The 288,358-nt window shown below is 41.1% G+C and overlaps 3 protein-coding genes across 12 annotated transcripts; 2 read left to right on the top strand and 1 right to left on the bottom strand.

Annotated features, from left to right (window-relative positions):
• Positions 1 to 98,894: 98,894 nt before the first annotated feature.
• On the top strand, positions 98,895 to 101,358 carry Pth (parathyroid hormone). Its single transcript, XM_051192043.1, has 4 exons — positions 98,895 to 98,981; positions 100,369 to 100,378; positions 100,889 to 100,979; positions 101,097 to 101,358. Exons 1-4 carry the CDS (start codon positions 98,895 to 98,897, stop codon positions 101,356 to 101,358), a joined length of 450 nt encoding a protein of 149 aa, XP_051048000.1.
• Positions 101,359 to 115,127: 13,769 nt separating this feature from the next.
• On the top strand, positions 115,128 to 172,654 carry Btbd10 (BTB domain containing 10). Of its 9 annotated transcripts, none has more exons than XM_051192713.1 (11): positions 115,128 to 115,290; positions 115,534 to 115,620; positions 119,103 to 119,167; positions 137,595 to 137,719; positions 153,482 to 153,678; positions 155,932 to 156,217; positions 158,706 to 158,808; positions 159,844 to 159,964; positions 161,261 to 161,458; positions 163,943 to 164,053; positions 171,576 to 172,654. In XM_051192713.1, exons 4-11 carry the CDS (start codon positions 137,619 to 137,621, stop codon positions 171,884 to 171,886), a joined length of 1,428 nt encoding a protein of 475 aa, XP_051048670.1. In that variant the 5' UTR covers positions 115,128 to 115,290; positions 115,534 to 115,620; positions 119,103 to 119,167; positions 137,595 to 137,618; the 3' UTR covers positions 171,887 to 172,654. The 9 variants fall into 9 exon arrangements, with proteins under 9 accessions (XP_051048670.1, XP_051048669.1, XP_051048667.1 ...); XM_051192712.1 differs by having other exon boundaries at positions 137,590 to 137,719; XM_051192710.1 differs by having other exon boundaries at positions 137,562 to 137,719.
• Positions 172,655 to 173,331: 677 nt separating this feature from the next.
• On the bottom strand, positions 173,332 to 273,029 carry Bmal1 (basic helix-loop-helix ARNT like 1). Of its 2 annotated transcripts, none has more exons than XM_051192707.1 (20): positions 272,861 to 273,029; positions 247,790 to 247,862; positions 210,249 to 210,376; positions 205,862 to 205,987; positions 204,768 to 204,920; positions 202,692 to 202,730; positions 202,428 to 202,469; positions 200,937 to 201,094; positions 199,197 to 199,276; positions 194,699 to 194,791; positions 193,142 to 193,259; positions 190,604 to 190,753; positions 187,400 to 187,646; positions 185,470 to 185,576; positions 183,689 to 183,839; positions 182,843 to 182,931; positions 181,267 to 181,375; positions 178,585 to 178,678; positions 174,577 to 174,679; positions 173,332 to 174,000 (listed from the first exon to the last, which is right to left on the bottom strand). In XM_051192707.1, exons 5-20 carry the CDS (start codon positions 204,905 to 204,907, stop codon positions 173,840 to 173,842), a joined length of 1,881 nt encoding a protein of 626 aa, XP_051048664.1. In that variant the 5' UTR covers positions 204,908 to 204,920; positions 205,862 to 205,987; positions 210,249 to 210,376; positions 247,790 to 247,862; positions 272,861 to 273,029; the 3' UTR covers positions 173,332 to 173,839. The 2 variants fall into 2 exon arrangements, with proteins under 2 accessions (XP_051048664.1, XP_051048665.1); XM_051192708.1 differs by having other exon boundaries at positions 187,400 to 187,643.
• Positions 273,030 to 288,358: the final 15,329 nt, after the last annotated feature.

The raw sequence follows: 288,358 nt of genomic DNA, 5'->3' as shown, positions 1-288,358 counted from the left end.
TTTGTGGTTGGTACAATTGGTCCAAACACCAGCTGATTTGATTTACAACTAGAGAGTATCTCTTCCCAGGAAGAGGATGCTCATGTGCCCTCTTCAAGAACTTCCTAATCCCAGTAGATACCCTTAAGAGCTGAATCCCAAAGGTTCCTGGGTAAGCTGGGAATTACTTATGATAGGGAAAATCAGTCTGCAGGCATTTTTCAGTCATCTAATAGTAAGACTTGGGGAAGTACCCATGATCCATAGAAAAATATTTTCTGAAACTGCTTTTCTAAATGTGCTTAAATTTTTTTTTCAGTCATAACTGAAAAGACTTTATTTTAAGGAAAATATACAGCAAAACAGAACTTGAAGGTGGTACATTTGTAAAACATGGAAAACATAATCACCAGACAAGCTGTCCAAGCATGGATGACTTCTTGCTGTACAGAGAAGAGTGGCGTAGCCCTTAACCTCGTCTACCTTTCCTGACTCAGAGTATCTCGACCCTATTAAGTCTGGGCCCAGGAGCCCCATTTTCCAACTTCTTCCTTCTTGGAGTTTAGATAGGTTTGTCTTATCTCTCAGGCTTCCAAGATACTTGAAGATAGTATGGAGAAGGGAAAACCATTATGTCTCTTTGTTCCAGTGCCTTCCCTCAGTGCCTGCAGAGCTCTCAACCCATTTTTCAGTATTTGTTGATTCCAAAGAGACGGACCCCGTGGAATTGGGGCAGCTTAGGTAGCAGGACGCTGAGCAGTGAGGCAGTATTGATGATGAAATGTGCAGCGTTGTACTTGGTGTAGAAGCTGGCCAGCGTCGTACTTGGTGTACAATAGGAGAGATGCTAAGGAACTTTCGGGAGGAGGTAAATTGTAGTCCATAGTCCATCTGTTCCCAATGTGTCAAAAGCCGAGCCTTTCCTTGGTCAGGGGTCTCAAAGGGTGTTCCTTTCACTGTATGTAGGAAGATATACATTGCCTGCCAGCTTCAGAAGCCCGGACCGTCCGGCTGGGGCACAGCGAGGCTCTCACACCTGTGGTCTCCAGGAAGTGCGAATGTGCTTAAATTTTAAAGTTATTTTTAGGATATATTTTTATCAACCACATATTCTCAAAAGTAAAGCAGTGAGTTGCCATATACTTTTTGCCCAGTTTCCACACCATACAATCACCATTATGACTGATGGTCAGCTGTCAAAACTAAGAAATTAGGGGTAGGAAGATAACCCAGCTGAGGACTTAGGTTTGATGACCAGAACCCATGTAAAAAATGTCAGATGTCACATGCTTGTAATCCCAGGGCTGGTGAGGTGGAGACAGGCAGACCTCTGGCGTTCTCTGCCTAGCAAGCTCCCGATCACTGCAATACTCTTTCTCAAGAACTACGTGGATGATACCTGAGGAACAATGCCTGAGGTCATACTCTGGCCTCTACATGCACTGTGCACACCTGTGCACCCACACATGTGCACAGACATGCACAAATACAAATCATAAGAAATTAACATTCATGTAATACAATTAACTGTGGACTTTATCTAGATTTTGTCAGTTTTTCCACTAATTCCTTTTTCTGATCACGAAGCCAGCCCTCAATCCCATGTGTGCTTAAGTCACTGAGTTTTCATAATCGCCTCCAGTCTCTGACAGTTTCTCAGTCTTTTGCGATTTTGATAGTTTGGGGTGTATTAGTCAGTTGTTTTGTAGAATATCCTTCAGTTTGTCTTTTACTGGTATTTTTCTCACAATTGTACTGTTATGAGTTTTGAGCACAATAGCAAAGGATGAGTGCACTTTGCCCATCACTTCTGTTAGAGAGTGATTTTGCCCATGTGACTCAACACGGACAGTGTTATCCTTACCTCCTGGTTAAGGTGGGGCTTGCTAGACTTTTCCACTGTGAAATCATTTTTTCCTCCCCATAATCTGTTCTTTGGAAGCAAGTCACTAAGGCCAGCCCAAGCTCAATAGAAAGTGAGCTCTCCTTCCTAGAGCAGAGAATATCTATAAATATGATTTTAAATTTCCTATAAGATATTTCTGGTTGCTTCCTTACATATCTAAATTTACATATCCCATCCTTTGTTTAATCAATATTTTTATACAATGTGTATTTATTATTTGGTTTAAAAACAATATTATCCTTAAATATTTTGGCACTAGGATTGTCCCAGAGTATGGCATTGAGAGCTCTTCTAAGCCAGTTCCTGTGGCTTCTCATTGCAAAAATGTATTTGGTAAGTGAGATTTGAGTGCTGAATACTCACTTTGATGGACCTACTCAGTCAGTGCACAGAGTTAGCAAATGCATTGTGCATGTGTGTATGCATGGCTCTAATGTTGCACACAGGATTATTCTAGCCCTTCCACAGCAATAAATTTAGAACTTCTCATTCTGACAGAAACTTGGCTCCATGTTCAGATTTGCTATCTCATGGGAAGGACGGTGTCTATAAACACTTTTTTTAAGTCATTATTTAAAAATGTCGAATTACAATGGTTCTCCAAAGTTACTTGCATGTCTCCTTCCCCATCCCCCATCTGCTCTATAGAGGATATTTCATACATTTGTAATAAATGGATTTATTTGTCACTGTTTGAAGTACATTCTGGGATCTGTAGACATTCTAACTTGTTTCTTTAAAAACCAAATGCAGGAACATTCACATGTTATTGTGCATGGCTGAATTTTGACAAATGTCTAAGCCACTTGTCTTCAGTAGGATAGTTCTATAATGCAGAATAGTTCCATTGTCCTAGAAATCCCCTTGTGAAGCCCTGTTAGAGTCTGAAATTGCTTTTAAAATACCGTTTTCCACACCCATTTAATTAATTCAGTCATTTAAACTACACAGCTGCTGGGCCAGGGAGATGACTCAGTGGGTAAAGCACTTGCTGCTAGGCCCGATGATATGAATGTGATCCCCAGGACTCACATAGTGGAAAGAGAGAAGTGACTCCCACAAATTGTCCTCTGACCTACACATATGGGCAATAGCACATGAGTGCACAAATAAAAGCATATGCATACACAAAACATTTTTAAAACCTGCTCAGCTGTTTCTAAATCTTGAGAGACACTTACTGACTTCTCATATGCTCAGGACTGTGTGTGGTTTGTTTTCTAAATTCTAAATTTATGGAAGGTATCTCACTGTTGGTTACTGCCATGCACTAACTAAATAGTTCTCTCACACACAAAACTATAGGAACAAATGTTGGTTCTTAAAAACAAAAACACTTTATTCCAATTAACTTAAAAGTACAAACATCACACTTGTCTAATCTCAATGAGTTGCCTGGGGTGGGGTTGAGGGGAGAGACTCATTTCAAAGTAAACTATAGTGTGATTTTATTGACTAAATTCCATTTGTCAATATGAGGGTAAGATACAAAATAAAATCTGTTGAGAATCTATTACAATTGGTGAGAAGTGTGTGTGTGTGTGTGTGTGTGTGTGTGTGTGTGTGTGTGTGTTTGAAGTGTGTTGAATAGCTTCTGGAGCAAAACATTAGGGTATTCTTGTTGAAATATATGTGGTAACCTGGCCTTCAGTGTCAAATATGGCTCACGCCACTTACAGATCCATCTATAGCATCTAATATCCCCTTGATTCAGACCCTTCTGGACTCTCCTGATAAAGTGGTGAAAACCAGGCTTCTCCCTGGAAAAAAATATGCACACATAACTTTCATCTAAATGTTGCATATAATTAGAAAAGATCTGATGACTCCTCCACCTCATCTGAAGAGAAGAAATCAGTGTTTTTCCCTTTAACAGACCATGGGCTCTAAGTTAAGGAGCATGCCCTAAATACTAGTAAAATTAATTGATGAAAATATTTAAAGGTCTGTCCATAATTAATTCCAGTATTATAATGAGCAAAGTCTTCACTGTAATAGTGTGTCAACTTGAACGTGTGATGGTGCCCATTTATGATTAATATTTAAGTCAATAGACTTTTGGAGAAGCAAGTTGTCCTTCATAATGTCCAAAGACTTTTTCCCATTCAGCTGTAGACCCAAAGAGGCTGTTTCTAAAGTAAATTTTTTCCAAGAGTACAATTTAGAAAGCCTGCTCACATTTCAGCCTGCTAACCTGCAAAGTTCAGGCTTAAGATTACAAAGTAGCTCTTACCTGACTTTCCAGTCATAACACATGTGTAAAAAATTCCCTAAAAATGTCAGATTGCTAGTGCTGGAGAGACAGACAACTCAGTGGTAAAGAGCACTGGCTGCTCTTGCAAAGGATGTGGGTTCAATTCTTGGTACCCATACTCACAACTGCCTGTAGCTACAGTTCTAGGGGATCTGATATCATCTTCTGGTCTCCATGGGCACCAGTCATGCACATAATACACAAACATAGGTAGACAAAAAACCCACATAAAATAAACAAATCTTTAAAAAAAGAAGTCTAGCTCTATCTCAGTATGAAAAATGGCAATAACTCTTATAGTAGAGTTTATCTTAGTATTTTCATACTTCTGTTAACAAAATACCCAAGATGGGGTAATTTACAAATAATGTCATTTTATTTCTCACTGTTATGTGAACTAGGAGGACTGAGATCAAGATGATATTGTATAGTTAACATATTTGGCACCTTGTTGCTTGTCCCCACATGGTACACATTGGAAGGGGGACCAAAAGGACTTACCTAGTCACCATTCCCTTTCTGAAACACTGGTAACCATCTACACATTGGTTGAGCAACCCTCACAGGCTCCTCACTTCCTAATGGGCTCCCCTTTTAATGTCATTCCAGTGAGAGTTTTGGAATGGAAACAGGTGTTTGAATCAGACTAATGCCCAGCTAGGTCTGACCTCTGTGTGGGTCCAGTTCTCATTCCTCATACCCTTCCACTACTCAAATTGTGTGTGCATCTTTCGGTGTTAGTCATTAGTGCCTCCATGTTCTGTTTCTGTTTAGTGACCTAAAACAATACACATTTATTATTTTATAATTCTACAGGCCAAGTCTAAAATGGCATCAACAGGATCACATTGCTTCTGGAGCTCTAGGAAATGATCCCATTAGATGTCAGTAAATGCCTTAGCTACTGACATATTTAATGACCAAAGGTGTTGCCAGAGGCTGTGAAATTCCCCTGTGAAGCAAAGTTGCTTTCAATTGAAATTCCTGTCATCAAGGATTCAAGGCAGTCCAGTTTTTCTTTAACAGGGACTTATGAGTCAATTCCAGCTACACAAAAAGGAAACCTGGAGTATGATGAGTATGATGCAGCTGTAAAAAGGAACATTCTGAAGATACTCCCTCCTTCAAAAGGTTGGTGAGAAGCTGAAAAAGGACAAGATCCTTCTAGTGTCTTCCTTGCTGCTTGGGAAGCTGGTATACAGGCTTGGCTTCCCTTTTAAATGGTAAAGCCTGCATTATTGGTAGCAGTTAGGATAGCCAATGCTATCAACCCCCAAGGAAGAGCTCAGTTATTTATCAGATTACTGGTTGATTGAGAGCCAAGTGAAATGGAAAAAGTAAGACAGTGCTGCTTCTTAGGTAGAAAAGTCATAGCCAATAGCTACATGGAATATGCTGTGTCACAAAACTAAGGTCCCTAGAGTTTGGATGCAGAGAATACTCTTAGATAAACTGGAATCCCACTACCCTCAAAATAGCTTTTGTTTCTTGATGGGAGATGTCATTCTATAAATATGTTTCTTTTATTGGTTAATGAATAAACCACTGTTGGCCAATAGAGAAGCAAGATAGGCAGGACTAGGAGACAAGGAAGATTCTTGGAGATGTAGTAGCGAGGGGTCTAAATGTAGGACGAAAGAGGAGTAAGAGATCCAGACCCTCTCTCCGGTAAGATAAGACCACATGGAAACACTTACATTGATAGAAATGACAATATTTAAGACAGAGCTAGCCAATAAGAAACGCTAGTAATCAGCCAACAGTTTCATGATTAATACAATGTCTCTGTGTGTATTTGGGGCTGATGTGGCTGTGGGACCAGGCTGGTGGAAAAGTGCTCATAACAGGTTTTTTTTTTTTAATCTTCTTCTCAAAATACCTGCATGAAGCAGGGCATACGGTCCTCTGGTCAGACTGATGAAGGGCCAGCAGATACATAATTGCTCTGGTCTTGATTCTTCGATCTAAAGTATGAAAGAGTAGAACAATGAGAAGAGCCCAGATTCTTGATGGTATAGGCAAACTGAACAGTCAGCAAATTAGTCTTCTGAGCCTATCTTTACTATCTAAAAGACAAAGATTTTTATTATTCATAGCTCAAACCATCCTGATAGAATTGGAATATTTTGAAAGAAAATGGCCCCAAAGGGAGTGGCACTATAGGAGGTATAACCTTGTTGAAGTAGGTATGTCCTTGTTGGAGCAAGTGTGTCACTGTTGGAGTGGGCTTTGAGTCTCTTTTGCTCAAGCTTCACTCAGTATGATACCAAATCCAGTTCCTGTTGCCTTCTGATCAAGATATAGCCAGAACCATATCTGCCTGCATGCCACCATGTTCCCTGCCATGATGATAATGGACTGAATCTCTGAAACTTAATTAAGCCACCCCAAATAAATGTTTTCTTTTTAAGAATTGCCATGGTAATAGTGTCTCTTTATAGCAATAGAACCCTAACAGAAGGATCAAACACATGAAAAAGATAGTAAAAGTTTATTTTAAAATGTATTAGATGTTTTCCCCCACACTATACGTAAGTGGTACAAGTTTAGAGAACTATGGAGTGTTTAAAATAAACCCAGTTAAGTATGTAAAATATTATGCATAGTCAGTATTGAAGAACAGAAGAAAATGCACATGGATGCTTTTTTGCATAAGGAGAATTGAGAGTAATTTAACAAAGCAAGATCTCAAATGCCAGATAAAGCAACATCAGTAGATGTCGAAAGGAAGAAAGTAGAGTTAAGGAAGCAATTGCAGGACCAAAATAACACCGTCTTCCATAATTTGTAAAACAGCAAGAATAGGGTAGCACAACTGAGGAGAGTTTCCTTCCTTCCTTCTTTCCTTCCTTCCTTGCTTTCTGTCTATCTTTCCCTCCTTCTTTTTGTTTTTGTGTTTCTTTGATTAATTGATAAAAAAAAAAGTCTTATGCTGCAGCACAGACTAGCCTAGAACTCCCTATGTAGCTCAGGCTGGCCTCAAACTCATGGTTACTCTTTATTCATCTGAGCCTTCTGAATTAAGTTACTTACAGGTATGGCCTATGAGAGAATGGAACCCACGGGTGCAGAGTTTTGAATGAGAATGTCCCCCATAGTGTGGGGCATTTAAATACTTGATCCCCAGGTGGTAATACTATTAGGGGAGTCTTAAAATGTGCAGCCTTAGTGAAGGAAGTACACCAGTGGAGGTAGCCTTTGAGAGTTTACAATCTGGCACCATTCCCAGTTTTCTGTCTGCTTTGTGCTTGAAATTCAGGATATAGGTTCTGAGGTTGCTACTCCAGCCACTATGCCTGCTGCTGTGCTTGCCACTTCTCTACCAGATTTTTATGTCTCTGGAATCATAAACCCAAATAAATACTTCTTTCTGTAAGTTGCTTTGGTCATAGTGTTTCATTACAGCAACAGAAAAGTAGCTAAAACATAGGTTCTTGTGAATGTGAGGCAATCATTCCGCCAACTGAGCTACATCCCCAGCTTTGAAATAAGATTTTTCAACATAAACGAAAGCCTGGTTAATCATTATAGGGACCAGAAAAGAATACAGAGTTAAAGCAATTAGAAGTTAGTCATCACAGAGAACAAACATAAAACATAAGATTAACTATTGTCTTGAAAGAACGAACCTAAAAAATTAGAGGAGAAAAAAAAGTGTTAAAAGGATTTAGAACTGAAAAAGAGTCAGTCTTTTTTTTTTTATAGTGATTTTTTTTTATTTATTTTATATAACAAAGTCCATTTAAATGAAAACAAACATTTATAGACAATATTTGGGGATTTGGGCGTTGTTCTTTCCAAACTGCTTCCTGCTGGTAAAGGGCTCTGTCATGGGGGATTCGAAGAAGATTCAGAAATCCTGGCTGTAGTCTGTAAGGCTGCTTTGTCCAGCTGTTGTGAATGTAAGATCACCTCGTACTCTGTTTCAGGCAGTCTGGCTTGATCAAACCACATTAGTCTGGAAGGAATCCACAAAAAAGAGTCAGTCTTAATCCAGAAAAAAAAGTGAGTGGAGATGAGGCCAAATTAAGGTAAAATTTAAGGATGAAAGAATATTCTTCAGGTAGCTATGCACACACACACACACACGCACACACACACAAAGTAGTAGGAAATGAGATTTTCCATTTTTTCCCAGTAATATTTAATGCCATAAAAAATAAATCAAAACTAAAATAAAGCATTATTTAGGCCATTCACATCTAATGGAAGCATATTCATACCCCTAAGCTATGGTCACAACAACCAAAAGTCTTAGCACAAAACAGCTTTGAATACCATGAGGTTTAAGTGAGGACAAAGTAAGGTTTAAAATTAATGGTAAAGAATAAATAAATTTACATATAGAATGAAACAGCTATGATATAGAGATCTCAAACATCTCAAACAGTACCTACCAAATATTTTTATGATAATGAGTGATAGTATTTTTACTGTTTTGTTATGAAAATATTTCATTTCTTCAATGATTTTCTAAGAATGTGCTGTACTTCTATTGTTGTAGACATAATAATTATAATAAGAACAAATTGTGATATAGCTTAATAAGTTATCACTAAGTAGTAAGTTTTACTTGGGGTAGAATTTGGCTTGAGAGAGAAAATGCAAGTGTGTGTGTGTGTGTGTGTGTGTGTGTGTGTGTGTAGTATATTTTGTGCACATTTGTGTGTATGAGTAGTTGCCAGAGGATGACAGGAGTCTTCCTCTACTGCTCTTAGCTGTGCATATCAACTATCCTTTATATCAGATATCCACATTATGATTTATAACAGTAGCAAAATTAAAGTTATTAAATATCAACAAAAATAATTTTATGGTTGGGGTCACTGCAACATGAGGAAATGTATTAAAGAGTAGAAGCAATAGGAAGGTTGAGAACCACTGCTCTAGACCAGTGCTCTTCACAAGAGTAGTCACAGAATTCCTTAGCTCAGTCTTAACTGTATGCTGTTGGTATTTAATGCAATTCAACAGTTCATAGAAGAACAATATTCTGTGGGCAAATAGGATTTATTACATGAATGCAAGATTTATTTAACATAAAAAATGAAGCAATGCAATAAATCATTGATGTAGAAAAGTTAAATTATGATCACTCAACAAATTAGGAATTTAAGGACAGTCTATTAATTTAATAAAGGGAACCTATAAGAAAGCAACAATGAATATCTTACTTAATTAAAGACTTGACAATGTCTCTTTATATTCCAAACAAAGATAATAAATAGATGGCTTCTACAATTAATACTCAACATTATCCTGGAAAGTATATTCTGAACAAATAAGCAAGAAAAATGTAAATAACATGGATTAAAGAGAAGAAATAAAGCTAACTCTGTTAACAACATAATCTACTACATAAAAAACCCCCAAGCAAAGCATTTAAAAAACACTAAAATTAATAAATTAATTTGCCAAGGTTGCTAGATATTAGCTAAGTATACAAATACCAATTATATTTCTATTTGCCAGTAATGGATGGTCTGAAAACAGAATAACAAAAATATGTTTGTAATAACACCCAGTGTAAAATATTTTGAAAAGAAAAAGCTTTATCAGAAAACTTCAATGGAGAGGACACCATGACCCAGTAGTGCTGATGCCCTCCAACCTTCCTCAAGTTCAGCAGGCTCAGGCCCTCCGTCCCCTGGTGAAGGAGGGAATGCAACAAAGGAGGACAGCAACAAGAAGTGGGATCTTCCTGGAACAGCAGATATCTGCTCCCTTTCCTTGAGCTCTGGAGGCTCTGCAGGGAAACTCAGAAGCCATATTTCAACAATGTGAAGATAATTGCACACCTAAGTAACATAACAAAAAAGGTTGGAAATCATCTGAAAAACAGAAATGTGGAGCCTGGTAAGAGAGATGAGCATCTTGGAAGTGGTTGTAAAAGCCCTAATTCTGCAGATGTATCCAATGACTTCAAGGAACTCTGAGCAAAACTAAGAGGATCATTATATGGAAGAACAAGAGAAAAAATAGCATTTATTCTAAGAATCTAAAATCTGAGCAAAAAACCACTAAACTTCAGAAAATATCCACATGGAATTTTATTTCCTTCCCTGTTAGCAATATAACATGAAAAAAAAAAAAAAAAAAAAAAAAAAAAGGAAGGAAGGAAGGAGAGAAAAAGAAAGAAAATTACAAAAGAAATTCTTGAGGAAACAATTCATCCCATTGAAAAGGTCCTTGGCTGACCCTCACCTTAGGGGTTGTAAGGCTTAGAGGTTGCAATGCATTCTGCTATGATCTCCTCCTTCAGGCATGCCCTACATTACCCCTTATCTGTCCTGTTTCCTGGGTGGTCAACCAAGCCAAAGAGCAAGTTTGTGAGCTTGGCAAACAATCTCAGGCCCTGCCCATCATTCTAGGCTCTTCTGTCATTTAGACATTTATCCTCCTAATTCTCAGTGTTCTGACTGCCCTTTGATGTAAAACATATTTTATGTTTTTCAGATAATTAAAAAAAATGGACAGTGCTTCTCCACCACTATTGCTCTCGTAGGCACATCCTGCCTGGCATGTTAGTAGTATAGCATGCAGGGGCCACGCTTGGGTTAAGACCTGATTATTTTTCTCCCCCAGCATCCTGCACAGTACCTTTCAGCACTGCGGAAGCCAGCCAGCTGGGAGGAAGCTTCCAGCTCAGCCCCAACTCCATTTCTCTTTGTACTGTAATGACTAGTTCTAATTTGAACTCTTGCATATTAAATGTGTAACATAAGTTTCCCACATTTCAATACATTTGAAAAATTTCAAGGAAAGAAACCAGACTTCTGTGGATATTTTTGTTGAAAATAGTTTATTGGACTCTTTTGTTATTTGTGTTTGTTTGTTTGTTTGTTTGTTTTTGAGACAGGATTTCTCTGTACAGCCCTGGCTGTCCTGGAACTCACTCTGTAGATAAGGCTGGCCTGAAACTCAGAGATCATTTGACTCAATAGGTTGAGAGGAAAAGCTGTCAGGCTGAGTAAGTGGGGGCCATTTGCAGATTGCATCTGGCAGTTACTGAAACCATTGGCAGAGCCTCCATGTATTTTGGAGTCCATGTACATATTGGTGCCAGCCATGGTGGTACACACTTTTGGCTCTAGCTCTCAGAAGGCAAGGGTAAGCAGATCTCTGCAAATTATAGTCTACATAGCAAGACTGTTTTGGTTTTATTTTATTGTTTATTTGTTTGTTTGTTTTAAAGGATTACTGGCCTTAATTCTACTTTAAAAAGATATTTTTATTTTAAATTATGCATATACATGTATGTGTATGGGGTGTGTGCATGCTTGTGAATGCAGGTGACTGAAGGGGGCTCAAGATCCCCTGGGGCTGAAATTACAGGTGGTTGTGAGCTTACTGCTGTGGGTGCTGGAACCTGAACTCAGTTCTTCGGTAAGAGCAGGATGTGCTCTTAACCACTGAGCCATCTCTCCAGCTCCCTATCCTTAATTTTAAACAATAGTTCCAGATTTATTTAACAAGTTGATTGCTCTCTAAAATAACAAATGACTCGGGATGTAGAAACAGGCAGATTCTGAGTTCAAGACCAACCTGGTCTAAAAGCAAGTTCCTGGACAGCCAGGGCTACACAGAGAAACTGTGTCTTGAAAAACAGACACACAAACTAACAACACCATCCCCAAACAAAAGAGTTGATGGTTCCTTCCATTCTTCAGCAATGTACAATGCTGCCACTACCCCTGACTGTTCCTTGCTTTCTGATGATGTCTGGCTTTCCCATCCCCCTACACATAGTTTCCAGCCATCTCCCATCCAGCCTCCACCTCTAACATGTGAAGAGTGAAACCACAGGGATCCTCTTAGCTATCCCTATGCTGCCTTGGGTGCGAGTCAGCCCAAACATCAAAACTCCTTCATATTTACGTTCATAGAAAGTGAGTGAGAGCTTATCATGAGAAGGCATAACATCACATGCTAATCATAAATATATTTAAATATAAAATATATGAATATATGCGAAATAAAAATAAATATAAAACATACTCTTGTAAGCTCTAAGGGAACTAATGTGCTCCCTTCTTTACTTTAGAATATATTTGTGTGTAAGATGTTAGCTTCCTAGCTTTTTGCTCAGAGTCTATCTTAGAGTTTCTTTTGCTGTAATGAGAACAGCATGACCAAAAAGCAAGTTGAGGAGGAATAGGTTTATTAGGCTTTATTTACACTTCAGCATTGCTCTTCATCACTGAAGGAAATCAGGATAGGAACTCAAACAGGGCATGAGTCAGGAGCTGATGCAGAGGCTGCGGAGGGAAGCTGCTTACTGGCTTGCTTCCCCTGGTTTTCTCAGCCTGCTTTCTTATAGAACCCAGGACCAGCAGCCCAAGGGTGGCACCACTCACCCTGGGCTGGGCTCTCTCAGATTGATCACTAAATGAGAAAATGTCCTACAGCTGGATCTCATCAAGGCATTTCCTCAACTGAGGCTCCTTTCTCTGATGACTCTAGCTGTGTCAAGTTAACACACAAAAGCAGTCCTAATCTGAAAGTTCCTGAGGTACAGGACTTCTCTGTTGGATTAATCCTTTCCCTCATGTCCTCTACAGCTTTGCCACTGAGTTTCTGATACACAACCAAATAAGTAGGTCACTTTTGTTCCTGTTTTGACTCTATGAAAATTAAGATTATCAATTTATTTCAAATAATCTTCCCTATATTCATAGAGAAGCATGCATAGTGAAGAACTCGCATGCCATTGATCACCTGCCAGAACATTGGCCAAAATGACTCGAAAGCCTCCTGTCACCATAATGAATTATGGTTGAGGTAGTGTAGTGTCACATGTTATCAGTGTGTAATTCGTGTTTAAGGAATTACATATAACTGAAGAGGGGAAAAATTTCAATAAATCCAGTCATAGTGGTACATACCTTAAATCCCAGAACTTGGAGGCCAAGGCAGGGGATCTCTGAGTTTAAGGCCAGCCTGGTCATGTAGTGAGTTCCAGAAGAGTCAAACTACATAAGACGACTCTGTCTTGAAGACAAAAACCAAAACAAACAAACAAAAACTTCAATAGAAAGTAAAGTTCTGAACAAACAATATCTTGTATTCATAGATTGGGAGATGTAATAGTACTAAGAGGGCATAACCCCTCCAATTGGTCTAAATAGTCATCATAGTGAATGCACTTCCCATCAGAATACTAACTGCTCTTCTTTTGCAGAGACTAGCAAGAGATACCAAAATGCATGTGGAATAATGAGTCTAAGGATACAAAGAGAAATTGTGAAAAGAACAAAATTTTGTTGAAGCAAATACAGTTTTTAAATTATTTTATTTTATATGTATGAGTGTTTTGCCTGCATAAAAATCTGTGCACTATATATAAACTTGGTGTCCAGAGAAACGAGAGGAAAGTTTTGGATTCCCTATTACTGGAATTAAAGACAACTGTGAACCACCAAGTGGGTGTTGTTATAATTCTATAATTCCATAATGAACTGTGGAATGTATTTGCACAACACAGATGAGAGGTCACTTACAGGAGCATGGGTGCACAGCTACAAACTGTCACCTTGGATCGGTGACTTCCCCATTGCTTCACAGATGGAATTCCACCTTCCACTAACCTTTCACAGTTTGCACACCCAGGCACCTCCCAAGATCACCAGGATACATACTATGAACTACACCATGGGAAATTAGGGCAGGATTATATACAAATGCCTGGAATCTTCAGGAAGGAGAATCTGCAGGCTGAAATCTCGGGTGAGAGTCCAGTGACCCTGTCTGCCCTTTCCTTCCGTGAGAGAGTGTCAAAGTTCTCCCTGATCTTGGGGGGGGGTTCTCTTGTAGATGGTCACAGCCTCTCAGATGAAGGTCACAGCTGTTCTGCTCAAAGCACACTGCTCTACAACAATATAAGTGGTTGTACAAGTTTATAAATATATTCACAGCCACCTTTTTAAAGGGTGAACTTTATGGCATGTGAGTTACAACTGAGGGCCCATATATTGTAACCTGTTGAGCTGTTCCTCTGAGCCACACCAAGCTAAAATATTAACTGAGAAAGTAAACAGCTACATTATGAGCCCTTCCCTTCCCACATGGAAAATGCTCTAAGAAAAAGCTGACAGAAAAGATGAATGTCCAATAAATCCAAGTGTGGTGGCACATGTCTGTAGTACAGCACTTGGAAGGCTGAGGCAGTAGGAGTTCAAGGCGCCAGCCTCCTAAGGTTAAGACTAGACAAGATTATGAAATGCTTGGTCAGTTCTTAGTTTAGCTTGCTGAAAGCGGAATTCCCCCACTTCTTAACACCCAGTTCATGCATAATCAAAAACAGCTGTAGGAGTCAGGGAGACATCTCAGCAGTTAAGAGTGTATACTGAGAGGCTGGAGAGATGGCTCAGTGGTTAAGAGCACAGGCTGCTTTTTCAGTGGACCTGGATTCAACTCCCAGTATCCACCTGGTGGCTCACAACTGGCTGTAACTCCAGTCCCAGGGTATCTGACACCCTCTTCTGGTCTCCTTGAGTCCCAGGCACACACATGCATAGACATGCAGACATACCACCTATACACACAGAAATACATTTTTAAGGAGTGTATATTGTTCCTGCAGATTTGAATATCATTCCCAGCATCCATACAAGGTGGCTGACAATAGCCTGTAACTGTCCCCAGGACATCTGATTCCCTCTTTTAAACTATAGGCACTGCACTCTTAGATTCACATAACTACACAGAGATGATTACATATGCACATGTGTGCATGTGCACATGCATGCACACACACACACATACGCACACACACACACCTTACAAAAATAAAATAAATCTTTTTTTAAACAAGTAGCACTAGGATTCACAGTAGCAGAAACTCAAGAACCAGCTATATCTACATGGTGCTCTGTATCCCATTTTCTATTATCAGTTTACTTCCTCCGTCTTTGTTCTTTTTTACTTCACAGTTTCTGAGCATCAGACTTTCATTATTGACTTCAACAAACTTACAGAGGAAAAACATTCCTGGATGTTCTTAGGTTTGGGGAATTAAACAGACATAAAAACAGACTAATAGGAAAAAAGTATACATATCTTATTAATACTTTATATATATATATGTATATATATATAAAATATATATATATATATTAGTTTTCATAGAAAAAAATGAAGACTTTAAGAAGCAGAATCAACAGCATATCTTAAATGCCTTGTACAGGCTTAAGCAGATTAGTGCTTGCCCAAGACTGGGATGGGATGGGAGGGTGTGAAGATGCTTAAGGGTATGGTGAAAATATTCTGGATAAAGATGATGGTTTCACTGTGAAACTTTAAAATACATGAATTGTATACTTTAAATTAAATATGAGTGACTTTCGTGCAATGTGAATTTCGCCACAAAATAAAATCTGGACATTCATGATGAATGCCTATAGTTCCTGCATTCAGGGGGATGAGGTAGGAAGATAGAAAGTGTAAGCCAGCTTAAGTTACACTGAGAAATAATTTAAACACACACACACACACACACACTCACACGTCACTTTATAAGAGTATAAGAATGATATAAACAAATAACTCTTAAATGGCCTGTGAATAAACCACAAAGATGTTAAGAGACTGAACCTCCAAACTGATTATAAAAGTATAAATTAATTAGCAAAATAACTGTTTAACTCAAATTTTCCAAAGTAGAAGAACTTAAAAATACCAAGCACAGGGACTGGAGTGATTGATCAGTGTTTAAGAACAGGTACTGATACTTCAAAGGGCATGAGTAGAGTTCCCAGCACCCATATTAGGCAACTCACAAACACCTGAATTCCAGCTCCAGGGGATCTAAGGCCCCTTTCTAGTCTCTATGGGTACTGTATGCAAATGTGTATTTATCAAAGAATAATTGGTGGTTGCTTGTAGTGAAAGAGAGTGTCTTAGTTAGGGTTTCTGTGGCTGTCAAGAGATACTATGACCACACAATCCAATAGGTCAAGAAGTTATAGAAAAATCTAATCACAATTTTAAAAATATGCTTAATAAAAGGGGGGGATAATAAAGACCCAAAAAAATAGATGGCATAACAGTTTATTAACTGCAAAATGTTAAATGCTAATAAAATAGGAACAGAAGCTGCAGAAAGACAATGGTTAGTAGGAAAAAACAAAACAAAACACTGAACTAAATCATCCTGTGTACTATAAGGATATTTTGACCTCAAAATGGAAACCAGGATATGTGTTACATTGGTGAAGAGGTTTTGCTTTTGTTTCCAAACAGGAGAAGAAAAGCTATGGATATCATCAAAATTGATAAAGATTAGATTCAGACAATGGAGACCTCTTGATTAGGAAATTAGATAGTTCATCAAACAGTCTGGCAATTCAACTCAAAAAGGGGGGTGGGGACCCATACTTAGGGTTGGAGCAGGATTTTGTTTTTGTCTTTCCAGGAGAACAAAAGCATCCAACTAAGGAATCTGAAGCCCACTGGACAAATGAGACATCTGAAAAAAAAAAAGGATAAATCATCTAGATAAAATGCCCCAAGAAAAGGGTAAGTTTGCCTAATAATATAGCACACTTCCAATAGGATAAAATCTCATAATTCTTCCCAAATGTTTGTCTGTACTGTTCTCTGCAGATATATAAGGCAAATGGTCTTTTTGTAGTCTCAATTCAACTAAAAATTAAAACTGGTTTTGGAGTTGGAGTGTGGCTCTCTCCTCTATACCCAAGCATGCTTGTTAAAGATAAACCCTAAATCTCTGTCTCATGTCCAAAAAACCACCTGGTATGGGACAGAAAAAAAAAATTAGGGACTATTCTTTTGCCACTAAGCTCATAATCCCTTGGTTTTATTTTGACTATTTAACCCTTATTTAATTATAAATATTATCTCAAAATTTATAAGACTATAAGATTACATTCAGACCTTCTGTAGTGATATTAATGGTCATATAGAGTACTACTGATTCTAGAAATAGGCTTTGCCTAGCTTCCTATATGTGATTTCAGGCTTGAGTCTGAAGCAGGTAACTAGGAACTAAGTTTGTATATCCCAGGTGTGGTCCTTTAACCTCTCTGATATCTGCTGCATATGGCATTTAAAATATTTAAATTTCCTGTGGTGAACTGTGGCCATTCCTAGCAATGACCCTATACTCTCCAAAAGAGGATGTTGGAGCCCTCCAATGGTGAATCCACCTGGATTGTGGTATAGCACTAAGCTGACAAACACCACCCAAAGATCAGCTTTGAACTCAAACTGCTCAAGACAATTTCAAATCAGTTAGCTAAGTTGATACAGCCACGTAGACTACTCCAGTCAGAACTGCATATAAGCCTTGCACCCTCCCATCACACCAAAACTGAACAACCATTAGCTTTCCTAGAACTTAGATCTTTATTTTCAGAGTCTCCTAAAGATGCAGTTACCCCAGACAACAGGAAGTAATTTTAAGAACATGATACCCACATTCCCATGAGGTAGGATGGTTGGTTTTTTTGTTATTTCATTGATGTTTGTCAATGTTTACAGGGGTTGGTCACAAGTTGTTATTGGTTATGGTCAGGGAAGAAACTAATCAAAGGAAATTAGATTCAGGAATCTCATTCTGAAAAGAAAAAGGATATATAAATGATAGGATAAAAGGGTACATTATTGTATCTATTTTCAAACTAAAATAACAACTACTAGTCTCAAATATTTTGTAGTGGCATGGAGTTATGCATATTGATACAATTTTAAGGTTATTTTTATTATTTGTATTATATGTTTCTATTTCTTGTTTAAGGTTTTGTACTTGTGTGGCTCACTTAAAAAAATGTAATGTAAAGTTCTAGTCCTTGAAAGCTATTTAGGATAATAAAGAAATACAGTTCAGTAATTAGTCATCTATAACAAACTTACAGCCATGTGAGGTATATTTTTAGTCAATAAGAAACATTTTTAAAATACACACATAGTCTTAAAGCACTTCAGAGACCTACAGAATACCACATTTTAATGTTTTAATATCCTAGGGCTTTTCATGACAATGAGACACATGTGCTCCTGGCAGCACCAATTTACTTCAAAAAGGGATGATGGGCATCAAAGAACCTCCATGGGAAGTTTGCTTTCAATGAGGCAATGCTAGCCATTTGGGCAAGAAATTACCCTTGCCTTGACTGTTGACAGACAGTATAATGTCCAAACTGGACAAGCGGGACACAAAAGAAAGCAACTGCCAAATTTTGCCAAGAGAAGGTAGGATAGTCCTTCAAAATTCCTGCCTCACAGAAAAGTCTGCCCAGATATTCTAGGCCCATAGGCCAAAATTGGATGTCCCAAAATTACAGTGGAACCTTGGGGTGACTATCCAGGTAGTCAGAGGTCTCTATTGCTTCCTAATTTTGGAAGTTGCTTGCTCTTTATTTCCTGTTTACTCAAGTAATATTATATATTTCTCAGGTTTGATGGGGTTGAAGGCTATATAGTTGTAGTTTTCTTTAGTTATGATAGTAAATTCAATACAAAACTTTGGATGCCAAAATAAGACAGAAATTGAGATAAACACCTGATAATTATTTTACTTAATAATTGTTCCTATTAATTGTTCTTATTGTATATAGTTTTTCACTCTTAGAGTTAAAACCTTTCATTTTTATTTAGACAAAAAGGGGAAATTTTTTTCAGGAGAATTGTTCATACAGCCAATCCACTGTGCCAATAAAACAATCTTGAATCAAAGGACAGAGTCAGTGATTAGCTGACCAGGATTAGCCATAAAGTTCTTGGAGGATTTAGAAGGATAGCTAGAGAGGACAAGAAGAGAGAAAAGGAGGAATTCTGGGGAATTTCCTGGGTTGGTGGTTTGTGAAAAGCACGGAGAGTGTCAAGCTGGGTGTTGGTATTGCACACCTTTAGTCCCAGCATTCTGGAGGCAGAGGCAGCCTGGTCTACATAGCTAGTTCCATGACAGGTTCCAAAACAATACAGAGAAAACCTGTCTCAAAAAAAAAAAAACAAAAAACAAACAAACAAACAAAAAACAACAACAAAAAATGCAAAAAAAAGAAAGATGGAGAGATGGAGAGTGTCAGCCAATTGCTCTGCTTTCCTTGTATTTTTCAGACATCTCAATTTCTGACTCCTGAGTTTTTATTATACTAGAGCAAATTACATAACTGTTATATTTGGCAGGCTCACCAGGTCAATGAGGGACCCTGTTTCAAAATACAAGGTGGATGGCTTTCTGAGGAATGACATTTGAAGTTGACCCTTAGCATCTGAATACAAGTGCATGCACATTCATATATAGTTAAGCAAACGTGTGTGTGTGTGTGTGCACGCACACACACACACATACACACAAGAAAACTTCCAGCTTTTTCAATCCACCCAGAGTTGGTCTGTTGTTTCAGTATCGGGTATTTTTAGATCCCTCCTCCAAGGTTAAGTTGAAGCCTGGGTATAATAGTCATGTCAGCAACAATCCTGAGCTAGTCTTTGCATTCTTACCTATCATTATACATTCTCATAAAATGATGATATGACCTTGACCACAGCCGTACTTTATTAGATGTAATTAGACAAAGCATTTACCATGTAGTAGGTGTAATTTCAGTGCTTTTTATGTGATCTTGCGTAATCATAAAAACAATTCTGTAAGGAAACTAAGTGTGGTAGTTTGAATGTAATTGGCCCCCATAATCTCATAGGGAGTGGCACTATTAGGAGGTGTGGCTTTGATGGAGTGGGTATGGCCTTATTAAAGGAAGTGTGTCACTGTGGTAGTGGGCTTTAAGGTTTCCTATGCTCATGATACCACCCAGTGTCTCAGTCGACTTTCTGTTGCCTACAAGATGTAGGACACTCAGCTATTTCTCCAGCATCACGTCTGCCTGCATGCTGCCATGCTCCCATCATGATGATAATGTACTGAACCTCTGGAACTGTAAGGAAGACCCCTCCCAATTAAATATCTTCTTTATAAGAGTTGTCATGGTCATGGTGTCTTTTCACAGCAATAGAATCTTAACTAAGACACTGAGTTATAGAGAAGCTGAATAATTTAGGCAAGAGTCGCATTAGCGCTATGAGATAATAGAGTCTGCATTCCTAAAGCCTCACTATCTCCAAACAATCTAGGTTTCCTTTATAGGAATGTTACATCTTTTATAAATCAAATAACAAGCAGGATCATAGAAATATAGTTAAGAGTTCTTTAGTTAGAGTATGCCATTTCTAGGAAGAAGAACACAACATTGGTATGATTATTTTGGAAAAGTATCTGGCATTAACTATTAAAGTTGAATCTAATACATGCCCTTTGACCGAGTAAATTTATAAAGTGTTCATCACCATAATGAAGTTTTAAAGGTAATTACGTTGTAAAGGGGAGGGCATATTTTGGCTCATGGGTTTAGGTTCTTATGTACAATTACTGGACTCACTGCTTTTAGGTCCTTGGTAGAGGTACCAGGTAACCATGGACAGAGGGTGGACTCTGCATCCTCAATAAGGTAATCTTAGTCACCCATTCTCAATAGACCAATCAAGCAAATTAATAGTAATAATCAACCAGTGTATATTTTTTCAAGGTGATACATTAGAAAGAGGAAGAAAAAGGCTCAGTGATGTCCCCGAGTCATCTTTAGGGTCCTGGCATGAGGTTTAAAATAGAATGCAAAAGGTATGAATTACTAAGTAGTCCCTTTCAGAGTGGTGCTAGTCTCTCTTGAAAGGTGGTCTGGCAATTGTCAGGATTGTGTGTGACTGCTTTCTGCAGACAAGTTTACCTAACTGGTTGACACAAGACCTTCCCATGTTCTCAGTGTGAGATTCCTGGAGAAATTCCAATTTCTTGAGCATTGATTATTTCAATAGTCTGATATTCAAAGGAAGGGTATGTTGGGTCACAGTTTAAGATAAAACCATCTATCTTGGAGTTCCTTAAGATGTAAGAGGCTCCAAAAGGATGTAAAACGCCAGGATATTCTAAGGGGACATTCCATCCTACAGAGAAGCTCTGTAAGTGCAGGAAGTAAACAACTCAAAGTTTTATGATGTCCCCCCAAAATGACCACATTCACTAGGTCTATATCTCCTGAAGTATATATAAACAGCAAGGACTGCTAAGAGTCATTTCTGCTCCTTAAGTAATCTCTTACCTGTATTCCTGTAAGCAATCCCAATAAAGCCCATTGGTTCACCAAGTTAGATTTTTGTGGTATCCATACTGTGGTCTGTTGTCAGTTTCCTGTCTGGGGTGAGTAGACATTTATTCATGTTTCTCCAGGAATAGAGTCATACAACATAATTGGTGCCTGGGTATGGGAAGACAGAGAACTAAAGATGAATGGGGGTGGAGTGACTACATGATCCTGACTATGGGTAGCAAGGCAAGAAACTGAGGCTGAGCAGCCTGAGGATGGAATATCCGAGGGGCTAGATGTGAATGACACTGATGTGGCTATCTTTCCCTCTGTTCTCTAACATAACATTCATTGTTTGTTATATCAGCAGTTCCACAGACACTACAGTAGGTGCTGAGACATGCAACCAAGGCTGAGTCCTATACTCTGAGCGAATGTCTGGGTGGGAATTCCATAAGGGAAACACTGATATGACTACCTTTCCCTACATGGTACAAGAGTGTCATCAGGCTGCCACAGAGTTTACATGGCCACTACTAAGTATAGTAGGAAATGCATTAAGGCCAAGATGGGTGTCCTGTGGGTATTTCCTTATGTAAGAGATGAAACTGGAATTCTGTGTGGCTGCTCTTAAAATTAGCAAGACATAAGGAAAAACAGAGATACAAGAACAAAAGCCAAACAAGAAATTAAAGCAAAGTTAAATCTGTGCTAAAGAGCCCTACACAGATTAGTCCTTTATCAAGATCCAAAACCGTAGAACCCATGGGAAGTGTTAAAGACCTTTTAAAGTGATATTTGATGACCAGTTCACTGGCCCAGATGAGAATCTTTCTATTTCATAGTTGAGAAAGAAGAGGATTTATCAGGGATTGCACCATATCGCTTAGAGGCAAATATGAAGCCCAAATCCTTAGGGGGAAAACTAATAAAAGATCAGGTTCTGATGGGGGAAGGCCTTCTGTATATATGTTTCTCTTATTTATTGATGAGTAAAACACTGACCAATGAGGCAGGAAGATAGGTGGGACTGGCTGCAAAGGTTGGCAGAGGAAATCTGCCAAAAAGAGTCACCATGTAAGGAAGAAGAAAGGATGCACCAGGTGTTCTCCAGTAAGATAAGACCATGTGGAAATACATATATTAATAGAAATGGGTTAATAATTAGGACAGAGCTAGCCACTAAGAAGCCTTAGTCATCAGCCAACAGTTTAATAATTAATATAAACATCTGTGTGTTTATTTGGAGCTGAAGCAGAGCAGATGGACCTGTGAGGTTAGAAACCTTCCAACAACAAGGTTCAGTGCTGTTAAGCCTTGGGAAGGCCATTAGGCCTGACCACCAGCTTCTCAGCAAACTCAAACAACACGTGACAGTTTACTAAAGTAATATATGAAAAAGGCTCCTCACCCTCTGTGCAATGTTTCAGTCCTGCTACACTACATTTTTTCCTTTGCCATTGTATTAGTTAGCTTATAGACAGTGTGAGAAATACCAGTGACAAACAACTTCAGAGAAGACTGATTGATTTAGGCCCATGGTTTCAGAGATTATGCCTGTACATGATCAGTTCCATTGCTTTGTATAGTCGGACTTTTTCATAGGGACTGTCGGCTCCCCAATAATGACATGGGGACTTGTTATTAATTATGAAAGCCCAACCCTTATAACTTAAATTAGCCCATTTCTATTCATTTACTTTCTGCCTTGTTGCTTTATAATCTCATCTCTCTATTGCCCATCATGCTTGCTCTGTTTCTTGACATCTCCCACTTCTTCCCAGCATCCTGTGTGCCTGGAAATCCTGCCTAAGTATTGGCTACTCAGCTTTTTAGTAAACCAATCAGAGTAACACTTCTTCACGGTGTACAAAAAAAATCCACCACAGCTATGGGACTGGGATGAGGCAGAACATTGTGAAAAATGACATCATGAGAGAAAGGTGCTAGCTGCTCACCTCCATGGCAACCAGTAAGCAAGTGAAGAGGGTCTACTCCCAAAGTGCTCCTCAGAACCCACTTCTTCTAACCAGGCTAATACATGTACCTCAATTGTATGTACCTCAATTGTTTTAGTATTAAAAAAAAAAACTTGAGAGTCACAAATTGAGATAAAAATCTGATAAATCCAAAGAACAGTGGAAGAAAGGTCAGCTGATCCTACTCGTCATGCTTCCCAGATCAAAAAAAACCATTAATCTTGCCAAGCCTGTCCTTCTTCCTCTCTATGTCTATTTTCCCCTAAGCCCAGAAAACTCTATGGTCCATTCTGGCCAGATGAACATGAACTCTGCCCTCAGAACCAAGATTCACCTCCATCACCGGGGCCCTTGAAAGAAGGACAATGTGAATGATTCTATTTATGGATTAATAAGTTAATGTGTTGTTTGGAAGTGTTAGTGACCAAGGAGGTAGGGCCTGGTTGGAGCAAGTAGGTCATTTCTCTGTCTGTTTATTTGCTTCTTGGCTTCTGTGAGGTAAGCAACTTTCCTCCACATGTCTGCATTGATATACTATCTCACCATAGGCCTAAAAGATACCAAAGCACACTGAACACAAACCTCTGAACTATGCCAGAATAATCCTGTTCTTTTTTATGTTGATTTCTATTGGGCAGTTTATCACAATGCCTTTATGATCCAGATATAGAAATTCTGTCGTATCATCTCCAGAAGAAATCTTTGTACTGTATGTACACCTTCCCAATCTCCAGCTCTTACATTCTCTCTGCCTATTCTCCTATGATTTCCCTGAACCTTGAAGGAGGTGATATAGTTGTCCATTTTAGAGTCATGTATCCAGAATCACTTATTCCTATCATTTTGGCCAGTTATATTCCTGCATTAACAATTGGTCATTACAGTAAGAGGTTTCTCTGAGGAATGCTGATTGCAAAACCATTCTCAAATGGTGTTCCAAGCTCTGACTCTGTTCTTTACCTAGATAGACTTTATAATTGCTGTTGCTGGGCTTAGTGGTGGCACATGCCTTTAATCTCAAAAGTCCAAGACAAGTAGATATTGCTGAGACTGAGGCTGACCTGGTCTCTATAGACCCTTAAGATTCTTTCTCAAAACCAAACATAATTGTTTTTGTCTTTGTACTGTAGCTATAGTGATTCTTCAAAATTACATATTTGGTCACACTAATCACTGAGCTACAATTCTATTGCTAGTCATTATTTTTTTGTGTGTATTTGAGTATTTTGTAATTATTTTAATTAAAAAAAGAAATGAGAGGGAAAACACTTTATGTTAAAATTGTTAGATTCACCAAAAAAAAATGGTTATTAGAAAGAAGTGTGTGGTTTTAGATATGTCTTTGCGAGAAAAAGAAAGGTTGGGGATATGGTATACTAAGCCACGCAACCATGACAAAGAACGAGTGAAATCCATAAAGCAAACATACAAACAACAACAAATTGTAAATCACAGGGCAGAGAATCCACAAGGTAAAAGTTGTTTCTTTGAAATATAATTAATTTTCTAAATTTTTCATGATTTCAGTTCCTAAAAATATGAGAAAACACAAAATACTCATGTCAGGGAATAAAAATGCAGGCAATAATACAATTTTAAGAAGATAGTATGACATCAGTATGCCACCTTTTAATTTGTGTATGTGTGTGTGTGAAAGAACATGGGGAGGGTCTTGCTATACAGACCCAGCTAGCTCCAAACTCAAGAATCCTCCTGACTTAACTTCCTAAATTTTGAGACTGCCAACATTTTTTAATTTAGGTTAGAATGACATATTCTTTTTAAAAATAATTTATTTATACTTTGTTTGCATTGCCATTTTGCCATGTGTGTTTGTGTGAGGGTGTCAGATCTTGAAGTTACAGATAGTTTTGAGCTGCAATGTGAGTGCTGGGACTTGAACCCGGATGGTTTAGGAAGAGCTTCCAGTGCTCCTAACTGCTGTGCCATCTCTCCAGATGCCAGGAATGACATATTCTTAAGGAAAAAATTTAACAGAAGGCATAGAAATATGAAAAGTGTTGTATCTATTACAGAAATTGAATCTATAACTTAAAAGTCCTTCCAAATATTCAAGGAAGAAGTTATGCCAATCCTGCATAAATATTTATGTAATATGGAAAGGGGGAGAATATCTTACATCATTTACAAATCTAAGAGCATCTAAAGATCAAGGATATTACACTGAAGAAAATTATAGGGCACTCTCATCCATAAACATATGGACAAACCTCCTAAACAAAATATTGGAAAATTGAATCTAGAGATATTTGTATTAACCAGTAACAAATAAGTAGAAAATAAAAATTTATATCACATCTTTTAAAAAAAAATTAGAGTCATAATAGATCTAAGAATAAACCTAGGAAAAGAGGCACAAGGGAATTCTTTCAAAAGCCATAATGCATTGAGAAAAGTTAATTAAAATTAAGGCCCAATTATTCAGAGCTGAGGATAGAGCTCAGTGGTAAAGCATTTGTCTTATATGTACTAAGTTTAATCCCTGGTACCTCAAAAACAAATAAAAATCCTAATTATGCACAGATTGCACTATAAACATTTTAAAATATTGCTTTTATCTTAAATGGAATTAAGTCAATTGTAATTAACATACCAGCACATATATGTGTGTTTGTGTAAATTGATGACTTAAATTTATATTAAAAATAGTACAAAATTACACATTACAAATAGAAAAATTCTGTAGGGTAGCATAGCTTCCTATAAAACTACAGTAATTCACACAGTTGTACTATCGCAAAAATAGGCAAATAGTTAAAAGGAATGAGATGGAAGACCCAGGCAGACACAAAAAATTGGATACTTGACGTGAAAATGTTTTACTGTGTGTACTGGCTGGTTTTGTGTGGAAACTTTACACAAGCTAGAGTCATCAGAGAGGAAAGAGCGTCAGTTGAGGAAATGCCTCCATGAGATCCAGCATTTTCAAATTTCAATTAGGGAGGGTCCAGCCCATGATGGGTGATACCATGCCTAGGCTGGTGGTCCTGGGTTCTATGAGGTGGGCTGACCAAGCCATGAGAAGCAAGCTAATAAGCAGCTCCCCTCCATGGCCTCTGCATCAGCACCTGTCTCCTGGATCCTGCCCTGTTTGAGTTCAGCAATGCTGAAGTGTAAGCCAAATAAACCCTTTCCTTTCCAACTTACTTTTTGGTCATGGTGTTTTGTCACAGCAATAGAAATCCTAACTAAAACACTGTAGTCAATTAAAATGGGCCAATTAAATATCAATACTAAATTGTAAATTATTTCTATCTCTAACTTACACTGCATGTAACATAAATTCCAAGTGGACTTATGGGATCTGTCTACATGTAACAAGTAACACTATAAATTTTACAGGTGGAAATATTTTTATTATTTTGGAGTATGTCACCACATTTGATTAGCTGGATTAAAGTTTTAAAAAATATAGGTCACAATGGGACAATTAAGATAAAAGGCCTAGAGAAGGAATTTGTAGGTTGTGAAACCCAGAAGCAAGTTAAGGATAACCTAGATCATGTTTTGGGAGTGTGATGGAGAGAGGCTAATGCTAGACCCATCACAAGCCAGGTGGCCAAGTGTGGGAGATGCATATAGTAGAATACTAGCAAAATTCAATGCGGGCAGTAGACCACTGTGCTCAAGGAAGCAGAGAACTTAGATGAGGCTAAGGAAAGTAGATCAGTGGATGTGGTAACTTGGATGTCCTTGGCAAAAACAACCTGAGTAGTATGCAAGTGAGCCATCTTTCAACAATTAAGAAATACTTTATCTGGGTTAGATAAAAACGATTAGTACAGACACTTAAGATGTTTCATAATGAAGAGGAATCGGATATACAAGAAGTTCCCATAACATGCTTTTACTTGGAACAAAGTGATTATTGAATGAACACATGGGCATTCTTACAGGGTGGAAAACCCTGTGTGAGAGCTCCTCAACTGGACTTCAGTATCATTGACAAAGGAATTAAGAAAGAACATCAAATCAAGCTGGTGAGATGGCTCAATAGATAAAAGTGCTTCCCACTCGAGCATGATGACTTGAACTTGAGTCCCCAGAACCCACACAACAGTAAGATACAGTAGCTTATGCATCTGTGATCCCAGACTGCCCACAGGAAATGGAGGTGGAGAAAGGTGAATCCAGAGGCATGTTATCTGTGTAGACCCTGTCTTAAACAAGGTGAAAAGGCAGGGACCAACTGTCCTCTGATCTCCACATTCAAGCTATGGCACCACCACCCCAAGACCACAAAGTTATTTTAGAGAACATAGTTTACTGAATGTAATTATTTGGAACTTTTAAGTTTCAAAAAATTAGAAATTCTCATTGTTGTTTTCATGCTCCACACTCTGGGTATCAATGCCATATAGTGTCACAACACACATTAAGAGTAATTATAAACAAATATAGGGTCAGGTGTGATGGTGCACAGAATTAGTCCCAGCACTTGAGAGTCAGATGCAAGCAGATCTCTGAGTTCAAAGTCAGTCTGATCTACAGAACGAGTTCCAGGACATCCAAAACTACACAGAGAAACAGACACATCACAGACATAGATGCAGACACAGACACAGACACACACACACACCAGATGTATAATTCCCAACATTCATGTCCAGATGTTGTGCTCTATACCTTCATGGAGTGAATAACAAGTAACTCACTGTATAGGAAAGTTAATCTCCAAATTCAACTGAGGGAATGTGTGTGAGGGGGGATCCAAAATAGTCAATCCAAAACAATCACTGGAAGAATAAATCTGTAGAACTCAACCTTGCCAATTTTGAGTCCTGGGTATTGAACTCAGGGCCTTTCATCTGCTAGACAAGTTCACTACCATTAAGCTATATCCCAACCCCACCCTTGCCAATTTTAAAACTTACTAAAAAGCTATGGTCATAAAGACCTTGTGATAGTGTAATCAAGGTTGATATTGTATAAAGGTATGGGTCAGTGGAGCAGAAGAAAGAGTCCAAAAGTAAACCCTCATATTTGATAGTTAATGTGTTTTCATAAAACTATTTTTGAACTTATTTGTTTTATGTGTGTATTTCCCCTGCATATATGTGCATCACATGAGTGCCTGGTGCCCTCCGAGTTGAATAGAGTGTGTCAGATCCCCTGAAGCTGGGGTTACAGATGGCTGTAAGCCACTATGTGAGTGCTGGAAACCAAATTTTAGTCCTCTGCAAGAACAGCCAGGGCTCTTAACTGCTAAGCCATCTCTCTAGCTCCCAATTGCTTGTACAAGTATGGTCTTTTTAAACAAATGGTGCTGGGATAACTGTGTACAAAAGAAAATTAATTTGAAACCCCACTTATATTGGATAAGAGACTAGACTCTGTAATGAATGAATAATTCTTTCCATTCAATAATAAAAAGACAAATAACTTCATTAAAATATAGACAAAGAATCTAAATAGTCACTTCTCCTTCCTAACATGAAAGATTTCAACAAAATAACAGAAGTGGACAAGAATAGGAGACAAAGAAACCCACAGTCTTAGAATAGTCTCCATGGATCTTTGCTGTAATCAAGGAAGCTGGAAGAAAGACCTTCTGTGGAACCCAGGCACACTGGCTAATTAGATTAACAGTAAGACTAAAAATTGCTCAGAAGAGGGAATTGATTTAGTGTCTAAATGCATGCACAAAGGTGGCAGAAAATATTATGCCCAAGTCCTCTAGTATGACCTGAATTGATCCTGGAGTCAGGGTCAGGGATGGTGTGAGGAGTCTTCTCTCAACATCCTGTCTTCAGAAAGACAACTGTCACACCCACTTTATATGACTCTTTAGAGTGTCTCAGGAGAAATTATATTTGTCCATGCTGTCTATATCTAGCTTAATAATACATTCATTAGCAGCTCATTTCTCTCCATTCTCTTACTCCTGTTTCCTAGGAGTATCTTCTGAACCCAAAACCTGTCTCATACTTTGTTTTATGGAAACTTGAGGGATAGAAGGCAACCCCAGCTCCTCAGTTAATTAAATTAACTTTTGCATAAGCAGTGTTTAACAGCGGTCAATGCTGATGTAGTTAAAAAGTTAACTGTCTAAAGGCACTTTTTTTGAGGACACATCCTGCAAGTTTCTATTAACAGAGCGGGTGCCTGTAATGAAATATTTTTATTTAATTTTCCTTATGCCAAGATCAGTGATAAGTGTGTTATCAGTCATCCTTCCCAACTTTCTTATCTCTCTTTATCAGGATTCTGGAGCTTATTGGCTCCTGGATAAATAGTCATCTGTTGTAGCTACTGCTAGGGACAAGCTCCAGATCCAGCCTTGTTCAGCCTATGAATGGACACAGGACCACATCTCCTTAGACTTCATTGTAGAGAGAAAGAATTTGGTTGTGTCCATCAGTAGTGGCAACCTTTGCCTTAGACACCCAAACCCACAACACTGGAGAGCCTGCTCTGCATTCACAAAGCAAACTTAACCTCTGGCACTCACTGCATTGGATAATTTTCATTTCTATCCCTTAAGCCAGTATTTCTGCACTTTCCCACTGTCCTCCACTTTTTCCCAGATTCCTCAATGATTTGGGTTTTTGCTCCTGCTATATTTCAACCTTGGTTTTTTTTTTTTTTAATGTACTTTCACTTGACAAGGCCATACACATATGTGATGTATTTTAATCATATTCACCACCACCACTCACAGTCTCCTCTCTTTTCCCTCTCCCAATCCTCAGGCTTTTTTCTCCCCAACACTTTCCCCTCCTACTTTACTTTCATGCTTTGTTTTGTTTTCTATAACCCACTGAGTTTTTAAAAATTATACATTACATTTTTAAATGAGCTATATAAACATAATATCTAAACAAGAGGAGAAATATACATATCACAAAATTAACCTTAAATTGTATCAATAAATAAAAATCCATTCCAAAACAAGGTTTTCATTTCTATACCATAAGGTTACTATCTATAATCTGTACTAAATTATACATTACATTTTAAAAATATTTATTTAATTTATATATATATATTTATTATTTTTCTTATTTTACATATTGATCCCAGTTCCCTCTCCCTACCTCCCATGGCCCCCAACCTCCCTTCCATCCCACCCCACCCCCACTCCACAGGGAGAGTGATGCCTTCCCTTCCAGGAGGAATCATCAAAATCTGTCAAGTCATTTGGAGTAGGGACTAGGCCCTCCCTCCTGTCTCTAGGCTAAGCAAGTATCCCTCCATGGGGAATGTGGTCCCAAAGTCCTTTCATGCACGAGGGATACATCCTGGTTTCACTGTCAGAGGTCCCTTAGACTGTCCAAGCCTTCTAACTGAGACTCAGGTTCAGGTAGTCTGAGTTAGTCCGATGCTGGTTTCCCAGGTATCAGTCTGTGGGGCCATGAGCTCCCCCTTGTTCAGGTCAGCTGTCTCTGTGGGTTTCTGTAGCTGGTCTTGACCCTATTTTCTTATCATTCCTCCCTCTCTACAACTGGATTCCAGGAATTCGGCTCAGTGTTTAGCTGTAGGTGTCTGCTTCTGTTTCCATCAGCTACTAGATGAGGGCTCTATGATGGCATCTAAATTAGTTATAAATCTCATTATCAGGTAAAGGCATTCAAGGAAGCCTTTCACTGTTACTCAGATTGTTAGTTGGGGTCATCCTTGTAGGTCTCTGGACATTTCTCTAGAGTCAGTTTTCTCTTCAAACCTATAATGGCTCCCTCTATTACCAGTCTCAGAACCCACTGAGTTTAATAGCTGTTGCTGGCATATTTGTGGGCATGGGGTTATTTACTGGATCATGAGCAACTTAACAGTGCTCACACACTCGAAACATGACTCTCTTTTCTGGTAGCCATTGATTGCCTGTAATCCCTCAGCTAGGGGCTGGAATGTCAAGAGCTCAATCTTGTGCAGGCCCTGTGTGGTCAGCTACAGTCTCTGAGTTCATAGGTATAGCTGCCATATCAAGTTCTGGAGACAGTGTTTTGAAGCACCCCTCCCCATCCTCCAGCTCTCACATTCTTCCCACGATATTCCCATGATATTCCCTGAGTCTTGGGACCTGGGGAGCGGGGGAGCCAGGGGGAATGTAAATGTGTTCCATTTAGGCTGAGCCCTCAGGCTCATTTTCAGCACTTTGACCAGATATGAGTTCCTGCACTGACCACTCTCTACTACTACTACTAATAATAATAATAATAATAATAATAATAATAATAATAATAATAATTCTCCAACCAAGGCTGAGAACAGAGCTAATCTGTGGGTATAAACATAAATATTTAGAAGGCAGTTTGACAACATGTCCATTTAAAAGAATAACTGCAGTAGGTTCAGCTTAGCAGGTAAGACCTCCATAGCTATTGGCTTTTGAGCAGGTTCACAGTATCAGCTATGGATTTCCTACTAATTTGTTAGCTTACAAAATAGTGGGTTTCCATCAGGCTTTCCATACATCCTTAGTTCTGGTTAACAACCCACCTCTCCTGCTCTCCACTGCCTTCTTACATACTTCTACTACCACATTTCTAACATTCCTTCCCTCCTTAAGTCCTCTTCCCCTCCCTGACTTATGGTCCCTTTCTAGCTTCCTGATATGTACAAATATTATCATTAAAAGCTAGAAACCACATATGAGAAGAGAACATGTACATTTGCTTATGGATCGGGGTTGCCTCATTTAATACAATATTTTCCAGTTCCAACCATTTTCTTATTTTCCCTCCATTTTTACTTATCTATTTTGAGGGAGATCAGAGGTCAACTTTCAGGTATTGATTCTCTTACCATTGTGGTTCCAGAGACTAAAATTAAGTCTTGACCACAACAGCCATATTGCCAGCCAGGTTCTACCCATTTTCCTGAGAGTTTTGTAATCATTATTCTTTACAAATGATGTTAGGTTGTGTATTACCACATTATCATTTTCCTTGATAGACATCTAGGCTGACTCCATTTCTTAACTATTGTGAATAGATTAGCAATGAGCACAGATGTACAAGTATCTCTATAGTAGAAAATAGAGTCTTTGAGGTTATGTCTAGAAGGGATGTAACTGGAGCCCTAGTTTTCTTTCCTACTCTGTCTTTCCTAGTGGTCTCAATCACGTATTAAAGGCTTTGAGTGATTGATATAATAAGAATCCAACCTTCACATTGTGGTGATATATTATTTATGATTTATTAAAGCTTGCCCAAGGATTCAGAAAGCCTCAAGGTATAGAGATTAGGCAGTGGTGGTACATACCTTTAATCCCAGGACTCAGGAGACATGGGTAAATGAATCTCTCTGAGTTCAAGGCCACTAAGGGCTACACAAGATTGAATCAATCTAAAAGAGTAACAGAGCTCATGCCTTTAATCCCAGCACTAGAGAAGTATATAAAAGATAGAAGCAGGGTCTTCAGTAGTAGTCTCAGGAATCTCTAGCCACACTGAGGAGAACATAACAGTCTGAATGAGTCTGAGGAGCAGTGAAGTCAGGAGTAGTCTGAGGATCCTGCTTTGGTCTGAGCTGAGGAAGAGGTAAGAGTCAGTGGCCAGCTGCTTTGCTTTTCTAGTCTTCAACTAGAAGCTTGAACCCCAATATCAGTCTCTGGGTCATTTATTTTTTTCGTGTTACTCTCATCGTAAGAGAAAACATTTTTCTGGGTATAAAATGCTCTCAGTCTTCAGAAAATTACAAGTCTGAAGGATAAGCCATGTTGTTAATTCTGTATCTCACCCCCATTTAATTCTCCATAGCATGTTCTGTTTCACTTACCTCCGTTTAAGTGGCATTGTTAATGTTTTCTGATTACTCCATAGTCTAATTATTTCTCTTTAGAAGGAGAAAAATGACATGAAGTGGCACCAACCAAGTGACCCAGGGTTTGTAAATGGTACCTCAATAAGCTTAGGAATTCAGAGAAGTCTGGGAAAACAGCTTAGCAGATATCCCTTCCAGATAACTGCTCTGTTTGCTTCAAATTGCTCTTTTAGAATTTCCAAGGAAAGACAACTGAGTCTGGCCTAGCTCCTTCTCTCACATAAGTCAAGGACAAAGAAACGTTGAATATGGGCATATGGATAATGTTGGCCTTCCAACTCCTAAATTCTGCTATTATTTGAAACACCTCAGTAGTCTGGACTGTTCTCTTAAAGGTGCCAAAGAATTGACTGTGAACCCTGAGGTTTTTAAGCTCTATTTAGAGAGCAATAAATGAAGTCTCCTTAAAGTTATAGGTTTTAAAAGCTACATCACAAAACTCAGCTCATAGCATTCTTCCCACATTCCTAACTTTCACAGTTTCCAAAGACAAAGCCAAGAAAGGGACACAGTAGAGAGTCACTGAGAGCAGAAAACCACTATTTTGACCCCTCCTGAATGCTTCCCCACCATGCTGAGCACTGCTTCCTCTCAAGCCTGTTTTCATTTGTTGGCTGTTATTTTCTGTGTGATGTAAACAGGTTCTATTGCTCCCTAAATATTTACAAAATAAGAGTTGCATTGGTGTCTCAATGACTAAGACAGAAGTTGGTACCAGTGGGTAGTGCATTACTGTGATAGTTCTGATTATGCTGTTTGTTAGAGGGATATAGAAGACTGGGACTTTGAACTAGAAAACAGTTGAACCCTTTAAGTAGGGCTTAATGAGCCATCTTAGTGAGTACATGGAAAACAATGCAGTGAGTGATTAGAACTGTAGGGGCCCAGCTTAAGAAGGCTCAAAGAGGAAGAATATTATTAGTAAGGGACCTAGAGAAAATTCTCACCACATTTTGGTGACAAATGTGGCTGCTTTTTACCCTTTTCTGAAAAACCTGTATGAGACTAAATTGAAGAGGTTTAGATTAGTGGTATAGTGAGAGGAGATTTCAAGACAGCCTAGTGTTGACTGTGTCATGTGGTTATTAGTAGTCATTCTTATGCAGATCTTTAAAGGAGAAAGTTGGACAAAGGGAAATACAAAATGTATAATTTGAGGTGAAAGGAAGCACTTGGAAGTGTAATGGAGCTAAGTTCAGTGCTCTAGTGGATAACAACTTTAAAGAAAAGCCTAATGCTAAATGGGATAAAGGGAGTGGTGACCTCATCCAGCAAAGTTCCCGACTTCTGAAAAGGAATTAAAGGAAAGTTTAGACAGTGAAAGAAACCATCAACAGCAGAAAGCCAATGCAAATATAACTGAAAGAGGAGCAAAGTCCCAGCCCCATGAAACAGCAGAACCTGGAACTTTGGCCATGTGGTTCTGGCTTTAGAGTCAAGAATATAGGAAAGGGCTTGTATAATCTCCATTCAAAGCTAAGGAAAACTACTGAAGACAGGCGTGTACCAGGGGAATCCCTTCATGGATACCCAGAGAGGTCATTGTGTGAAGCTATGAAGATGAAATCTGGATTGTATGGGAAACACCAAGATGGTGGAGGTGCCAGAGTCCTGGGATACCTATCAAGATGTGCTACCAACAGGGTGTGGAACAAGCCCAAGAGAGCAAAGTATATTGAAGTCAATAAACCTAAAAGGAAATGGAGATCTGTAGAATACTTTGACATCAGAATGGCATCAGACATGGAGGTACAGAATTTGAAGTTTGCCCTGTTGGTTTTCAGTCTTGCTTTGGTCCAGTATTTCTTCACCCTTTCCTCCCTTTTGGAATGGTAATACCCATTTTGTGCCATAGTATGTTGGAAGCATGTGGTCTGCTTTTCAGTTTTGGTTTTACAGGGGGGTTATGGTTAAGAGATTGCCATGAATCTCAGAAACTTTGAACTTTTGACTTTTAAACAGTATTGAGACTCTGACAGATAATAAGACTTTTCAAGGCAGACTGTATGCATTTTTTGCATTATAATATAGACATAATACTATGGGGTTCAGGAAGTGGAATGTCATGGTTTGAATAAAAATGGCCCCCATAGGTTCATATATTTGGATGGTTGGTTAGTCAATAGGGAGTGGCACTATTTGAGATGAAGAGGTATAGTCTTTTTGGAGGAAATGTGTCACTGGGGGTGGACTTTGAGATTTTAAAAAGCCCATTTGAAGCCCCACTTCTCTCTCTCTCTCTCTCTCTCTCTCTCTCTCTCTCTCTCTCTCTCTCTCTCTCTCTCTGGCCTTCAGATCAGGTGTAGGTCTCAACTACTTCTCCAGCACCATGCCTACCATGCCATGCTGGCTGCGATGCTCTCTGCTGTGAATATAAGTTACTGTGCCCCCTGAAACTGTGAGCAAGCCACAATTAAATATTTTCTCTTATAAGAGCTGCCTTGATGTCTCAGTGTCTTTTCACAGCAACAGAACAGTGACTTGCACAGGCTATTATAAAGGAGGAAGAGGTAGATATCAAGGTGACTATAGACTCCTGTACAAGGCCATTTGTGTTCTAGGGATCTAAAAATGTCCATTTTTTCTATGATCCCACAGCAGATCTTCCTAATCTTAAGAGGCTCTTCCAGATCTCCAAGTCCATCATCTTCTGGTTACTTGTCCCTGACCCCAGATAGTAAATTTGTCCAAAAGAGGAGGATTCAGGGGGAAAAAAGCTGAGGAGCATATGGTGATATATTGTTTGTGATTTATTAAAGCTTGCCTGAGGATTCAGAAAGCAAAGTCAGCCTCAAGCCATAGAAACCAGGCACACACCTTTAATCCCAGCAGCCAGAAGCTAGGAGGTGGTGGTACAAACCTTCAATCCTAAAACTCAGGATTAAGAAGTAGATGGATCTCTGTGAGTCCAAGACTACCCAGATCTATACAAGATTGATCCAGGTCTAAAAAGAAACAGCTCACACAAATATGATCTCAGCACCTGTGGTCACATGCCTTTAATCCCAACATTAGGGAGGTATATAAGACAGGAGCAAGGTCAGTGACGAACATTCATTTTCCAGCCACATTGAGCATAGGAATACATCAGTCCTTTTAGAGGTAAGAACTCTCTGGTAGCTTGGCTGCTTTGCTTCCCTGATTTTCAGGTTGATCCTCAACATCTGTCTCTAGGTCTTTTATTTTTTGTGTTAAAGGGGAACCTCAGGCAGAGTCCTTTGAGAAATAATTATAGAAGGAAGTGAAAGACACATTTGAACATGCTCTGTGTTAATCTGTGGATGATTTTAACAAATCAGCCACATCTGGTGACATTTGATCTGGTCTTTCAGTTTTCTTCCATCTCTTGTTATACCAACCCAGTTGTAGTCCATTTTGCCTATGTACACCTGTGCTCAGCACAGTTCACTCTCAAACAAATGCCCTCTCTTAGTAATTACATGACATTCAACATAGACCTAGGTTGGTTCTGATGGAAATGGATCAAGTCAACATAGTCCTTCCTAGAAGAGTTCATTCAACTCATCATATAATTTCATGAAGAATCCCTGTAGTGACAAATCACATTACAAACTACTCAGAGTGGTGATTCTAAGGGATAGTCATAATTTTATCCTGATGAAAAAGATTATAAATCTGTGATGTCTGAAATATGTCTTAAAAGGGCCAAAGAGCATCTAGAGTATCCTACTTGACATGTATAATGTCAGAAATAAAAAGCCTCCAAAGGAGAAGGGATCTGAGGAGGGCAAAGGGAGAAAAGGGAGATCACAAACTGCTTGATCATTTTCATGATAAAGAGTCTGGAAAACAAGTATAATGATTCAGGAGAGAATGGTGATAAAGAGGATGGAGGATGATAGACAGATCAGTTCTCACAATCAGGGTGAAACCTTGGCTACTGTATCTCATAGAACACAAGACAGAATATCCAAGTACAAATCCAAATTTTTACTGAAAAGCAGAAGTGGATAGATTTTGAGAAGATGGGGATTTAAAAATTGAAAGAAACTAGACACAGAGTAGAAAACACACTGAAAAACAGAGAAGTACAAAGACAACACCTGGAGATCCTCAAAATAGTACAGGCTGTCACCATTACTCTTGGTTGCCCACCAGAACTTGATGCTAAAACCATATTGCTAAAGACACCACTCTTTTGGCCACAAGACATGGAGAAATTAATTTGTACTGATCTAGAAGCGTCTTCCCTACTGGCTAGCTTTTTCTGAACCTGAAGGTGCTATGCAGGCTGCTGGTAGGAATAGGCATCTATGGTCTTACTCATCTGTGAACCATGTGTGTGAAATACAACCATCATGGCAAGATATGTTTATATAAAATAGTGACATGAATGTTATAAGATTAACAGACCACTTTCTGATTGGTTTTATGCCTATTATACAGGAGGAAATATGTGCCTGGTGCTGTAAGTCTGGCCAAGAACCCATAGTTGAAGAGCTTACAGATCCCAGGTTTATGAAACTATGACTATTACTTTATAGTACCAACCTACCCTGTAACTACACCCAAATATTAATAAATAGCTCTCAGACCTCATCAAAGGAGTTTCTTCCTGCATTGTATAGCAGTTAATGCAGAAACATACAACTGGTCAGAGTGCAAAGAATGAATGTCTGTGGAGTGCTGGGCCACAAGTGGGACATCTGCATCACACTCACTCCAAAGCTCAGGGAACATCAAGGTTAGTGGGGTGGGAAAAGTTAGAGATTGGGGAGGACTAGTCTGAAACAGTATCTTCTGAACATGACAGGATTACTTCACTTATGAGGTCACAGCTGTGGTTGCCTATGCAAAATCAAGACAGTGAACATTACAGCACAGAGGAATATGAAGACTCATGAGCTCCCACCCTGAGCTGAGGAGCTATTGACAGTTAACGGATTCTAGCAGAGGGAAAGTGGGAAAGTGGATCTTCTTTCAGGTGTGGCCTCTGGTATGTTGACCCAGTTTAAATTGCCCCACACCCATGAGTATATAATATTCATTAATTAGACCCAATTGGTTACAGAAAAAAGCAGAGTGAAAACAAGAAGTTGGGTGGGGATGGGAGGTATAGAGATGGAGCTGGGAGGAGTTAACGAGAGGAAAAAGGGGAAAGGGAGGAAAACTGTGTTCATGCACAAAACTCTCAAAAAAGTAATAAAGATATACTTTTCAAAGGAAGGAGATAACAGAAAGTTAAACTGCAAAGGATGAAACTCGGTCACCTGATTAGCTAAGTGTGATGAGCTCAAAGACAGCTGTGACTAGAACCCTTCATTGCATATGGCGAAATACCTGCAATGAGAACAGGATCGTAGGCTGCAAATGACAGCCGGCAATTGTCATCAATCTGAAGTCAAATTCTAAACCATACCTGTTCCTCCTGATGACTCTAACAAGTGTCTTCTGTTAAGAAGACAAGGAATTCTGATTCATCTTTGGCTACATGAAATTGTCTCTGGCCAGAAAAAGCACCTCAGAGACATCCATTATACATACATTATACAACAGCTGTGTCCTCAGCCCACCATATCTAAGAGTAATACTTCAAACCCACTGCTATGACCCTAAACAAGTGCTTTACTTTATATCTGAAAGCCACGGAGTTACAACAGTACCCAGCAAAAGAACATTGAGACACACAGGAGACTTGCATCTCAACTCTCCTGGGAAAGCATAAGCTAAATTTAGTGGACAAGAAAATTAGAAGGGAGATTTACCAAAAAACAACAACAATAACAAACTGTGTTCTTTATACTCGGGCTTAGGTCCATAGCAACATGGCTAAGCTAACCAAGAATGTCTGAGTCATGATAAAATACAGGGGTCACTATGGTACCCCACTCTAGAATATAGTGAAGAAGGCTGAAGTCAGCATGTACAGCAAATATTCTTTCTCCTTCAGTGGTAAAACCAAGGCTGTGGGGATCAGATAAGGCTTGCACCTATAGTACCACTTGTGCTACCATAGCTATATCCTCCATCAGAAGACAGAATCAAAAGAGCAGTATAAGCTCTACAGTTTGAGGTACACCTGGCCCACAATAACAAAAAATAAATTAAGATGTGAATTAAAGAGATGGCTCAGTGGGTAAAGATCATGAAGACCTCAGTTCAAATACCCAGCACCCATGCACAAGCCCAATATGACAGTGAACATCTAAAACCCTAGTGTGGGTGTCTTAGTCAGGGTTACTATTGCAATAATGAGACATCATGACCAAAGGCAAGTAGGGGAGGAAGAGTTTATTAAACTTATATTTCTACATTGTGGTTCATCACTGAAGGAAGTCAGGACAGGAACTCAGTCAGGGTAGGAACCCAGAGGCAGGAGCTGATGCAGGGGCCATGAAGAAGTGCTGCTTACTGCCTTGCTCCCCTTGGTTTGCTCAGCCTGCTTTCTTACAGAACCCAGGACCACCAGTTTAGGGATGGCATCACCCACAATGGACTGGGCCCTCCCCCATTAATAACTAATTAAGAAAATGCCTTACAGCTGGATCTATGGAGGCATTCTCTCAAGCGAGTTTCCCTCCTTTCAGATAACTCTAGCTTGTGTCAAGTTGACAGAAGACTATCCAGTACAGTAGGCAGATCCTGGAACTCATTGGCCAGCCAGGCACTCCAATTGGTGAGTTCTGGATTCCTTGAGAGTCTCTATCTCAGAAAATAAGGTGAAACAGCAATGGAAGTAGATATCTGAAGTTTACCTCTGGCACTAGTGCAAACTCATACACACACACACACACACACACACACACACACACACACACACACACTCACACACTCACACAGAGGTGTGATTCGACTAATCTATGGTGTGACATTGCTCATTGTACAAAAATAAATAAATACATAAAAGAAGAGGAAAAAGTAGAAGAATGACTTCAGGCAACCTAATGGATCAAGAATCCAAGAAAACATCCAGAAAAAAATGCAAGGAATGTAAACCCAACAAAGGTTTTGTTGTTTTGTTTTTGTTTTGTTTTGTTTTGTACCATAGATGAAGAAAGCCAGGTTTACAAAACATTTTATTTATTTATTTGTTTGTTTGTTTGTTTGTTTTGGTTTTTTAAGACAGGGTTTCTCTTTGGAGCCTGTCCTAGAACTCACTCTGTAGACCAGGCTGGCCTAGAACTTACAGAGATCTGTTGATCTATGCCTTCAAGTGCTGGGATTAAAGGCATGTGCCACCACTGCCTGGCAGAATTATTTTTTTTTTAAGTTTAAACGCCACAGGCATCTAGTTGAGCTACCTGACCTAGGTATATTTCATGCCACACAAAATATGATTCCAAGTGCTTATATTAGCACTTTGTATTTCCACACTGTCTCTTTTGCAAGGTAAGAATTGGATTTTCCAATATATGCACACACACACACACACACACACACACACACTATATGCTTCAACTGAAATGGAGAGCAAGGCCATTCTTGGTCATCATCCTTTTCAACTCCCTTTCTCTAAATTCTGGGCAGATGGGAGAAAAAAATTTTGGAGAAGAATAATTTAAAATCATCATTAAGCCAAAAAAAATTACTCAGGCTTCGTGAGAGATAAAAGACAGTGAAAACCCTTTCATGGTGGTAGATCTATGGGTATGTGTATGGAAGGGAAACTGAGCAACATATGAGGAGGAGGAAGGGGAGGAGGGAAAGGAGAAGGGGAGGAGGAGGAAGAGGAGGAGGAGAAGAAGAAAGAAAGAAGTATAACTATACACCAACTGCAGTATCAGTTAAAATTCAGACACAGATCCAAGAAAAGCACAGAAAGAAACTTGGAAAATGAATCAGTGAATTACAGAAAATTTTGCTTTATCATTTTACCCTAGAAATGCAACCATGCTAGATGAGTTCTCATCTTTACAAAATGATTCCATGAATCACAGGATACAAAGTATGCTTCACAGTATACTGTGAAGCACAGTAGCAAAGTACTGGAAATAGTTTCCTTTAAGGGTCTAATTTGGAGAGAGGCAGGATCTATAGTTAAAAGTAGAAAAAAAAAAAAAGCCAGTAGACTGTTTTTGTATAGGAGAGGAAAAGTACAGTTTGCATTAATAGGTCAGTATATCTGCTTAAGGATATTTAAAGAAAACAATAAAATGATGGCCATACATAGGAATGAAGGAAAGAAATAAACATACCCAAGTAAGGCTTCTTGATGTGTAACTTTTAAGATCATTGAACCAAGTGAATGTATTACCTATTCAAAGGTCATTAAGCTGGACTTGGGATGTAGCTCAGTTAATAGAGTGCTTGTCTAGCATTTGTGAAGCCTTGGATTCAATTCCTAGTACCACGTACACAGGGCATGGTGGTTCATACCTGTAATCCCAGCTCTCAAGTGGTAGAGGCAGGAGAAGCCAATGCTCAAGGTTATTCTCAGCTACACAGTTTCAAACTAACCCAAAATATATGAGCTGTTATCTCAAACTAAAGCTTGGGACTAGAGATGTCTTGAAGATTAAGAGCTCCTAATGGGCCAGGAGATGGTGGTGCATGCCTTTAATCCCAGCAGAGACAGGCAGATCTCTGTGAGTTTGAGGCCAGCCTGGTCTATAGAGCTAGTTCCAGGACAGCTAAAGCTGTTGTCACACAGAGAAACCCTGTCTTGAAAAACCAAGGAAAGAAAGAGAGAAAGGAAGGAAGGAAGGAAGGAAGGAAGGAAGGAAGGAAGGAAGGAAGGAAGGAAGGAAGGAAGGAAGAAAAACTTCTAATGGTTTGCAGAGGTTCAGAGCTGGGTTCCCAAAACCTACATCAGGGGGCTCAAGACTGCCTATAACTCCAGTTCTAGGGGCTCTAATTCCCTCTTCTGGCCACCACGGGCACTGGACACAAACCTACACATAACTGAAATATAAAATAATTATTTTCTGTAAAAGTCATCACCATTACACTTGTGAAATTTTGTTCACAGATCCCGGCAGCCTTTCCAGATTGTTTCCTGTGCCTCTGCTTCTGCTCTCTGCTCACACTTTGTTTCTCATCTTTCACCGGCTGTGCTTACTCTCTTACCCTTTCGTTGGCGATGACAATGTGCTTTCTGCCTGAATTATGTAATCAAATGGTTCTTGCCTTACAGCCCAGTGACCTCAGCATTCTTACCTTACAGCTCAGTGACTTCAGCATTGCTAAATCTGATAATGCTGTTCTTACATCATATCTCAGCAACATTTGGAAAGCCACATCTTTCTTGATGCATCATCCCCCTCTGACTTTATAGGAACATCAGTTTCCCTTCCATACACATACCCATAGATCCCACCGTTTTCCTTATCCTCTGCTGCTCACCTTCCCCTCTTCTCCCTCCTCTATCCAAATGTTATATAGTGGATTTCTCAGAAACTTTAGTAAATGTATTCTTTTTTTTTCAACACTTTGTCCCAAATACATTTGACAATGAGATACAGATTAATTTGATAACAGTGACCTCTACACTTATATTTTCCCAATGCCCTTACAACTGAGTCATTCATTCTCTGACAGCTCCTTCTGGCCAAACACAGTGTGTAGACACAAATTCAATTACTAAGCTTCTAGCAGCCCAAATTCCTGAGAGTTGTTGGGGGGCAGATCTGGTAGGAGCTCCATACCAAGGGGCTATATTATGGATATTTTTTTCTCAGGGTGCTATGCACCTGCCCATTTTCTTTTTGGTCTTTCGTTTAATAGATATTTTTAAAGTGTTATCAATGCTAACATTTTTCTTTTATGTTTAGAGTTCTTTTCTGTAATGATTGAAAGTTAAATTTAATAAGGAATGAATACATAATTTCCATCTGTGATGAATAATCATTATTGTTGACTGGATTAGGATATAATCATTTTTTTCTCACATTATGACCCAGTCTAGGAACTGTCATACTGTTTACCACAGTTGTAGTATCAGCATGTAGTCTTACCAACAAGGTACAATGTGGCCAATACTACTAGACACCTCTCAGTATGCTATGAGGGTATTTCCACAGATTTAGCTGAAGAAGGAGCACTTACTCTTAGTGTGGGCAGCACCATCCCATGGGCTGGGGGCCCCAAGCAAATAAAAAGGGACAAAGTAGAAAGTGAGCTGGGTGCCAGCATTCACCTTCTGCTTTCTGTGGATACAACATGACTACCTGATAGCCATTCTCAGCACCAGGACTTTCCCCACATTGACAGACTATACCCTCAAACAAACTCTTTCTTCCTTAAGTTACCTTTTCTCAGGTGTTTGCCACAACAACAAAATAAGTAATAAACCACAAGACGCACACCATAAATTCCATCTTAACTTTACTTGGAATATGGGTTTGAAGAAAACACCCCAATTTCAGAAATATTAAGCTGTGGAAAAAGAGCATGCACCTCAGAATTGAGAAAATAAATATTTCTTTAGATTTCTTACAGCTTCTAATACAATATGTATGTCACATATGGTGTCATATACAGTTTTTGAGGGTTAGAGAAGTTGAGCAATTTAACCAAGATTACAGTTGAACAGGGACAGTATGACTCTTAAGCTCACTTTCCTAATGAGATATTATGCTGCCTAGCAACCTATTGAGCTAAGTCTAATTCCATTTAAAGGTCTCAGTTCAGCTTGCATGGGGTCAAATTCATCAGATTATGAGAATCCAAACAAATTGAAAACTCATTGTGAGGCCAGACTTTCAACTAGGAAGAGGGGAACTAGTAAAATGGCTCAGTAGGTAAAGATGCCTGCTGCCAAGCCTGGCCACCTGAGGTCAGTCCCTAGACTGTAGAAGGAGATGACTGACTCCCAAAATTTGTTCTCTGACCTCCACATTGTTGTAGTAATAACAAATAAATGAGTGTAATTTAGCTAAGCAATAGAGTGTCAGCTTCATTGTAATCACAATGTGCTCTATTCATGAACTCAGACTGAAATTGTCTCACTGGAGTTTCAAGACATAGGAACGCAAGTGTTATTGTGGGTGGAGGAATGAAGAAGGATCCAAAGAGAGATCTATAATATTCTTGACTGCAAAGAACAGGAACTTGATCCAAGGCATTCTACATTAAGGAAATACATTCTCCCATGTACCAAATCTACAGATAGACTCGGTGTATTCTAAACACATGATCTTCTTTAAACTCCAGAATGCAAGGACACAAGGATTGTTTCAGATGAAGGCTCTGTGGCAGAGAAGACTAACTTTTCCAAATGAAAGATTTGTAGTATTTCTAGCTGCAAGTGACAAGAAACATCAAACTATATTAAACAAGGAAATGGACTCTGCCCCTGAGGGCAGCACACCTGGTGGCTAACCTTTCTGCAGTTCTCACTTCTGTACTCAATAGTGGATTGCCTTAAATATGACATGGTTCCAGGAGCCCAAGCAAGCGTGACAAAGGAAGGAAGAGAGCCATCCTGTTTACCTATCAACTTTAACAATCAGAATTGTTTTAGAAGCTCCCTCAATGGTATCTTCTCACATGTGGTTGCCAGGATTGGCCCAATCATATGTTGATTACTAAGAAATGGACACGGATTGGCACATCTGGACTACAGGTAGATAGGAAGTGAGTGATGAATCACTATGTCCACAACACCGATACATCATGCAGGAGCCAAACTGTACTAAACACCCTGGAGATCTGCTCTGTCTCCTAACCAGACCTTTATTTTTAGTGTTTGTTGTGGAATATTAGTTTAAGATATGTTACATTCATTTGTGCTATGGAATATTTGTTTAATGATTAAAAGATGTGTTACATTCTTTTATGTTGCATTTGTTTAACTCTCTTAAGGTGTGTTACTTTGCCTGTCTAAAACACCTAATTGGTCTAGTAAGAGATGAATGGCCAATAGCTAGGCAGGAGAGCAGTGCATGGCATGTAGAAAGAATAAGTAAGAAGAGAAATCTAGGGAAGAGAGAAGGAAAGGAATGAGAAAAGCAGAAGAGAAGGACACCACGGCCAGCCACACAGCCAGCCACGGAGAAAGGAAGGAAGGAAAGAAGGAAGGAAGGAAGGAAGAAAAGAAGAAAGGAAGGAAGGAAGGAAGAAAGAGCATGTCAAAGAAAGAAAGGTAAAAGGCTAGAGGTAAAATGTAGGTAAAGAGAAATAGGATAATTTAAGAAAAGCTGGCTAGAAACAAGGAAAACAAAGGCTAGGAATTCATAAGAATAAGTCTTCATGCATTTATTTGGGAGCTGGGTGGCAGGTTCCCAAGGAGTAAAATAGAGGAAAAAGGAAACAAAAAACAAAACAAAACAAAACAAAAACAAAAACAATAACAAAAACTACATTTTGGTGCCCAATGAGTCCCAAATTTAAGAGTCTCTGCCATACAACAGAGCACTTAAACCGCCTTTGTCACACTAAATAGAAACAAAACCTAAGTAAAAAATACCTGACACCATGCAAAGCATCAGCATTCCAGATCTGGGGAGGTGAATGCAGTTCCTAGTCAAATGCACCTCTAACCAGCCTGAAAGGTTAAGGCTCTGCTTGAAAAAAACCAGAGAAACAGTGGAGCCAGGCACCAATGCTGAAGTAAGGATATATAGCCATTCTACTTAACAGGTTTTTGTTCATGCAGACAAAGATACTAGAAATATGCAGTAAAGACAGATCCAGACAGGAAAAAAAATCCTCTAAACAGGTTACAGTGTGTTTAAAATGTGCATCATCTTACAAAGGAAAAGAGATAGGATACGAACAGCCATATAAAAATAAATAAATAGTTTAAAAATAATAAAGTCCTTAAAGAGAGAAGTAAAATGATAAAAGAGAATAAACCATGTAAAAATGGGAAATACACAGGGAGTCTGGGTCCTGTATGTTGCTATATTGACCTTGAAATTTTTTTTATTGCTGATAAGCTAAGCAAATGACAGCTGCTGAAAGGCATGAGGTTGAAAGAAGGACTGCTGAATAGACTAACCTAGATATTTTAAGAGTGCCTTAACTTTAAAATGGAACTCAAAAAATGCATTGCTTTGGAGAAGAGGTTTTCCTTTTGTTTCCACAGGAAATGAGAGGCTGTGGATTCCTTCAGAGTTGATATGGATCCGGTTTGATCGGGGAGAACTCCTGAATCCTGATAGGTGATATATATCAACAAAGGTTACTGCTGGTCTTCCCAGGACTTGGTCATTATCTCAATTTTCTAAGGGATCCCTAAAGATGCCTTCACCCTCAGACAACAGGAAGCATTTTAGAGAAGACCATGCCCTCTATAGAAGACTATGCCCACATTCCCAAGAGGTGAGGTGGGTGGTTTTTGGTTATTTGGTTATTAGGGGTTATGGATGTCTGTTGTCATTTATGGGAATATAGGATAAAAAGACAACTATTAATCTCAGATATTTTACACTGGTATGGCTTTGGTATATTGATACAAATTTAAAGTTACTTTTGTTATACTGTACATAGGTTTCTACTCTTGTTTGAGGTATTGTGCTTATGCAGCTCATTTAAAAATGCAATGTATAATTAAGAAAAGAGGTTAGCAGTTAATCAATAATAATCAATCTTATAGTCACATTAGGTATGTTTTCAAGGTTAAATGGGTATATTTAGACAGATGATTTTCAAACACTTCAAAGACCTACACAATGGGGCATTTAAGATGTTTAACAGTTGCTGAGCAGTGGTGGCACATACCTTTAATCCCAGCACTTGAGAGGCAGAGGCAGGCAGATCTCCATGAGTTCAAGACCAGCCTGGTCCACAGAGTGAGTTCCAGGACAGCCAAGGCTACACGGAGAAACCCTGTCTTGAAAAACAAAAAGAAAGAAAGGAAGGAAGGAAGGAAGAAAGATGTTTAACAACCTTAGATTTTTCATGACAATGAGACACATCTCCTCCCAACACCAATTTACTAAATATAAAAGGATGATGGGCGTTGAACAACTCCATATGGAGTTTGTTTTCAATGTGACAAGGCTAGCCATTTGGTCAATAAACTGCTCTTGCCTTGACTACTGAAGGTATGCTGTACAGTCTGGACAAGCAAGGCACAGAGTAAAGTGACTGGTGAACTTTGACAATACAAGGCAGGACAGTCCTTCAAATTTCCTGCTTCACTGAAAAGTCTACCAGATATTCTAGGCCTATAGTTCAAGATGGATACCCCAATGTTTCAGAGGAACTTTGGGTGACTGTCCACGCAGCCAGATGTCTATGTTTTAGGTAATATTACATCCTTCTGGGGTCTTTGGTGGAGTTAAAGACTAAATAGTTAGAGTTATAGTTTTCCTTAATTATGAAAGAAAGTAATTAGTAATTAGGTATAAAACTTTGAAATCACTAAGATAGATAATAAAATATTTTCTTTGAATTTACTAAATACAAATGGGATGAATATTGTAAATATAATTCTTACTTGATAAATTTTGTTATATATAGTTTTACCACATTAAAGTTAAAATATTTCATTTTTATTTAGGCACAAGGGGAGAAATGTTGTGGAATATTAGTTTAATATGTGTTATATTCATTTATGCTGTGGAATATTTATAAATGAAAAGATATGAAACAAAGATATTCTTTTATGTTGCATTTGTTTAACTCTGTAAAACTGTGTTACTTTGCCTGTCCAAACACTTGATTGTTCTAATAAAGAGCTGCATAGCCTATGGCAGTCTTAAACCTGCCTGCATCCACCTGGAGAAGTGAGTGTGGGACCTTCTCAGGCCCACCTTCCCCTCCTTGGAGTCTGCAAGTGTAGTAGTACTACCTCTGCAGGCCAAACCATCCAGACTCTGCTGTCATTGCAGTCTTAGACCCACCAAACCTACCAGGACAGAGATCTGGGGTCAGACCAAACCATACAACAACTGCAGCCATCAAAGTCTTGGACCTACCTGCACCCACCAGGAGAGAGCCATGTACCAGTACCCATTGGGAGAGAGACCCCACCTGCACCCACTGGAAGAATGCATGGGAAGACAACAGTGTAAGAAAACATTCAACAACAGAAAGTCCAATAGGATGCCACCAGAGTGTAGAGACTCTACACCAGCAAGACCTGAACATCCCAATGCAGATGAAGCAGAAGAAAATTACCTTAAAAACAACTTTATGAAGATGATAGCGACCCTCAGAAAGGAAATGAGAAAATAAATCCCTTTAAAAAATGCAAGAAATGGAGGAAAAAGCAAACAAAAAATGCAAGAAATAAACAAATCTCAACACAAGGAAAGCCAAGAATAAACAACCAAACAGGTAAAGGAAACAATTCAAACAGTTCAAGACTTGAAAGCTGAAATAGAGACAATAAAGAAAACACAGACTGCACCTTCCAGTGCCCTGCATGGAGCCTTCTGAGTCCTGGGGACTGCATACAGGGAATCTGTCCTGCCAGACCAGCCCATTCAGAGTCTGCCAATGGCTTAGTCCTGCCTCCACCCATAAGAGGAGGCAAGCATGGGACTGTCTTCAGCCCACCTTCCAGTACCCTACTAGGAGCCTCTTGAGACCTGGGGACTGTGCACAGGAGAATCTGTCCCAGCGGATCACGCATCTAGAGTCTGCTGACATCACAAAGCTAGTCCTGCCCTAACACACCTGGAGAGGGAGTCTCTCAGAACCTGCCTGCACCCATAGTGAGACCTATCAGAGTAGTGGACCTGCTTGCACCCACTGGAAGAGAACCTTGGACCCGTACCCACCAAGAGAGGAAGAGAACCCACCTGCGCCCACTGGAAGAAGGGATGGGAAGGTGGCAATATGAGAACACATTGAACAACAGAAAAATGAATGTGACACCACCAGAGTCTAGGGGCTCTATATCAGCAAGACTGAACATCCCAACATAGATGAAGCAGAAGAGAATGACCTTAAAAATAATGTCATGAAGATGATAAAGACCCTAAAAGAGGACATTAGAAATTCCTTTAAAGAAATGGAAGAAAAGACAAACCAAAAATTGCAAGAAACAATTCAAACAGCTGAAATAGAGACAAAAACAAAACAAAAAACAGTCTGAGGGAATGCTGGAAACAGAAAAGCTGGGTAAATGCAGAAACTGCAGATGCAAGAATAACCAACAAAATTCAAGAGATGGAAAAAAAATTCAAGAGATGGAAGAGAGAATCTTGGATGTTGAAGATAAACTAGGGGAAATAAATTCATCGACAAAGAAAATGTTAAGCCCAACAAATCCTTAACACAAAATATCCAGGAAAAGTGGGACAGTGTGCAAAGACCAAACCTAAGAATAATAGGTATAAAAGAAGGTAAAGAACCCAACTCAAAGGTGTAGAAAACATATTCAACAAAGTCATAGAAAACTTTCCCAACCTAATGAAAGACATGACAATGAAAGTACAAGAAGCTTACAGAACACCAAATATAATGGACCACAAAATGAAGTTCCCTTGCCACATAATAATCAAAACAGCAAACATACAGAATAAAGAAAGAATATTAATAGCAGCAAAGGAAAAAGGCCAAGTAACATATAAAGGCAACCCTATCAGAATTACACCTGACTTCTCAATGGAAACTCTGAAGGCCAGAAGGTTCTGGATAGAGATATTTTACCAACACTAAGAGACCACGCATGCCAGCCCAGACTACTATACTCAGTAAAGCTTTCAATCACTTTAGATGGAGAAACCAAGGTATTCCATGACAAAACAAGATTTAAACAATACATATCAACTAATCCAGCCCAACAGAAAGTTCTGTAAGGAAAACTCCAACCCAAGGAAGTTAATTACACTCACAAAACATTGGCAATAGATGATCCTACTTTACTAAAAGTCAAAAGAAAAAAGGGGGGAAACCTACACACAATTGCATCAACAACAACAAATCCAAAACAAACAAGAATTAACAATTAATGGTCATTAATACCCCTCAATATTAGTGGTCTTAACACACCTATAAAAATACACAGGCTAACAGAATGGATATGAAGACAGAATCCATCCTTCTGCTCCAAACAAGAAACATACTTCGACTCCAAAGACAAATGTTACCTCAGAATTAAGGATTGGGAAAAAATTTTCCAATCAAATGGAAGAAGCTGGTGTAGCAATCCTAATATCTAACAAATTCAACTTTAAACTAAAATCAATCAAAAGAGACAAAGAAGGTCATTTCATATTCATCACAGGAAAAATCCATCAAAATGAAGTCTCAATTCTGAACATCTATGCCCCGAATACAAAAGCACCTACATTCGGAAAACAAAACAAAACAAAAAACAAACAAACAAACAAATAAAAACATTACTAAAGCTCAAATCACACATAAAATTTCACACACTAATAGTGGGAGACTTCAACACCCCACTCTCACCACTGGACAGGACTAACAGACAGAAACTTAACAAAGAAACAAAGGAACTAACAGAAGTTATGACCCAGTTGGGTTTAATAGACACTTATAAAACATTCCATCCAAACACAAAAGAATATACCTTCTTCTCAGCGCTACATAGAACCTTTTCTAAAATCAACCACATACTCAGCAACATAGAAAACCTTAATAGGTACAAAAAAATTGGAATAACGCCCTGTATCTTATCAAACTACTATGCTTTAAAGTTAGAATTCAACAACACAAATTGCAGACACCCTACAGCTCATGGAAATTGAGCAATGCACATTTGTACCATTCCTGGGTCAAGAAAGAAATAATGAAAGAAATTAGAGACTTCCTAGAATTCAATGAGAATGAAAACATAGAATACCCAAACTTATGGGACACTTTGAAGGCAGTGCTAAGAGGAAAGTTTATAGCACTAAGTGCCCATATGAACAAACTGGAGAATAGTCACAATAGAGAATTAACAGCATAACTGAAAGCTCTAGAACAAAAAGAAATAAAATCATCCTGGAGGAGTAGACGCCAGGAAATAATCAAATTGGGGGCTGAAATCAATAAAGTAGAAACTAGGAAAACAATGCAAAGAATCAATGTAACAAAGAGTTGGTTATTCAAGAAAATCAACAAGATAGACAAACCTTTATCCAAACTAACCAAAAGGCAGAGAGAGAACATGCAAATTAACAAATAGGAAATGAAAAGGGGGACATAACAATAGACACTGAGGAAATCCAGAGAATCTTCAAGTCATATTTTGAAAATCTGTACTCCACAACATTGGAAAATTTAAAGGAAATGGACAATTTTCTGTATAGATACCATTTACCAAAATTAAATCAACAACAGATAAGCAATTGAAATGGACCTATAACCCTAATGAAATAGAAGCAGTTATTAAAAGTCTCTCAAACATGGGAGGGGGTTGGGGAGTATGGGAGGGAGGGAAGTAGGGAGAGGGAACTGGGACCAATATGTAAAATAAGAAAAAGTAATACATACATACATACATACATACATACATACATACATACATATGTCTGCCAACCAAAACAAACAAACAAACAAAGCCCAGGGCCAGATGGCTTCAGTGCAGAATTTTACCAGAAATTCAAAGAGGAGCTAACACCAATACTCCTCAAATTGTTCCACACAATAGAAACAGAAGGTTTATTGCCAAACTCTCTCTTTTTATGAGGCTACAATTATTTTGGAACCCAAGCCACACAAAGACACAACTAAGAGAACTACAGACCAATATCTCTTATTAACATTGATGCAAAAATACTCAATACAATACTGGCAAATCAAATCCAAGAACACATCAGAAAAAGTCATCCAATATAATCAAGTAGGCTTCATCCCAGGGATGCAGGGATGGTTCAACATATGAAAATCCATCCATGTAAACCCACTATGTAAAATCCATCAATGACCATATAAACAAACTGGGGGGAAAAAAACACATGATCATCTCACTAGATGCTGAAAAGTCTTTAACAAAATCAAACACCCCTTCTTGATAAAGGTCTTGGAGAAATCAGGGATTACGGGAACATACCTAAACATAATAAAATACACAGCAAACCAACAGCCAGCATCAAACTAAATGGAGCAAAACTCAATGTGATTCCTCAAAAATCAGGACCAAGAAAAGGTTGTCCACTCTCTCCATATATCGTCAATATTGTGCTTGAAGTTCTAGCTAAAGCAATAACACAACAAAAGGGAATAAAGGGGAAACAAATTGAAAAGGAAGAAGTCAAACTTTTACTATTTACAGATGATATGATAGTTTACATAAGTGATCTGAAAAACTCTACCAGGGAACTCGGACAGCTGATAAATACCTTCAGCACAGTGGCAGGATACAAGACTAACTCAAAAAAAAAAAAAAAAATCACTAGACCTACTATCTACAGAAATTAAATGGGCTGAGAAAGAAATCAGAGAAACATCACCATTTACAATAATCATAAATATCTTGGAATAACTCTAACCGGACAAGTGAAAGATATCCTTTTTTTTTTTTTTTTAAGATTTATTTATTGTGTTTACAATGCTCTGCTTACATATCTGCTTCAACACCAGAAGAGGGCACCAGATCCAATTAAAGATGGCTGTGAGCCACCATGTGGTTGCTGGGAATTGAACTCAGGACCTTTGGAAGAGTAACCAGTGCTCTTAACCTCTGAGCCATCTCTCCAGCCCGAAAGATATCTTTAATAAGAACTTTGAGTCTACGTAAAGAAATTAAAGAAGATACCAGGAAATGGAAAGATCTCCCTTGCTCTTGGATAGGTAGGATCAACATAGTAAAAATGACAATCTTGCCAAAAGCAATCTACAGATTTAATGCAATCCCCATCAAAATCCCAGCACAATTCTTCACAGACCTTGAAAGAAAAATATTCAACTTTATGTGAAAAAAAAAAAAAAGATCCAGGATAGCCAAAACAAACCGGTACAATAAAGGAACTTCCAGAGGCATCACTACCCCTGACTTCAAGCTCTATTATAGAGCTATAATAATGAAAACAGCTTGGTATTGACAGAAAAACAGACAGGAAGACCAATGGAATTGAACTGAAAACCCTGATATTAACCCACACATCTACAAACACCTGATTTTTGACAAAGAAGCTAAAAGTATACAATGGAAAAAAAAGACAGATTCTTCAACAAATGGTACTGGCATAACTGGATGCTGGTGTGTAGATCTATATCTATCACCATGCACAAAACTTAAGTTCAAATGGATCAAAGACCTCAACATAAATCCAACCACAGTGATCCCCTTAGAAGAGAAAGTGGGAGGTACCCTTGAACAAATTGGTACAGGAGACCATTTCCTGAACATAAATGGGACTTTCTAAAACTGAGAAGCTTCTGTAAGGCAAAGGACACAGTCAACAAGACAAAATGGCAGCCCACAGATTAGGAAAAGATCTTCACCAACCCCACATCTGACAGAGGTCTGATTTCCAAAATATACAAAGAACTCAAGAAAGTAGTCAACAAAACACCAAATAACCCTATTAAAAAATGGGGTACAGAACTGAATAGAGAACTCTCAATAGAGTTTAAGAAAGAGCTCAACACCCTTAGCTATCAGGGAAATGCAAATTAAAACAACTCTGAGATATCATCTGACTCCTGTCAGAATGGCTAAAATCAGAAACACCAATGACAGTTTATGCTGGAGAGGATGTGGAGAAAGGAGAACAATCCTCCACTGCTGGTGGGAGTGCAAACTCATACAGCCACTTTGGAAATTACTATGACGATTCCTTGGGAAAATGGGACTCAGTTTACCTCAAGATCCAGCAATTCCATTCTTAGGCTTATATCCAAAAGATGCATATTCATATAACAAGGATATTTGTTCAACTATGTTTATAGCAGCATTATTTGTAATAGCCTATACCTGGAAGCAATCTAGATGCTCCTCAAATGAAGAAAGGATGGAGAAAATGTGGTAAGTTCATACAATGAAGTACTACTCAGCAGAAAAAGACAACAAAATCTTGAAATTTGCAGGCAAATGGATGGAACTAGAAGAAATCATCCTGAGTGAGGTAACCCAGTCACAAAAAGACAAACATGGTGTGTACTCACTCATATATGGATTTTAGACATAGAGCAAAGGATTACCAGCCTACAATCTACACCACTAGAGAAGCTAGGAAACAAGGAGGACTCTAAGAGATACATACACAGTTCCCCAGAGAAGAGGAAAGGGACAAGGTCTCCTGAGAAAATTGGGAGCATTGGGGAGGAGGAGGGAGGTAGGAGAAAGAGGAGGTAGAAGAGGAGGGAGGAGGATAACATGAGGGAACAGAAAGACTGAGTCAGGGAAAAGAATAGAGGAGAACAAGAAAAGAGATACCTTAATAGAGGGAGCCATTATAGGTTTAAAGAGAAATGTCCAGCGATCAACAAAGATGAGCCCAACTAAGAATCTAAGCAATAGTGGAGAGACTAGCTTAATTTCCCTTCCCCTATAATGATACTGATGTATACATTAAATGCCATCCTAGAGCCTTCACCAGTAGCTGATGGAAGCAGAAATAGACACCCACAGCTAAGCACTAAGCTCAACTCCTGGAATTCAATTGTAGAGAGAGAGGAGTGATGTGCAAAAGGATCGAGACCATCCTGAGGAAACCCACAGAAACAATGAGCTGAGCAAGTGGGAGCTCACAGACCTCAGTCGGACAGCTGGGGAACCAGGATAAGACTGAACCAGGCACCCTGAACATGGGTGTCAATTAGGAGGCCTGGGCAGTCTATGGGGCCTCTGGCAGTGGAACCATTATTTATCCCTAGTGCACAAATGGACTTTGGGAGCCCATTCTCCATGCAGAGATACTCTCTGAGCCTAGATACATGGGAGAGGGCCTAGGCCCTGCCCCAAATAAAGTGACAAGACTTTGCTGATTCCCCATGGAAGGCCTCACTCTCCCTGGGGAGTGGATAGGGAGTGGAATTAAGGGGGTTGTGGGGAGCATGGGAGGGTGTGAGGGAGAGGGAACTGGAATGACATGTAAAATAAGATTGTTTCTTAATTTAATTAAATTTTATAATTTTTTTAAAAAGGACTAAATGGCCAACATCTAGAGAGACAAATAGGTAGGGTTAGCATGCAGAAAGATAAATAGGAAGAAAAAGACATGGGAAAGAGAAGGGGAAAACAAGAATTTATGTTAAAGTGGAATTAGATTGGATTACATGATATGGTCTTTGTAGTCCAACATTGGTCATCTCACACTGGGGAAGCTGGGAATCCTGTATTAGCTTGGCCTATGAGGCTGAATATCTCAGGTGTCCCAATCTGGTGCTGAAGTCCCAGGATTCCCAGAGAGGGCTGGTTTCGGTTTCTATATGTCTGAAGCCCAAACTGATTTCTAATATCAGCAAAGGGATGCTACAGCCACAGGATAGATGAATTTGCCAGAGGAGTGAAGGCAGATAAGACAAAAAGCAGTTTCCTTCTTCTATGACTTTATATCTGACTGCCATCAGAAGGTGCTGCTCACCCTTATGAAGATATGTCACAAGAATGCCAGCTAGCTTGCTTTTTAATTCATTCCAAATTGAGTCAAGTTCACAACCAAGATTAGCTATCACACCTTTCCATGTCCATCTACTCCTTCCTGTCTATACTGTTACTTTCTCAGCAAAGATGCCAGGCAGGCATGTCTTCACCATGCAGCCCTGTCTTACCACACCCACTCCTTTTCAGATGGCCCCTCCTTTTCTCTAGTGTTAGTGTCCCAAGTGTTCTTTGCACTTGCTCACTCTTCTTTCTGGAACATCCCTGCTTTCTTCACCAAGAGAAGACATACTTCATGAAAACCCAGCTCAGGTGTCACTTGTCAAATGTCACAGGGAGCTCTTCCTGTTTCCCCTATAAGCTTCTCAGAATGCCCAGAGTTGTCAACCCTCTCTCCGATGTAGCAGGGATTTCCTCTGCTAGATTTTTTTTTGAGGGCCAATCTCCTTTCTTAGATTCATCAAAACTCAAAATTACAACAAATTTAATCATAAACATAAATAACTTTTTTTTCAAGGATGGTGAATCAGGGCATCCTCTATTCTACAAAATGGAACAAAAGCTCTCACTGGGCAGTGTTAAAACAGTGGGATTTTCAAGGTGGAGACAAGGAAACAGAAGAGGGAAATAAACTGATGGGTTAATAAGAAGTTTCATCTTTCGGGGAAACAGTTAAAGCTGAATGGACTTCCTTTTATTAGCTTAGGGAAACTGGAATCTGTTTCCAGGAATCTGGTCTGTTAGGGATGATTTACTCACATTTTCTGTTTATGTGGTATTAGCTCTAATGACTCCATTTTGGTTTGGTGTGGTCTGTTGGGGCCTGGTGCAAGTGTTTAGTTCCAAACAGTGGCCTCCTGGAATTGTTGCTCACCACAAGAATGTTCCTGAGTTGCTGTTCTATGTTTTAGAAGCCGTGTTCTTAACCGTGCCTGGCAGCAAACAAGAGATGCGAAAGGCTCTTAACCCAAGGATTCTGGGAGGTGGGAATCCCTCAGGGACACTGCACATTTTCCAGTTCAGGGCCAGCTGTGCTCTGGGACCAAGACAGAATGGAGTGCGGTCTTTACTGCCACCTAGTGTCAGACCCAGTGTTAAGTTTTGATGCAAGAAAAATGGCTGCTGTGGGCCCAGGGCCGGCTATGTTAACCAGTTTCAACATTGCATGCCAAAATATGAGAGTTGTCATCATGAGTATTAGTGCTATGACAACCACTATTTATGTGAAGATATTACAGTTTAAGGAGATCTTACTTCACTCAAACCATATTGCAACCTATAAAGTCAGCAGAATAGCAATGGCTTTAATTCATTCAGGGCTTAACAGAGATGATTAACGTCAATAGCAACAGCATCATCTACTACACTTATACTACTACTATACTACTACCACCACTATAACAAAAATCTCCTCTTATTCTTCCATTTCCTCCTTTCCCCTCATACTATTTTGTTTAGAATGTACCAGGCAGGGGACGTGGGATTTACAAATATCATGTAACAGACTCTTGAACTGGACTTGTCCTATGTTAGACTTTAAGTTCAGGTAAGCCCTAAAGCCATGTGCCCATACATTTAAAAGCAGTGCTGTCTTGTAAAGATATAATATGAGCTGTTTATGTTGTTTAACTTTCCCTACTAGCCGTATTTTTTGAAAGGTAAGAAATGGAATCAATTGTAGTTATGGGTTTTTGTTTGTTTGTTTGTTTGTTTGTTTACACTTTGGGGGCCTGTCACCCAGCTCCCAAATAAATACACAGAGACTTATTCTTATGTATGAATGCCTGGCCTAAGCTTGGCTCATTTCTAGCCAGCTTTTCTAACTTAAATTATCCTGTTACACTCTAACTACATTTTGCCTCTTGGCTTTTTACCTTTCTCTATGCTATATATCTTTCTTTCCTTCCTATTCCATGGCTGGCTGTGTGGCTGGTTGGATGGCCCTTGATATCCTCCTCTCCCTTTCTTGTTCCTCTCCTTCCCTTTCCCTAGACTTCTCCTATTTATTCTCTCTGCATGCCAGCCCTGCCTATTTCTCTCTTCAACTTAGCTATTGGCCATTCTGCTTTTTATTAGACCAATCAGGTGTTTTAGACAGGCAAAGTAACACAGCTTTACAGTTAAACAAATGTAACATAAAAGAATGCAACACATCTTTGCATCATTAAACAAATATACCACAGCCTAAACAAATGTTACACACCTTAAACTAACATTCCACAAGGTTTTTTTGTTTGTTTTATTTGTTTTTGTTTTTGCCAGGGGCATCTCTCAGGAACCCCTTGAGCTGAGAAGTTATAATACTAAAGGGTGAGCTCAGCCATAACCAAGCATTGGGTTTATTACATTTTTAACATTTTTACTTTGCATGTGGGTATGCACATGCCACAGAGTGTGTGTGTGAAGGTCAGAGGACACCTGTGAGCAGTCAGTTATTGCTTTCCACATTGTTTTTGTTTTTTTAAATATATTGAATGCTTATTTTATTTGTTGTTATTGTGTGTATGGTAAGTGTGTTCATGGACACTGAGCGGGCACTCATGGGTCATGACACATGTGTGGAGATCGGAGGACAACTTTGTGGAGCTGGTTCTTTCCTTCAACCTTATGTAGGTTCTAAGAACTGAATTTGGGTCACTGGGCATATGCAGCAAGTACCATTATCCACTGATCTTGCCAACTCTCCTAGTTTCATCTCTGTTGCTGTGATAGAATACCCAGACAGAAGGTAATGTAGGGTTTATTTTTGCTTTTAAAAAAGGGGGGGTTATTTTATCTCACAATTTTGGGTTATAGTCCATCATTATAGGGAAATCAAGGCAGGAACTTGAAGAATCTACTCACATCACATTCAAGAGCAGAACAGAGATGCATGAATGTGTGCTAACATCCTCAACTCTTAAGTAGTCCAGGTCCACCAAACAAGGATTGATGCTGCCTACGTTCACCTCAGTAAGACAATCAAGATACCACACCCAAAGGTCAACCTGATCTAGATAATCATTCATTGACACTCTTTGACAGGTGTTTGAATGAGAAGTGTCTCCCAAAGGCTCATGTGTTTGAATTTGGTCCCCCAGTCAATAGTGCTGTTCTGAGGGTTATGTAATAAATATTTAGGAGGTAGAAACTTGCTGGAGGAAGTACATCACTGGAGGCAGGCTTAAAAGATTTAGAGTACTGCCACACTTCCTGCTTGATCTCTCAGCTTCCTGTGTGTGGTGTTGATGTGACCAGCCAGCTTCTTGCTCCAGCAATCTCTGCCATTATAGACTCTCCCCCCTGGAACCATGAGTCAAAATAAACTCTTTTTTTCTATAAGTCAGTTTTGGTTATAGTATTTTATCACAGCAACAAAAAAGTAATACACCAGGTAATTTTAGGTCATGTCCAATTTGACAATTAAAACTCAACATCTCATCAGCCCTCTACTTTGTTTTTTTTTTTTTTAAGAAAGGGCCTCTTGTTCCTGCCACTTCATTACTCACTGCATCTGATACAAAGATACTGAGTACACAAGATCAAGATGATGAGAGAATGGTGAAATTGCAGTGACTAGGAATCAGGTATATAATGGCAAGTCAAAGGGTTGAACCTGGGAGGCAGAGGTAGAATTAGGTGGCAGAGGGCCTCTGTGCCATGTAGGGAAATTGACTTTTAAATGTCTCTGTTCTATCACTTGCAGAATAAACAGAGAGATATTTTAAGAAGGTAACTCAAGCAGCCACAGTGGAATAGGTGAATTACTTTTGAGACAGTTCAACCAGCACAGCAAGGATGGGAACAATGGGACAGAATAAAAGGGAGTTGTGAGGAGACCCAGCTGCATACACCCACTCCATGAACTCCAATACACCTTGTAATAGAGTGCACCCTCTCAAACCCTCTGAAGAGCCCAAGAGCTGATGCTAGCACACTCCAGCAGAGAATGGGTTTCTTGGAACTGGCTCAAAAAGGCACTCTGGTCAATATGAGACCAGAGCAGCAGCAAGATGAAGTTTTTAAAAAATCCCTGCTGAGTGATTGGCATGTGTTATTAGACTATACACTGATTCTTGGCCAGAAGGATACATCTAGTCTATGGGGGAGAAACTTTGATTTGGAACTGCACAGTATTCAACAGGGCTAAAATATGGTCAGAGCTAGGCTCTAGAGGAAAATAGATTCACATTCTATGTGGTACACAGGGCAGCAGGAAGGTTGAGGCCAACTTTGGCAATTTGGCTTATGAAAACAGTATCAGTATCTGAGACTTAACCTTGCAAAGTTGAAATGGGGCCAACATTCAAGGACAATTCTTGAAAGGCTACCCATTGACTGCTTCAGCATCTGCGACCTTGAAAAATATCACCCAGAGATGTGACAGGCATCTGGAAGCCTGGGGGAAAAATCAAAGAAAGCTGAACTGACAGCAGCAATAAGTAAGACTCTATTCAGACTCTATCCCCTTAACATCCATTCCTCCTTTATTTAACAACCAGTGTCTATTATAGAAATCAACAGCAAGAGGAACTACAGACAATATGAACTATGGGACATTGAATAATGCACCATTGAATGATGGAAGGATTATGGAAGAAGTCAACAAGAAAATAAAATATATCGTTAGAATTAAATGAAAATCAAAGCACAAGATTCTAAAACCTATGGGGTACCAGGAAAGTAGTCCTAAGAGAAAAGTGTAGAGACACAGGTGCCTGCATTTAAAAAGTTAGGGTGCAGCAGGTGTTGGCAGTGGCACATGTCTTTAATCCCAGCACTCAGAAAGCAGAGGCAGTCAGATCTCTGTGAGTTTGAGGCCAGCTTGGTCTACAGAGCGAGTTCCAGAGCAGGCTCCTAAGCTATGCAAAGAAACCATGTCTCAGGGGGGGAAAAGTCAGGGTACTCTTGAGTAACTAACTTACCAATGCACCTTGGGACCTTAAAAAAAAAGAAAGAAAGAAATCAAATCCATAATCAGTTGATGAAAATGAATTTTTAAGGTCAGGGCAGAAGTTAATAAAGTGGGAATTAAAAAATCCCAAGAGTCAAAGAAACAAAAAGTTGTTTTTTTAAAAAATTAACAAGAATGGCAAAGCCAAACTAAGGAAAAGAAAGAGCACCCAAATTAATAAAATTAGAGCTGAAAAAATACATTACAATAAATACCAAGGAAATTCAGACACAAAGATTCATGTCCTATTAAATTGAAAAATCTAAAAGAAATGGGTGGATTTCTATGTGCATATAAGTAATCCAAGCAGATCTATAACAAGCAATGAGATTGAAGCTGTAATATAAAAAAAAAATCTCCCATCTAAAAGGAATCCAGGCCCAGGTGGACAGATTCATTATTGAATTCTCCTAGACATCTAAACACCTAACACTCATGCTTCTCAATCTAAATGCTCTTGTGTTATAGACAGAAGTCTCTGTCCTGCCCTGCCCTGTAGCCATTCAGTCCCAAATAAACACAGAGGCTTATATTAATTATAACCTGTTTGGCCTATTACTCAGGCTTCTTATTGGCTAGCTCTCTCTTAATTATTAGCCAATTTCTATTAATCTATGTATCTCCACATGCCCAGACCTCTTGCCTCCTCAGTAGTTACATGGCATCTATCTGACTCCACCTACTTACTACCTTTCTCTATCACTGTTTGGACTTCCTGACTGGGTAAATCCTGCCTGTTTATTGGCTGAAACAGCTTTATTCATCAACCAGTAAGAGAAACATACATGCACAGCATACCGAAGGACATTCTTCATCCTCGTGTAGCCTAATGAGCCACCCTCCGATTCTCCCCATAAAATAAATCCCATAATCAAACTGACTGTTGCCTGGGTTACAGTGTTCTCTTCCTTCTATACTTTAATTTTGACTCCTATTACATTGCCTTACTATGCATCACTGCACTGTTGTTTTGTTTTAGTTGCAACAGGATCTTGCTGTGCAGACCAAGCTGTTCTTGAACTCCTAACCCTTGGAGAGATCTCTATCTTCAGTAAACTGCATTGTTTCTTGTTCTGCTGTTTTGTTTTGGATTTGTAACCAGGTGAGTTTTACAAAAACATATAGCTAAACATCTTTTCAGCTACCACTCCAATAAAGACACTGATTAAATGAAAACCTCTTTTAAAATATTTAGCAAGACCTGTGAGGGTAAGAGTGCTTGCTGCACAAGCCTGAATGAGGATTTGATTTCAATCCTTGAATCCCAGTGGAAGGAGAGAATCAACTCTCAAGAGCTGTCCTATGACCTCCACATGTACAACATGGCTCTCTCTCTCTCCCTCTCCCTCTCCCCCATCTCTCTCCCTCTTTCTCCCCCTAAATATTTTTAAGCAAGCCTAGCCTAGTCTGGTGACACCGGGCCCATAACCCCAAAACCTGGGAGGAAGAGGTAGGAAGATTGGGTGCTCTCAAAGACATCCTTGAATATCTAGTAGGTTTGAGTCTAGCCTTTGGCTACCTGAGGTCTTGTCTTAAAACAATAAAAAAAAGTTATATTCAACAAAACTAGATGTATACCTCCATGGTAGAGTATTTGTTTAGCATACACAATGTCCTGGGTTTAATACCCAAGGACCATTCACATAAATCTAATAATGTAAAAATAAATTCACAACATCTGGTTTAAAGATTTCAACAAAATCCATAGTGCCTACAACTGAATTTACAGTTGCCTATGCCATTTTGCAGATTGCTTTTTTTTTGTAGTCAAGTCCATTACCTAATAAATATGTTGAGTACAAATGCATGACTTCCAATGCTCCTGTAGAGTCACAAAACAAGATATCTTATATATGCTTATTATGCCAAATACTTGAATTATTAGTTTCATGATATGAGAATAATATGTGTTTAGTGGTAAAAGATGTTTTATTAATTCAAAGACCACCAAAGTGCTTCTAGTAAGTTCCAAAGAAAAATCTAGTTATCCTTTCAAAAAAACAAAATACAAACAGAACATGAACAATCTTGTCCATCTTCTTACATATAATGATAAAGATTTTATTTGTATTAATTGGGCCTTATATAAATTAGCTGTTCCAAGTTAGAAACATAATTATAGAAACTAGTTGACACTACTGATCAAAAGTTGGCTTAATTTGTTTGAATGAGTTGGTGCCTGTTAGAAATGAACAATTATTGACACCTTATAGATAAGCCAAAGTACACACTCTCACCATGATATCAAAACTTAATTCTGAAAGTAATCCAACAGAAACAACACATAAGCCAGCTGTGGTAACACATGCCCATAATCCCATCTCTAGAGAGGTTGAGGCAGGAGGATTGCGCACAAGACACAAGTTTGAGACCAGTCTTCTGGTCCAGGCAGTGAGTTCCACCCAATCAAGGCTACAAAGCAAGACCCTGGCTCAAAAGAAAACAAACAAACAAAACAAAAGGAAAAGAAAAGAAAGAAAACTTTAAAGAAATAATATCTACAAATCGAGATAAACTAAAAGAAAAAATCCTCCTCCTATTTTCTATGACTAAAATATGAAGATCTCTGTTACATTTGTAAAGGAACACACTGATTTGGTGTGTTTGATATTACATTACTATGTGCACAAAAAGTCACATAATAAAACAAGTTCTGAATGATGCTACAGTTTCTAATATCAAACAGAAAAAAAATGAAAATGTAACATGAAAATGGTTTCCCTTTTTAAAATAAACATAGACTGAGTGATAAACTATTCTGGGTCAAGAATGTCTTGGGATCTGGGCAGTAGTGGCACACGCCTTTAATCCCAGCACTCAGGAACAGAGGCAGGCGGATCTCTGTGAGTTTGAGGGCAGCCTGATCTACAGAGATAGTTTCAGGAAACACAGAGATACTCTATCTTGGAAAAACAAAAACAAACAAACAAACGAAAAGAATGTCTCGGGTTACAGGGCTGGAAAGACACCTTGGTGGTTGTGGTGGTTTGAATAAGTATGGCCTCATAGGAGTGGCACTATAGAGAAGGATTAGGAAAGGTGGCCTTGTTGGAGGAAGTGTGTCATTGGGGATGGGCTTTGAGTTTTCAAAAGCCCACACTAGGCCCAGTATTGCTCTCTTTGCCTGGGAATCAGGATGTAATTCTCAGTTACTGCTCCAGTGCCATGAATGCCCCCACCATGCCCCCCTCCATGCCCCCATCATGCCTCCACCATGCCCCCACTATGCCTCCACCATGTTTCCACCATGTTCCCACCATGCCCTCACCATGCCTCCACCATGCTCCCACCATGCTCCCACCATGCTCCCACCATGCTCCCACTATGCCCCACCATGCCCCCACCATGCCCCCACCATGCCTCCACCATGCCCCCACCATGCTCCCACCATGCTCCCACTATGCCCCACCATGTCCCCACCATGCCCCCACCATGCTCCCACCATGCCCCTCTCCATGCCCCCACCATGCTCCCACCATGCCCCTCTCCATGCCTCCACCATGCTCCCACCATGCCCCCATGCCCCCCACCATGCCTCCACCATGCTCCCACCATGCCCCCACCATGCTCCCTCCATGCTCCCCATGACCCCACCATGCCTCCTCTATGCCCCCACCATGCTCCCCATGCCCCCACCATAATGGTAATGGAATTAGCCTCTGAAATGGTAAGCAAGCCACCATCTATCTTCCTTTTGTGTTCTCAACTTTATTTCTGCTTTTAAATTTTGGTTAAAAGTGCTTTCCAAAAAGCAGCTTAGGCTTTTTTTTTTTTTTTTTTTTTTTTTTTGCATTTCTAAGTCTGTGTTTCCTCATCTTTAAGATTATAATAATACCTACTTATAAATCAAACTGAATACTTTGCATAAAAAGCCCTTGCAAACCTCAAATTTATGCAACATTTACTTTTTTGTTCTAGAGAGACCTATTTTTAAATACCTGTTCTTATGAATTGCTCCAGCATTCAGAAAGCAAAGACCCTTGAGAAAGTTTGTTGAAACTGCATCCAACATGAACATACTCCTTATTATGAAATCCAGCCATTCTGTTAAACACAGAAGGATAGAGGCATTTGAATGGACAAAACATCAAAATAGTCCTTTTATTTGTCACCTCTTCCAGAAGTTTCTCTTTTGTCCACTTGATGGCAGCATTGTCACTAACAAGAAGCCACACCAGGATATCTGCAAGCAGAACACTTCTGAATTCAGTATTCACTCTCTTAATGTCACAAACTGGAAGTATCCTTTACTTCTAACAACTCACTGTCTGAAACTGTTTTGTTTTGTTTTTAGTCTGTTTAAAAAAAATGCAACTTACTCTCTTATACTAGAGATTTAAAAACTAAAAGACACCCTGTCAATCAACTGAAGATTCACAGTTTATTATTGGTGATAAAGAGGTTAAGCTAAGCGGAGGACAAAATTGAAAAGGTAAAAATGTAATTATCACATTCCTAAGATCCTAAAAATACTAGAAAAGAGAAAAGGCCTAGGTAAAAGAGAGTGTACTTGGTGCTTTGATATCTGAGACTATCAGTATAAATTACAATGCAGTATAAATGCAGCATAAATTATCAGTATAAATTACAATGCAGAGGACTGAAGATGCAGAGTCAAGGTCTGGATCCAACGCTGATAGACTTCCAAACCCTCGTATGTGTGGGATCACTCACCTGTACACCTCAGCTTCTACATCTCAGGTGAGGTTTCTGGTGATGTACACAGTCCTTTGACTACTAACATTGTTCAATACAGATGATGTCATCCATCATTTCTCCTAAGAACTTCTAAGTATTAAGTTTTTTTAAATCATTTTTTTTTGCATTATTATGGGCAGTCTGTGGATAGCAATCTACCATTGAGCTGTATCTCCACTCCTTGTATTAAATTTTGCATGTGGTTTAGAAATTCAGCTTTTTAGTTAGTTAATTTGCTGCTAACATGGCTTTATTTATTTATATTGAGCATGTTTTCCTATGTAGTTCAAGCTGGCCTTGTGCTCGGCCTCCAACACTAGGTATGTGCCACCATACCCAGCACAACAGCTAATTTTTATCGAGCATGTACTTTGTGATAAGCACAGTTCTGGTATGTTAAATAAATTCTTTTGTCTGGATGGTTCAGATTAGTTTCTTCCAAGTTAGCAACAGAAGAGCTATGAAGCATCCATTTACACAGTTTAACAAAGGCCCATTTATGAATACATAAGGGGTCAATGAAATGGCTCAGCATGTAAAACACCTGCAATCAATATGATACATTTTTTTTATGATCTAATAAAGCTTGCCTGGATCAGCATGCAAAGCTAGACACAGCTATAGGAGCTGGGCGGTTCTGGCATACGCCTTTAATCCCAGGACTCAGGAGACAGAGGCAGGTGGATCTCTGTGAGTTCAAGGCCATCCAGGGCTACATGTGAGTGAAACAGAGCTTTAATCCCAGCACTAGAGAGGTGTATAAGACAGGAGCAGGAGCTCAGAGCTGGCATTCAGCATTCAGTCTTAGGCAATCAGTCTCTAGCCATGGTATAGTCAGGGTCACACTTTCAGCCTTGGTAGAGATAAGAGCTCTGTGGTAGCTTGGCTGTTTTGATTTTCTGATCTTCAGTTTGAGCCCCAATATCTGTCTCTGGGTTTATATTATTTGTGCTACAAGCCAAAGTTGATGACCTGAATTCAATCACTCCCCTGGACTCATGGAAGCAGAGAATGAGCTCCTACAAGTTATTCTTTGACCTCCATGTATACACTGCGTCATGTGAAGATGCATACAGTAAATAAATATAAAAAATTCATAAATAGAATAATGCCAGTGAGATGGTTCAGCAAGTAGAAGTGCTCTCGATGCAAGGCTGATGACCAGCAACTGACCCCTAGAACCCAAGTAGTAGGAGCAAGCCAGTTCCACAAAGCTGTCCTCTGACCTCCATCTCCACATCACGCACACACACTATCAATTAAAAACTAATGCACAGAATTGTTTTCACTGATGAAACTGCTTGTCCATGATCACAAGGGCCACTTTCCTGTGGTTATAGATCCAGTGATAATTTCTTTGCCTTTCACTATAGTTTCAGTGCCAACATTTGAAGACCCAACTGCATGGGAGTCATTTTCATCTGACTCCTAATTAAAATGCTACTTTTCTCTTTTCCTTCAATTGCTATATCTGTCATCTGTTCATAAACAAGGTTTATCTACTCTACTCTTTATGGAGCATGACTTGGAATTTTTCTCTGTAACAGATCTGACCAGGAGACATTTGTGTACATATGTTGATGCAATTCACAACATTCTTCAGCATATATACTCAGACATTAAGTTCTTGACAGATGCCTTTAATTTTTGTAAGCAGTGCTGAACTGTCTGTAATACTACTGGGCAAGGTCTTGCTTGTACTAGCAGTTGGCAGGGGTTTCTTCTCCATATCCATACCTCAACATTGTAAAACATTTTGATTCTCACCAGCTTTTGAGTGCTTATTATAACTTACTATTTGAGGGGGGAGTGAAGTTGGCTATCACTCCTTGAACATTAGCTTGTCCATCCATGCCCAGCAAGCACTCTCCTACTGAGCTACATCTCATGCCCCATGCTCTCATCTCAAAAATATTTGTCTAAATATTTTTGCCAGCTTTTAACAGGTTGCTGAATAGCAGTTGGTGTATGTGAGATATTTTCTGCTTGGCTCCTTTTCACTCTGTATTTGTCTGTGTTGAAGTTCTGTGTTGTAAAGTTATGAGGTATCCTTTAAATGACCAGTGCTTGTTTTACAAATTTTTGTTCTACTTTGGGATAATAACGGTTTTCTTCTGTGTTCTGTTCTAGATTTCTCCTTCACCTTTTAACATTTTATTCTTTATATTCTCTGGATTGGTTTCCATTGGAAGGAGTCTGTTTCACTGTGTTTTTGCCATGGGCATATCCTTTTGTTTCAGTCAAGTGTATTCTTTAATTTGTTTAAAAGTGTGGTTTCTGTTTTCATCCACTTTCATCTGGATCAGTTTCCTTGGTTGAACTTGTCAGAGGTCACTTTCTTCTGAATTACCCTTAGTGAATTTAAGTGGTCCCAGGCTAGCAGCACCACTATCAGTGCTGCTGGTACACTGTGGATATCCGACTCAGAGGCCTTTACTATGATTTTTGTTCTTAAGAGATGGATGGGTGGGGGCACTAGAGAGATGGCTCTGTGGTTAAGAGCACTGGCTGCTCTCCCAGAGGACCCTGGTTCAATTCCCATCACCCAGATGGCAGCTCACACTGTCTGTAACTACAGTTCTAGGGCATCTAACACCAATGCAAATAAAATAAAATCACACACACACACACACACACACGTATACATACATACATACATCAAGATATGGCTGCATTTGAGCAAAGCTTCAATGCCAACCAGAAAAAACATGTACCAAACAGCATTATCGGTGACTAGCGAAGACCATGGGCCCTGTAGGGACCTTGATTCATCCCAGGCAAGGTGTATCATGTGTTTGAGCATAATGTGGAACAACTCACATCTCTTGAATTAGAGTCCTAAAGGCAGTCACAGGTCTACACAGGTGATGTCTTTGCCTCCACCCTGTGAAGAAGCCAAGCCACCTTTCCATCACCGGGGAGTCCCACTCCTGGACGTTGTAAAAGAAGGTGCACAAATCTCTTCCTTGGTGGAGTCACAAATGTCACCCCTGGGCAGCTTTTCAAAACATGAGGAACACCAAAGTAACAAGCAGATGTCCATCTTTCTGCAGTCAACAATGTCATCGCCCAAAACAGTATTTTTTAGTTTTTTCAAAGTCTTGCTATGCAACTCAAGCAGGCCTCAAACTTGAAGTCTTCATGCCTCTAGGAAGCAGAGGAAGCCCTGAGTGAGTGAAGTCTGGAGTGAATGTGCATCATGTGCATGACCATGCCAAGGGCTCCAACGCCTCTGTCCCACAGGAGTAGCAAAGTTTTATCTGGATTGACAACAAGAATGGCAGAACTTTCCTTGGGAGTGCGAATGCCAGTACAAGTGAACAGTGTGTGCAAAGATTAGTAACTGCAGCTTCTTCTCCTGATGTTTCACAGCCTGAGACTGTTCAGTGACAGAGACCTCCTACCAGCACTAGCTAACCTCTCCCCCTGTGCTGCATCTATACACGCTGAGGTTCTGAGTTGCTAGTGGCCATAGGTATGACTCAACGAGTGCAACACTCCCACCAGACCCCAGCTTTTCTGAACATGTCTCTCCTTTCTCCAGCCCCTCACTGCCTCAGGGTTCCAAGGCCCCAACTCAGTTGGTAGCTCCTGGTTACACATGTGCACCATCATGCATCACTTCCACTTCTTTTTGGATGTGGATATCCAGTTATTCCAACATCTTCCATTCTCCATTGAACTGTCTTGGCACCTTCAAAAGACCACACACATTGCGGTGTACTTCTCAGTCATCTTCTGCTGACTGGATGCCTGCTTTATGCCAGCACCATACTTGTCTCGACTGTTACCAGCATTGGAGCACTGACATCACAAAATGGGAGGCCTCCAGCTCTGTCCTTCTTTAGAATTGCTTTGAATAGATACTGTTGTTTTGACCAGCTTCAAGTTCTACCAAGTGAATCTTAATAAGCATATGCTATATGACAAATATTCATATGTGCATATTGTATTGTCATCTCAAAAAGCCCAGGGTGATGTTGTGATTTTGTTAATTAAATAATCATGCACTTGGGCATTTATATGTTCCAGGTACCAGGGTGCTAAATGATTCTTGTTTCCTCACATGTGGGAAATGAGGCTCAGAGAGGTTAGATGACTCTGTCCAACACTGAAGTGGATTCAGATGCAGGTCTGTTAACTGTCTGTATTAGTGCTTCACAAGGAGACTGAAAGGTTGATTCTTTTGGTACAGTTCTTATAGTGCTACTATAGATTCTGTTTGACCCTGGTGAGGTGCAGCATTCCTAGACAGGATGAGAAGGGGGGGGGTAAATACTGGATTCTACAGCTTCAGTTAGATGGTAGCTTATTCAGTCATTTATTTCTTTAAAAACTCTATAGATTTATTTTTTTAGTGTGTGTGTGTGTATATATACAGGTGAGTAAAGATGACTGTGGAGGGAAGAGATGATCAATCTCCTAGAGCAAGAGTTACAGAAGGTTGTAAACCACCTGGCATGGGTGCTGGGAATCAAACTCAGGACCTCTGCAAGAGCAGTATATATTCTTAACCACTGAATCATCTCTTCAACCATCAATCATTTATTCTTTAAACAATAATTTATAAAATGTGCTTACTGTGAACAAATGATTATGACATTTCCAAGACTAGACAATGTTATTTTTCATGAAGTTCACTTTCTTGTATAACAGGCATAGAATAAGGTATTATACACGCACACACACACACACACACACACACACACACACACACACAGAGGCATGAAGAACCTATACACATTTATGGATGGCAATGTCATGTTTCAATGTTAAAAAACTTGACACCCATAAGTAAGTAATTGCTCTAAAGAGAAGGAAAATACCCCATTATTAACTGATCAGCGACAGCTAGTCTATTTTAGTTGTGTGCCTAGCCTTTAACCGCTGAGCCATCTCTCCATCCCAGCAACAGCTACTTTAGCTGGCTTCTTTGAAGTGGTAAAATTTAATCAAGATAAGAAGAAGGAAAACTAATCCTCATCAAGAGTGGTCTAAGCACAAAAATCAAAGTCCCTGAAGCAGAAAGAGACTGTGTATATCTATCCTTAGATCTGACAGAAAGCTACTATGACCGGAGTGTCCTGAAAGGACAGATAAGCCACAGCTAGCTCCCAGAAGTTGAAGAGATTTAACATCAAAGGATGTTAAACTGAAAAGTAAAGTGGTTTGATTTATAGTTTATAAAGTTCACTCAGGCTGATGTATGTAAAATAGATGAAGTAGACCCAGGAAGTTCAGGAAGGAACTATTGCCACAAATCAAAGAAGGATGTGTGAGGCTGGGCAGACATTTGTGGAAAGAAACAGACAAGTAAGTAAACACAGCATTTTTTTTTTTTAAGTAAAATTAACAGGTTACCATATCAAGTTTCTGGCTTCAATACTTCATTGACTGCTGGCTCCATTTAGTGGAAGAAGAAGAATGGGAGAGTACTAGAGAATGCATAGGTTAAAGAAATCCTTGAAAATACTGATTAGACATCTTGAGTTTGGACATCCAAATGGCAGCATCACTGAGATAGGAAGCAGGTTCTTCAGCAAGAAACACAGCTGAAGAAGAGAGTTCATTGTCAAGGGAAACCTAGCTGCATAGGGGTGGGTGAGTAATCATTAGGCTGCTATTCTGAGGAGCACAGAGAGACAAGAACCAAGAGCAGATGCTGTCATTCAAGCTCATCCTAGCAAACCTTTACTAAATGACCACAAGGGTCACATAAGGCTATTCTCATACATTAGGGGGCTGGAAAGTTAGCCCCGTGGTTAAGGATGTATACTACCATGGCAGAGGGACTAATTTTGGCTTCTAGCAGGCAGCTCACAGGCATTACTAACTCTGATTCAAGGGGATCACACTGACTTCTGAAGCACACCAAACATGTACACACACACACACACACACACACACACACACACACCATACAAGCACGCATACCACACATAAACACACACCAAACAATTAAAAATAATAAAAGCAATTTTTTGTTTTGTTTTTTGACACATGGTTTCTTTGTGTAGCCCTGGCAGGCCTGGCACTCGCTCTGTAAACTAGGCTGACCTTGAACTCACAGAGATCCACCTGCCTCTGCCTCCTAAGGCAAGGATTAAAGCTGTGTGCCACCAACACCTGGCCTCAAATTTTATTTTTAAATAAAAAAGACATGAACTTAAAGAAAAAAGAAAAAAAGACATGGGTTAAAGTTCAGTGACTTTGATCAGGTTTAATCTTGTCAGATAGTTGTAAAGATTGGGTGTAATAACTCATGTAAATATGTCTGGTTATACAAATGTAGGCTTGTGCTCCATATTTGGGGACTGTTATGAGTGATCAAATGAATGGTACTAGGTGATACTGCTTTGCTGATGATTGGAAATAAACTTCATTTCTCTTGCAAAGGCCAGATCTTGCATTGGCCAGGAAAAGCTGATCAGGACAGAATGACACAAAGGATACTGACATGTATCCACTGAACTCCCATGTGGGTGAAGCAACATTCTTCGGAAAACCGAGTCTCAGCAGATCTTTACCCTGATTATATGACTGAATTTAATAGCCACAGCTTGGTTGCACTGGCTGCAGTTTCTCTGCTGGTGAATCCCAAACATATCCAAACCATCTGTACATCTTGCACCTTCCTTAGGAAGCTACTTGTCAGCATTAACCCAAGACCTCAGGGATACACAACAGAGTTGCTGTGTACTCTCTCTCATGTCATCATGGCATCTCTGAAACTTACTGCTTCAACAATATTAGCTTTTTTTTTCTTTTTTCATTCCTTCACTGCCATTCCTAGAATACCTCAAATTTTCTCAAGCACCAAGTACTTTTGCATGTTGATCCTACACGGGGTCTTTGGTCTAGGACATCCATTCCTTCTATTCACCTTCCTAATTACTTATTACTTACTTTATAGGTACAAATAAGTATACATTTTCATTTCTCCTCTACACAGTAGCTAGAATTCACTCCATCCTCATCAATATTTCCATTTTACTCTATTACAAACCAATATACTTATTCAACAAGCATTTACAAGGATATCTAGACTCTTAAGATGCAAATGACAGAAGCTCAAGTCCGAGTAGCTGAAACAAACTAATTCACCTACCTAAGACATTCAAAGTAAGACATAAGGCTGTGAAGAGTGCTGGTAGCATCCATTTCTTTTACATGTGCTAATTAGGTTGGGTTCCCTAGAAACAGAGTCAGGGACACAGATTCTAATGACAGTTAGCATTTGATTCTTTCAGAAAAAGGTATATGACTAAAATAGGATAGGCAGGGGACAAAAGCTAAACAAAGAAAGCTCAAAGCCTTTACAGTGAAGCACAGATTAGCACAACTTTTCCTCTCATTAAACCTCATCCCTGTTGGTCCTTCTGCTTTCTTCCCACTGAAGAGGGTGGGCCTTCACACGTGGGCCTTTTGATTCCATTCCCATGTTTACTCTTTTGATTCCAACTCCCATGTTCACTGTTGGCTTATATGGCACATCTTCGGGAGAGAATCCCCTTGACACCTTATATAGAGAGCAGAGAGCCATTGCCTTTGTTCCCATCATAACTCCAAATCTAATTCCTTTGTGGTACATATCACAGTTTGTAATGAAGTATATATTTTTTCAAAATCCAATCTTTTATTTGTTGGTTTTAAAGACTTATTTTTGGCTGGACTCAGACTCAGAAGTAGAAGTTCTCAGCAGGGACAGCCCACGTCTCTTGGCAATCTGTTCCTGGTGCTTTCCTTTGGTTCCCTTCACTCTTGGCCAGAAGTTTAGCATTTTCTGCAGCCTCCTCCTTTTCATTAATGCATGATAGAGCAGGATATTAGTGTTTGTTTTGCAGGAAACATGGAATCTTGGGTGGTTTGGTCCTGGGCTTCTTACCTTCTTTAAGGGTTTTCTGATGGCACCATCATTTCTCTAGTGAGACTTAACTTTTTAGATTCTTCAAGTTCTTTTGTGCTCCAACTGCCAAGGCACAGTAGTATCCATCAATCCAGTCTGCTTTCCTGCCCTCCCCCCCCCCCCGCCCAGTTGAGACCACTCAGTTTGACATCTGAAAAGACTTGTGCTTTCTCTCTCCAGTTCTCCCTGGTGTATAAGAATTCCCCTTACTCAACAGCAGGTGGGGCCAGGGGTCAAGAGGCTTTGTTTCATGGGAAACCCTTGTTTATCATTCCCACCACTGATTTGAATCACATAACCTTTCCAATCTAGCCCATTTACTATTCACTTCAATGTGTTTATGACAGCCAGTGTCTGGGAAGGAAATATACAGCTTCATCTTGGCAGAGCCAATTGCCCAGGAGGTACCACCAAAAAAAAAAAAAAAAAATTATTTTTATTTTTGAGACCTAATCTCAAGTAACCCTGGCTAACCTCAAATTCATTAGGTATCCAAGAATAATCTTGAACCTTCTTTAAAAAGTATTTATTTTATGTGTATAGGTGTTGTGTTTGCATGCACGAGTGTGTACCACTTGTGTGTTTAATGTCCAGGGAAGCAAGAAGACGATGTCAGATACCCTGGGTCTTGAATTACAGACCATTTGAGTCTCTATGTAGGTACTTGGAGTTGAACCTTTGTCTTCTGGAAAGCCTCCAAGCCTCCAACCCTCCTGATCTTTCTGCCTCTACTTCCCAAGTTCTGGGACTACAGGAATATAACACCATTACCACTTTTTTGTGTAGGGCTGGGGGTCAACCCCTGGGCATCATGTATGTTAGACACTCTATTAATTGAACTACATCACCATTCCTCTAGTATTCATTTATTGGCTACCTATCTTTACTAGTAGACTACTGTTCTAAGAAGGCAAGGGCATGTATGTCATTCTATTAATCAGACATATATTCATTACTTAGTTCAATGTTTTGCATGCAATATTCTATAAGCACCAAGTTAGTATTTATATTTATATATTCATTCATTTACTCAAGAATATTTTAAGCTCAGAGATGTTTTTATTAACTTTATGGATAGAAGTAAAATATGTGTGATTTTCAAGTTTTAAGCAGCTCCCTGATGTAGCTCAGAGACAAAATAATTATCTAGCCTGTGTGAGACCTTGGGTTTGGCCCCTAACATTGAAAACAAACATCAAAAATACAATATTTCTTTTAGAAATGAAAGATAATTTGTCTTTTTCTTGCTTTTTGCTTGAAGAACTTGCTTGATTTTTGACAGTACTACTAGAAAAGGTTTGCTACATTTTATCTATTTTCTGAAATATTCATCATGAAACAAAGACTTTTCATGACACAACTCATTGCTTTTTGATCAAGTCTATAAACTTGACATGTACTTTGACAGTGCTCCTTCGTGGAATTTATGTTTAGGTAGGGAGAGTACAGTTTAATTGAGTTTAAACAGTTCTATGGTTCGTTCTTGTGGAGATAAAGTTCCCCTTAATTCTGTGAGATCTGAAAATTTGAAAATTGCCAAAAATCTAAGACTGTGAACTTTATCTGGAGCTGCAGGAAAGGACAGGAAATAAAAAAAATAAAAAATAAAAATAATAAAAAATAAAAAGGCTAAACTTAACTGGTTACATAGCAAGACCCTATCTCAAAACCAAATCAGATTAAGCAAATTATTAGAATAGATGAAAAGGTTGAGAGATGAGGCTACAAAGGTCAGAGGTGATAAGTGTTAGGTTTCATACAGACCATGTGTTCAGAAATGGCAGTTGGGCTCAATTCAAGCCAGACTATAGAAGAATTTTTGGTGGTTAAATAAGAGCCAACATCCCTCAAGAACTTGTGAGGTAGGTTGCTGTCCTCCACAAGGAACCATTTCCCTTGCCTGTGGATGAAGGGATATGTAGCTCTCCCTTGTATCTGTGGTGCCTGTCTGCATATCCAAGGCCACACTAGCCTCCCACAGTTCCTATTCACAAGTACCTATCACACATTTCAAAGACCCCTGCTGCCATCCGGGACCGTCATCCCCTCACATCTACGTCAAACTCCCAGGCCTGTTCCAGATCACAGGCTTCCTCCCCACACCCAGCTACTCATCCTCCTTATAACCAACCCACTGTTCTCTGCTATCCCTGCTTCTCTAGCCCTGGACATTTCCAATTTGCTGCTTTTTCTCTCTGCTCTAGAATCTTCCAGATGCCTCTGAATATTTCCTCCTTTATTCACAATAAAATCATCCCCTTAATGGGATGGCCATTTTGACCCTTTCTTTACTCCACCCCTTCACATTCAAGAAGTCTTGCAAGAAAGTGCAAAGGGTCAAACTTTCCTCCAGAAGACTTGAAGAATCCCCAATCTAAGAAACTGTGAGTATGATTTAAAAAAAAAAAAGAACTATGAAAATTAAGTCAAATTAATATGACTGGTCACTTTGTGAAGAGGCAAAAGGCCATGGTACATACCTTTAACCTCAACACTCAGAGGCAGAGGCAGAGGAAGATGGATATCTGTGGGTTGGAAGCCAGCCTGGTCTACACAGTGAGTTTCCAAACAACCAGGAAGCGCTATGTAGAGACTGTGTCTCAAAATACAAGGGGTGTGGGAGGAGAAAAGGGGCTAGGAAAAGACAAATATGTATTACACTAGAGGTAGAGATGGGTGTGATGTCAATAACTCAAGAAACATTAAGGAGTATCCTTCCTATTGGCCCTCCAGAGGACCATGACCTTGCAGACACCTTGATTTCTCACTTCCAGTCTCCAGGACTGTGATAGACAAAGTCACCAAGTTCCTGGCACTTCATTATGGCAGCCCTAGAAAACTGATACACATGGCATGCTAACAGGAGCTAGAATAGCTGGGGTGTAAGAGGTTTGGATAAACTGAGTCATTTGAGTTTCTTTTTATGGTTTTGTTTTGTTTGAGACCAGGTTTCAGTAGGAAGTCCAGGTTGACTTTCTCGGCTTGCTTACATCCTGAGGATGACTACTTGTCTCTTCTCTCAGAGAGCATCACGATCATCTTGGTATTTCTTACTAAAAGTTTCATAGGATTGTTCTGTGTTTGAAGCTTATTTTCTATTTCCACACATGCCTTCTTATGTGTTGTCAGATGCTGTGGCTGGATCTGCCCTTCCTTCCTTTCCTTTTCTCATCTCTGAGCTGGTTCTTTTACAGACTCATCACTTCCTGTTCCTGGTGCTCACAACCATCTCGACTTTTTGCTAAAACGTTTCATTCGGTTTGATACATAGAACTAGACTTCATGAGGATATAACTTGTCAAAAGGCTTTAAATTAACATTTAAAAAGTCATCTCACAGATGGTTTATTTCCAAAGAAGTATTAAACATATTGAACATATGTAAGAGTAGTGAAACTAGAATACTAAACTCAACATATATATTGCACATATATAATAATTACCAAGATTCTGTCTTGTTTACATCAACCTATCCTGTATAGTTCAAGATATATGTAATTATTAAAAGTAAATTTAGACCCTTTGCCAATTGATGCCTATATACTTTATTTTGCAACTCTGAAAAATACAGTGCTTGTCTTACATAACCATGATGCCATTGTAACAACATATATTCAGAGATTCTATCCTTATCGTTCCCACCCCCTTCTTCTCTATCCTTAGAAACTAACCTTTAGCGTTTTTTTTAAAACCTGACTTATCCTTGTGTCTTTTAGAGCATTTAAGAAAATATGCATATATATTCTTATTTAGCCTGTTATGTCCCTTATTTTTTCACTTAACAATGTATTAATAGATTTCCCTTGATATTGTTAGGTAAAGAATTTTCCTTGTTTGCTGTTAATGATACCTAATATTTTATGACTTAATCACCTTTTTTTACAAATAATACTGCATATTAATAATAATATGCATGATATACATATCCTTTGAGAAAAATCTTATGGGGCCCGTGAGGTGCCTCAGTAGGTAAGGACTTTTACTGCTAAGCCTCATGATTTGAGTTTACTTCCCAAGACCTAATGGTGGAAGGAGAAAACTGATTCTCTCAAATTGTCCTCTGACCTCCACATGTGGGCGCATATGAACAGACATACAAAGAGAGACACACAGACACACACACATTACATAAATATAACTTAAATTCTAGAAATGAGATTAATGTTCAAAATGCAACCAAACCCCTTCATAATCAGTTTTGGATCCTACTTCCTGTTTCCCTGGTAAAATTAAAGAGAGAAGTATCAGCTTGGTCCCTTCTTAAAACCTAAAATACCACATGAAAAGGCAGAGTTTTCAGGGATTTGGTGAGGCCCACTCACAGAAAGTTCTTTCTTCTTTCTGGTCAAAAGATCAGAGTCTGCGTTTTACCTCAGGACCCTATGAGGAGATGTGATAGTCAAAGCTGCCTCAGACACTACATACTATTATCCCCTTTCTTAATAGTTAATCTTAATGGGCCTTTCAGTCACCTGAGACCAACCCTTAGGAACAGCTGAATTACCTGAAAACATACAAAAGATGTGAAAGGAACACACATCCTTTAATGAGATGATGTACTTCCACACCCAGAAGCCCCTCCTTCAATTGTGTGCAGATTTGTAGCTGTGAAATCTGCCTGCTCTTTTGAGTTCTATCTCAAGAAGTTTAACTTTTTCTTTTCCCCCTTCTATGTCTTCTTCAGGTACTGTCCCAAACCTAAGTATGTTTTCCCTGACACTCTGGACATTCTCACTTTCCCTGAAGATTCCTGCCCTTCCTGCCTACCTACCACACCACACCTCTGGTGCTTATAAACATCCTTGTACTTACGTTCATACCAGTTTAATTAATAACGGAACTGGAAACAAGTCAACATTCAATGAATGGATGAATGGATAAAATGCAGTATATTCATATAATGAAATAGTATTTAGCAATAAAACTATTAGGTAATAATTCCCTCTAACTTTACATTTTAACAATGAGGTTTTTCTTAAGTTTTGTTTGTTGATTTATGAGATGGACTCTTGTCATGTTTCCTGAAGCTGGTTTCATTGTTCTTAAATTGATGGGTTTACATATACTGAAGTAAACTTAGATAAACTACTCTCTCAGTATTTAGAGTAGTTGGGACATGAACCACCATGCCCAGATGGCATAGTGTTAATCCCACTGGACAAGAATAAGACTACAACCAAAATTTTAAGCTAAATTTGAAGCAAGTTTTAATTAAATACTGGCCAGGTTGATGGACTCTGGCCAGTTCCATTCCAAGGTTCCCAGAAAATGGCCATGAGTCACATCTTACAGAAGCTTAAAAAGTCAACCCCATAAAACCACCACCGTATTTCCCATCATGTCCAATCAGGGGCAAGCATATATGCTGATGTACTTCCTGCCTGTGTACCAAATCCCACCCAATCAGAGGCAAGTGTGCATTCTGATGTATTTCCAGCCCATGTACCTCCCACCCACATGCTATCAGGCACATTCAATGTAGCTGGGTCAAACAAACTTGTTTAGGGAGTAAAAACATGTGACTTGTTATCTTCCATAAACAATAACCTCCAGCATTTCAGGAACTACCTGTCCTTGGGTAAGGAGCTTGCAGATCAGAGGCATTTTTTGTTTCTTAAATCTATAAGGCATAGTAATTAAAAACTTAAAATGTAGCTTTGGTTCTTACAAGCTCTCCCGCCAAAACCAGCAGGAAGTTCTCAAGTATTAGAAAACAATTTCAGAAATGAATCTTTCAGCCTAACTCAAACCTTCAACTGACTGAAGTTCAATACATATTGTTGCCAGAGTTAAGGTCATGATCTGTGCCACAGCAGTCCTAACAAAACAGTCTCAGCCATTTGTCTCAATCAATAAGGTAACTTAAATAACCAAATTAATAATGAAAATCAGAAAAAAAAGATTCAGCATTGAGAAGGACAAAGAAATCCTGTTACCTCCTTCCAAGTCTGTCTTTAGGATCCTATCATGAAGGTAAAGCTTATTTATTTATTTTATCATTTTGAGATGGAGTCTATTGTGTAGCTCTGGCTATTCTGGAATTCACTCGGTAGACCTGAGATTCTCCTGCCTGTGTCCTGAGTGCTGGAATTAAAGGCATGCCCCACCATGCCTGGTATGAGTGTGAAGATGAAATAGAAGGCAGGATACACTCCTAATTAAGAAGTCCTAATCACATGGTGGTTCTGCCCATCACTGCCTCAGCCTCAGGCAAGTCCATATCTTTGGCCCTGGAGCTTCAGGGTTTTGTTTTCCCAACACAAAGTTCCTGGGGAAAGTCCAGTTTCTTTGCGTCCATTGTTTCAGTAATCTGATGGTCAAAAGGAAGGGCAAAGTGTTAGGGTGTCTTTATACTGGCCAGGCCCCTTACAGTTCCTGAATCTTTGTTTTAACACCTCAGTCTTGGGATGGAGTATTCCTGTACCAGAAACAAATATCACAAACTACAGAAACTGGAACTACAGATAGAATGCTCAGCGTCAGACAACTTCACCTAAGAACCATTTCTCCAGAACTTTTTATCACTTAGTTTTGGAAGGGCTAGCACCAACAATTCCATCTTGTTGGTTTTATGAAGGGTCTCACTATAGCCAAGGCTGACCTCTAGTTTCTCATCTTCATACCTTAGTCCTTCCCTGCCCCACTGTCAGAAGCCATCAACTGTGAAGAGCTACACTTCAGCATCTTTATCACAATTCTTCAGGACTCTTCAATAGCTTCATATCTTTTTTTTTTGGGGGGGTTGGAGAGTGGCTGGCAGTCTTTACTGTCTCTCATTCTCAGTTATGAGTCTGCAAAGTTGTGGATAACACTACAAAAGAAGCTTCCCTGTTCGTAGCTGCTGCTGGCAGCATGAACCACAAATATCTATTTGTTTTCCAGTGACAGTTTCTGATCATGGAATTCTTTCAAGCAGACTTAACCCAATAAATGAACCATTCTTCATCTCAGATATCATGCTGTTGCTCAGAGTCGGGGTGACTGTGTGGTTGAGCAGGGGACAAGACGTGCATAACCCGGAGGCTGCTGTACACCACCTTGCCCTTAGCACTACTATAGAGTTTGCAGCCATGCAATGGGGTGAGGTGACCAGGCTGGTGATGGCCGGAGCCAAGAACGGACTCTACCAGGTATCATCAACATGCTCCTTTGGCTGCTGTCTGCAGACTCAAGTTCTGCTGCTTCTCTGTTCCCCCCATCGTTTTTTGCCCTCTCAAAAATGTATTTTTAAATCTCCATCACTGTATATGCCTTCTTTACTTCCTCTTGTTATTGAATTATAGTTTATTTCATTATGATATGGCAGGGTATAAGAAATTATTTCAGTTTTTGTTGTTGTTAAGATTTGATTTGTAGCATAAAATTTTATTTATTTAGGAGAAAGTTCTTTGGGCTGCTGAGAATTACTATATAGCTGTGGGCAAAATAACCTGTAGCTAGCTCTGTGTTATGAGGCAATTTAATTCTGAAATTTCTTTGTTGACTTTTTGGGAATCTGGACAATATTTATTGTTGAGAGCTGTTTATCGAAGTCATACACTATTGTTATTTCTGTCCCTCTATGTCTAGTAATGTTTCTTTTATAAATATGTACCATATTCAGTGCACGGACACACGTACACATATAAATTCACAGATGCTATGTCTTCTTGATGGGTGTTCCCTTTACTGATATGTAAGAACATATTTTATTTCTTCTAATTTTAGCTTGCCATCTATTTTATCAGATATAAGCATAACTACTCCCGGTTAATTTTGCTTTGGATTCCATTCTTTTGGTATTTCTGTGTCATTGCTAGTGAGATGTCTTTCTTATAGACAAGAAATAGTTGTTGGATCTTGTTTAAGCCATCAGCCATTCTGCATCTCTTAACTGGAAAGTTAGAACATTTAATGTCATCATTTAGGGTTATTGTTCAGAGGGGTTTGCTCTTTTCTATAATTTTGTTGGATGTTTTCCTGGTTGATTATTGCTTTTCTTTTCCTTCCCTATTCATCTTAGGGGTTTGATAGTTTACTGAGTAGGACATGACTAATATTTCTGGAACAGGAACATCAGTTAAGAAAATGCCCCCATGGCCTGCCTCTTTCTAAACAGAAAGGAGGAATGGATTGGGGTGGGTGGTGCAGAAAAGAGATAGGGGAAGGGAGTGGGAAAAAGGAGGGGGGGAAACCAGTTGGAACATTAAATGAATAAATTTAATTAACAGAAAAAAGAAAATGCCTCCATAAGACTGGCCCTTAGACAAGTCTGTGGAGCATTTTGTTGATTGTTGATTGATGTGAAAAGGTCCAGCCAACTATGGGTGGTGCTGTCCTTGGGAAGCTGATCCTGATTTGTGTAAGAAAGCAGCTTGAGCAAGCCATGAGGAACAAGCCAGTAGGTTACATTTCTCTTTGGTCTTTACTTTAGTTCCTGCCTTGAATTCTTCCTTGACTTCCCTTACAATGTGATATGGAAGTGTAAGCTGAAATAAACTGTTTCTCCCCAAGTTGCTTTCCATAACAGCAACAGAAACCCTAAGACATTCATCTATTATTTTGTGAAATGAATTCTTTGTTGTGCTCTCATGATTGAATTGTCTTTTTTCTTCCTCTGGGTTTAAAATTCCATTAAGTGCCTTCTGCAATGCAGGAAGTGGTCATGAATTGTTATTTGATTTTATTGAAATGTCTTTATTTCTCCAATTTTAACTAACAATTTTGTAGATACAGTAATTTTGTTCAGCAGCTGTTTATTTTCAGGGACTGGCATATATCAGCCCATACTTACTTGACTTCTAGGGTTTCTGTTGAGAGGGCAAATATTGTTTTGATAGATTTGCTTTTGTTATTGAGTTGATATTGATATTGCTCATTATGTGATTTGACATTTTGACTATAATGTATCATACAAAGATTTCTCTCCACGTCTATTTGGATTTCTAAATGTCTCATTCTTGAATGCCTATTTCTTTCCTTAGACTTAAACTTTTCCTACTGTAACTTCATTTAATAGATTTCTATACTTTTAGGGTTTTTTTTTAATTTTTGTTTTTGAATTCACATGTATGAACATTTTGTCTGCATATAAGTTTATGCACAACATGCAGGCCTGGTGCCCAAGAATACCAGAAGAGGACACTGAATACCCTGGGACTGGAGTTATAAGCAGTTACTCACTGCCATGTGGGTGCTGTAAATCAAACCCAGTGTATTTAGATGCTGGGTCATCTCTCTAGTCCCTGGTTTTAGTTTTTTAACCTCAGCTTCTTCTACACCATGATTTCTCAGATTTGTCCTCTTGTTTTGTTCTCAGGTTTTGGAGGTTGTAGTCATTATTTTGTTGTTTGTTTAATTGATGCCTAAAGCTAATATTTACTCAAACTTGACTTCTTCTGTCTTTGCTATTTCCTTCTTCTTGAACTAGTCTATTGGTGATGTTTTCCAGTCATTTTTAAAATTTAACTAAGTTTTTCATTTCCAACATTTCTATTTGGGTTTCTCTTAAGATTCAGGTTCCTTGGTGTATTTCTCAGTGGTACTGATCTCTTTTCTATCTTGCTGACATCATTATCTGCATCCTAAACTGACTTCCTTACTTCAGTCACCTGATTGTTTCATCTTTGAAGACACTGATAGTTTTTAGAAGTACTAAATGTCTATGTGGCATGTCAACCAGTTGAGTTTTGCATTCAGTAACTCAGGGGTCAGTGACTACGACTATGGTAGGTTTAACCTGGTGCCTTGAGATTGTTATTTGTTGTTGGGACTCCCAAACATCTCAGTCTTAATGGCATACCTTCTTAAGAGGGTGGCTCATCACAGCAGAGGAGTCTCTCATCAGAATTCCCAAGTTCCTTTATGTTTTGCAAGAACTGTAGGTTTGTCCCGTGTTCAAGTTTTCACCAAGACCTCTAACTGACCCCTTAGATGAGGTGGCTGCTTGTCCTCCTCTGCCACAGAAACCACATGGTTGGAACTGTGTGTCATTTTATCTTTTTTTGGCTATGCTATTCTTTTGTTTCACTGTACTTTTCAAGTTGTCCTATTGTAAGGATGGAAAAATACAGCCTAACTCTCCAATGACCCCAGGAAGCTAGAAGTTTAAACTTTAAATTCCAGACCCTGCCCTCACCCAGTAAATAGGCAAAAGGTCACATTCTTTGCTGTTTATGACAGGACTTGTGAGTACATGAGCTTTGTCACCCCACCCAGGAACCTGGGTGAATGCAAACCTCCCAGGCTATAGGAAACTGATTGGTCTATAAGGCGCGGGCTTGGATGGTTTACATTGATTGGATGCTATGAGATGATTGGTTTACGATGTGCTAGCCTATAAAAGCTATCTCAATTCTGCCCTCAAGGTCCTCAGTCCTCTACCCCTGCATGGCACATGACTGTGGACCCCAGTGCACTTGGAATATAAAAGACCTCATGCTTTTACATCAAGACCACTTCTCATGAGTGATTTGAGGGGGCCACCTTTCCTGAGTTGGGCATGAGGGTCCACACTCTGCAGGTCTTTCACTATCAGCATCTTTATGGTTTCCTATGCTATTCTACACTTTGAAACAGAATCTATTCTCTGTTATCCTAATTCTTCTAATTCACTCCATATGCAGAAACAGTTTCCACTACACCATCTGCCCCTGGAAGTGCTGTTCTATGACTCTTGACTATCTTTACCCACTTCTTGGTTATAAAGAAGACAAGCTGTAAAGAATATATCTATAGGCCTGGAGAGATGAGTTAGCAGTTAAGAACATATTCTGCTCTTACAGCACTCATGTTGGGAAGTTCACAACTGCCTGGGACTCTGGCTCGAGTGTATCCATCACCCTCTTCTGGACTCCACAGGTACCTGAACCCATAGGTGAGCACCCCTTCTCCTAGCACACTTCCCCATAATTTAAAATGTAGATATAGCCACCTTTAAATCAAGCTATGCTCCTTCATCAAACATAATGGAGAAAGTTTCTGTGATATTGCTTACTTTAACATTGATTCCCTAAAGTTAACAGTGCATAACTTGGTCAGTAAGAAGGCTCAGTGGGTAAACATGCTTGTCATTAAGCCAGTCAACCTGAGTTAAATCCTTAGCACCTACATGATAACATGAGAGAATCAACTTCTGCAAGTTGTCCTCTGACAACCACACATGCACTGTGGCAAAAATGAGAATGTGCACGTATGCATGCGCACACACATACACATAAATGTAAAATTTTTTAAATAGTGTGAAGCTGAGTCTTTATATGTATATACATCAGAAAGTTAAAACAGTAGAGAGCTACTTTGTCTTAGCTCTTTGTCTAAGAAACTCATGTCTTGGAGATTAGCATAAAATGAAGGCAGTTGGAAATTAAACAGAATTTGATGTGGATGAACCAGAAGAAATCTACATAGTACTTGGTTCAGAGGCACAAAATATTATTCATTACTCTTCATGCCCACAGGTTCCAATCACTTATATATTTCATTTCTTTCTTGCATCTCAGATAATTTAAAGACTATGTAAGAGGGCTCATGGCAAATAAAAGAGTTTAAATATAAATACATATGACCACAGCTCTCAAAACCATTTCAGACAGTGCTGTGCTTTCACTAGCTCCCTGTCTTAAATTTCACTAGCTAGTTAACTTGTAAGTTCCATTGCTTAGAACTAACGTGAAAGGCATTTGTAGGTTGATGTAGAAAATCTTGGACTTTAGTCTTTGGCCTAAAACTGTCAGCCATTTTAAATCAATGATAACAGACACATGAAGGGTTAAGGGTGACATTTTTGTGTGGTGTGTGTGTGTGTGTGTGTGTGTGACAATATCGATGTGCCGTCCTAGAGCCTGCATTCAGTAACTGATGGAAGCAGCAGGCACCCACAGCTAAAAACTGAGCCAACTCCTGGAATCCAGTTGTAGAGAGGGAGAAGTGATGAACAAAGGGGTCGAGACAATGCTGGAAAAACCCACAGAAAACAGCTGACCTGAACAAGTGGGATCTCACAGACCCCAGTCTGATAGCTGGGGAACCAACATAGGACCAACCCAGACCCCCTAAACATGGGTGTCAGTTAGGAGGCCTGGGCAGTCTATAGGGTCTCTGGCAGTGGAGCCAGTATTTATCCCTAGAGCATGAATGGACTTTGGAAGCACATTACCCATGCAGGGATACTCCCTTAGCCTAGATACATGGGGGAGGGCCTAGTCCCTGCCCCAAAGGACTTGACAGACTTTGATGATTCTTCATGGAAGGCCTCACCCTCCCTGGGGAGTGGATGGGGGATGGGATGGGGGGGTTGAGGATCATGGGAGGGTAGGAGGGAGAGGGAACTGGGATTGACATGTAAAATAAGATTGTTTCTAATTTAAATAAAATTTATTTAAAAATAAGTAATTTGTTTTGTCAGTGATTCTAATGAAGTGACATTTGAGGAGCTCACTGCCAGCGAGAGTGAATCCTGGTTGGAATAAAGCAATATATAAAGGGTTTCTCTTCTATGCTCCATGCTGTTCCCTGACTTCCCCATGAACAGTTCCCTGATACTTTCCATTCTTCTTTAAAAGGCTGCATTCCCTTCTTCTTAAAAAAAAAAAAAAAAAAAAAAAAAAAACAAAAACAAAAAAACAAAAACCCACTTTCGTATAAAAATGATTACATCTGTTCTCCTAGATATAACAAAAGGCAGGTCAGGCAGTGTAGCTTGGGAGGCAGAGGTAGGCAGATCTCTGTAGTTCAAAGCCAACCTGGTCTATAGAGCTAGGGCTGTTACACAGAAAAACCCTGCCTCAGGAAAAAAAAAAAAAAATCAAAATATGTGAGCTTGCTGACATTGCTTAGAACCCGAGTATTTGGGAGGCTGAGGCCTGAAGATAAGGTGTTTAAATCTAGCTCGGTTTGAGGATAGCCTGAGCTATATGAGGCCCTGCCTAAATGAGGGGGTGAGGACAGTTATTTTCAACTAACAATCATACAAAAAAATGCTTTTAGGGCTAAGCAGTGGTGGAACACAACTTTGATTCCAGTGCTTGGGAAGCAGATAGATCTCTGAGTTTGAAGCCAACCTGCTCTACTAAGCAAGTTCCAGGACAGCTAGGTCTACAGAAAAACCCTGTCTCAAAAACAAAACAACCAAAAAGAAAGAACAATCTGTAATCTTTTTGTAGAGGCAGGTCACTGTAGCTTCATTTTCCCACAAATATCCATTTCCAGAGACATTGTTACTTCCTTTAGTGGTTACTCAAATGAGGCAGCTCATCAGATGTCTTTGGCTATTTTCAAGAATTTGGATTTTATTCAAAATGGATAGAAAGACTTGTTGGGAGGTTAAGGAGATGGATGGCATTTCCTGCTTCTGTTTCTAAGCAACCACTCTGTTGTGTGAAGAATAGATTATCTGGAGGATTTTTAGTGTCACTGTGCAGATGTAGAGTATTTATAGTGATGTGAGTGGTAGAAATGGCATAAAAACATTTTAAAACAATGACACAATGGTGATTTTTGAGTTGATATCAATGTACATTTGTGTTTTGCATTTCTGAAAGTACAGAATTCTGTCCAATAGTGCCTGAGCAACATATACCTGGGAGAGGTTAAGATCTGGCACAGAGGAGAAATAACCAGAAATTTTAACCACCGAATGTGTCATTGGTAGTGAAGTTTGATATATGACCTTTATTGTATGGGAGTAATAAGTTTTCTTCTAATCCTAGTGTTTTGTTTTGTTTAATGAAAAGATGAGCTTCTTTAAATGTTTCTCATTTATCAATTGAGATGATCCATACATTTTTGCCATGATTTGGCTAATGATGGGTATTCCATTATTTGATTTTTGTATGTTGAACCAACCATGCATTCCAGCAATAAATACCAATTGATGATTGTACATAATTCAACTAAGTTAAAAGCAAAATCAAATAGGAAATTTTCTTATGCCCCTACTAACTAGCAGTTGAGAAGTTGAAAATAATTTCAAAATTAGATAAGCTACATGCCTTCAAGATAAATGATGGTGTAAGCAAACACACTTTAGGAGGCAAGTGACTAGGGTATTTAACTATTCTAAATGTGGGTTCTAGAACTGTATTACCTCTGTTCAAATCATATTTCTGCCACCTCAAGTAGGGTATAGCTCTTGATAAAATTTAAACTTCTTTTTAATGAAATTTTAAACTTATTTGCACTCAGTTTTCTTAGTTGTAAAATTCAAGTTAAAATTAACCTAAATTAGGGTTGTTATAAAGAGACAGTATTTATAAAATACTTAGACTCCTGTCTAGCATATGGTAAGTACTCTATGAGTACAGTTATAATTACATAACTATATTTTGATAAGTGAAATTTCTTCTTGAATCTAAGTTTAAAATAAATTTACTGACAAGGAAAATATTTACAGTTAAAAACTACAGTCTTTAACTAGATACAAGATTGTCAGCTTTATCACCTGTGTATGTCATCTAATTTTACATCTGGAAAGAAACTAAGATGTGTAGCTGAGGATGCCTCCTCAGGTTAAAAAAAAAGCAAGCTTCCCATATCAAGCGTAGGGTCTGACCTTGAAACGGCTAGCCATCTACAGTAATCTATGCAAGGAACCGCCTGCCACATCTGCCCCTCTCCCTCAGTCCAATGAATCTAGTATTACTATGAATTGTACTGGTTTGACATCCTAACTCCAGTACACATTTCCCAAAGCCAGAGCCCATGATGAATCTTCTCTATAACCACATAACCTACCAAAATGGGACCCTGACCTCAGAAAATGTATCATAGGTAGAATTCTTTTCTCTTTGCTCTTATTCTATTCACCCTTTACTATTATTATTGTTGTTGTTGTTGTTTGAGACAGGGTTCTGTGTGTAACAGTCCTGGAACTAGCTAGCTTTGTAGACCAGTCTGGCCTTGAACTCACAGAGCTCCACCTACCTCTGCCTCCCGAGTGCTGGGATTAAAGGCGTGTGCCACCACTGCTCAATCTTATTCTTTGCCAGACATTATGACAGATATGTGGCATTAGTCCGAAGTCACAGATTTAAATGCTGTCTTCCTATTACTAGTGAAGTAAGCTTGATTCAGTAATAGCTCAAGTCCAAGTTTAAGCATCTCACCTGTAAGAGGAATAATGTTTACATCAGAGGTGTTATCTGTGATAACTATATAGGCACTGTATGGTATAAAGTGTTGGGCAAAGATTCCACAGAGAATAGAAAAAGTCACCAATTTTAAACATTTTTTTACAATCTGAAAGTTCATTTGTTTATTTTTGTTTCTTATCTGTCATATCTATGACTTTTTAAAAAAATAAATTTTATGTGTGGTGAGCATACGTGAAAATACAAGTGTGCAGGAGGCAGAGGCAGGGTTACTGCTGCCAAGTTGGAAAGCCAGTCTGGTCTACATAGTGAGGACGAGGTCAGTTAGGTTAAATAATAAGACCTTGGCCCAAAACCAAACCAAAAACCAAAACCAAACAAGTTTTTTTTAAAAACACTAAAAAATACCTTTTACTTTTTAGAAAAGTTTTCGCATTTACAGAATATCTGAGCAGATGGTGTAGAGTTCCTGTATACCTACCCCCATCACATAACTACAAAATTCCCTTTATTATCAACATCCTATCCAAAGAAAGAGTATTGACACATTAACCAAAGGCGACTGTTTATCAGGATCTTAGTTTTTACAAATGTTCTTTTTCACATTCTAGGATCCTATCTTAGTTGACATTAACTTTTAGTTGTCATGTGTGATAAGGTGGTGGGCTACTTTGATCTCTGTTGCTGTGATAAACACAGTAACCAAAAGCAACTTGGAGAAGGAGTTTGTCTTACAGGTTGTTTCTGAGATAGTCTTGCAAGGGTGGTACAGGCTGCCTCAAATACAATCTTCCTCCCAAATGCTAAGATTACAGGTGTGTGTCATTAGGCCTAGTGAGGCTCTTCTTGAAGAAGACATAACTTATAAATAGGAAAAGAAACCCTAACTTGTTATGGACAATTATTAAATGACAAGTGTCATGACTTTTTTTTTTTTTTTGAAAGATGCCTCTAATGTTGACTATGCTAGCTTTGAATTCCCAATTCTTCTCAGTAGATGAGATTCCAGGCAGAGGTGGATTGATTTCTGTGAGTTCTGAGCCAACCAGGATTATATAGTGAGGTCTTGCTCAAAAAACAAAAGCAAACCAATGGGTGTGGCTACATTTTCAAATGGTTTTCACCCCTTAATAAAGTTGATTATTTTACATGGTTATTACTGTGTACTGGTTCAGTATGGGAACAAGTAAGATCTCCATTTGTTACAGTGCAGAATCAACACTGAGGGCAGGACTAGAGGCAGAGACCTTGGACAGAGCACTTGCTTAACATGCAGAGCACTGGAGTTGATCCCCAAAACTGTAAAAGGAGGAAGAGGAAGGTGGGAAAGGAGGAAGAAAGAACTTTCAATATTCCTTTTTGTTGGTGGGCAGATAGCAATTTTAAAGTTTTCTGCTCAAAAGATGAAAAATGGGGCCAATTAAGTGGTTCAGTGCTTAAGAGCTCCTATGGTTTGTTCCAGAAGATCTGTGTTCATTTCCTAGCACCCACATCTGGTAATTGTCAATAGCTTGCAACACCAACTTCTCTGATTTCTGCAGGTACCTTTACTAGCGTGCACATAATCTATCTCCCCACATACATATACATAATTAAAAATACATATTTTTGAAGGTGAAACATAACTCTGAAAAGCAAAAAGGCAGTTCAAGCTATTAAACATGGGATTACTAGCTTCATCAAATCAGTTTCAAGGAACAGTTCTCAGCATTGTTAACTTTGTACCAGTTCTTGGTACGGCACTCAACTTATAATGACAATGTCAATCCTATTTTCTTATTAGTGATTGTTCAGTGCACAAGAGAGGAATAAGCTGAATGTGACCACTATGGAAGCTGTGTTAAAACACAGTTGGAAAACAAATTATAACTATAAGAACTATTAAGAGCAAATTCTGCAAAATAAGAACTATTAAGAAAATCAACATCATTAAGAAAATTGAAAGAAGCATATAATGTAGATATTTATGACTTGCTTCAGAGGAAGAATAAACATTTATACAGGTAGATCCCATCTGAACTTACCTTTTATCTCAGTATACTTACACATAAATTATTTTAAAATATAATTCAAGATCAACTGGATGCTCTGGGCTTTTTATTTGCTACTGTTTAATCCATTTATGTTAAGATCTGAACTGAGGCCATCTCACTCCAGGTTGTTTTAATTACTTCCATGTTACTATGACAAAATGCCTAACAGAAGCAACTTAAGAGAAGGAAGACCTATTATGGCTCTTGGTTTCAGAGAGCTTCAATCCATGAAGGTAGTGAAGGGATAACAGGCAGGTAAGAGCATATGCTGGAGATTATACATATCACAATCAACTAGGAAGTAAACAGTGAGGCTGAGACCACAGGTTGGGCTAGCACCTTCAAAGGCCCTCTCCTAGTGGCTCACATTGTACCCTAGAGAAAAGGCATCCAAACCTTGAGCCTATGAGAGACATTTCAAATTCAAACCATAATGTAAGTCTAATGCTCCTTCTACTCTGACCTTCCTGTTAGTTGAATTCATGAAATGCCTAATCAGCCAAGTACATTTTGAAATTAAGTTCACAGAAATTTTTATGTATTTTGTTTGGCTCTAGATGGTTAGAAAATGTCCCTAGACTCTCAATTTCATGTTCTCTTTGCACTAAGCAAGAACATCTTCTTCTGGACAATTCTGTTGAGTGTAATGATGCTGAAGATGCTTTTGATTTTAGAAAATGAAGTCAATAGTGTTCTAGAAGTAGCCCTTAGAATGGTTGTGTAATGGTTGAAATGTCATGCAGTCAATAAGAGTTGACATACAAAACTAAATATGAAGCAAATGCAAGCAACTTATTTTTCTCATCTGGAACAATATCAATAAGAGTGGCACACAAAACTAGAAATGAAGCGAATATAATCAGCTTATTTTTCTCATCTGGAACAATATCTATCATCTTTACAGAAAAGTAGTTTGTTGTTGTTTTGAGGCAGTCTCTCAATGTCTAGGGTCTTGCTGATTAGGCTAGACTAGCTGGCCAGTGAGCCTAGGGATGGATATATATATATTCGGGGTTCTAGGGCTTGACTTCAGGTCCAGGTCCCCAGGTTTACCACACATTTTTTAGCACTAGTTACATCCGAAAGTATTTGTACATAAGACACTCATTTAAAAGCTCATAACTCAAAGGGGGTAAGGAAACATTCTACTTGAAGATATAGAACTTAAAATATTAAATAGTTAAGATGGCATACTTAAAAACAACAACAACAACAAAAAAACCTTTTCAGTAAATGAGATTCCAGGCAGTATTAGCAATTCTGAATCAGTCCTGTTTTCCCACTGTTTCAAGCACATGAGAAAGAAGCAGAGTCAACAACCTCTTGACTCCAGTTGACAACTGGAAAGGGATGTGAAAGACATGTTTTAATTATATCACATCTTGACCCATCAGAAGTCAAGTATATAGCACAGAGCCTGTGTGGTATATTAACTGAGAAGACCATATTATCTCCATTTCACATTAGAACACTTGTAGCTACACATTCAGGAAAATGAAAGATTTTAGAGAATCTAGAGTAGGCTGGGCTGGGTGGCACATGTTTCCAATCCCAGCTCTTAGGAAGCAAAGTCAGATCTTCTATGACTTTGAGGTCATCCTGATCTACACAGAGAACTCTAGACCAGTTAGGATTACATAGTGAAATCCTGTCTCAACAAACAAACAAACAAAAATGTACAGCACTGATCTCAGTGGTCTGTTCAGCTTGTTTCAAAGAAACTGAAAACCTGAGACTTTCGTCCCCAATAAGGCTACTTTTGTTCTCTAGCCTGCTTGTGGTTACCAGACACACACAAATGACTCTGAATTAAGGTTATGCCTTTGCCTCCATTTCCTTAAGAAACAGTGGAGAAGATGATATCTAAGGAATATTTTGAATGAGGAAACATGGAGATCATGTTCCCTGCTTTCTCTGGTCACAGAGAACTTTACAGAAGTATCTGTCCATCTAGATCTCATTCATCCAATAAAGACTTTCCCAAATAACTCCCAACTTAAAATGTGACAAGGCCAATAAAACCCTTATTGTAATAAGAGTGTATCAACCCCAGCATCCAGTTTCTCTGCCGCTAAAAAAAAAAAAACAAAAAAAAAACAAAAAACTTCTATGCAAGCAGTGCAGGTGATTTTACCATGTTTCCAGTCCACACAAGCATGCATGTAGAAGGCTGAAAACATGAGCAGAACTGGATGTTCACTGATAGGATGGATAAAAGCTACCAGTGGTATTTATTCTGAGGATGCCAGCATATTTTACCTTGAAACAGTAACAAGTGTAGTGGATACCAGGATTTATAAGGTTTAAAATAGTTTCATGAGTTTAAAAAGATCTATGGTTTATTAAATGCTGCTTGTTAGAGAGACACTGATAATAACCATCAATGAAAGTTTATAGAGCTGGTGTACTGATACATGTCATCTAAGCACTTGGGAATCTGAGACATGGGGGTTTGGAGTTTAAGAGTAGCTTGATATATTGAGCTGAAGAACAGCCTGAGTTATAAGAGTAAGGTCCCATAAAGAAAAGCAGGTTATACAGAGAAAGAAAAATAGGAATTGATGTTGGGGGGATGTTTGATCATACTGTAAACCCTGAGTTAGCATTTGCATTAATTAAATGAAACTAACCTTGGGTCAGGAGGATGAGTTGGCATCTAGTGACAGAAAGTAATCCTAGAGCATCAGAAGCCATCTGGAAGAGATAGAGAGATGCATTGGAAGTAGAAGAGATGAGTTTTGAGTGGCGAAGTTTTTATAGTTTGGGCAGAGAAGAGACACCAGCATGGAGAAGTTAGCAGTGCTACTCAAATCTCTCTGAGCTAGCAAGTTTTCACCCCAGCCTTTGAGTCTCCATTTTTATTTATAAATAAAATGATAGAAATCTAGTTAAAGCTACCTTTAGTAGCAGCAGCATCAGTGCCAGTGCCCACAGGAAAAGAATACCTGCCAGGCTATGGCCTGAGCAGCCTGGCCACTTCCAGAGAAGCAGGCTGGTAAGTGCAGAGCTGCAATTGCTGATTGAAATAGCCTTAGATTAAGTGCAGCCACTGTGCTGAAGATAAAACATCAGGTTCAAGAAATGTCTCAGTCAGTAAAATGCTTGATGCGTAAGCATGAGGACCCAAATTCCATATCTGGTCCCATGTAAAAGCAGAGCATGATGTCACATGCTTGTGAATTCAGAGATAGGGAAGAAAAGATAGGAAAATTCCCATGGCTTCTTCCAAGCCAGACTAGCCAAACCAGTGAGCTCTAGGTTCAATGAGATAAGCTATCTCAAAATAAATAAGTAAATAAAAAGGATGGATAACAATTTAAGAAAATGCCCATTATTGACTTATGACTCCCCTCTCTCTCTGTATACACACACACACACACACACACACACACACACACACACCATTAAGAGAGCAAATGAATAGAATACCACAAAAATAATTTTTTAAATCTACCAGTTATTATTTTCTAAGTCACATTAAGCATTTTGTTCATTGTCTTTAAGTACAAATAAGTTTGGATGCTGGTGAGACAATTTTTTTTCCCTGTAAGATCAAAAAGAGCTCAGGACTTTATAATCCATAGAGGGGCTCATGACATGACAGTGGATCAGCTTGAAGACAGACACTGTCCAGAAGATAAACAACACAGGGCTTGGGGTATCAATATTGAATTGTGAATTTCATGCTCAGTGTTCTCCAAGAAAAGATGGGAGGAGCCAGACATGGTTGAGCATTGCTGTAATCCCAGCACTTGGGAAAGGCTGAGATGGGAGGGTTTTTGTGAGTTTGAGGCCAGCCTGAGCTGCATAGCAAGATCCTATCTCAAGTAAAAAAGATTGGGACAAAGTGAACATTAGGAAGACATGTAGTATATGTACATTACTTTGGATGTGGTGGTAACCATGCCTGTGTGCACTTGTCTAAAATCATCAAACTGTATATATTAAGTATATGCAGCTCTTTGTATGCATCAGTTCTTAATATTTTCTTTAAAAAATTAGATGCAATCCAATCTACATGCAAAGCATGGTGTTTGCGTTTTTCCAGTCCCACAAACTCTTGCTTGGTGGTAAGTGCCATAATCATAGTACTTCCTTGTGAGTGAACACAAGGAAATACTACCACTCTCAAACTGGACAGTCCCTGAAGGCAAAAGAACACATAGTGCTTTATCTTTCCCCAAAATATAAGGACTACACTAGGTTGGGTAAACCTGGTTTCTGAGAATTTTAGAATATAATTTTTACAAAAGAGCTGAGGTTTTAAAAGCAAAAAACATTGTGCTCAGCTTTTCTCTTACCATGTTATCAGCTTCCTGTACCCACATAGCCCTTAGCCTTCAAATCCCTCAAAGATGCCCTTGTCCCTACTGCCTGAGATCCCACGGACTGATGATTTAGATAAATCATGTGTCAAATCTTGGCAGCCACCTCTCTTATTTGTAAGAAAGATCAAGTAGTCCTTTGAAAAATACCCGAAGGACAAAAATATTGCCAATGCTCATACATTTCCTGTGTAAAGAGCACTGAATGACAAAACTCAGCAGACGGCACCCACCAAACATATAGAGCCACCATGCATTTCTATTCACCATCTGCTCGATCTTCAGTCTTCATGGCTTATTAGCCTCTACACAGGATCATTTCTCTATCCTTTCTCACTTTGTCTGATGGGAAAATCCACTATCACTCTTGAAGATACTGCTAAAACAGTTTGCAGAAGTTAGTCGCCCCCTATAAGCCGTATTCTTACCTCTAGGAAAACATCTTTCACATTATGTCAAACTATATGGTGAATCTAAGGTTCCGGACCTCTATCATCTATTGATTGGCATAGTCACTGGGAGGGAGTATATATTCAATGCCTTTTGAATGATGAATGAGTGTCACTGTCAAAATTGCCTTATATTTCTGTAAAAATAGTTTAATAATGTTGTTGACTTTCTTTTCTATAAGTAAGTATGCTAGGAGAAAGAATAAGAGCATGATTATGTCAATTACCACAAGTTACCCAAAGTACTGGAGAACAAACAATTCTTAAAATCAGAATGTTAAGCATAGTTTTAGTGACAAAAGTGTTTCCTTAACTATGTACCTTTAAGTTCTCCTTTCTGTCACCAGAGCATAACAGAAAAATAATACATATGCATGCACGCTTTGTATCAAAAGAGTTTTTGTTTGTTTGCAGAACTTGGGGAGGATAAATCTAGGACCTTTATGCATGGGCTATATCCCAAGTCCCAGAAGAGTTATTTTAAAAGATCAAAACAGAGTAAGATGTGCACTTGCTTAGCACCGCAGAGATCTCCATTTGGTCTCCAGCACAACAAAAGAAAAAGAAAACCAAAAAGGATTTTATAATTGAAAGAGACCTCTTGGTTATCAAATGCAGTCCTTTACCATGCATGAGTCTCTACACTGTGCCTGATAAATATTCAACTAGTTTTCACTAGAAAACTTCCCTTGTTGGGAAACACATTACTTAAAAAGATGTAAGATTCCCTGTTCTGACAATTATAATGTTCAAATTGAGCCCAAATCATTAGCCATGAGTCAACTGAGTTTTTTTATCCTTCCCAACCTCTTATAAATTTCAGTCTTTGCTTCTTAAACCTAGGACACAATCCTTCCTAGAGCTCTATGAAGAACAATATACAGCTATGTAATTATCCCAAGGCATTTCCAGTTTCACTCAACTACTTTCCTATGCCACATTCTTCAATTTTTGACCAAGCTAATTTATGTCTTCAGAATACATTCTGATTTGTCTTTAAAATTTATAAAGAAAAGCCTGCAACATACTCCAGGTGAGACCTGCCCAATGTAGACAATTTTCTAGAACAGCACTAACATAGATCTAACATACCTGTCATGCTTTATTCCATACTGTTGTTTAATTCATACTGATCCTTACCTGTGCACAGTGGGACCTTGGCAATGGTTAGCAGGAAGAGGTTGGATGAAGCCTGGGTGTGACAAGAGACAATAGAACTGACCTAATTATGAAAATGGCTTTCTGAGAGGCGAGTTACCTGAATAGGCAATCACGGTACCTAGGGTAAACACCAGAATGAATGTTTTCTAGAAGTACTTAGATCTTGAGGAAACTGGAAAACAGCGATTGTTTTCAGTTATCTATAGAGTTGTTTGTTTAGAGGCATTTTATAGCCTGTCTTAGGGTTTCTATTGCTGTGATGAAAAACAATGACCAAAAAGAAAAAATCAAGTTGGGAGGGAAAGGGTTTGTTAGGCTTAGACTTCAGCATTATTGCTGTTCATCACTGAAGGAAGTCAGGACAGGAACTCAAACAGGGCAGGAACCTGGAGGCAGGAGCTGATGCAGAGGCCATGGAGGGAAGCTATTTACTGGTTTCCTTCCCATGGCTTGTTCAGTGCACCTTCTTATAGAACCCAGGACCAACAGCCCAATGATGGGACTACCCACCATGGACTGGGCCCTCCCCCATTGATCACTAAGCGAGAAAATGCCTTACAGCTAGATCTCATTGAAGCATTTCCTCAACTGAGGCTCCTTCCTCTGATGACTGTAACTTATGTCAAGTTGACACACAAAACCATCCAGCTTTTGCCTGACTTTGATCACAAGATTGTCCTAGCACACCTCAAGTGTCTTGTGATTATTGGATACTGTACACAGTACACAATAAGAACTAAAGTTGCAGAGGTGTGATGTTTTCCTTCAGAAAACATAGATTAGATCAGGGGCTTTGGTATAAAGAACTTGTTTTACCCTCCTCCCCCAAAAGAAAACAACTTTTGTGTAACAATAAATATGCCTTTGCACAGCTGTTTGAGGTTCAGTTCATAGAAATTGTTCCTCCCTGCTGCCTGAATTACATTCTGGAGTGACCCCCCCCCCCTTCAGCCAACCTTTGCAACACAGAACCTGTCTATCTTAGGTCTCTGGCCTATCCAGCCTCCAGTTCCTGCTCATCCAGGCAGTGTCAAACATGGGCTCCCTCTCACCCTATGGGCTTCAAATTAAACCAGTCATTGGTTGGCCACTCCCACAAGTTCTGCACTTCCATTGCCCAGCACATCTTGCAATCAGGATAGACTGTAGGTCAGAAATTTTGTGACTAGGTTCTTGTCCCAGTGCCACCACTGGAAGCCTTGCAGAAGATGATTGGTCCAGGCTCCATATTCTCTATTACTAGGAGTCCTTGCTGGGGTTACCCTCATAGATTCCTGGGAGTTTCTACTGCACTAGGTTTCCACATTGCACCTCAAATGCCCTCTAGTTCTGGTCATCTCTCCCTATACTGTCTCCCTCCATCCATCCCCCACAACTACCCTTCCTATTCTCATCCCCATCTGCCCACCGTCCACCCACAAAATCTAATCTATTTACCCTTCCCAGAGAGATCTTCCTTATCACTTAGCCTTTCTGGGTCTGTGGTTATAGAATAATTATCATTTATTTTACAGCTACTATCCACTTACAAGTGAGTACCATGCTTTCCTTCCTTAGGATTTTTTCTAGTTCCATCCATTTACCTGAAAATTTCATGATGCCAATTTTTTTGTAACAGTTGAACAATACCCCATTGTGTAAATGTACCACAATTTATTTATCTATTCTTTGGCTGAAGGACATTTAGGTTGTTTCCAGTTTCTGGCTACAATGAATAACAGTGCTATGAACATAGTTGAACAAGTGCCTTTGTTGTAGGATAGAATATCTTTGGGGCATATGCCCAAGAGTGGTATAGCTGGGTCTTGAGGTAGATTGATCCCTAACTTTCTGAGAAACTGCCATATTGGTTTCCAAAGTGCCTGTATAAGTTTGCACTGCCACCAGCAGTGGAGGAGTGTTCCCTTTGCTCCACATCCTCACCAGCATATGCTGTCACTTGTGTTTCTTAGCCATTCTGATAGGTGCAACATAAAATTTCAAAGTAGTTTTGATTTGAATTTTATTATGGCTAAGGGTGTTGAACATTTCTTTATGTGTTTCCCAGCCATTTAAGATTTCCCTATTGAGAATTCTGTTTAGATATGTACCCCATTTTTAAATGGATTATTTTGATTGTTGAAGTCTAGTTTCTTGAGTTCTTTATACATTTTGGATATTAGAACTCTATCAGATGCAGAGGTGTAAATCTTTTCCTATTCTGTAGGCTGCTTTTTTGTCCTATTGGTGGTGTCCTTTGCCTTGAAGAAGCTTTTTGGTTTCCTGAAGTCCATTTATTAATTGTTGATCTTAGTACCTGCACTCTCAGTAACTGGCTTTTATATGGATTCTGGGAACTGAACTCGGGTCCTCACACTTGCACTTATTCAATGAACCATCAATCATCTCCCTTGCCATATATATATATATATATGTGTGTGTGTGTGTGTGTATATGTATATGTATACATATATATGAAATATACATAAATTATATTTTTAAAAAACTGATCAAGGATGATATGAATTGGTTGGAAATAGCTTGCTAAAAAAGCATGTTATGTGATTTTTTAAGGAGATAAGTATATTTCTTTGTAATGTGGCTATAACAAAAAACAAATACAGTTTATATTTTAAAATACTGGAATAACTTCATCATAAGTATTTGGAATCAAAACTTTGTAAGTGGCAAGGTCTGGTGGTAAATGTCTTTAATTCCAGCACTCATGAAGGAGAGGCAGGTGGATCTATGTGAGTTTCAGGCCAGCCAGGGTTACATTCATGAGACTCTGTCTCAAACATTTTATATGTATTCATATGTATTCATATGTATTTATATGTATTCAGTATCATCAATTATGTCAGAATTTTCTAGGTGGTGTGATTGGTATTTGCTGCAACTCCTTTCGTAGTTCCTTTTTCAGCACCTTTCTCTTTTTCTTCTGTTATCTAATTATCTGAAACTTTAGAGGAGTGGGAACCACCCAATGAGGGTATGTGGCTGCTCTGGTCCTATGGTTGAGATCCAAAGAACTGGGAGTGATATCATCTTTAACAATAAAACGCTCCTCTTTGTGAGCAAAGCCTACATAAGAAATGCAGATTTGAGGAGTTGCAGTCCAGTCCATCTGCTGTCTCATTCCCTCCAACTTAATACAGCAGCGGTTGGTGGCAATCCTGAAGGATCCTCTGTGAAGTCATTGTATGGTAAGGAGCTTCTCAAAGGCTCTTCCAGATTCTGTGAGATTTTGATAACTGAACAAGTTTTCAATGCATACCATTTTCTACCAGTATCATGCTATTTTCCATTGTAAAACATTAAGGGGAGGTTAATTTTGTTAAATATAAAATGTAGCAATAAAATAAATTTATGTTATGGTAAGAAAGTCATGAATCCTTATTTTTATGATGAAAACTTCTTGGAATACCTTTTTTTAAAAACGACGTGAAAGTACAGAAAATTGACGATACTCTTTAGTGATCTCATTATTATTATTCAAAAATTTGAGATAAAAAACAGGGTGGTGGAGAGACAATAATTCTGATGTAAAAAGTCAACAATAATTTACCATGTGGAGTGTATATTTATTTTCCTGTAAGGTATTCTTATCTATATTTTGAATTTTATGGCTTCTAAGGAGCTTAGCCTGCATTCTAAAGTTGCATTTTTTTTCCACTATAGAATAGTCATTCCTTTTACACAAAGAACAGCATTTTCTAATCTTCGTGTAGGTGTTTAAGTATGCTATCTGGTCATTTCAGCTCTTTTCATGGCATCACTATATAAGAAGTTCATCTTCCTCAAAAGAACAAGAAGTGAAGCAGAGATGTCACTAGGTCACTTGAACTTATATTACCAAACATCAGTGCTCCTGTCCACCAGCTACAGTGCTTGTGACTGAGCCCTGACTTTCCTTTATCACTACACTGATGGCTGTGCAGTGCGCAGAGAGGAAAAATGATGCATTCTATAAGGTCTCTTATGCTACTTTAGAACTAGAACTAAACCACAACTGCTAAGTTGAAGCTATAAGATGCAGACACTCATTTTTATTAAAGGTCAAAGCTCTAAGAACATTATATAAGAAGTTAATTGGTTTCTTAAATGCTTTGGCACATCCTTTGTGTGTGTGTATAATCACACACATGTGAATATGTATGGGCACATGAAGGCCAGAGGTCAATGTTGGATATCTTCCTCTATCATTCTCCACCTATTTTTTTTTTAAACTTTCCCAATGCTAGCATTATAGGTGCACTGCTGCTGTACCCAATGCTTGCACAGCAAGAACTTTACTGAGCCATTCTTCTAGTCATGACACATGCTTTTTTCATTGTGAGAGGTATGTACATTATTAATACATTAAAGATATCAAATTCAAACCTTATAGTTAGACATGGTGGTGAATATCTGAAACCCAATGTGCCAGAGACCAAGGCCTGGAGGATCATAATTTGAAGGCCAGCCTTGGTTATATAGCAAGATCTTATCTCAAAAATAAACATAAAACCCTACAAATTTAGTATTTACAATTGTTATGATAGCATCTGAAAATAAGCTTTCATCATGAAAATAGTGTTTGATCACTCAATAGTGATAATTTACCTGATTAGTAGATTAGTGAATTTCAGGCCTATTATAAACACTTAGGCATAGCCAACATGAATAATGGGAAATCATAAAAAACACTTTTCATTAATCATGTGTTTTAAATTTCATATTTAAAAATTTGCACAAGGAATTCAGAAAGCCTCCTAAGGAAGTCATGGATCCAGTTTCCCTAAGCTATGTGCACATGTTACATTACTAATATATCCATTATATAAAGAGACTGATTCCAAAGACTCAGGAAAAACAGCTCAACTGATCACTGTGATGTCAGCTAACTGCTGATTGCTTAGATGGTTATGAAGAACAACTACTAGGACTTTAGCACATTGACAGTATTTTAAACTATCTCAATGTTGCTTCTACTTTCAGTAAAGATGACGTCTGCAAAAGCCATGGCTAAAGTAACGATCATCATGCTGGTAGTTTGTCTTCTCACCCAAACAGATGGGAAACCTATTAAGTAAGTGCTACAGCCCATTCTGTACAGGGAAGATATGGACCTGAGGTTTTGTAGTAGGGTTTTAGGATGGGGACATGGGGAACTAATGGAGTGGCCCTCTCTTTCTGCTCTTTCTAGGAAGAGAGCTGTCAGTGAAATACAGCTTATGCACAACCTGGGCAAACACCTGGCCTCTATGGAGCGGATGCAATGGCTGAGAAAGAAGCTACAAGATGTACACAATTTCGTTAGCCTTGGAGTTCAAATGGCTGCCAGAGATGGTGGTTACCAGAGGCCCACCAAGAAGGAGGAAAATGTCCTTGTTGATGGCAATGCAAAAAGTCTTGGAGAGGGAGACAAAGCTGATGTGGATGTATTAGTTAAGGCTAAACCTCAGTAAAGGCTGATTTATTAGACAGTAAAGGGCAACAGTATATGCTGCTAACTTTTCAGGCTCTGTGAAGATCACCAAGTGCTAATACTTCCAGTGTAATGAAAATTGGGAATTATTCTGATTCCACTTTTGCTCATTTATGATCTCTTTCAATGATTCCATTTCAATATGTTCTTCTTTTTCAAATATGTTATTGCAGAACTTATAAAGAATAAGTTACACATTTCTACTTTTCTCCTTAAATACAAAATAAAACTTTAGTGATCATGAATCAAATAAGTAGTGACTCTTACTTGTTGAAACTATTTCTCAAGGCTGGAGGGCTGGCTCAGAAGTTAAGAGCACATGCTGCTCCCTCAAATGACTTGAGCTGGTTCCCAGGACCCACACTGGGTGGCTCACAACCACTTGTAAGTAAGTGCAGGTCCAGGAAGATCCAATGCCCTTGGCCTCTGCCATCACTAAACACTCATATGCACATCCCCACAAACATATAAGTAAGTTAAAATAACAAAAAAAATCTAAATAAATCCCTTGTCTCCTGTCACAATGCCTATCCAGATGGTTTTATTGACATGAATTTGTAAAACAACACAAGAAAAAATTTCCTTAACTCGTTTATCTCACTTCAATATTTTGAACATTGTCTGTATTTAAGTCCAAAGTACTCAGTTCCCAAGTTCACACTAGCTGAATATTTTTCTCCCCTTCTTTTCAGGAAACCCAATGAAATACTTAGGAAATAAAGTAGAAAGTGGTCTAAGACTTAACTACAAAACACTTGCCATTACATAAACTCAGAGTTTGCCTATACTCTGAGCTCCAGACTTCATGGAATAGAAACACAGGGCTTATCTGTTATTTACCAATCCTACTTTTAGTGTCCATTATGAGTGATGTACTCATTTATCTTCTATTGCACATACATGGTCCCATAGAGTCCCCAAATTTAAACATTATTTCAAAATAACTTCAAGAACTTCTAAGTATGAAAAACACAATATCCTACATGGATGCAAATTATGGAGCCTATGGCATTTAGATAAATGATATTGTACAAAATGTACAATAATGGAAATATTCCATACTCTTATGTGTGAAATGAAAGTGGCATTGATGTTCATCTAAAATGTGGCTAATATTACTGTGAAAATTGATTTAACATTTTATTTAATTAATTGAAGTATCAGATTATGGTCAATATTGGACCTCCAAACTATAGGTCCTACACCTACAGGTTTTCCTGCCATAAATTAGAGATTATATATGCCTGTGATAAAAACTTGTTTGTTCTTTTTTTCCTTTGAAAATAGTAAAACTTACTGTTTAAATGTTTTTATTTAAACATATGTATGTTTTATTTTAAAAATAAAAATAAAAAGTCTGGATATGGTGATGTATACCTCTGACCCCAGCACTCAGGAGGCAGAGGCAGGTAAAGCTTGGCAAGCCTGAGGCCAGCCTGATCTACACATTGAGTTCCAGCCCAATCAGGTCTACATAATGAGAGCATCTCACAAAAATAAAATGGACAGATACTATTTATTGTTCAGGTTATGCAGTAGAACTTTCTTGTCAGCCCCTCTTTGATCACAGAGCCTGTTTTGCCCACATTCTATTTCTTCTCTCATATCCATTTTTTTTTTTTAGATTAACTAGTCTAATGTAATATTTTCAAATATTTTCACTTGCAAGACATGGAAGCAGTCTTTTTAGCCAAAAGTATTTTCATCTAAATTAACTAGAAACTAATTAATTGTTTTTGTTTGTTTGTTTGTTGTTTGTTTGCTTGAAGACAGGGTCTTTATGTAGCTCTGACTGTCCAGTCCAGGAAGACCTCAGAATCCCAAGTGCTGAGATTAAATGCAAGGGCCACTATGCCTGACAACGAGACACTTCTTTACATAACATCACCAGAATATGACTACCGGGCATGTAAAGAGTTCTGTAGGGTGGTCATGGGCTCCACTTCTACCACACCATCCTAGTTTTGTCTCCATTCTAGGCAGCAGCAATATGGGAATATTTTGGATGGACCAGATCTGGAAAAGCTGTTATTCTCTTTTTAGACACAGTTGCAAAATTAGAATTATTTAATAGCTTTAGGACAAATTATTGTCTTTAATATCTTTATTATCTCTCCTAGTCCATCAGGACTGTAAGGTTCCTAATTGACTCTCATCTCTTTTTATGCTTTTTAAATAGATTACATTTTCTCAGGATTTTATGCAGCTCATGCTAATTACTAAATACTATACAGATCTGTGTCTATCCTGAAAGGGGGCTTAGACTTTTTTTATTTTGCTAGTTGATATTTTTGTGCAGAAGAATATTCAGTTTTCTTCTAAAAACCAATAATCTTGCTGAATTCCTTTATTAATTTAAACTATTATCTTTTATGAAATTTATTTTTCTAGACTGTTAGTCATGCAAAATAATGGCATATTTATCTCTTTTCTCCCTCTTATTACACATCTTTGTTTCTTATAGTTTTATCCAGTACCTACAATTTTTTTATTTTTCACTTATGAGGGATTCTACTGTTCTTCCTTAATCTGCTCTTGACCTTAAAAATGAGGTGTTAATTTCTCCAGAAAAGAAAGCCCTTAAGATACTATTACATTCCCTTTCATAACTGTTCTGCGAAGGGCTCTTTGGAAATATAAAGAAGCACTGAACTTTATAAAATGCTTTACTATAAACACATATAATTTTCACTTCCAGTATGTTAATTTTGAGAATTAAATATTCATGTGCCTATAATTAAATGTCTGTAACACACATTAGTTTTTGTTTTAGCTTTATAACCGCTTTGTTTATTTTGGTTTTTCAAGAGAGGGTTTTTCTGTGTAGCTCTGGCTGTCCTGGAACTCACTCTGTAGACCAGGCTGGCCTTCAACTCAGAGTTTTGTCTGACTCTGCTTCCTGAATCCTGGTATTAAAAGCAAGCACCACTACTATCTGGTTTATATCCACTTTATTAAAGAATCCTTCAAATATAGTATAAATTTTGTATTTAATTTTTAATTTTTTTTTAAATTTTTTAAGTTTTTTGAGACAGAGTTTCTCTGTGTTCCTCTTACTGTCCTGGCACTCACTTTGTGGACCAGGCTGGCTTCAAACTCGCAGAGATCCTCTTGCCTAAAGGCATGCACCACCACAGCCCTGCTCACTTTCAATTTTAAGCTAGCGAAGAATGAAGTCATGACTTTTGCAGGAAAGTGGACACAACTGTCGATCATGTTAAGCAAAATATACCAGACTGAAAGACAGGCATCTCATATGCAGGATGTAGAAATGTGTTTATACAATCTGAGAGGAGAACGGGAATTATGAGGGGGCAAGTATAAATCTTTGGACAGGAAGGATAAAAGAAGGTAATAGAGTATGTATCTTTTCTTCATAAATAGTATATATTTCTTATAATCTTATAAAATATATACAGTTTGTCTAAAAGATTATATTTGTGTATAAGGGTATGTGCTAGAGCTGGAATTACAAGCAGTTGTGAGCTGCCTGATGTTGGTGCTGAGTCTGAACTCAGGTCCTCTGGAAGAACAGCAAGTGCTCTTAAAGCTGAACTATCTCTCCAGTCTCACTTTTTTAAAAAAGAAAAATATAAAAATGAGCATCCACTTTTCACTCGAAATTATGTAATTACCATACATGCTTGAACCTTAGAATTTCCGTGTAGATTTTTTGATCATACACCCTCTCTCTCTCTCTTTCTCTCTCTCTCTCTCTCTCTCTCTCTCTCCATATTCTTACTTTAATGTTTATCATTACTCTCTTGGTTTTTATTCTAGTTAACTGTGTGTGCGTGTGTGTGTGTGTGTGTATGCGCGCACATCTTTAAAACTGGAACATCTAACTATATATTTTCAAATATCTGTCTTTGTAAATCATGGGTCTGTCTTTCCCATATTTCTTTTCTCACCATCTACCATGGCTAAGCCCCCTATTTTCCATTTTAAAGGTTTTTATTTGTCTGGTTTTTGCTAGTTAGTATCCACTATAGCAGAGTCATATATATGATTTAATTTGGATAATAAATTGCTTTAAGAATAAATTCTAGGTTGGGATGAGGCCCACAAGCTGGTAGACGTTCTCCACCAGCTCAATTAGCCTGCCTGCTTTTAGTCCCCCACCCTCTATCCCCAGGAGACAATCTTGGATCATGCTAACTCAGTTTCACCTTTCCTTCTTTGGAGATGGCTGGACTCCTCTTTGCATCAGAGGCTGCCTGGATGGACCCTTGAAGGACAAATGCTGTTCCACACTTGGAAACCACCCTTTTCACTTGTGGCATCCTTTTGTTTCTTGATTGCTGCGTCTCGGGGCCACAGCATCCTTAAATACATGCTCTAAACACTGAATTATATCCTAGTCATAATCTATTGTCTCCATCTCAGGATGTTTATGAAGCAAGATGTTTGGATTTTCAGGGGTAGGTGGCAGATTAGAAGCTGCTTCTGTGTGAATCTGTGACTGAGAAGAGAAACAAACGACAGACCTTTTAAAGAAAGAGAAGAAGGGGAATCCCCTACTAGTATTTTGGGTAGGAGAGGTTCACCAGAGACTATCATGAAGGAAAGCATGGTCAGATGTGGACATATTAAGAAATTTAGACAGTGGGGAATTTGGGCAGTGATCATTCTATTCTCTGAACCAAGGAGCAAACTTGATAGCATGAGGATAGCAATAGAGAATTATGAGCCTAAGCCTGTGGTCAGCAAACTGCTCATTGAAAGCTCTGAGCCTAAGCACACTGGATCATTTGACTTCTGGAGTATTATTCTTCCCCGTACAGGGTTTTGAGCTGCTGGGCAGAATCTGAAACTACTGAGATAGGAATGCTGGCTTCTCTCTGTTCCCCCTCCCATCTAGTACAGACTTCAGATTCTACTTCCTCTGGTCTGGGAGACATGTAGGAGATACCACTTGGCTTGCACATTAGACACCCCTACATACACAAATCAAGGATTCTCACGTGAAAACCTTTATCTACAGGTTGCAAAGCTGTTACCAGCATTAGCTCCTGGTAAAAAGAAAAAGAAAGAAAGAAAGAAAAAAAAGGAAGTTTCTAAAATGAATGTAATGTCAAACAAAACAAAATAACAAGCCAGGTCATCACCCCACTAGTATACAGTACTAGAGCGAATGGTAGGAAACCAAGGGAGTCCAGCTAATAGCATACCTCCATCTGGCAGATTCCAAGAGACCCACATAAAGGTTTCTCCAATTTGTTGTTTTAGAATTAGTTTCTTTTTCTAACCTTTAGACATTGTAGTAATTTCATATATGATTTCAAAGTATTTAGATCATATTCATGACCCATTCTCCCTTCAACTACTCTGGGACCCCCATCATCTTTCCAACTTCATGTCATCCTCTTCCTCTTATATTCCACCAAGTTTAACAAATACTACTGGTGTGCACTTGGGTGGAGGGTGCCATCTACTGGAGCATGGATAACCTACCACAGACGAGGCCATTGAAGAAACCGGAGCCACTCCAGGAGCATCAATGGCCAATAGTGCCTCAGAGAGGGTGGAGGTGGGTTCCTTCCCTCTTTACTCTGGAGCACTGACTGGCTTGATATTGGACAGTTTTTATGCTGGCAACTACAGGTTCTATGAATTCACGAGTGAAGTAGTCATGACCAGAAGCCCTTTTGCAACAATCTTCTCATGCCCCTGAATTTTACAACCTTTCTCACTTTTCTGCAATGTTCCTTAATCTTTTGAAGTGAAGAGGTGAGATGCAGATGTCCTGTTCAGGGCTGAGCATACCACAGTTAATTATTCTCTGCAGTTTGGCCTATTGTGATTTTCTGTATTAGCCACCATTGCACAAAGAAGCCTCTCTGATGAGAAGTGGGAGCTGTGGATGGTTATAAAAAGTTCAATTAGCAACCTGTTGGTTACCCAATAACATTCTTGTCACTATTGAAACAGTGGGCATGTCTTTTCAGGCCATAAATTACTGGGGCTTGCAGAAGTCACTGCTGAGAAGATTTTTTTTTCCTCTCCTAGGAACCTGCAAAACACATTCAAACACTATGAAAGAAGCCAAAACAGGATGCTTCCAAGAGAATATTGATTTCTCTATGTTCTGCCATCAAATTGTGTGTTATCTTTGGCAATAGGGTCTTACCATCAAGCTCTAGAGAGTAACCAACAGCAATGGTGATAACCTATATTCTTTGGGCGGCTGTTTTTCTTCATCTTTAATTTTAATGTTTTCTTTTTATTATTAAATAAAAATATTTTTTATTTTGTGCTCTTTCTTTCCATATGTTCCTTTCTGGGAAAAAAAATTTTTTTCTAGATGAGCTTGGTGGTGTACACCTTTAATCCAGCATTTGGGATGCAAAACAGGCAGGTCTCTGTGATTTAAAGGCCAGTCTGGTCTACAGAGTGAGATTACATATTTTTTCAGTTAAAATATAATCACATTGTTTTCTCACTTCCCTTTCCTCCTTCCATCCCTTCCCATGCTTTCCAATTCATGACTTGCTTTTTTTTAATTTATTTTTTCTTATTTTACATATCTATCCCAGTTCCCTCTTCCTCCCTTTCTCCCCTCCTCTCTCCCTCCCTCCCTCCCTCTCATGCCTCCCCCAACACCCTCCCATCCCATCTCCCCCCCACACTCCACAGAGAGGGTGGTGCCTTCCAGGAGGGGTCAACAAAACGTGTCAAGTCATTTGGAGTAGGGACTAGGCCCTCCCTCCTGCCTCTAGGCTAAGGGAGTATCCCTCCGTGGGGAATATGCTCCCAAAGTCCTTTTGTGCCCCAGGGATACATCTTGTTCCACCCTCAAAGGTTACTTAGACTGTCTAGGCTTTCTGAGTCCTATGTTCAGGGGGTCTGAGTTGGTCCTATGCTGGTTTCCCAGCTATCAGTCTGGGGGCCCATTGGCTCCTCCTTATTCAGGCATGACCTATTTTAATTGTGTTCTCTCTCTCTCTCTCTCTCTCTCTTTCTGTCCCCTAAATATATAAATACAACTTGCTCTGTCCATGTAATATTACTTGTATTATTTCAGAGATGACCACTTGGTACTGGATAATTAACTTGGGGCTCTATCTTGAGGAAGACTATTTCTCTATTTCCCCTACTCTCAGCATGTTTTAGTTGCCTATCTTCATCTATGGTTGAGGCCCATGAGATTTCACCCTTTCTTGCATGTCTATTGGTGTCATCTTTGTTCAGGTCTTGCTTAGGCAACCATGTTGATGAGACTTCATGAGTGTAGCTTCTCTGACATTCTTAGATGAAGAAATGTCAAAAACAAAACAAAACACCTTCTTGTTACTCCAGCTTTTACAACCTTTCTGTCTCTCAGCAGCTATGATCCCTGAGTTTTAGATGCAGGAGTTGTGTTGCAAATGTATCAGTTGGAGCTGGGTAACCATTATGGTCACTTGTTCTCTGCATTTTGATTGGCTGTGGTTTTTCTGTAATGATCTTCATTTGTTGCCAAGAGATATTTCTTTGGTGAGGGGTGAAATACTTATTTGTGAGTATAAGGATAAATATTTAGGATATACTGAAGACTTATGCTGGAAAAAATGGCAGTTATAGATTCTCCCCAAGATCTATGACCTCATTAGCCTCGGGTAGTTGGCTAGGTTTCCAGTACCAGACATGAGTTCCTTCTTAAGTAGGCCTTTAAAAAAAAGTAACAAAAAAACCTGCTTTATTTGAGGTAAACAAAAATACACCTAATAGTTTCTTCAAAAGTCAAGGATCACTCTCTGAACTGATGATTATGATATTAAGAAAAGGCATCTATTAGATTGGTTTACATGATAGGTGCTAGGTAATTCCACCTGGGGCTATTACTGTAACAACCTGCTTTGTCTCTTTCAACGAGAACCCACTGAGGCTCCTCCTAAAATTCTGAAAGTGAGGCCCTTCAGTGACATGCTTGGAAGCTGGGTTCTCTTTAACTTGGGAGGAGCCTGTAGTCAAGTTCTACAAACTTTTAGCATTAAAGAAGTCTAGAAATGGCTGTCAGCATGCTGGGGAGACTGAAAAACTGGTTAGCTGCTGATCGCAGCAGGCTGGGCACCTTACCAATACCAACATGGTGCTGAAGATGTGGAGGACTCCTGGAGAGCTGCTGGCCTTTCATCCATGTTAGAGGGTTGGCAGTAAGAAAGGGAGAAGTACAAGAAGCAAAGGTCGGTACAATACTGCTCTCTCCTCAGATCTTACACCTAAGCTCCTGCAGGAAGGTGCTGTCACTCTCCCTGCAATTAATCCTTCCAGGAAATGTCCTCTGACACTCAAGATTCACCATCACATTTCTTCCCCTTTGTCCCAGAAAACAAACCCTTTTTTCAAGCTCAAGAGGACAGAGATTCCTCTCCATGGGACTAGGAGATAGAAGGGGATGGTCTTTCAGCATAGAGATCTTTGGAGCTGAACTCTCAGCACCTATATTTACCTGAACATTCCATCACAGATGGCGGATGGGCTCTGAGAAATTACTGGCAGTAATGGTTGCTAGGGTGAGCAAGTATTTCTCTTCAGTTGTCTAGTAAGCTGCCCTTCTGTCTCCCTCACCATTTTGAGATTCTGTGTATGCTACACAAACACTCTTCAACTGAATTAATCCCCAGCCCTAGAAGTAATCTATTATATTTCTGACCTCTCCATAGCCATTACTTGTTCACATAATCCAAGTTGTTTATCTTTTATTTATGCATTTCATGTTTATCAATGTGTACTGGCAGTGTCTGTGTCTCTCAGTACTCTTACAAAGGGATCTGAACTATAAATACACAATGTTTGCTGAATATCGTTAGAATTACTCTGTATTTGTTGGATTTTAGGTGGCAGTGTACAAATTTAGAAATTAAGGAGGTTTCAGGTTTTTATTACTTTATGATGTGTGTGTGTGTGTGTGTGTGTGTGTGTGTTGCTAGAAAGTGAATGTAGAGTCATAAGCTATACCTCTAGCCCCACATCCCAGGTTTTAAAATAGAAATAGGATGGGGACAAATCACCTTAGTTGCTAGAGTCCTTGGCTAACATTCATGAAGCCTTGGGTTGTATTTCTAGCACCATATAAAGCTGAGTGCATTGACACAGCCTGTAATCTTGTCAATAGCAGTGAGATGAAGGCAGTGTGATCAAAAGTTCAAGGTCATCTTTGGATACACAGAGTACAAGGCCAGCCTGGGATATGTCAGAACCTGTCTCAAAACCAACTTAAAAATAATAAAATAGATTCTAAGTCTATAGTTAACCATTAATATTCCAAGCAAATAAACAGCCGTATCTTCTGCTTTGAAGGAGTTTTGGCTTAGCAGGCTGTGACAAAGGCACTTTGGAGATCAAGATATGCCCTAAAACACTCTATATTAAAGGCTCTTGGGTTTTCAGGCTGTGACTTGCCCTATAGGACTTCATTTTACAAAGCAGCAGTTTGCTCAATTTTGAGGCAGAATGACTTTTCATTGTGTTTGTGCAAGTAAATAAGCCCTACACTGCTAACTTCATGCAAGTAAAAAAGTATCAGTTTGGGGGATGGAAAGATGACTCAGTGGTTAAGAACCTGTGCTCAATTCCACCATGGTGTCTTAAGACCATCCATAAATTCAGTTCCAGGGAATATGGCACCTTCTTCTGATCTCTTTGGGCACTAGACATGTACATATGTTCAGGCAAAACACATACACATTAAAAATAATAAACATTTAAAATAAAAAATAACACCATTGAACTTATTCAATTAAATCAGGAACACATAGACACCTGGATGTATAAAACCACTATCTGAGAAACTAGATTTGTGAGGGGAATTTTGCAATGCCTTCACATGGGTCATATAAAGGTGTTTCATCAAGACATTGCATGTGTATGTGTCAAGAGAATCAACAGGTATTAAAAAATGCAGATTATCTCCAGCTTAGCAATGATTTCTCTGTTGGACTGAATCCACTTGAACTTCCATTCATTTGAGTCCACTGTGCCCTAAGCCAGCTCTGAGGCCTTGAACCAATGGTACTCTGGCAGCTCTGCCACAGAGTAGCTCTGGGATTGGGTTCCTTGTGTCATTATCTTATCTAATTACCTACAATGATTCTCTTTTTATTTTGGACCATCCTTCTGCTGGATAAAATTCACTTAGGCTCCTTAGAGTTCTATGGACACTTTAACTCCTCTTTTTCTGTTTTGTAACACATATTTCATTGTGTGGCGTATTTAATCTGAGAATTATTATTAGCAAGTATGATTGTGTAGCACAAATTTTAATTGTCTTAAAAATAAAAACTCAGAGCTTGGGGTTAAAGCTGTAGATCAGAGAAGTAAAGCGGCCAGCCACTACAGCATTCTCACCTCTACCAATGCTCAGATGGAAAAGGTGATCATGTCCTCAGACTGGATCTACAAACTGCGTCTGTCTCCACCAAACCTCAGGCTGCACTGAGCTCCTGTCTCCTCCTGCCTTATATTCTTCTCTAGTGCTGGGGTTAAAGGTGTGGGATCCTAAGTGCTGAGGTCACCTTTGTGTGAACTCTGTTTCTTTTTTAGACTGTATCAGTTTCGTGTAGCTTGAGGTGACCTTGAACAGAGATCTATATCTGCCTCTGTCTCCTGAGGGCTAGGATTAAAGGTGTGTACCACCACTGCCTGGAGTCTACAGCTAACTTGTGTGGCTAGCTTTGCATTCTGATTTTCAGGCAAGCTGTTAGAGCATAAACAAAACATCACCACTGATTATGGTGGGTCCTGCCTATGAGACTGTCTCAAAAACAAGCTAAAAACTTGAGTACCTGCAAATTCCACTAGGTGAAAGAACACCACTATCACAATTTTTGAGCCAAATTTGAAGGAAACTTTGTTAAATACTAGCCAGGACAATAGACACAGGCTAGGTCCATACCCAGGAGTCCCAGAGAATGACCATGAATTACATTAGTCAGGTTCTTGTAAAGGCAAACCAAGGTTATATACTCTGTGCCTTCATCCAATTGGGGCAAGCATACCTCCTGACATACTTCCTGACTACATACCTCCTCTCTACATGCCTACATAGACTCCCTTTGGGAGTCTAACGACCCTTTCATAGGGGTTACTTATCAGATATCCCAAATATCAGATATTTACATTGTGATTAATAGCAGTAACAAAATTACAGTTGTGAAGTAGAATTGAAAATAATTTTATGGTTGGGGTCACCACAACATGGGGAAATGTATTAAAGGGTCAAAGCATTAAGAAGGTTGAGAACCACTGTCTTACATGAACAGTTCCCAGCATTCTGGGAAATTATCTGTCCTTGAGCAAGCAGGGCTTACAAGTTACCTGTCCTTGGGCAAGTATGGCTTACATGTTAGAGGCTTGTTTTATAGATCTCTTAAGCACAGTAATTTAAACTTAAAACATAACTTTAGCCCTCACATACAAAGTAGTCAATTAATTTACGTGACCCTGGTTTGTGAGATTGCACAACTGGTAAAGGGTTTGCCATAGAGTGAGGAACTGAGTTCAGTTTCCAGTACTCCCAGTTAAAAGCTGGACATGGATGGTGGCACAGTCCTGGAGTGTGCTGGCTAGTCAGCCTAGCAGAATTCAAGAGCTCCAGATTCAGTGAGGGATACTGTCTCAAAAAATGTAGTGGAGACAACTGAAGATGCCAACATCAACATCTGCCTTCTGCACCAGATACATATACAGCTGCAAACACATAGGCACATATACACCACCCTTTTCCAATTCTAGGCTACTTAAAATTTACAAACAGTGTGAATTTGTTATTCAATAAACTCTGATCTTGTGGAAAAACACAAATGTGTCCATCTGTTACTAACATAGCTCATGTAGCAAAGGAATTTGTTCATTGCTTCTAAATGAAAACTTCTCTTCCTCTATTAAGCTTTTTGGAGTTGTTTATTGGTGTTATGGAAGACTAAGTGTTTGAGCCTTAATCTACATATGTAGCAGCTATCATTAGAACAAATTCGTGTTTATTTGAATCAATGGCATCACCGCCTATATACATAGTGAACTCCAGGCTAAGATGGTTTAAACGAAATCCAACATGGAATAAAGTTCACATATTTCTTTTGAAATAATGGTATGATTGTTTTCTGAAAAACTCCTAGAATTTATAGTAGAACTTACAAATTACACTAAACATACACCTGACGGGCCCATAGCAGCTAGAATGACTTTCTGCTGTCCTATTACGTTCTAGGCTTATTTGATGGGAGTAGAGTAAGCCACATGAAACCTATGGTATATATAACTATGTTCAATAATGTGTCTAAAGGGATATGGCAGAGTACTATCATGAGTGTCAGAGCTTTTCTTTAGAAAATGACAGCTTCAATTTAGACACAGGGAATGAATCCTGTTTGATCGATTCACTTGCCCTAACTTGTGCAATAGTTATCTAATTTGAGTTAACTCAGAAAACTTTGATAACATACCAAGACTGGTGAGGATTTTGTATTGCTGAGGATTTTGTTGAGGTTTCTCTGAATTTTGTTCGTGTGACAAGCCTCATTTAGCTTGCTTTTCTCGGTTTTGAAGATTATGGGCAATTTCCAAGTCAGCAGGATATTGGCTATGAAAACTTGGTATGCTATATATATATATGACAGTAACCTTTGTCTTCCTTTGGTTTCTGATATTTAAGTACTTTCAGTGTGCTCACTAGCCTTTTCTCACTTCAAATGCTAATTTCCTTAGCATAAATGTTGGTTTGAAAAACACTTGGCATCACATACGGGACCCAAGGAATTTTTTTCTTATAGTAACTAGATATTAAACAAATTTCTTTTCACAATCCTGTCACCATGTCCTCTTCCTTTGTGTTTGGGCCCTTCCCACTCTTCTCCAAACTGGGGAACTTCTACCTTAATATTGGACTCAAATGCCATTCCCTGGTGGAGGGTAACTGTTTTTGGAGACAAGATCTCACTCTAGTCTAGACACACCTAAAATTCGCAGCAGTTTTTCTGCTTCTGCCTCCCTCCGGAATCCTAAATCCTCCCACCTCCTCTGGAGGATTTACAAGATAAAGTCTCAGATCAGCTCCTACAGCTCACTATGGGGAGTACACTCCCTAGCACAACATAATGGGATTATCTATTCCTCCGTGGGTCTGAACCCGTTAGTGGGAGTTTTGAGCGCCAGGGCGGTATCTTTCTCACTGCTTCATCTCTTTAGAGCCTGACACTAGGCACAGGGTAGGTTCCTTTCTTTGACGAACCCCATCCTGGTGACTCTCCAGGTCCCAGAGGTGGCGCCACCGCAGGTGTTTTCATGGAGCACGGGTTCCCGCCAACAGAACGTTTGAAATCTAGCGTCGGGCGGCCGCAGGGGAGCCCAGCGGGCCCTCGGAACCACTGCCAGCCAGCCAGCGCCTCGAGCTGCCTGGACCTGCTGGCAAACCCCGCGGAGGCGAGCCCGGTGTTTGCAGACAAAAACGCGCTCCTGGAAGGAGTCTCTCTCCCAGGCGCTGCTTTGGCTGGGCCGGAGACGCTGTCCGCTTTTGCCTAACGGTAACTGGGAGCGTGGGGAGCAAGTGCGCTCAGGGATTTGCGGGTGGCCTGAGAGCGGTCCTAGTCGACCGCGCAGAGGCGCGCCCGGAACCCATCGCTCAGTCCAGCCAGCCGGGACCCTCAAACGCCACTCAGCTGCCCCGGGGCTCAGCGCCACGCCCACTGTGGGAGGAGCGTTGTCATTCGCGCGATAACTCGCCTCGACTCGCCTCAACCTAGTGCAAGGTCTCGCGAGAAGCAGCTAAGGAGCCGGCCTGCAACCTGCCGGGGCGGCTTTGGTAGGCGCAGCTGGTGGAGCGGCCACCGCACACCTAGCACCGGAGGGATCCGGTTGAGTAGGCGGAGGAAGCGGAGCGTCGCTCTTGGAGCCCTTCTCCTCGACCCTCAGTGAACGTCTCAGGGGCCGGCAGGTTGGAGCGTCCAGGCGCGGGCGGCTGGGTGTGCGGTGGAAGCCGAAGGCGAGGCTGGCTGCTGTGGCCGGGGTCCGGGTGGCTGGCGGCGGCTGGGGGAGCGTGGGTGGCGCTCAGCTGCTGGCTCGGGCTCCGGGTCTGGAGACGTGAAGAAGGGTGAAGCTTTATGGGTTAGCAGCCCAGAGGCCTTTCCCCAGGGGAAAAAGCCGATCCCTCACACCTCCTTTCCAACCTCCTTTCCAGGGCAGAGAAACCCCGTGCCCCGCCCCTTTCCTGTCATCTCTGGGCCACCGCAGCGACTACCCAAAGAGGGCGCATCACAATAGGGCGGTGAGTAAGGATCCCAGTTTGGGGGATAAGGTGGTGGGGGAGTCGCCCTTTGGGTGGAGGATGAGACACCTGTGATGTGCTGCTTGGTTTTATCCTGTAGCCTTATCAAAAATGGTAAAGCTTTGTTTGCTCCCAACTTGCCCGGAAAAGGTTCTGATTTATTCTCTGTACCAGACATAAGTTTTATCACTCTTATGTTTGGGGATGGGTTTGTTTTTTGGGATTTTGCTTAGCAGTTTGTTAGGTGCTGGCCAGTGTGCCTAGCCTTGGCCTTTACCGGTTTCCTGTTTCATTTTTTCCTCTTTGGAATTTTGAATCTTTGCCCTAATAGAATTACTGCCCCCCCATTGGTGTTTGGAGTTCATGATATGCTAAAAACAGTACTCCATTTTGTGCACTTAGTATACGAAATTATTTTACAGCTGTGCTTTAAGAGCCTTCGTGCTTTTTATTTAAATTAATGATCTAAATGAAGCACTACAGTGTATTGATTGGCAGTTGGTTTCGTTCTGTTCTTCCCTGCCTCTCCCTCTCTTTCCTTCCACTAGCCAAATTTGATCAAAACTTTTTAGAGAGGGGTTTGGGGATGAGTTTTGAATGAAAGAAGCTGTAGAAGTCGGAATAAAAGATATAATAATAATAAAGTATGCAAACGTAAAAGCTCAAAAGAGTTTCTGTATGGAAGAGTCCATCTAAAGTTCAACCCTGTGCTTTGAACCAAGGACTGATACATGAATATTAAGCAGACAGCAGTAGAAAATACTTGGAAAACTACTTCAGTAGTAGATAATGATTGAGTTAAAGTTTTTGAGGAGAGTAATTTTTGGAGTTTTTATGCTTAATAATTTTCTCTAACATAGAGCTTATTTAACTTATATTCTTATGAGTGGAGATAAAATAAGAAGAGAGCTTCAGAAACCTGGAGTGTGGTAAAGATCCAGAGTGATGGAGTTCAGGAAATTCCAATGTTACTGAGTTATGATCCATGTTTTTTCACACCCTTAAAACTTGGTGGAATTTTTACCTCTTCTGTGTTATTCTCCCACCAGTCTGAGTTTTGTTCTGTTTCATTCTTTCTGTTCTTCAAAGACTTGTGTAATTTTTTTTTACTATTGTATGAAATTATGAACTGTGGTTTGCTTTGCTTTTTACATTTAAATAGCCTACTGAAATATACAAGTGATCTGGAAATACTATATTTCTCAGAGAGAGGAATGAGTAACATTCACATACCTTCAGGTACTAGACAGATAATGAGCGTGTCAAATGCACTAGAGAGCTTTTGTGTTGTCCGAGAGGCACCAGTATTCATGTCTGCCTGATTAATTGTACATTCGGACGTGGAATCAAGTCTCCAGCATTCTTAAAAGAATATCGAAGCTCTAGAACTTTAAATACAGTCTCCTGATTTATTTTTTAAAAGATATTGGCAAGTAAAATAAACAGCTTCATGTGGTCCAACCAAACCTACTTGTATTTTGATCTTTAACATATGGAACTATTTTAGAGCTATGTTTTATATCTGGCTGTATTATAGGTCTGAATTAATTTTATAACTAGAAGCAAAGGTTTAAGTCAACTATGTCAGTCAGTTTGGAAATACCAATTTTTAGAAGAATTGAGGAGAATGTCAAATCTTATTAAAACCAGTAAATGTGTTTAGTGCAGTGCTACAGATTAAACAAGCACTTTCTACAGTAGTCTCTCCTAGTCTACACTTTTGCCTTAGTAGTTTAATACTGATTTGAAATTATTAAATGGACAAATTCCAGAAATAAACCCATACGTTTTAAATTGCATACTGTTCCAAGGACAGTAATAAAATTGAGTTTTTCACACCATCTCTCCTGGAGCATAAACCACCCTTTGTCCAAGTTTATCTGGCCAGAATGTGTTACCCATCCATCCATTTGCCACTTTAGTAGTTATTCGGTTATCATCCTGGCTGATGATTTCACAGTGTGTTCAAGAACCTTTATTTTATTTAATGATGGCCCATGATACAAAAGTAGTGCTGTTACTAACTCATATATGTCAACAAGAAACCATAAAGTGCTTCTATGCAAAAAAGTGAAAGTTCCTAACTCATAAGGAAAGAAAAATAGCATATGCCAAGGTTGCTAAGGTGTGTAACACTGCAGTCACAAAACCTTTTACCAGGATATATTGTTACAGTTTCTCTATTTTATTGTTAATTATTGTTGTTACTGTGCCTAACCAGTGAAGTTTCCCATAGGTATGTGTATGTAAAGAAAAACATAGAATAGCTGGGATTCATTTGGTACTAACTACAGCCTCAGGCAGCTACTGCGTAACTTGGAATAAATACTTTAAGAGGGGACTGTATTAACATTTTACTATGGGAATAGCTGATGAAAAACTTCTCAGTATTTGTTACTAGATTTGTAAGAATCTTAAGAATAAATTGGTTTATTTAGCTATTATACTTGTACCTATATGTAAAATTAAGTCCAGGAGACTCTTTACAGACCATTTCAGGATTCGGGTATTTATTTGTTGTACCTTATCACATTATGTCCCTCTTGCCAAAGGAAATACACTTCCCCTGGCAAATGGGAAGAACAAGGTTGGCAATGGCATGAAGAAAGAAAGTGTGATGTGATGCAGAGACTCTTGTACCTCTTCTTTACATAGTTCATTGATTTAGGTTACTTTTTCTTATAAGAAGAATGGGTACTTTGGTTAAATGTTGTCCTAATACATAGTATGACTTAACAGCCTTTGTGGAAGTGCTTTAATCACATAATCTGTTTCATGTTTTGTTGGGCTGTGAGGAATGGGAGTTTATAGGTCAAACTCCAGTCCCAAGAGTTGAGTCTTACAAAGTGAGGGTCTTTCTTTATCTTAGTGGTAAAGGCATGAGAGAAAGCCAGGTAAGGAAGAATTTTGAAAAGGAAGATGTAATAGCTAAATACCCCTCTGTTACTGTGCAGTTATACAAGCAGGACCGACTTTCACAACAGAGTTTATTATGACTTGTATAAAGACTGCAAAGGATATTGTTTTTTAAGTCAGGACTGTTGAGGGGTTTATATACTAGATTTTCTTCTTTTTAGCACAGTCTTTTCAAGCTCAGCTACGCTAATATCTCATCAGCTCCCTGCTTCTCTCTAGAGCAAGTGGTGAAAGGAGGAGACACATACTGTATTTATAAGATATTCTATTTGAGAGTTAATTTTTTTTTTTTTTAGGGATTTGTCTTATGTTTGTGCAGATTGTACCTATTGGTAGGGGATGGACCATAATTCCCCCATCTCCCAGGAGTCTATGGTGACTTATAAAGTAGGAAATGTTCCCTTACCAAATAGCTTTTTGCCCCCTTCATTCCACTCTCTGAAATGGTTTCTCCAATGAGGATTAGAAGAAGGGGTTGAATGTACTGTCCTCGGTGCCTTTGGTTCTGTGTTTGGGTCTCCTGATTCTTAGGACCTACATTTTCAATATATTCATCTGTATGGTAGGTTTATCTGAGCAGGCTGGACCTCTATGAGGGAGAAGGAAATGGAACACCTACATGTCTAACTGGGTAAGTTTAATTTACAATTTAGCCAGTGGCTTTGATTATATTTGTAATCCTCACATATCTAATTCCTTTATTTTGTTTCTTTGTTGGTTTGAAGTAAAATTATGGCAGAGTTAGAGTTTGGGGGAAGAGATAGTTACAGATGTTTGTAATAGAGGAAGAGTCACAAATTGTGCACCCCTACTCCCAAAACCTGAACTCTGAAATCTCTAAAATCTGAATCCTTCTGAGTATCTACCTATTCCCCGATCTAATGGTGTTTCATGTGTAAAATTACCTTCAGAGTATGTGTATAGGATGTTTGTAAAACATAAATGAACTTGTGTTTAGTCTTGGGTATCATTCCCAAAATAACTCACATATGCAAACATTACAGAATTGTTGAAAAAAAAAATCCACAAATCTGGAATCTGAAACACTTTTGGTCCTAGGCATTTCAGATAAGGATCCTCAACCTGTTTTGAGTTTTGTTTTTCTCTCTTTGGTAGAATATTTATTAAGGTTCAAGTACAAGTTGAAGTTTCCTTAATATTGCCTGCTGGTTTACTTTGTGGTTCTTGAAACTAATACCTTCTTGCTAAGAAGGTAGCAAACTAAAACTCAGAGGTAGAAGAAGAGCAATTAGAATTCAGAGATGTTCTGTAGAGAAAGACTGAAAACTTAGTAAAGTTTCTGTATAGACAGGAATGCAGTGTGTCAGGTACAACTTAAGAGTATATGGATATCTATAACAGGTAGAGTCTGTGATCACATTCTGAAATCTGAGTAACTACAGAATCTGACACTTTTCATCCCAAGCATTTTGGCTAATGTATACTAAACCTGTATTTGAAATAGTAAAACATAAAGAGGAAAGAATTTGTCACAGATTTCTGAAGATTGTAAGGTATTATTGCTTCTATCTTTGCCAGTAAAAGCAAAGATACCTTACTTTATTAATAATTGAATGATGTTCTGGTAAAAAATATAATGTACCTGATTATATGATAGTGCTATCCCTTGAGATCCTAGGAGTGTTAGCCTCCCCATGAACACAGAATCTTTAGATGTCCAAGCTCCTTCTAATGGAGTAATGTTTGTGTGTAACCTATACACAATAAATCCTCTGTGTGTGTTGTGTCACTTGAGCTTATGGAATGCTTAGTTCAATGAAAATTCTGTGCAAATAGTTGTTCTACTGTATTTAGAGAATAATGACATTAAAACTACAATTTTGAGTTCATTAAATCTGTGGGTGTTGAACATGAGAATACAGAAGGTTGACTACTTACTCATCTTTATCTTTGTAGTTGAAAGAAATGATGCAGTAATATTTGGGGAACATAAAATTAACATTTAGTGTTTGGTATAAGATGAGAGTGTCATAGCGAATCACTGATTAAAGTAGTACTTGATTAGAAACTATGACTAATAATTTTCTAAGGTCATTTAAAATTGTAATCATACTTTTATTCCTGAGTTATTTGGAATCACTTATGCTTGAGTTTAAAGCTCACACTATTAGTTATTGACATTAAAGTTACTTAATCTCTGTGAAAGTTGGTTTCCTCCCATGGAAATGTGTAGAGGACATGATTGTTAAGGACTTAAGGATGAAAGACAGAGTATTTTAAAATATTCTGTAAACAGTAGAACAATATATCAATAGAAATTGTTAGCACTTTGGTTTTTCTCTATTGTTGCCCAAAAGATGGCATATTGGCCTCATTGCTTCTACTCTCCTGCCTACCTGCCCTGTTATCTAGAAACACATCCATCACTTAATTTATGTACATGCTTATCCACGTCATTTAGAGAGGACAAATTCAAATTTTTATTTGCATCCTTTGACAGTACAGTTCTTCCATTGCAATTTCAAAAGTTTTCTTTTACTTTATTCTAGTAACACTGAACAGTAGGGAGGCCTTCTTGTTTTTCATGTTGGTATCCATTGTCTGGTATTTGGTATTCTTTTTTTCTTTTAAGATTTATTATGTATACAGCTTTCTACCTGTATGTATTCATGCAAGCCAGAAGAGGGCACCAGATTTCATTACAGATGATTGTAAAGTCCACTATGTGGTTGCTGGGAATTAAACTCAGGACCTCTGGAAGAGGGGCAGTGCTCTTAACCTTTGTGTATTTTGTGTTCAATATAATTGGAATGCCAGATAGAAAAGAAGAGTGGGTATTTTGAAAATCATCCATTGGAATGTTTTCTAAAAACCAAAACATTGATTTAAGTTATTTTACTTTCCACTTTAAGATATTTGATTATTGTTACCTGTAGTAAGTAGAATGTTCTGGATTTTTTGCTTGGAGATTATATAAAATGATAATTTGAAAGTAATTTTTAAAAATTATTATTATTGTGGGTTGTAGAGGGTGTATATACCACAGAGCATATGCGGAGGTCTGAGGACAGCTTGTGAAATTAGTACTCTTTCACCTGCACATGGGTCCTGGGGTTTGAACTCAGGCCATCAGGCTTACACAGTACGAATACCCTTGTCTATTGTGCCCTCTTGTCATCTGCCCCACACACCCCCATAGACATAAATTTAAAATCTCAGTTACCTAAGAAAGAATTGCATATAAAAGTTTGCAAGAAATAATTTTTATGATTTACATACAAAGTGCTGACTTACTTTAAAAGTAATTATTTATTTAGGGCAGTTTGTTTTACAGAGTATGTATGGGATTGAATTTAATTTTCTAATGTCTAGAAAGCAAATGGTGCTGTTTGTTCCTTTTAACTAATTTGCTCTTCCTTCCTTCCTTCCTTTCTCTTTTTCTCTCTTTCTTCCTTTCTATTTTGGTTTTTGATTTTTGAGACAGGGTTTCTTCTCTGTGTAGCTTTGTAGTACAGGCTGGCCTTGAACTCACAGAGAAATGCCTGCCTCTGCCTTTGAGTGCTGGGATTAAAGGCATGCACCTCCTGGCCCACATTCTTGTTTCTTATACAAGAATTCTTTGCCTTAAAAGATTGTTGTTGGTTTTTTAAAAGATTTATTTTGTTTATATATGTATGTTCATGTCTCTGAGTGTATGCACACATGTCTGAACAGGTACACATGGAGGCCAGAACATGGTCTCAGTTATTCTGAGATGGAGTTACAGGTGTTTGTTGGATGCCTAGTTTACATGGGTGCTGGGATCTAAACTCTGGTCCTCGTGATTGGGTAGTAAGTGTTTTTAACCTCTGAGTCATTTCTCTAGTTCCCAAGGCTCAGGAGTTTTCTTTGTTTCTTTTTTTTAATAATTTAAATATGAAGCTTAGTGATTTTGGTTATTATTCTGAAAGTCATTATTCACCTATTATTGTTCCTTTTGTTTTTATGTTCTACTTTAAACTTTTTGCTTTCTGGAAGTTTGGGAGAAATATGACAGTATTAGGAAAGAAAGCTTTTTGTTCTGTTTTAGAATCTTATCTGTCATCTTTTTTATCTCTTAGTGTTTTGAAATACCGCCACTTTTTATTTTCTGAGTTTGGCATTTTGATGTGTTGTGTATTAAATCTGAGAGATGATATAGTATAGTGGGAAAAACTCACCAAATTTGACTATAGAGATATGGATCCCAGCTTTAATTGGATGTGCGATATATGCTAAAGCAAGTTACTGAAATCAGTCTTAATTTAAAGGTCTTTGAATATAATGTTTTTCTCAAAATGGAACATTGTCCAGATTCCTAAGTTATAAAGATATCTAGAGAGTGTTTTTCTATTATCAAGTATTTTGTCTCAGGGCAAATTTTAGTTTGTTTAAAATGAGGAAGAAAAAACAACTTCCATTTATGAAAAAAGATTATATTTTGCTTCTGTGCTGGCAAATACAATAGCTACCAGCCTTCATCATAGCTGCTCAGCTTCAAGAACATGATGGTCATGTCAAACTCCAAAGAAATAGCTATACAACACAGGCACATGTGGCTATTTAAATTAATTTTAAGAGTAAGTTGAAAATCCACTTCATCTGGGTATGGTGACAGAAGTCTAGAATCTGAGTACCCAAGAGACTGAGGCAGGCGAATCATTGAGAGAGGCTAGCTTGAGCTACATAGTAAGTTTAAAGTTAGCCTAGCTTATGTAGTGATACTTTGTCTAGAGAAGCCAAATATAATTTTTCAGTTGAAATAAACACTATCTTTTTGGAGCCAGGTCTGGTGGGGATTACCTTTAATCTAATCACTCCAGAGTCAGAGGCAAGAAAATCTTTGAGTTCAAGGCCAGTCTGGTCTACATAGTGAGTTACAGGACAACCAGGGCTATATTGTGAGATACTGTCTCAAAAAAAAAAAAAAAAAAAAAAAAAAAAACAAAACCAAAAAAGAAAGCAGATAATACAATTTCCCCCTTTTATTTTTCTTATTTTAAAAAATATTTTCATTATTTGCATGAGTGTTTTGCCTCATGTATGTAACTGCATTGCATGTGTGTCTGGTACCAGTGGAGGACTGGAGAAGGTTCTAGATATCCTGGAACTGAAGTTATAGATGGTTATGAGCTGCTGTATGAGTGCTGGGAATGGAACCTTGGTTCTCTGAAAGATCAGTAAATGCTCCTAACCACTAACCATTTCTCTAGCATCTAATTTTTTTAAAAAACTTATAAAATATATATTGTACATTGAGCAGGTGCTCTTCATATCCCACCTGCCTTTTTTTGTCCTTCGCCCACCCTAATCCCTTTCATTCCCTTAGACCCGTTTACTACTATTACTACTACTACTACTACTTCGTCTTCCTTTCTTCTTCTTCTTTTCTTCTTCTCTTCTTCTTTTTTTTTTTCCCCCCTGAGACAGAGTGTAGCCCTAGCTGTCCTAGAATTCACTTTATGGATCAGGCTGGCCTTGCATTCACAAAGATCCACCTGGCTCTTCCTCTCAAGTGCTGGGATTAAAGGTGTACCCCACCATTGCCCAACTCACTTCTATTTTAATGTCATATCTATACATGATCTTGCATATCTCTATAAAATCTAGGAAGCACAAATGATAGAAAACATATTTGTACTCCAGCTTATCCATTTTCCTGCAAACCACATAGTCCCTTTATTTTATTTTAAATATTGTGTATAAGTAGACTAAATTTACTTCATCTTTTTCTCTGTTGTTGGACACTGGGTTGATTCTGTAACTTCACTATTCACACATTGATAGGCATACTTTGACTTGGAGTCCTTGGGGGAAATGCCCAGGAATGGTCTAGCTAGGTCACCTGGTAGATCTATTTTTAGTTTTTTGAGTAACCTTCATGCTTTCTAGTGGTTGGACGAGTTTACATTGCAGTAAGTTCCCATTTGTCAGCATCCTCACCAGCATTTGTTGTTCTTTTTTTTTTTTTTTTTTCTTCATAACTGTCATTCAGACTGAGGTAGATGAAATCTCAGTGTGGTTTTGATTTGCATTCCTGGGATCACTAGTGAAATTGAATGATTCTCCATATAAGTTTATTGGCATTTGTATCTTTCTTTTGAAAACTGTTTGCACATTTCATTAGCCAGGTTGTATTTCTCATTTAGTTTTTTTTTTTTTTTTATTCTAGATACTAACCTTCTTTCAGATGGATAGGTAGCAAAGATTTTCTTCATTCTGTAGGCTGTGTCCACTGGATTTACTGTTTCAATCATTTGTAGAAATTTTTTAGTTTTTTGAGGTCCTATTTGTTAAGTGGCATTATTTCTGTCCTAATTAGAAACTAAGTCCTTGTCTGTACTTTTATCTTAGAGCATTTTCCCCTACATTTCCCTCTAATAGTGTCAGAATTTCAGGTTTTTGTTTAGGTCTGATTAACAGAGTTGATTTTTGTACAAATTGAAAGACAAAGGTCTGTTTTCCTTCTTCTCCACCTAGTTTCCCCAGCATCATTTGTTAAAGAATTTGTTTCTTTTACATTGTATGTTTTTGTCATCTTTGTCAAATATCAGTTGGCTGTAACTGTGGGTTTACACCTCTCCCTTCTCTGTTCCATTCATCTGCGTATTTTGGTGCCAGTACTGTTTCATTACGATGGCTTTGTAGTATAACTTGAGGTATAGTGATACATCCAGCATTTTATTTTATTTTTGCTCAGGATTGTTTTGGCTGTCAGGAATCTTTTCTGCTTCCATATGAGGATTTGTTGTTGCCTTTTTTCTGTTTCTGTGAATAATAACATTGAAATTTTATGGGGATTACATTGAATCTGTAGATTGCTTTAGAAAGTGTAACCATTTTTTGTAATATTTTTCAAATTTACAACTGTGGGAGATATTTCCATCTTCCAGTGTGTATTAGTGACTTTTATTACAGTGACAAAACACCATGATTGAAGCAACTTAAAGAAGTAAGGGTCTATTTGATTTATGATTCCAGAGGGATATGAGTCCTATCAGCAGCAGGGAAGCCTGGCAGCAGATAAACAGAGTGTCTGGAGCAGAAAGCTTAGAGTTCACATCTTAAACCACAAGTAGAGAGGATAAACTAGAAACAGCAAGGGGTTTTAACTCATTGTTCACCCCCAATGATATACTTCTTTCAGTAAGGCCACACCTCTTAAGCCTCCCCAAACAGTGCCACCAACTGGGGACCAAGTATTCAAACATCTGAACCTATGGGAGACATCTCATTCAAACCATCACATGATACACGTTTCTATTTAAAATTTCATTGTAAGAAAGTCTATGGTTTCCTTGGTTAGCTTTATTCTAAGGTATTTATGTATATTTTTTGAATGCAGTTGTGAATGAGGTTGTTTCCCTGATTTCATTTCCAGTTTGTTACTGGTATATAGTAGCATTGTAGTAGCCACATTTCATGTGCTTAATAGCTCCAGAGCCACTTTTTGGACATCACAGATTAAAATATTTGCTTCCATACAGTTCTTTCTGTTGTAGAGTACTATAATCTAGAACTTGCAATATAGGGCATTTTCTAGACAAGCAAAATATACTAAAAGAATGAAAGGCGAAGGAAATAATAAATATGTCAAAATGAAGCTTCATTAGTAAAGACTGAAAAATACGTAGTGTTAGAAAAGCATCATGAAATAAAAAAAATAATCAGTAAGAGTTATTTAGAAGCTGTTGCTTCTTAGAGTTGAATGTAAGGTTTGATTTAGGCGTTTTGGTAGTTTATAGGAATTTTGTCTGTTTTACTCACATGTCAGTGATTTGCTTTGATTTTAAGATATTTCTGGTTTTGAAAGTAAAACTATTTAGACATAGTAAGAAGAGAAATATAGAATCATAAACTGTAATGATATTTGCAATATAACAAATAAAGCTTTCCTGAAGATCAGAGCACAAAGCTAACCACACTAGTTAGCCATTGAGGCCAGACAGTGGTGGTACACACCTTTAATCCCAGCACTTAGAAGACAGGAAAATGGATCTCTGTTAATTTAAGGCCACCCTGAGTTACATGAAATTGATCCAGTTTAAAAGAAAAATAGAAGGGTCTGGAGAGATGGCTCGGGTTAAGAGCACTGGCTGCTTGTCCAGAAGTGTTGTGTTCAATTCCCAGCAACCACATGGTGGCTTACAACCATGTATAATAGGATCTGATGCCCTCTTCTGGTGTGCAGGTATACATGCAGATCACTACTCATACATAAAACATAATAAGTAAACTAAAAATATTAAAAAAAGAAAGAAAGGAAGGAAGGAAGGAAGGAAAAAAGAAAGGAAAAAAAACCAGACCTCATACAAAGGTGATCCTTGGGGCCACACACCTTTAATCCCAGCACTAGGGAGGTGGAGACAGGAGTGGTATGGCTGGGCAGAGAGAGGAATATAAGGCGGAGGAGACTTGAGTAATGGATACAGTCTAGGCAGTAAGTCTGAGGTTTTGTGGAGACAGGATCATTTGGTCTGAGGTCAAGGTAAGAGCTAGTGGTTGGCTGCTTTGCTTCTCTGATCTTTCAGCTTTCCTTGCTAATATCTGACTCTGAGTGTTTATTACCAAGACTGATTAGAATTCGTGCTACACATAAACATAGATAACAGTGATACTTTTAACTGAAAATCCTGTTAGTGAGTTTAAGAACTTACAAATAAGTTCTAAGACCATATAGTTATTTATAATGGTAACAATGTTAAGCAGATGTTTGGAAATGTTCGGAATTCAGAAAGACCTTCAAATGTTTATCGTGCTGCTTAAAACAAGAAAGAAAAAAATTTTTTTTTAAAGTATCAGTACCTCAACTTAAGAAGTGACTGAAGTGCACACTTGGGTACACGCAGAGAGAGGGCAAGAAAGGAACAAGCTGGGCAGTGCAAATATTTATATAGCCTCAGTAGTTTGGAGATTGAGGCATGATCGTTAATTCCAGGCTTGCCTGTCAAGGAAAGGCAAAATAAAGGGAGATGAAGGGAGGAAGGAAAGTAGAGAGGGGAGCCGGGAGGAAAAGAAGCGGAGAGTGAGAGATAAGTAAACAATATGAATTCTATGAAGTAATACTTTGGATGTGGGAAAATAATTCACTTGTAAAGTGCTCGCCATTCAGGCATGAGGATCTGAGTTCAAACCCCAGAAACCCCTTAACAAAAAGAAAAATTACCTGTTTGTAATCTCAGTGAAAGGAAGTTAAAGACATAGAGATCTCTGGAGCTTGCTGGCCAGCCAGTGTAACCTAATAAAGTTCCTGGTTAACTGAGAGAGATTGTCTTAAAACAAGATAAAGGAAGCTGTGTCCTGAGGAGCCATACCCAAGTTTGAATTCTGTTTTCCACACATAGTGCATACATACACACAAAAATAATAGCTTGGGGGCTGAGGGTATAACTCAGTGGTAGAGGACTTCCTGTCATGCATAAAACGTTAGCTTTGATCCCTCCCACTGTAAAAGTAAATCTTACTTTGATTGCAGCACATCAAAAAAGAATAAGTTTTGACTATTGAAATGGCTTCTGTGTGAAGTAAACAATCATCTTTGAGGAAAACTAGGGCTCATTTGACATCTTTAAAAATATTTTCAGGGGATTTATACTTACTTTCCTCCTTACATCTCTTCTTTCCATCATTATCTGTCCTTGTCCATGTATGTGTGTGTGTGCATGCACTCATGCTTTGATGATAGAACCCAGACAAGTGTGAGCTATACTCAAACTCCACTTCTATTTTCTTGATGTTTGTTGTTTAAAAGCCTGGGTTGTCATTAGAAATTGGATTATAATTTTTTTCCATTAGGGCTTTTTTTCTATGACTGAACTGTAGGTACAGTGATATGATAATTCTCTTTTAAGACAAGCCACTATAAAGGCTTCTTATAAACTATTTATGCTTTGCATTTTCTCTGCTTTAATGGATCATACTATATATCTGTCGGGTTCTTTCATCTTCATTAGCTAATTAGAACATTTTATAAATGCTTATATTCAAGTTACACTAAGCTGAACTAAGCTGTGGAGACATCAACATGAATTATGCTTTGTTTTTGTTTTCAAGGATCTTGTAGTATTTGAGGGACACATAGCAGAAACATTTTGGTAGTCTATATGTATTGATCATGTGCACATAGTCAAAACAAAACTGTACTTAAGCAGTTATTAAAGAAGAAAACTTGTATAATTAAAGAAAATTTCTATGACAACTCCACTTCCAAATACTTTGTTTAACAATATTTTGTTAATTTATCATTATAAAAACCATATTTAGAAAATTAAAATAATGTAAGAAGGAATTCAATGAAAAATGAATTTCCCTCTTATTTTTCTACTTGATATTCCCAGATAATCTATTTAATCTGGTTTATCTGCCTTCTTTGAAGCTTTTAATAATAATTCATGATGTTGTGTGTCAATAGTGGTTCCAAATACTTAACGTGTTGTATGTGTTATTAGATGTTCTCCAGCTCTCTGCAGGTCTGCTCATTTCACTATCTTCTGTGGTGCTGTCTCATTTTTCATCTTAGTGTTCCTCTTAGCTCAAGTCGAATTTCCATTTTACTTTTTGATGCTTGTCATATCTCTACTGAGATTCCTTTTTGTTTCTCATCAAGACTGTTTTCTTCTTTTGGATCTTTGGATCTATGGGCCTTTGTTTGGATATATTTATAAAGAGTGCTTTGAAGTTTGCTAATTCAAAATCTGTGTCCACATGGAATCAGTTTTTATAAGATCCCTTTTACTGTCTTGTTTCTTGGTATGTCACAATTTTTAGTTGAAACTTGGCTGTCAGAGTGTTATCATGAGGGTTGTTGTTTGTTGTTCTAAGGGCTATTTTGTTTAGACTCAGGCAGACTTATTTTCCCTGCACTGTGTAGCAGCTCTGTCTGACCAGTTATTTCTTTTCAAGCCTTTTTACTCATTGGCTTCATATCTGGGGTAGAGGGTAGGGATAGGAGCAAGTCTGTGAAAAGAATTCCTTCCTGCACCTATTGTTATTTGGTGTTAGCAAAGAAGTTGGGCAAAGATTATAGTCAGATTTTTAAATTCACCCTTTCTGTGTCCTTTGTTTTGGGGTTGGAGGGGGATATACCCCCTTTTGTTTCCAGCCCATATGCTAGTGATCTCAGTTCTTTGACATCCTAACCATAAAGGTTTCAGTTTTCTGTTGCTTGTGTTGTGATGATGGAATACACTGACCTAAGAAATATCAAATTATAGATCTTCTATCATGCAACTTTTGGTGATAAATTCTGTCTAGGGAAAATCCTGTGGTCTATAGTTTATTAGCAGGTTATCTGGATTCTCTCTCCCTTGCATGTAGAATTTGGTAACCAACCAATGATCTGCGAAGAGTTTATGCTCAGATATTTGGTCTTTATCTCTATTTCCAGTATACCTGGTTTAACTCTATTTGTACTTGCACTGTAGAGATTTTCTCTTCCATGTTGAGCTGCATGGCTTCCTTGTTGTCTTTACCCTATTTGTGAGTAATATAGGTAGACACTGAGCAAAAAAAAAAAAAAATGTGCAGCTGAACTCAGGCTCTGTTCCTTTCTTTCACTGTGATTTCCTTTTGAGATTGTCTAGTGTTTTAAGTAGGCTTTAAATTATTATTATTTTTTAATTTGTGTATGTGGATGTTTTGCCTGCATGTATGTATGTACCACTTGGGTGCCTAGTGTGTCACAGGTCAGAAAAGTACTTTGATCCCCTGGAGCTAAAGTTATAGATACTTGTGATCTACTGGTGACATGTTGGTGCTGGGAATCTAACCAGTCAGTACCCTCTCTTAACCACTGAACCATTTCTTCAGCCCCTGTTTTAAATAGGCTTTCAAAAATTATCTATTCAGGTTTAAGTTGTTTTCTGTAGAAAAGTTTTCCTGGCTACATTCAGACAAAATTCCTTTTTGTTCCTTGGGTTTCCATTTGTTGTAAAAATTTCTTTGTGTCTCATGACTATATGTTACAAGCATTCTTTTTCCACCAACCTGGTCCCAGAGCTGCGTCAGTCCCAAAATAACACAGAGAGACTCTGTTAGTTATAAAGCTGTTGGCTAATGGCTAGAGCTTCTTATTGGCTAGCTATGTTTTAAATACTAACCCATAATTACTAATATAAGCATTTCTATGGGGTCTTATCTTACCAAGAACACCAATCTCACGTATCCTCTCCTCCTGAGATCACATCACAACTATCACATTTCTCAGACTCCTCCATCTCTCTTAGTTCCACCTATTGGTCAACAGTACTTTATTCATTAACCAATAAGAGAAACATATTTACAGAATGACATCTCCCATCATCTCTTCTTTTCTGTCTAAATAAAAAGAAAGGTTTTAACTTTAACATAGTCAAGTTATATATACCAAAACAGTTATTAAATAACAACTATAGTAACAATATTTAGTTCATTAACATTTAGCAAGATTTAAAGAAAATATTCCATCATCTATTCTTTGTGAGTCTAAAGTCTTATATGTAACGTATCTTTAATTCTAACTAAGGAAAACTATAACCATAACTATCTGTCTTCAACTCCATCAAGGACCACAGAAGGATAATACTAAACTCTAGAATTGACAGAGACATTTGCTACCTGAACAGTCACCCGAAGTTCTTCTGTAATGTTGGGTCATCCATCTTCAGCCCATAGGCCATAGTGTGTCGGACAGACTTCTCAGTGAAGCAGGAAAGTTTAAACTGTCCACCTGCATTGGCAGTTTGTCAGTCATTTTTCTCTGTGTCCTGCAGAATGTCTGGCAGACTTTTTCATGAATCTGGGCTGTCCATCTTGTTTTGCAAGTTCAACAGTCACTTTCCTGTGGGTCCTGCACGCCCAGTTTATACAGCATACAGCCAAATAGTCCAGACAAGAGCAATTTCTTGTCCAAATGGCTAGTCTTGCTATATCAAAAGCAAACTCCATAACAAGTTCCTTCGATGCCCATCTTTCTCTCAAATGTAATTGGTTTTGCTAGGAGCAGTTATGTCTCACTGTCAAGAAAAACCCTAAACCATTTTTAATGCCATATTCTGTAGGTCTTTGAAAGGTTTGATGAATTATCTATCCGCTTTAAATACATCTCTGTATATTTAGAAAACCTAACTATAAATTTTGACTATTATAGCTATTTATAATCTGTACTTAATTATATATTACATTTTTAAATGAGCTATACAAACACAATACCTAAACAAGAGGAGAAATATATATAAAAACAAAATTGACCTTAAATTTGTATCAATAAATGAAAATCCATACCAGTGCAAAATATTCATTTCTATATCCTATCTCCTTTTTTTTTCTTTAAAAAGAGATTGACTGTGATCATTATCATTTACAACCTACCCCATGTAAATGAAAGCAAACGTTTATAGACAATATTTGAGAATGTGGACATTGTTTTCTTCGAACTGCTTCCTGCTGGTTGGTGACACTGTGATACCATGGGGATCCTAAGAAGACCCAGAAATCCTGGCTGCCTTGTCCCAGCTGTTTTGAATGTTGATCTCCTGGGACAATGCTTCAGGTGGTCTTGCTTCATCAAACCATATTAGTCTGGAAGGACCACAGTTTTTCATTTTCTGTGGAAACATAAATAAAATCTATTTTCCAAAGTAACATATCCTTATAGTTAAATTTTGAAGTTAACACGTTTTTAAAATATATAAAATGGATTAATCTAGCAGCGTTTCTTTTAGTAGTTGTTGCTATTTCTTCAGCAGTCAAACAATTCAAAGATAACAATGGCATACTGTATCCAGACTCTCTGTGCATTTTCTTGTATGGCTTTTTTTAAATTACTCTATTTTACTTTTATGTTTTCCTTTTTTGAGACAGGGTTTGTCTGTGTAACTTTGACTGCCCTTGAACTCACTTTGTACACCAGGCTGGCCTTGAAATCACGGGAGATCTGCTTGCCTCTGCCTCCCAAGTGCTGGGATTAAAGGTGTGTGCCACCTCACCCAACTACTTCCTCTTTTCCTTCCTTCCTTCCTTCCTTCCTTCCTTTAGTCTCTTTTCGTCCTTTCTTCCTTTTTTAAACCACTTTATTCTCTTTCTTTTTCTCTCACAAGCCTACATATATTTTTAAACACACTGTAAACCTTCAGATGTTTTACTTTTTCCCTCTGAGTCTGTCTTTACTGTAAATCTTTATCTTTTATCTGCTAAACAGCATTGCTAAAATTAAAGCCACAGCTGTTTGGCTGCTGGCTTTCCAATATGGCAGGGATACATTACCCCCAGCACTGAGAGCTGTGCTCACTGCCTTGGTCTATGCTGCCATCAAGCAGCATGCTGCTGGCTTGGAGATGTGGTCACTGCCAGCTGCTCATACCATTTTCTGCTTATGCGGAGTCAGGAAACCTCCCTTAAAGGAACCACACTATTCTCTGCTTATGTCTAGCAAAACAGAGCTCTCCCAAGAAAAATGCTGCCACTAAGAAGCCTTGCTTGTCTCTGTTCTTTTGTTTCTAAAATCCCTTTTTAAACGTTTGTCAAGTTTTATGTGTAAGTTCTTAGTACCCATGTTGCAGGCGCCATTTTGATATGAGCACTTTCCTGCTAGCCTGGTTTCACAGCCATGTCAGTCCCAAAATAACACAGAGACTCTATTAGTTATAAAGCTATTGGCCGATGACTAGAGCTTCTTATTGGCTAGCTCTATCTTAATTATGAAACCATAATTAGTAATATATATATTTCTATATGGTCTTATCTTATGCATCTTCTCCTGAGATCACATTGCAACTCTCTCCTGCTTTTTCCAGATTCCACCTCTCCTTGTCCTATCTATCTTGCTTCCCTATTGGCCAACAGTACTTTTATTCATTAGTCAGTAAGAGAAACATTTACAGAATGATATCTCCCATCAACTATATGTGTAGTATTCAAGTCCCTCAAAAATCCTACAATTTTTGATGTTTCTAAAAATGAGTGTTCAGTTGTCTGTTAATTTATAGATTTATACTATACTCCTTAGGGATATTTTAAAAGGGTTAATCAAAAGGAAATTATGTTTTCTAGAAAAATTTCAATGCTTTGTGATTTTTACATCATCTTACTTTTTTTCTGTTGCTGTGACAAAACACAATGACCAAGGCAACTTATAAAGGAATGCATTTAATTGGGCTTACTGTTCAAGAGGGTTGAAGTCCATGATGGTGAAACAAAAAGATGGCAGGAATAACAAGAGCTGCCAAACTCTGAAATCTGCCCTCTGACATGCCTCTCCCAACAAGGCCACCCCATTTAAATCTTTCCAAACAGTTCCATCGATTGGAGATCAATCAAACATACAAATTTACGGTGTTATTCTCATCCAAACTACCATGTACATGTTGTGTATTTTCTGCTTTACTGGGTGCTACCATCACTTTTATTCCTAAATTAAGACCTTAAAGTTTCTGGTACTTCAGAATTACTATCCTAGGCTCCACTAAAGGTTTTCTATTTAGTTAGGAATTAACTGATCGTTTAGGTGTCTTTTTGACTGTCAAACACAAACACATTCATTCTTTGGGGGTAGTCTCTACACCTATTGTTTATTTCTATACAGAGGTTATTTTAGGCCATTTAGTTCACTTAGGTCTCTTTTTGACTATTCTTTACCAGTCTCAGTCACCCATACCTTGGTTATTTGGCTTTGTTTTAACTGAAGGTTCCAAGTCTTCTATCCCTTCATTGGTCTATCTTTAAAAAAAAAAAAAAAGATTGTATGTGTGTGGGCCAATGTGTGTGTGTGGGGGTGTATGTGTTTGCCATGGGGTGTGTGTGGGGGGGTGTAGATCGAAGACACCTTGCTGGAATCGACTTCCCCATTTCATTATGTGACTCCCAGAGATTGAACTCACGCTGTTGGACTTTGGCAAAAAAACACCATTAACCACAGCCCTCATTGTTTTCTCTTGCTTAAAAAATCTTTCTAATAACTACTACACTTGAATTTCTAGTTTGAAAGATAAAAATAAGCACTGGGACGATATCTGAGTTGGTAAATTGCCGGCTATGCAAGCATGAGGACCTGAGTTCAGGTGTCTGGCACACATGTGAAATAGTCAGGCATGGAGACATGTGGCTGTAATGCTAGTGTAGGAGGCACTGGAGACCACTGATTCCTAGAGCTCCCTGACCTATCAGCAAGTACAGTGAGAAACTCTCAAAAGATAAGGTGGAGAACAATTGAAGGCAATCTACATTGACCTCTGGCATCCACATGTATATGCATATAGGTGCATGGTGTTAGAAATTCAACACGAATAGGGAAATATGACTCAAGATGGGACTGCAGTGGGTCCTGAGGTGAGTGAGGGGCAGATGGCAGGTGGGATATGGACAGAGACCTGCAGACATGACTCATGTAGAAGGTTTATTGGGGAAGGTAAAGATATAGGGGAAGGGAAGAAAGAGAAGGAGATAGACAAGAGGCAGAGACAGAAAAGAGACAGAGAGAATGGGTAGAGTTTTCTCCTTAAAGGACCAGGGTAAGCCTGCCATACACAGAGGGGTGGCATTCTGTGCAGGGTTCCCAAGGGGTGTGGCTGGGTTTGCCTGGATTACAACACATATGATGAACACACATGTGCACATAGGCACATAACACACAAAGAAATAATTTTGCTTTAATAGAAAAGCTCTTGTGTGACAACTCTGTTTAAACTGAGCCTACAAAGATAAAGGATAGACAAGACTCGGGCTGAGATTTCAAGGGATGCCGGTTGGTAATAAAGAGCAAACATGACTTCTTATATATGTAGCTGCTGGGTACATTGGAAAAGAGTATAGAGCTTTGGCTAAATTTGATTTTAATCTTAGCTTGAAATATCTTCATAATATACAAACATGATAATGTAGGGCGGTTTAAAATAGTTTTAAATAGAAGGAGCTTGTTAGTTCATTGATACTTAGTGAAAACAATAACTTGTCTCCTTATACTTTATATTACTTTTAAAAAATGTTCTTCTGTGGATCATTTTCATTAATTCATACTATCTAGAAATAGTGTCCTAGGGAGCACATACTTACTATGTTAAACTTGTCTTGGGGTTTCTGTCATAACTCTCCTTGCCTCTTCTCTATATAACTTTTAAGAGATAGAAATGTGGAAGTAACTAATCACCTTTCTCTCAGTTTACTTTTGGTAGTTTTCCTTAAAAAGTTTACAGACCTAACCAACAGGCCCAGCCTCTGCAGTAGACTGTTTCTAAGTTATTTGGAACATAGACTATCTCTGTTGTCTCTGAATATGAACAGGGGTATATTTTCTCAAAACTCTTTTCAGTACTCCAGTAATTGCTTTTGAAGATCCAACAATAGTACACTTCAGATTGTCTACTGTGATGTGGATATTTGGGACTCAAGTGCCAATTTTTGAAGGAACTTTTTAAGCTAAATAATTTAGGTGGGGGAAATAGAAAGCCTTTGAAAGTTTTTAGAATTTTTTTTTTTTTAATTTCATTGAAGCAAATGTACCAAGGGGCATGTTGGTAGATGACAAGGTTAGTTTAGAATGAAGGCAAAGCAGCTTTATGGTTAAAAAGGGAAAGAAGGAATCAAAAGAAAGTTTTGAAGACTTAGTAGGGGAAAGTGAGAAGTCAAGGATGACTTCAGACTTTTAAATTTGGTGAATAAAGAAGACCCCAACTGATAGGAGAGACCAAGATTTTGAGGTCATATAGAGGTCAGGAAGGTATTTACTCAATTTTGATATTTATCTTTAACTTAAAAATTATCAGTATTACTGGTAGTAGTATTGTGTGTGTGGGTATACTTACAAACCATTCCATGCATGTGGAGGTCGGAGGACAATCGATGATCTTCAGGAGTCGGATCTCCCACTCAGGCTATAAGGCGGCTTGCACAAGTGCTTTTACAACCAAGGAGCCACCTCACTGACCCTGGCTTTGACTTTTGGGAACAACTCTCCTCATTTCACTCTTATCAAATCCAGTTAGAAATGAGTGTTGAGAGAGTGATAGAGCCAGTGTCAGAAAACCTGGTTCTAGTCAGATTTACATAATTTTGCTAAATAATTTGAACCAAGTTATATATATATTTGTTTATCATTTAGTTTGGTGGTGGTGGTGGTGTGTTCACAATCCCTATAAGTAAAATATGATCTATTTTCAAATGAATGTGTGGTTTTTAAGATCAGGACTATTTTATATACTGATTCTCATTGTTTTTTGTAATTCCACTACTGACCAGCATTGAAAACTTCTGCAAAATTACCGAAATTCTGAGGTATATGCGATTATAAGGCCAATCATCTTGATGATTGGGAAGCTTGGATACTTAATATACTTTTAAATTGCTTAATAAAGGTATTGTGTAAAACTATTGAGTTTCTTTGTAATTTTGATAGGGTTAATAGTCATAAACCTTGTACATATGGAGAAAATATTGATAGGATTCATTGATAAAGCATTTTGTAGTAATTGTACTGTAAGGAAATATTAGGATAGCTTTACACATACATTTGTCAGCAAAATTACCTATTTAGCATCAATTTGGATTAGGGAATAACATTATTATTTGGTCTTAAAATGCTTTGTACCACTGGGCAGTGTAACTTAGAGGTGGAGCATTTGAATAGCCTCCATGAGGTCCTCAGTTTAATCCCTGACAGAGAAAAAAAAAAAAAAGATTCTTTTTAAAGTATCTTAATTTGTGGCAATTAAATATTCCACTTAAAAATGTATATAAAGTAACCATTCTACCAATTATTTTTGCTTTTGGGGTACTGATTGATGTTTGGAAACATGAAATAATTAGATAGTTGTTTAAGTATACTTACTCAATGTAAGTACTATATTATTAACTGTTGCACAAGGGTAGCAAATTTAGCAGATGTATCAAGTGGAGAGTACCTTTAAAAGATTTCAAGGGTTTATTTTAATCTAATTTGTGACATCGTACCTGTTTAGTATTTTGTGATCTACTTAGCACTTACAAGTGTACCATAATAATCTCACGTATATAAAATTCTGTGGCTATTTTATTCTGCATGGAATAGATTTAAAGGTCAACACTACTCTTTTATGTAGGTTATGGGTGCTACATGTGTTCTTTCAGAGCAGTAGTGTGAGGAAACTTGAAGTGGGATGGCAGGACGGCCTCATCCCTATGACAGTAACTCCAGCGATCCAGAGAATTGGGATCGGAAATTGCATAGTAGACCTCGTAAACTTTATAAACATTCAAGGTAGGTAGAAAATATATATATATATATTTACCATATCAAAGCTCTGTCCAACCTGATTATAAAAACCATTACTTCATTTGATTGTGGCAAGCCCTGTCAGGATGTGGCCTTGCTTACAAAGCACTGTGCATGTTTGTTTCTCTAGAAATAGGTTATAGAGAAACATTTGTTTTAATTTTTTAGTATTATGGTTTCTTTGAATACTTTTGCCTCTAGATTATGTTAACATCTTAGTTAACTGCATAATTAGGTGTTATAATTTGATCAGTTTGGAATTTTGGCTATTAGGTTAGTTCTAATGTACTTGAAACTGTCTAATAGAAATTTGTTTCTTCTTTAAATATATTATGTGTGTAGATTTCAAGTGTGTCAGTACTTGCCTCAGGACATTCTTAATATTCAAGTGTATTCTATGGTTTCACTGATCGAATGGAAAAATTCATCTTTCTGGATAGACTATTGGTTCATTTTCAGTTTGATGCATGAAATGAAATTGATCTCAAAAGTTCATCTTTGTCTTTATTATTTTTTAACTTTGATTTTTCACTATGTGATAAAATGAATTTCATTTAGAACACTTTGTAATCTGATATTTTAAGATGTTAACTGACAGCTCAAATTCCACATTGCACAGGTATGTAAGCATGTTTTCATAGAGAATTTTGTCTTCTGACTATTATGTAGAGGATATTACTGAAAGTTTAGTTTTCTTAAATAAAAAATTCTTCTGATCACTGATAACAAATATAAACTTTCTTGAAAATAATACCATAATTTGAAATATTAAAAACTATTTTAAATACCTTAAATTACATTTTTAGAAAGTATATGTGATTAGGTGCTTCCTAACTTCCTGCCTGACAAGATACTTACATATATTGTAGAATTTCATGCGTTGTCTTAAGTTAATGTTAATTTAATTAATTAATGCCACACAGTATAAATTTTTTTTTTGGGGGGTTTGTCTTACTCTTTGTGTTGTTTATGTTTTTCTAGTAGGACTCAGATTTATTTCCTAGATAATTATCTTGTCATTTTTTGGAGGCTTTAATGATACATGAGTTTTATCATTTGTGTGGGACTATAGTTGTATGTATCATAGTGCGTGCATGTGTGTGTTTGTGTATGTGTGTGTATTTCAAGTGAATTTTGTGTTATGCTTTCTAACTCTTTATGTTTCTGTTGGTGTATGATAGTGTATTATTTAATGAAGAAGTGATAAGGGTAGAAATATCATTTGCTTTTAGAAAGGTTCATGCGTTCAGTGGGAAAATTTTATAATAGTGGTGTTTTCATTTCAGTAATCTCTATTTCTGTATCCTTAATGACTATATTTTTAATTTTTTGTGGTGCTGTAGATTGAGCACAGGGCTTTGTATATGCTAACAGCATACTTTACTGCTAGACTTTTCATTAGCAATTTTTCGATGCTGTTTTTGGGTAAGCAATAATAGTTTATTGTAAGATATTAACATGAAATAAAAAATATTAAAGCAGGGCAGTGTAGTGGCAGCATCCAGGAGGCAGAGGCAAGCAGATCTCTGTGAACTCAAGGCCACTCAGGGCTATAGACTGATAACCCTCCTGTGGAGGGAAAGGGAAAGAAGAAATTGGTTTAAGTTTCTTTGAAGCTAGGTGTGGAAGTGCATGCTTGTAGCCCTAGCACTTGGTATAGGTAAAGTTAGGAGGATCAGCAGTTCAAAGTTAGCTGGGGCTGCATGAAACCCTGTCTCAAAACAACAACAAAAATGTTAATGGAGACGACTAGACAGAAGACCTGGGTTCAGTTCTCAGCACCTACATTTGGCAGCTCACAGCACCCTTTAACCCTGGTCTCTGGGGATCCATGTGCCCTCAGGCACCTACATGTGTAGGTATTGTACATAAACTTATGCAAACATGCATGCATACACACAAATAGTTTTTTAATGGTATCAGTTCAGGAGGGAATTCAAAGGATGTCAGGGTGCTGTGGGCACTATTATAGAGTGCTTGACTATTCATATATTAGAGAATTGTAGGACACATAAATCATGGCCCTAACTTGTAAAATGAAGTTTAGAGAAAGGGTCATTGTCAGTTTGAGTTAGGGGAAAATAAGATGAGCTAGTATTGAGGCGCTTAGAGAATTAGTGTGAACAGGGATATATCTGTAAGGACCTTCAGGAGATTACCTTGCCTGGATCTGATGACACAACTTTGAATAGTATATCTGTTTCCATTAGGTAGATGGAAAAAATGAGGTTAATAGTCTTGCTCAAGACCATCCAACATGTAAATCACAAAGCTCTAATTTATAGACACGATTCTCATTCATTTTAAATAATTTATCATTACAGACCAGGTATAATGAACTCATTTCCTATCACTCAGACTGATGTTACTAATTCATGGCTGATATTTTTAAACTCTGTATCTCCATCTATTCACCACCACCCCCTGCTGCCCTTTTCACTCTTAAGTATTTTAACATTTGGGTAAAAAAGAAAATCCCTGTCTTTCATGGGTTGTTGTTGTTGTAGGTGGTGGTTTTGGTACTTAAATCCAGAGGTAAGAGATACCTGATGCATCATAGTTGCTTAAGAATATCAGGGTCAAAATCCTAGTTTGTTTGACTTTTCCCTCATGATCACAAGGTAGATGTGTAGCCCTAGCCATTATCTTTTCCTTCTAGACAAAAGGGAATGAGAAAATCAACATTTTGGGGAATTTCCAACAGTTATCTGCTTACATATAGTATGGCTATCTCTAGATCATGGAGACTGAGAATAAAAAAAAAAAATGTAATTTAGGTATGGTGTCTCCAGCAAAACTGACAATTTATAAATAGTAAAATAGATTTTATAAATAGTAAATAAATGAGCATAATTTTCTTCATTCAATTTTATTAGGTAATTTAAAGGTTGTCTTTTTACATGTGCTGTTTTATGTAGATTTTTAAATAGCCTTTCATTTTTAGTACTTTTGTTTAATGCTCCCTACCTTCATTACTGGCTATGATCAAATAAGTGTGGATTTATTAAAGTAATAATAGTTACTCTCTATGTATACTAGCTTTTGTTGGTAGTTAAGGGCTTGGTATAGTTTCTAGGTAATATAATTATTTTTGAGATTATCATTTAATTAAAACATTTCTTCCTTCCCTTTCCTCTCTTCAAATCCTCCTGTATATATCTTTCCCCAGTCTCCTTCAAATCCATGACCCATTTTTTCATCAGTTGTTATTGCATGTGTATATATATATATGTGTATATGTATATGTACATTATATATATATATATTTCCCACAGTGTCTTTTGAATTTAGATTTGCTATGATGGACCTGCAGTTCGTATACAAATAAATTAAGTTAAAATTAATGTTCTGTGCTATATACATATGTGTTAACTATTATAGTTATATGTATGTAGAGGAACTGCCTAGCTTGCTGAAGTTGTTGACAGTGATTTCATTTGACATGTACTTGGTCTGAAATGTGATAGCTTTTCTTTAAATTACAAATTAGAGTTTTTTAAAAACTATTTTAAAGAAGAAAATTAACACCTCTTTTGTAAAATGTTAAAATGTCTGGCTTAAAAAATAGCACATTAAAAGCCCTTGAATTTGGTAGAATATGACTATGTAAAAACTGCTATCTGAAGTCTGCTCAAGGATTCTAAAGATAAATATCAGACTTTGCAAGGTTTCGTTTCCATACAGAAGCATGCATGCTCATTTTTTTGAGACTACACGAAAACTATACCTTGCAGTTCCCCTTTAATAGTTAAAATAGGAAAGTTTGGTTCTTAACAGAATAGTTGTCGGGTGGATTCTTAGGTATTTTCCTTGTGGCTTTAAAGAGCTCACTGTCTACAAGGGATACACTGATACTGGAAGGAATGGAATTATCTGCATCCTCCTTCCTAAAACCTGGCAAGCTGTCAGAGCTAGAATTAGCTTTACAGATGGCATTTGGCAACATATCTACATATCTCTAAGCCCTGTCTCCTGCGTTTTCTTCCACCTGCCTATCAATTACAATATCCAATCACTGTTCAGGAATGGAGAAGTGGGATGATCACAGCTCAGATGATGCTGTTTGGTTAGAAACGTCAGTGCTGCACAACCCACGGCTGAGTCAGTGTCTGTGAGAAAATGAGCTGAATTAATATTTAGAGGGGGTTGAATCTCTGAACATTTAAAGCTTAAATATCTGCAACAGCAGGATTACACAGTAGAAAGGGGAAAGCTAAAGGAAGTCTGTGGACAGGTGAGGTAGGAGGAGACTGGAAGATTTTCTGATTGTTCAGAAGAATCTTGAGGATGATGGAAATACCAGATGAACTAAAGTTTCCTAGTAATGCCCAAGGATGCTGACCTGGCTTCCAGTGCTGCATTGTTTGAAAAAGCAGAGTCCCTTTACACTCTGATTTTAAATTTTTTTTCTTGTTTTTGTGTGTCTACCCTGGCATATACTAAAGGAAGGTGTGTATTCTTTTTTTACATGCTATCTCTGGGTTGTAACTATATACAAGAAAGAATATAAGAGAGGTAGAAAGAGAAATGTTGGCCTTTGTTTCATAATAGGCATTTACATTTCTAAATTTAAAAGACCATACTTCTGGTTTCAGTTTAATGGCACATTTAAAATAAATGGAGTATATTATTATTGTTTTCATGGGTTTGGTGCTTTGTTATTTCATATAACCTGAGAATGCATTATATTTAGTATTTTATGAATGCAAAACTTAACTAAGGAAACAAATTTTGAAGCAATTTGATACATTGAAAATAAAATTCAAGATAAAGAAAATGAAATAATTATCTCAAGATGGAATTAAGGAGATTTTTGCTTTGGAATGAATTAGTGATAAATGGAACTGTTTATATGTAGTAATTTTTTACAAGACTGAATTTGTTTGAATGGGGATGCTCTGTTTGGGTAAGTGACTGTCTAGTCCACAGGATTCGAGCAGAGGATCGAAAAGCTGCTACTGAGAGAATCGCCAGACACAATCTTTGTGTTAAATTAATTTAATGTTAAATCAGATAAAAAAAACTATAGACCAGGATAATTGCTCTTTGGTGTGATAGTTTAAATCTTCACAGGTGACAATGCGTACTTGATTAAGAAATTTTAGCACAATTTAGCATGTTAATAAATCTTCCTCTGCCTTCATTACCAGTTATTTTGTAGGGACTTTTGGTATATTCAGTGTATTAAAATTACTTCATTCTAATGCAAGTAATTATAACATTTTTGTCTTATTTCACTGCCTAGTCTCTAAAAATATGAATTATCATTCAATTATTCTGATATATGTGTGTGCATGAATATATTATTGTATATATTATATATTTATATTGATTATGTGGTATATGCATAAATATATAATATTATATTGGGAATCTTGAAGCCTAAAATTATTTTATAAGCTTATTACCATAATGAAATTATAAAAGGAGAACTTCAGGTTGAATCTTCTTACCTCATACTTTGTAGAATGCTTTTCTCTGGTTCTGCTCGTTCTTTTCTGATAATAATGCTTGTCTTATTATGAAAGTGGTACATATTCATTACATAAATATGTTAAGGATTTAAAACATATAGAAGAAATGTTATTGTTCTAGTTAAAAAAATACTTCAGATGTTGCATTTTTAACCAAATATGAATATATGTATACCATTCACATGTAGCCTTAAAATGACTTCCAGATATTGTTATATGTTCTGTTATATAAGATACATTCTAAAAATTATGAAGCTTCTGTCATGGTTATCTATAGCAGAGTTGGGTTATACAGATATATATATATATATATCTGTATATATATGTCATTTAATTAATTGTAGTTCTTCTGAAACTTAACCAGAGAAATGATTAACATGGTTTCATATTATATTTCTTCAAAAAGAAGGATGTCTTAAGGAGTTAAGTAAAAATGTAATTTTGATTTTATTTTTTTCTGACAGTAAACTTGCTCTGATTTCATCTTGAGTTCATTAAAGATATACATGGTGTTTTAAATGAAGCAAATAGCTGTAAAGTATTTAAGTCCATATAAAAATAAAAAAGAAAAATAGGGTCCAAATGAGATGAGTCTTTAGAAAATGGAAACACTCTCCAGTTTCTTCTGGGTCATTTAATGAAGTACTAAGATAGGTTCAGGGAATTGTAATACTGGTGTATAACAATGAAGGAGAGACCTCAGCTCTGTTTTGAAAGCTTCTTAGAGAAGAACGCTAGAAACCAATAACAAATAATAGAACAAGCATTGCTAACGACATGGAAACCAGTAGAAGGAGACATAAGAAAAGGGTGCAAATTATCCAAGAAAGGAATTGCATTCAATCATGGTCTTCCAATTATTAGTAATTTTTGTATAGAAGCATAAGAACTGTTAAAAAATCCTGGGTCTGATTTTAAATCATGTACAACACATTGGAACAGAAATATGACTAACTTAAAGAAGACCAGATGAAAATGTGAAATGTGTTTTTAAAAAGTAGACTAACTTTAAATTTTCTCTTATGCAGTTAGTATAACATGTACCCTTCAAATATGTGTTGCCCCCCCCCCTTTGTAGAAATACCCTTGAATGTATGGTAGATCAGGTAACTAAATGTAAAGAATTCTAAGGGTATATGTAAGGTCTCTTAGACACCATTATATGGCTTTAATGCTGTGTATGAGAAGGTCCTAAGGATGGTTGTTAATAAATGACACAAAACAACCATGTAGTATGGCTATTGTTATTCCTTCATACCCTCCCTACCATTCTCTGTTATCAAGAACTCATATATAAAGAAAGAACCACTTTCAGATATTTGGAAAATTGTAATGTGGTAAAGAAATTAAACTTGGTTTGAGTCAGATTTACTTGAGGCTAGCAGCATGAACCCTGAAATTGTGTCATATCTCAGACCTCGGACTTAATTAACCCTGATTTCAGACAACTAATGGATAAATTAATTAGATTACTAGATATATCCTGAACTTTCAGCTAGAGGTCACAGATGTTATTAAGATATACCAGGGTACCAGGGTATGATTTTTGTTAGCTAGTTTGTCTGCTTGTTTTTGTCAATGGTGTTTTTTTCTTTGTTGTTGTTTTTGTTTTTTGAGACAGGATTTCTCTGTGAAGTCCTGGCTGTCCTGGAACTCACTTTGTAGTCCAGGCTGGCCTCAAACTTACAGAGATCCTGCTGCCTCTGCCTCCCGAGTACTGGTATTTAAAAGCATGCATCACCACAGCCTGGCTTGATCAAGGTGTTTTATCACAACAACAGAAACCTAAGACAGAAGTATTAAGATAACTTCTCAAAGTAACAATTACTGCTGTTATACTTGTCAGGTCTCTCTGCTGCATTATGGTCACCATCTATAAATGAATACCAGTCACACTGTCGATATTACAGTTTTTCATGTTAACAATTTTCTGATACGAATGCTATTATGTCAGTGGCTTCTGAAATTCTGTTGTCTTAGTTCTGCTCCTCTTTCCTTTCATTTCTTTTTTTAAATTATAAACTGTTTGGCCTATTGTTCAGGCTATTTACTAACAAACTTTTACAACTTAAATTGACCCATAATTCTTAGCCATGTGGCTAGGTACCCTTTCCCAGTAAGGCATTCTCATATTGCTTCCTCTGCCTCTGGCTGGTGACTCACTATCCTTCCCTCTCCTTTCTTAAGAACTTGCACATTGCATGAATACTGTTGTCTTTGTTTGATTTGCTTTTCACTTTTGAGGATATTACTTTCAATTCTGCTGTAATTGTTTTAAAAATTGTGACTCTGTGTGTGTGTGTGTGTGTGTGTGTGTGTGTGTGTGTGTGTGTGTGTGTGAGATGTTTTAAATGAGAATGGTATTTAAATGCTTGGTCTACAGTTGGTGAGACTGGGAATGATTAGGAAGTGTGGCCTCATTGGAGGAAGTTTGTCACTGGGTAGGCTTTAAGATTTCAAAAGCCCATGCCATTTGTATTTTCTCTTTTCCCCCTTCCCCACCTCCTCCCCTTCCTCTCCCTCTTCAGTTAAAAGCTATCAACTACTGCTTCAGCACCATGAATGTGTGCTGGCTGTCATGCTTTCCAGCCAGACTATAACTGGTTGAAACCCTGAGCTCCAAATAAATGCTTTCTATCTTAGCTGCCGTATTCATGGTATTTGTCATGACAATAGAAAAGTTACTAAGATCTGAATATGTAAGAGTTATTATTCTTTGATGTGGGAATTCCCCCTCCCCACTACCACTATCAAGGTACAGAAAAACTTCCCAACTCTAACCTTTGTCAAGCCATGAGTTGTTTCTCCAATATTTTCATTTTGATGTGTTAGTATATAAGCTTCTGCTTTTTTTTTTTTTATTCATACAACATAATGCCCTTGAGATTCATTCACAAAGTTAGGCTTATTAGTAGTTTTATTATACATTTTTTATTTAAATAAGAATGATATTCCATAGTTTGGCTATACCCTGGCATATTATCTCTTCAGGAAACAGTGGTTTGGGTCATAAACTTCAAAGGACTATTTAGAGTTGTACTTTTAAAACATGATACATTACTTTTGAATGACAGTTCTGTTGTAGGACTTATAGTTTCATTGTACAAACTGAGCCCTTTTGAAATTAATAAATTAGAGTTCCATAAAGAAATAAGCAGCATTGTAAGTTAAAGTTGTAAAAATTTTAAATGCGGGTAGGTGTTTTGATTGACTTTTTATGTAAAGTGGGTTTATTTACATAGCAGAAAGTAGTATAAGTTAATGGTTCCTTATTGCTAAGAAACTGTAATCTGAAAGGATTCATGATTGAGGAATCTGATGTGGATGATTGTCATAGCTTTATTGGTTAGTGTTGGTCAGTGAGCTCTGTAGATGGTGGTCAATTGATATAGAAGCTGCTTTTAATCTGTTGAGATAAATATGTTTGGTTTCTGAGACCATGAACTATACAGCTGTGTGTAAGAGTCTGTGTAGACTGAGGGGGAAAACTTTAGTGTGAGTGAGTGAGAAACTGTGGAAGGAAAAAAGACTAGTAGAAGAAAAGCTTGATTGAAATTTCTTATGCATAATGAACATGTCTCAGTAGTGGTTTCCTGGTATGGTAGTCTCAAGCAGGTTGTGTGGCCAAAAAAAAAAAAAAAAAAAAAAGTTTTGGTATACAGTTTGGTAAGTTTAGATATTTTATGCACCCATAAATCCTCAACCACCATGAGTATGGTGATGTATATTTCATATCCAAAAGCTTCCTGAGTGCCCTTTTCTTTTCCTTTTCAATTGCCTTCTGACTCTACCTATAGTCTGTATTTCCCAGAATTTTACCCAGTATTTTGTATGTTTTCCTCTTTCAGTTGACATAGTTGTTTTGAGATTTACTCCTGCAGTAAGTTACATAACTTGTGAAAAATATTTATGTTTTATTGAGTCTTATCAGCTGTAGGAATATAACACAATAGTTTTATCTACCTGCCCATAGGCATCCAGCAGTTTCCAATTTGGAGTGGTTACAGATAAAACTTAGAAAAGTATTTGTATATGTAGCTTAAGGGTTTTTTGTTTGTTTGTTTTTTGAGAACCTGTCCTGGATCATTTTTGTAGACCAGGCTGGCCTCAAATTCACAGAGATCCTCCTGCCTCTACCTCCCTGGGATTTAAAGGTGTGCACCACCATGGCCCAGAGTAGGTTAAGTTTTATAGATACATGTTTTATCTCTTGATGGGTAAAATATACTAGTCACATCTCGGCTATGTGACTAGTATGTTTTATTTCTCATGAAACAAGCTATTTTCCAGAACAGTTTCCAAAGTGAGTGACCCAAGTCTTGAACATGTGGACTTTTGGGGAGACACTGAGATCCAGACTATAGCCCTTTAGTAGCACACTGCAATTAGAGGCCCTTGACTTTGTTTCTCTCTTCCTGGGCAGAGTATTTTGAATGTGATCCATGGATACTCTTTATCTGCTTGATGAAGTGCTGAGTCTTTGATTTGGTTTGGTTTGGATTTTAGATTTAAATCAAGAGTAGATTTGGATTTTGTCAAATTATTTTATCTCTATATTGAGATATGTTATTTCCTTCAATAACTAATAGCATTATTTAACCAATCCTGGGTTTTTACATAAATTGCATTTAATTAGTGATATTATTATATTTTCACATAGTGCTGTAATGCTCAAAAACACTTATACTATTTGTTTATAGTTTTCTTGAGATGCCTTTTGTTTTTGTTGGGATAATGCTGACCTCATAATGAGTTGGGAAGTTCTGTGTTTTCAGTTTTATGGGATAGTTGCATAGGGTTAACCCTTTGGAACTGGAGGGTTTTTTTTTTTTTTTTTTTGAAGGAATGTTTTAAATTATAAATTCAATTTCTCTAGTATATATAGAGCTGTTTAGCATATCTGCATTCTTGAGTGAACTGTGGTAGGTTTGTAATTTTCCCAAGTTACTGAATTTTGGAATGACTATTATCATCATCGTCAATGTCATTATTATGATATTACTAGCTGTTCTTTGAATTTCAGTAGACTTTGAACATACCATTGCTGACAGTAGCCATTTGTGCCTTCCTTCTCAGTCTTTTTCCTAAGTGACTAGGGTCAAGGCTTCTTAACTTTACTGATCTTCTAAGCTTTTGCTTCCATTGGTTTTCTTGATTGTTCTTTTGTTTTATAATTATACTGATTTTTCACTCTGCTCTTTGTTGGTTTTTTCTACTTTTCTTTGGATTAAGTCTTTCTATTTCTTGATAAAAAAAAACTAAGGTCATTGAATTTGGCCCCCTAAGTACTAGTATACTATCATGCCATAGCACATTTTGATATGTTGGTGATTTTTAGTTTCTTTGTGTTTGGAATTTTAAAACTTCTTTTCTACTCTTGTTTACTTAATTTCTGAATCTTTATTTTTCAAATATGTTTCAATTTTAATTTAATTCTGTTATAGTCAGAAAGTACTTTGTATGATTAAGTTCTTTTAAGTTTGATGAGATTTGGTTTATTGCCTAGAATATGGGTTGTTATTGTAAATGTTTGTGTTCACATAAAAAGTATGATTTTCCTGCTGTTCTATGAAGTATTGTATATGTCAGGCCAAATCAGTTGATAGTGTTATTAAAATCACATTAATTGGTTTCTGTCTCCTTCCTCTACTAAATATTGCAGTAGGCATGAGAGTATAGGTCAGTGTGCACTTATGCATAAATCTCTCAGTTTAATCCTCACTACCATAATACATAAGTAATCAAGTAAGTCAATATAAAAATAATATAAGGACCTTAAAAATCTTTAGTAATTGTAGGGTTACCTATTCTCATTTTATCAGTTTCTGCTTTGTGATTTGAGGCAGAAAAACATTTGAGTTATGTATTATGTATTCTTAATGAAAGAACTTAGTCTTTGAGCTCTATTTTGCTGTTACAATGTCTGTCACCTATACCTTCATATTTAATTTGTGTTTCCTGTAGGCAGGATAGTTAGGTGTGGCTTTTGTATTTGTCAAATAGTTTCTTTTATGGTGTAGATCATTTATATTTTAGTGGCCTAGATAATTTGTATATGATTATCAGCTTGCTATTATTTTCTATTTATTCCTTTTTTTCCTCCCGTCTTTCTGATTTTTCTCTTGTCATCTTTTGGTTCAACTGGCACGTATTTCTGGTGTGTATTTCTATGTGTGCTTGCACACACAGGTATGTAGAGGCCAGAGATTGATGCTATCTTCCTCTATCACTCTCTTGCTTGTTTTTTGAAACAGGATCTCTTCACTAAACCTGGTTGGCCAGAGAGCTTTGAGAACTACCCTGCTTCCCATCCCTGAGGCTGCAGACACATTACTGTGTTCGCCTTTTACATGGATGCTGGGGATCTAAACTTAGGTTCTCATGCTTATGAGGCAAAATACTTTTACCCATTGAGTCCCAAATAATTGTGTGTGTGTGTGTGTGTGTGTGTGTGTGTATTTTATTTCAGTTTTTAACATTTTAACTAAAATTCTATGTTGAATGAATGATTGTTTTAGCATTTCCAGTACACTATCTTTAATCTACCTTCCAGCAATATGCCAATTCTTATGTAGTATAAAGCCTCACAACAGTGTACTGCCATTTCTCCCATCCCACATTTTGTACTATTGTACTCATCTGCCTGTTATAAACCTCATGTCATATTGTTACAAATGTTGTTCAAGCTAATCTTTTAAGAAGATTAAAACAGTAAGAAGAGTAATATTTTTCCCATGAAGTTATTCTGTTCAGGGTCCTTCATTCCTTGTAGAGATCCACATTGTTACCAGGCATTATTATTTTTTCTTCTACTAGAATTGTTTCCTTTTGCCTTTTGAATAGATGTGATCAATTTTATATTTTGTCTTAAAATGTCAGTATTCTCCTTTTGATTTTGAAAGATGGTTTTGTTCTAGACCCATGGGAACCTATATGCTGTTGCATTTTTTCTTTTAAGTGTATAGGCATCTGTCTTAGTTAGGGTTTCTTTTCCTGTGAATAGACATTTTGAATGACCACAGCAACTCTTACTAAGGAAAGCATTTAGTTGTGGGTAGCTTGTAATTTTAGAGATTTAGTTCATTATTAGCATGGCAGGAAGCATAATGGCTTACAGGTAGGCATTGTGTTGGAGAAGGAGCTGAGAGATCTACATTTTGATCTGCAGGTAACAGGTAGTGAACTGAATATTGGGCATATCTTGTGCATATATGAGACCTCAAAGCTCACCCCCACAGTGGTACACTTCCTCCAATAAGGCCACACCTACTCCAACAAAACTACACCTCCTAATAGTGCCACTTACTTTGGGGGCCATTTTCCAAACCACCACAGCAACTTATTGTGCATTTCAAATCTGTAGCTTTGTAATTTTCATCAAATTAGGGAGAAGTCCAGACTTTGTTTATATACCATATTTTTACCTTTTCACTTTTCTTCCTTTATGGATTCCATCCAGTAGGTCATATTTGAATTTGGCCCACACCACACACAAGCTCTATTTATTTTGTTTTTTATACTGTTATTGTGAAGCTGTTTAAACGGGAATAACTGCAGTCCTGTTACTGTCTTGGCTAGAGGCAGGTACTGGGTATGAGCTACTTTCTCTCCTATCTTGGTTAACATAGTGCACATTCTTTTGAATGCCGCCCAAAGCAGAACTGTCTTTTTGACTTACTTGTCCTTGTTCTTTATTTTGTACTTTGTCTGTAGAGTGTTTAACTCATCTAAAATTACTTAATCAAGTAGAGGAGAATATAATTTGTCTTCTGTAACACTTGATTTTTGAAGGCTGATTCAGGGTGTATGCTATTTGGCTTATAAAGAAAAGATACTTGTATGTGAAGACAGTTGGTATTTATTTAAAACCTAAGCAGTTTAGAAATGAAGACAATATTTCAGTAGAACACTTAGTGTCTAATTTTTTAAGCTAAAATGATGTCTTGTAAAAACACCTTTTAAATTTATTAGTCTGCTTATTCAAACTGAACATTTAGTCTGTGTTTGCCTGAGCCAAAGTTGTGATTGGACAGTCCATAAAATTACAAGATCACATTTAGGAAATTTGCTTTCTTGTAGTTCAAAATGATTAAAACTTAGCACTGAGCATAATAGAGGTTTTTGGGGCTTCACCACCCCCACATGCGTTCCTTCTATTAATATGAACTCCTTTAATTCTGCTTCAGAAATTCTGGTTCCAGTAGTAGAATCTCTTGGTTCTATTTGAAGAAAACGGTTGTGTTCTAAGAATATAACTGCTCCCTTCTTTTTCTGGAAGGAACATGAGAGTGGAAAGTTTTTTGTCTTCTTAAGGCAACTGCTAACAGGCTGACTTCATCTCTCCAGGAGTAACTGAGTCTGCCTTATCTTCTATACCTGTACTCTCTGTTATAGCAGGGTGGTGATTGACTTCCACAGTGAAGCAAACCACAAAAATAACAAAAGCAGTATAGTTAATAAACTAACAACAACAACAAAAAAAAGATAACCTTGAGTCACTGAAGGATTTAAATCTGGCTTTGGAATTGAAGATTACATTTTAACCAGTGTGGTTTTGGTAAAAGAAAGTATTGTAATGTAGAGGGGACATCAGAATGAAGCAAGACTCAGCTTACAGAGTCACTACCATCTTGGTTAGTGTTGTATGACTAAGCAAACTTGGAAGTTTGAACTCTTCTGTCCTTATATGTTGTAACTAAACAATTAGCATTAAAGAGGTGCATTGTGGCTGGTGCTTTGCTGCCCTTTCTGTTTAATATACTTGGTTTACTCCTAACATCAGTTGTAGAAAGTAGATGGAGTCTTAGAACCTTCATTGTACAGATAGGAGCCTATTTCCAGAATGTTAAATAACTCAAAATATTATATAAGTAGTAAAGGAGAGTTTGGCTCTAAATCTTTATTACTGTACAACCAAGACTTCCTTCTACTTCTAAAATATGCTATACTGTTTTTTAAATTTTGAGCTGTCATACAAACTAACATGCTACATTGCCAAATTATCTCGGGTCTGGCTGTGATTACTACCATTACCTTTTCTATACCTGCATTGTATTTTCATTGTTTATTTTTTGTTTCCATTTTCATTATTAAAATTCTATATATTTTTCAGGAGTTAGTGACTAGCTCTAAAAGTTTCTAGTTAATCTACATGCTTATTTGTGATTTTCGTGGGACTCGCGTGTGGAGGTAAAGAGAACCCTTGAAGGACAGGGTTCTCTCCTTCCACCAGGTAGGTCCCTGGGATCCAACTCAGTTTGTCAGGCCTGGCAGCCAGTGAGTGCCCTTACCCGCTGAACCGTCTTGCCAGCCCCCTAACATTAATCTTTTGGCAGTGCCTTCTTCTTTTAAGATTCTAAAGATTTTATCTATCTCTCATTTCATTTAGTAGTTACGTATTTGTGATGTACGTGTTTTACATTTAGAAGTTAGATAACATAAATTGTTGACATTTTCTGTGTGTATTATTGATGAGTTATTGCTACATTGGTAAGCTCTAGAGAGAGCTTCTTTTTATTGGCACTTAAACTGATAAGAACAGATGTTAATACTAGATCTTAAATTGTCATTTAATACATAGCTGTGCCTGTAGTATACAAAACATAATACTGAGAGTGAATTCTGTTACTAGATTATTTTAGCTAAATGATGTTCTCAGTTACTTCTCGCAGTAAAATTTAGTTCATGTAACATATAGAATTTTTTAAATTTTCTGACTTTCTAGAATCAGAAAGAGTATTTTAGAGAAGTACTTTTCAAAAATTAAAATAGTAATAACAACAAATTTGAAGAAGTTCTAAAAATGAGTTCATCATGTTTTCTTGGAGACTTGTTTGATAAGAACAGTTATTTTGCCCAAACCTCTTTTTTTTTTATTTTAGTGTTTTAGAATTTGATGCTCTCTCCATCTGAGATTACTTTACAAAGCAATTTAAAATACCTGTGTACTTCCTGTTACTAAGCATACTTATAGAAGTCAGTTGATGCCATAAATAATAGTGAATGCCTGTAATACCAGTACTGGGTGGTAGGAGAGTTTTAATTTTCTCATCTATAAAACACTGAATTTGATTATGGTTTTTATGAACACATTACTCCAGAATTTGTCAAACCTAAGAGTTCATGTTCATAAATCAGGTTTCAGAATACAAAAGTAACATTTGATTTTGTACTTAAAATATCAGTCATGTTAATCATGTTTTCATTTAAAGCACATTGCTCTCTTACTCTCTCTCTCTGCTTTTATGGTTAATTCCCTTTTCTAACCTATCAGCACTGCCTCACGAGTTGCTAAGGGAGGAGTCGACCACACCAAAATGAGTCTTCATGGTGCTAGTGGGGGACACGAACGATCAAGAGATAGACGGAGGTCAAGTGACAGATCACGAGATTCATCTCATGAGCGAGCAGAGTCTCAGCTTACTCCTTGTATTCGAAATGTGACTTCACCAACACGACAACACCATGTTGGTACGTAAGATCATCTCATACCACCAGTTCTCGTCATCAGGCCTCTTTACAGTTATGATGATGTTTAGTTATGCATATACTTGAGTAAGGTTCACTTCTTTGTTATGATTCAGTTTTTGTATATTAGCTGAATTTTGATTCTTAAAAAGACAGCTTAATAAATCAAACATAAAGGTGAACTTTCAATTTGGGATCACTCTTATAAAAGTAACATGAAGAGCCTTTGAAGCTATGATAGAGACTTTTAAAATTTCAAGTTAATGTATACCTCACTGGGTAAAAATATATACACAAAAAGGCTTATTATAAAATATAGTAAGCTAATTTTTTGCTGGTTAATCATGCTAACGAATAAAGTAAAAGAATAACCATTGTAGGGTTTTGATTTTATTCTTATTTTTGACTGGGTTCCAAATTTAATAATAAAAGTAGAAGAATGATAAGTGTTTTACCATCTTAACAACTTGGGTCTTTTCCCCTTCCTTCTTGTTAACACATGAGCATAATTGTCAGAATAGCACACTGTATGACTACCAAGTACAAGTCTGAAGTAAATGTGCCTAAGCAGTATGAAATTGTTGCTTTTTAAAAATCCCCCCCCCCCCACAGGGAAGGTATAAATAACAAACTTAGATTTGGGCCCGGGGCATAGCTTCTGTGACCTTTTTGCTTAGTATGCACAATGTCCCTGGGCTCAATCTCCACCATGTGTGTATGTGGGAGCATGTTTAGGTGCTTTGTGTGTGTGTGTGTGTGTGTGTGTGTGTGTGTGTGTGTGTGTGTGTGTGTGTCTTGATAGTAGAGCATGTACAAGGCCCTTCCAAACTACTAAATTTGATAGTCTCTCATAATCTGTTATAAATTGGAATCATTTAAGTTGGGTCTCATTAGGCAGAGAAGTTGACAATATCTAAATAGGTCCTTGAAGAAATGGCCAGAAGTAACAAAAAGTTACTAGTCTCTTCCACATAGAGTTAGTCTCAGAGAAATAAGAAGAGTATATAATTATTTTATCACTCGGATAAATTTTGCTTTGGGGATGCTACCAGCCTTGTGGAAACAGAAATTAAAGGAGGGAAGGGTGTCAAAATAGCTCTGGAGCTATAGCAAAGCTGATTTTATAATCAGCATGCTGTACAGAATGTTCTAAGTAGCCTGAGTCATGAAGAAATTTGGCAAAAAGCTGATGAGATAGAGGTACGTTTTTAGGTCACCTTTAAATTTTAGTGATCTAACCTTTAGATGAAACTTACCATAAAAATCTTAGTTTTTATTTTCCTTTTATAGGATATTAGAATATTTAACAATATTTTCTGCCTATGGAAATTATTGACAGTTAAGAAAGTTTGCATCATTGCTTTATAATGCAAAAGTGAGGCTTGGAAGAAAATATATCAGTGGAGCAGAGCAGAACAAGCCCATAAACATAGAACTAGGGAAGAGCAAGGTCATCATGAACTACATAGTGAATTTGAGGCCAGCCAGTCTGTATAAGACCCGGTCTAAAACAAACAGAAAGAAAGCAGTATTCTGTTAACTACTAAACTCACTTTCTTTGGTAGTCATTAAAGGTTTTTTGTTGTTTTTACTTGTTACTGTCCGTACTGAAATTTTTTTCTTTTTCAGATCTTCTTTTTATGAGGGGGAAAAAAATGCTGATTTTAATGTGATGTTATAAATACAATGCATTTCTACATTTCACATTCTGAATAATGTTAACTGTTTTTAGTAATTACAATGGTTTTTTAAATTGTTCTCAGGCTGTGTATAGGAAGGCCAAGGTGAGAGGATCATGAGTTCGAGACCAGTCTGGGTTATGTAGCAGTACCCTGTCTCAATAATAAAAACCAAAAGAAAACAACAACTTTTTCAAATTGACAATCTTTTTAATCTTTTATTTTTATTCTTGTAAATAGTTTTAATTCTTGTAAATTGTGTTAATTTTCCATGTTTATTTGACTTAGAATATTTTTATTTTTATATATTTTTCATAATTTTATTTTATAATTTTATTATTATAATAATAAAAGATTTACCTTAACTCTGATATTTGGCTGGGTTAATATCAATTAGCTAAAATATCTTAGAAAACATTTTTGTGTTTTATTCTTGCATTTGTTGAAAATGTATTTGAAATAGGAAAAACAGAAATGCTGCAATTTAAAAGAACTTGTCTATATCAGACATTTTAGAAGATACAGTTCTTGAATCTTTTTAAAGAAAATTTGTATGACCCTATCATTTTTGTTGCAGAACGAGAAAAAGATCATAGTTCGTCTCGCCCAAGCAGTCCTCGTCCTCAAAGAGCATCCCCAAATGGCTCCATGAGCAGTGCTGGGAACAGTAGCAGAAACAGTAGTCAGTCAAGCTCAGATGGTAGCTGTAAGACATCTGGGGAGATGGTGTTTGTGTATGAGAATGCAAAAGAAGGGGCTCGGAATGTGAGAACATCTGAGCGAGTGACACTGATAGTGGATAACACCAGATTTGTTGTGGACCCATCCATTTTTACTGCGCAACCAAATACAATGTTGGGCAGGTTTGTTTCATTTCTATTCATTATATTACTACTCTAAAGCTTTTCACAATGGTGTGTGTGTGTGTGTGTGTGTGTGTGTGTGTGTGTGTGTGTGTGTGGTTATTAAGTTTTGCAGTAAACTTTCTGCTATAGGGAAGACTGTAGTAGTCCTAGTTTATAGATGAAAGAACTGGATTTTTGGAAGTTAAATTATTTGTCTAAGTTAATGCAAGTAAAATATGGGTAGAACAAAGCTTGAATTTGGTTTTATTTGTAATGATTATTTTGTAGTACTAGTAGCAATAGCAAATGTATTTGTCATTAAAGTCAGAACACTAAAGGATCTCTGTAAATTGATCTGATAGATTGAGTCTAATCAGATGAATCTTAGCATTGATATGTTTCCCAAACAAGTTCCTAAAACCAGTTACCAGATATAGAAGGAAAACAGTTTGATTAGCTGTGAAGTTAATTTGAAATGCCAGTTTGTTGTAGATACTTAAGGTGGGGTAAATGGATGTCTTTGAAAAGTATATAGGGTGTAGTTGGGAAGCATCTTGAGTAGTTACATAAGTTTGCAGTAATGGGGGGACCACAGTGCCGGGACTGTGGAATGGATTTTTCTACATGCCTAAAATAAGGGTCAAACACTTTAGTGTAAGATCAGTTATTTTTTGTTTATAACTAAATTGGGGGGATATAATTAAAATTCCTGTTTTTTGTGATGGCTGTAGGGGCTCTAGAGACGAGGGAAATAGGAGGAAAGAGAAAGACTCAGTATAGAACAAATGCTAGTGTTGTGATATTGTATACATTTTGAGTAGCTAAATAATTTCTTTAAATGACATTGGACTTGAATATGCATTTCCATGAATATGTATTTTTAGTTTTATTAAGAGATGATGAAGCTATGGGGATGATGCCTTGATGTTGTTCTACTTTAATTTTACATAATAATTAAAATGAAGTAGAAATTGCGTGACACTTCATTCTTGAGAGGCTTTTCAGTCAGTGGAGGAGTCTGTTCAGGTGGTATACTAAAGCATATCTTTGGGGATGAAAATAAATATTCATAGGAACTGGGAAACACTTTGCATTCTTTTTGGAAACTTTAAAACAAAACAGCTTTGTTCTTCATGGATTTCCATATTATAACAAAAGAATGAACCATTTAAATTAAACTACTGGGTAAAATACTTGAAATAATAGTGTTTACTTTGGAAATAGTAGCATCATTGAATTCAGAGGCTTAACTATTTTTAATTAATGATTTCAAAATTTTTTCTCAGTACTGGTTGAACTATTCATTGCAAAATAACTACTTTTTTTTTTTTTTCTCAGTAGCTACTGGGAAAGGTTCAATAGTATCTTAAACATAAAATTCCAGTTTTTTACTTATATTAAAATAAGGGCTAAGAGGTTTTTACTCATTTAAACTTTTCTGTGTCCCTCCCTCCCACTTTTGCTTTTTTAAGACAGGGTTTCTCTGTGTATCACTGGCTGTCCTGGAACTCACCCTGTAGACCAAGCTGGCCTAAACTCAGAGATTCACCTTTCTCTGATTCTCAAGTGTGAGGACTAAAGGCTTGTGTCACCATGCCTGTCCATTTAACTGAACTTTTCATTCTCTATCCTCTCTGTTCCTCATTTGTTTGCTTGGTTGGTTTACTTACTATTTATTTTTGAGACAAGGTCTCACTATGTAGCTCTGAATGTTCTGGGTTGGCTTTTGAATTCAAAGAGAGTCAAATGCTGGAATTAAAGGCATGTGCCGCCTCACCCAGCTCATCCTCTATTTTTATTTTGGCAGTTAATTGCTTATTTTTCAATCCTAGGATGCAAATCTTAAGAATTTTGAGTAGAACGCTTTACATTTGGAGTTTGTGAAACATTAAATAGCCTTAACTTTCACATATCATCTTATTTTTTCCAGCTTAGCTTGCCCTATGTTCTGTTAATATTTCACAGCTTTCTGATGAACAGTAATTTCATGGAAAGAACACTATCCCCACAGAATAGAAATCATCCTTTCTCTAGAATGATTGTTTTTCTTATTTTTATTCCTATTTGGTGTGTGTGGGTAGGGGAGAGTAATGATCAGGCTCTTGCTGTATAGCTTCAGGGAGGCCTAGAATTCCCTGTGTAGCCCAGGTTGGCTTTGAATCTATGACAGTGCTCCTGCCTCAGTGTTCTGATGAGATTACAGGTGTGAACTGCTCATACCTCCATCAGAGGATAGACCCAAGTCTTTAAGCATGTAAAGCAGGGGCCCTGCTACTGAGTAACACCTTTGGCTGTTGATTTTATTATTGTTAAAGGTAATCCTTATTACTCTTCCTAAGATGTTTTATGTTCTTTTTATAACATTTTCCAAAATAAGTTTCTTATGATTATTAAAACAGTGATATAACATAATGCTTAAAGCATGTTTTTTTTTTATGTCTGTATGTGAAACATTTTCCTTTTTTAAGTATCCTGCTGATATTCACTTAATTACTTAATATCATAGGATGTTTGGATCTGGCCGAGAACATAACTTCACACGTCCCAATGAGAAGGGAGAATATGAGGTGGCAGAAGGAATTGGTTCCACTGTGTTTCGAGCTATATTGGTGAGTTTGTATTTCTTGTATGTGTTAATAACTTAGGCATAAGATCCATCCTTAGTAAACATTTAGATCTCTATTTGGAGATAGACAGGTTGTTATTTTGCTATAACTGTTCTTTATTCATATTTGAGTTAGTGCATAAGGATAAAATAATATAGGCAAGTGAATTTATAGCCTTGGGAAGATAAGATATGAAGATTCATCTCTTATCCCTGTGGGCAGTTTTTTTCAGGGGTTAAGTTCTAGTGTTTCCGAAGTTCTCTTTATTCTCTTAGATTTAGTAAGTCAGTTGTGAGTTCTTGGACCATAATTTATTGCCCCAAACTAACACTATAGTGAAATTTGTGGACATCTAAACAACATCTTACTGATTTTTTTTTTATTATTATTATTATTCTTGTTAGCTTGTTCTCTCTCTCTCCTCTCTCCTCTGTTCTCTCTTTCTTTCATGGCATCTACCTGGCCTCTCTCTGCATTCCTCTTCCCCGCATTCTCCTAATTTGGTAACCCCACCACTATATCCTGTCTGTCCATTGGTGGAAACAGCCTTATTCATATTCATCAACCAATAAGAGAAACATATATATATTCACAGCATACAGGACATCCCTGTTATTTTTTTCTGAGACAGTGTTTCTCTGTACAGCCCTAGCTATCCTGGAACTAGCTCTGTAGACCAGGTTGGCCTTGAATTCAGAGATGTGCCTTCCAGTGCTGGGATTAAAGGCATGCACCGCCACCACCTGGCTTGTTTTTCTTTTTTGAAGTCTTTTTGTTTTAAGTAATTTTTTTATACAACTATTACAGAGGCATTATTTGTAATTTTATTTCAATGAAACTAAATGTATGTCTGGGCCTGAATTATTCTTGTAAGTGAATTTTTAAAGATTGTTAGGTAAACAAAGGTTCCATCTGACTTTATTGTTCCATAATTTAAAATACCAGGGCACTACTATTTTTGAAAATGCTACCAATCCAGCCTTGATAATGAATTTAGACTAACATGTGCTCTGGTACTTAATATGTTTTTCCCTCTAGGATTACTATAAGACAGGAATCATCCGCTGTCCTGATGGCATATCTATTCCTGAGCTGAGAGAAGCATGTGATTACCTTTGTATCTCTTTTGAATACAGTACAATTAAATGTAGAGATCTCAGTAAGTATGAGGTTTCTGTTTAATAGTGTTACAAAGCCTGCATGTTATGTTTAAGTATACTTCAAATGTTTGTTTAGTTCAATTATAAAGTGTCCTGCCATTATAAAAAATATTTGTTGAACACTACAGAGTTCTAGAGAGCTCTTTGATTTTTCCAAACTTTTTTCAACTTTAATTTTCTCAATGAACTCAAAGATTTTCTCTTTGGCTATTTTCTATATCATTTGTTGTAAATATGTCCTAGCTTGGTAATCTTGACCTTTCCTAAAGTGTGACATTTTCATTACTTAGATCATATCATCTAAAACTTTATCTTTTTTAAATTCTTTTTAAATCAAGATAGTATCTTGAGCACTGTGGAAGATGAAAATAATTCTTACAATGTATACTTGGTATTAGAAACCAGAGATTGCATTCATAGACCATTTATATACATAGTTGGAATTTTTAGTTCTCCTGTCTTCAGTTTGCTCTCTCTCCTCACCCCCCCCCCCCGTGTGTGTGCGTGTGTCTGTGTGTGAAAAGTCTCTGAGGCACCCTGTTTCAAAAGGAAATAAATGTAAAGAATACTATTAAGAGATCATATTGGTGCCACAGAGATGTCTCAGCAATTAAGAGCACTTGTTACTGTTGCAGAGAACCTAGGTTCAGTTCCCAGCATGTACATGGTAGTTTACAAACATCTGTAATTCCACTGCCAGGGAAACCAGCACCTCTTCTGGTCTCTGTGGGCACCAGGCATGCACACAGTGCATGTGTATGTGCAGGCAAACACTCATATACATAAAATACAATAAAAATATTTTAAAACAAGAAAGTTAACTGAGTTTGTACATTCATGTTTAGTTTCCTCACAGCCCTGTTTGGATGTCATTTGTACTGTTAGTAGGTTTTCTTTTTTGTAATATTGAGCTGACTAGAAGATTATGAACAATGCTAATTTATTGGTAACTGTTATTAGGTTTCACTACTAAATTACCTGAGCACCTCTGTTAATGCTTCCTTTGACTCTTAAGACATCCTTCTTTGCTTTACTGTCTGTCATTCTCTTACTTGTTCCTTGGTCCTTCATCTGTCAAATGTGGCTTCTTTATATTGTTGCCCATTTTTGTCTCTGACTTTGAATATGAACTCTTTTTAGGTACAGTGTAATGGCTGAAGAATTACCAGCATATCAATCTGTGGAATTCTAAAGTAGATGCTGACTTACTCTGATGTTCTATTTGTTTATTCTTTGCTTCTGCTTTTATCAGGCATCCAAAGAAAGTCAAGATATTTTTGTGGGTTTCATTTCAGGTGCCCTTATGCATGAGTTATCAAATGATGGTGCTCGTAGACAATTTGAATTTTATCTGGAAGAAATGATCCTCCCTCTCATGGTAGCAAGCGCCCAGAGTGGGGAACGAGAGTGCCATATAGTGGTGCTCACAGATGATGATGTAGTTGATTGGGATGAAGAGTATCCACCACAGATGGGAGAGGAGTATTCACAAAGTAAGTATTTTGGCATGCTTCTCTTTCCTGCTTCGTTATATAAATTATCTCTATCTGCTTATAGTAATTAAAGAACAGGCAAAGGATATATCAGACTCTTCTCATATACCAGAAACCAGCAAAGTAGCTCTAGGTTAAATTCAGCTCATTGCCTGTTTTATTGATGAAGTTTTTTATTGCCTATGGCTGCTTTGGTGCTATCGTGGCAGAATTGAGTAGTTGCAACAGAGATTGCATGGCTCGCAAAGCCCAGAGTATTCATTCATTGTTTGGGCCTGGGGAGGAAAAGTGTGCCTACCATGCCTGTCATGCACAGAAACTGATTTCATTTTGTTGACTGGAGGCAATTTCAGGTTCCAGGATTTCTATTTAAAATTGTTAGTGTTCCTGATAGTTGCCCTTCCAAAAGCTTAATTGAACAAACCATAGTTCTCCAGTTTCTGACCAGAACAGGCCATCTTGAGCAACACTGGTTCTTTTTTCACTTCCAGACTTTGTGGTTAGAGTTTTGTTTTTATCAGAGACAATCTTTTATGTTATTTTTATGAACCCAGTATAAGCATTTTTTGTCTTTTGGGGGGGGGGGTTGGTTTTAGTTTTTGAGCAGGGTTTCTCTGTGAAGCTTTGGAGCCTGTTCTGGAACTTAATTTGTAGACCAGGCTGTAGATCTGCCTGCCTCTGCCTCTGCCTCTGCCTCCCAAAGTGATGGGATTAAAGGCCTTCACCACCACTGCCCAGCTCAATATAAGCATTTTTAAACAGTGTCCTGAGTGAGCTAACAGCTTGTTAACCCTGTAATGGTTAGACTGCATTGAGTTTAAGTAAAAGCCATATGAATACAGAAAGTGTGAAAACTCTAATCTGATTTTTCTATTTTATGAATCTTTTTTTTCTAAAACTAAACAAAGACTATAAACAATCACTTTGCCAATTTAGGTTTTCAGAAGCTTTTCCTCAGACAACTGTGGTAGCATCTTCCACACAGACAGGTTTCCTCTTCAGTGATGAACTTAAATGAATGTTATGGTTCTCTTTAAAAATGCTTATTTTGATATTTTGACCATATCTACACCTAGTATTACGAGTCTATTTGTATAGATATAATAGGGTTTTTGTTGCTGTTTCCTAAGTCCTTTGCTTTTTCTGACAATGACTGTTGTCAATTATGGAGAATGAAAAGTTGAACAAAGCAGGAAAAACAAAAAGGTACCAAAACTCAGAATAAACATACTAAATTATTTTCTGTTTAAAAAAAGAGTTTATCATTTTAGCTTTCAGTAGGTTTGGTTCTAAGAGTGCAGAGGCAATTACAGGATGAGATGACATCATAGTGGTGACAGAATTATAGCCAGACCAGCTTTTCTTATTTCATTGTTGATGTTTCATTTTAGGTTTTTGTTCTTGTTTTTTTATCTTGAACATCATTAGCTTAGAGAGAACAAAAGTGGTTTTTTACTTGGTTTGTCTAAATATGATTCATTTTATTTGAAGCTCTGTTCAGTCCTAAAGAAAATGTGTTTGAGAAGGACACAGAGATAGCTTTTTCATCTAGACTGACTTTCTAAGTGTAACTATCTTTTCTGAATGGTCAAGAAAAGAAAAAGAAAATTTTAAAATATCAGTACTTGAAACTTTAGTAATGAGTACAGATTGATCCCATGGGTACAATTTGTGTACATATTTTCCTTATTGGCTCTTAAACCAGCATGTTTGGTTTGTGAGTGTGTTTTTCTTTTTTTGACAAAACCTTGCAGTTCATCTTTTAAGGGCGATAACTCCACCTGAGAGAGAGGAGGCGAGGAAGGCCCATCAGTCTAACTCCCTGAAGTTCCCAGCACATTTGGAAGACTCAACATGTTGTCAGTGGACTGTCTGCCCTTTGCAAAGCCAGTTTGCTCTAAACAGACTAACCTAGGCAGAACATGCTCGAATCTGCCATTTAACATCAGTATTAAATGGGGCTCTTTGCCTGGATGGAAAACAGTTTGTGGGGAGGGGCTTTGCCTTTGGGGAAATTATTAATAGTTGCTCAACCCAAGAAATGTAAAACATGTAATACTCTTTGACAAGGTAGTTTCCCCGCCTCCAAACTAGTCCATGTAGGTATCTTAGTAGAGTTTTTTTTACTCTGCCTGCTGGATAATAGTGTGTAATCAGTATGTTTTGGTTGTTTTACAGAAAATTGGGACAGATCCCATTCCAATAAGTGGATGTGTGTCTTTAAGAAAGAGATCCTTCCTATAGATTGAGTTACCTGATTGGTTATCAAAGCTTTTCTTGTTTCCACTTAAGTAGACATTTGCTTCCACATTAACTATACTGAATATTGTTCTGTCATGTTGGCTAGTCTTCCTTTGGCATTAGTGCATCCATTATTTGGGCTTCTAAGGATGTCAGGTCCCTTTGATGATCAAGGTAAATTGAAGTTAATTTCTTAAGTACTTTGGTGCTAATGTGAAATATTTTTGTCTTTTTTTATTCCAGTTATTTATAGCACAAAATTATATAGATTTTTCAAGTACATTGAAAACAGAGATGTGGCCAAATCAGTTTTGAAAGAGAGGGGACTTAAGAAGATTAGATTGGGAATAGAAGGTAAGATGTTTTCAATTCATTCTCTTTAAAAAAAAAAAGTTTTTCAGAAATGGATCTGTTTATGTAGTTTATATAATGGGAGCTTTCACAAACGGTTACTGGATGATGATAGGGTAAACATGTAAATGACAGAGACAGACTTTCTCCTGAGAGGGTACATGAAAGCCATTAGAAATTAGTATGTATTCTATAAGATTCCTGGTGATACAGAAATGTGATTTTTTTTTTCCTCCCATAGCATGCTGTGATTCATTTTTAGCAAAGCCCATGTGGTGTTTGTTGGCTTATGTGTGTACATTCCCATAAAGGTGACAGGGCCATTTGTTGGTGATCTTTGAGGCCTAATACATTTTAAAAGCACCTTTTGAAAATGCATGTGGAAGCAGTACTCAGCTCACAGTATGCTAGTACTCAAGGTAAATAAAGTTACACAACTTGTTTCATCACTTAAATGCATGCTTCCTTAGACAGTCTTTTATGATTTAAATGACTCCCCATATACCTTGAAAGATGTGCCTTTCATTTTAAAGTACCTTTCTTATACCAACTGTCCTGCCAGTTGTAGTGGCATCCACCTTTAATCCCAGTACTTGAAAAGCAGAAGCAGATAGATCTCTGTGAGACAAGTCTGGTCAACAAAGTGAGTTCCAGGATAGTCAGAGGTACATAGTGAGACCCTGTCTAAAACCAACACAAAACAAAAACAACCAAATATCCTTCTTGAATATTTGTAGTGGATTATGTAAGGAATAAAGGCTCTAGAGTCAGATTACTTATGAATTAATTGTTGTGCATTGACTACAGCACTTAAACCGGCTTTTTTATCTAGAATGGGGAGCATTAATAAGTACTTTAGATGGCTATTGTAAGGATGAAGTAACACAAGAAAAGGACTTAAGATAGTACCAACATAGTAGGCTCTCAGTCTGTGTTTATGGTGATAATGGCATCTTAATTAGGGTTACCAATGACTGAAGAGACACCATGACCACAACAACTCTTATAAAGGAATAAATTTAATTGAGGTGGCAGCTTACAGTTTCAGAGGTTCAGTCCATTATCATCATGGTTGGGAGCATGGAGGCATGCAGGCAGAGATGGTGTTGGAGTTTAGAGTCCTGCAGGTAACAGGAAGTCGACTGAGATACTGGACTATGTCCTGAGTATAGGAAATCTCAAATCCCACACCCACAGTGACTCACTTCCTCCAACAAAGCCCATACCTCCTAATAGTGCCACCCCCATGATATTGTGGGGGCCAATTACATTCAAACAGCTGGTGAAGATAATTGTGTTAGCTAAGGACCTGGTTGAGGTGCTGAAGGATCGTAAGAATCAGTTGCTCAAGCATGTGAAAAGAATGTTTAAAACAGGGCTGTGTGAAGGGCAGTAGAATTGAGACACATGACTTTTACCAGTGCTTGCCTTTGCCCTTTTGCACTCTCCCCACTAAATATTGCCTCATAAAAACGAATGGATAATTCTTAATTGAATAAGTAATCTTATTAGGGAATGAAAAACTATATCATTTTGCAATTCTTTGATTCTTTTTATCTTTATTAGCTAATATTTTTTTTTTTATAAAATAGAGTTTTCCCCTGTCAAGTCCACTTGTTTAGGTAATACTATTTCTGCATAAGAGGTTAAATTTCCCTGGGAAAACATGACAAAGCAGGGTCCTGAATCTAGGACTTTGATGTCAGAAAACCAGGAACTTCTGAGAAGCAATATTAAGTGGATTTTTTTTTCCTTAAAGAGCCAGTATTTTAACAATATTTGTCCAGACATAGGCTTACATAAATTAAGTTGACTTTGGCTAGACAGTAATTAGGCTTATCTACATTTATCTCGATAACAGCTTCTAGATTTTGAAACAACTTTTTTTTAATTTTATTTAATTTTATATAATAAAGTCCAATTAAATGAAAACAAACATTTATACACAATATTTGGGAATTTGGGCGTCGTTCTTTCCAAACTACTTCCTGCTGGTAAGGGGCGCTGTCATGGGGGATTCGAAGAAAATTCAGATATCCTGGCTGTAGTCTGTAGGGCTGTTTTGTCCCGCTGAAACAACTTTTTCTTATAATTGATTTGTTAGACTGACAACTTTACCATCAAGTCTGTAAATTTTTTTCTTGGAAAACAAAGAAGCTGGGCATGGTACCACCTATGAAGTAGGAGAAGGATCAGTTCAAGACTTCCTTGCCTATTAGCAAGTTTGAGGCCAACCTGAGTTACATGACATCCTGTCTAAACTTTCCCCAAATAGAAAAGAGGCTGGAGAGATGGCTCAGTGGTTAAGAGCACTCACTGGCTGCTCTTCCAGCAGTCCTGAATTCAATTCCTGACAACTACATGATGGCTCACAACTATCTTTAGTGGGATCTGATGCCGTCTTCTGGCATAATGGCATGATGCAGATAGAATACTCATATATATAAAATAAATAAACAAATTTTTAAATGCTGGGTGGTGGTGCCACAGACCTTTAATTCCAGCACTCAGGAGGCAGAGGCAGGCAGATCTGTGTGAGTTACAAAGCAAATTTCAGGATAGCCAATGCTACAAAGAGAAAAACCCAGTCTCAACGTTTAAAAAAGTTTCAATCCTAGGTAGGAGTATTAGCCTTTTTGTCATCCCATCCCCTATACCTATTCCAACTTTCCCAATTTCAAGGCTTTCAAAAGAAACCCGATTTTAGATCAGGGAAAACATGCTTATATGAGACGGGATGATGGGTACAGGCTAAAAGACTTTTTTTTTTATTTTTCAAGACAGGGTTTTTCTGTGTAGCTAGCTTTGGAGCCTGTCCTAGAACTCGTTCTAAAGACCAGGCTGGCCTCAAACTCATGGAGATCCTCCTGCCTCTGCCTCCTGAGTGCTGGGATTAAAGGTGTGCGTCACCACTGCCCAGTTTAGAGGACTATTTTTAAAATGCTCTTGGTTCCATGATCCCATAGTCACATTCATGTGTAGATATTACTAGTCAGGCCTGTCTATTGGGTGCTACTTAATGGTAAACAGATTTGGGGGTTGGTAGATGATGAGGTTAAATTAAAAAAAAAAAAAATCTGTCCTGGGCATGGTGGCACCTCTGATCCCATCACTTATGAAACCGAGGCTAGTCAAAACAAACAAACAAACAACCACAACCAATAATAGCAACAACAAGAGCCGCAAAACAGTCTGGTATAAAGATGGAAGAGTATAAATCATTTGTTTTAATTAATCTTCATGACACAGTTCCATGAAAATGCGCATCTTTGGGAATTGCTTCCTAGATCCTTAATGGAATATCTGTCAATCTCAAAGGGTTGACTACTAAAGTCTATATAGGATCACATGAGTTTGCTACTCCATCTAACAGACTTATCATCCTTGGCCTTCCTTCATAATTTAAGTGCTGTGCCTGAATTTGGTGGAAAATTCTCCTGTCATAGTACTTAACTGAGGTTTTAACAAAGCTTGAAGCTTAAAAGAAAATCCTGAAGTAGTTGTATTGAAATAGTTTCCATAGATTATGGAAGTTTAAGACTGAGAAACTATTTTAATTACATGAGCTTGTAAATTAATCTGCCCTTTGTATTCTGAGCAGGAATGGCAGGCAGGACAGTAAGATTGCACTTGCTTGTTACAGTGTGAAATTTTGTTTACTGTACAATTTTATCATAATAAGCTTGAAAAGAATAACCGTAGCTTCTTTTTGTTTAATAGAGGATATTTTTTAGGGTTGAAAATGTAACTTAGTGGAAGGGCACTTTCCTAGCATGTATACGTTACCATAAGGCCTCGGCTTTAATTTTCAATGCTGCATCATTATCATGTTTTAAACTTTTCTACCATGGGATCAAATCTTACTTTTTATGTTACTGACCACAGTTTTCTAGTATCCTCTACTCTAAGATTCAGAAACTGCCAAACACATCTTGTATGTTTTTTTGCATCTGTAGCTTGTCCTATGCCATTCTCTTTCTGCCTATATTTCCCTCAGCTTTTTAATCATCTGTTAAGATCAAATACAAGGAAAGTTGTTGGAATGTCATTGTGTATATACATGTACCTCTTGAGTTGGGGGCAGTGTTTGTTTTTAACTTTATGAAACAGTTGTCATCACCCTCAATAGAGCACAGATACCTTCAAGGCTCAAGGCAAGAACCTTGAGTTCTTTGATGCAGTAGCTGTTAAACATTACTTGGTGAGTGAACAGGTCAGAGACAGACTTTATTTTTAAAGGGAAGAATATTCTCAGTAATATATATATCTGAAGGCTAGAGTTGGCTTAGCAGCAGTTAAGAGCACTGGAAAAGTTTCATTCTCAGTACTGATATCGGGCAGCTTCAACTGCTTAGGAGATCAGACACCTCTGGCACCCACACACACGGTGCACATGTACACTGATATGCATGCGCACGTGCACTCACACACACACACACAAATAATTTTTAAAAATAGGAAGGAAAAGATATCTATCTTGGAAAGAGGTTATCACTGTTGTGCTGTGGTAGTTTATTCATTATGCATTGTATATTGATTCAGTGCTTGCAGCATATTATATACTACTCTAGGCTCTGGAGATTGAGGTGCAGATGCTTTTGTGAGAACTCTGCTTAGGTGGGAGTCAAACATAACACATTGGTAGTTACCATTTAGTGTTTCAGGTGCTATTATAACATGAGTGCTTTGGAGCGTAAGAAGCAAAAGATTAACTCTTAGGGACTCAATGTTTTTGCCAAAGGAGGAAAAAAGATTGTAATTGCAGAAGTTCTAGAGTGAATCCAACTCAAGAACAATATGAAAAACATAAAGGCATGTTCAGGAAGAAGTGAGAAGATTATTATAACCATTCTATTTGAGAGCTTTAGTGTGAGAGGAAATGCAGCATGAAGATAATAGAGATTGAGTCCATTGTAGCCAGATTTTAAAGCAGTTTATAGAGCTCAAGCATACATATCTTTTTCCTTAAAGCATAAAAAAGTCATCAGCAGGTTTTTTTGTTTGTTTGTTTTTGTTGTGTGGTGGGGTTTTTTGTTTGTTTGTTTTCTTTTGGTTTTTCCAAGACAGGGTTTCTCTAAGTTTGGAGCCTGTCCTGGAACTCGCTCTGTAGACCATGCTAGACTCACAGAGATTTGCCTGTCTCTGCCTTCTGCATGCTGGGATTAAAGGTGCCATTGGCAGGTTGATTTTTTTTTTTTTTTTTTTTTGGTTTTTGTATTTTTAGTTTTAGTAATGGAATATATTTTTCATTTTTTATTATTGTTTTTTTGTTATTTTACATATTGATCCTAGTTCCCTCTTCCTCCCTCCCATCCCATTCCCCACCCACTCCACAGGAAGGGTGAGGCCTTCCAGGAAGGGATCATTAAATTCTGTCCCTTGTCTCTAGGCTAAGGGAGTATCCCTCCATGGGGAATGTGCTTCCAAAGTCCTTTTGTGCACCAGGGGATGCATCCTGGTTCTACTGTCAGAGGTCCCTTAGACTGCCCAGGCCTTCTGAGAACCATGTTCAGAGGGTTCTGAGTCGGTCCAATGCTGGTTTTTCAGCTATCAGTCTGGGGGGGTTCATGAGCTCCCCCTTGTTCAGGTCAGCTGTCTGCGGGTCTCTGTAGCCTTGCCTTGACCCCTTTTCTTATCACTCCTCCCTCTCTGCAACTGGATTCTACGAGTTCAGCTCAGTGTTTAGCTGTGGGTGTCTGCTTCTGTTTCCAACAGCTATTACATGAAGGTTCTAGGATGGTGTATAAGTTAGTTATCAATCTCATTATCAGGGAAGGGCATTTAAGGTAGCCTCTACACTGTTGCTCAGATTGTTAGTTGTGGTCATCATTGTAGGTCTCTGGACATTTCTCTAGAGTCAGCTTTCTCTTCAAACATATAATGGCCATTGGCAGTTTTAAAGCAAGTGTGCGCTATGATTCTATTTGTGGAGAGAGGTGGTTCTGTATGGAAGATGGCAATATGCCACATAGGAGGTTGAAACTTTCTGAAGGTTTAGGAAGGATGAAGAACAAGGGAATCCAAAGAGACCTCTGACCTCTGAGGCTGTATCTTCTTCTGATGGCTGGAGGCTGGAAATGTGAGATAAGAAGCCTTCTCTAGGCCTTGAAAAGGCTGTGGCTTTGTTTACCATCTTTAGGTTTAAAGGCTCCCTTACTCCTATCACACACAGCCCCTCCACACTCTTAGACAGTACTGACCAATGTCTACTGTCTCAGGCCTTTCTGGTTCTCTTCCTGATACCATTTATGATATACAGATTAAACCCAAGTTGCTTTTTTTTTTTTTTTTTTTTGGATATTAGAGTCATTTTTTTGTTCTCTGCACCTAATTTCACTTTACAGAGTTAGGTAGGCTCAAGAAAAACTATATAGCTCACGAGATTCAGTAGAAACCACGTAGTTTACCATTACAGAAAAGTTTGCTTCGGGTTTGTCACACTACCCAGAAGCCCTAGCGAAAGCAGACTTCCTGGGCTAAGCACGGGCTTAGATAGTTCAAATTGATTGGTTCGCACTAGATGCTATGATTGGTTGGTGATGCGCGGGCTTTGTTGTAACCCTATAAAAGCTGTCTGAACCCTGTACCAGGGTTCCCAGTCCTCCACCCCATGTGGAGTGTGGCTGCGGACCCGAGTGCACTGGAATATAAAAGACCTCATGCTTTTGCATTTAAAAAAAAAAAAAAAAGAAAGAAAGAAAAGTTTGCTTATCTCTGGTTGAGTTCTTATTGATAGAGAAGAGGGAAGACATGTGTGTACAGTATTTTCCCAGGACTTTGTGTCTTTGGAGAAATCTCTTTACTAATAAACAAATGAAAGTTTTCCAAAACTCTGGTTTGTTTTTACTAGTTGTTATTTTTAGTGACTATGATTCAAAAAGAGAAGTTATAATTAAGGAAAGCTCCCTGCAGATACAAGTCTAATTCATCGTTGAGACAGTCATAATAAAGTGATTAAACTATTGTCCTTGCTGAACTAGCTGCAGAATTTAAGAAGCTGGTGAGAGCTGAGTATTCTTTGTTATTTAACAAAAAAGAAAAAAAAAAAGAAATGAAAATTCTAAAGCAATATAAAGATGAGAATGAAGCATAAGGACATTAGAGGGCTAAAGGAGTCAGAAATTGCAGACCTTTAAGGCCAGTCATCCTGTGAGGAGAATGTTGCAGGTGGACAGCTACTGCAGGTTACATACCAGGGCCAGGGTATGGCGACCCAGCCCTCCATAGTCTCATTTTTAGGATGTTTTATGGTGGTTGAGTTATTGAGTAACTGGGGGGGGAAAAAGATAGTGGAAGGCTTTGTGAATTATATATATATATATATATATATATATATATATATATATATATATATATAGTTTAAATCTGTTAAATTGATTACTGAGTGGGTGGTATGTTTCCTTTCTTGATTTTAATTCCCATTTGTTTAGGATCTGCATAAGAAAAGCTCTCAACAGCTAACTTGGATGACAAGTGTTGTGCATGTGTGTCCTTAAACAAAAAAAAAATCCTTTCTTTCCTCTAGGCTATCCTACCTACAAAGAAAAAGTAAAGAAAAGGCCAGGGGGCCGCCCAGAAGTTATTTACAACTATGTCCAAAGACCCTTTATTCGAATGTCCTGGGAGAAGGAGGAAGGAAAGAGTCGGCATGTAGACTTTCAGTGTGTAAAGAGTAAATCTATCACCAACCTGGCAGCAGCTGCTGCAGATATTCCCCAGGACCAGTTGGTAGTCATGCACCCTACTCCACAGGTGGATGAGCTAGATATCCTCCCCAGCCACCCCGCCTCAGGCAGCAATGACATCGATCCTGATGCACAGAATCCAATGCTGTGATGCTGATGTTCCTGAAACCATAGCATGCTACTCTTCACAGTAACGTCGTACTCCTCATTCTGCACTGCGAGGCCACTTTTCTTCATTGTGAGATGCACATGTTTAGGATACCGCAGTGTAGGCTTTTTTAAAGACCAAAGGTAGCTGAATGGTTTTTTAATGAGTACAACTTTAGCATCCTGGTTCCAGTTCTATAAATGTATTTGTTTACCAGTAGGTTTGTGAAATTGGTTCTTTGTACAGGGACAGTCCTTTTTCACACATCTAGGTCTTCTCAGAAGTGGCTGGGGTATTTTCAATGCAAACTGATACTTATCATACCCCAGGTAAAATGCAGAATATTACGAGTTGCACTTTATAGATGGTGGTTAAATGGAGCTGTGGAAGCCATTTTATAGTTGTGATGCACAGTATAACATAAGTGCTTCTATCAGAGTATTCCTCAGTATAGTATGTATAGTTGGCCCACAAGCAAAAACATATTTATCTTGAGTTTATTTGAATGATTAAGATGAGATTTGATGCTCATAATGTTGGTTCACTCATCTCCAGAGCCCCGTAACCCTTTTAGAGTGAATCACATACAGGGAGGGTGAACGTCAAGAGGTGGTGTACTGTCCAGTCTGCCTTACCCTTAATCTGTTCAGATATTTATTTACTAATGCTTTTTTTCTTAACGTTATGGGATAGGAAAATTAACTGTTTGTTCTTCATTTACTAAATGATTGTAAACGAGTTTTTCATCAAAATAAAATTCCATTGTTTTAATGTTTCTGACCAACTTTATAAACACCTTGACTAGATTTTTGTGCCACATATGTATAAGTATAGCTAAAAATCAAATGGTAGCCCAAAGAGCTTTCTAGTATTTTTATAAGAGGCACTTAAATTTCCTATAAATTCAAAAAAGTCACTATAAATCCAAAGCAGTTGATCAGGATTTTCAGAGTATGAAAATGGACTGACTGTTGTTTAGTAACCCTAAGTTTCAAGGCTAGTTTCTGATTCTTAATTCAGTGTATTTTCCATTAATCTGGTTTCCAAAGTGAACTTTGATTGTATGGAATCGTACCTTGGTTTGTCAATGGGACCATGAAAGGAGGGTAGGTGTTGCTTTTGTCTCCCTGTGGGAAGGGGTTTTAGCAGCAGCATACAACTGCAGGTCTTAGAGAAGCCAGTTTGTAATCTTGAACTTGAATTCAAAGGATTTAAAATTAAAGTGAACATCTTTGTTTTCATATAAATTTACATGGCTACAATTTGGGAATGAACTATTTTTGTAATATGTCTAAACTAGTAGCATAGGAGAAGTTATGTATTAGTATGAGATCAAAAAGACACTGCAGATGTAAAGTAGGGACATGTTTTAAACACTGTTGAAAGGATGAACCAGCCCTGCAGCATGTGAAGATTTTCTCCCCAATTATTCAAAATGGGAACAGTACTTATAGAACAAGGGAAACATTTATTAAAAATATTTAACTGTCTAATACATTATACTTTAACCCATATTTATAGTAAAGGATTCTTACAAGGAAGAATAAACAGCTTTATGATACAATTAGTATAAGAAATATCCACATGGGGGACTTCTTTGTAGTGTAAAAACACCATACATCTGAAATGACCATTTTGCATATAAAAGCTACCAATGATGCTTCTGTGCACAATGATTAAAAAATTCAACACAAACAAAATTCAAAATATACAATTAATGCAAGCTATCCACAGCTAGCCCAAACTCAATGATGAGAAAACACTGGAGCAGGCTTAGTTCCACTTTGTCTGAAGTCACACATGGTAGATTGACTTGTATCAATGGCTCTGAGATGGCTTTTATGGAGTCAGTACATAAAAGCTGTTCTCTCCCTATCCAGTAAGCTTCACAGACTGTAAAACTTCACCAGTAATGCACTTTGATACTGTAGCTGTTGCCAAAGCAAAATGTAGTGTCTACAGCGGCCATGGCAAGTCGCTAAAGTCAACGGGTCCACCCAGGCCCGCATCTGCTTCCAAGAGGCTCATGATGACAGCCATCGCTGCCTCGTCATTACTGGGACTACTGGATCCTTGGTCGTTGTCTATCATATCGATGCCTATGTGGGGGTTCTCACCTGTGGAAGCAAGAAGAGCTTGTCAGTAAAAAAAAAAACCAAATTTGGAAAGCAATTTCTCAACACACTAATTAGAAAATTAAATTTAACAATAGTGAGAGGTTATTTGGGGGGCTCTATTGCCATAATTTTTTGCTGCTGTTACTGATTTTCAGAAGGAATCTAAAACTTAAGAGTAAAATCCTTAAAATTCAGTAAGTATTCAGCCTATTCTGTTATTTGGTAACCATTAGTCAGTGATCAGTTGGAAAAATAATGGCAACTAGGATAGAAGATAGGGGAATAGATTAAGAGAAAGCTGAGTGGATTGAGAAACAGTCATGCAGTGACTTTAATAGCCTCTGAAGCTGCACGGACTCTCCCTCTGAAAAATTATGTGGGAGAAAACCTGTGTCTGAGTTGCTATAGAGGCACTTAGATCACTGAAGTAGTAACATTTCAAACATCCACAATGTTCTTATCAACTATTTCAGAACTAGCTTGTTTTATGTAATCAGTTTTTAAAACCCTCTTTGTGCTAGATGTTTTGTACACTCATTGTCACTCATGGGGGTGAATAATAATAATACCACTTACCAAGAATAGAAGAACTATCAGAATATGGATAACCTGGGGTCTCTTGAGCCTGCCCTGGTAGTAGGCCAGTGGAAGGAATGTCTGGAGTCCCTCCATTTAGAATCTGCAAATAGAAGGGGGAAATGTAAATTTTCCCACTCAAATAGAAATTTCAATTACTATCATATGCAGTGCTACCAAGAAAATGAAGGATGTTGGGTGGGGGGTGCTTAAAATGAGTTCTTTCCCTATCAAACAAGGACTTGTTAGGAAATAGTCATGATAACAGGGAACAGCCCCTACCCTAAACCATTCTTTACATAGGATTCAGTACATGCAGATGACAAAAGCTGGGTAAATCAACTTCCTAGGATCACTATGCCCTTGTATTTACTCAAAACCAAGGCTTAAACATCAATGAGCCCAAATTACCTAGTACAGGAGTAAGTGGGCACATGGCAACAGATACTGCTGAAGAAGTAACTGAGGTCAGCAACAATTTGTGAAGAGAAACAGCTTTAGGGAGTCATGCATGAATGATGAAACACTAAATAAATCTTTGATCATCAGGTATACCATAGGCACTAATAACCTGGGTTTTGTTCTTGATTCAGTAATAATTGCTATCACACCTCCATAATAGAAATTACTGTCTTAAGATCTTTCTGCCCTCCAAGCTCCCTGCCCTTAGAAACACTCTTGGAGAGGTATTTGGATGGAGTAAGAAAACAATGACCCCTGGGTTCCAGACACTGACTTTTGACCTTGCCAAGCAGATGGCACTGACTTGTTTCTTCACAGTTCAGCTTTGCACTATGGGATTCCTGTACATTCTTAAAAGTGATTGAGTTCCTCCCCCAAAAAACTGTTGTAGGTAGGTCGTATTTATATAAATAACATGGTTTTTGAAATATAAACCCTTTATGTATTAATATAATAAAAGCATTTTAATGAAAAATCACAAGTTACCAAAACACTTTAATGAAAAACCACAAATTACAAAAACATTTTTTTTTTAAAGTGTGTTACTGTTTTATATCTTTTTGAACTTCATTCCTGGCTTAAGAGAGTTCAGCTGGATTTTCATACCTGTCCCATTCATCCTTTTTAGATGATATTTGACACATATGAAGAAAAATTTAAACCTCAATCAGGTAAGTAGTTGTATGAGAGAAAAATAGCCTTTCCAATAATTTTGGTATTCTTTGCTGTGTCTCAGTTCTTAAATAGATGTCTCTTAAATGTTCATTACAGTGTGTTATCAATTAAGTTGTGTGCATCTTGTTATGTTAAAAATCCATGTATACATCTTAGCACTCGGAAAGAATATCCCTTAGATGATTTTGAGATAACCTGCATTAATCACTTAGAGGGTATCAGTTCACTTACAATGGATTAATCTTGGGTGATTCTGAAATATCCTACAGTGACCACTTAGAGCAATGGTTATCAACCTGTGGATTATGACCCCTTGGTGTTGAATGACCCTTTCACAAGGGTCACTTAAGACCATTGGAGAACACAGATATTTATATTACAACTCATAACAGTAGCAAAATTAGTTATGAAGTAGCAACAAAAATAATTTTATAGTGGGGATCACCACAGTAGAAGGAACTGTGTTAAAGGCTTGCAGCATTAGGAAGGTCAAGAGAGTTAGAGGGTAGGTAGGGTATTGGTTTAGTGTGTCACCATTTTGCCATGTTGTAAGTTTGAGGAAGCTATTGAGCTCAAAGTAGCAGGCACAAGCTTTTTAAAATCCCAGTCTTGACTGAAAGCCCACATTTTATCACTGCCATTTGTTTTCCTTGAAGTGACAAATATATAAAAAGGAGCAACTAGTTTAGTGTGTAATGAAATCACACAAATGTTTCTTGAGGCAACTATCATGGTAGGTATGCAGTAAGGCTCCACTAAGTTTTTTCATTTTAATATTTAATATTTTCAAATGTTTTTAATTTTATGTGGGTGTTTTGCTTGCACATAAATAAATGTACCACATGTGTACACTATCCTTGGAGGTCAGAGAAGGTGTCAGAGCCTCTGGAACTGGAGTCACAGGCTGTTGTAGCTGCCATGTGAGTGCTAGAAATCAAACTCAGGTCCTCTGGAAGAGCAGCCAGTGCTCTCAACTGCTCAGTCATCTCTCCAGCCCTCCACTAATCATTTCATTGAGAACACTGTCCAATTGGCTTACATTCTATTGTGTGGTGGAAGAATACAATGACTACCAGTTTGGGGACTCAGTTTTTATGTGTATCACACAATGAAAATAACGGGTAATATTTTAGTTATAAAAAGTCTTGACCTGGGAAACCCTTACAATGGTCTTAAGAGTCTCCCAAAAGGTGTCATCTGTGGTCTCCTGCTTAATTGAACTTGACTTGAGGTCCCTGAATGTCCTTACTCCCGCAGGATCTATGGAGGCTCACCCAGTTTCCCCTTTTCAGCTTGATCTGAATGAAACAACTTGGGGCTAAATGACAAAATTGAAATTGATTGAAGGACCATCTTTGCTCTAATTTGCCAAGTCATTTAATTCACAATTATTTTTAACTTATTCATGCTTTCTCATGAGTCCTGTTGCCAAGGATGGGGGGGGGGGGGAGCACTCAATTTTTTGTTGTAAGCCCATGTTTAAAATCCATTGAAGAGGAAAATTTTTTTATAAACACTTCAAAAACTTCACGTTTTTATGATGGTGGGGCATGGCTTTAGATTACTGGCAGGTGCTGTTCATTCAGAGACAAGGAAGGAGGGAGGGAGGGAGGAAAGAAAAGATGTATGTCCCTGTGATAAGCATATAATAGAATGAAAGCCTCTGAAGTACCAAGAAGCCAGCTACCTGAAAGATGACTTAAGTCAGGGGGACTACCCTAGGGAGACAGGGACAACAGAGCAAGGAGCACAGCAGGCAGGCGAGCAGTAGGTTTACAGGCCACATTAATCCACTGATGCGTTCTAAGTCTTTCCCAAGGGCCAGTCATTTCCACATTCATTGTCATTGTGTAGAACTCCAGGGACAGAGACCACTGCTATCCTACCAGTATCAGCCCCATTAAAAGGGAAACAGGAACTTAGAAGGTATAACTCCTATGGGTAAAGCCAGGCTTCAATCTGGGGCCCACTTTGCTGTGGCTGTGCTCTTACCCACTAAGGGGCTGGCTTTCAATTTCCCAGAGGAACCAAAACCCCTTTTCAAATGGAAACTTGCTGAAGATTCACATCAAGTGGAATAACACTGCTGCCCTTCCCTGTCACCATCAGCCACGCCCACACTTACCCATCCTGGCAGCACCAGATTATGGGTAACCTGAGCCTATTAGGAGCCCAGTTTCAAAAAGCTCTGCTTTGCTTTCAGTATTTGTCCCTGAGTCTTTCCTGGAGTCTGTGTCTGGGGATAGGGAAGGAAGATTTCATGCACAGAGTCCCTTGTGTTCTTCCAATTTCAGATGCTATTAACAGGCTTTTTTTTTTTTTTTTTTTTTTTTTAACTTACAATCAGTATACTTTACATAGAGTTGCAAGGTCTCCAGTAAAGATGAACACAGGTGTTTATAGTGTCAACTTCTAGACAGCTCTTCATGAAGTTCTTGTGGCCAGTGCTATCCCATCATAGGCACAGATTTTGGTGACAGATCCCCAAGTGTTCAGTTATAAAGCATGGCTTGACTTGAAGTGTGGCTAATGTTGCTTTTACTAATGGTTTCTGTTCACTTGAAGTTCCTGGCAGTAAGGTTTTAAGGGTCCTTCCTAAACTTTTTCTTGATTACACAGGAATTCCCTCACAGGAATTCTTGAATTGTGCCCTCAAAGAGAGGGCATTTCCTCAGAATGTTCTTCCTGCCTTCCTGCATTCACATGTAATGCATCCTCCTTAGCAAGCCTCCTGAAGACCAGTGTGCTTTGTAGCCAGCCTCACACAGATGCGTTTATTTTGAGGAGGAAAGAACATCTCAATTTGTCCTAGAAGTCACTGCATTTCAGAACTTGGGCAGAGGCTCTCTTAGTCTAAGCCACCATGCTTACCTTCTTGCCTCCTGGAGAGGAGGCATCAGGGGGAGGCGTACTTGTGATGTTCAGTGGGCTGGAGCCACAGCTGGAAGGTGATGACCCTCTTATCCTGTTAGAGAAGAGCTGATTACAAGGACTTTCAGGGTGGCAGGTGGGGAGATGCTAAGGAGCAAGGGTAAGTAGTTAGGTTAGGGACTGGCAAATGTTCTATAAAGGCCAGGTAACTCTTGGTTCTGTAGGCCATATGGTCTCTGTCACAGTAGTCCACATGCAATGCATAATGAGTATAGCTGTGCTCCAATAAACCCTTTTCTTTCAAAGCCTAGTGGTCAGCTGGATTGTTTTGCCTGCATCTAATCTGGAATGCAGACTCCAAAAGCAATAACTGTCAAACCCTTTGGATTAGAGTTTGGATTCAGGTTGATGAATTTTAAGTAAGTGGACAGCTTTATTTCTTCATAGAATCAGGTGAGTTGGAGACCTCAAGAGTTTAGCCACGATCTTGGCTACCATGAGTTGGATGCAGAGCAAGAGAAAGGTCCTCTTGCCCACAAACCTTTACTGATGAATGCCCCTAGGAAAGGGAAGGTAGCAGTGCAGCTCAACCACACCTAAAAAGGAAACTAATAGGTAAACAGGAGCAGCCTTTTTTGGGAAGCGAGGGGTAAAAGATGGATCTGGAACTTTTCCAGACAATCCCACTAGGGTAGGCTTGTTAGGAGACTCAGAACTGTGTAAGTCTATGTATGCCTGTGAGGCTGGCAACCCCAGGGAGTGAAGCTGTGGCTTGCACCAAGGGTCTGTTCATGTGCTAGTGTGCTTACATGAGTCCTTGCCTCCATCCCTGCCAAGTGTTTTGGGGTCATGTTCAAGCTGGAGCCAGAGTCTGGGGAGTATGGAGGAAGCTGTATTACTACCAGGCTTTCAGTTCTTACATGATGAACACAGTCTATTAGAGTCACATGGGGTCCAGTCTCTATGCCTAAAAAATGAATCTTGGCCTGCACTGACTACATGTCTGTATTTGTGAGGAAACAAGTTTTCTGTCTCCCAGAAGCTCCTTAAATTCAAGATACAAGCCTATTGTGTGTAACCAGAACATGCAGATGGCTATAACTGATTACCAAAAACTGTTGTTTCTCCCAACATTGTCTACTTAGGATGGAGGACTGTGAAGCCACCCATTCTCCAGGATCCCTATCAATCCCTGACTTGCCTTCTCACCATTCCTTATTTTATCTCCAGCACCTGGTTCTAGATGGCTGATTTCTCTATAGGACAGGGTTTATTCCTGTATTACCAAGCATGCCCACCTTCACCTCTCCCCATTCTAGTGAGCTTCCACAATATGTAACGCAGAATTTTTGGTATCTGTTCAGCATCCTATAGCAAATGGCATCTTGAAACTCAGGATTATGCATCAGGAGTCTTTAACCCTCTCCCTTTATAGCTCCATGCTTCCTTTCTACACAAAGTCTGGCCAGTTAGGTAGCCCTAAACACCATCTACATGCTCGTGCTAGAGTAGTCTGATTTTCTAGTGAGAGTACCTACCTTTATTGTAAACCTTATGCTGAAACCAAGTTCAAACCCTTCCTTGCTTGTCTTAATGGTGAATTCCCCATCCATCCTATTTTCATAAAGAAAATAAACCTCTCATGGATTTTAGGACTATCCTGGTGAAGGGCTCTGACACCGTGTTCTGATAGTCTGCATTGAGCCTAGGGTATATAGTGGCTGGTCTGTCTCCTCATCCTCTCCAGAGGTGGAGGCAAGCAGCTAAACACACCACTTTGGATTGGAGTAGAACTTAACTTGAATGGGGACAAGCGCCCTTCTGGCCAACCAGAGAATACACTAAATCAGTGGCTGCAGACAATATTGGTCTTTCTGCCCACCACCTCCTTTACAATTATGTTTCATTACATTTATATTTTTTAAGTATCTGGTTACTACCCTCTTGGTTCTCCAAATTCAGGTAGACACAAATAACGAACTTTTTCCATCTCAGTGGCTATGTTTAAATACTAAATACCAGACTGAGTTCACGGTTTCTGAGTGTCTATTGTGTTTCAGGCTGTCCGTTCCTTCACAATTCTAACATGGTCCTTAGGAGAGACATACTACCTCCCTTCTGTGCCTTAAGTTAGCATATCAAAGATTAGATGGCTCTCCTAACAGAGTCAGGTGTATGCATGCCCAGGACTGAACCCCAGGCAGCTGCTTCCACATGGACAGGATGCCTCCCCCTCCAACCTAGAAAACTGCCTCTGTTGCTAGCTGTTCTGCTTGCCTCTATTACTGATTCTAGTTAGCTTAAAGAAGTATTTTTGCTAAGGCCCAAATTACTGGCAGCTTGCAGCATATTCCAGACCTGTGATTTCCAGGGCATCCATCCTCACTAGGAAGCTGACTGTGATACAGAGTGTCGGGAACTGGGCCTCCCCAAGAGTGTCTTAAGCTCTGGCCTGTTCAGTCTACCTTCTTTATTTCAGGCACGGTTTCTATTTTGGACTGGTCCAGAGGAACAGAACAGTCCTATGTGGTATAAGTAGCACTCCTGATCTTTTTTTCCCTGGTGATCAGCAGGTGATCTACCCAACTGTGATGACCCCAAATGTCTCCACACATTGTGAAGTATCTGGTAGTGTGCATATTGAGACCACTGGGTGGAGAGGCAGCCAATGGGATTACTTGCCTGTGGATTTCCATGATTTCTTCTGCAATCATTCGACCTATTTTTCCTGCCCCAGCTCTGGTTCCCCCTGGAATGCCTGGAACAGTGGGATGAGTCCTCTTTGGGCCACCTACAACAAAGGAATCTGACAGTAGGAAAGAGGAAACCCAAGCAAGAAATGCTATTGTGTGTTAAATGGAACTCCCCCCTCCTTGTCGGGAAAAATAGTTCTAGCAGGGTATGGATTCAGATTCTATTCAGAATCGAGGCCCAAGTTTTGACATGAACCAGCTAATTTCCTTCATGTGCCAGAGACAAAGCAGCAAAGTGTGATGAGTTTGACAGGGAATCAGAGAACACCCAACTCATGCAAACCTCCTCCAAGGCTTTCTGGAGGATGGTTGCTGAGCTGAGTCTTCTTGAAAGCTGATGATATATTAGCCTGATAGGTGGAGGAAAGCACCCCAGGCATAAACAATGTGCAAGAGCACTGAGGCGGGACGGAGCTTTGAAGTCTACTGCAAGGGGTTCGTGGAGGAGGACTAGGACATAAGCTTGGACTTGGTGCAAACAGCAATTGGAGCACACTGTACCCTTGGATCTACAAGAGATCAGGACCAAGGGACTTGGCACAGAAAATGTGCTGGGTCCAATGTGGGTTACTATACGTCTACCACACAGCATGAGCTGCACTTATGTGTCACTTAATGACAGGGATACAGCTTGAGCAATGTATCCTTTGCTGAGATTGTCATGTAAGACTCGATGAAACTTAGAATATTCTACAGGGTATAAACTACAGGCTATCGGGTGTGGCTTGTTGCTCCAAGGCTACCAACCTATGTTACTAAGCTATATATAGGTGACCACAGAGATAACATTTGTGGCTTCAAACAAGACTGAGGGTAATGTGTTACTCTAGACATACAATGATTATGACATCAGTAGGTAAAATGATATTTGTCACTTATGTGTTCTGATGCTAACCAGAACATTGCTATGCTGTGTGTTATGTAGAATGGAGTATGGAATTGATAGGGTGAGATTAAAGTTAGGAAAGTACAGAGGCAATAGGTGAGTTAAGAGACAAAAGGGCCAGAACAGTGCCTTTGGATTTCACAGAGGGAGTGCAGAAGATGAGCGTGGGATGTTCCTAATTTCCATCCTGTCTGGGAAAGCAGGGAGTGGGCATGGGGTCATAAGTGGAAGAAGTGGGATGAAGCCACACAAGCAGAAGTGGTCCCAGTGCTGAGCCACAGGGAAGGAGCCCACTGGATATGGCAAGTTCTCAGTGCCCACAGATACCTTTCTCCCAAACACAGGAGCCAGTGAGTCACCCTAGATCAAATCATAGCCCATGGGCAACAAGGAAGAGCAAAGCACAGAGAAACAAGGACTTGGTGGCTGCAGGAAGAGCCACACCTGTTTACAACATCCCAGTAAAAGGGCAGTGGCTTCCCACTGGGACTCAGCACATCATGTCAAGATCTGTTCCACAAAACGTGGCAAAAGGAAACCCTGAACATATGAAGGGAGAGTATCTGGTCATAAGCAGCTTCTCATTAGCAAGCCCAATACCCAAGCAGGACATAATTACCTTCTCCAGAGGGCAGCATGCTGTCCATACTATGGGGGGATGCTGTAAGCTGTGGGAAGGTTGGGTCCCCGCCTTCCAGGACATTGGCTCTGTGAACATCCCACCAATAAGGAAACATGAGTCAGGCTTGCTCAGAACCGTGCACCTTTCACCTTGGCCAAGGAGTCCAGTGTCCACTTGGGGACCTGGACAGGCCAGAAAATGAAGTGTCTGTCTGAGTGGCTGAACAGGTCTATTTACTGTTCTATGAACAGCATCCTGGCCTTTGGCCTCACTGCCCACCTGGACCTCCCAAATTTCTATGCAACATGGTTTAGTAGAAGTGGCTGCAGTAGCCCCCTCCCACTGCTACAGCACTTTCCCTTCTACCTGCTGACAGCACACCCAGCTCCAGGCCCCTGCCTGCCTCTAGCCACAGGTGGGTGAAGGAGGTACAGAGAAAAATCTTGTGAAAGAAGGCTCTTTCCTCTCCATGCTTGCTTAGCAGAAGCCTCTGAGAGAGTATTCCATCTGCCAAGGCTTGGACCACTAGCCAGCTAGCCATGGAGAACCACCCATCCTCACCCAAGGCCAGAAAAGGCTGGTAGCTATGTAAGCCTTTCACTGATGGTTGACACCTTCCTCCACCAGCGTAAGTGGGTGAGAATGTGTAGAGTCAGGGTTAGGGTTAGGGTTTCAAGGGTTGGGTGTTTCTGGAGCAAGTCTCACCATTGGGGTTCATGACCTTGGTTAACAACCTTTCCTGGCTTCCTCCATCATAAGACACTAGCAAGGGGACATTAAAATATGGATACTGGCAAGGCATCTCCCTTTGAAGCAAGGGTATATCTCACAGGAAATACTCACAAAACGACAGTGTTGGTTGAGACAATGTATTCTACTTCCTTGGTCCACGGGTTCATGAAACTGAACCATCGACTTCGTAGTGTGATAAAGGAACCGTCTTTGATCTTAAACTTATAACAATTAGTTGTGATCTTTTCTCTTGTCTGTAAAACTGAAAATTCAAAGAAGCCGTGATTACTGCCATTACCTCAAACCAATGAGTATATTAAACAGGTCATCTAACTCCAGATCCCAAAGGTGCTCAGCCCCCACCATGCCTTCACCCTTTAGAACGCCAAGCATGCACATGGTCAATGCTCAGCCAGCCAGCTTCCAAGGATCTAACTCATTGCCTTTCAGTGTATTTACCAGCCTGCCACTCCTTTCCAGAATCTAGGCAAATAAAGGGTTTCAGGAATGCTGGAGTCAGGTCTGAGTGAACTCCAGCCATGGTCCTTCCCTGTCACAAAGCCTAAGCGCAGTAGTCCCTGACCAGTTTAGGAAACCCGAGTCAACAGAGGCTACTGACCTGTTCAAATCTCCCTCAAGAAACAGCTATCACAGGCACCTTTCATGCCCCAAGCATTAGAGACAAAAAGAGGGAGAATATGACCCCTGTCCTCTGGAGGAGGGACCAAGGCACGTGAACACTGTAGCCAAGAGCAGGAAAGAACCACACAAAGGCCAAGGGCAGGCAGGCACAGGTGAGAGGGTCACAGATGGAACGAATTTGGGAAGTGGAATCAAGGAACTGGGTCAGGGCCAGGAGATGGGAGGTGGGAAGTTTGGATCTGGTAACTGTCGAAAGTGATTGTGCTTGAGTCTGAATATTGAAACATTAAACAGGGATATGACACTATCAGGCTTATTTAACTGATTAACAATGATTTAACTATTTAATAATAGATGAGATAACTACAGATGATGGACCCAGGGTGAGAGGAAGCAGGAGACTAACAAGCACAAGTGCTTGAAGCAGAGTCAAGGCAGTGGGGGTGGTGGAATTAGGGACATTTCATAAATGAATGTCTGAAGCAACTGAACAAGTTCTGGTAGAAACAGTGAAGGGGAAGGGCTGCATATATGGCCATACCATCTGTGATGTTCAGCTTTGTCAGCTCAACACAACCTAGACTCACTTGGAAAGAGTTTCAATGAGGGCATTGAGCTGGCCTGTGAGCACATTTGTAAGGGACTGTGTTCATAAAGTTAACTTGTATGAAAGACAGCCCACTGTGGGCAGCACCATTTCCTAGGTGGGGCCCCAAACTATGAAAGTGGAAAGAGATTGAGATGAGCTCAGCAAGCATCAAGTGAGCATGTGTGCCTTCACCTTCTCTCTACTCAAGACTGTGGGTGTCATGTGACCAGCTGTCTTAAGATCCTGCCACTGTGACTTCCCTGTAGCAATGGACAGTAACCTGGAACTGTAGGCTGAAATAAACTTTCCCCTAAATTGCTTTTTTATCAGGGCATTTTGTCACAGCGATAGAAATAAGACTGGCACTAGGAGAGGCAGTGCAGCCTTGTATGGAAAGAAAATCAGATCAGTACAAGACATATGAAATCTGTACAGGCTCAGAGTGAACCCTAACCAAAGAGATGTTTCTGCAGTCATGGCCTCTGTAGGGAAACCAGCATCTGTAGGGGACAAATAGTTCCTGGAGACAAGTCTTTTTTCCCCTTACATGGCCTGAAGAATCTTAGGCTAGTTGACTCCCACATAGTAGGGGCAGCTTTCTCTGGAAGATGTGTAGAAGCAGAGCATACTTTAGAACATCAGACTCCTCCTACAAGCTTACCTTGTCTGTGACATTCTGCAAGATGTCCTATGTCATCTTGATGAAAATACTCATAACATGATGTGCCTAGAAGTTCCTGTGGTAGATATGCCAAAATAGCTGTTGCCCTAAGAGAGAACAAGAGCTTTTTAAATAAGAAAAGGCCATTCCTAAGATGAACAATGACTTATGGATGAGCACCCCATTTCTCCCCATCACAGCCTCCAGGAGAGCAAGGCCAAAGCTAAAGGCAAAAAAGCTAGGTGCTTTTCAGTGGATTAACCATGTGGGTTCCCACCCCACCCAGCCTTCCAACTTTAGTCAGGGTTAGAAAAACAGCAAAACAAAAGCAAAGATAACTTTAGGGGCTTTTATCACAAATCAAATTTCATGGGGTCTTTAAATGACAAAATATCATATTAATCATGTAAATATAAAACACAAATCTAAATTCCAGGGTAGGACTGCTTCTTTTTCACTGCTTGCTTGTACAAGGAGAGCTGACGCCCAGAGAATCCTACAGCTGGGTCCCCAAAAGCCTTAAAAAGTGTATGCCTACTTTCCTGGCATCTAATGGCTGTCTATAGTAACTAGCTAGTTATTAGCCTGTGAATATTCCCAAAAGATGCAGCAGCAGCAGTGAATCTGGGGCATCTGGCTCACAGGCCAGATCTAGCACCAATCAGCTATAAGTCCAGCAAAAGCTGTTCCACAGGCTAGACCTCAAGTCCTCATCCATAAAATGAAAAGGCTGGATAAGAACAATGCTGTCCAACAAAGCTTTCCACAGCCGTGTGGGTAGTGCCCTGAGGAACTCAAGTTTTGATTTTAACTAATTACATTCAAATTTAAATATACAGACAAGTCTACTGGAATGCTCAGGTCTAAATAGCTCTATGTCTTATATTCCATTCAAGGTCATGACTCTGGAACATTTTATAGTTGTAGGTCATATTTCTGTTTCCTTTCAAAACTGGATTTCAAACCACCCACTTAACTGTCGCTATATACTGAGGAATACTGAGGAAAATCTGTGAGTTCATCATGATGTCCTTACGAGCCTGCTTTTTATTAGCAGGGACCATTCTCCCTTCCCTCGAGCTATGTGGAAACATGCAGTCAGAGATGGGGTGTTCACTGGAGGGTAGGTGACTCTAGAGTCATTCATCTCAATTTTTAGAAAAGATTATTATTTAAGACAAGGCCTTATATAAGCCAAGATTGCCCTAAACACTATATAGATGAGAATGACCTAGAACTTCTTACCCTTCTACCATCCAAGTGCTGGGACTCAAGGCATGAACCACCTACCATACCAGCTGCACACAGCGCTGGAGCAGAACCCAAGGCTTCATGCATGCTAGGCAGATGCTCTACCAACTGAGCTACATGCCCAATAAGAGTAATTTTTTTTTTTTTTTTTAAGATTTATTATGTACACAGTGTTCTGTCTGCAGGCCTAAAGAGGGCACCACATCTCATTATAGATGGTTGAGAGCCACCATGTGGTTGCTGAGAATTGAACTCAGGACCTCTGGAAGAGCAGCCAGTGCTCTCAACCGTTGAACCATCTCTCCAGCCAACCCCTTCCTTCCTCACCCCGGAGTAATATTCTTTACTGTTAGAGAAGCCAAATGATGATGACCCAGTCTTTTCATCTTCTCAGCTTAGGGTTGAAATACTCTACTGCAGTGGTTCTCAGCCTTCCTGATGCTACAATCCTTTAAGGCAATTCTTCATGTTGTGGTGACCCCCAAGCATAAAATTAGTTTCACTGCCACTTCACAACTGTAATTTTGCCACTGTTATGAATCATAATGTAAATATCCAATATGCAAAATATCTGATAAGCAAACCCTGTGAAGGGATCATTCAGCCCCAGGGGTCTCCACCCACAGGTTGAGAACCACTGCTCTACTGCATTGCTGAAGGGTGAGATGTAGGCTCTTACCTCTGGTCTACAAAAACAAATTTCCCATCTATGGCGTGTCGAGAAACATACTCCATAGATTTGACCCTTATTTCCCCGTTCACTGGTTGTGGAACCACATGTGAATGCAGCCGCCCAATTGCGACGAGGCAGCTGAGATTACAGCCCTCGTTGTCTGGCTCGTTGTCTTCATCCAGCCCCATCTTTGTGGGTGGCCAGCTTTTCAGATAGCCTGTGCTGTGGATGGTGCAGAAGCTTTTTCGATCTGCTGGAAAGCAAAAGCCCATGGTGTGTGTCAGTGCTGGGTTGGCAGTAGGATGCAGTCTCAAAAGATGGACAAAAGAAAAGGCTGCACTCTCCAGAGGAGTCACCTGGTAGATGGAGTGGACAGAAGTGGTCCAGCTATGTGTGCTGAGCAGAGCCCATATACCAAAGGCATCACGGAAAGCACAGCAAGGAGGAACAGACCACCCCAGGGGGAAGACTCCCCAAAACCAGTGCTGGGGTCAGGCAGGAGCATGAGCACTGGCCAGGGCACTGGGTGTGTGTCTTTAAAGTGTGATGGTGAACAAAGACACAGATGCAGACTGCAGGCTGTGGAGATGGCTCACTGGATCAGAACACTTGTCCTGTGGGGTATCCTTATTCTAGCATTCCTACATCAAGATGGGAGGCAGAAACGGAAGCTCATAGGCTAGGATGCAGGTCTGTGGCCAGAAACAAGGGAGACCCTGGCTCAAAATAAGGTGGAGGTAGACAACCAACTCCTGAAAACTGTCCTCTGACCACCCCCCCCCCCACGCGCCCCAACACACAAACACTCTGCTCTGTCTCTCTCTCTCCCTCTTTCTCATGCATACACACATGCACATATGAAAAATAAATAAGTAAAAGAAGTGGGAAAAGCAGAGTGGAGCCTTTGAGGCCTGTAAGGACCCATGGACCCTGAGTTATCTGTTGACAGATGTGTTTAGCAGATAGAAATGGAGGGCTTCCAGCAGGATTTAAACATAGAAACAGAAAGAGCAAATGCTTCAGATAGTCTAGCAAGAGTTAGGAGGATGAAAGAGAGAGTAGAAACCAGAAGTAGGAGGACTCAGAGGTGCATAGGCCAGACTCAGAAAATGGCAAGAGATGATGGGAACTGAACATCAGCAGGGTGGGTGGTGGGGGAGCAGACAATACCTCTGAGAACAGTTGGGAGCTGGTATGAATGTCAGACAACAAGATATGGATGGCTCCCCTATTTTAGGGGTGTGTGGCTGCTACTGCCATTCACTGATTTGGGGAAGAGAACACAGATCAGACAGTAAAGAAAGAAACATTTTTAACTGAGACACACCTACACTGTGGGTTTCAACACTGAATAGCCCATCATGTAGCAGAAAGACATCACAGCCTCCTGGTAGCCAGAGAGGCCACCTTTATACAGTCACGTAAAAATCTAAGAAAGCACTAAAAAGGAAGTCTGTGTGGTACCAGAAAAAGACACAGGCAGTCTGTATTTTCAGGGAGAAGGTGAAAAATAAATAAATAAATAAGAAGCCAGAAAGAAATTCCAATCAGAGGTAGAAGAGTGCAGACATGACCTTAAAAGGGGCTGGCATCATCCAAGGGAAAGCCAGCATGGCTCTAATGCACTGAGGCATATCATTTGCATCATATGTTGAATTATCATGATTCTTCAAGAGCAGCAGGAAGCAATGAAGAGTTTAAAATGGGGGCTAGGGAATAAAAAGATGCACTGTTAAAGGACCACCTCACAGCTGTGTGGTGAGGCAGAAAGCACATAGTGTCTACCTCAGACCTGAGAGAGTTGAGGGTAGCTGGCTCTCAGAAGCTGCTTTGGTTGAGGAACATGGACCCCTCACAGCAATAACAGGACAGGATGACAGTCTTCCTTCATTTTGTATTGCCTCCTTTACTTTGGCTGAAGGCACAAAGGTAAACCATTGCCCCAAACCTGCCAGCACCCTGGACTTTGAAAGACCAAATCCAAGAGGAACAGTTACCCATGAATGCAAGGCTGCACCCTGGAATAGTAGCAATTGTCTCCCAAGTCTGCCTTGTCTCTTCACATCATAGTAAGGACAGATTTGGTCCACTGTTTAGGAACAGAGCTGACACAGTGTTCAGCAAGACCATGCCCAGACCACAACTGTAAAAGGCTTGCCCCTTGCTCCAGTTCTTTCCCTATTTCATCCTAAAGCACACATCAGTTCCCCAACACACAGACTCTGAACCACTGGACCCCTTTATCTGTTCCTTTCCCTGGTATGGCCACACTGAAGATATCTCTCTCTGCTTGTCACTATAACCTGTCTCTCTATTGGGAACAAGCGGCCTAGCCTAGTTTGTTGCAACTGCGGGAGCCTAGGCTCTTTTCCTAAAATCTCTGGTTTCACAACTGGAGAAATAACTTAGTGCTCTTGCAGAAGAGCAGGCTTTGGTCGTTAGCAACCATATGGCAGCTTACAACCATCTATAACTCCAGTTCTAGGGGATCCAATACCCTCCTCTGGCTTCTGTGGGTACCAGGTGGCATTTGATACACTGATAATTACAAACAAACACTCATATACATAAAATTAAAGTAAATGAAATCTTTTTTAAAAGATCTCTGGTTATGCCTGGGCATAACTAAATACCTAACTACAATTAGTAATATTAGCAGGTAGAGCAGGTCGGGGGACCTGTGGCCATGCTGTGGATACCCTGGAGGCTTATTAGGTTTACCCTATGTACTTGAAGCTTTTGACCTGTGGGTAAAATGACCTATATATACATCCATGTAAACAGAGGAGAGAACCTCCTTGACAGAAAGGAGGGGCAGCCAAAGGGGCCAGGGGGAGAACGAGGCAAGAGGCAAAGACCTTGAACAGCATCCCATGCATTCACCACATAAGGTCACTGGGGAAACTGGCCAGGATGATTCTAGAAGGGTGGCTACTCAAGAGACAGAACTGTGGCAGAGTGTGTTTATTCCAAGCCACATCAGAGTCCAACAGAAGTTAAACACAGAAAGCCTATTCACAAATATGTGCCCATGGCAACACATCAGGGCTTCATGGCTCCCATCCCCATTCCAGCTGCCCAAGGCTATACATAAGGTGAGAGGAGGCCTTAGCTTCAGGCTTGCCAGCTGCTACTCAGGCCATTTGAAAAGCCCTGACCCCAGCCAAGACTCCCTTAAGGCCCAGAAAGGGAAAGAGCTGTTAGTTGTACCTTTTTTCTTTGAGCAGGTAGAGGTGAAGTCCTTATCTTCCACCTTTACTGAAGGCCTGTTGCATTTCATCCTACAGAAGAAAGAGCGGCGAGCTCCAGAGCACAGTCGGGATGGCCCAGGGGTTATATCTGTTTTAACCGGAAGTCCAGCTGCAAATTAACACACAATGTGGTGAAATGAGGGCAAGGCTGTCTGTCAGGAGGGGCAGTGTGACCTCACACCCAGCTTGTACTGCCTCACTGTTTATAATAACAATATGTGATAACATTTCTCTTAGGATTAGAGGTCAAAAGGTTCATGCAGGAGCCCCGTGTTCATGTGGAAATGTTTACAGATGGGCAGGAAGTGCAGGTGGTGTGGGTGGTCTGGGGGTAAAAAGAAAACAGCGAAGTGTTCCTGCCCAATAGGAGGTGAGGATGAGAGGGATAAACAGAGGTATACCAAGAAGGACTGCTAGCAGGGAAATATAATTATCTGTGCCAAGTAAGTGCAGACACCTGGTTCCCAGCCAAAGATTCCCTACCCAAAGGATGCACAGGATTTGGATACTGGGATGGGGGGGAGTAGGGGCCACAGGATTGCCTTAAAATTCCAGCCTGACTGCAGTCAGGATCCCCTGGAGGCCTGATTCGTGGGCCCCATTCTAGATGTGTGCTCAGGGTGACAGCCACTAGCATCATAGTGCTACAGAATGTGACTTTTCTGCACTGAAGAGGGCTGTGTGGGCAAAGTGCACACAGGGTTCCCAAGACAGCACCAAAAAATGGTAAAGAATTCCAAATCTTTTGTAACAACTACATCAAGATAATAATGTGTTAGGTAAGATAATATAATTAGCTTTGCATTTATTCTTTTGACTCATGTGGCTACCCCAAGCCCAAAACTAGACTTGTGGTTTTAACTGTAGCACTAGAGATGGAATCCTGGGCCTTACACATGTCAGGTAAGCCATCTACCGAGCTACCATGTTATTCTGTGGGGCCGGGCTGTGAATTTACTCTCTGCAGGTGGAGCAAGGCTACTGAAAGGTCCTGGGTGACTCTGACACACGTGCCTCCTTACACTACTCATCAGTGTGAAATCTGGGACTACAGACAGCACAAGGGGGCCCGACAGCTATGCCAAGTGGTGGCCACTGCCCAGGGCTCCTCTCCACATTGCCCTCCACAACACTGACTGTTAACTCTCTAGAATGCCAAGCCAAGCCTGTCCTGCTGCTCAGTTCCCTTCACTGTATCTCTCTCGCTGCACAGTTTGCTATAAAGGCAACAAACCAGCCATGAGACCCTACCCTGGTACCTATCCACATATCATTTCCTCTGCTCATCACCTTTCTCTTCTTGGCACACATTAACTCATGTTCTCAAACCCACTTAGCTGCCACAGACCCAGTGGTGCTTGTCCTCATACTCAAGTGACATTTACCCAGCCCATGTTCCATGCCTGACATTGCTGTGGCTGCAACTATTGTGCAAGATGCTGCTTATGTCCCTGGCTATGAGGGAAGAGTCTCAAGGACAAAATGTCATTCATCTTTTTCTCCTTAAGTCAGTGAAAGGTGCCAAGGCCAAGCTACAGAGGGTAACAGGTCCCACAGCCAATGTCTGCTTTTATGAAGACTTGTAACTTCCTGAAAAGGTGCTTTGAGGGGAGTTCTCTGACACCATCTTCATCAGCAATCAACATGGCTAGCTGAGAAACAAGAAAGCCATTAGGCCAGGCTGGCCTGGACACAGAGGGGTCCAGGCCACAATTACCATGTGCTGGGAACAAACTACATTCTTTGTGTAGCAAGTCAGTATTTTTAATCTTTTCAACAACATGTTGGCATGTTTTGCAGATGAGGAAGCAGGCATAAAGAGGTGAATAACTTCCTTACAGCCACACAGGTAGCAACTGGTGGAGGCAAGATGTGTGCCTAGCCTCCCCTGGGTTGTGACCTGGGAACAAGGGCCAGGGCCAGAGAAATGCTGATCTTAGGCTGTAGGAAGTATGGAGCCAAGAAACATTGGCTTTTGTTTGCTTGTGGAGACAGGGTTTCTCTGTATAGTTCTGGCTGTACTGGAACTTGCTTTGTAGACTCAGGCTGGCCCCAAACTCACAGAGATCTGTCTGCCTCTACTTCCTGAGGCTGAGATTAAAGGCATGCGCAGCCCCCACCACCTGGCTGAAACAGTAGCATTTTAAGTGTTCTGAGGCTGCAAGAGTGCGACTGGGGGGGGAGGGATTTGTTCTGGGAGGACAAGACAGTTTGAGCCCTTTCATCTAGGAGCACGCTACTAGGACTCTGAAAAGAATGACCAGAATCAAGTCAAAGTTCTTCCTTCCACTAAGTCTGGACATTGAAACTTCTTTATGTAGACTATAAAGTAAACAAACCAAGTGACTCTAAATGAGTCCAGTTAGCCACAGCAAGCAGCTATCATGGAGAAAAAAGGCAGAGAGGTAAGAAGGGAGAGGCTGGGCCTGGGCATGGTGGGTAGTGTGGGGGCGGTGAGGGTGGTGATGGGGAAGCACATAGCCTCCCCTGCACTCACTCTTTGCGTCAATGAGTCGTTCCCGGGGTGCGGTGTCTGAGGAAGATAGCTGTTCCTTGACTTTGGCAATATCTTTAGGATGTAGGTAGTCAAACAAACTCTGGCCAATAAGGTCATTCTGTGGGAACGAAATGTGAATGGACAAGTCAGCACCAGTGAGAAGTGGAAGACACAACAGCACTCAGTCTGTATAGCCTCGGCCTCCACTGTGTTCTTAAGCTGAACATTGCAAGCATTCATGTGCCCCTGCACACGTGTTCAGCTTGGACAGATACCAGGAACAGACAGACACATATCCAACACCCTGAGTTCCCCAACAGACCTTATAAGGAAAAAAAAAAAAAAAAAAAAAAAAAAAACCACAGACAATTGGCTATCTCCAGTTCTAACGTTAAGCTCCTTGGTTCTTTCTTGAGGGGGTATTGTTTGTTTTGGCATAGAATTTCCCTGTGTAGCCCCACCTTTCCTGGGACTCTATTTGGTCCAGGCTGTCCTCAAATTCATGACCTTCCTGTCTCAGCTACCTGAGTGCTAGGGTAAGTGCAGTACCCAACTAGCCAAGTCCTATCTTCATGAGCTTTCGTCACCTGTATCCACTCACAGAGATAATAAACCTCCCTTAATGAATGCCCTGAGGGGGGGGGGAAATAAAAAAAAGTAAAGCATCTTGGGAAAGCTAAATTTACATGAATTCTCATTTATAGATATGCCATTTTAATTAAAACCTTCTGCCTACCATGCTTCCGTGCAAATACCAAGATGTAAATGAGTAAATGGATTAACAGATATTCTAAGGACACAATAGGTGAAATGGTTATTCTAGAAGTTTTCCTGTGCTCCTCTTATTTAACCCTCAGGCAATCCAAAAATCTGTGACAGTTAATGTTAACAGAATCTAGAATCTTCTGGAAGATGGGTATCTGGGCATACTTGCTGGGGGTAATTGAGGTGGAGCAACTGCACCAGGCCCATTCCCTGACTGAGATCCTGGACTGCATAAACAGAGAATGGGAGGGGGCCTTGCATGCATCCATTGCTTGCTCTTGCTTTGACTGTGGGTGTGATGTGACCAGCTGCCTCAAGCTCCTGATGCTGTGACTTCCCTCCATGATGGGCTGTAACCTTGAATTATGAGCTGAAATAAACCCTTTCACCCTTGTGTTACTTTTTGTAAGGGTGTTTTAGCACAACAAGGCAAGAAACTAAGACCGCCTGGTCATCATTATCAATGTGTAGAAGACATCAAGGCCTTTCTTTCTCTCCCTTGTCAGACAGCTTCACTTCCCACTCCTTGTCCACAGATGTGGGTCTTCATTTTGTAGCAATAAGAAAACTTAAGCTGTTGGTTGGGTCAGAGTCAGATATTCCAGTTGGGGAAATATAGGACCCATTAAAATTCTTCCTAAGTTAAAATTCACTTCTCCATTAAGAAATTAAGAATTTCTGGGAGAAGGATACCACCTGTGTGGTCCATATGGTTTAATTCTTCTGAAAAACTGGGGTCCTATTTCTTACTACTATAAAGCTGGTGAGTGCTAGCATATGACAGAACATTACCTGGCTATAATTGAGAATCTTGAAGACAGACTCAGAGACGAAAAGGATCTTCCCTCTGTCACATCCTACGACAAACAAAAATCCATCTGCTGCCTAATCAGGAGAAATGGATAATCAATTTATCACAGGTAAGGACACACAATCTGAAAGCAAATCAGGGATTCATTTTCTAAGTCTCCAATGCCTGACACCTTCACTGGCGTTAAGAGGATGCTTAGCAACAATGCTGAAAGCAGTAAGATTTCCTCCCAGGTGGCTATGAATTCTGTGTCATCTAATGATGGGGGGGGGGCTATGTATACAGTGTTCTGCCTGCAGACCAGAAGAGGTCACCAGATCTTATTACAGATGATTGTGAGCTACCATGTGGTTGGTGGGAATTGAACTCAAGACCTCTGGAAGAGCAGCCAATGCTCTTAACCTCTGAGCCATCTCCAGCTCCCAGAAGGGAGTCTTAGGGAGGGATTATCTAGGTCAGATTGACCTGTGGGCATTTCTGCCCATTGTGAGAGGCACCATTCCCTAGGTCCTCAACAGTATAAGAGAGGAGAAAAGCTGAGAGCAAGCGGGCAGGCAGGGACGTGTGCACTTATTCTCTTTGTTTCTGACTAACTTGCAAGGATCCATGCATTACTCTCTCTCTCTCTCTCACTGCTCCTAACTGTGGATGCGGTTCTTGAAGTGCCTGCCTTGGCTTCCCGGTAATTATGGACCAAGGGAGTTGGAAGTGTGAGCCAAAGAAGCCCTTCCTTATGCCAGGGTATTTTTAATAGCTACACCCTCATTCACAGGGAGTTCTTCAGACCTTCACACTTCAACATCTACAGTGGGGTTGTTTGGGTTTTTGATGATGGCCTGGCAAGAAGATAGGTCACTTATGTTCCTTTAAACACCCACCCCCCTGCATTGTGGAATGTTCCATTATACTGTGTGAAGATGTGTCAGTGTGACTGGTTTAATAAATAGCCAATAGCTAGGCAGGAGGTACGGGAGGGACTTCAGGGCAGAGAAATAACTCTGGGAAGAAGGAGTTGCCAGCCAGATGTAGAGGGAACAGACATGAGGAGGAGAGGTAAAAGCCACAAGTCACATAGCAACACGTAGATGAATAGAATTGGGTTAATTTAAATTACAGGAGGGAGTTAGAAACAAGCCTAAGCTATTGGCCAAGGTTTCATAATTAATAATAAGTCTCTGTGTCATTATTGGTAAGCTGACAACCCAAAGAAAAGCCTATCTACACCCCTCTTTCCTGTGCGTATGCCCAACACACAAACACAGCTCAAATATATGTAGGTTCAGGAACTACTGCCCTCAATCATTTACCTCTCCATCCAAACCTAAGTTACCTGTGTTGTAAGAAAAATAAAACATAGTGATAATGAGATGCTTGGCTAGCAGGCATGAGGCCCTGGGTTCTAGTCCTACTTCCACAAAACAAAAACAACAACTTCATCATGAAATTCTTCCTAGCCCTTTTTCAGTTTAAGTACAGTGAAATCTAAAGTGCCAACAAAGACCAGGATGGAAACAAACCATCTGCTAAAGAGAGGGAAGCAGGTAGGTGCCAGAGTGACAACGAGGGGTTAGGTTGTTTAGCTCCATGTGTCAGAATTGTCCTGACAACTCCCTATGGATGACTACTCAGCCTTGCTCTTAAGACTCTGCTGTCCTGCGACCTGAGAGATTCTGCAAGCCAGGCATGGTGGTTCAGGTCTGTAAGCCCAGCACCCAAGAGACCAAGGCAAGAGGACTGCAAGAATTTGAAGTCAGCCTGGGCTACACAGCCAGTTCTAGGCCAGCCTGGGCTAGAATAAGATCCTCAGTAAAGACTGCTTGCCCCTGCCACGAGAAGAGCAAGAACCTGCTGCTAATTACTGCAGCATTCCTAAGTTTTTGACAAACTCAAAAAAAAAAGTCTTTCTTTTCACACAAACAAGGCCTTTTAGACTACAGAACATAGTTTAATTCAAAGAACTAGGGCATGAATTCAAGTGCCAAAAAGTGAAAGGCCAGCATGGGCAATTGTCCTAGGGTGTTAATGGCTAGAGCAGGCAACTGCCCTAGGATGTAAAAGAAAGGAAAGGAGGACAGGATCACTCAGTATGAGAACTTGTCAAGCCACCAGCCATGGGAAGCTCAGGTCCCTAAGCTGGGCCAGGGTGAAAGATGACAGTGGGGGTGGGGGGAGTAATTTTCCTGGCTCCATCTGCAGGAAGCCTCATTATGTCAAAAAATTGGATATTAATAACTTCCTCATTTGCCTTACAGACAGTCATAGCTCACAGGAAAAGTGTTTTCAGGGTTTTTGCTAAGGTGGTGGGGATGTGGCATGAACGGTACCTGGGAAGAAAGTGACCAGTGGGAATACTGGTCGGAGACAGGCTTGACCCCAGACCTGAGCCAAGGGTTTCTAAGGAGGACAGGTAGATGGCAGAATCAGCCCGGATTCAGTTAGTACTGTGAACACCAAACAGTGCTGTGCTCTGTAAAGCAGACAGCCAAGCAAAGAAGCTGGGCCTGGGGACAGCAGAGAACAGAGCTTCGTGAGGACACACTCAGTGCCAAGGGCCATAAGGACAGCCAGGGTTGGCTCCTTCTCAGCGAAGATGGTTGCTGGTGAGCAGGTGACTGGGTAGAGCCAGTCTAAGTTCATACACAGGGAAGTAGAACATCTGGACACTGTAAGCTCATCAGGTTGACTGACCCTCACATCCTGCCCATGAGAGTCAGGTCTGGTAGCTCAAGTCTTGGAATCTCAGCACCCAAGAGACCAAGGCAAGGGGACAGCAAAAATTTGAGGTCAGCCTGGACTAGAATAAGATCTTTAGTAAAGGCACATAGGAAAGACTGTTTGCACTGATCGCAGAGGAATAAGGACCTGTTGCTAATTACAGCAACTTCATCTGAATCAGTCCAGACATTCATCAAGACATGAGTAGAATGAGAAATGGGGGAATAAAGACCTTATTACCCTGCCCAATAACAAATAAAACAATGTAAACATCATGCAAGTGGATTCTGCCTGCTGTTGATGCACGTTCTTAGCAAGTGACCCCTGGAAATGGAAAGGGAGTGGACATTAACCACCAACAGGCTGGAGGAGCAGGACAAGTTAACATGGATGCTCAGACCTGGTACAGCCTCTACTATATGAAGTAAGTCAGCCAGTGTTCTCACTTAGCCAGCTGTGTAGACAAAGAAGGAGCTTGGCTCCTGTAGATTGCATGGCCACTATGGCAACCCCACACATGAGAAGCAGAATCCTATCTACCCATCAGGTGTGTTCACTATGGCTGAAACCTGACTTGATGCAGCTCATCCTGAGCAAACAGCTAACACAATGTGCTGAGACCAAGCTGAATAAAAAAGAGGTGGTAGCCATCCTGGGCTCTGCAAACTTCTACTGAAAGACACTGCCACAACATTGTGGGGGTTGGAGGTGGGTAGGGGTAGGCATTCTGCCTCTTAACTACAGTTTTATGTTCTGTTTACACTGTGCCAGAGGGCATGCTGCTGAGTGCAGGTTCTTCCCCCTTTCCATTTCTTAAATCATCTCATTCTGTCCAGCAGCATGGCTGGAGCCTGGGGCAGGCCTCTTTTGTAGAAGCCATAAGTTCCTATGGTGCCAGCCTGGCCCTCCCCCTGTAGAGATATGCAAGACAAAGAGAGCAGGCAGGTGAAAGCACAGCCTCTTTCATTCTTCCTCTTTGGCAATTTTGTCTTGGGGTTTTTTTGTTTGTTTGTTTGTTTTGTTATGCTATATTTCATTTTGGTTTTGTGTTGCTTTGGAGCCTGTCCTGGAACTAGCTCTGTAGACCAAGTTGGCCTCAAACTACCAGAGATCTGCCTGTCTCCCGAGTGCTGGGATTAAAGGTCTGCACCACCAACGCCCGGCTCTCTTTGGCAGTTTTGATGTCTGGACTGATTCAGGTGTAAAGATTCAGACGGAGCTTTTGTGTCAGTGGTTAGGTTAGAAGAGGTTTCACCCACTGCCAGAATCAACCCTCTCTAAATGTTCCACAAAGAATCGGATTCTTAACTCACCCCCTCTCTTTCTTTAGGTTTATTTTATTTTATATGTGCACCACATGTGTGCCTGGTGTCTGGGGCACTGGATCCCCTGGAGTTACAGACAATTGTAAGCTACCATGAGGGTGCTGGGAATCAAAGCTGGTTCCTCTGCAAGAGCAACAAATGCTTTAAACCACTGAACCATCACTCCAGCCCCTCAATCCCATTTTTAATAAAACCTGGCTTAAAATCACACTACTGTAGACTTTCCCCTTTGCTAAAGTGATATGAGAAGTAGGTGAGTGACTGGTTTTGTGGAAGGAATGTGAAATATGTCTAGAAACCAAGATAAAGTGGGAGAAAGAAGAGAGGAAGAGGGCCCAGGAGAATTCAGAGTCAGATATCAGGCTCCTTCACGAGGTACTTACTCTAAACTTATTAAGAAACCAATGCTGGGAAAAGAGTTCCTGCAACTGCCACATACCCTGAGAATTAGGTGTTTCAGTTCATCATCGGATAGAAATGTTGGCTTGTAGTTTGCTTCTGTGTATGGGTTCGTGGCACCTTAGGGAGAAAAAGAAAGAATGGACATATTTAGACAGCATCACACTCCCCTTCCTGCAACCTGGGCTGAACCAACCTCTCTTTTACCAAAACATAGTGGATCTGGCTTAGGGCAGAATCCTATCCTGCCAAATAAGAATCTCATTGAAAAGGGAATGCTGCTGCCCACGGGAGTCTCAGTAAGTACACTTTTCTAATTACAGGGAAAACAGGCATGGAAGCTCACACATTCAGCCCCAGCACTCAGAAGACAGAGGTAGGTAGGTCCCTGAGACTAAGGTCAGCCTGGTCTACATAGTGAGCTCCAGGCTAGCCAGAGCTACATAGTGCCACCGTGTCTTGAAAAACAAAAACAAACAAGCAAAAACCCACAAACACAACAGCTCTGAGCCTCCTGAGCAGGTTCTGAGGAAAAGAGGTCCGGGGTCTGTCAAGTCGCCACTTCACAGGTTCTAGAGAAATCATCAAAGCTGCCAGGCCCTAGGTTCCACTTCCTTGGGCAAGTTAATAAGCTTGGCAACCTGGGGAGCGTGTTACTCTCATCCACACAGTTCAGGACTGAGGGGCCCAGGACTGTTTAAAAGGCTCTTGTTCTGCTATTCTCCAGAGCAATAGCTTAGCAAAGCCAAGTGCCAGCTGCAATGACTGGAACACGCAGAGCAGTGAGTGCACAGTGAAGGGCTAGGAGGAAGCCCTTCTGCAAAATTCGGGGCACCACGGGGAAGGAGGCAAAGGGGATATCTGTGCCCTTCACATCAATTCACAGGGCACATGCCTTAATCCACATCCCTTGAAATTTCCCATCCAATTAGCTAAGAATTAATTAACTAATTAATTATAAGCCATTTCTTTTTCACGAAAATCAAGTTTTCAATGCCATCCTTCAAGCAACATTACTGTATGTTTTAATAATAACCAAAAGTCAGAAAAAAAGCAACTTCCTATTTCTGGTGACCTTATACAGAAATAAAGGCATGCCTCTCTCCATGTAGGTCACATAGGGCCAAGCACCCTTTCCAAGTTTGTCCTGAAGCCCAGGCCTATTTGGAAAATTCCAGGGACAACATTCACCAAACTGGGTGATGTATTTCAGGTTCCTCCTGCCACTCTGGTAAATTGGCTTCTCTTTTCTGCCTGTTTTTCTCACCCTCCCCACACTTAGCAAAGAAGGAAAATCCTGCCTCCTTCACAAAGAGTCAATTGGATTCGGGAAAATTCCAAGAGATGAAAATATCATCAATGTTCATCTCTGATAATAAGACATTCTGCTTGTGACTCACTCATCAGCGGACCCAGGCTAAGTTTTTCTCTTAGAAGTCCAAGGCTCTCCCTTTGTGTGCTCCTATGCTTCTGATTTCGATCACAGTAAGGGATTCAGACACTTGCAAAGGTGGCCTTGAGAGGTACCCTCTCTGGTAGGCAGGAAGCCAAGTATCCACACAGGGCTTTTGAGCTCATATGTGTATATGCTCTGGGAAGATACGACTGCAAATTACATCTCAGTACCCAAATCAGCTCATTGCTTTGGCTCCTATGGGGTGTACCAGCATATCACTGAGGGTTACACACTGAAAATCACCAATTGTGTCAGGGGCAATGCAGGTGAGGGTGATCACATTTGAGGTCAAGGGCATCAAGATAATGAAGCCTGAGATCTCACCTCTCAATGTTTTCATGTGCTGAACAGCCATCCTTAGCACGGTGAGCTTATCTAACTTCCTGGACATCGCATTGCATGTTGGTACCAAAGAAGCCAATTCATCAATGAAACTGTTCATTTTGTCCCGACGCCTCTTTTCAATCTGACTGTGGGCCTCCCTGAACATGGGGAGAATGATTTCGTTTGAGATGTGAGCCAGCATCGAGGCAACAGTGACAAAAATAAATGAGTTGTGACTGCTTCCAAAATTCTCTGACATGGAAATTCAAACTCCATAGAATATTTCAAATTAGACCCCCCCAAAAGGGTCTCATAGACAAGTTAGAATTAGGTAACTGATTTGTTTCTTCATTTCTTTGTTTTTGATGCTTACCCCATTTTTTAAGAAAGAAAATAAATCTATGACAATTGCTCTTTCACATCAAACTGAATTGTTTATTTTTTTTCTCATTGTTCTTTTCTCAGATTCTGTAAGACCAGGTTTTGGGGAAGGGGATAGGAGGAAGAAGGAAAGAGGTAGAGGTTCCACACTGTCAAGCATCCCAAACAGCCACAGAACACCCAGGTCCCACGGCATGTGCCTCTGCAGCCTGTGAGTAGCCCACCGTGCGCCCTGCTGAGGCATCACATCTGTCTGGTAGAAGTAACTAGTACTAACATGGTCTAAGATCAACCAAGACCCACCTAGATGGAACAGATTCTTAGTCTGTCCCCAGGCTTCCTTTGAGGGATGCCCTATCGTGCTCCACCCCTGAACTGGCTGCCTGTTTAGGTAGGAGGATATTTCCCTACAAGATGCGCACCTGATGTTTTCTGACCATCCTCCCATAGGGGAACATCACCAATGGAGAAGTAGATACTGAAACACAGAGCCCCCTGCCTAGGCTGGTTTGCAAGGGAGAAGCTGGAAGTGTCAAGTTAGGCAATCTGCAGCTTGCTGGTTCTGTGTGCCACAACACAACCTCAACTAGCCCTAGTTAGTGATGGCAGGGAGGCATAAAGACCCAATAGAAGGGCATCAGCCAAGTGTGACTGAGAGAAGAACGAAGTCAGGAGATCTATGAGGTGCAGGGATGCCAGAGATCTGGCCTTCAGATACTACTTGCAGCACAATAAAGGTCCCTATCAGAGTGGGGCCCAGTCCAGGAACAGCATCTCAGCCATATGTCTTTGGAGGGGCTGATGACTGAGGAAGATGTCAACTGTGAAGACTAGAGGGAACTCCAGCCTGGAACGACTTTCTGCTACCTCCAAAGTTTCCTCCAGGTTAAATGTACATAGATAGCAATAAGTGAAGGCCAGCTCAGTATAGGGGAAGCAAAGGGCAGAAGCTTAAACAAGCTGAAACCTGCTGCCACTCCTCACATCCTGAGGTGACAGTGCCCAAGATGATGCCACCAACTGGGAACAGACACATCGAGCCCCCTCAGCTGCTCTCTAAGCAGCTGAAAAGTAGAATGTCTTATAGGCAAATTCAGACGTGGAACCTACCTTGCATTCTTGATCCTTCCTTGGTGCTCTGCATATTCTAACCTGGGGTGAGTACAAAAGATAACATTTAGTCCCCAGGTTATGACTGGCAGAGTTACACATTTCTGTTTTCTCCCTGCCTGATCCCTGACACCTCTCCACAGACACACAGGGGTACTTGGTTATTAGCCATGCTAGAGACTGGGGGTAGGGAGACATCTTGCATTCACTGTGCAGAGAGAATAGCCACAAATAACTGAAGTTCAAGTTACTAAATGATGGTACCTTCCATGAGGATCATCTTTGTCTGTGTCCATACTTTCTCTGCAAAAACAAGAGCAGATGACCACATGTTAATGCAGATGTGCAACATAACTTATCATCATCATCATATAGAAGGCTCTCATTTATTCAGAAAGCTCAAATAACCATGATATAGAAATGGATGTATAATAATACCACAAGCAAGCACAATCAGGGGACCCTATTATAAATCCTATCTAGGCATTCCATGTTACCAAACAAAAGTGTGTGCATGTTCAATAAACTAGTCTATAGTGTGATTGCTTGAAAATTGGAAATCTACATTGTTTATGGAGACTCTTAGTTACCCAGAGTAGTCAAGACATCTGTGCCACCTCATTCCTTAGTTGTTCTGGATAGATGATAAATGAAGCTTACTTCATTTCAAAGCACACCAAACACTAAAGATAGTAGTGCATGTGCCTATTTGTTAGATGGGGGGATGATGTGAGGAGGGGCTAATAAAAGTACTGACTGATGCTAAGTGCAGAGCAGAGCCCCAGGCTGCATCTCAAAGGCATGGCCACCACAGGTTGCTCCTATCCAAGTGTGCAGCCCCAGGCTCAAGATACTAAGAAGCAGAGGAGTATGGGGACAAGGGCCACAAAGAGTCCTGGGGTCACAGTAGGGCCTGCCTCCCTTTCACAGACCCCAAAAACCCATGTTTCATGGCATTTAGCAGTTCAATAAAAACAGACTGAAATCCCCAAAGGAAAAAGTTAGGCTCTCCTTGGAGCAGCTCACTCCTTTGTCCAACTCAAACATTCATCAGGAAGGTACTAACAACTGCCTTCTTGCTCCCAAGTCTCCTCAGGGAAGGATTGTGGCCCTTCAAACAATACAAACTATCTTCTGAATGCTGGGTCACTTTAATGGCATCTGAGAAAAGTGGCTCCCAGTGAGGTGCCCTGAGTATTTCAAAGGGAGCTTCTCCAGCTAGGTCCGGGGTTCAGAGGAAGTCATACTACTTACAAGGCACTGAAATTGTGACCAAGCTCATCCCCAGGTGAGAGGAAGCCAGGACCTAACCACAGGGAAACTATGGGGGGGGGGGGAGAACCATGAATTCTAGAAGGTTATATGCAAAACAGATCCACAGAGGAAGCTTGAATGTTACTGGGTGATGATGAGGCTGGAAACCACAGATCCAACAGAAATCTTAGAACATGTTAGTCACTCCATCGGCATTTGCCCAAGACAAAGCTCCACAAAAAATGCCCTGGCCTGTGTTGGTGAGTGAGCACTATGACAGGAGCCCCACAATCCTCACATCCACTTTCCATCTCCTGGGTGGTGGCTCTCTCAGTTATCTGGATGACTTACACATCAGTCATAGCATCTTCTAGGGGGCACCTGAGCTCCAGCCTCTGTGTGTTCCCCAGATCGGACCTGTGGACTTCAGCAGAGAGGGCATCTGCTGGGGGCACTGTCTCCTCAGAGACTTCCCACTCAATTCAACAAAAGAAAATCCCTTCAGCTGTGGACTCCACACTGCTGCCTCAGCGAAATGAAACCTGCCTCTGGAGCAGGTAGTGGGTAGGAAAATGTACTTACTCAAAAGAAAAGTCCAGTCTAAAGAGAAACAGAAATACTGCTGAACAACACAGGTACATTCTAATTCCTATAGGGTCAATGCTCCTGCTGCTGTCATGCTGGCCTCTACTCCTCCATGCCATACACACGCGTTAAAGAGTGAGAATTCTATCTTCAAAGAGGCTGCATGTTAGCTCTCCCTGACATCACTTCCCCCAGACTGAGCTCTCCCACTCAAAGGAACTGGGGAAGCAGGGTTTGGGGGGGAGGGCCACGACTTGGCTTTAAAGCTGTTCTTTTCCCCCATGACATGGAATCATCTGAGGACAGTAGGTGACATAAAAACATCAGCAGTACTGCTGGCCATCGTTGCTTCACATTTAGGAGCAAATGAAGCCAAAATCAAATCTGTAGCACTTGGAGGGGTCCTTAGTCTCCCACACCTTCCTCTAGGAACAATGGCAGCTGAGGACAGGTGCTCTATGCCCATGCCCTGACGTGAACTGAATGTCCTAAGGGCCTTACTGGTAGTCGGTGGCACTGCCTTTCCTCTTGCGGTTGCAGTCCACACCACTGGTGCCCAGGGAACTGGAGAGAAGGTCGGTGGGGCCTGGGGACATGAAGTCACTGATTGTTGAGGAGATGTCCATTCTCTGGTCCGCCATTGGAAGGAAGGTACTAAAACGATTACAAGAGAAGACTTATTTCTTTTTAAACACTATGTTTAAAGATTTGTTTTCTTATCACTTGTGTGTATGTGTGGGTTTGTGAACATGAATGTGGTACCCGTGGAAGCATGAGGCATCCAGTCCCCTCGAGCTGGAGTTAGAGCAGTTGTGAGCTGCCCCATGTAGGAGCTGGGAACTGAACTTGGTCCTCTGGAAGGGCAGAATGAGCCATCACCAACCCTGGGAGAGTTATTTCAGTATGGGTCTGGCTTACTGCAATAGCATCACTCACCCCAAAGCCCAGGAGAGGCACACAGAGCAGTGGGAAAGGCCTCATGTTTATTCTGAGAGGTTTAATTTGTAATTTGTGAAGACACTACATCTTTGTGCAAGTGTCTCTGTGCCCAGAGAGGTTTAGTGGGATCTTCTAGGACCTACATTGGGGGGAGAATAAGCTAAACTGAGACTTGGGGAGATGACCCAATATCCCACATAAACTCAGGCACAGGCAATTTCCTTCTAATTAATAAACATACTCAGTGAAATAAACCAGAAACACTAGTGGGGCATTGTGCTTTTGTTATGGTGTTTGTAAAAAAGAAAAATTGAAGCACAGAATAAAGAGGTATATAGATAGCTGGGCATGGTGGCACACACAGTTCTTAGGGGTGGAGGCAGGAGGGTCATGATTTCAAGACCAGCCTAGGCAACATTAGTAGGGCCCAGCCTCAACTTGCCATTCCTCTCCAAAAGAAAGCCTAACTCCTCCAGCACTCCAGCAGAGTTAAGGTAATATGGTTCCTTTCTTTCTATCCCCACCCTGTCCCCCTCCTTTTTCCCAGCATCTGCTTGTATAATTAAATGGGGACATTGCAAATGACAGCGCAAGCTATTTTCCAAGTTCATATTTTACAAGCACAAGTTAGCTGGCTCAAAAAAGGTCAGAAGTACCTTGTATGGAACTCTAACGCCAAACCCTGGTGAAGAGGGGTTGCCCGGTGGGCTGCCAAGGGCTCCAAGCTCCACAGGATTTGACTGGAGCTGTCACTCCCACCCTCTGGGCCCAAGTTCCCACATCTGCAAAAATAAATAATAAATAAATAAAGAGGGTAAGGATGAGCACTGCTTCCCAAAATCACTATTAATCACCAACCCCTCCTAGTCAGGCCAGTACCAACTTTTACACACACTTCTGGAACCTACATTTTTACAAGTATGTCTCCATTTGTTACCTCTTAGAATTAATTTCTAAAAGCAGGGCAGCTACTGGGCAGCTCTGGTAATTTCTATCCCCCAAAGAGGCCCTGCCAATCTCCAAAATTTTCCTTATTACTGATGCTGCTTCTTCCTTCGTAGACATTTGTGTGACCCCCTCCCCCCATCTGTACTCAGCCCCTATTTCCCTGCCACACCCATTCTGCCTGGTGCCTACCTGTGTGCTACAGAAAAAGCACACTTCAGGCCCGCGGGGCTGCCAGCCTTCCTTCAAACCCCTAGCCACTGGTGTCCCTTCTGCTCTCAGGGACTTCCTGTTTTCTCTCCTGTCCAACTTCCAGCATCCCCCTCATTCTCACTTTAGGTGATAATTTTTCTCCTTTTTCTCTCTCTCCTTCCCACACCACCTCCACCCCAGTACTGGAATCTGAAGCCTGCTGCCAATGCTCTACCACTGAGCCACACCCCCCCCCAGCCCTGCTAGCTTGGTTTCTTTTAGTCAAATGGTGGCCAGGAAATACATCTATCAGCCCAAGTGGGTGTTGCTGTTGAAGCTCCCCCTTCCCTACAGCCTGCCTGAACTCTCATCTGCTCCAGACCATCATTCCAGGCTTTCTACCCCTTGCCCAATCCTACGTCATCCATGTTCCCCACACAGCTGGATCATTCTCATTTGGATGAGCATTAGTCATGTAACTGCATCTTGGAGGGGAAAAAGCCAACACATTATTTCTCCCTATTGTTCAGGATATTGAACCCAGGGCCTTTGCTTGCTGGGCAACTGTTCTACTTAGCTCTGTGCCATTCCCAGACCCAAATAAACTATTTGGGACACTGTCTTTCTATTGTCCCATTTTCTATGTCTCTAGCTTTTTCTTGTTTTTTCCATATATTCTAACTCAGGTCAGATTTTTTTTAATGTAATTTAATTTTACTTTATTTTATGTAGGTGGGTGTTTTGCTTGCATGATGCCTATACACCTACTTGTGTGCCTAGTGCCCATGGGTATCAGAAAGGGGCATCAGATACCCAGGATCTGGAGTCACAGAAGGTTGTGAGACATTGTGTGGGTGCTGGGATTGAACTCCAGTCTTCTGGAAGAACAGCCAGTACTCTTTCTTAACTTCTGAGCCATTTCTCTGGTCCCTGGATCATGCTTCGTTCCTTCATTACATCCTTACAAGACTGTGGCTGTTCTTGCTAGTTCAGGAGGAGCCACCCTTTTCTAAATCAAATGGCCAGCTCAGCTCACACTCCCTCCACCAGAGGCATCAGGAGAGCTGACCCCTCCCTGGCCACTGTCTCTGTCCATACTCAACCCTAGGGGTTCTACTTTGACTGTCTCCAATGCCACCCATACTGTGACAACCCCGAGCTTCTGCCTCCAGCCTTGCTCCCCTGAACTACAAACACCCTTCTCCCTAACATCTCCACCTGAGTATGTGACAGAGACACTATACTGGCATGCTCAATTTCCCCTGAGCAAGCCTTCCAGGCCTCCTTCAGCAGTCAAATCACCTCCATCTTTCCAGGCTCCAAGTCAAGAAGCAACCTGACCCCCCTCCATTAGTCTTCTTATTGGCATGGAAGTAAAAATAAAGAGGGCACTGCTAAATGTCACTTCCTTAGTAACACTTCTTTGAAGGACCATACCATATGAACCCTGCCAACCCTCCTAGTCAATATCCATATTTAAATTTTTTGAATCCACATTTCTGCTATAACAATCTCCTTTTGCCAGGAGGTGGTGGCGCATGTCTTTAACAGGAGGCAGAGGCAGGCAGATCTCTGTGAGTTCAAAGCCAGCCTGGTCTACAGAGCGAGTTCCAGGACAGGCTCCAAAGGTATACACAGAGAAACCCTGTCTCACAAAACAAACAACAAACAAACAAAATCTCCTCCCTACCCTCCCCACAAGGCAGTCAGCTCTGGAGAGCAGAGGCTCTGCTCTAGTGACTGCCCACAGCTTGCAGAACTCTTTCTAGAACACAGAAATGTTCAACCAGGAGGTCAGGGATGACTGAAATCATCTGCTATGACAAAGCAGTTCTTTGCTCATCACAGATGTTACAAACACTTTTTTCTTTCATTTCCTTTTGACTTTTGAATGTTCTATGTAGTCTTAAAACATTCCAAAAGTTGCCAGGTAGTGGTGCCACACACCTTTAATCCCAGCACTTGTGAGACAGAGGCAAGTGAGTTCTTTGTGAGTTCAAGGCCAGCCTGATCTACTGAGTGAGTTCCAGAACAGCCTCCAAAGGTACAAAGAAACTCTGTCTCGAAAAACCAAAAAAAAAAAAAAAAAAAAAAAACCAAAACAAAAACCCACCAAAATTTAAAAATCATTTTTAAAATAATATAACACAAATATTCTTCTTTATACCAATAATTTGTAACTTTTAATTTTTTTAATTTATTTTATTTACTTTTTTTATTGTTTTTGAACAGGATCTCGCTATGTAGCCCAGGCTGACCTCAGATAGTGATCCACCTACTTCAACTTCCCAGTGGTAGGATTATAAGCATAAGCAACCATGCCAGCTTTTACTTTAATTTTAGCCTTGTGTATGTGTATGTACATGTTCATGTGTGAACCTGTATAAAGATGTGTGTGCATATGCATGCACATGTGTAGAGGCTGAGGTTGGTTTTGGGTGCCTTCTCCAATCATGCTCCTCATTTCTTGAGACAGGGTCTCTTTCTGAACTCAGAGCTCACAGCCTGGGATGGACTGGCTGCTGGAAAGCCCCGGGGATCTACTTAGGTCTTCTTCCCCTGTGTCCACTTCCCCAGCACTGGATTACAGGTGCATGCCTCCTCTATACTCAGCGCTCAAGTCTGTATTTTTTTTTTTAAGGATTCACTTATTTTTACAAATATGGATGCCTTTGCCTGCATATATGTATATGCACTATGTGTGCCTGGCACTCTTGGAGGTCATAAGAGGGCATTGGATACCCTGGGGCTGGAATTATAAAATACTGTGAACTGTTATGTGGGTGGTAAGAACTGAATCCAGGTCCTCTAGAAGAGCAGCTAGTGTTCTTAACTAATGAGTCATCATTCCACACCCACTTTTTAAAATATGTATATTTTTAAATTTTATTTTATGTGCATTGATGTTTTGTCTGCATATCTGTTGGTGTAAGAGTGTCAGATCTTGGAGTTACAGGCAGATGGGAGGTGTCATGTGGGTGCCGGAAATTGAACCTGGGTCCTCTGTAACAGCAGTGGTCTTAACAGCTGAGCTACCTTTCCAGTCCCTACACCCCCACTTTGAATGTTTTTAATTATATGTATGTGTATGTCTGTGTGCATGAGTGCAGGTGCCCAAGAGGCCAGATGCATCGAATCCCCTGAAGCTAGAGTTAGAGGCAATTGTGAGCCACCTGATGTGGGTTCTGAGAATCAAACTCAGATCTCATACAAGAGTACTATGTGCTCTTAGGTGCTGAGTCATCTCTCCAGCCTCTATGTCCAGTTTTTCACATGGGTCCTGGGATTGAACTCAGGTCCTAATGCTTGCTGACTGAATCTTCTCTCTAGCCCCTGATTTTCCCATTTTTACTTATGAATTTAGTCCTTCTGCAATTGTTCTGATACACCACTTATGGTTAGCCATTTCTCTCTTCCCTAGAGTGGATGGATGCGCTATTGTCCCCAAACTACTCTCAGACCCTGCCTCCTGTTAGCAGACACTTAACATGGCTCCTCTGCTGATGGGCTGGGTATGCTCTTCCTGCTCTGATCCCCTAATTGGGTTCTTTTAATTCTACCATCACACTATCCTTAAAGTGTGGTTTCTGAACACATCTTAATACACAGCAGAACAAATCATCAGTCTCGGTTTTCAGAACTGTCTTGGCTAATCTAATTTGTCATTTAAGAGGCATCTCGTAAAATTTACAGTGTGTAGCCACCATAACTGCTGACATTCACACCAACCTTCAGAGAGGCAGGCAAAGGGCTGAATATACACACTACCCTCCAGGTCTTGGTGGCTCACAGATCATTGGCCAGTCGCACATGTCAGATCTGGGTGCCACCAGGATCTGACTGCCTTTTTCTAACAGCCCGACAGCTGAAAGTCATCAATGGCCATCAGTGGCCGGGGGCTATTACCTGAAGTTACAGTTCTCAAGCTCCAGTCCAGCACGGGAGGCACAAGGGGCTGCAATACTCGCTAGTCACCTTACAATGACTTTCATGTTTTGTAGCTTTCTTCCAGGCAGTCAACTTCTTCCAAAATCCTACAGTAGAGGCCCAAGAAAAAAGACCCAAACAGGTCACACAGGGACACACACATCTGGAAGTCTCTTGTGAGCTAAGGGGGTGAAGGAACTAGCTCCTGACCCACACAGGGCAGGTTCCCAGCCCAGCCTTCGCCACATCCCAGCCACACTCACTGGCCCAGCACTGCCCATCTTTTACATCTCCATGATATCTAAGCTGCAAATGCATAAAGGAATCTGCCAGATGCCTCCTGTGAAAGCCATGCCTTCTAAGTATGGATTCTTGGGCCTGTCCTTAGGAAAGCTAAGCGAGTTTCATTACTTCTTTGACTGGGTTACATAATGACTGTGAATGCCCCCATGTTACTTTACATCAGACACTTATCCATTTACATGGGTTAACTTATTTAGACTTGAATATCCCTCAAGGAGGCACATACTACTGCTGTATGCATTTTACAAAAGGAAAATCCTTCAAGAGGTGAATAGAATATACAAAGTCACACTGAGAGCAGCGGACCACCAGAAGCAACTGTCAATATCATTCAGTTCAAGCTGGGAGTGGTGGTTCATGGCTGTAATCTCAGCACTGAGGAGGTAGAGTCAGGAAGATCACAAGTTCAAGGTCATCCTCAGCTACACAGAATGTTCAAAGCCAGAATGGTTACAGAGAGACCTCATCCCAAAACAACAGCGTTGGATATACAGCCCAGCAGTTGAGAGAGCCTGCTGCTCTTACAGAGGACTTGAGCTCAGTTCTCAGCACACACACCCTGCTCACAACCAGCTATAATACCAGCTCCAAGGGATCCAACGCCCTCTTCTGGCCTTTATTAGCACTGCACTCATGAGTACACACCTATATGCGCGCGCGCGAGCACACACACACACAAACACACACATACAGAGTAATTGTTTTTGAAAAAATTGTTTTTAAAAATTTGCTCAGCTCTCAGTGTAAATGACAGCAGTCACCTGAATCCAAAGGACCAGACCAACAGGAAAGGACAAAGCCTTTTAGTCCAAACAAATGCCAGCAGGACCAGCTCAGGTGTTTAAAGAAAATCCCTGTGAACACCAAGATGTCTAAAGCTAAGATAGGTATAGCATCTGCAAGGGGCTCATTTCAGCCAAGTGGCAATAATGTCACCTCCTTCTGCCAGGACACATGCCCTGCACTCTGCCCTTCAGATCTCTGTGGCAGTTTCCTGTGTGTGGGAGGAGGTGATGCAGAAGGAAAACAGTAGGGGCCTTCCACATGCTCCTTATCCCTGCTGCTCTGCCTGCAGCAAACAAGAGTGCAATTGAGGCTACTCTCCCTATCTTCTGAAGCAAAAAGCCCAGCATTATACTGGCTGACTCTTGCAGTCTTCAAGAAATGCTATGTGCTTCAATGGTCCTAAGACCTTAAGATGACCATCCAGGTCTGGAGCCCCTCTCCATTAACTCCTCCATGCATCCTGGCTCAGAATCCTTCACAGTCTGGTCAACCTGAGTCCAGGCACATGCAAACATTATATATGGAAATCTGGCTCTTCTAGACTCTAAACCTCAGTTGGTAAAGAGACAGCAAACAGTGACACAGTCTCTAGGCTTAGCATTCGCCAACTCCAGCTCCATCTGATTCCCTGTCCAGCTGGAATGTTGTCTTCTCAACTCCCGAGTCAGCAAGGCCTAAGCCACTCTGGACCTGTCCATACCTATGCACATTTTGTACACACACACACACACACACACACACACACCAGCACATGCACACACACGCCCCAGAGCTCCTTTGAGGAATGGATCTAGCTATTTTCCCTGTATCCCCTGCCAATGTTCTGTCAGACAGCATCCTCTCCAGATCCAGCCCCTCCCACTCTGGCCAGAGAGAGAACACCATCCTCCCTTAGGACCCTCTAAGCTCATTTTTCCTTAAGCCAGGAAAACTCCTAACTCCCTAGCAGGACACACTGGGCCTCACTCAGTGCCAGCCCATCCTCTCTACATACTGCCCAGGGCTCAGGCCAAGAGGAAACATCAAGGTACCTAGCAGCTGGGTAGCGAGAGGACTCCCTCACTGTGGGACCTGCCCTGTTCCTTGGGGAGGCCTTCATGCTACTGCAGCTGCTCATCTTCCCTGCTCAATTAGAACCCCACACACAGGCAGGGCCTTGATTACACATAGCTACAATTGCCCCATGCCTCACTGCAAATGGTCCATGAGCAGACAAGCGGGGTCCTTTCTCCCTTCTGTCCCTGATCAAGGTTTTGCTAGATTTACAGTTCCTTACTCCACATGAAATACTTCACTTTGGTCAATTTTTCTAATATTAAATTTTACTTCACTGAAATTTTAATAACTGGTAACATAGGTGTTGCCATTATTCATATAAAACAAAACTGAGATGGTGATCCTAACATGTTAGGGTAGGAAGCTGAGCCAGATGTGACACTTGACATTACTTTTAGAAAACTTTCTCTTTCCAAGAAGGCATTCTTAGATAGAAGAACAAAAATTAAAAGGGGACAAACAAACAAACAAAAACAAAAAACGACAAAGACAAAAGCCTCGATTTTTGTACTGCTCACGTCTGAAAGGGACCCTAGGTACCTATGAAAGGGACCTTTGCTGGCAGAGGCTCTAGGGCCTGCCCCTCCCTGATATAAGCATGTAAATGGCACATGAAGGCCACTCTTGGAGCCTGACCTGTGTCCTGCAGTCCAGGGCCACACGTGCGCCCACCTGGGAGCTAGAGAGTCCTGGAGGTAGAGAGTCACTGCAGAGCCAGGGAAAGCGGTCATGGGAACTTGTACAGTGTGCCTAGAAAGACCATGAGGCACCATGTCTCCCACTCCTGCCCCTCGGAGCACAGGGACCCCTGAGTGCCATCCAAACAAGCAGAAGGTGGAAGGAACTGGCACAGCCCAGGCTGCCCTCAGGCAGTGGCTGCAGCAGCTGAGAAAGCAAAGTGGAGTGCTAGCCACCCGCGGGCACGCAAAGGAGACCAGTGTTTCTCTGAGCAGAGCAAGACAATGCTAAACTCCACACCTTAAAAAGCCCAACCTACCACCTACAGGAAAGAGCCACATCCAAGCCCTCAACCCAGACCATGTGTCCCTGTCCCTTTTCTCCCATCCTTGCCTTGGCACCCCGGGTTACCTGCAAATTTATGTTCCAATATTAAGCTATATCATGCTAATGAGACAGATGAAGCCATCCCACCTCTCTCTAAGATAAAATTACTTTTAAAATTACTATTAGTGGGAACAGAGGGACGGTTCAGTAGTACTATGCTCAATACAATGAGGCCCCACCACGGGGGGGGGCACTATTAGTGTTAGTGATAAGGTCTTATAGTCAGCACTCTTGGGGTGTATTTTCCTGTAAATAAGTAAAGGATTTGGGGTATGTGGCCAAGATCCCCAGTGACAGTTTGCAGATGGTCCCATGCTGCCCTGGCTACCTTGAGCATATGGACCGTGAGTGGAACAGCAAGCTGGACAACTCTATGCCAGCACTGGCACTTTGGAACACTCCCTGATGCCTTATGGAAACTGCATGGGGGTCTCAGTTAATCCATGCTGTGGATTCTGTAGGCACAACCCCAGCCAGGACAGTTGCTAACAGTTTGTTGCAGACTTTTCACTACTACAAACCTCAAAGTCTACATGAACCTACAACCACTCCCATCGATACTGAGGAAGGAACACTTCCCTGGTGGCCCAGCAGAAGTTGGCACTGTGACTGATGCAAACACAAGTTTTCATTAAATGAGGAGTTTTCTGTGATTGATACAAACACCAAACAAACAAAGAGCAGTGGCATGGTCACCTATCTAGGTGAGTGAGAGTCATATGGCTGTACAATCAATCAGCAGGTCAGGCTGCAAAAACATCATCACAGCTGGATGCACAGCATAAGGACAGAGATGATAGAGAGTTAAGACTGAAGAAACTCAGAAAGCAGCAACACGATGGAGAAGAGGAAACTATGGGCTCTTGTTGCTGGAATGCCAGAGCTATCAAGTCTTTGGGGCCTCAGACACACAGGGCCCAGGAGCTGCAATACTGGCCAGCATCAAGGGTTGAGGAATGCTAATACTGAAACCTTCTTGGAAGCTGCAACACTAGCTGCTACCAAGAGCTGGGGAGCCCTTTCTAGGGATACAGTGCTACAATGTATGTGCAGCCTGGGCCTGCAGGAGCCCACCTGCTGCTGTACCTGCCTGCATCCATGACTGCTTGCTTACTCCTGTCAAAGGCCGAGAGAGGCCCAAGGCTAGCTTGAAGAGCTTTGCTTTGGCTGTGTACAGTTTCTACCCAGGTAGAACAAAGGGACCTCAGCCAACTGATGCTTAACACTAGGAAGATGCTATACTGTGCTCTAGTGCCAGGCTGGACTATGTAACTTTCCTTCCTGTCTCACTCCCAAAATGTGAGCAAAGGCAGCAGTCAGAACCTTCACACAGAACCTTTAACACAATAGGAATACTGGGGAGAAGGCTCTTCTTGTAGCCAAGGTTCTGGATGGTTAGCACTGTAGGAAAAAAAAAGACCTTTGAAGTTGCTCATCATGAGGGTGAGGCTTCACCATATGCTAGAACCTTGACAGTTGACTTCATAGCCTCCAAACTTGTTCACTATAAATGCTCCAGCCTATGCTACTCTGTCATAGCTTCAAAAATGAACAGAATGACCAACTTATCGTTTTTCTATTTTTATCAGAGTCCTGAAATTTCTGCATCCCACAAGACCCTTCTGTCCTGAAGAAACACTACGAGTTGGTCCCATTGTTATTGCTGCTGCATGTCTTACAGTAAGGCACAGGCTGACAGAAGGAAATAACTAGTAGATTTTTAGAGCCACAGGGCTGCCAGGCCAGAGCAAGACAGACCTTTACAACTGACTCACTCACTGTGGTCATGACCCAACTCTCCAAGGAAGGAATAAAGAACTGATAAGCAGAGTTACCATGTTCAGTAAGTATAGTCAGAAAGTGGAGACTGGAGACTGAAAGCCAGGTAGGCATCTGGCTTTACTGCAGATCCTTCTTCTAAAATCCATCCCCCAAGGCAAAATTCGAAGGAAAAAGCAAACCCTGAAACAAGAACTCCCAGGGAAAGGATGAAGAGAGCTTACATTAGAGCACACCTTGGTCCAGAAAGACTATGGGAACAGAGTAAACACATTGTCTCTGAGCTTGGAGACAGCCAGGGCAAACAGGGAAACAGCCTTCAGTGGATAACACCAGGAAGTCTATGAACTAGCTCATCAGGACAGGCCCAAGCATAGAATGGTGTCTTCTGAGATCAGGCTGGAGTAATGTGGTATGCCCAGTGGTTCTGCAGAAAGAGCTTTGTAAAAGATGCATCTGTCTCTTTCAAGCCACTCCAGTGAAAGCCCAGCTTTCTTTTCCCTCAGTGTCACCCCCAGAGTGACAGCTAGATGGAGCTCTGCTAAGAGACATGTGAAACCACTCAGCAACTTTTGATGGTGTGGCTTGATAGCAGGGTAGGAAAATATGGACGGGAGTTGGCAGCTGTGACTACACTAGTGGCTGGGTGGCTGCTAATGTTCTCCAGACAACCTACAGAGTCTTGGAAGGACCCTGCATTGTCACCTCTGCATGCCTACAACCTACAAGGAGCTGATGTGTTCCCCTGGGACAATGTGCTCCTGAGGGTGGCCTTTCCAACCCCAATGAGAGCCAGAAGGTGGCACTAGCACTACTCTCCACTGTATGAGGCCTGTCTGCCTTGGTACTTGCTCATTTTCTCTGATATGTTCAGAGAGTGGTGGCTTTGAGCAAAGACCAGAGGCTGATGGGGACTATCCCCTCTGCCAGTCCCTGCTGGCCCCTGATACTCTTTCCTGAAAACACCTGAGTCCAGAGACCTTTCACCAAGTGAAGCCAGCGCCCTGAACCTAAGCTAACCCACATTTCCACCAGGGGTATTCAACAAGACATGCTGTCACCTCTGGCAGGAGCCAGGGCTATGCAGACACAATGGAAACCCAACGCCATTACATTCAAGACAATTTTCAGCATAGTTGGAAAAATGGAGTCTTTAAATAAATGCATGACAGCATAGTCAATGCAACAGGTGGCAAATGTCTATAGCAGCACAACCCAACTCCCAAGGGGCTGGTGCACTTGGGTGCCATTACAACAAAGTTCCAGCAGATGGCAGTCCATCATTTTGATTCCTCATGAGAATGGAGAAAATCTTTAGCTTATCTTGTTGGGGTGTGTGTGTGTCCAGTCACTGAAGGTGAAGAAATGATGCCCAGGACCAGGTGTTACAACAATCTCCTGGGCAGATGTTAAGGAGTACAGGGTAGTATACCCTGAAAAGCACTGGCTGTACAGGTTCTGGGGACAGACCATTTGTGACACTTGTATGCCCAGTCTCACTAGACGCACAAAGTGCTCAGGAACCATGAGGTTGAATGTAAATGAGATCATTTGGGGTTATGGGGCTGGACTTATGAATACAGGGCTCTGTGTGAATAAAGACAGAGCCTTCCTTTGTCCAAAGGCCCTCCAATGCAGTGGAAAGAGGGAAGTCCACAGAATTCCACTCTTGGATAGTGCTGAGAGCTAACCTACAATGGCGGGGCTCTGGGGAGGAGCCACAGGATAGACTGGCCACACAGAACGTGCTGATTTGTAATTTCCTGTAAGGCATGCTCCTAACCCAGCATGGACACGGTCATAAATAGATGTCCCTGTAGCCTTTGTCTCATTTCTCCCTGAGGAGTGAGTTGAGAGTAAATAAGCTGTGTGCCCCACCCCCACATATTCTGGAAAGACTCCTGGTCTTCACTGTGGGCCTACAGCTTTCCAGGGCCTTGGCTGTGGGGAACAGTTGCCCAACTCAAGTAGCCCAGGATGAATGTGGACCAGACATCATATCACAGTGAAGTAAACTGAGTGGATAAACAGCCAGAGAGATGATTATTTCCTTAGTGTGAGAATAGGAACCACAGAGTGACCTGGATCCTTAGGGACATCAGTTTCCCTGTAAGTATCCATGAACCATCTAAGAATGGCACTGCCTTTTGGGGCTCTACAGAAGCAGGGTGTACAGTGCACTCTCAAAGAGGAGATGGCAATCAGAAGTCAAGCTCCAATTTCACCAGGCATTTAAGCCCTGAGTCCAACACACAACACTGGGCACAGGGCACAGCCTTTGTGTGCTATGGCTTGGCCCCCTGACCTGCACAGCAAGGGTGCCAGAAGTACCTGCCTCTTGGACAAGCTGTATAAATCACTCAGCACGCTACCTGCCATGTAACAAGCCTTTTGAGTGAGCTATTGTGTCCTCACTGGCCATCATGAAGGCTAATGTTTTATCTCCCATGTTACAGAGGAAACTTAAGTCTGAGGGAGTAACTTGACAAAGGCTAGGGTTTGACAAGACAGGAGTAAACTCAGGTCAGTCCTGTCTGCCATGAGAAAGAATGGGCTCATAATAAGAAAATGCATATGGGGTGCAGAGATAGTTCCACCAGTCAAATGTACATGGCACAAGCATGAGGATGTGAGTTTGGATCCCCAGCATCCATGTAACACATCAGCTGGGGGTGATGGGGAGGTGTGAGTGAGGATGGGCAGACCCTGGGAGCCTGCTGCCCAGTCAGTCTAGCCAACCAGTGAGCTCCAGGCTGACAGAGAGATCCTGTCTCAAAACTTAAGGGAAATTTCTAATAACACACACGCACACACGCGTACGCACACACACACACACACACACACACACACACACACACAGAGAGAGACAGAGAGAGAGAAAGAGAGAGAGAGAGACCCTAGCAATAGGTACAAAAGAATACACAAGTACACACGGACTCAACTTCTCCAAAGCAGCCCCGCTGAGAGGTCACCACTGAGCACTGACCCTGTTGGACTTTGATGGTACATGTTGAGTTAAACAGGCAAATTTCTGTTCTGCTGGGGTACTTGGATGCTTAAGGTACCCCCACTCCAGAGTGTGGGGGTTCAGGGAAGTAGAATTTCTACTTCTCCAGATGTATGTACCCACAAACCATGTTTTATCTAACAGCCACGGGTTTAACAGTACACACTGAAGGAAACTCTACTTTATAAAGCACTTGGGTTCTGAGTCCTCTCCCCTGGGACTTTGCCTCCTCGCACTACTGAGTCCTCTCCTAGGAAGTACTATTTATCAGCCTTGTGACTGCTCTGTTATAGCCTAGGCTCAGAGGTTCTAGTCCCACACTTTCACTTGAGAGGTTTCTGGCTTCCCACTGTGGGGCAGGGGGCACTATCCTTTACCTTTACCTCTGGGTAGGCATACACTCAGCCACTCCCTGAGCATCTGGAACCAGGCCTGTGCCCCAAAACCTTTTCTGCCAGCCTGGACCCTTGAGTTGACCTGTGTTCCCTGGAGAATAACAATGTCATGAAGCTAAAAACAGTTCCTTGCCTTGTTCTTCACAGCCCAGAGCCTGATGTGAGGAGATGCTCATGTGTGTTGTCAGCTGCATCCCTCCATCCCTGCCATCTGTCTCCTCTCTGGGAAGAAGCTAAGGCAGCCCCACCCTCACCAGGACTCTATGCGCAAAAGAGGCAGAGGGAAGGAGCCCCAGGGTAGCATGGAAGATGGATGAGTCATGTTCCAGGCCTGCTGACTGAAGGCCTGTCACCTGGCCCCTTCTTTCTAGTGCTTTCTGTTTGTGGTTTGTATGTTTACACACTGCAGAGTGAGGGCAAAGAGCTTGGTTCTAAACACTCTTCACCAAAAAAACTTACTGCCTGAGGTTGAAGAAAGTTCTGGAAAACATCTGCATCTTGTTCTAAGGAAACAAAAGAATGCACTGCTGTTATTTGGTGGCAAAGTAGAGATGCTCACAGGAGGAAGAGCAAGTAGACTAGCCCGAGGCCTTCTGGGCATCTGGCCAGGGACCACTGACAGGCAGGTAGGCAAGGATGGGTCTAGCAAGGGCTGAGACTTTACGTTGGGACCACATGGGAAGGAGATCAGCAGAACAGTCTCCTGGCAGCCTTCCCGTTTCCACCACACCCAAAGTGTGTGTGGGTGTTCTGGGGATAGGCCAAGAAGGTGTTTGTGGGGGAGCTGCAGAGCAGAAGATCTCCTGGGACAGCGGGACACAAGCATGCATCCAAGTCTGGTAGGAAGTGGCCTTTCTTACTCCTCGGCAAGTGGGAGAAGAGGAAAAAATGGTAGATCCCTTCTAAACTGTACCACTGTAAGGAGGGAAGGGCACAGAGTCAGAAGATGCTATGTGAGTGAAGGCAGGAATGACAGGATTGTGGGCAGTGTGAGGTCTCTTGCATCAAATCTCACTTCTTCACTTGAGGGCTGAGTGTCCTAGACAAAGCAGGTGGTCACTAGGGGTACGGTTTCCTCCTCTGTGGGGACTCCCCTTCTGTGGCTGGCTGGGCTTAATGTAAGAAGAGCACCGGGCCATCTGGCCACCTACTTCAGCAGGAGAAGCGCTGGGGCTGAGGAAACAGGAGGCTGGGGCACTCGCCAGAGATGCTGACCACACTGGAGTCATGCGTGTGGTTCAGAGTTGGTGAGGGTGGAAAGACAAGGGACATGGGCTCTTGACGCAAAAGAGATTAGGGACAGTGATGTCAAGAAACCAGGTAGGAATGGGTGAGGACAAGTGTGTGATGGCTGAAGAGAGACCTGGAACAGAGCTCTTTGCAGTATTCCAAACATGGGATACCCTAGAAATATAAGCAGTTTTCAAACTCCAGTCCCTGAGTTTGCCTGAAACACTGGCAGGCGCCCCTGAAGGCAAGCTGGGACCAGGAAAACCAGGAAGCTCCTTGGTGGGTGTTGGTTAACGGGATTCTGCAGTTGCTCAGGGAGAGCAGCTGGAGACAGCAAAAAGCAGTCTTCCCTAGAGAAGAGGGACCAATAGGAAGGAAGGTGAATCCAGGAGAGTAATGGCTGCCGAGTGGTGGGCTGGACCCCCACAGTGGGAGGTAGCTCTGAGTGACACAGCAACACCATGCTCAAGAGGTGCAGGGTACCTCATATTCCATCAGCACCCCCCAAAACTGCCAGCATCCCGCTCTATACATGAACCAGGTTACTTCTGTCGTGACTGGGTTGTTGGAGGAAGCAAGTTTCCCCATACATGTTGCATGTGGTCGCCACACTTCACTTTGGGTGACTCTGTAACAGTGAAGACACTATTATGTGCCGGACCACGATCAGTTAGTTATTCACCTCTCAACAAATACTTGCTGAAAGCATCCAAGTGCCAGGAACTGTCCTTTGCAGCAGTGCTGGTATGGGGTGGGATGTACCACCCCTTGTCCTCACTTGGTACACATGCTGGCAGGGATGGCAGGCAAAGGAAGTGAACAATTAAATTATATTGGATGTTGGGCTGTGATAAATGTGCTGGCGGTGGGGGCTGGCATAAAGGGAGGAGGGCAAGACACCCCGGGGAGACAAGGCAGACAGGAGGAGATGAGTGGGTGGCCAGGGTGTTATAGTCAGAGAACAGCAGCCCAGGGGACGCAACTGCTAGGACAGCATCATCGTGAGAGAAGACAGCCAAGTGTGACTCTGAGAAGCATGTGGTCCACTTAGGTTTGGATACGGGGGTTGTTTTGTTTTGATAGGGTCTCATTCTATACCTCAGTCTGACCTGGGACTTACTTATAACTCAAGCTGGCTTAAACTCGTGATAATCCTCCTGCCTCAGTCTCCCAAATGCTGAGATTAAATGTATGTGCTACCGGGTCCAGCACTGAGTAAGGATTTTTTTGTTTGTTTGTTTGTTTGGTTTTGGTTTTTTGTTTTTGTTTTTTTTTTTTTGGTGTGTATGTGTTGAGCTGGGAATTGAAGTATAACAGGGTGGTGAGTTTGAGGGAGAGGCAGTGAGGTAGAGATGTGGAAAGGCTGGTCCTATATGCATCTCCATGATGATGCTAAATGACAGGCTGTGGGTAGAGGATCAGAAGCTGAGCACATGGTGGGCTGGTGAGGTCAGTTTTGTGGGTACTCTGGAGAAACGAGGAATATTATTTCCTGACTGCCTAGACATGGGATGGGTGACATCCAGTCTTCAACCTGTACAGAAGCCTCCAGCCAAGGGAATCCTGGGTTTAAAATCAACCCTCGACTCCATTTGCTGGGAACACACCTATATGAAGGCTGGAGGAAGAGAGAACGTTTGTCCTCCACCGTGCAGGACTGGAACCGCTGATGTCTGAGTTGTACCAAAAGCACGCAGTGCTGTGTGGAGGTGGGAACAGACAGGACACCTGCCTCCCTGCCACCATTCTGAAGAGTCACCACCTACCATCAGGAAGAGCAAGCAGGCACCCGGGACATGGCCTGCCCTGGCATCTCATTCTGTCCTTAGATTATTTGGGGAGGTACTGCTTATCATAGAAAAGACCGCACTGGGTCAGAGAGACAAAGCATCCTGCACAAGACCACACAGCTGGAGGGACCTGTAGACCAGGAGCAGGAGCCCAGACATGGCCCCACAACACAGCCAGGACCCACAGGCTTCGATGCGTCAGTGACTCTGCTCTGTCCCAAGAGTGGGCAGGACAGGCTCACCCCCACCCCTGCCCACCACCATGCTGCCAAACCCAGGAATTATCTAGGGCACTGGGGAAGAAGCAGACGTGTCCAAGGGAGCCGTTAACAAAAGGGTTAACAGGAATACCTTTCCACCTCCATGGACATGAAACTTTCCAGAGTGTCCTTGGCCTCCTCATGCCTACCCTGAGAGCGCAATGTGAGTGTGACCCAGTCCAACAGGTAGGACTAAATGAATGAATCCTGACCCTTTCAGTTCCCCTCAACTGAAAGAGGAACAGCCTTTCTTCCATTTGTTTCTTTCCTTTGAGAGAAATGGGGTGGTGGGGGTTGCAATTCAATTTCATTTTTCTGAGTGTTGGTTATGGCGGGGTCTGTGCCCAGTAGCTCAAGCATATTTTCTGAGAAATTTCTGGACACTGAATAGTACTTCTGGGCTTTTATTCTGTGCTCTGGAGGAAGCTTCATCTGGCTCCCTCAGAGCAGACTCACTACCTGTCTGCAACCCCGCTGCTCACCAGGGGGCAGCCAGGATTGAAATCCACAAAGGATTGCTTTTTGCTATGAATATGAAAGGAAAACAGAACCCGCAAAGCTACAAAAAGACACGCAGGAAAATAAGTAAAGGACAGGAACAAGAAATTACAGAGGAGAGATGCAAAGAACAATGAAACTGGAAAACACCTTCAACCTCTTCAGGCCACATGAGTCAGATGTCACTTTCTCTGCTTTTATTAGTGAAGGTTAAATCTTAAAGATAAAACTGGTATCAGTGCAGATAATACCAAAACACATGTCCAGGGCTGGAGGGATGGCTCAACAGTTAAGAGCACTTGTTGCTCTTGCAGTGAACCTTGGTTCAGTTCCCAGCACCCAGTTAGCAGCTTACAACAATCTGTAACTCCAATTCCAGGGCACCCAGAACTCTCTTCTACTCTCCATGGGCAGGCAGGCACTAATGTGCACAGAACACATAAAATGAAAGTAAACTGGTGTGGACTTTTTGGAAGAACTTTGTCACTATAGGTGTGTCCAAGCTTTAAAAAGGGTTATCTTAACCTAGATGTGGTGGCATATGCTTTTAATTCCAGCAATGGAAAGCAGAGGCAGGCAGATCTCAAGGCCAACCTGGTTTATATAGTGAGCTCCAGGACAGCCAGAGCTACAAAGAGGACTCTTGTCTCAAAAACAACAACAATGCAATAGGGGTGTGGGGGAGTGTCATCTGTTTGCCCACGTAATTCTTTTCTTTCCAGACAAGATCTCACTATGTAGTTCTGGCTCCCTTGGTACCAGGCTGGCCTCTAATTCAAAGAGATCCGCCTGCCTCTGCTTCCCAAGTGCTGGGAATAAAGGTGTATGTTACCCATCATGCCTAGCCCAGCCAAAGTAATTTCTTGTGTAATTAGCTGGTCCATCTTAGGATATTACATGTCATATGTATTCACTTAGTAGGCACACATTCCTGGATGTACAGGGATTTTCTTACAGCTTTATAATAAACAGTCGACATCTAAGTAGCCACCAAGAGAGAGGTTACTTAAAGTTTGGGTTATGTGGTTGGAGAGTGCTTGCTGCTTTTCAAGAGGACCTGAGTTTGGTTCCCAACATTCATGTCAGGCAGTTTACTACTCTGATGCCCTCTTCTGGCCTCTGCAGGTACTACATGCAGTTTTTAAAAGAAATTATGAATATTTAAGATGAGATATTATAACAACTATTCAAATTATTCTTAAGACTATCATAACTTGTGAAATACTCCTGTAAACATAAGTTTAAAAAGGACTTGAGATTACATTTACAATATTCCTAACCTTCTTGCATAGCTACATAAGAAAAGTAAGATGACCGTTACCAGAACACTGATCCAAATGGTGAGATGAGTCAATTGTTTTATTATGAAGCTCAATTTTCCATCTTTTCATGTGTGTGTGCTGAACATGAATTATTTATATTAAAAAATTTAATAAAACATTACCAGGAGTTGTCTTGGGGCTGAGATAATGATTATTGATTCCATCTTTTGGAATGCACCCACTTTGAACCTTTCTCTAATAAGCAAATGTTACCTCTGGACTAAGCAGAACATTGCACCTTACTATTACGTCCTGGAATCAGCTATAACCCACTGCTATGTAGTGGGTATAAAGGACTTGCAGGATAGAACGACAAAGTACAGAAAATCCTCAAGAGCAGCTCCAACAGATAGAGACCTTGTGAAAGGTCAACATTAGAGTGGACCTCAGGCTTCCTAATGACACACTTTGTGGCCAGGGCTTTCCTCTTCACAGAGACTGCTAGACTTCCGGCATAAGGCTCAGCTGTGACCACAGTGCTGGGCTAGTCCTAGGGGGTACACTTTCACATGCTCAGGCCTGCACTTGGCTCTGAGTCTGCTGGAATGCAGGCAGAAACAGGGTAAAACAGCCCAAACAAACCTAAGAAAGAGAAGAGCAGAACCCTCAACGTGGATGTCACAACATGCATGTCAAAACAGACATGACAAAGATGACCAGACACAAGGGCTGGCTGTTTCAGGCTCAGATTGTATGGTTCTGAAGTGTCAAAGGACATCAGAATATACTCTCAGACAAACAATGGGCACAGCAGATACTCTGAATTCTGAATATCCTTAGTAAAAAGACATTTCCAACAAAAATAAAAACATTTCTTTTTATTTCAAGTCTGACCTATGGCTTCCTCAGCTAATTCATAAACTATGGATACATGCACACACATGCTATCTCCTTTCTTCCTTTTGAAGAAGCAACATAAAATGTGGATTGTTGGTATATTATCTACTGAGGCAGGGTCTCACTACATAGCCCAAGCTGATCTTGAACTTGTGACTGCCTGCTTTAGCCTTTCAAGTGCTGGGATTAACCACATCTAACATTTGCATAAATATTTTCCACATCTTTCACTCTCTTAAAACAACAACTGTCAATAATATAACCTGGAGAAACTTATTTGCAGTCAGTTCTATGCTCTGTAATATAAGTGAAAAATGAATTACAGTTGGTTAACTTTATGTTAATATATAAACACATCTACACACAAGGAATTAGTAATGTACAATATAATGATACATTGGAACTTTTCATAAAACACTGCTTCTCACACACTTGGTAGTGGTGGTCTTAGGAAACAGTATAAATTAAAAACGTGTAAAAATAATTCCCTTCTACATAAGATTTTTTTAATTTAAATTAAAATTTTTTAAAAAATGATTCCCTTCTGTATGACATGAAGTCAGCTTCCAGGCTCAGACCATCACAGACAGGAAATGCCCATCACATATTCAGCAGCTGTGTGGATAGACAATCTCACTTTCTGGAAGATTACCCTTCCCACAGAAGCCCTGCCTGTTCACAGAACCTAACGAAACCACGCATACATTTCCAAGATGCCATACAGAGAGGTACCATACGCCCACTCATAACTTCGTGCTTCAACCTATTTATTCAAGCCAAACAGAAAAATCAATAGATGACAGGACTAGAGAAGGGGGAAGAGGAAGAGTTGGTGAGGAATAAGGAAGTCACCAAGCTAATATTTACACTCATAACCACTAGGCATTGTGTTATACCCAGTCATTTTCCATTGTACCCAGTCAACTTTCTGCAGGGCAGCGCCCTTTCCACCCCATCGTTTCAGGTAAAGACACAGCAATTCAGGGAAGTCACTCCCCTCCCCTGAGACCCACTGCAGGGATAGCAAAGCAGATCTTACCCAGCCCTTCAGTATTGCTTCATACTCATCCCCCCCCCACAACCCCTCCCCAAGTGTTGGTGTCTAAGGCTGATGTCTCCACAAACCTGACTGGAACACGTGGAAAGCAGCTCACCGAGAGAAAGATGGCCTGATCCTGGCCTCTCAGCCTCCGCTCCTGAGCACAGGGACCAAAGCTCCCCATGAAATAACAGATTAACTTTATCTACACTCCAACAGAGCCTGGAGTAAGCAGAAGATCTATTGCAGGAAATGTTCACTAAGCACCTGCATCCCAAGTTACAGAATTTACAGGGTTGGTAGCCATCAAATCCCTCTGCCTGGACATAGTCGGGTTGCTTGGTGATCCAGACTACTGTATTAGAGGTTTATAGACACCTCTCTCTGCTGTCTGCTGTCTGCTATCAGACATCAAAGCTATGAGTAGGCACTTCAACATCCTACTTTAACATCCGACATAGCTCACATTTGTCACCTTGATGGAATCCCATCACTTCAGCAGTCTTGCCAGACCTGACTGAGCCAGGGTGACCCCATTTGCTGCTGACATTGCAAAGGTCTCAGCCCTTGCACTCCATTCTATCAAAATAAATTCTCAAGATATTTCATTGAAAAGGGTTCAACTCAGACTCCTGTCAAATGACTTCTTGCAAAATAAGTTAAAGCAAGTCCACCCCAAACCTAATCCTGGACTTATTTTTAGCACTACAGACAGAAAGCTGTGGGTTACTAGAACACCAGTGCTCAGGGTGCAGGCTCTGGAGTGACTGCCTGGGTCCAGCTCCGCTCTGCCACTTATGAGGACAAGCTCCAGTCCTGCGCGCCTTCGGTTCCTCACTAGAAAAATGAGGCTCATGATGGTGTATACTGAGAATCCAAGGGACACACTTAGAACATTGCTCACACAAGACAAGCACACACTCAGTTACCACGCCCTTAGTATTGTTAGGTTGGCTACAGGTTATCTGAAGAATGGCTGGAGGCCTGCACCCATATCCAGACATACACATACACATAAAAAATAAAGTGCATTTTTTCCTTAAATTTCAAAGGGATCAGAGGGATGGCTCAGCAGTAAAGAGTGCAAATATTGTTCTACAGAGCACCCGAACTTGGGTCCCAACACCCACACTGAGTGTCAGTTACCTCTACCTGGGGCTCCTGAGGCTCCAGTGCCCCCTTCTGTCCTCTGCTGGCATCTGCACTCACTCGTACACATATACCCACACAGCCATGATTTCCTGCTTCTGAAGTAGAGCCATGCTGCGCCTACAGATCTTTGTTCAGTGTGGCTACAGGGGCAAGAGTAGGTCACTGAGGAAACACAGGCAAGAAACAGATTGGAAGTCAGAAGAGAGAAGAAACTATGGCATGCCAAAGGTGTCCAGAAGAGGGTTAGGTGCAGGAGATGGGTCATCCTGAGCCACACAGGCAGGCCTGCCTATACTAGTCCTGGGTCAGAGAAAGTGACCTAGGGAGGCCCTTCTACCAAAGCACCTATTGCTTTGGTAAACTGCAAAAGTAAGGACAGCCAAGGGTGTGGTTTGTAGCCTTAGGAAAGGAAGGTGGACTTGGGACTGGCAGTGGCACACAGCCCTCACCGCTTTCTCTTGGTGCTGCCACAGCACCAGTTGGTGGTTATGGAAGTGGCACCAGCGATCAGCCATGATTCAAAGAACTAAACACACTTCTCAAATACCCACTGGGGTGCAGGGGCAGCATCAGGTGATGACTGGGCTAGGATGTCATTCTGTCGATGTCCTCCTACTTTGGGGGGTTTAAAGTCAGCATCAGTTACCACTGCCTGACTGATAGTGGAGGGGGCTCAAGTACAAAACAGTGGGCCAGCCCACCTCACTCGCTATGCTGGGCCCAGGGGGCTGTCTGAGTTTATGGCGCCCCCTCTGCAAAGGATGCAGGGTCCGTCACCTCTTGCTCATCACCATTGCTTCACCACATGACCACAGACACAACCTGACCTGGGTCTCACCAGTGGGGACCTTCTGGGCCCACGTGCACAGTGCAGAAGTCAGTGAGGCAGAGGGAAGACCAACAGCAAGAGCAGTGAGGAGAGAGTCCTACTCCAACACAGGGCGCTCAGGGAGCATCTCTGCCTTTACAAACTATACAGCTAAAAATACATGTAGAACTAGGAACGATTTGCCAACAAATGTTGTTTGTATTGAAACAATGCAATTCAAGAAAAAAAAAATATTATTTCCTGAACTATAGCTCATGGGCTATTTTCCAAGTATTTCCTGTGTACCTGTTTCTTGCCACGCACATAATCTCAACTCTGAAACCTGAAAGTAGCTGTGAGTATCAGACATGGAGAAGAAGGAGGAGGCATGGAGATGACTGTGGGAACATGTGGGTACTCTGTTTGCAATCTGGCAACACCTGGTGACAGTAGGAGAGCCTCTAGCTAGACTGGCCACAATCCCACAGGGTTATCCAAAGCCAGGCTGTGGGATCTGCCCACAGCTGGATCTGCCCTCCCAACCCCTGGCAGGGGCTGTTCAAGCCCCAGCACATCTCTGTCCTTTACTCCATTTGACTGTAACCAAATCCCACAGTTTTGGTTACAAGGCTCCCTCACCCACCAAGAGCCACTCCTCTCCTCACTGGGTCCTTCTCCCTGTTAACTGCTGCAAGCTTAATTTAGGCTCCTACCTCCTCCTGTGTGGCCTGCTCACCCCCTCTAAGCCACTGGCTGCTAGCATTGTCCACTAGTGACTCCAACGGTCACCTTCCATGGAAATGTTTCCCAATGTCCTCTGCCACTCTCAGTCTCAGGGCCCATTCTGGCCCAGGACAAGAAAGGGACACAGGTTCCACTTCACACACCAGCCCAGTCCAGATTGGTGACCATAATCAATTACCTATCCTTCTGCCTGGGGTAGGGTGGCAGGACTAGAAATATAGCCCTCATGATACCCTCAAGCTGCCTAACAAAAAGGCATTCCATCAGACCCAGGGGTGCCTGCCCCTGGCTTGTGCCCTAGCCCTTTGTTCTCTCCCATATTCCTATGAAATCCCCTTAGCAACCTCTCAGGCATCTCTAAAGTCTCAGTGTCCATCTCCATTGTGCCCACCCACTTGCTCTACCATGCTTGCCTCCTCCCCATGCTCAGCAATGTGCTACACCTGTTCCCATGAGAAAACTTTACAGTATCCACAGAGACTCTCTGGGGGAGAGGGTGTGAAGGGGCAACCGAATTCACCTTTGCCTGAATTTGTCCTCCCTGGCACACGACTAGTCTGTGTACATCTGTAATTGACTATTCAATTATCTTAGTGTCTCTGTCTTCTAAGACTGTGACCCCAGGAGGTGCAAAACTCAAATCTGTTCAATCACCAGTGCTGAGTGTCACAGTGGGGGTACTGTTGAGAGCTTAGAAGGCTTGGAGCCCCTTGCCCCTTGTACCCACTTCTGCAGTGACTTACTTGGAGGCTCATCGCCACTGGAACTCACCATCCCACTACCACTATGGTGTGGCTGACCTGAGGGCCTGTGCATACCCTTCCAGCTCTAACATGCCACAAGACCACAGACAAAAATGCACAGGCGTCCTAGCTCCCTGAGACCAGGGTAGTGTTCATCCAGGGCTGGGCTCAGAAGACAACACAACACTAGTGGCTCCTCTGAGTGGCATAGATCTGCTGTTGCGGTGAGCCAAATCCAGAAATGGGTAGTTAGAATATCGGGATGTGTGTGTGTGCAGCTAAGTATAACGGACAATGAAGACTGATTTTATCCCCCTCTGAGAACGTATAAGTACACTACTCTCTATTTATACCTTCCGTCTCCTAATTTAGACCAGAACTTCTTTCTGATCAGTCTCACTTGCCAATACTTGCTGCTCTACATCTAAATGAAGAACTGGAGTCATGTAAGTTCACAGACTGAATGGACAGCTGATTTACAAAGCCCTCCTAGTGTGGCTGCAGGCCGACGCTGGCAACCCCATAATTAGATTCCACACGCTTTGCAGTTTTTTTTTAACTTTTTTTTTTTTTTTTTAATAACTCAGTCTTCCTTCTGGGATGAAGGGAAAGATGGAATTTGTTAAAAATAAATTTGAGATTTAGTGGCTTTTCAGCCTTCTGCTGCTTGTTGCTCTAAATATTCTATAAATAAGAAGAAGCCCTGCCCTATAGTGCACTGTAAACACCCACAGACACTCAGAGCCAAATCCTTCCAATTATGACCCCGTGCCTGTTGCCAAGCTACTGCAAGGACCTACTTGAAAGGCAGCCATCTAGGCCACTTCCTGATTAAGCTGCCCTGTAGCGAGGAATCCAGGCCTGCTGCTCTGGCCTCAAAGCCAGTCCCAAATATCCGTTCTGTGCTCCTGAATTAAGCCTTTTCCTTATGATAGAATTACAATTCAAAGGTTACTGCAAAACTCACTATGCACTCAGTCATCCGTCAGCCTGGACCAAATGTCTGTTTAAGATGGAGGGCTGCCACATCGGGACGTTTAAAATCAAGCAGCTGAAGAGCAGTCCCAGCGGTATTTCTAACTGTATTCAACAAATCAAGGTCAAACAAAAGTAGGTCAGCTGTCAATATGACAGGTGAGTCAGATACTACCGGCCTGCTGCATATCTGCTTCCTGGACAGCAGGGGGCACCACTGCCCAGTACAGAGGCTTAAATGGTCCTCCAACAAGTCCTAGTCACAGCGGGTTGCACTGGTGGCATGGGGTACTGGGCTTACTGATCTGCAGTTCAAACAGCAATGCCTCCTGGCATTCCCCAGGCCTGCATAGCCCTTAAGGGACTGGACTTTGAGAAGCAGTCTGCCGAGCGCCATGTGTCTCTGTGATTACTTCCAGTTCCTTAGAAACGAAGATGCTCCAAACAGTGTAAAGCAAGAGCTCAGGCTAGAATAGAAGCAATCTGCTTCCCAATTCAAGGCTCTCTGCTCTCTGTGGGCTCACATGGGCGTGGGCACAACAGGCATCACCTGAGGCCGATGAGAAGCCCTGGGGTGAGGTTCCCACCCCAGAAGCATCCACTCTGAATGGTAACCCTCAGTGAACTGGCATCTCCCTAAAGAGAACAGAGGTGTGTATGTGAACAAGTTCCCAAAACTCATAGTTGGGACCTATATCATTAGAGGGACAGGTGTTTAAAAGCAGCCAGCCAGGAACTCTGAGAAGCAGGGATCACAAAGCACAGAACCTCCTCAGAGAAGCCTCCAATCTACAGTAGTCCTTCCCACTGCTGCCACATGTGCAAGGTTCTATTCTTTATGGATTGATACCATCTACATATTAGTGTTTCCTCTGCTTAGGGCCTGAGCGTTAGGTCAGAGGCGCTCTCTGTGCCTTGCTCTGTTCCCTTTGCAGAGTCACAGCAACATCCCCAGCCCTTAGTGTGTCCTCTGTGCATACCTACGGAGGATATGAGCATGTGTCAGACCTCTGCAAGGGTCTGCAATGGAGAACCCCCAAGGCAATGCTACAAAAATGTCTGGACTTTTTGCATGGCTCAGGGAGGGTGCCTGTCTGCTCAGGGGGCATTTAGTAAGTGATGAAGCTGGATTGCAAAGCCAAGCATGCAGTGTTCCAACCCACTGCTTTTAGAATCTAGAAACAGCAAAAAGAGTAACAACTTTAGAGGGGTAGGACACTCATCAGAAAGAACTTTCCATCGACCATCTAATTAATATACGGCAGGCACAGTTCCAGCAATCCAAGTCCCATTCCCGCCTTCACAGAGCACTGACAACCACAGCCAGAGCAGGATGGAGAATTCTGAGGCCTTCTCTCAGTAGCAGTGACAGTCATCATAGCCGTCTCTGTTAGCAACAGCAGGCTATTCCACAGTTCTCTGGAAAAGTTCCAAGAAGAGGTCTGCAAGCAAGTCTGTGCCTGGCAGGGGTAAGGTCCTCGGAATTTGCCTTTTCCCAAAAACTGGGATAATAACAGAGAGACAGAGGTGCATAATTTTTAGAATTAAAATCTCCCCAGTTTTTAAGCTGACAAGTGGAGACTCATATCGACAAGAATTGAGAACATTAATCTCTGCTGAAGCTAAGTTTATCCCCATTATAATCTATACACCACAACAACACTCCATCTGATATTTTGGGCCGAGCACCCCCACGCACGCACCAGTCTGTCTGCTAGCTGCAGGCTCTGGCTTGAATTCATGTGCAAATCAGCAGGTGCATCTCATCCGAACGGCCAGGCTAGCTCTAGTGTGTGAATCCATTTCCCAATTATGAGAAATAAATGCAAGTAGCAAAAGTCATCAGACAGGTATTTCCAAATGCTACCAGGATGTCCTGCAGCCCTTAGACACAAGCATCCTTCAGAAGAAGCACTAAGCCCTCCACTGTTACCAACAAGCAAAAGCATCAAGACAGATGAGTACACAGCCTGACCCAGGGCATGGGGTGCAGCTGGAACTGGCAGACTCAAGGACAGTGTTTCATGAAAAAGCCAGGCTTGGGGGTATTTTTCTCATGCATTTTTTTTCTTTTGGGAGTTGGGTTTATAAACACTATCAGATTCACAAGATAATCTTATACACGCAACACACACAACACACACACAACACACAACACACACACACAAACATCCTGCAAGGATAAGGAGCACCAGCCTTTCTGCTGTCACTCTATTTTACTTTTTCCACTAACATAAATGACCAAAAGCCCTGCTTCTCACAGCACACAGGTTGACAATGACTACCACGGAAAACTGTGCAAGATCCTGCAAGAACAATCTAACTGTGGAGGATTGCTCCATCAATGGTTGCGAAGAAGTTGCTGGCTACACAGAATGGAGATGCTACCCAGACTTAGCTTGAGCCAAGGGCTACAATAGAGACATATGGCATATCCGGACAAGACCAGGCTACAGAAACACATAGAGACCTGAACACAGCTGACCTGAACGAGGAGGAGCTAATAGGCCCCCAGACTGATAGCTGGGAATCCAGCATGAAACTGACTCAGACCCTCTGAACATGGGTCTCAGCTAGAAGGCCTGGGCAGTCTATGGGACCTCTGACAGTGGAACCAGGATGTATCCCTGGTGCACAAAAGGACTTTGGGAGCACATCCCTCATGGAGGGATACTCCCTTAACCTGAGGCAAGAGAGAAGGCCTAGTCCTTACTCCAAATGACTTGACAGATTCAGATGACCCTGCCTGGAAAGCATCACCCATATGTGGTATGGTGTGGGGAGTGAGAGGGGAAGTTGGTCAGGGATCATGAGAGGGTAGCAGAGAGGGAAAGAGGGAGAGAGGGAGAGGGAACTGGGATCTATATGTAAAAAAAAAAAAAAAAAAAAAAAAAAAAAAGAATAAGAATGCCAACCTGAGGACCAGAAGGTCTCAGACAAGATGGAGTTGGGAGCAACAGTGTGGCAGTGTGGGACAGAGGGGGGAAAAAAGCAGGCAAGGTGCTCCCTACATTTTAGCTGTGAAGCCCCAGGATACTGATGGTGATGATAACAACCATATCTGTAATGTGCTATTAGTGACTGACAGCACAGTACTGAACTGACAGTAAGCACCAAGTATATGTTTTTCTTTTTGCTTTATTTTTGGTGGAGGGAATGAGGCAGTACTATGTATAGCCTAGGCTGGCCTCAAACTTACTATACAGCCAAGGACAACCCTAAGCTCCTGATCTTCCTGCCTCCACCTGCCAAGCACTGGGATTAGAGGTATACAACCACCACACCTGGGAGCATGTTGTCTCCTTTGACTTTCACAGTAACTCTATGGAACCTCTCTATGGAACCATTTTACAGATTTAGGAAAAGAAGGTTGAAGAGACTTGAGCAGCATTCCCAAGAGCTACAGTGAGTTGGGGTCTCTCTGAACATGTCTGGCTCTGAGTCTACACTCTCAAGGATGGTAAGGGCAAGCAAATGCACATGGTCTGTTTCACACAACCCTTCACACCCTGGAAGCACTCAGATGTTGTCTCTATGCCATGGGGACCCACAGAAGGAATGACAGAGGTGAGAGGTGGCCTCTATAGACAGTGACATTTCACTTTATGGGGCTCAGAATCACAAATGGAGACTTTGGAGCAAGGCCTAAGAAACTGGGGTGCAGCCAGGCTTAGAGGTGCAGGCCTGTCACTCCAGCTACTCAAGAGGCTTAGGTAGGAGTAGTCAGAGTTCAAAACCTGCCCAGATTACTGAGTTAAGAACAGCCTGTTTCACAGCTGGGGTGTGGCTCTGTATTAGAGTGCTAACCTAGCATGTGAGAATCTCTAAGTTCAATCCCCAGTATTGTTAAGAGAGAGTGGGGTATGGGGGTAGTGGTGACAGTCTCAGTTGGAGACCCAGGGACACCTTGTTGGGATAGGTAATAATGTGCTTACTCAGCTGGGCAGTGGTGGCACACACCTTTAATCCCAGCACTCAGGAGGCAGAGGCAGGCTGGTCTCTGTGAGATCGAGGTCAAGCCTGGTCTACAGCACAAGTTCCAGGACAGGCTCCAAAGCTACACAGAGATAACCCCTTGGAGTGCTCTGCACAGTGCTACCCAGGGCTCTGCAGAGTGCTCCTTACGTAACAGCAGGGGGAGTTAGTTACCTGCCTCTCTCCACATCCCTGCAGCACCACACTATCCCACACTATCCCAATACAATCACAGAGCCTCAAAGGGTCTCTGTGTCCTGCCATCTGTGTCCTCAGCATAGGCTCAGCATCAATTTCCTGAACCATTCTAACAGTCTTTGACGACTTTCTGCCACATCCCTCCCACAGCCCAGCCCCCACATTGCCACCAGCTGGCTTTCTAAAATAAAAGTGTTGACCAACATCACTCGCCTCCTCAAAAATGTCTGCTGGACGAAACAGACATCGGGTCTGGGAACACATGCTGGCATACCCTGATTCATCACAGCTCACCTTTCATAAAGCCCCAGAGCGGTGAGAACAATAGAAAGCACCCTCCTTGTGGATTTCTAGTCTAGAGAAATACACCACAGTACACAAGAAGACAAAGTAGTGATGACTGCTAATTGAATAGAAATAGAAAAAGTAGAACAAGACAATGGTTGGGTGGGCTGAGGAAAGGAAACATATTTTTTTTTTTTTAATAGCCAGGTGGGAAATGACTTGAATGGAAACCAGAATGGAGAAGGCTGTATGTTGTGTAACAGTTTCCTCTATCCTGCAGTGAAGCTCCTTAAGCAGGAAGGTAAATAAACAACTCAAAATAACTTCAGGAAGTCCCTGAAACTAACCAGATTCATTGGACACCTCCTGGTCAGAGTGAACAATAAAAGCTGAGATTCCCTCTCAGATGAGGCAAAGCCACGCTGCAAAGAAAACTCTCAGGCAAGCAAAGCTGCAAAGAAGACTGAGACCAGACAGCTGTGTGTCAGAATCACAACCCAGCCAAGCTATCCTAGGCCGAGGGACCTAGAAAAGACATTCTCTCTCCAACCTGTTGGGCTGGATGAAGGCTGTGCAGTGTGTTCCAGGTTCCCAGCTTTGTAAGCTGTCACCTGTGCTTTGGTGATGCATCTGACATGGGGTCATTTCTGCTCCTGTAAGTAACCCCAATAAAACTCACTGGTTCACCAAGTTGGACTTTGATGGTATTCGTACTTTGGTCTGTCATAGGTTCCCTATCTGGGGTGAAGAGACATGTATGTTGCATCCTCCTTGGAAGAGTTTTGTCACACAACGCTGAGCCAGGCACAAATGTGGGAGGATAGCAAGAGAGACTGAGGTGAGTTGAGTGAGTGCAAAGGCCCAAGGCAAGAAAGAGGACCAGAGGAAGATGCAGAGTGCGAGGAAAGGTCCGGTAAGCAGAGAATGCTGAGGGTGAGATGAAGGGGTGACAGACAAAGGCAAGATGTTTAGGTTCTATTCTAAGCATGCTGGAAAGCCCCTGGAGAGGCTGGAATAGGAAGAGACTTAATGGCCTTGCCTACCCTTGCCTGACTGAGGAACACTGACAGCAGTAGGACCAGTGTGCCAGAGGTGTCCCTAGGACAGAGAAGGGCAGGCTGAGTGCAGAAAGGGCTGGTACCTTTCAGATGTGCTCTGAAGAAAAAGCTCTCAAAAATCACATGTAAGGTAACACGAGGAAGGAGAGGAGAAACAGAACCAATGGCGGCGCCTACATTTGGGGTCTGGATGGCTTCAAAGAAGACAGGAAGAACTGACGAAGAGCAAGGTGGGGAGAGAGGTCAGTTTTATCTTTTAAAGACCAAATTGGGGCTTCTGCTTAGCTACACTAGTCTAGGATGGCCACGGCATTTTATAACATGGTGCAGGGTAAGCGTGTGAGGTGAAGGCCCAGGAACAAGGTCCAGGCTAGCACCAAGACTCAAGGGTGAGGTGAGTCTGCAGGTGGAGTGTGTGTTCATAACATGGGTGCTCCATTGCTGACACGTACCCTGTGTGTCACCTTTGGACAGGCCCCTATCTCTACCATGAGACTCTTCTGCTTGGGATGTAGCTGGCCCACTGGCACTCATGTTTCTAGACTTGCTCTGAAGTCACCTTCAAGACCCTTACTGTCACTCTCTTCCTGTCCTCCAGCCCTTGCAAGACTGTTGTGGCAAGCCTCTTCCTCTGTGTCCCATCACCTAACCTGAAGCCTGAGAACAGAGGACATTTAGATGAATGGAGAGGTGTAGATGAAACCACAAGCAGCCGTGATGTGAAGCTGTGCCCTGGCAAAGGCTGCAAAACAGGCACTGGGACTGGAGCATTAATAACACTCAATGGGTGGAATGCTTTCTTCCCTTGAGGACTTTCTAGCAACAAAGAGCTTGAAGAAGTCCAAGTGCCAAGCATCTCAGAGGGTGGTGAAGTGTAATGAACATGGTACTGGTGAAGGTGGGTAGGAGGTTCCAACTGCAGGAGCCCAATGCACTGGCCAGTTTTATGTCAACTTGACACAAGCCACTGTCATCAGAGAGGAGGGAGCCTCAATTGAGAAAACCCCTCCATAAGGTCAGGCTATAAGCAAACCTGTAGGACATTTGCTTAATTAGTGAGTGATGAGGAAGACTCAGCCCATTGTAGGTGGGGCCACCCCTGAGATGGTGGTTCTGGGCATTATAAGAAAGCAGGCTGAGCAAGCCATGAGAAGCAAGCTAGTGAGCAGCACTTCTCCACGGCCTCTGCATCAACTTTTGATTCCAAGTAACTGCCTTGTTTGAGTTCCAGTCCTGACTTCCTTCAATGATGCATAGTGATGTTGAAAGCATACACCAAATAAACCCTCTCCTCCCCGAGTTGCCTTTGGTCATGGTGTTTCATCGCAGCAATAGTAACCCTAACTGGGACATCCAGTGAGTCCAAAAATCAGTGTACCAAGAATGCAGGCAGTTACACCATTTAATTCTGGGAATGATGCTGGGAGCAGGCCTTGGACCTTCTCAGCATGTGAGGACAAGAGAAGCCAGATGATCTGCTGGGAAGTACAGAATTCATGACCAGGGAGTAGAATACCAATGCCAACATACCCTTCACCACCCAGCAGAACCTCATCTATGGCCTAGAGCCCTGCAGCAAGCAGAGCTCAGAAGCTAAAGAGTGTTATGGACCTGAGAAGAGTGGTGATTACTCAGGTTTCCTGAGCAGCTCCCAGCAGAGGAGGAGTGGAACTGAACCTCCACTTCTAGTCTGGGCCCCTGCATTCTCTCCCACACTCACTGGAGGCCCAGTGTCAATAGTTTACACTCCTTGCTTACAGCTACTTTAGAAAAGGGAGTAGGAAAGGAAGGTGTGTGGTCATGTATGACTGTGAAGCACAACAAATACTTCTAGATGATTCTGAGTCTATGAACAGGAAGGAAGACAGCAGAGCAGCAGCCTGCACCAAGAAGGCTCAAGAGCAGCAGCCCAAATCCAACCCAGTGCATGCACCTCTGGTGCAAGGGGGTGGGAAGGTAGGCGCTGGGGCAAAAAAGCCTGGGTCTAGGCTTCAGTCACTTATGCATGGCCCACTATACTAACCCATCTAAATCTAGGTTTCCTCATCCACAGGAAGCAAGGCACAACTCCTTTCCCAAAGCTGCCTGGTGTTTTGGAGACTGAAGGGGAGGAGCATGTGGCTGGCATATAACAAACATGGTGGGGGTGGGGGCTGCCAGTGTCTTCCCTTCTAAGCCAGCCAAGACACAATAAGCATAGAAAAGGGTGGACAGGGGCAGCTAAAGGAATGTGAAGGTGAAACCCTGAAGGAACAGGACCTCCGAGGGCTTATCAGAGCGTAAAGAAACTGTTCAAGGGGAACTGGGGCTCAAGTCTAGCCCTGGCTCCACAGCAAGTCTGAAGCTAGCTAGCTAGATGACATGAGACCCTGTTGAAAATTGGGGGGAGAAGGGGTGCAGTGGGAAGAAGGGAAAGAAAGGGAAAGGGAAATTCTTTAAGAAATTCTGCCTGTTCTGTGATTTTGGTTTTTAGGATGCAATGGAAGAAGGGAAAGGCATAATGAGAGGAAACAGGAAAAGATTCACACAGACTAATAGATCAGCAGATTGACAGACATCAAAGGAAGTAAGCATGTCTACACAAAGAATGACGTTGCTTGAATTGACAGCATTGCCTATTAAATATTTGTGACTTCATCTTCTGTTCAACTCCTATTCAATCTTCAATACCTTACTTGCTTAATAACCTTTTCCAATACAACACAATCTTCATTTGGAGAGCCATGTTCTTGCTATTGTTTCTAGACAGGATGTAGGTAAATGGATAGACCTGACTGGCCTGAAACTTGCTTCATTGACAAGACTGGCTTCAACCTTGTAGTGATTCTCTCCCCCAAGTGCTTGGTTTACAAGCCTAGACTACTATGCCTGACTGGAGGGAAGGGAAAGACAGAAAGGTTATTCCTAAATAACCAGAGATGATAACAGGGGCTACCTGTATCAAATTCTGAAACTATGTACACAATTATTTACTTAGACACAAAGCTAGGGATTTTTCTTTTTAACCACTCACAGTACCTGTCTTTATTTTAGCCCCCAAACTGAAGTCAACACATTGGTCTAGCAGCAAGTGAAAAGTATGGATGAAGGCATGACTTGAGAACAGCATTTCTCAGGCTCACTGATTGCCATGGTTCACCATCATGAACCCAGAAGAACTTACCTTTGGGTATTAAGTGTTTATCATAAGAAATAGTTTACTAATAGCAGCAGTCATGGACATGCTTCTTATGCACTTGGCATCCAGGCTGGCCAATGTGGGTCACACAGTCACTGGGCACGAGGCCAGTAAATGCCTGTCTGACAAACCTACCTCAGACAGAAAAACGAGGACCTGGGAGTCAACACACCACAGGGCTCAGTCATTCCTGTCAAAGCCAAAGCAACAGCATATAGCTGTGCTGACCACAACACCAAGTGTAAGCAGTAATTCACAGTGTGTTCCTCGTGTCACCCCACTGACCCGTCACAGCCTTGGCTGTGCTCTGAGTCTTCACGACTTCATCAGTCCTCCCACAGCTACTGTTAACAAGGATACGTCTAGAGACAATGCTTGTGACAGCAGGTACCAGACAGTTGGTGTTTTCTACATGTGAGGGTCACACAAAAGGTACTTCTCCTGTCACAATCCCACCTACAGAAAAGGAACAGCCTGAGGGCACAGCTGGCACCCAAAGCAGGCCTGTCCCCACAGCCAGTGGCCAGGGTGTCAGTGTTCTTTGAAGGAGATGTGATGGAGGCTATTTATTCTTCCAGCACATCTCAAGTCTACAGCCAATAAAAGTGCCCAGATCCTGGCTACCAGCCCCCTTCCCTGCTCCCACTGTTCCCTTTCCCAACCTGGTCAGAAGCCATCGTTGTTTTTGTTTTTCTCACTAAATAACAGTGTGAGTCATTTGGATTTGAGCCAGGCTGGCCTGAGAAGGCCCTAACAGCCTGGTAAAGTGCCCTTGGGAATACAGTTTCCTCTGTAGCCCAACCCTACAAGCTTCTTGGAGTCTACATCAACTTTTCATACCACTGGGTTCTGCGAAGAGGATCCTGATGGACACGTGAGTCAGTGGTCCACAGAGGCGCCAAAGCAGGGAAGAGGGTGCCTTAAGATGAGGCCAGGAAATGTTTATTTAGCCGAGAACTATGATATATCTACTCTTCAAAGTAACACATTGGTCTCCAGGGAGGAGGAGGTATAGCTGAGTAATAAATTATACAAAGAAAACACACAGCAGCAGCATCCACACCTGCATCACCACCACACACCTGTACCTGAAGCAGCTGCTTTTATGGAAATAACGTCAGTTTCTCCCTTGCCCTTTCTGCAGAACCCTGAGACCACAGACACTAAAGCCAGGGCTGCTCTGGGTCCTTATGGGCTCAGAGGGACAAGGATGGCAGGCACACAGGTCATTATGACCTGCATGGTCAGCCATCCTTGGGAGTGTGTGCAGGTACGCACACATCTCTGTCTAGGAGGCCCAGTGGCCCCTTTCATTACAGGGAAAAAAAGAAAAGAAAAGAAGAAAAAAGACAAGGGGGATGCATGGTAGACAAAGGACAACAAGAGGGGGCAGAAGGGACAAACTCCACCAAACCTAGATGCATCCTTAGCAGATGGCTCTAACACAGACCCCAAGAAGTGAGGCCTGGCACTAATTCCATGACACAGCACAGGAAGCTCCACAGAGTGGAGGGTCTGCCAGGCTGTTTCACAGGCAGCACCCAGACCAGGGGAAGGGAGATTCCATGGGTGAGTGACAGTCCCTTAGGCTGTCAGTCAACCCAGTATGGGGCACCTACTTACAAGTTTTAGACTGAGGGTGGAGGCAGTGGCAGGTGGAACTCTGGAATTCAAGGCTAGCCTGGTCTACAAAGTGAGAAGGACGGCCAGGACTACACAGAGAAACCCTGTCTTTAAAAAAAAAAGGGGGGGGGGGACTGCCAGGTGGTGGTGGTGCATACCTTTAATTCCAGCACTCAGGAGGCAGAGGCAGGAGGGTCTCTGTGAGCTCGAGGCTAGCCTGGTCTACAGAGTGAATTCCAGGACAGCCAGGACTATTTCACAGAGAAACCCTGTCTTGAAAAACCAAAAAAGAAAAAAAAAAAAAAAAAAAGTTTTAGGTACTGTTGCCATCCTGGGGCTCACAAGGGCTGCCCAACATGAAAACAGTCACTGGCCCAATGAACACACAAATAAATGCAACATAAGCCCTGTGATTAATGCTGACAAAGAGGAGGGGGATGGGTTGCTTGCACACAGGACATAGCAGAATGGGCACAAGCACATATGAGCAGCCTCCACCTGGGACTAGGCGTGCCACTGCCAGATTCAGTCCAGGCCTCGGAGTTCAACATGGTTATCGTGGAATAACAAGGATCAGGAAAAACAGAAATAACTTAAAACAGAGACAGATGAACACCAGCAGGTTCCCGTCCCAAGGATCCCTCCGGATGCTCTCTGTCTGTCCAGCAAGCAAGAGAACACTCTGGGGTCCCCTCCCTCAGAACCTAGTTCCCCCAGGTCAGTGCAATGGGTGTGGACAGAGAGAATATCTCACTACACATGTTGTCTTCTGGGTAGTCACAACAGTACCTCAGTTGACATTGTCTGAGCCCCTGCATGCAGTAGCTTCCCACCAAGCACTTTGGTAGTGTTTGACACACACTCAGCTGTCAATTGTGTGGGCAACGACATATGAAAAACAATGGTTAGATGTACCTAGCCTTCTGAACTGAGGAGGTGGCTAGGGCTGGAGAGCTTGCCTAGTGTGTGAAGGCCTTAGGTCAGTCCCCAGATCTAGCTTTCTTATCAAGGAAGCTTTCCATTGTATTTCCCGAAATGCACACAGATGTGGGATGGACAAGGGCAGGGGGAAAATGCTTTCCATGTGGAGCAAGCAGCTGTGGAAAGTCCCTGCACGGCAAGGCAGTCTGGTAAGCAGGGAAGCACTGAGCGCCTGTTTGGGTCCTGGGCAGAAAGACACCTCTGAGTCTAGAGCAGCTCTCTTCTGGAAAGCCTTCCCTGCTTACTTTGAGGATACATATAAGACCTGCATTCTTGGCACACCATCCCAATTCTACACAGAAGAAGGGAATGAAGGAGACAAGCATGGAAATGAAACCCCCTACAAAAACATGTACATTGATTTGCTATAAACTCAATCACCATATTAGCTCCAAAAGAAACGCAGACATTTGCCTGGGATACCTGGTTAGTCTTGACATGTTAATGTCACTTCTTAGTACACACTCACTGAGGACATTACAAGACTCCAGATGTAGTTACGATTCCCTTAGCATCTACATTCACAGAGGGTAACTAGGGATCCACACCCTACAGCCAGACTAGGGGAAAAGGCTACTAGACAGGAGTTGGCAAGGATCAATACTGGGCTAATTTAGTATATTTGAGCTTCACCCAAAACCAAGCTGGGTGGACTTCATTCCTGAGAGTTCCTTGATGGATTAGTTTTCATTGTGAATTGCAAGTATTATTCCATTAACAACAACGAAATGTAATTGAAAGTCAGAGACAAAGAACATAGAAAATAAATGTTTCTGAAGTCCCAGGATGTTGGGAAACACAAGTCAACCACAAACTCCAGCATGGAACAATCTGCCCAGCACTTGAAGCTAAGAAGGGGCCTGGCCCCATCAAATTCAACCACCAATGAACCTCCAATTCCATGTACATCTGATCACATTACAAATCTGTGTTTAGCTGTGCAAACAGACTCTGCTATCCACACTACTTCAATAAACACTTCCTTAGCCAGGTGCACTGTGCTAGCTAGGAATGAAGCTGGGGGGAGGGGTGCTGCTCTCTCTCTCTCTCTCTCTCTCCCTTCTTTCTTCCCCCATCCCTGTGTGGTGTGTGTTCTCCGCCCTTAAGAAGCTCAGTTTACTCAACATAACAGATAAGTATGTCAACAGCTCTCCTGTAAGTGCCTTGTGTGCTAGAGAGCCATGCAGGGTATACTGGAAGGCAGGAGAAAGGTCAGCTCCAGGTCAGGGGAGGAAATGAGGGGGTGTCCAGTAGAACAGGGGAAACTGGAACTGCTCCCCAACTTGGGGAATAGTGGCCAGGTGAGAGGACCAGAGTTGGCAAAGGTACTGGAAACAGAGGCCATTGGTGGCTGGGTTGAGTTGGAACTGTGAGAATGTGGCAAGTGGCTAAATATCAGATAATGGGAAGACTACAGGCCATGGAAAGGGCATGACTTTTATTCTACCAATGAGGATCCTGTGCAGAGATTTAAGTAGATGAAGCTATATGAGGTGTGTGAGTTAGAAACAGTATTGACAGGAGTATGAACTAGAATGAAGGAAGAGAAGCATGGGGAAGAGAAGAAAAATGATTGACAAAGGCCAGTGAGATGGACAGGCCATCTGAGAGAAAGGACAAACCCAGGATGAGTCTAGAAGGAGAGAGGGGGGCCAGGCCAAGGGCACCCTGGTGAGGATGGCAGCTGTTGGGAGACTGGGCAAAGTCTGGCTGTGACACAGGCCTACAGATCTTTGGGGGAAAGGAGTACAGGTGAGCTCTTCCAGGAAAGCAGCGAAGAGATGAAGATGGGGCCGAGCAGAACCTTATACCAAAGATAGGGAAAGGGCAGGTGATGAGCAGGCTTGAAGAGGACGAATGAGAGCCAGGAGAGAGGGGGCCACTGGGACGACCCAGGGCCAGAATGCTGAGCACAGCCAGAGGGACCTCAGGAGACTGCCCCTGACTGGGGAAGCAAGGGCAATGAAGTCATGAGCAAAAGACCAAGAGGAAGCTTGGAGAGCGTGGCTGACAAACCCACACCTCTCCCAAGAGCTTGGGCGATTCCCCACAGGTTTCTTTCACTTTGCTCACAGGACAAGCCTTCCCTGGACCCCTGCCTCACCCATCAGCCCCTCTTTCTCTACCTCGCTTACAACTCACCATGAGCATTCCTGGTGTTCTAGACATGCTGTTGCCTGCCTCGCGTTGACAGAAACCCTGTTCCCCCCTCACACCTTGCCATCTGTGGTGGGCAGGAGAGCTGTCCCTGAAGCACAAGAGCAGGAGAGCTGGCCATGCCTCTCACCAGCTGCAGCACACAGGAAAATAGGCCCTACACCTCCCCTGGGGAGCACACTAGAGCTGACCCTGTTGGTGGGGCACAGGTGAGCCTGTCCTGTGTACATGAGAACGGGAGAGTGGCACCTGCCCCTCTCTTGTATGCCATGTGGTATCATGGGTGGAGGAGATATGCCCTCCAGCCCAGACCCCTTGCCAACTTGGGCAGATGGGAGAGCCGGCCTTGGGGCATGAGAACCAAAGGGCTGGCCCCGTCCCTCACCAACTGCACAATGGGGATAGGAGGCCATATACCTTGCCTGGGCTAAACAGCTGGCCCTGGTGGTATCTGAGTGTGGGAAAGCCGGCCTGAAGGTGTCAGAGCAGAACTGGCCCTGCTCCTTGCTTCCTGCTGCACTGGGTGGGCTAGCTGGGACAGTGCTGAGAGCTCACCCTGGTGGTGGTGGATGGTGGTGATGATGCGGGAAAGCTGGCAGACTGACCAACCCAGCTACCACCCAGGCCCAGAACCAGGGCTATGCGTTAGCCCACCCCAACATCCACCTCATCTATGAACTGCTGGAATTTGTAATGGGGCTGGATCTTTGGATCCAAAGCTACAGGATCTCTATGACACAGAACAACAACAGGATATCCAGGAGGAGTCCCAGTGAGAATCTATCAGTGATGTAGCAGAAGCCAGAGGCCTCGAGCCAGACCAACACTCCACTGCAAAGGCTCCAGAGCTACAGAGAAAGCCTATCCCAGAAAAACAAAAAACAAAACAAACAAACAAACAAAAAACCACTTACAAGGAAAGATGTCTGGATTAAGAGGTATCCTATGTGACTCACTGGGCCCCACCACAGCTTCCATGCTGAAATGTTTTCTTTCCTTTCCTTTTTTTATTTTTATTTTGTGTGTGTGTTGTTGTTGTTGTTTTTGTTTTTGTTTGTAGGCTATACTTTTAAATTTTGTTTTTTTTTAGGTGAGGAGGTCACAAGGACAAAAGGGAAGGTACCGGGAGATGAGTGAGACTGGAATGCATGATGTAAAATCCACAAAGATTCAATTAAAAGTTTTCTAAAAAATTAAAAAGAAAAAAAAAAGAAACTCCATCCTGTGTCACCTGTGTAACTGTGGTACTGAGAACAGAGCCTAGAGCCTGTCACATATTTGAAAACTGGAACTGTCTGGTAAGGATTAGGAGGTGTGGCCTTTTTGGAGGAGGGTGTCACTCAGGACTGGCTTTAAGGTTTGGAAAGCCTATGCCATTCCCAGATAACTCCCCTACCCTGGTGGTTGTATGTCAAGATATAAATTCTCAGCTACTGTGCCAATGTGTTGCCTGCTGGCATTTCCCTGCCATGATGGTTATGGACTCTAACCCTCTGAAATAATAAGCCTCAAGTTAAACCGTTTGGTCATGGTGTTTTATCACAGCAATGAAGTCAGTATCCAATGTCACCTGGCTCGCTAGAAATAAGAAATAATTAGTGAGCACATAACACACTCTGAGCTTGACTATGCTAGACGCTGGAGTTATGGTGAGAAAACAAAATGGGACCTGCCTTTGTGGCTTGATGCTGGAGATGAGCAGAGACTAACATCAAGCTTTGACAGAAAAACTGTGACATGGTCACCACAGAGTTAGACCTGGAATTCCACTCTCGCGCTTTTAGTGGCAGTCCCTTTCCAAACCCAGAGCTGCCACTTTCTCCAACTGAAGGACAATATTCCTGGGATGTTACTGAGTGTTTGAGGTTTGCTTGTCATCTCTTCCAGATTTTCAAACATCTCTCACTTTCCCCCCCCCCCCTGCTTTTTCAAGACAGGGTTTCTCTGTGTAGCCCTGGCTGTCCTGGAACTTGCTTTGTAGACCAGGCTGGCCTCAAACTCACACAAATCCATCTGGCTCTGCCTCCTGAGTACTGGGATCAAAGGTGTGCACCACCACGCCTGGCTCATTTCTACCCTTTTAACAGGCTCCTAAAAAGTATGAACACCTACCCTATGCTCTCAATTGTTAGTCTGACTCCATCTATTTCTTCATCAGTGGGAGAAGAAATCCCAGACTTAGATAAGGAAAGCAAGCACACATGCCAAGGGTCATGCAGAAGTGGGTTCCAATGTGTTGTTACTTTGCCAATGTCTCAGTGACTAGATTTCCTGATTGCTGGGACTGGAATACTAACTCTCCCAGCAGAGGTCATGCAAAGTTAAAACGAAAAGATGCACATAGAGGATGGCACTTCAGTGGCGGCTCAACAGGCACACCCACTGCTTCTGTTCCTTCTCTACCTTCACACAACACAAGTCAAAAAGTGTTCAGCATTCCAACTACAGAGCATAGGCCAACATGCACAGATCACAAACTGGTCAGTAACCTAGGAAATGACCTCAAATTCTACACATTTGTCCAGACTCCCACAATAAGTCTGACTTCAATTTTGATTATTTTATTTTCTCATCTATTTTTAAAAAAAAATACAAATATTTCCTCCTAGAGATCACATCTTGTGTCTTACAGCCAGAGTACAAACCCAGGCTGGATTCCATAGTACAAGTTGTGGCAGAGTAAGGAATACCATACCTCAAAGCTAGCCTAAGAACACAATCAGAAGCCCAATGTACACACAAGTGCCAACACACTCAGCTCCAAGAAAGAAAAGGAGGACTGGTCACAACATGCTTGGCCTCCCTCAAAGTTACAGGCTAGGGCTCTTCTGGCATACCTTTCCTTGGCCTCTGGGTGCCTCTCACCTTCTTCCTCCCACCAAGTTATGCATGTTTACCAAATGTCAGCCCTCCACTTATTCAAGACTATTGTGTGCAGCTTGAGAGATGGCTCAGTTGTTAAAGGCTAAGGCTCACAACGAAAACTACCAAGAAGTCCATTCTACATCTCCAGACATAACTGTCTCAGTGCAGGCTTCAGTTCTGGATCACTAACTATAACCTGGACATCTCCTATGGATGAACCAAGAGTTGTCTAGCATGCATGAAGGCCTGGGTTCAGTCTTCATCATGGCAATCAATCAATCAATACCGACATCAACTATCCCTTTCCAGTCCCAAGGCCTACCCTTCCATTGGTGATACTGTTATGAAACACCAAATTTCAACTTTCAACTTTTTTGTCCTGTCTTTAGAGTCTAGTAAGTCTGAAAATCAAATGGGCTCTTACCTTGCAATCTCCCATCCACTGTGTATCTGCTATTGGCCACATGACAGCCTGTGTGTATTAGTGTTAGCTCCTGTCACTTCTTCACTCAATGTAACTTAAACAGATTCCCATTGCCTTGGAAATAAGTCTAAGTGCCTTAGTTGGGACTTGGGGGTCTAGAAAAGGAGTTGACAAACAACAAGCCACAGGTCAAACCCAGTCTACCCCATTTTTGTAGATAAAGTTTTACTAGACCTCATTTACATAACATCCTGTCTGCTTCCAGGCTACCAAGCAGAGCTGAGTAGCTCTAAAAGAGGCCACGTTTGTCTGGTCCTTCACTGAACAAGTGTGCTGACTTAGGCTATCATTGTCAGATGGCAGTAGGCACCGAATATCTTGTTCAAGCTGCTTCAAAGCTTTTGTTCCTGCTGGTCTATGGATGGGCCCACTTTCTTTACAATCTATACCCATGTTCCGACATAGAGAAAATCGTATTTCACCCTTGGACTGTTTTCCATCTACCTTTTCTTCTTAGATAATACCAAAGCACCACTTGTCTGTGAGGTCAGCTGCATCCATCCCCTAAGTCTATGGGTTCTCATCCTCTGACTTCTGTCTCTACTAGTGGTTCTCAACCTTCCTGATACTGAAATCCTTTAATACAGTTCCTCATGTTGTAGTGACCCCCAACCATAAAATTATTTTCATTGCTACTTCATCGCTGGAATTTTAATACTTGCAATGTGGGTATCTGATATATAAGATATCTGATATGTGACCCCTGTGAAAGGGTCTTTAGACTTCCCATAGGTGTCACAACCCATAGGTTGACAACCACTGGTCTACACCAATCACAAAAACCTAGAGTGAGATTTCACTATGATACAGACTTCTCTGGGGCTCAGGCTTCATAACCTCCACTGGGCACCTGCAATAATAACAAGCTTGCCCTTCATCCCAAACACAACCCCGATGCATCATTTGGTAAAAGGGCATCAAACTTACCAACGAAGGCCTAGGGTTCCACATTTGAAACCTTAAGTGTTGTTCCAAAAGTGTACACTGTAGACAACACCACCTAAAAGCAAGAAAATAAAGGTTTAGCTCTAAAAGAGCATGTTACATGTTCATTTCTAACTGGAACCATGCATAAAGTTTTAACTAACCATTCTTCTAGGATGCCAGCTCTGCTTCTGTCTAGAAAATCCCAGCTTACCCTGCAAACTCATTGGCCTAGAGGCCTCCCTGACATCCCAGGTACCACCCCCTCAGCTTCCATGGAACACTGGTGACATGTCTGTGGTAACACATGACACACTATATATGGCAGGATTTCTTATTTGGGGGTGGGGGTGGGGTTCTGAACTACAGGTTTTTTGAGAGATCTGTAAATTGTACCATACTTCTAGACTCTGCTGTCTAGAACACCACAGGCATTTAGATGGTCCTCATTCAGCGTGTAAAGTAGATGAGAAAACAACCCATTCAGTTCATTACCACATGCCTAGGTTCTAAACTGCTAGAACATAGTTTTCACCATAGGAATGCATGCCCCAGTCTCATTGCTTTGAATAGGCAATAGTTTGCCAGAAGGATTAGTGAGATTAATTTAAAGGCACACCTTGGCAATGACACACCCCTGGCAGAAACCTTCAGAGTCTCCCAGAATCAAAGCCAGGATGTCAGGCCTGTACCAACTGGCCCAGGTTCACTTGGCAGCCTCAGCTCACCTAGATTCCCCAAATGGACCCTACTGCCCAGAAAGATAAGACAGACAGTGAATCATCAAATACAGAGGTCCCATCACCATCTCCTCTATTTGGTTATCTTCGTCCACTTCATCTACCTGCTGATGCCACCCATTCCATACTAGTTTCATAATGCTCCCTCAAGTGTGATTATTCCTTTAAGCTGTGATGAAATACATGTAAAATAAAGTTCATAATCTCAATCATTTGGCAATATATAGCTTGGCAGTATTCAGTATGCTCATGCTGTATAACCATTGTCACCATCCACCTCCAGAACTCTCTTCATCTGTAGAATGGAAACTGTATCTAAGCTTCTGTAACCAAGAAGTCCTAGTAAAGTATGATTGTATGCATGTATGAATGCATGAATGAACGAACAAATGAGTGAATATACTGCTGAACACTACCATGGTTCTATATTCACATCTTCTCCAGATTCATTTCAATTCAATCCATCTTAAATCACACACACACACACACACACACACACACACACACACACACACACTTCCCCTTGGGGCAGAAACTCAAACCTATTTATAAGGCGAAACTTTAAGCTAAACACATGACCACTAGACCCATGGTCATGTCCTACGCGCACCCCCCCCCCCAATTGCAGCTCTTACCTCAATCAATCACCACTTTAGCTTGACACTGTCCTGTCATGGCTTGCATGCTTTCTTGGTTTGCAACTCACTTCACTGACTCATCGTCTTTGTTTCTTTCTCCTTATCTTACCAGGTCTTCTATCAGAGGTCTTCTCTCTTTGCTGTCACTTCCTGGGGGGGTCTATCCAGTATGATTCAAACATGACCTCTGTGCCTGATGCTCACCCAGATTTTTCTCCCATCCTGGGCCTCTCCTTTGATCAATAGTAAATTGCTGTGGTCAAGTCAAATGTCAAGGGAATAGAGCTCTATGTGGACCACAGTGGGTATTTCAGGCTCACCACATCTAACACAGACTCCTTCCTCCCCAGACTAGCTTATGACTGTGTGAGCATCTCAGTATAAGGCAGCTCTTCCAGCTGCCATTCTCAGGATCCACCTTCTCTCCATACCCAGTCCTCACCCAAACTTGTTTTCACATCCACATATATTAGCATGCCCATTTCTCATCACCTCCTCTGCTGTCACCTTCTAGACAGTCACAACAGTTTCCTAATGGGGTCCTCACTTCTACCCTTAGGGCCTTTCACACCTCTAGCCATAGCTGACTCTCATTAGAGGAAGAAGTCTGTTACTACATGAGTCATATCAGGTCACTTTGCTAGAATCCTTCAATGTCTTCCTGGCTAGGAGCCAGTGAGACAGGCATTTCTATACCTACAGGCCCAGGGGCAGGTGGCCAGGCAAGCAGGGTCTCCAGGCCAATGCACCCCCCAACCCACATCTATTATTCCCTTTTTTGCCTGGCAGTCCTGATGATCTCATAGTCTCTGACTTATTAAAGAAAGAAAACATTTGAAGGGACAGGAAGTCAGTGTCCCCTTCCAGCTATGGTACCAGTAAGAGGTCAACAAGTCAGTCGAAACATGAGATATATGGGATCTGTCACTACTTAAGGACTTCCAAAAATTGCCTTATTAATTTACAAAAATCGGACTCTCCTTCCAGAGCATGAATATGTAGTCCCCAGGGGATGGAAACCTTTCCTAACCCTGTCTTCTTTCAGCCTCCAGCTGGTCAATAAGTCTTGTTTATATTTCTGTCTCTACACCCTATCCTCTCTTCCACCTACTGACACCCTAACTGGAGGTAAAATTCAGATGCAATCACTCAGGTGCCATAGCTGGAGTCCCAGCAGCCCTCATCAGAGCCTCCTAATCACCTCCAGACACCCCTATACACAGAGTCCTAATCACTACTTCATAGAGGATCTGGACTAGTTCTAATAAAAACCTAAACAAAGAATTCTTGCAGTATTATAGCATACAATATACAATCTTCAAAACCTGCTAAAGTAAGCCAAGATACACTCCTTTCACCTGCCCTGGGTGCAGATCTTAAAAAGGCTGCTTGCCTGGACAGGGACAAGAACATGGCCCTCCCTCCCTGATCCAAAAGATAGGCACAGCCTCCAAAACAAGCCAATCAGAGTCTTCTTCTAGAACTGATTGCCAGATGCAGAAAAAGGACACCTCTTCTCCCCACGTCCAAGTTGTAAACTGAGGCTGCCAGCAGTTGTGCCCTCAGCTTACCCAGAGGTGGCAAGACTGGTGCCAATACAAGAACAGGGGATAGGCGCCAGATGGGTCACTGGCAACACCAACCCCCATTCCAGAGTTCAGCTTCTTTGGTTACCTCCTACACCCTTTCCCCAGTATGGACCCAGTAAGTTCCCACTTACATCTGTGCTAAGGGGATTTCTGTCCCCTTCCTCTTTTCTGCCTTTGCTGTATTCCTTAGGTCAAGAACAGTTCCCAGCGTGTTGTACTCAATCATTTATTAAGTGAATGAAGCAAGCACATTGGCTCGAGGGCAGAAAGACTGGTGAAGCCCAGCTCCATCATTTCCTAGTTGTGTGATCTGAAGCAAGACTCTGTGTGTGTGTGTGTGTGTGTGTGTGTGTGTATCTGTGTGTGTACAAGAGCCCAAGTGTGTGTGTGTATGTGTGTGTGTGTGTGTCTGTGTGTACAAGAGCCCAAATGCGTTCATGTGCATTTATAAACACATGCTTATGGAAGCCAGAGTACTGTCTTTGGTATTGTTCCTCCGGTCCTCATGTATCTTGTTTTTTGAGACAGGCTCAACTTGCCAAGTATGCTAGAGGCCCAGCTTGCCCCAAGAAACTGCCTATCTCCAACTCGGCAGCACTAAGATTAGCCTTGTAAGGCCACTGTAGCCCACTTTTCTACAAGAATCTGCAAGATATACCTCAGGTCTTTAAGCACTTGACCTCCTGAACCATCTCCTTTGCCCTCCTCTGTAAACAGAACTGGAGCCACAGTACTTATTCAGAGGAACTGGGAATAATTAAGATCATGAGTAGAAAATCCTTTCCTTGCAAACAGCTCGGGCTCCCCAAATGCTAATTGTTCTTGTTATCAACCCTCCCTCATACGTCTTCAGACCCTCCCTCATAGGTCATTAGGGCACTGACATAAGAAAGGAAGGAGCAGTAGGAATAGATGGCAACAGATTAGCAACTGGGAGCATAGGATGGTGTGCCTACTTCTTAGGAGTCTGTTAAAAGGGTGAGAAATGATTCAGAAGTGGTGGTGCACGCCTTTAGTCCCAGCACCTGGGAGGCAGAGGAAGGGGGATTTCTGAGAGTCCCAGGTCAGCCTGGTCTACAGAGGAAGTTTCAGGACAGCCAAGGCTACACAAAGAAACCCTGTCTTGAAAAGCCAAAAAAAAAAAAAAAAATTGGGGCTAGAAAGATGGCTCAGTGGTTGGGAGCACTGTCTGCTCTTCCAGAGGACCCAGGTTCAATTCCCAGCACTCATATGACAGGGGATTTGACACTTTCACAGACATACATGCAGGCAAAACATGAATGCACATGAAATAAAAATAAACAAATTGTTTAAAAAACAAAAACCCCAAAAAAGAAAGAAAGAAAAAAGGAAGCAAGCAAGCGACGAGCAGAGAAGGAACTGACTGGGTATTTACAAGCACAAATTCTCCTGGGAGCAATCAGCCAACATTTAGTGAGATTGGAGAGTTACTCAGAATTCTCAGTGAATTGCCAATGATCGGAGACCCAAGCAAGTGGTGGCAGAGAAGCATGTGTGGCAAAGTGTGCAGGAAAGTACTGCCACACACAATACCACCCTGGTGATGAGAGACACTCTGTGCCTTTTATGAACCAATTTTCACAGCAAAGCTTAAAGAGGGAGAGAAGCAACTTACATCGTGGGGACAAGGTAATAAGGCTATAAAAATGGAACCACACAGAACCCACATGGGCCCAATTTTCGAGGAAAAACAGCGATTGCCACAGCTTTAGGGTGGGGGAGGAGTCACACTTGGGTCTCAGCAGGAAAACAGCTTTCGAAAGCAATCAGGCTGCAGAACAGCTCCAGGGTCTGCCAAATGAGCAGGGCTGGTTCTCATCTGTCTCCCTTGTCCTACTCTCTGCTTTCTACAGATAACAGGATGGGACAGTTCCGTCTGGTGGTTGTGCTCCAAGAGTGCACAGCACCACAATGGGAGGAGGCCTTGCTGCTCTGACCCAGAAGCCGCCTTCTTCCTTCTGTCCAGACCTCAGCCTCACCTGCAACTCCTCAGCCCTAGGCTGTAGGGAGAACGGGTTTCTCCTCCCGCCGCCTGGTCTTGTCCCACCGCCGCACCAGCCCCATTAACACACAGAGACTCTGTATTTGATATAATTCTGTTGGCCAGGTATTAGATTCTTATTGGCTAGCTCTGTCTTAAGTATTAACCCATTTCTATGTATTTCCACATGGTCTTCTTACCAGGGAAAGGGGCCAGTGTCTTGTCTCCCCAGTCTCTCCATCTTTACTCTTCCTTACTCTTCCTATTTCCTCCTTGTCTCCTAGTCCCTCCTATCTTCCTTTCCTATTGGCCAACAGTGCTTTATTCATTAACCAGTATGAGAAACATATACAGAATGACATCTCCCATCACTAGGCCTTGCTGTGGGACCTCTCATCACCACCTCTGACCCTTCTCTTGCATCCCTGAACCTCTAGGCATACAGCATCTGCCTCTTTCCAGCTCTCATGCCTATGGTTCCCCAATCCCAGCATCCAAGCAGGGCAGTTTCAAGGTTAGCAACACAGAGCCCCCAGGTGTATGGGCAGGGCCACCTCAGATCTAGCTGTGTGATCCTGGGTAGTTAACTCATTGCTACAAGTCTAAGCTTATTCATCTGTAAAATGGAGAGGCAGACACGGCTCACTGGAGACCCTGTGTAGATTATATGCGCTGGTTCATATAGGCTTTAGAATCATGCCTAGAACCAGCTGCACCAAGAAAGGGTTACCCCAAAGTGCATATTGTGAACCCTGGGGCGCATGCCCAGTATTTCAACAGGACCTCAACACAGCTCTTGTCCTTATAGCTTGTTCTCTACCTGGGCCTTTTACATCTGCTGGAAACAGTGCTAAATCTGCACTTCAGCCCACCCTTCCAGGTGTTGACAAAAATCAGCCACCTCCACAAACCTTCCTGGACTCCCTGCTTGAGAGACAAAATCTCACCCTTTCTTAAGGGGTGGGTGAGCCTGCCTTTCAATCTCTTGAATAAGCATCAGCTTTAGGGGTTCTGGGATCTATCTCCCCAGGTTCTACTCCCTGCAACCTTATGCGTAAACATTTGCTGGATTAAGATGAATCTTAAGTCTAGAGCCAGGGTCCACACAAACAGAAATAGCAGAAACGGAAGCAAGGCATTGTGGATGGAGCATATTGGCGGTCCTGGGTTCCAACCCCAGCACTGAACAAAATAAATAAATAAATTAACAAAACCAGCACACCAAATCCACTGTTGACCTCAGGTACAACTCAGTACTGGGTACCAAGTCACAGTGTCTGCTTGCCGGTTTCACCCTACTCACTTCCTAATGTCCAACAAAAAGCCAAGGTCAAAGCCTTTCCACACATGCTCAGTGCCTTCCACCACTATCCACTCAGGCGATCTTCTCTTCCCTCTGAAATGCTATTTGCAGCTGGGCACGGTGGTGCACATCTGCAATCCCAGCACTGTGGATGCTGATACAGGAACATCACAAGACCAACAAGTCCTTATCTCAAAAAAGTAAAAATAAAAATTCAATTTACTTCCTTGTCTTAGGGCATTTCTTAAAGCACCCTTAGGGGAATCCATGCTTTATTTCATGATTATTTTAATCAAAGAATCAGGTGTAGGGAGATAAACGTCCTCGGTTTTCACAGGCTGATTGCTCCTTAAGAGGATTTATTGATTCACCTCCCCACATAGACAAATAAATTATGGCCACTTTTTGCTTATACTTCCTTTCACATTAGTTACCTGGCTTCTTCACTCATGAAAAACACAACAAAGACTGTCTTCAGCATGAAGTACATTTTTCAAATACAGTTTCACAGCATTCTATTTGAAAAAAGAAAAGCAATTCTGTCGAATCTTGGGCCACTGCCATTAGCTAGATAAGCGCCAACTTAATGAAATGATTCTGTAATACACAAAGATGGCTTAATGCAGCATTAGCTGAAAGAACAAAAATTAGAAGCAATCTAAAACCTACTCCATTACAAGCTCCCAGCTCATGGAAAGCTTTCTCTGGATAGACAGAATAGTATGCAGCCATCTTTAACAAGCATGCAGGAAAGGCTGAAGGAAGACACAATGTTGAGAGTGCAGGGGACAGAACCGTTCCTGTCACCCAAGACAGGCCCATCTCTGAAGTCAAACTCAAGGAAAACAAGAGGAAAGTTGGGAGGAAACCTCGGCACAGGGGACTGGAAAGGCAATGTCAGTCTTGTGGGTACTGGTGTGACAGCGGGAAAGACATAGATCACCCTTCACTGGATGTTCTGGCTATTTGTCCCCTGGTTCTAGATGCCCCTAAACATGAAAGACACCGGGCCTTGCAAAGCTCCTATTCCATGGAAAGTGTTTCTCATCCCCCAAGAATGCTCTTCTGTGTGCTTTCCAATTCTGCCAGCTCTGTGCTGCCTTGTCCAGTGGATTTGGGCAAGTAGATAGACTGTTCTAGAGCTTGATTCTCTCGTTTGGGAACAGTGGCATTGTTCTCTAGTCCACAGTGCCTGCCCTGAGCCCATGCCTGCTTCACTCTTGACTAAGGGCTAGAAAGATGGCTCAACAGGTAAGAGAAGTTACTGTCTTTCCATAGGACCCAAGTTCAGCTGCCAGCATCCACGTAGGGCAGCTCCAAACTCCCTGTAACTTCAAGTACAGGGGATCTGACACCTACTTCTAGCCTCCAAAGGGACCTGCATATATGCATGCATGCCACATACTGACCCCATAAAGGGAGGTATGAACATATGCCTGAGCTGTAAAAAATGTGAATGGCCCATTCCAAAAGAGATCAATGATACACAGAAGCTAAGCAACACCTGTGTCTCCCAAACTCTTGGAAACATTCTCACAGTGACCAAAATGAGCCCCAGACCCCCAGGACCCCGGGGCCCCAGGGCCCCAGGCAGGAAGCAGAAAGCAAAAGGCTTCCTTGCTAAGCCTGCAAATTGAAGGCACAAACCCAATATTCCTTCCTGATGAATACAGCTGAACCCCAAAGTCATCCTGAGAACTAGAAGGAACTATGAAACAAAACCCAACACATCTGGGCTAGTGAACATTTGAGGAGGAAAAAGTCCATTTATCAATGGATTGTTACTCCCCTAAGTCTTCTGTGGGCCTCTTTTCTACATACACAGTGAGTATAGTTGTACTTCTGCTGGAAAATAAGAATAATCAAATACAAATGACAACAAGCTCCCCACCACCAAGAAAATGCACTGTGTTCAGTAGCTGAGACTTCCAGACCAAGAAGGGAATCGAACCAACCCTGCATGTATGACTTCTGGTTAGAAGTTTCAGTAGGTGGGTGGGAGGGGAGAAGGAAGCTTAGATAGTCAAATAATCCCCCCAATCTCTTAAGAGACTAAATAATTGAGCTGTAAAGATGGCTCAGCAATTAAAAGCACAGGCTACTCTTCTAGAGGATTGAGGTTCAATTTCCAGCACTCACATGGCAGCTCATAACTTCCATAACTCCAGTTGCAGGGCTTTTAACACCCTCAGACAGACAGACATGCAGACAAAACACCAATGAGCATAAAACAAAAGTAAATTTTAAAAAGAGAGAGGGAGGCCGGGCGTTGGTGGCACACTGTTTTAATCCCAGCAGTCAGGAGGCAAAGGCAGGTGGATCTCTGTAAATTTAAGGCCAGTCTGGTCTCCAGGGTGAGTTCCAGGACAGGCTCCAAAGCTATACACAGAAACCCTGTCTCAAAAACGAGGGAGAGAGAGAGAGAAAAGAAGAGAGAGAGCTTAAATTTTTCCTCACCTCATCAACAGGGACGAGACAAATTTCAAAGGCTTTTTACTCTTCAGTCAGAAAAGGACTGTCACTGAGCCTATGGAAAGAAGACTGCTGTTGCTCCATAAAGCTAAGGGGCCAAGGTCTTTCTAAGAAAAGCAAATTCAGAGAGCAGGACAAAGGCCATGCCTTCAGACTTGACAGGAAGTTCTAGAAGACTTCGTGAGGATGTTCTGGGCAGTCACTGACCTTGGCCTGCCATCAAGCTTTTCTGGGTCACCTAAAGCTCTGTACACAGTGATGTCCAAAGAGCTCTGAGCACTAGTGGCCAGAATTGCAGAAACAACAATAAAGGTAGTATATTCTCAGTCTGTTTAAAGGTCTGATTCTGAGCTACTGGGAGAAAGATTGGGAATAACAAGGGAGTACAGAGTAGTTCATTAAAAACAGTCCCCTGAAGGTACCACCTGATATCCTAACTGAGCCTCCTAAGATGATGAAAATACAGGAGAGAAAATACAAGTCTGCCTCACACAAAGCTGCTGATGCATTAGTCTGGACTCTTACATCAAGACTGCCTAGCTACTTACCCAAGGCAGCTCAGAGATAGCCGCCTGGGATAGCCACGCTAGCTTATGCCTTCAAGTTGTGACTCTCCACCTGGCCTGGCTCAGGCTACTGAAGCAATTTAGTCCTCCTGAGAGGTAAATTGATCTCATTCCTTTACACCAATAATGCTTAGCCTGTGGGTCATAACCCCCTTTCACAGGGGTCACATACCAGATATTCTGCAAATCAGTTATCAGTACATATTGTAATAGTAGCAAAGTTAGAGTTATGAAGTAGCAACAAAAATAATTTTATGTCTGGGGGGTCACCACAACATGAGGAATTTTATTAAAGGGCTACAGCATTAGGAAGGTTAAGAACCACTGCTCTATACCAACAAGGGGAGCTGGGAGGAGCCAGGCCTTAGAATTAGAGTCCTGGATTCCCATCCGAACTCTGGTCCTCCAGTGCCAGTATTAACAGTGACTTTTTACCTCCTCTGGGGCCAGTCTCACCACCTACAATTATCTTCTTCATGATGTTCCTGGTCAGCTTCCTCTCTCCCAAAAGCTCCTGTCCACTAAGGCGAGGTCAGTGGATCATCCCTGTACCTCGGCCACCACCTGAAACAGAGACTGCAAGACTACAGAATCTCAACAGCTGGTGACACTAATCAGACACCTTCAAGAGCCACATCTAAGCCTGCCACGCCACGTATAGGTCAAGTCCCACAGGAATGGACAGTCCAATGTCTTCTTGAAGCTCTGTGGCTGCCTTGGTGCCTCCAGTCAGTGCCTACAAGTGTCCCCATCCCAGTACTGCTCAGGTCACTCATCCAAGCAATAGCAAAGAGGGAAGGGAAACGGTAGCGAGTGGGGGACAACAACGAGTTCTCCTCAGAAGCCACCACCAGAAAGTCAAAGCTGAGCACGAACAGAGAGGTCAGCAAGAGACAGGACCTGGAAGGGCTCCCCAGTGCAGGAGTCAAGATGTTGTGACACGGAATAAGGAGTTGCCCAAAGAACAGGGTCTGTGCAAAACCCATATCTTTAAGTCAGCTGCAATAAAAGCCTGGCCAAGTCACAGGAGTGTTGCTGGACATCATTGCTAATGCATTAGAGGCCCCAGTTCTCAGCTAACATGCATGTTCCCATTGCCTCAGTCAGGAAGGAATTTCCATCAGTCTGGGAGCACTTGAGAATTCATAGCCCAAGACAGGTGCCAAAATCAAAAGAATCTTAAGTTTGGCTTTCAAGTATGAACCTACTTATTTATAGGGATAATTTTCCCTGCCCTTTTATGATTATGAAAGTGATACACACAAGATTGAACCAAGAAAACCACACAGTAAGAATGGAAATAAAAATCAGCTCTAAGCTGGGTGGTGGTGGCACATGCTTTTATTCCCAGCACTCAGGAGGTAGAGGCAGCTGGATCTCGGTGAATTGAAGGCCAGCCTGGTCTACAAAGCTACACAGAGAAATTCTATATCAAAAACAAAACAAAAGTCAGCTCTAATCCCACAGGGTGAGAAGTACTGTTAATATTCTGGTCCCCTTTCCTCTTTTTATTAATGAAAATTTAGAAGAGATGAAAGCATGCTATGACAATAATGTATTTTCTTACAGTAAAACCCATCTACAATCACCACACATACTTCCCAGCAAGATGCTCACCCTTGGTGAAGAAATAAATAATAAAATGAATAACAGAATAAAGTTAGAAAAAAAAGCAACAAAACAAATTAATCTGGTGAATCCCAATGTATTTACCAACAGAAAGAAAACCTAATTACCATTACTTCTAGGATGGGAGTTCTCATCACATAAAAACATGAAGCTCATTTTTTTATAATTTCTGGTCTAGAGCTTCTCTTCAAAGCAATAGTTTTGAATAACACACATTGTTTCAAACCAAAGGAATTTTATAACTGCATTTGATTATTTTGAAGCAGGAAATCAAGTCTGGGTGGACTTAGGAAGGCCAGCAGCTTGGCCAGGTCATTTTGAAGGCTGGTTCACATCCGTGGACTCTATCTTTAGTTACGTTATATCCTGCCTCCACACAGCGGAACACACAGAAGCGTCTTGCACTACTCAGTTGACAGCTGCTCCAGTGTCTGCTCTGATACTCAATGGCTACTGGGCTTTATACATGGGTTTGAGTGCTGGGCCAGCAAAGAGCCTCTGAATCCTTCTTCAAGAAGAGAAGACTTCAGGATAGAAAGCTCCTTCGCATATGCCCTTTCCATGTCTTGTAATAGCCATGCTCCATGCAGACACTGGGTGGAGTACTGGGACATGGGAGTGAACAGACAGATGCTCCACCTATCCCCACAGAGCTGCAGGTGTAGAGTACTCCCCATCTGTTAGCCTCACACTAATCCAGCCATAAAGGCCATCACAGTTACTCCTCTTATAGATGATAAAACATTGACTGGAATGTTCTATACGGGTCATAGGCGAAAGGCCCATCTTGAGCAAGGGATCTTTTTACCATGCCAACCACATTGGTGAACTTACTTCCCCTCGCTGACAACTTAAGTCTTTTTTAATTATTAAGAGCCCCTTCCTAAGCCTCAATACAGAGTGGCTGCTGAGTTTGTGAGCAGTGAACTAGTGTGACCTCTAGATGGCTGTACCGCCCTGGGTTCAATGGCTGCCTAGCTTCCAGTCCTTGATCCTTGCACCATCCCTACTGTCTTCCACACCAGATCGTCTTCCACTCCAGACTCTACCAATCATTCGCCATTGCTACCACAATGGCTGGCTACCATCTTCTCCAGTGTTCCATCTCCTCTCCACCACTGATCTTGCTGAGCACAAAGCCTCCCAATTAAAAATATTCCCCAGCCTTATTTATATGTGTCCATAGAACTAAGATCTGACAACTGGGAAAAAGAACTACTGATTTACAGTCTTCCCCATAAAGTGATATGACCCTGCTACTCTGGTTCTTTCCATGGGAGAAGGTAAAATGAGGTTTTACCTTTAGTCACCAAGTGGAACCCATTTGTTGATGACACCAGGCCTAGACACTTTTCATTCTGAACTGACACATAAGAAGTCACTCTAGCCCAGCTATTATGGGAGTCAGGTGTCTGTGGGTCTCCTTAACAGAGGAATTAGCCCAAGCAGCTTGAATGATACCACTTCTACATATTTCCAGTAAAGTCCCTTGATGGCCATTAGACACTTCAAAGGGGTGTCCAAATCTGTGTATGAAAGTATTGGTTCTGTGTTATCTCATGGAAAACTTTTGAATAAAGGACATCACCACAGGACCTCAAAGGCGAGTTCTGCTCCCATCAGAGGAAAACTGAGAAAACCCAAAAAAGGAAATCGGCTTTTCCATTTCCAGCAAAGGCACTGCAAGCTGAGCCAAGGGCCAAGGCTAACGTCTCCATGGAAACTTATCATAGGAGCTTGTGTTCCTGACCAAGAACTCAATGGTCAACTTCTCTAAAAAAAATTATATGAACTTTATGCTTTGTCATCTTCAAAAGCCTTGGGATTTTTTTTAAGGTAGGGGGGCTTCTGGCCCAGGAATTTATTGCAAAGGACATGTGCATACTGTGTATCATCTTGGGGAGGTATATATCAGCTGAATCCAAGACAAGAAGCAGTCATGTGATCTTTTATTTACTGATTCAGTTAACAATATAGCACAAAGCATATCAAATTAACCATTCCTGCAGATCCCACAGGCTTCTAAATACAGTATACAGAACATTCAAGGACAGCTTTAGCAAACAAGGGGAAAAGGAAACCTGAATAAGCCTGGGTAGAATGGAAGCTAAAGTCAGAAATGCAACTTCAAGCCTCAGTCTGCCACTGCCCAGCTGTGGAGCCCTGGACAGTGACTCACACTCTCCAGAATAACACCCCCCCCCCCAGTCTACGCATGCAGACTCCCTAACACCTGTCTTCCTCCAGGGTCATCACAGAGACCAAATGAGCCATTGCCTATATATAAAAACTGCTTAGCAAATCCGTTGGGAATGTTAGATGGCACCATTGGAAAAGGCTTTTAAGGGAAGAATCTGATGACCACCATGCAGAAACCCTAGCGGACTAAAAGCTGTCCAGCCACTCAGAGACCTAGAGAATTCTCTGGTCCAGTTGTTCCTTATGGGCTAGCTGGCAAAGCTGGCAAAAGTCAGTCTCTATGCTGTGTTCACCACTGGCATCCATTTGCTCACCAGCCACCGAGCAGCTGGCAGGACATCAGTCATGGGCTGTGAAGAAAAGAGAGCTGCAATGAGCTGGGACCACTGCAAGGTATTATGTCTATCAAGCAAAAAGGGTTCCCAAGCCCCACTGTGCTGTGAGAAGCCCCCCAACTGAGACAGGAAGCATTCTGCAATTCAAGAAATAAAAAAGATTTCAGCTGTTAAAAAAAAAAAAAGTAGGCTCCCAAGTAAGACTGGGGTTTAGATTCCAGTTTTTTCACACAGCACACATCATCTGAGGCATCCCTTGAGTTTCAGACTCCTCAACAAGAGAACAAGACCTATACCACCCACCCCATAGAATTGTCATAAAGAGTGAGGTGAAAAGACTAGTCAATACTTATCACAATGCTTAGCATACATCAACAGCCAAGGGTTAGGTACCACTATTAATACAGATGACTACACATAATATGCTGATGAAGTTAAGAGTTGGCAGATCACCAAGAAACGTTCTGCTATGCCGTGGCAGCTACAGGCTTTACAACTGGATATTACCTGGACAGTGTGCTGGCTCATTTATTAATTCTAAGCTAATGTAGGTTCTTCTGGATCTCTGCCTAATGCCTAAGGACAGAAAAACCATCTAAGAATGTCTGGCCAGCCAGTTGTTTTTCTGGTTTGGAGATGCCCATCTCTATGCTGAGACATTCCCAGAGAAGAAAACATTTGAGTGACTATCTGTATATAACTTTTCTATCCACGTCTGGGTACAAAAATGAGTAACTATCTTTAAAGCATGGCCCCAGGACTGGAGATGTAGGTCAGCTGGCAGAATCCTTGCTCGGCATGCACAAAATCCTTGGTCCAATGCTCAGCACTGCACAAACAGGGTGGTGGCACACACCAGTAATCTCAGCACTCAGGAGCTGGAATCAGGAGGTTCAGGGGTTCAAAGACATCCTCAGCTACACTGAAAATGTAAAGACATACTGGGTGCAAGAGACCCTGTCTCAAAACAAAAACAAAACAACAAGAAAAATGTTCCTACCCAACAAAGTAGCATGAGTCAGCACCCATGTAGTGGACAGCGCCACATCCTCCAGCCAGCCCTGGAGGTGGCCCAGCTTTGCTGCAACACCTGTGAAAGCCAGCACAATCTCACTGGTTACAGCTTCAAAGCCTGCATTCTTCCTTTATCTCTCTCAAACATCAGACCCACCCACACTGTGAAGGGTTGGATAAGAATTATTTTAGCAGCTCAACAGACAATTGGGCTCAGTCTGAGCCATCCCTGATCTGCTTAAGAGACGGTGTGGAAGCAGCCTAGAATGTAGTTATTCCATTCCTACTTCTGTGCTCCCTACAGACAAACCGGATTTGTTTCTTAACACTTGTCTTCCAACATGATGCTTTGACTCTGAAGAATTCATGACTGAGGTGTCTGGTCACAGTGCAGTGTAGTTCACATCCTTAACAGCCACTTACACTGACAGATGTTTGCATACTCCTCAGACCTCAGCTGCATTTAGCCCTTTATGCTTCATTGTAACTGCAGCATTCACACAGGGCTCCTGTGTGAGTATTTCATGAACATTATCATGTCATAACAAAAGAATTTCATGGGCTTGCCACTGCCCACCGGTCTCTACTACTTTGATAGGTGTCTCTTTACTTTTCCTGTTGCTGTGATAAAAATAATAAAATAATAAAAACTCACAAGGGGCCAGTGAGATGGCTCCATGGGAAAAAGTACTTGCTACCTAATGACAAAAACCTGATAACCTGAGTTCCAGCCCAAGACACATTTTAAGCTGGAAGTAGAGAGACCTGACCCTACAAAACTGTCCTCTTCTACATGCTCACCATGACATGTGTACCCAAACACATACACAATAATGATAATAATGGTGATAAGCATGTTGATTTTTTAAAATATGCCAACAAAAGCAACTTAAAGGAGAAAGGGGTTATTTGGGCTTGTGATTCCAGTGCAGTCCATCATGATGGGGAGCTTGAGAGGCAGCTGGTTACATGACATCACATTCAGGAACAGAGGGAGATGAATACTTGTGCTCGGCTCCCTTTCTCCTTCTCATTGAGTCTGAAACTCCAGTCCACAGTATGGTACCACACTCTGGAAGTAGACACTCCTTCCTCAACTAAGCTAATCAACATAATCCCTCAGAGGCATAACCAGAGGCTAGCCTAATCTAGATAGCCTCACAAGTGTGCCTGTCCCTAGGAGATTCTACAATACCCCCCACCCCAAGCTGACAATGGATATTAACCATCACACTAGGTGTTCTACTTTCATTCAGTTGCTGCAGCAAAACCCTCTGGCCAATAGCAACTTGGGAAGGAAAGGCTTTATTTCCTCTTGCACTTCCAGTTCATAATCTGTCATGGAAAGAAGTCAGGGCAGGAATTCAAGGCAAAAGCCTGTAGGCAGAAACCACAGAGGAAATGTGCTTGCCAGATCACTCTTCAGCTTTCTCAGCCTTGGGACCGTGCCCCCAAATCAGTCATCAATGCAGACAATCTCTCACAGACACAGCCATAGCAATATGATCCAGGCAATCCCTCCTTTCAAAAGACTCTAGGCTGTATGGAGTTGATAGCTGGGTCTAAATGGTCACTAGGTAACCCTTGACTTGTCACTGACTTCCCTGTTTCCCCATCACACAGTGGGTTAAACACAGTCAGGCCTTGAATAATCTTCCATGGTTCAATTCCCACTTTAAAACCTTCAATTCTAGGTTAGCCCATCTCTGAATGTACTCTCATCATCCCCACCTCTGTCCTTTGAGTTATCTGTATGTATTCATATCCACCTTGGAAGATAAGCTCTACCCTCCTCATCTGTGTACTCATCCTGCACTTTACAAATGAGCTGTTGCCCCAGCCCATGGGATGCTCTTTAAGGAATAAAAAACCTGAAGGCTCCTGGGTCACAAAAACAAATCAGTTCTGCCCCTGGGTCTAGCCTGATGTTTTGGCATATAGCCCTTCAGACAATCTGTTGACTAAATAATGAATGTGTTGTTATGCCCAAATAAATGTGCAGCAAGTGAGCCTCTGTTGATGAGACTTAGCCACTGCTAAGCTATGCTTCGGAGCTAAGGAAAGACAGCATAAAGATGAACGTCAGCTGACAGTAAAGGACACTACAGATGCCCAAAAGAAATGGCTACCTAGACTTCTAAGTACATACAAGAGCAAGCCCCTGCGTATGTCCTGTAGCAAGGCAGAGACATTTGGAGTTTTCACAAAACTCAGTTCACCTGTTGAATAAATAAATAGGTATTTATTGGGCAATTAATCTGTACAGACAACTCAATGGCTGGTCCTGGGACATGGTGGGAAACAAACAGATGACATTGCTGCTCACACTCTGGCACCCAAGGAAGAAGATGAGGCTCCATGCACCCCGGCTCCATAGGGAAGCCCCTGGCACAGTGTCTCCTTGCACAAACTCTTCTGTGCCTTCAAGTGAGGGTGAAAATGAACATAACTGTTCCTAACTGACCAGACTGGGACAGCACTAAAAGTGCCCTGTCACCCCAGTGTGGCGACAATCCTTCCCTCCAGAATGCACCAAGGACAGACAGTACAGCATGCTCACCTCAGTCATTTTTTTCAACACTGCCAGCTGAGCTCAGTCACCAACGTCACTTAAATATCAAATGTCTCAAATGGCAGAGTGACCCAAGATGCCAAAAACAGGACTCAGAGGTGGGAAGGGCTGGTAGAGCCTGGTGAAAGAATGGCTTTTTTCACCATGGTAAACCCCTTCCTTCTTTGAAACAGAAGTGGCTTCTATCGTCTCCAGCCTTGGGCTCCTTTCCCCTCCAGCAGGGTACTGAAAATAGATTTGCATTTAACATTTAAAACTGTTTTGGATCCCACACTCTTTTAGCTCTGTTCTCAGCTGCAAGCTCATCCCAGTCCCTGAGGGTTCTCACAAGTGTATTTCTCAAGCAAACAAACCAGTCACCATGTTTATCCCTAAGAGTCCAAGAAAAGGTGATTTACATAATGATTTGGGAGATTAGATGACCAAGAACACAAAATTCCTATCTGGACCAAAAGTTCTAGGAAAAAAAATCCTTTAAAAAAGACAGATAAGAGGGGTGTGAAAGCAAAACTGCTGAGCACTAGCCAAGGCAGCTTCTAAGTTCCCCTCATCCCCCTGCCATGTACTGCTAGAAGAATCTGGAGGGGGACATTTCCAAGCAGGTTTGCACGATGAAGGTCATGTTTCATTTTCCTGTTACTCTGTGAAAACACAGGATTTTATAATTGAGAAGACCCTGAGAAATCAAAGTTCCAAAGGGAATATTCCTTCTGAAATGTCTCAGCACACCACATTGGCTCACAGTACCCTCCACTCTGAGTTCTACTGGCTCACTTATATAATAACAGAGCAGCTCTTAAGGGCAGAAAGGTTAGGGGGAAAATTCCTTTCATAAAGCTTTCCGACAGGCTGGGAATAGTAGAAGTGACTAAGATAGACAGCTAAAGCCAGCAGTAAATAACTGTAACACACCACAGACGAGAGCCCTGAAAGCTGCAGCTTAATTAACGTTAACACAGCTTTAGAACAAAGCCATATGGTTTTGGCTACAGCTGTCCCTAAGTGGCTTTCCTGAGGTTGACAGGAAACTAAACCATTATTTAGTTAGGTTGCTTTAAAAAAAAATATATATATATATATATATATTTATATTTATATTTATATATAGACAAACATACCAAACTTCCATCAACTGCATTACAAACAAACTTTTAAAACATTTAAGATTAGCATGCATGTCAAACAATATACAGAAGTCTGCACTAAATATAATTAAAACAGTAACGGATGGTGACACCTGTCAGCAGTACATTTATGAGAGAACCCTTCAAACCCTTAATTTGTTTGCATGCAACACAGCATATAAACAATGCCTTCCATGTCATGAAAGGCCCTCAAAGCAGGGAACAATGAATCACTAGTTACATGAGATAAGCAAATGCTTTAATTCATCTTGCAGGCCTTTAACTCTGGACTCAAGGTTCCTGAGAAGAGAAAGGAGAGAAAGCATCTGACCACAGAAACCCAGACCCTTATACCAGCTCTTACTTTCCCTCTCCCTCGGCAATCAAGCTGCCTCCAACATCAGGACCTTGGTACCAGCCAGACCCTCTTCCCTAGAAACTGTTCCTGGATCTTTCAGAAGCTGAGCTCAAGTCATCTTCTCAGTAATGTCTTCCTGAAGACCCTACTAAAGCATCTTCCCTGACAATGCTCCCTATTGTTTCACTTCCTTTGGTTCCTTTGTTTACTGTCCTCCCCCTTCACCTGGGAGCTTCCAGGAAATCCCACTGAAAGATGGATGAGTGGAGACAAAGCAGGAAGTGAGAGGAAGACAGTTCATCAAACAATTGAAAAGTGAAGGAACTGACCATCCTGATTAGGCAGGTGATAGCAATTTGCCAACTGTGAAACAGCACTGCCTTGGAATAAATGACTGACAAACAAAAGGAAGAGGGTGGGGTGAGGGATTCAAGGTAGGCAGAGGAAGGGAGGGAGAGGAAGGCCTCTCTGGCCAAGGGATCATGAGCTAGGACAGTCAACAGGAGAGAGTTAGATAAGCAGCATGGAAGCTTGGACACGGGGTCTGGTAATGGAGGTTGGAGACAGGGGCAGGGATGACCCAGAGTAGCAGAGGCAGCCTTGAATGGGCCAAGAAGACTGGACCCAGGGCATCTGCCTGATCATGTTGAATGGAGATAACCCAGAAGACTGGAGAGTGAAGCAGAAAAGTGAAAACAGGTGGTATTGATGGTCTAAGTGAGAAGGAGTAAGCAGCTTGAAGACAAGCTGTCAAGATATCACTGCATCTCCTCTCTCAAAAGACAACTTCCAGCCTGTTTCACGGTGGCATCCCAGGCCAGATCCAGCCCATTCCCAACCAGCCTGCTCCAGATCCCCAGCAAGGACAGCAGAGTTCAAAAGGAGTGAGGGCATAGCATCACTTTTCACACTTGTCAACCTGAGGTTAATTCTGTTCCAGAGAGCCAGTGATCATTACCTTTGGGGGGGGGGTATATAGTTGAACATTATATAACCCACTTTTATGTAACAGGTTCTTCACATAAAACATTGTTCCCTTCGCTATCTAAATGTATTCAGAGGAAACAATTGGCATTAAAAACATATATATCTCCACCAAGGCTGGGTGGGGTACAGCAGTCGCTTGGTGGGGGTGTCTTTGGGATAAGAACAACAACATTGAGAGACTTCTGAAGTCTCCTTCCTGGGGGAGAGATCCTAGATGTCTCTGACAAGACGAGTGTCAGTGAGTCTCTTCAGGAAGCTCATCTGACAGTAGGGATCCTGGGGAGGAAGAATACGCATCAGGGGCTTTCCTGAGAGCCTCTGACAGGCAAGAGAAAGCCAGAGATAGCAGTTAGACACCATAGGATGTAGGAAGATGCTCACAAGCCCTTGTAACTGCTGCTAGGGTAATATCCAAATGTGTGACCCCTTGTTCCATGGCAAGGACACCAGCACTACTAGAAGGACAGTGCATACCAGGCTTGTCAACTGAGACTAGTTCCCAATCTCTGCAAGCCTATATAAGGCTCGTAGCATGATGTCTGGCACATGGGATCTAATACTCTTATCCCTCCCATCAGGCTCTGGAGTCTGTCAGATAGATAAATCCTGGCCCATCCCTTAGCAACTGAGTAACCTTGAGCAGTTTACAAAGCCACCACATCTGTAAATTAGGGCAGTGGTGTGGCCTCACAAGAGAATGACAAAGGCTACATGAGATTAATAAGCCTGAGGTACGCAACATATTTACTGGCATACAGAAAATGCCCAATAAATGCTAACTACCACTGCCATAATTATTCCTCTTCTACAGTTTAAACAAATTAGACTCAAAGAAGCTCACTCATTTGTCCAGGTCACACATTTGAAGCAGCAGTGAAAGGGGAAAATACATACAAATGCTTTATTCAGTCTATGTCCAAAACAACATTAACCAGGATATTAAATCAGATAGACTTCTTTACTGAGGCTGGACAAACAGGAGTTTACAGAATTTAAAAGGACAGCATGTACTCAAGTAAAAACCATTTGCCACTATATTTCCACACTCAGATTCCCCCATTCCAGTGCTCAGCATTCCCCTGAAGGACATGTCATTTCCCTATCCCCAACTCAAGCTCCCCTTCCCAGGACTGCTTTGCAGTATGCATCCCTCCTTCTCCAGTCTCCACCTGGGATGAGCACCAGACAAATACATTCTGAAGGCCTCTTGTGGCTATTATTTGGGAGGAACCAAAATGAACTCTGGCATAGTGCTCAGTCTGGACACATAGGCCAGAGTTCCAGGGACAGTCCACCATGATATAGACCACAGTCAAATCTACAGGCATTAGAAAAGGGGCCAGGGCTGGGGACACTGCTGCCAAGTGTGGGGGGAAGTCAAAGCAAAGATGCTTCCTAAAGGTCCAAGTGCCTGAGTAGGAACAAAAGAGTGTGGCTATGTGAAGACTTGAAGGTTGAGAGGGCCAGGCCTAGGGTTGCTGCATAGGATGGACCACCCCTCAGCTTGGCTGAACAGTCCTATGTACACAAATGTGGGTCAGCACATGGGCTGGATATGGAGAGTGCCCCATAGCAGAGTGAGGAATCTGGCAGAGCAATAGGGAACAACACCACTGAGCCATTGCAAAGCGTGGTGAAGACCTTGACACACATGTCCTGTATCTTAAGTCATTCAGTCCACACTGCAACTCTGGGAGCTAGGGATAGATCCTATCAGGAGGATGCCAAGATTCAGAGGAAAAGCAAGTTGGCCACTGGTTATGAAGGTCAAAGCAAAAGCTGGAACCACCTAACAAAACCACTGGTCAAACAGCTGGGGGGGGGGGGCATGAAGGGTTCCAGGCTCCTAGGTGGTGTACTTATGCAGGGGAGTGGGGCTTGAAGATAGTTTGTAAACCTGTAACCTCCAAGGCCACTACAGCTAGCCACAGGACACTACTGGACCTGCCACAGGTAAAGCAGGAAGGAGGAAGTGGACTCCAGGTGAGATGGGGGCAATGTGGGCAGCAGAAGATAGATGTTGACCTTCAGTGAAACAGAAAGAAAATCAAGAAAGCAACATGACCTAAAGGGAGGAGGGGGTGACTTTCAGAGAAGAAAAGACAAGTGAGAGTAAGCTGCCAGGGGACCAAAACAATCCTGAACTCAATGAAATGTTTTAGAAATAGTAGAGTATAAAGAAGAGAAGTAGGAAGAAAAGCCAAGACGGGAGAATATTCGGCTCTGGGGAGTCTGGCATCTAGTGGGGACACATCCAGACTTGGGAGCACCTAGTATGGACACATGGAAACTGCTTAGTGTACAAGAGGCTCACAATGGGTCTGCTTCTTCCTATTCCTAAATCAGAACAAAGGTTCGTCTAACACTGGTGGGGAGTCCGAGGCCAAACAGTTCAGAGGACATTCTGGTGACAGGAGCCTGGCAGAGGTGGGAGGGAGTAGCAGCTGGCACTGAGGAAAGGCTTCCTGTGCGCTAGGCATTTGACATGCATCATGGCCTGTCATTCACACACAGACTCCAAGAGGCAGGCACTATCACCGCACCAGAGAAGCAACACCGAGGTCAGAGAAGTCAGAGACTTGTCCAAAGTCACAAGCCAAGTGCCAGCACCTTCTGACACCAGAACTAGGTGCTCCTGTGCACTCAAGAGCTCAGCAGGAAGGGGAATGTTTTCTCCCACTGAGAAGAGGGGAGGGGAGAAGAAGGGAATGGATATTGTGTCCTGAAAAGGAAAGCAATGCTGAGGAGCTTAAGTCAGAGCAGGTGGATGGAAGGGGGGAGAAAAGTTAATTTAGAAGCATATTTAGGGTCAATCTGAGCCTTGTGATAAAGGGACAATGACAGAGAAGACCAGCAGAGGAGGGTAAGCTTATGTCCCTGAGCTCCTCACTCAACCTCAAAGTATAGAAAAGGTTTTGTCTTTTCTAATCCCCCTGCAAATGCTTACTTCAGTTAACAGAACACTGAAGTCACTGTCTGAAACTACAGTGCTGTGAGTGGTAGGGGCTCTTTAATCTTCATGTTCTCCTACCACAGTGAGATGACTGTGAGATCACAGAAAGAAAAAACTTCATGGAAAGAAATCAGGCTGCCCACCAAAGATAGATAAAAACCATTAATTTTTGGAAGCTCATATGCAGTGCTGTTAATAAAGCGGCCATGTCTTTCTGCACACTTATCCACTTTCGGGTATAGGAATCTCAGTGAGGCTGGTGATGTGAAGGAATAAATCTGAAAATACGGCCATTTCCTTTTCCTGCCCCATGGCATGTAAACCTCTTTTGCAAACTGCAGAAACCGGGTGAATCGTCATCAATTATAAATCATTTGAAATGGATCCTTTTAAACACCGTCTGTTGATCTGCTTAACTTTCCCATGGAAAGAGGACTTTCACTCAAATGTTCTGACAGCTCCAAGAGGTTAATACCTACCCTCATTCAAATCTATTAAATAATTAAGAGGCATGTATAACCTAAGAGCCCTTGACATCCCTTAGTTCAGCTGTCTGAGACTTTCCATCTAAGGCAAACATAACCCAGAAAGACGCAGTACCTTGCTCCAAGTGGCACAGTCATCCGAGTCCCAGCCTGGGCTAGAACCTAGCTGCATGCCTCTAACTCAGGTTTCTGCTCTTCCACACCTTATCGGAGCCTCTCCCATTTTAAGTGGCAGAGATTGGAACAAAGTACAAATTTAACTGCTGTTTTAACATTATCATTATTCACTGGCGACATCTAAGATAGAACCAAAATGTTGATATAGATCCAGCTTCCGCTGATACACCCAATTTCAAATCTGCCTAGGAAATTTCAAACCCTTCTAAATATGTTCAACAAACCATTTTAAAGATTTAGCAATAATGTGTACCCAGGAACAAAGCAAAATCCGAAAGATCAAACTTTGTATTTAAAAATTACATATTTTTGGAACTTTTCTGGTATGGAAATCAAATTTAAGAGCAGCTATTTTCCCCCCTTTCGTGCAAGCACTGGGAGCCTGAGATTATTCAAAACTGCTCAAGAGCAGCAACGATTATTTTAAGCTCATGATTCAAATGGTACATTAATTAGAAAATCCACCAACCCAAATTGACAGATCCTGGTATCAATGGGAACTTAAGAATAAAAATAATAGTTGTTAAGTAAAAATAGATTGAAAAGGGGCACGGCAGCAAATGTCAGAAGGACAAATGACAAGCGAGAGTTGTGCCAAAAAAGAAAAAAAAAATGCATTTAATGACCAGTTTACCTGAACAAAAACAAAAGCAAACAAACAAAAAAACCCACGAAGATCTTGGCAATACTGGCACAATCAAAAGCAGTTACTCGTAAATACAGAATCTGATTTTTGGAAGTTGTGTGAGAAAACTTGACTAATAATTTCTTGCTTAAGTAACAACTTAAGACAGAACAGGAACCCCGACCGCAAGGGCCAAAGGGCCAAAACGAGGCTATATGAGGGCGAAAGGACCGGAGAAGATTCACGGGGAACAGGTGTGGGATGAACAGGTCAGCACAGCCAGCACAAACTTGACAGCAGACGCCCGCCGTCCAACGCAGCCTTTCCTTCCCAAGGCACCGATCGCGACCAGCTCCAGCTGCCATGTGGCCCCAAGGATGCGTAAAATTCTACCTTCCACTTCTCCCAGCAAACCCGAGATCCCCAAGCTGTCAACGCCGAGGCAATCTCCAGTGGAAGCCTTCCTCTTCCCCAATTATCTGTTAAACTCGCATTTGAGGGAAGCCTCGTTGCACCCTCCGCGGGTTTGCAAGATGCCCACCCAAGTGCTGGGTACTGTCCCTATGCCATCAGGCACCTGCTGATGGCAGGAAAGACTCATCCTCCAGGGCTACCCAGGTACCGGGCGGTACAGGACCGACGGCTGTCCGCACACTGGATGGGCCTGGTTCGTGCCCGCCAGGGAATTATCAGGGTCCGTGCTAGCCCCACGACAGGCCGAAGGGACGGGCCAGCGTGAACGCCCCGACTCGACGGAGACGCCCTCCCAGCCCCCACCCTGCTCCGAAGAGGGAAGTGCAGAGGGGTTGGCTGGGCAGGCACTGCAGAGCATCGTTGTGCCTGCGTCTTAGCCATCCATTCAGGGACCCAGAAGCTCCCGGGGACGCATCCCGGAGCTCGTTCCGGGCTCGGGTCATCGCCACCGCTGGACACTGCTGTCTCTTTAAGAGGCCGCCGGCCGCCCCCTCCCGGGCCAGGTGGTGATGCCCGCGCGAGGAAGGTGGGCGCGCCCACCGGCAGCGTCCGGGCCCCCTCCCAAGTCCTCCCCCGCCCGCCGCGCAGCCCAGGCAGGGAAGATGGGGGTGAGCGGGAGCGGCGCCTTTAAGGGGCGCAGCCTCCCCGCGGCCCGGTGGGGGCTGGGAGTCGCACGGGCCCTTTAAGGCCGGCAGCGGGCACGTCGGGCAGGGCTCCAGGCGGCCGGGCTGCGCCGCGGGCGGGGGCGGGGGCGGTGCGCCGGCCCGGGAGCTCGCGACCCCCGACGGGACGCCCCGAGACAGCCGCTGCCCGCAGCCGTGCGGACACTCACCGTGACTCGCCGCGAGCGCCCGCGCCCGCACCAGCACTCGGTTCCCGCGGCGGCGGCGGCGGCGGCAAGTCCGGCGCGGGTAAACAGGCACCTCCGTCCCTGACCTACTTTCTGCCTTCCCTAAATGTCGCACCACTAACCTACTTTCCGACCAATCCGCTCCCCGCCGGCCCAGGCCCGGCCCCCCGCCCACCAATCGCTGTGCCCAACCCCCCTTCCCCGCCCACCAATGGAGGAGCCGCGGAGCCCGGATACCTGCCTCTTCCCGCCAGCCAATCGGAGCGCGCGAATGGAGAGGTCTTGGCGGCTAATCGGAACCAATTCGCGTTCGGCTCCGCGGCGCGCTAGCCAATCGCTTGACCGATAGAGAAGCCACTGACCAATGGAAAGACGGCAGGGCTGGTTTACCTGCTATTTTCCCTTTACCAATCCTTTGGCGCACAGGAGCGCACGCCCCGAAGAGAGGACCAATCGGTGCGCTCTCTGGGTTTCTTGCCCCAGCCCTTGCTTTTTCGCCTCAGGTCTCCGGCTCCTTGCGGCCGGCCGCTGTGGCTCGGATTCCGAGCGCTCGCTGTTTTTCTCCTGCCCCTCGGTCGCATCCCTGGCTAGTACCTTCCTTCCAGCTCTCCTTCTTCGTCCCCTCCCTTACTTGCAGAACGCTGAGTAAACTTAGCATCTCCTCGCCCACTCCGCTCCAGCTCCATCTAGGAAACCACATTTTAGGAACACAGCGCCAGAACCTTCCTGAAACCCCTGGCTTGCCCTAGTCGGAACCAGAGCACTAATACCCAGCGTTTCTAGAAGACTTTTCCTTCGACTGCTCGCGATCTCGCGTTCTTTTTATTTGTCTTACCCTCCAAGCGTCTGGTGGAGCCTCCTGGGGTGGTGCGCACATTTTTAATCCCAGCCCTCGGAAAGCTGAGGCAGGGGAATGGTCGCGAGTTCTAAGCGAGCCTGGCCCATGGGGTGAGACTGGAGCCAGGTTCTGTCACATGTTACAGAGTCCAAGGCATCTGCTTTGCAAAAGCATCCGAGGGAGCAGGGCAAAAAGAAAGAGTTGCAAAGAATTTTAAGAAGAAAATAACAAAAAAAATGAAACATAACGAACAACTTGGTCGCTCAATGGGTGGAGAAGTTGCCTTATTTTTACGTCCCAAGCACTTCCTAGGGAGACCCAAACAAAGAACTGGCGACCCTCCTATATGTTGAACTCGCTGATAACAAAGCAACTGTCTACTTTTTGACACATACCTGCTTCCCTTTAGCAACCGCTGGAGGGGGCTGGGTGGCGGGGAAGAGGCTGATATCCAGCTAGAGCTCGGCAAATGTGGCCTGGATCCACGAACGAAAAATTAGCATTAAATCGGTCCACTCAGTTATTTGAAGTAGACCAGCCCCTGTGACTATAGAATTCTAGCCAGACAAGTTCCTGGAACTCAGTGCTTGCAAAGCCGTGCGACCCATCTCTGGCACTTTGCAAGGCACACAACCTTTGTCCAAAGGTGGATTGGCTTCAAGACCAAACAACTTCATGAGGAACTTCCCACTTTCTCCGAGTTTCAAAGCAGATTTACTTTGACTCTGTCCCATTTTGTGAGGGGACAATTCTGTGTAAATAGAATTTTAACACAGCATTAGAAAAGATATTACATACAAGATGGAAATATGGGCTGGAGGCTGACCTAATTAATTGGACTCACAGCTAGATAAGTACCAGTAACCTGAAGACTCGGGCTGCTGCATCCCACAGCATCTCTGCACTGTGTTGTTGCCAGGCATCTCCTTCTTTTTCTCCCTGCATCCTCACAACCCACTTGTGAGGAGAGCAGTTCTTACCCCAGTCTACAGATTAGTTGACTTGGCTGACTCAGGTTCACACAGAAAGTATCAATCATGCTTTAAACGTGTTTTGCTTTGGTTTACATTCTAAAGGCTCCATATCAGGCCAGTTACGAAATGATCTAAGACTTCCAACTAGGCCCAGACTTGGAATTTGTACCCATGTCCTAAATGAAAAGCTAGGATGTTTGCATTCATTTTACAGGTGATGCAAAGCCAGTAGAGAAAGAGATATTACATAACATCAACCAAATTTGATATAGAACAATGGTCTTCATAATGGGTGAGAGTGTAGGGCCCCATCTTGGGAAGCCTGCGTAGGATTTCATGAAAGAGCAAGATGTGGGGGTGGGGGGCCTAAGTCACAACTCAGTCTGAGTCCACAAAGAATTCTGGCTGCCCAGAGAAAGAATGCTGTCTCAGAATGCATCACTAAGGGTCATATAGAAAGCAAGTATTGGACTGGCTGGCTTGGTCAGTATCCACACGGCATACTGTCTGTGGTGAAGACTTGGCAAATGGAAATTATCACTGTGCACAAGGAGAGAGATCAGGATGTAATGAGACTAGAAACTATGTCACGCGAGGAAAGATTAAAGGAACAGAAGTTTTTGCCCCAGGGAGTACAAGGTAACTTTCTTCACATATTTGAAGAGCTGTCAAATAGAAGAGAAATTAGACTTTCTTTGGGGCCTGGAAGGGATGGAAAGAAAGTCGTATGGGTGGAAACTCACTGGAATCAACAAAGAGAATTTTATTGTAACTATAGCTGCCTCTGCTTTGATATATAAACTCTTATCACATAAAAGGTCTACACAAGGAATAGCTGGCCAAATGGGGGTAAGAGGCCCTCCATGTGTCTTGACTGTTCTGTTAAGAGTTATTATCTTGTTTTTTCTGACCCTTAGTAGACAGGAGATGGTCTCCATGTGTAGGCCTGTTCTTCCATATTAAATTATATTTCCTAGAGTTTCTCTTGGCTGGAAACCCAAAAACCATTTATCTTCTATTTGTACCTACTTTGGCCTTTATTTTCTACCTCCCAGAATGCTGAACTTGTCAATTTTCTCAGTACAGCTAAAGTCAAAGTAATTGTTCTCAATCTAAATTTCTTGAGCATGAATAAAATTGCATGGACATAAAGAAAGGGGGAAAGATTATTTGGTGAACACCTGTGTGTACCAAGTTCTTTAAATATGTTTAACATAATCCTCATCTCAATCCCAAAAGTTCACATACCTATTATGGTAGCCAATCTTGGTTGTCAATTTGATGAACTTGGGAAGGTAGAAAGGCCTTCAGTTGAAATTTTCCTCCATTATATTGACCTATGATGCATGAATTTTCTTGATTGCTAATTGATGTAGAAGGGCCCAGCTCATAGTAGGAGGTACTTTCCTTAGGCAGATGGGCTTGACCTGAATGAAAAGGTAACTGAGAATGCTAGCAAGAGCAAGCCAGTGAGCAATGGTCCTCTGTGGCCTCTGCTTCAGTTCCTGCATTTTGACTCCTGTCTTGAGTTCCCTGTGTTGGATTCCCTGGATGATGGATTTTAATAGATAAGTCAAATAAGCCCTTTCTTGCCCGGTTGTTTTCAGTCATGGAGTTTATCATATCCACAGAAATGCTAACTAGAATACCTACTCTCCATTCTTGTTGTCTGGACCCCTGTGAATCAAACTGATTGATCTTTTTTGAACTTGAGTTTCTTCCTACTTGGAATGGAGGTATTCTGTTATCTACTCTAGGGGCTTGATGAGAGGTAAGTAAGGTGATAGGTGGAAATCCCCAGCACATTTCCTGGTGCACAGTAAAGATATGGTTATACTAGGTATCACTATTGACACATAGGAAGTAGATGCTGTCCTGGTTTTATTGGTGAAGTCAGTGATGATAAATAGTCTCATCACAGTGCCCTCTGATGCAGCAGCCAACTCAGGCTCCATGTGACAGAATCTAATTCAACATCTTTCAGATCTGAGATGCAATTGATCTGAGATAACAATCGACTTTGGGAACTGCTAGTCTAATGGAAGATTAAGCTCTGAAGTCAAACACTCAAAATCAAATTCCTGGTCTGCTGGATTGACTGGAGGAGACAATGACATGACCCAGAAATCACATAAGCATGAAAGCAGGAGAGTCTTGGGGTGAACATGTTAAATTTGTTTGGGGGAAACCGAATAGGATTGGGCTGCATTGATACTTACTGCAGTTATAGAATGAGTTAGTGTTATTCTAGAAGATTTGTATATATCACCTCCATCAAGTCTCACATCCCCTCCACACACACCCAAGCAGGCATTCCTATTCCCATCTTACAGGTGCTGACTTGTCCTGAAATCCCAGGCTCCTTAGACAATCCATATCAAAGTTCATGTTCTACTCTGCTAAATTGCATTTTGACAATTCTTTTGGCAATGATCATTCAGAGAGAGAACATGTAGATCAAGGAATCACAACTTACAGGTGCTGTCAGAGGACAAAATCTCCAATCAACCTTGGAAGAGCAAAGGAGGACACCTAGGATGAGGCCTCGGGAGTGGGACACCCTCTCATATGGGGGAGGTGGCAGAGTGGGGGCTTCCGGGGAGGGGTATGGTAGCTCGTGGAATCCTGCGCACCAATTCCTGGTAGAGACCTGAGCTGCTGCTCTATTCTTAGTGCCTCACCCTCACCCCGTTGAGCAGAGCCTTCATGAATGTACTCAACCAGAGCCAAAGAACAGGAGAGCCTGGGCAGTTCTCCAATAGAGAGCCCAGGCTGAACCATGCTCCTCAAATGCCAAAGGAAGCAAAGGGAGAATCAGAACAGGAAAATAAAAGGTGACGAGAGCAAAGGGAGAAACCTGAAAGCAGAGAGGCTGGGCACAGAGAATGGCAGGAAAAATATCAACAGACAGGCTCAAGGGAAGGGGAACACTATCCTGGAGAAAGGGGATTTTGGTTGGATTAAAAAAGCACTGAGCTTACCTTGGGAAAACCTAAACTGGAGTGAGGAAAGACAGTACAGTGCCAGGGGCAGAAGGGAGCCGTGGCTTGAAGACATTTATTGCTTATGGGGAAATTAAATTACCTCTTCTCTGCTGACAAAGGTTGAAAGTGTGTGTGTGTGTGTGTGTGTGTGTGTGTGTGTGTGTGTGTTTCAGAGACAGAGAGAGGGGGAATTGCACTTTTAAATCTAGGTTGACATCTGGATCTACAAAAGTAAGTTTTGGCTTTGGCTTTTCTTCATTTTGGTTTGGTTTTGGTTATGGTTTAGTTGTTTTGAGACAGGTCTCACATGTAGGCCTGGCTGGTCTAGAACTCACTATGTAGATGAGACAGTCCTTGAATTTACAGAAACCTGTCTCTGTCTCCCAAGTGCTTGGATGAAAGGGGTGTGCCACCATGGCCAGCCTTAAAAATTAGTTTTTAAGCATCAGGCACCCACAAGGACCATGTGTTGGCAGCTCTTCCAGGGCTCCTCCCTGGCGCTTTTCTGAATGGAATGACCCAGCAGCTCAGAACTGCAGAGCAGCAATACCTCATTGGAATGAGACTGAAGAGCAGTTCTTGCTTACAGACCTGGCCAAGACACTTCAGCTCTCAATGCTGCAATGTGAAAGGGGTTTTGTCATGTGGCTAGAAGAAGCTGAAGGCCCCTTAGCCACCTCACCTCTTCACAGATGCTCCACACAACAGCCTTCAGAACAATGGCAAACTTTTGCCCTGTTTTGCTAGAATGCACAGCACTCAACTGCTCTTTCTAGAACAGAAAATAAAGGAAGAGTATCATTAGCACAGCAAAAGTGTTTAGTTACATAAAGAATGTAGTAATTCAAAAATATAAAACTATATTTTTTTAAAAAAAAGTAGGTTGGGGTTTTTGAATATTCTCCAAGCAAAATATAAAGAAGTGGTAATTAGCCAGGCCTGTCCCATGGATAGGCCTGAAATCCACATTATTTAGGAGTCTAATGCACATTTGTAGAAAGTTCCAGGTCAGCCTGTGCTACAGAGTGAGTTCAAGAATAGGCTAGGCAACTTAGACCTTGTCTCAAAATAAAAAGCAAAAAAAGGGTTGGAGTTATAGGCGTATGGTAGAATGCTTAGTTAGCAGACAGGATGCCCTAGGTTCAATCCCTAGGGCCAACAAATAATACAATAAACAGAAATGATTTAAGTGGTCTTATATTAGCATAAAAACAGACTAGTAGCTGGATCCAGAAATAGGCCCAAAGTACATAAAAATTGAATATATAGTAAAATTTTAAAAACTGATGGGTTAGTTGGGTGGTAGTGACACATGCCTTTAATCCCAGCATTCAAGAGGTAAAGGCAGGCAGATCTCTGAGTTAGAGGTCAGCCTGGTTTACAGAATGAGTTTCAGGAGTCCCAGGGCTACACAGATAAAACCTGTTTCAAAAAATAAAATAAAATGAGATGAGTTTTCAGTATGTGCAATTGAAACAACTAAACGACTATCTAGCCATATGGAAACCCATGAAATTTGTTTCTAACTTTATCTCTCTACTAAAATGTAACCTACAGGTTCTTAGGAATTAATTTATAAGAATGGGGGCCATTGGTATGATTCAGCAGGTAGGGGCCCTTACTGTCAAACCTGAGGACCTGAGATCAATCCCTGGTCCCTACATTGTAGGAAGAGAGAACTGACTCCTGAAAATTGTCCTCTGACCTCCACAAGCAGTTTCATATGCATGTACACACACACACACACACACACACACACACACACCATATATGGCAGGCTACTCACATACAAGTACCACAAACACACTATTTATTCAGAAACACCGTGCACATTTCAATTAAAAGGCTAGCGGTTGGGATGACAGCCAGTGGTGCCTTTACTTGAACCTGTCCTTGTGCAGAATTATTGAAAAGACTCTTTATAAAGTTATTTTGAACCTTGGCCCTCTCTTTCTTTTAATGTTTTCAAATAAAATCAACAGCTGTTGTGGTGTTATACTCCTATCATCCCAGCATCCCAGTGCAGGGGAAGGGGGGAGGGGAGTAGAAGGAGGAGGACCAGAAGTTCAAGGCAATCCTCCTCTACTAACTGAATTAGAAACCCCTTTGGGCTATATGAGAACATCTCTCAAAACAAACAGAAAAACAAACAACAAGGCTGGAAAGAAAACTCTGTCAGGTCAGTTCCCAGCTTCCACATCAGGTGTCTCAAAACTCCTTATAACTGCAGCTCCATGGGATCTTGTAACTCCATGGAATCTGATGCCTCTGCAAGCACCTGTACTCATGTACACATACCCATCCCCCACCACACACACATAAGTAAAGATGAAATAGACACTAAGAAACATAAATAACATGAAAGCAACAGAGCTTCTATGGACCCTCTTCAGGGAGCTGGTTTCTTACTTCACTCAGATATCAATTCAGAATCTTAAGAGCTGGAGATACGGTTGCATAGCATGCCTCACACCCTAAATCTGACCCTAAATAACACAAAACCAAACCAAAGTTCCACTTAACCCTCTCCTTTCTATATACAATCAAAACAAAACAGAAATATCTATGGCTTTTATCCACTCAATCAAAATCCAATGCACACCTGTGATAAAGAGTTTGGAAAACACAAACATGGAGAAGAAAAATAATATATAATTTCATGAAATTGGTATAATCTCTAGGAAACTATTCATTGTTAAGTTTCTTTTGTAATTATGTATTTTGAGCTAATTTTACCACATTGACACTTTACATGGTACCCTGTTCTTTACAGATTAATATATTCAGATGGAGTCCTCCTGTGTAGCTTAGGTTGGCTTCAAACTTGTGGGGACCCTCCTGTTTTAGTCTCTGGTGTGCTGGGATTACAGATGTGGAGCATCAAACCAGGTTTTGAAAACTAATTTATTGTGAACATTCTCCATGCCTTTAAGCCTCCCTCTGCAACATGGTGCATGGGGTCTGCAGCCAACTTTTCTATATGGGGAAATTACACCCATGAAAATATGTACATTGTTTCCATTTTGCCTTTAGTATAAAACATTTTATTAACCACAGAATATGTGCATGCATTTATTTGGCACATGTGCCGAAGCATACACGTGGAGGTCGGGAAAACTTTGTGTAGCTGATTCTTCTCTTTCCTCCACCTCTGTGGGTTTGGGGTTTGAACTCAGGTTGCCAGGCTTTTCTGGCAAACACCTTTACCCTGAACCAACTCATCAGCCCATATAAAAAGTTGATTTTTATTTGTGTGTATGTGTGTGTGTGTGTTTACGTGCCTGAAGAAGCTAGAAGAAGATATAGGATGCCCTGGAGCTGGAGTAACAGAAGGGTGTGAGCCGCCTAATGTGGGTGCTTGGAACTCAACTCAGGTCCTCTGGGGGAGGGGGAGACAACAACAAATGCTCGTAAACTCTGAACCATCTCTCCAGCTTTGGAAACAACTGGCCCCAGTTGTCCTGCCCCATGTTCTTTCCAGCCTCATGGCCAAAGAATCAGCTTGCATACACGGACAATGAAACTTAATATACTTCTTTTTGGAAGTTCTCTTTCTCTCTTTCTCTCCTTCTCTCCCTCCTTTCCTGCCTATCTCCCAACCTCTCCTTCTCTCCTTGCTATATGTCATATTTTAGAGACAAAAATTATATGATTTTCACTCAATATAAAAGCAGAATCGGCAAGTTTTGGTGAGTGGTCCTCAGGAACTTTGCAACCCTGAGTTTGTGTATCAAAAAGCACTTGTGCTAGTAGAAAGACATACAATAAAACTGAGCGTGGACACAGATCTCCAGATCCTGAGTGTGAGCAGAATCGTGTTGATGCGTTTATATCTTTACTGTTATTAATCCCTGGCTGGGATTTCCTTTATTTGAATATTGCTGAGTCATTTATTTGTGCAACTGCCAGAGATGCAAAGAAATGCCTTTAGATGAACCCTGTTCTTAGACTTGGAAGACAGACTAGTTGGTAAACTTTAAAGTTATCAGGAAAAGCCATATTGATTACTGAACCCCTTTGCCTGAAAATTCCCTACTGCCTTTGTGGGCTCGCACCTGCTTTCATGCTGAAAGAACACATACTCAGCAAAGTCCTGACCTCCTCATGTTAAAATCCACCCCTAAGCACTCTGCACTTCCTCTTTCCAAACCCCACCAGCTGCGTTTGTCAGTTCTTGTCTTCAATGCGCTGTGAGGCCAGTACTGTGCACACTGGGATGGGTCAGTCTGTACTGCCCATAGCAACCAAAACATAGCACAGGCACAGAAGTCAATGTGGTTTGAGTGCACAGATTAAAAAACTTGTGAAGAGGTATGGAAGCAAGCTGCATGACATTCTATGGACACAGACAGAACTCAACCACACACCTCTAGTACCCTCAACCCCAGAAGAAGCATCTTCAGGGGCTTCCCATTCTAAAATAGCTGCCCCATCATTTCAAAACTTCCCCTGCTAACCTCTCTTTTTTGAGAATCTAAATCTCTGTATCAATTGAATGAAACATTATACTGTCCTTTAAAAACTTAAATATGGGATTGGAGAGATGGCTCAGTTTTAGGAGATTCCCTACCTTCTTCTGGCCTTCAAGGGTTCTCACCCACACTTGTACATAAAAACACACATACGCAGAACTAAAAGGAAAAATAATATACTTTTGAAATCTTACAGTACATCCAAGAGCAGTGGTGCTTGCCTTTAATCCCAGCACTCGGGAGGCAGAGGCAGGCGAATCTTTGTGAGTCTGAGGCCAGCCTGGTCTACAGAATGAGTTCCAGGACAGCCAGGGCTACTTAGTAAAGCCTTGCCTCATAAAAAATGAATAATAATAGAACATATAAATATATATAATATAATAATAAATGTTATGAGAAACTAAGGCTCCCATAATAGACAGACTCACCACAACCTTGTACAAAAGATGTAGCCATAAGAAGAAATCCGCAAGAATATCTAAGAAAATCTTAATAATGGCATTTTATTGAAGAGGTTATGGCATAAACCTTCTGCACAGTTGTTTATAATAATAAAAATAATTGTAAGAGGAAACAAAGAGAGCCAAGTATCCCAGAACACCCCTTGTGTTTTCTGGCACTACTTCGTGTTATTCTGGTTTTTCTCTCTTTAAAGTCACCAGTGATCCACCCTCTGGCTGGACGGCTCTGAGATGACTTGCCCTTGTGTGGCTGTGTTCCCTGGAAAATTCCAATGAGATCTGTTTTAAGCTTCAGAGTCCCTCTTACCTCAGTGGACTGCTTGAGAAACACCAAGAACCATATAATGAATTTTTAAGGCCAAGCTAAATTCAAGGTGACCTACAGTCTATGGTGCTTGGCACAGTTGTCATGTTCAGTTATTCCTTAGCTTGAAGACCCCTGTTGCGCATCCAGAGCTAAGCATCCTCCACGCTAGCATACCACACCACACGCTGTCCACTCACTAGGGCTCCCAGGCTGGGTCCAACGCAGAAGAATATGTTATCCCTTGACACCAACATCCTGATGCCTTCATGCTTCTCCAGGACAGCTGGCTCCAGAAAATGAGCATAGACTAGCCCTTCTCATGCAGTTCCCAACTTGTTCATGTGTCTGTTCCTTTCCCCTGACACAGAGGGCCATGTTGCCATTTTGGAAGACTGGCCTTGCCTTCTGTTCAATATAATATTTAAGCATCAACTTTCAAGTAAGTAGATGAAACTATTTAAAAAAAAAAAGTCACCAAGTTCTGTATTAAAAGAAAATATCTTTCCCCTACCCTGCTTATTCCCAGAAATAAAAACATAGTTGACAGATAACAATTTGATTGTACCAGGGGGAAAGAATACATTAAGATTCTTGCTGTGTTGAAAACTTTAGACAGGGTTTTAAGCATCCAGCTGTCTTCATTTGCAAGGCATCAAATATTTTCATATTCCACAAATGGGGCTATTGAGCAATGATATGTGAATGAAGGATAATGCAACTATTTTTAGAACGGTAATTGTAATTAAAAAACAGTGGAAGAATAATCCTGCCCTAGCATGTCTGAGATCTCCCTTTCATTTCCTCAAAACAATACTTTCTATGTCTGGCTGCAGAGACTTGCAGCTTGTTTTCCTTCTGGTGAAAAATAGGCAACACTTGACATTCTTCCTAAACCAAGAGCAGAGTGTGTGTGAAGTTGTGGTTTGGGCTACACTGGATCCTCTCTTCCTTCTCCATGTTTTCATTGCACAACTGAAATCTCTTTTCCATATCTACAGTTGAAGGGCCATGGACTGAATTGGTGCACTGAGGATACTAGCTCTACTCTCTGTCTAATATGCAGTCAACTAGTTCAGTTTTTAATTAGGACAACTGAGTATTGTTGTTTAAGAAGAACCTCCAAGGGGCGGAAGAGACGGCTCAGCTGCTAAGAGCACTTGCTGCTCTTGCAGAGGATGTGAATTCAGTTCCCAGCACATATAACAGGCGACTCAACTGCTTGTAATCTCAGCCCCCTAGGATCTGTCACCCTCTCCTGGCCTCCAATGGCACCTACATACACATGCACAGAACAACACACATACACATGATTTAAAAAAAAAAAAAAAAAAAAAAAAAAACTTTTTTTTAAAAGTGCTACTAATTCCTACTCATAAAAATATTTTTATCCTTACTAATTTAATTTCCACCAATTCCTAACAATTATTCCTACTTACTTTCCTCCTACAAGAAAAAAAGACAGCATAAAAGAATGTTCTTTGATTATTAGAACATTTTTTCCAATCTTCCAAAGCATCACCTTACAAATGGTTGTTTACAATGTTTGCATTTGAAAGTTATGGATAATCACAATTAGAAAATAGGACTAAAACTGAGCAGTGGTGGCACAAGCCTTTAATCTTAGCACTCGGGATTAGAGGCAGGAGGATCTCAATGAGTTCCAAGCCAGCTGGTTCCAGAACAGTGAAACCTTGTCTTAAAAAACCAAATGGAGGAGGAGGAAGAGGAAGAAGAAAAGAAGGAGGAGGACGAAAGAAAACAGGACCTAAAGTTGGGTGTGGGGAGGTTGAGACAGGAGGATCGCCTGCTTAAGGCCAGCCTTTGAGACACAGCAAGACCCTTCCTCAAAATTCAACACAAGAAAGAGAAAGACAGAGACAGACGGGCACAGACATTGGAGGTAGAGGCAGGAGAGCAGGAATTCAAGATTCGTTTCATAGTGAGTTTGAAGCCAACCTGGAATATATGAGAGAAAGAGAGAGGAAGGGGGAAAAGAAAAAGAGGGCCTGGGAAGATGGCTCGGTGGGGTAGGAGTGTTTGCTCTGAAAGAATGAGGACCTGAGTTCAAATCCCCAGTGCTCACATAAAAAGCATGTTATGGCTCTGCCTGACTGTAAGCCAAGCATTGCTAGGCAGAAACAGGCATATCTCCAGAGTTTGCTGGTGGATCAATCTAGCCAAAATGGTAAGTTTCCAGTTCAGTGAGAGACCCTGTGTCAAGGTGATAGAGCAGGGGGTGATGGGAGGGAGGGGCACCCAACATCCTTAGTCTGGCCTCTTCACCTGCATACATGAACACATATACCACATCACATACACCACAGCGAGGGAGAGACAGAGAGAGGAGAGAGGGGAGAGAGAGAGAGAGAGAGAGAGAGAGAGAGAGAGAGAGAGAGAGAGAATAGGGCTGGAGAAATGGCTCAGCTGTTAAGAGCACATATTGCCCTTCCAGAGGACCCAAGTTCAATTCCACCTGTAACTCTAGTTCCAGGGGTTTTGACACCTCTAGCCTCTATAGGCACTCACACTCATGGGAACATACAGCCCCCCACCTGCCCATACACATATAAACAAACACAAATGTGATTAAACCTAAATCTTTAAAAAAAAGGAAAATAGAAGGAAAAAAGGAGTTTGGTTGAGAAGGAATCTGAATCCCTTGCATTTTCTCTACAGATGACGCCCAGAGGGCCTCCTGTTGTTATTATTATTATTATTTCTGCTTCAGCATATTTGAAGCTGAAGTGTGACTTCCATGCTCAGCATTCATGAGGACTTTGCTGTGCTTTGAAATTTGCTGTCATCCGTTTCCTGTGTGTTCCTGATTTTGAGACTGATTCAGCAACTACAAGTCATGCCTGCTCTGTCCTGTCCGGGTCATTAGAACTTGATTTATTAATAGTTCTTTCCCCTCACACAAGGGTGTTGCCTGCTTCAAAATATTTGTCCTTTAAAAGAGCTTCAATTTTAAAAATAGAAGCATTGTGTGTAATCTTTGAAAGAAAACGCTTGGAATTTTTAAAGAGAGAGGGGGGTAGAATTAGGAACCCATCCCTGATGGAACCGCCTACAAAATGCAGAGAAATCAGAGCCCTCTCCTTAAGAACAAGTGGCAGTACACGCCTGTAATGTCTGCCCTGGAGAGGCGGAAGAGGGCTCTGCAAGGTCTAAGCCAGCAAAGGCTACGAAGCTAAATCTTGTCTCAAACAAACAACTTACAACTAGGTGTGGTGACACATGTCTTTAATCCCAGCACTTGGGAGGCAGAGGCAGGTGGATCTCTATGAGTTCAAGGCCAACCTAGTCTACAAAGTGAGTTCCAGGAAGGCCAGGGCTACACAGGGGAACCCTATCTCAAAAAACAGAAACAATGAAAACAATTTTTAAAAAAAGAATAGCTGGTATTTTGCATTAAAATCATTTAAAATAGGTAAACATTGGCATCGTGAATGGAAACATTTTTAAAACAAATGTATTTATTAGTGAAGTTGATGTTGTCTTTCACTTTTTTTTTTCCATACTTCTTTTAAAAATTATGTCTGCCATTGTTGTCTCAAGTTAGGAACTCTTATCCTTGGGTACCCATTTTTTTGCAAAGAGATTCTAAAAGTTATTCTAAAAGTCAACAGAGACTTCCTAAACACCAACTGGATAACTTTCTTAGTGCTCAGTCTCCTTGACTGGAGAGCAGTCCTGAGTTTAATGCTGGTGTTAGAACCATCAAAATTAATTTGACATGTGTTAAGTGATCGGCAAATAAGATTTGCTGCTTAGTCATAGACCATAAATGTTAAGCAAGCATTGTAAATAGCTTTAATTGATAGAGTTTAATTTACACAGCCCAATCAATTTCCATCTCCTGATTCTTTTTCTTTTACCCTATCACACATCTACTTTTACTTCATCTAACATTTTCTAGTGCCAAGTATGTTAAATGTTTTATACTTATAATTTCATTTAATCTTCACATATGTGCAAAGATTGATCTTGAAATGGAGATTTAGCTATGTGGTAGAGTGCTTTCCTAGCTGTGTATGAGTTTGGTCCTTAACACTGAAAAAGAAAATTTATTGTCATATTTCATCTATGGTGATAGGGAAACTACCAACTCCAACTCTAGGGATTCAACACCTTCTTCTGGCCTTTTTCAGTACTGCACAAGCCTGGCACAAATAGATACTTGCAGGCAAACACTCATGCATAAAACAAAACACCTTTTTAAAAAAGGCACATTGTATATCTGAGTATTTACTCCACACAATGCAAAAGAATTATAGCAGTGGTTTAGCTAAGATTCCATGGCTAATGTAGACCAGAGAGACTAGCTCTTCCTTGTTAGACCAGAAAGCACTTGATTCTGATTGTCACACAGCACCAGTTTTAATACTTCTTCCCTGCCCCACATATTTTAACATTCACCAAGCAGGCTCACTTATTAAATCAGTTATTCTGGCAGTCAATAAACATTTAAGTCTTATGTGAGATAGAGTACAAACCCACTGATGAAAGAATTTATGGTCCAGTGGGGAATATAGGTCAATGCATGCATTAATAGTCCAGGGAGGTAGTTATCATAATAAAGGAATGCATTAAGCACTATGGGAGAAAGAATAGACAAACTCTGGAGAGCAGAGGGAAGAATGGCTTTGATTGGAATGGCTTTGATTGAGATTTGAAGTAAAGGAGAGAGGAGATGGATTGGAATCCTGGGTCACCGAATGTCTAGTTTAGTCCCCCACAGGTTTGTGTGTTGAAATACTTGGCATCTGGCTGGTGGCAGTGTTTGGGGAGTTTCAGAACCTTGAAAGGTGGGCCCTAGATACAGGAACTGGGTTTCTGGGCAGCAGGCCAGATGGTTTATATTCCCACATCCATTTCCAGTCCCCTCCCTGCCTTAAGGGCCAGTGTGTGAGCAAGCTCCACCTGCCAAGCTGCAAGCCACTCCCACCTCTATGACTTCCTCACCATTATGGACTGTGCCCCACCAAACTATGAGCCAAAATAAGCCTTTTCTCCTTTAATTTGTTTTCTTGGAAAGATAACTAGCACATCACTAAGCCTCCAGATCCATCTGTCCTTCCTACATCTAGAATCAGTGAACTGCAATAACCAGCCCCTCAGCATCTTCGAGTGAAGAGGTGCAGCTTCTTCTCATGCAGTGTTCTACTCTCCAACATGTCAGGGATGCATACATGTAATTAAGCCCTAGGGATGTGGAGGCAGGAGGATCACCAGTTTTAGGCTAGCCTGAAGACAGAAACATTGCCTTGATTTCTTTTATTATTACCCTGACAAAGCAACTTATGGGAGAAAGGGCTGACTTGGGCTCAAGGTCAGATAGAATCCGCTGAGATGGGGAAGTCGAGGAAGGCAGCAGGAGCTTGAAGCAGCTAGCTGGTCATGTCATGTCCATAAGCGAGGGAGCAATGCTTGCTTGCCTGTGC

The sequence above is a fragment of the Phodopus roborovskii genome, unplaced genomic scaffold (genome assembly GCF_943737965.1).
Source record: "Phodopus roborovskii unplaced genomic scaffold, PHOROB, whole genome shotgun sequence".
In the NCBI taxonomy this organism is placed as follows: domain Eukaryota; kingdom Metazoa; phylum Chordata; class Mammalia; order Rodentia; family Cricetidae; genus Phodopus; species Phodopus roborovskii.
Note: the sequence above shows the minus strand (reverse complement) of the source record. Positions and strands in the feature narration are given on the sequence as shown.

What these genes read in the sequence shown, in the direction of transcription:
- Btbd10 (XM_051192709.1), top strand. Translation starts at nt 142,059, where the DNA reads ATGCCCAAGGATGCTGACCTGGCTTCCAGTGCTGCATTGTTTGAAAAA. An exon ending in AACACGACAACACCATGTTG is followed by an intron (nt 153,679 to 155,931) that starts GTACGTAAGATC and finishes TTTTTGTTGCAG; the next exon opens with AACGAGAAAAAGATCATAGT. An exon ending in GGGAGAGGAGTATTCACAAA is followed by an intron (nt 161,459 to 163,942) that starts GTAAGTATTTTG and finishes TTTTTATTCCAG; the next exon opens with TTATTTATAGCACAAAATTA.
- Bmal1 (XM_051192707.1), bottom strand. Translation starts at nt 204,907, where the DNA reads ATGGCGGACCAGAGAATGGACATCTCCTCAACAATCAGTGACTTCATG. An exon ending in TTTGTTTTTGTAGACCAGAG is followed by an intron (nt 185,577 to 187,399) that starts GTAAGAGCCTAC and finishes GTTCTCTCTTAG; the next exon opens with GGCAACAGCTATTTTGGCAT. An exon ending in CATGCTGCCCTCTGGAGAAG is followed by an intron (nt 181,376 to 182,842) that starts GTAATTATGTCC and finishes CCTTTGTTGTAG; the next exon opens with GTGGCCCAAAGAGGACTCAT.
- Pth (XM_051192043.1), top strand. Translation starts at nt 98,895, where the DNA reads ATGAGGGTATGTGGCTGCTCTGGTCCTATGGTTGAGATCCAAAGAACT. An exon ending in ACAGATGGGAAACCTATTAA is followed by an intron (nt 100,980 to 101,096) that starts GTAAGTGCTACA and finishes TGCTCTTTCTAG; the next exon opens with GAAGAGAGCTGTCAGTGAAA.